Source organism: Triturus cristatus, chromosome 4_1, assembly GCF_964204655.1.
Source record: "Triturus cristatus chromosome 4_1, aTriCri1.1, whole genome shotgun sequence".
Lineage (NCBI taxonomy): Eukaryota > Metazoa > Chordata > Amphibia > Caudata > Salamandridae > Triturus > Triturus cristatus.
Window position 1 is genome coordinate 85,645,912 of NC_140585.1, and position 288,358 is coordinate 85,934,269.

Below are 288,358 nucleotides of genomic sequence, written 5' to 3' on the forward strand. Positions count from 1 at the left end.
TGATCGCAACGGGCAAAAACTACGAGTCTTTTTTCTTGCACATCTATCTTGTAGTCCTCACATGATCGTATCACGTGCACAGCATAAATGGTGGAATTGTTTGGCAAAACTTTGTTGGTGACCAAGCCTGCTGGTCCAGGCGAAACGCGTCCGACAGAGCCACTGAATAAACCCTGGCTGGATTTGTCAAAGACACAGCATCGTGTCCTTTTCTTTTGAGAGGAGTGCTGTTTATATATATATATATATATATATATATATATATATATATATATATATATATATATATATATATATATATATATATATATATATATATATAAAGAAAGAGATCAACGCTGAAGGCTTCTCAGATCTTACATGCCCCCTCTCCCCCATTGAAAAAAACTACCAGATCCGATCAATAATCCCAAGGAGATGTGATGTGTAACAAGTAAGGAGACTCGGGGGCCAGGGTAAACATGAAAATAATAACAACACAAATGCAGAAACTTCTCAGTATTGGAGCAAAAGAAATAAATAATAAAGGACAATTGTATTTGTAACATTGTCACTGCTTGCGTGACAGTTTAAGAAGCTAACAGTGGATGCACCTGGGTAACATGTGCCAAAATGAAACCTCCACCCCCATCCCCCGGAAATTGGCACCTGGTGAGGTGACAGGAGCCCTTAAACAAATGCAGTTTGCCATGCCCTGGGCTCTGGCGGGAGGAGGCCCAGAAAATGCTGTCACTGCGCAGAGAGGCCCATTATCCTTCTGTATGTGATAATCAGGCTAACATACAGAATGATAATGGGCCAATAGAAATCTGTGGCAGGTATGCGCGGGGCTGCTGCAGGCCACTGATCACAGCAGGAGCACGAGCTGGCCCCTGCAGTGAGAGTTACAGAACTCTAAGGCTGCATGCAGGGGGCAGCTCGCGCCAATGTGTGAAATTACAGACAAAAGGCGTCCGTGAAAGAAATCCCTAAGGACAACGGACATGAGGACCAAATATCAGGCGGTCTGTGAAATTTACGGACGATTGCTCACCCTAGTGCTGACCAGGTACAGTTAAGTTCATGCAACAATGTGAATTTCAGTGGGACACTCGCGTCGGCCTGAGGTTGGCTCAGTGAGCTGCGCTAGAGTGTCATGGGACTGCAAAACACAGGGTGTATCTATTGGATTTGCTGTCAGGAAGTCATAATCAGTCACTGTGTAAGTGAGACGGCGAGCTGCAGTTATGTTTGGTTTGCTGCACCTCTGCCCGTGACCGCACTGCCGCCACTTTGTTGCCTGCCCTCCTCATCATGCGCGACCGGCTGTATTGGCAAAGGAGGAGAAGTCGCAGAGTCACCGCTGCAGAGGCAGGATCTGAGGTTGAGAAAACAAGATGATCTGACTGTTAATTACAGTGCTGCAAGGCTCATCAGCCTCTCCCCTGAGATCAGTGTGAGTATGTGATGTTCATGAGATTGACATGTTCCTTTTGATTTCTTTATTAGGATCATTATCAGCCCTGCCAAGTACCACACATCAGGGGTTAAACTAACCCATTTTGGGGCTGGTGCTCGCATCACCGCACTAAAATGCATTAGTCATGCATTATAGCTCATCTGAGACCGTCAAGAAGAGCTCAACAAGCTGTGGAACAAAAGCAGCGAGTGTGCTTTACTCTTGCTGCACTGCCTTTGGCTCACAGAGCCTGGCTGGGAGGGACAAGCATTAGAGAGTGTTACAAATTGTTTCGTTACAATTTCACTGGGCTTCCATGATTGCCAGGTGGTCAACAGAGGGATCTATCTGGACCCAGCCCACGTAGACCAGCGTATGTTTCTTTTTGGCTCCAGTGACCACTCATCGTAGACAGCCATTGTTCCTCTGGCAGCTCATATTGCCGTGTGCCACCATCAGAGTGCTCTGGGGTGGTGAGGAGGAGTTGGCAAGCAGTGAATGTGGTGTGCAAGATGATTTCCCCTCCCTGTAGCTGGCTGCCCATGCCCTGTGGACCTAATTTCTACTGCCTGGCCAAATTTATTGTGGTTTATTGGAAACCAATAACTTTACCCTCACCTGCAACCCCAGGTCATGTGTGTTGGGGTGATGGGATCCATGTCTGACCTGACAGCTGAGCGCATACTTCAAAAGCACTGGCCTGCTAACCTGGCCTGAGTGGACTCTACTCCATGACTGTCTCACTAGAAGCAGCCCTGAGGCTGTGTATGCAGCCTTAGTATGACCGGTGCACAGTGAGACCACCGTAGAGAATCTGTATGTAGAGCGCTGATGCCAGCAGCAGCTGTCGGAACTTAGAAATCAGAGCTGGCCTGAAAGATGCTCAGAGCTGCAGTGTGGAATCAGTGCCCAGCTGCAAGACCATCCCTGCAGTGTGCGTGTGCAGAGTGGCCCTAATATCAGCAACACAAGAACAGGGGTTTACTTCGCCTGATGATAGCCAGTGAACACAGCAGCAGTCACATAGCACAGAGCCAGAAGGTCAGGACAGAAGAGCAGCACAGAGATCAGAGTGTACCTTGATATGTATCTGTCTGCAGTTAGAGGTTTTGAATATTGTACTCTGTAATGTTCAGGTCTGCTGTTTTGTTTTTCAAACAGCAGTGTGTGTTGTTCCTGAAGAAGATCATTTCGGTGTTTGTTCAGGTTTGGAAGTGTAACAACCATTGGTGTAGCTGCCTTTATATCCAATAACATTTTGTGTGCAGTGACATGGTACAACAGGGTTATTTAATGGAATATGAAACTCCCTGTCCCATAATGGTAAGCGGTGTTGACAATAAGTCAGTACTGGTGGGTGTTACACATAACATGTGGGAGGCAGATGAGGAAAATCAGATTAATTTTACATTACTTGAAAAACAGACCTAACGTGTGAAATCTGGTTTCAATTGACATAGCACTGGTATGTAATATACATTGCAGTTTATCCCTGTATGTGTTCATTGTTGTTGCTCGAACATGAAATACCATGAAAAAATAGGAGACGGGCATTTGGCAAAATAGGAACAGTTAAACATTGCAGCCAGGAGAACAGTTACAGGCATAGAGTCTGAGAACTGTTTCAATTTGCATTCGATCTGTGGCCTTCTTATATACAGTACATCAAAGGCTATAAATTCTCTCCAGCGATCGTTGTATGGTGAGGAATGTAAGTTGCTGCATTTGGAGTCATAAATTACTGTTTGATAGATAATACAGGTGGGCCTCGAACTTGTGTGGACGCAATGTGGCCAGTGGTTAATGTGTCCAGATGTTGGGCATGGGGAGCACGTGATCACGGATTTGCTGTGCTCTGATTGGCTTTTTGTTCCTTATTCATGTGCCATCTGACTTTATGCTGTTTTAGGAACTTGCATACCCCTCCGTTCATATGTGCTTTATTGGGGGTCATCTCTTTTGACCATTGTAGTGTCGCTGCATCTATCTGTCGGATTGATCTTTGTTTTCCGTCCATGAGTGTGTTTTCTGGCTATGTGCCACTACACCTGTGACCTATCAATCAATAATCTCGGGCCTAGGACTCACTGCTTGCCTGACTATGCATTTGTGAGCCGGGGTTGATGTGGTATTCATAACGGGAGAATACGTTAATAAAAATTCGATTATGTTCACATAAATGAATGTATAATTTCTCATATCGACATTTACTTTTTGCATATTAACATTGCCAATAAACAAAAGTCTGTTTGCGGAATATTTTCAATGCCAGACACCTTAGTGATTTTTGGGGTGAAGGAATAGGTGTTGAGTGGTATTTTGTCAATATAACTAATGAGGTAGCACAGTAGGTTGTTCCCTTGCTATGGAGAGTAGCTCATAAACTGGAGGTGTTAGGTTCAAAATCTGGTGGAACTGACATGCCTTTTATCCATCAGAGGTCAATACAATAAACACTATTACTATAATTGTAATTTCTTTTATGAGGTAGAGACAAAGGTGTGGGTCTTAGGAGAACCAGCTTACCAGATTTCTCTCCGAAAATTATTTTTTACAACACAACTCTAAATCAAAAAACTCCAGGGGCTCCATGCTTGACCTTATCACTTCCAAAGATGACCTGCTAACAGTAGATGTTACTATAATGGTAGACTGGTCCGACCACTTCCTCATCCCCTTCACACTTAAGCTCTCTCATGTTGTAGTCCTGGGCCAAACCAAAAGGGCAACTACCTGGTTTTGCAGCACTAAAAGAAAGCATTGACCTCAACACTATCAGCAACACAGCTAAGAAGGCGATGCCAGACATTAGCCCAAACTCTGATGTCAATGACTTGATTACCCAGTCTTTCACCACTCTTACTGTCTTGAAAGACAATGTTACTCCGCTACAAACCAAGAAGACAAGGCCCACACCCTCGGCCCCATGGTTCAATAAGTCCCTCTATGATGAAAGAAAAAATCTATGAAACGTGGAGAAGAAATGGAGATATGTGCCCTCTGTCAATAATCTCTTAAATCTTTGATACGCAAGATTGTGTTATCACAAACACATCTTTAGCAAAAAATCTAATGACTTTAGAACTGTCCTCGACTCTGTTAAGTACTGAATAAAGAAACTCTTTGTCCGAATCAAAACTACTAGTAACACCCCCTCATCTTCAACCATCAAATTTGACAACCAACCCAAGAAAGCAGCAGAATTTGCACAATTCTTACCTACAAACGTTAAATTGCTCCTTGATCATCTTACACATTCAACCCCACATGAGGAATGCAAATCCAGAGGCTCCTGGTACACCTTTGACGTCATCACCTAGGATACCCTCCTCAAGAATATCTTGAAAAAAAAACCTTCAAATCATTCTTTAGACCCTATACCAAGCGAGATTGCAATAGACCTCTACATCTACACACTCCCATACTGGACCAATCTTGTAGCCTCTTTCTCAGCTAAGGTTCCTTCCCTGATACCCTCAAAACTGGTCGGGTGACCCCACTACTAAAGAAACCCTCCGTTGATTTGAATGACCATAATAAATTCCACCCTATCACCAACCTTACTTTTCTTGCCAAAATCACTGAAAAATGTGTAGTGAAGCAACTCACCCAACACATCAATGACACAACCTTCTAGAAGAATTTAAATCTGGCTGCAGCACTGAAACAGCACTGCTACAGGTTATCAACAATGCCCTTCAAGTCCATGACTCAGGTAGCTCTTGCCTTATGATCCTTCTGGACATTTCTGCAGCGTTTAACACTATAAACCATCACACACTTCTTAGCACACTAAAACAAAGAATGGGAATTGAACGCGTAGTGCTTAAATCATTTGAATCTTACCTCATGGGCAGATCTCAGATGATTAAAATTGAAAATTGTCTCTCATCTCCAAAGGCTGTGGATCAAGGCGTCCCTCAAGACTCTATCCATGCTCCTACCCTATTCAATTGTTTCATGGAATCACTACAAGAATTACTAAAAGACTGGGATCCTTTATCACCTCTAGGCTGACACCCAACTCTCAGGGTGGCCTCTGCGCACAACATCTCCCTCCTTACCACCACCACCCTCTACTCCATAAAAGAATGGATGAGGTTTCATCACCTAAAATTAAATCCCTCTAAAACAGAATCCCTTAGTATCTCAACCTCAAACTCTCCACCTCCTATTCCAACATGGATGGATAATCTGAACATTCTTAACAGCGAACCTACCATAGTTAACAGAGTCAAATCCCTAGGTGTCATCCTGAACAAAAGACTTAACTTCCAATCCCAAATCAGCACCGTGGTCAAGAATGCACGCTTCCTACTGTGCCTTCTCTGGGGGATCTGATGTTTTGATGATTATTGAGCAAGCTGAAAATCTACTGCTTAAACCTCTAACTTTAAAAAGGGAAAGGCTTGTGGCACAATCTTTCTCAGGTAATGCAATTAGAATCCGGTACTCGCTACCTCCAAACCTTCCCACCACCACCTCTTTCCAGATCTTCAATACAGACCTTAAGATGTATCTCTTCCAAAACAAATTTTTAGCATAACTCTCCTCGCCAAGCTCCCCACTAGGCATACACCTTCGCATTCTATGGTGTGACCATCACTGTTACATGACATTCATAAGATCTATTACGACCTTCCTCTTCAACTCTGTAAATATGTAATATGTATTTGTGCAACCCTAATCACTCTAACTTTTCTTAATATGTAATCTCTAGTGAATATGTAACTTGTAAATATATAACTCTCACCATGCGTAACCTTTGTAGAGATACATATTGTCACCTACTACCATGTCACTCTGAATTTCTTGAGTAACGTTCTTCGTTCTATTTTAAAACGATCTGACACCACTAGGTAAAAGCCAGAACAGGATCCTCAAACTTAAAGAGTGGGGGAAGGGCTAGTGCCATGGAATCCCTAGTTTGTTTGCTGTTAGGCTCGTGCAGCCTGTGCCTGCGAAGACCTGCTCTCTCCAGCTGTATCAACTCTAGTCCGGCAGTTCTTCTACTGCTGTCTTCAACTGCTGTTTCTGGTTTTTCTGCTGGACATCTTGAAAGCGGCCCAAGTGCACACCTATTTTTTCAATATTTAATTGCTTCAACTTGTCCAGTAATAGTCCTTTAGCGTGCAGCCCGGTAACACGATCTGCCCAAGTACCGTGTGCAAATAGAATTCATCTGGAGCAGGAGCGCCATTGCACTCCGCCGGACGCACAGCATACTCCGTGATCAATACCACACAATATTCCGTAAACTTTATCCATATTTCATACCAATTAATTCCATGTACTCCTTGTTTCTTTTTTGATTAATCTGTTTAATTCTGTCACATGTGGGGCGCTTTATGCATATGAAAGCTTCTTCTGCGACAGATATGCCCATCCAGGCCTTTCTCTGAAGCATGTAAATACATAAATCATCCTTGATAGTGGATCTTTTTAACCCAATGCATTTTGGGCATTTAGTAGCCCTTCTTCAGGGGTTCACTGAAAGTTTTAAAACATTGACATTAGTTCATATGTACTTCACTATGCATCATTAAAAAATTGCAAAACTGTTTTAGCAGCAACCAGTCTATTCCATGTTCATATGCAAACTGACGTTTCCCCTCTGGATGCGCTCCCAAGCGCCATCAAACAAAATGTGCCCTGCGAAATCTGCAACTCCCCTCTTATCCCCCCCACTCTTTGCCTTAACCTCTATCTATCTCATTAAACGTTCCACGACTAAATGTTATTCTTATCACCAAAATGACCTCTACCCTGATGTCAAACCCCCATGCACACGCGTTCGTACCTTCCTTCGAAAAACAACGAAACTGAATTTACTCCTCACGCCAAACCATCTTTCCCTCGTTCCCGCTATTAACTATTCAAATACAAACCTGTGACTCCTCCCACTAATTTAGCCAATCCCGTGATGACAACCTACCAAATAGCTACACCTCCCATAAGGCACTTTCTCAAACCCTCTCGTTTTCAACACTCCCAGCTGCAGCAATCTTCCCAAAACCACTTTGTACTAGTACCCCGCCCACCCTTAGCTGTTAACTGAGCATCAGTTATACAAGAATGTCGAGTTTCATAACATTCAATTTAAACACATATTGTTGCGCATTAATGAGGTACTTATTTTAACACTCATTTATATATACTGCAAAGTACCGTCCATCAATTTTTTCGAACTCTGTTCTCAGGATGAAAAGAGATTTTCTGCCAGCACACGTGACGATTTCCATTTAATTCCATTTCATCGTACTCCTTGTGAGGGTGCAACATTGGATGAAGAGCAGTCATTAGGAAAAACATCTTGAAGGAGGCCCAAGTGCACACCTATTTTTTCAATATTTAATTGCTTCAATTTGTCCAGTAATAGTCCTTTAGAGTGCAGCCCGGTAACACGATCTGCCCAAGTACCGTGTGCAAATAGAATTCATCTGGAGCAGGAGCGCCATTGCACTCCGCCGGACGCACAGCATACTCCGTGATCAATACTACACAATATTCCGTAAACTTTATCCATATTTCATACCAATTAATTCCATGTACTCCTTGTTTCTTTTTTGATTAATCTGTTTAATTCTGTCACATGTGGGGCGCTTTATGCATATGAAAGTTTCTTCTGCGACAGATATGCCCATCCAGGCCGTTCTCTGAAGCATGTAAATACATAAATCATCCTTGATAGTGGATCTTTTTAACCCAATGCATTTTGGGCATTTAGTAGCCCTTCTTCAGGGGTTCACTGAAAGTTTTAAAACATTGACATTAGTTCATATGTACTTCACTATGCATCATTAAAAAATTGCAAAACTGTTTTAGCAGCAACCAGTCTATTCCATGTTCATATGCAAACTGACGTTTCCCCTCTGGATGCGCTCCTAAGCGCCATCAAACAAAATGTGCCCTGCGAAATCTGCAACTCCCATCTTATCCCCCCCACTGTTTGCCTTAACCTCTATCTTTCTCATTAAACGTTCCACGACTAAATGTTATTCTTATCACCAAAATGACCTCTACCCTGATGTCAAACCCCCATGCACACGCGTTCGTACCTTCCTTCGAAAAACAACGAAACTGAATTTACTCCTCACGCCAAACCATCTTTCCCTCGTTCCCGCTATTAACTATTCAAATACAAACCTGTGACTCCTCCCACTAATTTAGCCAATCCCGTGATGACAACCTACCAAATAGCTACACCTCCCATAAGGCACTTTCTCAAACCCTCTCGTTTTCAACTCTCCCAGCTGCAGCAATCTTCCCAAAACCACTTTGTACCAGTACCCCGCCCACCCTTAGCTGTTAACTGAGCATCAGTTATACAAGAATGTCAAGTTTCATGATATTCAATTTAAACACATATTGTTGCGCATTAGTGAGGTACTTATTTTAACACTCATATAAACTGCAAAGTGCCGTCCATCAATTTTTTCGAACTCTGTTCTCAGGACAGCCATGGCACTTACTCCTGTTTTTATGTTTGTGTGCCTGGCATGCTCATGCCCCTCCCCGGCAGTCATTAAAGAAAACTGACCACATAGCTTCTACTGCAGGGAAGGAGTGGCGGCGTCATACGACCCATGACTAACGTCCATGATCCACGTCTCGCAAAGGCTGATCCAAGACTTTTCTCTAAAAAGGTCCCCCTACTCTGTTCCTCGAGCTCACAGAGGAACTCAGGTTTGGAAATGTGCATGAGGAGTTCATTACTCCTGTAACCACGCACAATGAGGCCAGTAAGACAATCAGCAGGGAGATCAAACCCCAGAAAAAGGAAAACCGGCAAGCTCAACACTCATGAAGAAGGGGTGGAAACAGTGTTTGTAAAGAGTCAGGCTATGGAGACTCCCCCCCTTGGGGGAATAAAGAAATATTATAAACCAAACAACAGGACACTAGCAGATTTAGAGAATAGCTCTCCTGGTCCAAGGTTGTTGAAGCCCAACCATAACGCATCAATTGTGGTGGAAGGTGAAGATCAATTATTCACAGAGCAACACCCCAATTTGGAACAAAAGGAGGGCTGTTCGGTTAGCCTTCACCAGGAGACCAAATTTCAAAATAATTTGCCCAAGCTGTGGGGCTGGTGGAGGTCAATGCCTAAGTCAGAAGTGAACGACTATGTAACTCTGCTCTAGAAGAGATAAACTTTAGTCTTTCGCCACACACAATAAGCATGGGCCTGGACGTGGAGGGTCCCTCATCAATCCGTCCTGGCCCCTGTCTAATAGGTTATCATTGTTGCAGCCTTTCCAGGGCATGTTCCAAAAGGTGACTCGAGTACCAGGGCGCAGACAGTCCCGAGTACTAAGTCGGAGCCCGAAGGAAATATAGATCTTGACCCTCCTTACAACTATGCGTCTCCACGGATGAGCGTGAGAAACCTTTTAATGAATCCCTTGGAAAAAATATAAGTGATAACACAAATAACTCCATCCTTCGACCGAATGAGCAGAGAAGCTGCCCCACGAAGCTCGAAAAAGCAGAGGAACTCTATATAAGGGCTGAAGAACTGCTAAATGCAACAGATCCATTTGACGTGCCATCTAGTAATAGCGGCAATTAATATAATAAGCTTGAATTGATTAAAGGAAAAGAACAACAATCTTACGAGTCAATGACCAGAAGGTTTCCTATTGAACCTAGCTCTCCTTCGTATCTGGATACATTGAAGAGTTTTAAGGAGGCACTGCTTCAGAAAGATAGCGTTGACAAATCAGGTATACCAGCGAATGATGAAAAGTCCACTTAGGACATACCACATACGGATTTACAGACACAGAACTGGTGGTCTGTTATAGATAGTACGTTAATAACTATGAGCCAGGTATCAATGCTGAATGCTGATACATTGGATTCTCAGATTTCAATACTACAAACCTTGGAAAAAAACATGAAGAGAATTGAGACTCGATTGGATAATTTAAATTCACTTTTATTGAATGCCCAGCAACAGGTTGACAGGCCATTGGAGTGGTGTTACTGCTCCATGTTTCTTGGAAAGTCTCAACCCTCCTGGAAATTTTGTCGAATCTTTTTACAGAATATAAATTGAGAAACACATTAAGCAATAACATATATAATCTGAGACCCACTTCAGGAGACTCTCATCACAGTGATGCAGCATCTCCCACTCCACAGCAAATGCTTGATCGTGACTTAGACTGGAACCCCGAGGACCTGAAAGTGGATGTGAGTGTGGACAAGAGTACACCTAGTTTTTCCTCTGATCTAAATCCAGTGCATAAAGGGACCTCAGCCTTTAATTCCAAATTCTAATGTAGGTAATGCGTCACAAACCGATTATTCTTCAAACAAGCTTTCAAAAAAGAATAGAAAAAGCCTGAAGAAATTAAACAAGAAGCAAAAACAAAAAGTAAAAGTAGAATTTTGCGCCATTTTTAGAAACTCCAAAGGGAAATCTGCTATTCCTCTGGAAGACCTTTTTCAGGATATGGAAAAGACTCTACCCAGTAAACTCTCATTGCCCTTGAAATTGGTCGAGCCCTCTGCCCCCAAACTCCAACAAATAAGTCAGTAAGAGATGTAAGATCCATTCCTGAGGATTAAAAGCCAGCACAATCGTTGAAAATACAATAAGATCTGAACTTTCTTACCAAGGCCTGCAGTTGGAATATAATACATCTGCATTGGCAAAGGTTCTTAAACTTTGATAGAAACAAAGAAACGGGGGGCGTGGCTTGGACGGCAGAGCTAATGGCTGCCTGAGTACGTCGCTCTGTCCGATCAGAGGAGACAAACACCGATCCCGAAGGGTATGCGAACGGAAGGGACACAACTACTGAAAATCTGTTCATTGGAAGGGCCACTGCCAATGAGGACATCATTGCGGTGACCTCTGGAGATGCGAGAGCAAAATGGTGACCCTGTGATTACAATACCGAAACCTAAGAGAAATGCATGTGTAAAACTCCGCCAGGTTCCAAACGCCCAATGAAGGTTGTGTACTGACACTAAAAGGTACGTTATATCCCTCTCCCTGGCTCGATCTCGGCTAAGGAACGTGTGTGCAAGTGGATGTGGTGAGAAGAGCACAGCGACAGTGGTGATATTGCCTGCTCCCCGGCCGGAAAAGTCGCTGGTGCTGAGATCGATCTTATGTTAAGGCAGCAAAAGAGTGAGCGAGAGGCATTGGCGTCAGTGCCGTGGTGCTACCCTGTGTGCCCAGATATCCCTGCCCAGTCTCTATCCAGAGCACGCAACGGCGAAATGACGACTGAGAACTTTTGAGCCTCGCACTGCCACACTGCTACACTGCTACAAGCGCTGTCAGTGGACGTGGTGAGCTGCTGTAAACAGCGGGTTGAAATAAGCATACAAATAACACAGGCCGACATGCGGGGGAACGAGATCGGGCTCAGATCGGGGGCTCAGAGACATCTAACAAAAAGGTAATCAAACCGAAAGCGAAACTGCCGCTCGCCGCAGCACGGGATCCTCAAAATGACTCTCTGCGCGCTAGACATTGCCTGCCCGCGCAAAGTGCTCCCGAAACCGGAACCTAAGGGTAACGCGGCACCAAACTTAAAAAACCACCAGTATACACCTGCTGAAGGGAGCGAGCAGCCACCACTCTCTCTAAATACTAGCCTTCATTTCCCTGCTCGCTCTCGGCGGCAAGAGGTTGCGCGCCCGAGTGGACCCTGGGTGGACAACAACAGCAGGTAAGAGAGGCTACCCTCATGTTGGAAAAGACGCGGGCGCTGGGGAGATGTCGCTAAGGTAACGCGCCACAGTAGCACCTAAGAGTGAATGAGAAGCACTGGCGCTGAGGTGACTCTGTACGCGCACAGATGAACCTGCCCTGATCCTAAACGGACTGCACAAGCTCCCAAGTAAAGGGACCACAGAAACGGTCAATCAAACAGTGGCACACTGACAACCTAGCACCGGGGCTGTCGACCCAAGCAGGTACTGCTGCTAAACACTGCACATGCTATCGCTGGGAATACGTGCCTGCTGCCTGTTGCCTGTGAACAAAAGGGCAGCCGATGTGGCTCTCTGACCTAATGCCACGGTCTTCATAACACACCAGGGCACCTCCACCACACAAGAACATCAGCGCCAAAGGTGAAGACGCCAAAACGAACCCACCGGCAGCTAACCAAGCGAAAGAGAACCAAGAGGTGACCACGTGGGCCATCGGGAAGCTACCACCAGGTAGCAGCAGGAGATATAGGGAGGAAACAGGAGCAACAAAGAACACCAAAGGAAAAGAAAAACACCAAAGGAATACCACGGGAAGCAAACATGGCGGACAGAGAATATAGACTACAGCAACAACAACTAAAAAAGAGCAAGGGGGAACCAGCGATCTCAGACTCCCCGCTCAAACTGAAGCCGGACATCAATAGCACCCTGGACATGATTCTAAAAAAACTAGCAGATGTCCACGACTTGGCTAAATCCACAAAGCACACCACGGACGCGATTCAGATTGAAATAGCGGCCATCAGAGCTGACTTAAACACAGTGAATAACAGGCTGACTGCGGCCAGCCAAAGAATCAGCGATATAGAGGACAACACCGCCAAATCAAGATGTGAAGGCATTAACAAAACTCACCTCAACACTACATAGACAAACAGCGGAGTTGGAGGACTGAAACCGGAGGGGAAACATCTGAATACTGGGGGTCCCGGAGGGCGCAGAGGATCTAGCGGGCTCGTGTCTACCCTTTCTTGAGGATTCCAAGAATGACCAATGTAAAATTTGAACGCCAGTTTGAACTGGATTGTGCGCACAGAGTACCCGCTTTTAAACCAAGACAAGACAAATTGCTCGACCTATGAGAGCCCAACACATGGAAGCTAACCTTAACCATACATGAAAAAAACACCAGATTATTTGGAATGGGCACACGATCATCTTCACACAAGATTACTCCAAGCCTACGGTGGACACCAGGAAGAGATTCCTTGCATTACGCGACAAACTCAGAAGCAGGAACATGCTTTTCTCCTTCGCAGGCCCCACCAAATTCTGGGTAACCGATGGCAGTAGAAAACACTACTTCAATGATCCCAAAGATCTTACGTCGTTTCTGGAAGGCCCAATGGCTCAAGACATGGAGACTTCCCAAACTGCCTCTAGCAAAAGAAGATCCTCTCCAGACCTTGGCACGGGTTGAGGAGGCAAGACGGCGCCCCTCTTGGGCAGGCTAAGTCCTCTCAAACCACTTTTAACAATCGCAACTAACAAAGGAACAAAACCAATACCTACCTCAACTTTTATCAATATCTACCTCAGCACACACCTCGATATCTACCTCATTATACCATTCTTCAAAGGATGCTGGTAGCACGACAAGCGAAATACCAAATATCCTAAGGTCCTGTATTAGTACCCTTTCATTTCGCTACAATGTGACTTCGACTAAGTACTTTGTCTAAGGACACCGTAATGATGTGTCAAATAACTTTGGACTCATGGACAGAGGAGACACGTCTCTTTCCCGTTCAGGTAACTAGACCAAGTATAACCACAGGGAAATCTCACGACAAGAGGAGATAACTAATTCACTATGGCCAATGGTCTAACACTTCTATGCTTTGAACCAAGAGGTTGCAGAATGTTGCCTGTAAGGACGGGATACCAAACTTTGGGGTTCTCAATATTAGTTTTCTCTGTTTTCTGGTGTCCTTACCCTTTTTTACCTCTTTCTCTTCTACAAACGGAGGCGGGCAATTCTTAGTGTATGCAGGACCAGGGAGATTTGGTGTGCAAATGTACCCTAAAAAACAGCTTAGACTGTATTCGAGGCACACGAGTGATGTATCCATTCTATGCATAGAGAGGGGGGGGGGGTGCGGCCAGCTTCTTACTCCTTCCCAGGCCCGGGCAGTAACTTCCGGCACCTTTAGGAATGGAACCAACATATCTACCACACAACACTCCATCTGGTGGCCCACAATAACACACTCACCCTGGCAACCGACCTCAACATAGTGTCCCTAAACTTTAAAGGGCTTAACCACCCAGTCAGGCGCCATGAAATTCTAGAATACCTAGCCAAAACTAAAGGGGATATAATCCTACTACAGGAAACAATGTTGTCTGGGGATGATGCCAAACTCATTGGTAGTAACAAGATCTCACAAATGGCTTACTCACCTGCCGTTAAAAAGAAACGGGGGTAATTACACTTATATCGAAAATATCCAACATCTCGCTAGACTCACAGACTTACGATAATGATGGCAGTCTCCTGGTAATACACCTGAGAAGGGAGAAAGAGCTAATCTATGTGGCAAACATATACGGTCCCAACACGGATGACCTAGCCTTCTGTTCTGAGGTGTCCAGCACGCTGGAGGGTTTCCCCCAAAGTGACCTTATGGTCGTAGCAGGGGACTTCAAAATCCCTCTAGACCACATAACTGATCGACAATCCACCTGCCAATACAACCCCAGGAGCTCACATGCCGTACTATAAAATATCTGCTCCAAATTTAACCTTAAGATGCGTGGCGCCTACAACACCCAGACACTATAGACTACACCTTTTACTCTAATCCCCATAACTCATACACCAGGATAGACTATATCCTCATCTCTGGTTCTCATACACGGCTAATCGAACACACAGACTTGTGTATTAACCTAAAACTGGCCGGATGTCACAATGAGGCAGTGCCAAAGAGATGGCACTTTAACAGTGATGTACTCTCAGACCCGGCGGAAAAAAAATGGATTGAAGTGGCTATAACAGACTACCTTAAACACAACAACACTCTGTAGACTAGCACTAACACGCTCTGGGATGCACTGAAATCTACGGTCAGGGGTACAATAATTGGTATGAAGGCAACAATTAACAAGAGCGCCAACCTGAGGTTAACTCAGCTAGAACAGGAGATCAAAAAGTTAGAGCAGTCCCACGCAACTTCCTTACACAATAGCGAGCTCCTTGCTTCTCTAACTCAAAAGAAATATGAATACAACAAAATACTAAGCGAGAAGGCAGAGTTATGGATTAATAAATATAAAGCTCTTAACCTATGTAAAGCTAACAAAGCAGGGAAACTGCTTGCTTCCTATCTCAAGCACAAACTAAACCAGTTTGTCATCTCATCCATCAAAGGCTCTAGCAGTAAAACCTATACCAAACATAAAGACATCCTAAGGACCTTCAAAGAATTCTATCAGGAACTCTATAGGAATGACCAGGCCCTAAATCTAGAAGACTGTACCAAATACCTAGAAATACTCAACCTCCCGCAACTAAACGTGGAAGAGAAAATCCGACTAGGACAGGAAATTAACTACACAGAGATCGAAATGGCAGTCAGATCCTTAAAGGATAACAAAGCCCCTGGCCAGATGGGTTTACAGCCTTGTTCTACAAAACCTTCATAGACCAGCTAAAACCAACCGTGAAGCAAGTTTTTAATCACACTGCATCCAAAGGGACCATGCCACACACCATGTGGGAAGCAAACATAATAGTCATTCCGAAAGAAGGGAAGGACCAACTTTCACCGAAAAATTATAAACCTATCTCACGGATTAATGTAGACTGCAAAATATACGCGATGTTCCTAGCGGTCAGACTCTACTCTGCCCTACTAAATCTTATAAGCAACTCCCAGGTAGGTTTCCTCTGCACGCGCATGTCTAATGATAACACCCGTTTTCTGTGCCACATCATAGAGCATGCCGCCAGTAAGACTGAGCCCGCAGTAGCTATCATTCTAGACTCCGAGAAGGCCTTTGACAGGGTTTCCTGGGGCTTCCTGTAACGCTCCATGCAGTCTTTCAACCTAGGGGAGGAATATATACGTATGGTTATGGCCCTTTATGGTAACCCATTAGCCCGCATTGTCGTGAATGGCTCGCTCTCCGAGCCCTTCACGTTATAGCAAGGTACTAGACAGGGATGCCCACTATCTTCATCCTTATTTTTACTGGCATTGGAACCCCTTATCAGGGACATCAAATTAAACATCGACATCAAGGGGGTGGAGATCAATGGCGCCCAAATAAAATTAGCTGCTTATGCAGACGACATACTAATCGTAGCTGAGCAACCAAAGACATCAATTGATGCCCTGATGGACACAATAACTAGATATTCCAACCTCTCAGGGTACAAACTCAACAGGGAGAAATCAGAACTCAAACCATTAAACATCGACTGTACGAGGGAGATCCTGGGAGGGTCGGGACTAGCATGGCAAACGGGCTACATAAAATACCTAGGCATCAAATTTGGTAGCAACATGATAGACACCCTACACCAGAACGAGAAAACATTGTTAGGGAAAATAAAGAAGCTTTTGGGTCTTGGTCACCAAAATTAATTATTTGGTGGGGCAGAATTGAGACTATTAAAATGATGATGACCCCGATGGTCAACTACCTCATCAGCGCGCTCCCGCTACCTCTAACTGAAGACTTCCACCGCAAACTAGATATCCTCATCTCTAAATTCCTTTGGCGTGGGAAAAAAGCAAGGATCAGTATCAAGAAACTAAGACTAGATAAAACACTAGGAGGGGTGAACTTAGCTGACTTCAGGTTATATCAGCTGGCTTTCCTGGCGAAGCAAGGCTCATACTGGATAACTCCACCTACAGGCTACACCCCGGCATGGCTAGAGGTGGAGAAGGCAATCCTCAATACCCTAAGCCCCCTCGCACTGCTAACAAAAAATAGCCTATACCCACAGATCTCCAAATCCATTTTTAAAAACACAAAGATCGCACTGCTTAAGGTGGACAAAAAACTGGAAAACAGTATTAAAGGGTCTAATTTAGAATCCCTCTGGGCCAATAGCAAGATTATATATAAAGGCAAAAGCCTAACCTTAGACACATGGATCAAGAAGGGAATCCTCTTCCCTTATCAACTAGGAAACACCACATACCCATTCACATTTTCAGACCTCCTATTGAAGTATAACCTAGCTGACATTGAATTCTACAACTTCTTAAAAAATGGGAACGACAATCACAAAATCAAAACTATCTAACGTCCAACCTTCAATTAGGGGTGGGCGGAATTTGCGTAGTCGCGTTACGCAAATCTCCGCGAAATGGTTAAAAATCTCCGCGAACACGCAGAAATTCCGCGAACACGCGGAATTGCTTGTTCGCGCTGCTTTTTTCCAGTTCGCGACCGCTGTTTGCGTGCTCGGGGGCAAATATCTCGCGAACACGCATTTTGGATCGCGAACAAGTAAAAAATTCCGCGAAGCCGCGGAAAGCAGAAATCTTGCCAATTCCGCGTTCTCCGCGGAACGCGAAATTACCTAAATTTCGCAAATTCCGCGAGCGGAACGGAATTTACCGCCCAGGCCTACCTTCAATCTCCTTATTTGTGGCGTGCATTAACAAACTGGGTCACCAGGTATCGCAGATATACAAACTTCTCTGCCCAAAATCTTCCAAACTTAATGACAAAGTCATAGCCTATGGGGGGCAACTGCCACCAGAGTCACCAAAAAAGAAGGGATGGCCCTCATTATGGAGATCTATCTCACGTAATAAAATCTCCCCGGTTCTCTCCCAAACCAAATACTGGCTACTACACAAGGCATTGTGGACCCCTGCTTGGTTATTTCCACTAGGGCTCCAGAACGATGCAACATGTTGAAACTACAATCAGGAGACGGGGGACTTAGCCCACCTTATCTTTCAGTGTACATTACTCAAAGCGTTTTGGGACAAAATCTTTACCTTCATAAGGGTTTTTTTTTAAAGATAATCTGAACAGAGATACCTTCAATTTGCCCACGGCCTGTATAAGTACAAAATAGAGAAATGAATCTGACAGAGACATTTTTGACCTCTTAATAACCTCTGGAGTAAAAATGGTTCTTGCCAACTGGAAAGACACAAGCAAGACCTCGTACAAGAGCTGGCTAAACTGGATCATCCATCTCAGAGGTGCCGACAAAATAACTTTACAAAGCTCCCCATGGAAACCGACAGCCAGGACACTATGGAACTCTTTAGATACGTTTCTATACTCTTGTGAACCCCCATGAACAAAAGAGCTCGGGAAGGAATCATATCCGGGGACATTACTATCGTACCATCTGTATAAATGTATTCAAGAGATATGCGTCATGGGTACACTCAATGGACTGTCATGTTAGGTAAAGTTGCCAATATCGACCACCTTTACTCATTCAAGTGTATAGACATGCAAATGCGATGCTATAACTCGCCTAACTGTGGATCCTCCCTCTCTTCTCTTCTCTTTTCTTTTTCTTTTCCTTTCCCTTCTCCTTTCCTTTGCCTGTCCTGTTTATCAGCCACCAATGGTCGCCGGGTTAGACCCGCCTTATCCATTAAGGAGTATCACCCTCACGTGATACAGGTACATGTAAAATCTTGCCTGGGATAACCTTGCGTACCCTGCTATACGATTTCTGTATACCCTGTTAAACCAATAAAGTATTTGAAAAAAAAAAGAAACAAACAAAGACCACTGGGGCACAGATGGGGGTCATTGCACCCCGTGAAGTGGAAAGAAACAATGCTCCACAGTTATCCTCCTTTTATAGCCTCCGACATCCTCAATCAGATAGTGGGGTACTAGACAGTCAAGTCAGGGTTTTCCTAAATGTCCAAAGATAGATTTCCCTGATATATCTAAAGGGGTTGAGTCATCTGCAGACCCAGGACTACTAAATAGTTCAGAAATCTCCCACAGGATCCCCCCGCTGCACAGTCTTGCCCCGCCACACTCAGTCATTTGTGCTCCGCATACAAACCATGGAGTAGTACATTCTGGGCAAGAATTCCGTCTGTCAGATTCCCCTGTAGATCCTGACCAATAAGAGCCCGAGAGTGTCGAGGAAATCCTAATATTCTAACCTGAATATGTTTCTCGTGGGCAGGAAGACATTTTAAATAGAGCAACTTACTTAAACTATTGTCATCCTTGCCCGAGATAGGGGCACTTGACTCGAAAGATCTGATCTATATTATGTTTGTGTCTGGGCTTAAAGAGAGTCCACAGGATGTCACAAAAGAACTATTTAGAAACAGAGAGATCATCAGGCGGGTGGAAGCTCATCAAAATGTTTTGGCAGATTGGGGAATAAATATTAAGTAAACCAACAAAGCCAAAATATCTCTGGCTCCTCACAAAAAATAAGCCCTCATAGCAGCCTGATTCTGTACTTTGTGCCTCGAAGGAAAACGCATCACAATCTCAATGGACCAATCAGCGAATAAAAGAGTCTGTTGGCTGTCGAGTAATTCCCGTGGATGTTCAACTTCTGTAAGAGAGACTGTATGGAATATGAGAACACTGCTCTCTAAGAAACAGACACCTAATTACTTGTTGCACATGTGCTAATGGGACAGACGAGGCCTGAAATCTATCCTAAACGACAGATTGACGATGGAAGAAATAAACCGTCACACATCTAGGGCGCCTTAAAGTCTTGGCTTTGTCAATAAAAACGAGTTTTTAAAAACTGGCCTCTGAGATGAGCGGGCCTGACTCAACTGGCATCTGTAAAGTAATTTATGCCACATTTACGCCTACGTACAGCACATTGATTTTTAAAATGCATATATCGGGTTGGCTGGATAAAGCGCAATTAAGGTGTTACAGATGTCTTTTTAATCTCCCATGTGCCACTTCATCTTCACAGCTACGGCTGGAATTCGGTGGTTTTAGGCAAACATTAATACTAAAGGCTCGATTCTTGGATATTATGGGAAGTTTAGCAAGGCAGGTCCAGGGTCATTGAAGGGAATGATAAGGCGAGGCATCCATGATAAAGCACTAACATGCGATTACTACTTAGGGGATGGCATGGAAGCCCTGGAGGCACCCAACATCGCAGCCTTTAACTTAACCCCAAAGCTCTCTACTAAACTGCAGTTAAAAACAGCGAGGATAGAATCGAGGGTCATGGACATTTAAGAACTGTCTCGACAAGCTCATGCCATTTTATGTGACTCATTGTATCAAGAGCCGGGGAGGGCCATGTATTTAGCCTAACACATGAAATTGGCAGTCAAGAAAGAGCTGTTGATGCTGAGATGTGGCTTAATTTCTCTAAAAGCTTAAAATTGTGGAAGATTAACAGGGTCTACGGAGCAGCAGTGCCGCTTAAGTAACTTTAAGAAAGAAAGTTTCACCCAATTTTGAAAAATTTAAGATGTTTCTGGCTGAAGCCCCTGTTTCGTAAACTTGGCTTAAGGCAATGTAAGATGGCTATTTCCGCATGTCTGAGTAGTGTCAGCCTGCTGTTATTGGCCAGATGTGTAAAATTCCTCCAAGAAGTAAAAAAACTATTGACTTAAGTGCCACCAAGCTCTTAATTATCAGCCATATCAATTAATTTTATTTCCCTGCCATTTTACACGGGTGCTTTGGTTTTTAATCACTTCTCCTATATTTATTTATTTATATAGGGATTGAATATTGGCTCCCTTTTGTGATTAAGACCGAAACTTGCGGACAGTAATTTTAAAATGTAAGTGTTTATGGAACTCTTATAATGAATGCTGTATTATTGCTGAGTCCTTACTATTGGAGTTTCTTCACAGCTAAAGGGGCTGGGGAGTATATGCCATTTTGTGTACTGAATTTGCTTAGTGGATCTTAGTCAATTGGAGTACTTTGTAGCAGGGCATTGGTTTTGCTATTTTAATAATTGTAGGAGATACACCTGTGAAGGACATCTAACCTGAGCTTCAATTGGAATTCCATAGAGCATATTATCAAGCCCATTATCGCCGTCTTGATAATATGCCCCATAATCCGGTAAAGCGCAAACATTTACCCCTAAGGGATTTAAGGCGCTGAGAGCCGTCGGGAAGATTAAGCTTGCTATTGCCCAGAGTCACATGGTGCTGGGCTAACCTGTGCCAGGAATCAAACCATGAGCCCCTGTGTTTCTGAATCAGCCACCCTGGCTGCTGCTCCACACCTCTTCCACTAATAAATACGACAATGCCGAAAAAGGTCAGCAAGAGTCATCAAATTCACAACATGCTAACTAGCTCTCATGAATGTAATGGAAAACACCCTAAACAAATAGCATACATTTTTTTGAGATACATACTTCGTTAAATAATAATTTGCCTGTGTTTATTTTTGCTAGGGGAAAGTGGCTTGAGAAAGAAGAGAAGGTGCTGGAAAATGTCAGCCGTGTTCTAAAATGCGGCGATGTCACACAGAGTAATCCAAAGCACCCCATTGTCCCGCCTCCAGCCGACTGCTTGATCACATCCCTGTGTTTGGGAAATGCCTGCAAAGACTACGAGGCCTACTGCACTGCAATGAAAACAAGCATTTGCAATGCAATAGGTCTCGCATTTGCAAGAGTTAACTTTTGCTAAGGTCTACCCGAGATGCTCCCCCTCTCCTGCATTTATTGAAGCTGTCCTGCGTGTTTGCATTAATCCTCACAGCAGGCACCGCCCCCCCTGAGGGCACATGGCTTTAATCGGAAACATGGAAGGGGGACACTTAACTCCCTGCACTCCAGATCAGGGGATTCTCGGCGCCAAGCAGAGCATAAAAGTGCATGTTATTACCTCCCAGAATGTTCATTTTTTCAGTTTTAGTTGATGTAATTGTATTTTGGTGGGGTAGGGGCCTGCAAATGTTTCTAACCTTCCGCCCGCATACCTACATGTCGTTTCTTTCTCCCCTTCTAGTGAAACCTTGTTGCTTCATTAATTGTGATTTGTTTTTCGGTTTGGAATGTCGCCACTGGTTTTATTTTAACTTTTGATTAATCTGAGCTGCTGTTATTCATTGTTTGCCTTTGTCCAGGAGTTGAATTCTTGTGTGTCTAGCAGGTTAACACCTTCGCTGCTAGCCCCCCCCCCCCCCCTGTGCTAAGCCTTTTATTGGCTATTTGGGGTAGTGCGTCCTTTTCTTCCAACATCATGGGGATTCTAAAGGTACCCAGGGTTTGTAGATTCCCCTGGAGGGGTCCCAGAAATTAGCCAAAAAACAGCTAAATTTAGTTTTGTTGGGAAAAAGGTGCTGCAAAATAAACCGTCTGGGTTTTTCCCTGCAAATGGTATCAAAAAAGGGTTTGTGGGGCTGCAATCACCATTTTCCCAGTTTTTAGGGAATGGCAGATTTTTGTCAGAAAACCAAAATGTTTTACACAGTTTTGGCATTTTTCTGGGACATAGCCTATTTTTGCTATTTTTTGTGCTTTCAACCTCCTTCCAGTTAACGGTAGAAATGGGTATGAAAGCAATAATGGATCCTGGAAAGCTATACATTTTTGAACAGTAGACAAAATTCTGAATTCAGCAAGGGGCCATTTGTGTAGATCCTTCAAGGTTTCTTTATAGAAACTGAAAGTTTAATATAGGAACAATTGAAAATTAGTTGAAAAAAACAGCCTTTTGGTGTCAACGTTTTCATCTGTAACTTCTTCTAATTATGACAGCTCTTTGAAAGCAATATACTGTTACATCTGCAGGACCTTTCTGGTTGTGGGGATATATAGGACTTGTAGGTTCGCCATGAACCCGACAAACCCAGAGACAAACACTGAGCAGCGACGTGCAATGGTTTTTATTATGTAGCGGGTATATAGCAATTATTCTAGCAAAATACATACATGGAAAAATTGGTATGATAGACACCTATGTATTTCTGAAATGGAAACAAAATATAGAGTTTAGAAACAGTAGATATTTGCACATTTCCGAAATTGGGAACACTCATACTAGCATGAGAATTATTGGTCATTTTTCAAAATTACTTCTTTTTTACACATTATCCTTCATTTGGAAGGCAGAAATGCATTGAAAGTCAATAGGTAATAACAGTTGCTTTACAAATCTGAATTACCCTAAGTCTTCCGATAAAAATGGTACCTCACTTGTGTGGGTAGGCATAGTGTCCACGACAGGAAACGGCTCAAAACGCAACGTGAACACACAACATTTTCACAATGAAAAATTACCCTTTTTTTGCAAAGTGCCTAGCTGTAGTTTTTGAACCCTACCTCTGCCGGGACCTAGGGAAACCTAGCAAACCTATACATTTTTGAAAACTAGACACCCAGGGGAACACAGGATGAGGTGACTTGACTGGCTTTCACCACGTTCTGTTGCCCAGAATCCCTTGCAAACCTAAAAAAAGTCCAAAAAACACATTTTTCTCACATTTCTGTGGTGGAAAGTTCTGGAATCTGCGTGGATCCACAAATTTCCACAAACCCCGCGTTACCCAAAATCTTCAGAAAAAATGGTACCTCACTTGCATGGGTAAGCCTAATGCTTGTGAAAGGAAACAGCGCAAAACGCAATGTGGACACACCACAATTTCACAGTGAAAAATGACTCTTTTTTGGCAAAGTGCCTAGCTGTAGTTTTTTAACGATAGCTGTGCCGGCACCTAGGGAAACCTAGCAAACCTATACATTTTTGAAAGATAGACACCCAGGGGAATCTAGGATGGGGTGACTTGACTGCCTCTCACCAGGTTATGTTACCCAGAATCCCTTGCAAACCAAAATAATTGTTAAAAAAACACACATTTTCCTCACATTTCTGTGTTGGAAAGTTCTGTAATCTGCGTGGATCCACAAATTTCCACCAACCCCGCGTTTCCCAAAGTCTTCCGAGAAATATGGTACCTCACTTGCGTGGATAGGCCTAGTGCCTGCGATAGGAAACAGCGCAAAATGCACGTGGACACACCTCAATTTCACAATGAAAAATGACCCTTTTTGGGCTAAGAGCCTAACTGTAAATTTTGAACACTGGCTCTGCCGGCACCTAGGGAAACCTAGCAAACCTATACATTTTTGAAAACTAGACACCCAGCAGAACCCAGGATGGCATGACTCGACTGCCTCTCGCCAGGTTCTGTTACCCAGAATCACTTGCAAACCCAAACAATTGTCCTAAAAAAATATTTTACTCACATTTCTGTGGTGGAAAGTTCTGGAATCTGCGTGGATCCACAACTTTCCACTCACCCGCGTTCCCCAACGTCTTCCAAGAAAACTGGTACCTCACTTATGTGGGTAGGCCTAGCGCCCGCGGCAGAAAACGGCGTGAAACGCAACATGGACACACCACAATTTCACAGTGAAAAATGACCTTTTTTTGGCAAACTGACTAGCTGTAATTTTTGTACCCTAGATCTGCCGGCACCTAGGGAAACCTAGCAAATCTATACATTTTTGAAAAGTAGACACCCAAGGGAATCTAGGATTGGGTGACTTGACTGCCTCCCACCAGGTTCTTTTACCCAGAATCCCTTGCAACCCTAAAAAATTGTCCAAAAAAACACATTTTCCTCACATTTCTGTGGTGGAACGTTCTGGAATCTGCGTGGATCCACAAATTTCCATGCACCCCACGTTCCCCACAGTCTTCCGAGAAAAATGGTACCTCAATTGCGTGGGTAGGCCCAGTGCCTGCGATAGGAAACAGAGCAAAATGCAACGTGGACACACCTCAATTTCACAATGAAAAATGATCCTTTTTTGGCAAAGTGCCTAGCTGTAGTTTTTTAACCCTAGCTCTCCCGGCACCTAGGGAAACCTAGCAAACTTATACATTTTTGAAAACTGGACACCCAGGGAAATCCAGGATGGTGTGACTTGACTGGCTCCCACCAGGTTCTGTTACCCAGAATCCCTTCCAAATCTAAAAAAATGTAAAACAAATCCCATTTTGCTCACATTTCTGTGGTTGAATGTTCCGTAATCTGCGTGGATCCACAAATTTCCACCCACCCTGCGTTCCCCAAAATATTCAGAGAAAAATGGTACCTCACTTGCGTGGGTAGGCCTAGTGCCTGCAATAGGAAACGGCGCAAAATGCAGCGTGGACACACCTCAATTTCACAATGAAAAATGACCATTTTTTGGCAAAGTGCCTAGCTGTAGATTTTGGACCCTAGCTCTGCCGGCACCTAGGGAAAACTAGCAAACTTATGCATTTTTGAAAACTAGATACCCAGGGGATTACAGGATGGGGTGACTTGACTGGCTCTCACCACGTACTGTTACCCAGAATCCCTTGCAAACATAATAAAAGTCCAAAAAAACACATTTTCCTCAAATTTATGTATTGGAAAGTTCTGGAATCTGCGTGGATCCACAAATTTCCACCAACCCCCGCATTCCCCAAAGTCTTCCCAGAAAAATGGTACCTCACTTGCGTGGGTAGGCCTAGTGCCTGCGATACGAAACGGCACAAAATGCAACGTGGACACACCTCATTTTCACAATGAAAAATTATCCTTTTTTGACAAAGTGCCTAGCTGTAGTTTTTTAACCCTAGCTCTCCCGGCACCAAGGGAAACCTAGCAAACCTATACATTTTTGAAAACTGGATACCCAGGCAAATCCAGGATGGGGTGACTTTACTGGCTCCCACCACGTTCTGTTACCCAGAATCCCTTGCAAACCTAAAAAATTGTCAAAAAAACACATTTGCCTCACATTTCTGTGATGGAAAGTTGTGTAATCTGCGTGGATACACAAATTTCCACTCACCCCGCATTCCTAAAGGCTTCTGAGAAAAATGGTACCTCACTAGCGTGGGTAGGCCTAGTGCCCGCAACATGAAACGGAGCAAAGCGCAACGTGGACACACCACAATTTCACAGTGAAAAATGACTCTTTTTTGGCACAGTGTCTCTTGCTGTAGTTTTTGAACCCTAGCTCTGCTGGCATCTAGGGAAACGTAGCAAACCTATGCATTTTTAAAAAATAGACTCCCAGGGAAATCTAGGATGGGGTGATTTGACTGCCTCTCACCAGATTCTGTTACCCAGATTCCCTTGCAAACCAAAAAAATTGTCCAAAAACATACATTTTTCTCACATTTCTGTGATGTAAAGTTGTGGGATCTGCGTGGATCCACAAATTTACAATCACCCCGCGTTCCCCAAAGTCTTCTGAAAAAAATGGTACCTCACTTGCGTGGGTAGGCCTAGTGCCCGCAACATGAAACGGCGCAAAACGCAACGTGAACACACCACAATTTCACAGTGAAAAATGACCCTTTTTTGGCAAAGTGCCTAGCTGTAGTTTTTGAACCCTAGCTCTGCTGGCACCTAGGGAAACCGAGCACACCTATACGTTTTTCAAAAATAGACACCCAGGGGAATCGAGGATGGGGTGACTTGAGTGCCTCTCATCAGGTTCTGTTACCCAGAATCCCTTGCAAACCAAAATAATTGTAAAAAAAACCTCATTTTCCTCACATTTCTGTGTTGAAATGTTCTGGAATCAGCGTGGATCCACAAATCTCCACCAACCCCGCGTTCCCCAAAGTCTTCCGAGAAAAATGGTACCTCACTTGTGTGGGTAGGCCTAGTGCCTGCGATAGGAAACGGAACAAAATGCAACGTGGACACACCTCAATTTCACAATGAAAAATGACCCTTTTTGGGAAAAGTGCCTAACTGTAGATTTTGAACCCTGGCTATGCCGGCACATAGGGAAACCTAGCAAACCTATACATTTTTGGAAACTAGACACCCAGGAGAATCCAGGATGGCATGACTCGACTGCCTCTTGCCAGGTTCTGTTGCCCAGAATCCCTTGTAAACCTAAAAAATTGTCAAAAAAAACACCTTTTTCTCATGTTTCTGTGATGGAAAGTTGTGGAATCTGCGTGGATCCACAAATTTCCACTCACAACGCATTCCCCAAAGTCTTCTGAGAAAAAGGGTACCTCACTTGTGTGGGTAGGTCTAGCGCCCGTGACAGGAAACGGCGTGACACACAACATGGACACACCACAATTTCACAGTGAAAAATAACCCTTTTTTGGCAAACTGCCTAGCTGTAATTTTTGTACCCTAGCTCTGCCGGCACCTAGGGAAATCTAGCAAACCTATACATTTTTGAAAACTAGACACCCAGGGGATTACAGGATGGGGTGACTTGACTGGCTCCCGCCAGGCTCTATTACCCAGAATCCCTTGCAAATCTAAAAAAATGTTTAAAAAACACATTTTTCTCACATTTCTGTGGTGGAATGTTCTGGAATCTGCGTGGATCCACAAATTTCCATGCACCCCACGTTCCCCACAGTCTTCTGAGAAAAATGGGGCCTCACTTGCGTGGGTAGGCCCAGTGCCTGCGATAGGAAACAGCGCAAAATGCAACGTGGACACACCTCAATTTCACAATGAAAAATGACCCTTTTTTGGCAAAGTGCTCAGCTGTAGTTTTTTAACCCTAGCTCTGCCAGCACCTAGGGAAACCTAGCTAACCTATACATTTTTAAAAACTGGACACACATGGAAATCCAGGATGGGGTAACTTGACTGGCTCCCACCAGGTTCTGTTACCCAGAATCCCTTGCAAATCTAAACAAAATGTAAAAAAAAACAAATTTTCCTTATATTTCTGTGGTGGAATGTTCTGGAATCTGAGTGGATCCACAAATTTTCACCCACCCCGTGTTCCCCAAAGTCTTCTGAGAAAAATGGTACCTCACTTGCATGGGTAGGCCTACTGCCGGCGATAGGAAACGGTGCAAAATGCAACGTGGACACACCTCAATTTCACAATGAAAAATGATCCTTCTTTGGCAAAATGTCTAGCTGTAGATTTTGGACCCTAGCTCTGCCGGCACCTAGGGAAACCTAGCAAACCTATAAATTTTTGAAAACTAGACTCCCAGGGGATTACAGGATGGGGTGACTTGACTGGCTCTCACCAGGTTCTATTACCCAGAATCCCTTGCAAACGTAATAACATTCCAAAAAAACACATTTTCCTCACATTTCTGTGTTGGAAAGTTCTGGAATCTGTGTGGATCCACAAATTTCCACTGACCCCGCGTTCCGCAGAGACTTTCGAGAAAAATGGTACCTCACTTGCATGGGCAGGCCTAGTGCCTGCGATAGGAAACGGCGCAAAATGCAACGTGGACACACCTCAATTTTACAATGAAAAATTACCCTTTTTTGGAAAAGTGCCTAGCTGTAGATTTTGGACCCTAGCTCTGACGGCCCCTAGGGAAACCTAGCAAACCTATACATTTTTGAAAACTAGACACCCAGGGGATAACAGGATGGGGTGACTTAACTGGCTCTCACCACATTCTGTTACCCAGAATCCCTTGCAAACAGAAAGAAAGTCCAAAAAAACTATTTTTCCTCACATTTCTGTGGTGGAAAGTTCTGGAATATGCGTGGATCCACAAATTTCCACCCACCCCGTGTTACCCAAAGTCTTGCGAGAACAATGGTACCTCACTTGCGTGGGTAGGCCTAGTGCCTGCAATAGGAAACGGCGCAAAATGCAACGTGGACACACCTCAATTTCACAATGAAAAATGACCCTTTTTTGACAAAGTGCCGAGCTGTAGTTTTTGAACCCTAGCTCTGCCGGCACCTAAGGAAACCTAGCAAACCTATACATTTTTGAAAACTGGACTCCCAGGGAAATCAAGGATGGGCTGACTCGATGGCCTCCCACCAGGTTCTGTTACCAGAATCCCTTGCAAACCGAAAAAATTGTCAAAAAAACTAATTTTCCTCACATTTCTGTGATGGAAAGTTGTGGAATCTGCGTGGATCCACAAATTTACAATCACCTCGCGTTCCCCAAAGTCTTCTGAGAAAAATGGTGCCTCACTTGCGTGGGTAGGCCTAGTGCCCGCACCATGAAACGGCTCAAAACGCAACGTGGACACACCACAATTTCACAGTGAAAAATTACCCTTTTTTGGCAAAGTGCCTAGCTGTAGTTTTTGAACCCTAGTTCTGCTGGCACCTAGGGAAACCTAGCAAACCTATACATTTTTGAAAACTAGACACCCTGAGGAATCCAGGATGGTGTGACTCAACTGCCTCTCGCTAGGTTCTGTTACCCAGGATCCCTTGCAAACTTAAAAAATGCCCCAAAAAAACAATTTTTCTCACATTTCTGTGGTGGAAAGTTCTGGAATTTGCGTGGATCCACAAATTTCCACACACCCCACGTTCCCCAAAGTCTTCCAAGAAAAATGGTACCTCACTTGTGTGGGTTGCCTAGTGCCTGCGACAGGAAACGGCGCAAAACGCAACGTGGACACAACACAATTTTACAGTGAAAAATGACCCTTTTTTGGCAAAGTGCCTAGCTGTAGTTTTTGAACCCTAGTTCTGCTGGCACCTAGGGAAACCTAGCAAACCTATACATTTTTGAAAACTAGACACCCTGAGGAATCCAGGATGGTGTGACTCAACTGCCTCTCGCTAGGTTCTGTTACCCAGGATCCCTTGCAAACTTAAAAAATGCCCCAAAAAACCCATTTTTCTCACATTTCTGTGGTGGAAAGTTCTGGAATTTGCGTGGATCCACAAATTTCCACCCACCCCACGTTTCCCAAAGTCTTCCAAGAAAAATGGTACCTCACTTGTGTGGGTTGCCTAGTGCCTGCGACAGGAAACGGCGCAAAACGCAACGTGGACACAACACAATTTTACAATGAAAAATGACCCTTTTTTGGCAAAGTGCCTAGCTTTAGTTTTTGAACCCTAGATCTGCTGGCACCTAGGGAAACCTAGCAAACCCACACATTTCTGAAAGCTAGACACCTGGGTGATTCCATTGAGGTATGGCTTGCGTCGATCCCCCAACGTTTCCTTACCCAGAATCCCCTGCAATCGTCAATTTTAGCTTAAAAAATCACTTTTTTCGCACAATTTTGTGTGGGAAAGTTGTGACATCACTAGGCTGACACAAATTTCCTACCACCCAGCGTTTTCCCGAGTCTCCCGATAAAAATGGTACCTCGCTCGTGTGGGAGGCTGTAGTGGGCTGGGCCCACATTTTCAAGTGATGAAGTAGACGTAGCCGAGATGATTTTAGGTAGTTTATTAAGTCCATAGATAGAAGTTACAGCATGCTAGGACAAGCCCAGAACAGGCCCCACCAGGAGCAGCCTCCTAGCTGCTCAGCTTATCTACCCAACTGTCTCACACACACACAGGCACCCAAGCATTCCACTCACACTAACATTCTACGCGGAACACTCACACTGGCTGAGCAGCTAGGTACAGAATGAAAGGGAACATATTAACATGACCTGAGGATACTACACATCCTCTCCCTTTACACTGAAAATTAATAAGACCTAAACTAAACCCAAATTAAAATGAAAACAAATAAATACAGAAATGTACAAAAGATGTAAGGAGTCCATAAACCCAGGGATGCATGTAGAAATACATCACGAGAGGGAAAACAGACACACTAAGGAGGAAGGAAAGATGAAAGCATAGATCAACACACAAACCCTATCCTCCTCCTTTAATACTGAACACAGAAAATGTAAATAGTGAAATAAGAGCTCACATAAAACAAGTGACTATGATACCCAGACTAGAATCCTATGGGTAGAACGACACCCAAGGAAGTACTTCTCACGTGAGAAGAATGTGGCGAAAATCCAATACGCCACCCCTCATGTGAGGGACACTATGGGACTTAAACCCAAGTGAAATAAACATTGTTTGGGACTGACACCCAAATGTACAGAATACGTCACATGGGACTAAAACCCACGGACTTGTGCAGCATGTAAAACAGAAATGCAGCACAGTGTGGCATCAAAAGATGGCTACCCACACATACGACAGCGAATATTTAAATGAAGGGACTAATACCCAACACAAACGTAACAAAGGTGTGACTCACACCCCCTTTAAACAAAAAATTACTGTGAACGTGGAGGGATGGGACTAAAAACCCACTCCCATCCCTAAGCAGGGATAAAAATACCATCAAAGGAAATGGGACTAAAACCCACTCCTATCCCTTAGGCAGGGATAACATATGTGAAATAGGGGTCATGGGACTAAAAACCCACTCCCATCCCTTAAGCAGGGATACAAAATTTTAAACATGGAGACATGGGACTAAAAACCCACTCCCATCCCTAGGAAGGGATAATATATCTGAAACAAGGGGACATGGGACTGAGAACCCACTCCTATCCCAAGACAGGGATACAATATCTGAAACAAGAAAATGCGTAAATAAGAGACATGGGACTAGTACCCACTCCCATGCCAACAAGACATGTACGTGTGAAAAGCAAATTAACAAAGATGGCATGCAGCAATAGCAAGATATTGTAAATGCATAGACTACTTTTTCCTGTAAAATAAAACATTTTAGCATTAAAATCAGTAGACATGCACCAAAAATGACAATGAAAAGCATGTAATTACGATGATAATAAAGTCAAAGCATTACAATTAACAAAATAGTACTTTGTACGAGCTCCACGAAACATGCGACAGGAACGAACATTGCTGGTAAATCGAACCCACACACAGGTCTCTAATTTAAAAGATGAATTCCAACTTCAGGCACTAGATGGCAATGTAACCTTGTGCAGAGGATTAAAATAATGAAACACAGTTCATGGTGAAAGTCATCATCGCTCCAATAAGCCTTTTAAAAATATTCCTGTTACTCTTTTATGTCCAAATGTAAAACTGCCACAAAACACACCATCTCTGACACCGGATGATAGCATGCAATAACCTCTGTTAGATTAACCATTTGGTCATCATGGGATGACCTTCTAACGCTTCAGAAAATGGAATGAAAATAATACTCCCACTCGTGACAATAAATATCGCTCCAATGATGAGGAACATGTGGAAGAAAGAACACTTGAAACCATATGGATAAAGTCCAACTTCAAAATGGAGGCACGCAAACGACGTGAATGCTGGATGGCTCACGGTGTGCTCCGATTGCAGAGCTTCCATAGGCAGCATAGATGACCAGCATAAATCAAGACGTCACAAGAGGCTCCTGAGCTGCTCCGTGCGACATCGTCCTCAAGGTAAGTTGCGCGTGTCAATTTTGAATCTTTAAACGAAGCGTTACTGTCATTTTTTTGAACAATAACACCACTAAAAAACAAATTTTAACATACTGTTTCCTCACCGTGTAGTTCTCACACTGAAAGCAGGCAAAGTGCCCGAACTTCAAAAATTAAATCAGCATACACACCGATGCAGCGCTGACAGGAGAAACGTTAAAAACGACACAAATCCAATCCCTCAGCAAGGCAGAATATAACACTGTAAAAACAGTCACGAATGAGACTTACTGTCACTAGAAACACTGCACTTCGCACTGGAGACAAAAACTGAAGGCAGCAACAGGTTAACTTTCTCCCTGAAGCACTGTAGATATTTCACGTAGCATAAGATGTCTATTAAAAATGTAAACAGCCTTAGTAACACATATCCAGCAGATGAAAGAAACAGCATCAGTTTACCTTGCTTCTTCAGGCACTGTATCTATTTCCTGTGGCACATTCGACATTAGTTGTCACTGTAGACTTTTGCTGTGGCACAGTTTCTTCTCCAAGATGAAAACACAGCACGCCTGGGCTGGGCCAAGTACCCGCGACAGACAAGGGCCCAAAACTTAGTGAGGCGACATCAAAATTGACTATCACAAAACAACCTGGTTTTGCAAGGGGGGTCACCTGGGTTTTTGGCCCCGTGCTCAGCGGCCATCTAGTGAAACCTACCAAACCCACACATTTCTAAAAACTAGACACTGGGTGATTCCAGGGAGGTATAGCTTGCATTGAAGCCCCAAGGTTTCCTTACCCAGAATCCCCTGCAAACCTCAAATTTAGCTTAAAAAATCACTTTTTTCACACATTTTTGTGTGGGAAAGTTGTGGCATCATCGGGCTGACACAAATTTCCTACCACCCAGTGTTCCCCCGGGTCTCCCGATAAAAATGGTGCCTCACTCGTGTGGGAGGCAGAAGTACCCGCGATAAGCAAGGGCCCAAAACCTAGTGAGGCGACATCAAAATTGTCTATCTCAAAACTACCTGGTTTTGCAAGTGGGGGTCACCTTTGTTTTTGGCACCGTGCTCGGCGGCCATCTAGGGAAACGTACCAAACCCACATATTTCTGAAAACTAGACACCTGGGGGATTCCAGGGAGGTATGGATTGCGTTGATCCCCTAAAAGTTTCCTTACCCAGAATCCCCTGCAAACTTCAAATTTAGCAGACATTTTTTTTCCGCACATTTTTGTGTAGGAAAGTTGCGACATCACTGGGCTGACACAAATTTCCTACCACCCAGCATTCCCCCGGGTCTCCCAAAAAAATGGTGCCTCACTCGTGTGGGAGGCCGAAGTACCCGTGACAGGCAAGGGCCCAAAATGTAGTGAGGTGACATCAGAATTGCCTATCACAAAACAACCTGGTTTTGCAATGGGGTCACCTGGGTTTTTAGCCCCGTGCTCAGTGGCCATCTAAGGAAACCTACCAACCCCACACATTTCTGAAAACTAGACACCCGGGGGATACCAGGGAGGTATGGCTTGCGTGGATCCCCCAATGTTTCCTTACCCAGAATCCCCTGCAAACCTCAAGTTTAGCCCAAAAAATCAAATTGTTCACACATTTTTGTGTGGGAAAGTTGTGACATCACCGGGCTGAAAAAAATTTCCTACCGCCCAGCGTTCCCCCGGGTCTCCCAATAAAAATGGTGCCTCACTCATGTGGGAGGCCCAAGTACCCGTGACAGGCAAAGGCCCAAAACGTAGTGAGGCGACATCAGAATTGCCTATCACAAAAAAACCTGGTTTTGCAATGGCGGTCACCTAGGTTTTTAGCCCCTTGCTTGGCGGCCATCTAGGGAAATCTACCAACCCCACACATTTCTGAAAACTAGACTCCCGAGGGATTCCAGGGAGGTATGGCTTGCGTGGATCCCCAAACCTTTCCTTACCCAGAATCCCCTGCAAACCTCAAGTTTAGCTAAATAAATCACTTTTTTCATACATTTTTGTGTGGGAAAGTTGTGACATCACCGGACTGACACAAATTTCCCACCACCCAGTGTTCCACCGGGTCTCCAGATAAAAATGGTTCCTCACTCGTCTGGGAGGACCAAGTACCCGCAACAGGCAAGGGCCCAAAACGTTTTGAAGCAACATCAAAATTGCCTATCACAAAACAACCTGGTTTTGCAAGGGGGGTCACCTGGGTTTTTGGCCTGTGCCAAAATAATGTTTACTTGGTTATATATAAGGTAACAAAAATGCTTAAAACACTTTAGTATAACTTTTCAACATGCTGTACAGCAGCCGCACTGCTCTACGACATAGCTTAAACCATTGGCAAAGCCAATAGCTCTGGCAAAACACTTATAAGGTCCCAAAGGCGAGACCTATTGGCTATGCCAATGTTTGTTTATAGTGTCAGTGATACCAGCAAATTCATTCCATCAGCCCAACATTAAGTAATCATTCATCTCATTATACAATTCCAATCACGGTCACGTCTGCAGTCAGTGCCAAGAGTTAACTCTGATATAATTATCAGAGAGCGATGTGGATACGGGAAGAAAATTAATAGTCCTGAAGAAGGTGGCTTTATTAACGCAGCTTTACCGAAACGCATCAACGCAGAAAATGTTTGTTGAATTTGAAGAGAGTCAGCAACCACAAAAAAGACAGGGAAGCTCTTTCTCCTGCTGTGTGCTGTCTACAACAGTTTCAAATTAACAGTGTTAAGACAAATGTTATTGTCTCTTGTAGTTTCCAGGGAGGTTGTTTGTTGATGAATTGATGTCTATTTGACAACCCAGGGATTTGTAACCATTTTTATTGTTTTACTGTTTATGATGATATGTATTTGTATTGAATTCTTTTTTTTTTAATCCATGTATAATATGATCTATTAAATATGCACATAAGTGCTTACACACTCTGATTAGAGCTTTTATGTGTATACTTGGGGGATAGGTGGAACATTAGATATTCATTGGTATGATTACAGTATGAAAGAATAAGTATGTTAATAGAGTTCCAAAGGGAAAATTTGGTTTTAACTTTTAAGTTACACAGGTGCTATGTCCCTTTGGGTCATTAGAGCCCCTCTCCTTGGATTCAAGGACTGCTGGTATGTGGCATAGATTGCATTTATGTGGGATGTATTGAGTAGAGTGTAATTATGTGAAATGTAAATATGGAGCACCGAGTGCCATAATGTGGAATATAATTATGTTGCATGGTCTAGAATTGTGTGGCATTGAATTGTGTGGTGTTGTGTGGAATAAAGTCGGTGGTTTGGAGTGGAATTATGTGGCATGTTTTGAAATTGAATTTATTTTGGGCAATGCCTATAGGTCTCACATTTGCAAGAAGATCTATTGGTGTTGTACATGATTATGTCTTTTACTGGTGAGTTATGGAGTGGACTTGACATATGTGGTGTGTAGTAGAATTATGTGGATTGGATTAGACTTGTTAGCAAGGAAATGTGTGGTTTGGAAATGTATGGTGTGGATCGAATGTGTGTAATGGAGTTATGTGGCATGATTGTGCAGTGGTATTAAGTGGATATTGCATTTATGGCATTGAGTGTACTGGAATTATGTAGAGTATAACTGTGTGTCATGAAGTTAATTATGTAGAATGGCATTGTATGTTGTGGAGTGGTATGTAGTGGAGTTGAATAATGTGGTGTGCTGTTAGCGTTCGCAACTTGATGTGAAAATCTGTGGTGTGGATTGGGTTTGTGATGTGGATTGGTTATGTGTTGTGGAATTGTGTTGTGGAGTTGAATGGTGTGGTTTGGTCTGGAATTATGTGGTGTGGAATAGAATTGTGTGGAGTTGAATTGTGTGGCATGGAACTGTGTGGTGTTGAGTGCATTTATGCTGATTGGAATTATGCCACATGGTGCGCTACATAAGTCTGTCATTTTGTAGACTGTCAAATGCATTTGTTCACTGCTTTGCAGTAATCCGAGAAAGACTTTACACAACTTAATTAAGAATGAACACATTAACTTTGCAGGTTTCTAAATTTAATGAATTCATTGCAGAACATATGCTAAAAGCAGAATACGCCACTAGAGAGTTAAAAGCCAAAAGACTGCACACACAGCAATATCACTGAAATTGTGCCAGGTTTGAGTATTTGACAATATTAAAGAAACATTATGCATCATTGGAAACATGGAAACGCCTCATAACAGTTAAATGGAAACACGTTTTGACTGCTGCTGGACCAGTGCCTCGTAACAGCATGCAAAAACTATACGTAAGTAATTTACTTTATGGAGTAAAGGAGCTTGTTATCAAATGCAGGCGATGGGGATATAATATTATAACTAATAAACATGTACCTGCAAGCTTCCGTCGTCAGTCTGCCCTTATCACTTCAAGAACTGAAATAGATCTGTAGATAGGGAAGTTTTCTGAATTAATCAGCTGAGAACCAAGGAGCCCGATTGTAAAGGCTGTAATGAAGCTGAATAGTGTAAACTGGAAGTTGTGACATATTTGTGAACTGTAAGCATTTGACTTTGGGAGTGGATAGGACACTTCATCGGAAATGTAACTCGAAGAATTTGGAAGCACATTGGAAACCCATAAAAGCAGAACCTGAAACATCTGGAGAGCTGCAAATCATCGGGGAGTTCTTCGGGGAGCTAGAAACGTGAACTGGGAGCACTTGCGCAAGCAGTGGAGCTTGGAGTCACGCCTACGAACTTGCTGCAGCACAAAGAAAGTAGAGATGCATCCCGGAGAGTGCGAGTTTTGGAAAGGAGATACAATAGTGTTGTCTTTGGACAGACATTGTTGACCGGATCGTTTGTTTCATGTGAAAGAAACATTTTCAATGCAATCGGTCTCGCCTTTGGGACCTTATTTGTATTTAGCTATGCAGCACATTAGCCTGGGTGCTGAAACAACTTCTGTTCTTTAACATGGAGGGAAAGTAAGCACCAAACTGCGTGACACGCCAGGTATGGGAACACATGGAGAGGAATGTTGCCTTTCAGTGGGAAATGGTATAGTCCAAAGCTCTGTATTTAATATAAAATCAGGGCCGTCGGTGGTCATATCACTGAAAATACAAGATTTGAAAAAATATTATTGTCTACGGGTGCTCGTGGAAGACAATTTCTATGTGCTGGAATCTAGAAAATGCTAAAGTGATTCTGGTATGTTACTGACCTCTGCTGGTCGTTTTCTATCAAGAAAGTTAAAAAGAAGCAGTTACGAGAAAAATAAAAAAAATAAAGTCTCTAAGCAGAAAGCAATTCTGGTATTTTACTGACCTCTGCTGGTCGTTTTCTATCAAGACAGTTAAATAGAGGCAGTTGAACAGCAAACAAGTTCCTAAGTGGAAGCAGAGAGGTCCAAGGGCTGATCTCCAGAGCCCACAAAATACATACACATATAAGTATATAATAAGTATATACTGAAGTATATACAAGAGGTCTTGAATGCTCGAACTAAAAAGTAAAGTGTCTCTTCCAAAGCTACTGGCCGTATGCTTTCAGAAGATAAGGACCCCAAGCATGTGGAGGAACTTTTATTGCAAGACAACTTAAAATTAAAATATTGAAAATCGTTATCGACAGTCAAAATGTAAAATGCTTCGATTCATGTGCAATCCACAATCTAAGGCGCTCACATTAGAAGATCGGTGTTGGTATGCACTTCACTGTCCAAACCAAGCTTTTTCTTTACAATCAAAATCGGAATTAAATACTGAAACTGGAGAAAACGCCAGAAGTCGGATGAGGATGAATACCTCCCCTATTGAAATGCCTTTAAAATCAATGCCTGCTTGGGCAATTGCTAAGTTCCTTTCCATTCTCAATGAGCACCAATCTTAAATTCTATAACTCAACATTCCATTACTGAGTATCAAGCCGGAAGTGGGGGGTGGGAGTGTTGGTGATGGCAGCAGTATCCCTTCTGAGGGTGGGAGTGGAATGGAACTCCTCCAAACTGGGGTTGTGTGCAGAAGAGCGATTTCTCCATGCACAGCAAAAAATAAATGTGCAATTGTACATTACCATTTGCATTCCTCAAGGAAGAATTGTACTTCATGTACCATCCAACATTGTGAAAATGCTTGACCCTGAAAGAATCACTTTGAGTACACTTATAGAACTGTGATTGGTGCACTTTTCCAGTCATAGGGCCAGATGTATCAAGATTACATTTTGCGAGTCCATAATAGTGAGTTTTACGGATTTGCTAATATAGACTCGCAAAATGCAATGTATGTAGGTTTTTGCAAACATTTTGTGATTCCTACATATTCTTAAATAGCAAATCGCAAATTGAGATTCGCTATTAAGGAATGCCTTCACATGCATTCCAATGGGCCTAGAGCCCCATAGGAATAAATGGGAAGATATTCACAATTTGTGAGTACCAAATAGGTACTTGCAAATTGCGCATGCAATTTCATGGGTGCAAGGGGGCCAAAAGGCCATCCTTGTGCACCCCTGAAATATGCATGTGTGCACATGTGGCGTATATCCATGGCCTAGGGGCATGTATGTGTGCCACATGGCACTTGGAAAAATGCAAACAAGTGAATTTTTCTAGGAATTTGCAAATTACCACCAACTTTAAGTTGGTGGTAATTTGTGATTCCTTAATGCCAATTCGCAATTTGCGATAGTTACATGAATTGTATTTAGGGAATCGAAAATTGCGATTCCCTAACTGCCTTCGCAATTTAGGTAATCGCAAATAATTGCGATTACCCATATTGCGAATTAAAAATGTTTGTTACATTGCAAAACGCATTTTTGCGATCGCAAACGTGCCGTTTCTGTGATTCGGCCCATTTGCGATCACAAAAAGCGTTGAGACATCTGGCCCATACTCCTGAAAGGGTTTGTGTACTGTAATAATATGTTCAAGCAGAGATTTAAATATCCTCACTTACTTTTACACTTTTTTGTAATTTGAGTATTTGTCCTTTTTGTGTAGATGGCCCATCTTCACTCAAGTGGAAACAACAACACCAAGGATGGGACAGGGAGGGACCTCCGGGGGTGGATATTTTCTTGGATTGTCAGGAATAGGCCAGCATTGAGAAGAGTTTGAATAGAAAGATGGACAGGAAGAGGTTACTGATGTAACACAAAGGACACTGGAGTAGGTGTTGCAGTAAAGCATCTTTCCAGAGCAGTAACTGAGTCACACTGTTGAACTATACAAGGGAGTGAAACTTCAGTTTGATTTGATCAGGGATGATCCCCAGTCACAGACTGGTGTTCTCTTTTAAAAACCCATTAATTACTAATTTCTGATACATGTCTTTTGTTAGAAGTTACACGAGCAACAACCCTCTCCTTTCTTTTTGATACTGGATTTTGCAGAGAATTGTGTCTACAGTTCTATGTAGAATTTCTGGGCCTCAGCTAAGAAGGTCTATAAAAGATATTACAAGATTTTGACATAGGGCAGCGCTGCAGGCCTTCCTGCAGTGCTGCCCTATGGCAAAAGAAAAGGGTAAGAATGCACCGTATCTGTCATATATGGCGCATTCCTGTCCTTTTCCCCTGTGCCGGTGCACAATGGGCTGCCATGCGTCAACACAGGCAGCTTTGCGCCATTGTGATATGCGCTTTTGTGCAGGAAGGTAAACCTTCCTGCACAAAAACAATCACAAGAGGCTTTTACCTCTTTCTATGTGTGCTGCAGAATCCCACACACATAGGAAAAGGAAAACTGAGGAGAAAAAAAGGTATTTCTCCTCGTTGCGCTTCCCTCACACCTTCCATGGGGAGGCATATGTTTTTGGTCCTACCTCAGAATTACGATTCTGCGTAAATCTGGGGCAGTGTCAAAAAGACATGGGTGTTGCTGGAAACACCCACAGCAACACCCATTGCTTGCCCCTTTAACAGAGAAAACTGCGTTAAAGGGAACAATGTTTACAAGGCCACATTAAGCCACGTAAAGTTACTTAGAGCTGCCTAGTGCATAAGGAGCAGGCCCCTACGCCACATGTTCTGGTGGTGCAACCTCATTGTAAATGAAGTTATAGTGTCTTGCTGAGCCGCAAGGATTTAGGGAACTGGGTTGTGACTTGGAGACCTTGTTTGCCCTGGGAAACTTCTTTCCTGGAGATGGGCCAGGCAGATGGCCCTACAGACAGAGGCCATCGGTGCTTAATTTGTAAAATAATTAGTGCTGATGCCCAAAGTTTTCTTCAGAGCCACCACCAGTGCTGCTGAAGTTTGAGGGTCTGAATACCAAGGCATTTATTCTTGAGTCTCCCTCATGTCTCTTTCATCCACCACTGGTCGCTCCCTGTCCCTTTTTGTCACCTTTACATCTTCTTTTCCATTCCTGATTTCTCCATTTATTGCTGTTGATCCATCATTCTCTTCCTCCTCCTTTCTACCTTTCAATGTTTTCTAGTGAATAAAAGTCTGATGGTGAAAATAAGTTCCAATTCCCAAAAGGGTATGCTGGTGAGCCCGACGTAATGCTCAAATTAAGCCCTGGAAGCCATGTCCATCTGAGAAAGAACCAGTAGACTGATTGTAGGTGCACATTTCTTCACACTCTTCCCACCATCCATCTGCGCTGGAAGTGACATCACTGGATTTCCCATCAATGATCTGCACAGCAAGTGACATCACTGAGGGGCCGATTCCGATCCTGGAAAAACGCTGTACAAATCGTGGTATGGAGCGTTTTCCCCATACAACTCGTACTTGTAAGGACAACCTAGGAAGTACGATCCGTACAAATAGACGCTCTCCATACAAATTGTAAAAAAGACCATACAACTCGTATATACAAGCGATTCCGATTCGGATTGCCCTGTACGCGACGTTCACATGTATTCCCAGCAGCAGTTTACAACCCGTCAAGTACGATTCGTACAAACGGCAGTCCGTACGGCTCTTTTTTTACAGGAGCCAAAAAGTGCCGGAAAAACATTGTACGCCCCGAAAACAGTACGAGACGGACCCCCCATGTACGCGTCGTACACCCCATGAATAAAGGGTTATGGTGCGTATGTACGGTGCGTACCGATGACACGGAAAGTGGGGTACGGTGCGTATATACGCGCTGAAGGGGTACTGGTCGTGTACGCACCGTACAAGCACCGTACCCCAAAATCGCTTGTGTACGCACCGTACCCCAAAAGTGCTTATGTACGGTGCGGACCCCAAAATCGCGTATGTACGGTGCATACATGCGCGATGTTGGGATACGCTCCATACACACACCTCGCATGTGGGGGGACCCCTATATGCCTCATACCCCTATACGACCCGTACCCCGGTACGAGTCGTTCCTCCAGAACGAGTCATACCAGGGTACGAGGCATATAGGGGTCCGCTTCGTAGCCCGGTACGAGTCGTGCCCCGTATACAGGCCATTTTCCATTCAAATCGCATGCTGACAACCCGGTACGAATCGTACTTGACGGGTTGTACAGCTTTTTTACAAATTGTATGGTCTTTTTTACAAGTCCGTGTCGTACAGCTTTTCCCGATACGATTTGTAAGGATCGGGCCGATCTGTATGTATTTTTCCCGTACGAATCGTACTACACGGGTTGGAAGGGACTTGTACGATTTGTATGAAAAAAAATACGGATCCGATTTGTATGTAAAATAAAAGTCCAGGATCAGAATCGGCCCCTTATTGTACAGCAAACATACCGCTGATGTGCCAAAGGCAGTCCAACTGCGCTCCTCTTGCACCCATTGTCGGGACCCATGGTCTTTCTTGCATCCACCGGAAACCCTGTTGTCACTTTACTGTGACCGTCTGCACTTTAAACCCTGTTGTTTCTCCCAGCGCTGCTGCACCTCCCAACACTGAAGGTTCGTTCTCCTGCACCACCTGCTATTTCATATACACCCTCCAGCATCCACCTCACTCCCCCACGCAGCTCATGCACACAGCACACACAACCACACACACTTGGCCCACTACTCCAAAACCCTGCCTGTCCTGCATACTCCTCAACACTTGCTTCCTCACTAAACACGCCACAGACATTTGGGATCTGCTACATGGCCACTCACTGGACCTGCTCTTTCCGACAAATATCAGGTTGACTGACTGGCCCCCATCAGCACCACATCCCCCCACTTCCAGACATAAGATTGCAAGATAGGGAAAGACACACAGACCATTTCCCCATGCAACTTAAAACCACTGGTCCAAAAACAGCAGAACGACATGAGCCTGGACACTGACATGGACCAGGACAGAGTCAAAGTCAACTTTTCACCCAATGCCAAATGAATTAGATTTCCCCTGGACACCATCCTTAAACTCAAGGAACACATTACCGAGACAGGAGAGAGTGCCTGGCACCATCTTTCTCTACTGATGAACGTAAAACCATTCTTCCCATAAAGAAACTTCAGACCTGCTGGTCACGCCCTTGTACTTTTGCATCTGGGTGGTGGAAAAACGCCTCTACATGGCTTCCTATTCCCCATAATGGCCCCCTTAAGGGCATCTTACATGTGCATCATGTCTCACCCGGGGCCCTAGGAAATAAGGAACTCCACCACATCCTTTCTCGGCTCAAACCATCTTCAAACCAGCTGCATCATATGCAAAGCAATGGCGACCAGTACCCACTGAGAGGCTCACCATCTACGGCCAGGACAGGAGGCAAAATGTACAACTAAAAACAAAAACTAAGAACAGGCTTTCACCATCTATGCAGCCAAGATCTGAAACATCACAGAATCCATCAAGAGTGCACCGATCCTACTCTGACGTAGGAGAGAGCTGAAGAAGCATTGCTTGCAAAGACACTACAACATGATGCAGGAGCTGCCCACCTCTGCTCCCTGAGACCAGCTCCCTCTCACACACTTGGCCGTATCTTTACCTTTCACACTGTATATCTCTGTACAACATTTTGGATAGGTTTGAGCTGTACCAATACTGCATAAAATGCATTGGTTTCTGGGCAACCAGCTCTGGGGAGTTGGCCGCTATTTCATAAGATAATTGTTAACAAGAACTTCAGCTGACCCAGAATTGCTTTTACAATGTCTCACACTTTTCCCAATTTTTTTTCTTCCAAAAACAAGTTTCCTGAGGGGCACTGCTTTCTTTCATTGCCGAAAACGAATGCACTACGACCTCATCGTGACTAATTTAGTGAACCGAAGTCAACACTTCCCTCATTTGATTTTGTCTTCTGCCTTTTACCAATAAGCTTTACAGCACATTTTTGCTGTAACCTTTGATCACTGTATCATATTCCTGTCATTGTTATGGTATGTTGCTTATTAACGTACCTGTTTAAAATCTGTGCTTTGGTAGTTGCTTGCTGTCAGCCAGCATACATGGGGCAACCTGCATATTCCAGCAGCAATCTGCTGAGGCCCAGCGGGCTCCAGGGAGTCCAGAGAGAGCAGAGCGCTGGGTCAGTTCCCAGAGAGTGTAGGGTTTGCTGTGAAGGGCCATCGTTGTCTCTAAGAAGGCAGGTTTCATGGCTCTGCCTCATGTCAGACCTTCTCTCTGACACACTCCTTCATGTTATAAGTACTTCTGGAAGAGGCTCAACACAAATTCCTCCCCTAAACATGGACTGCTCATCATCTGTATAGTGGGTATCCACCAGACACTGCATAGTCCTGTCAGATATGAAGGCACCCTACACTAAAAGGACACAAAGACAATTAGATCGCATGAAGGTGCTGACACCAACAGAGCATTAACGAATGTAAGGATAAACGCAGCAGTTAGTTGCAAAGACCCCTCAGACTATACAGGACTACAACTTTGGGACATTAACTGTAATATTGAGGTAAAAGATGTGTAACATCGGATCCTATGTATAATACTACGGATATACATTTGTAAATTTAACTGAACTTAATTCTGTTGATGTTGAAACTGATATGAAAGGCACGAACTGGAACCTTATGTATATTATTATGATATACAAACTGTAATCTAAACAACTCATAACATGTACCTGTGAAGCGCTCTGATACCCTCGAGTCATGTTCGCGCTATACAAACTCTATACATAAATAAAAATAAATAAACACCAGGTCCAATGGTAATCTAGGGTGTCACAAGAACCCTGCTTTTTATGTGCTGATAGCTCTGGAACGGCATGGTGAGCAAAAAAACGATGGATTTAGACCCAGATCTCTGTACTGGGGTGAATGTATGACATTGTTCTGCATTCTGTCCATCAACTGTTGTTTTTGCATTTGTCACCCCCAGTGGGAAGGGTATGCCCAGACGTGGGTCCCGTGCTCTCCATGCCACTGGAATGAAGCTATCCTGGCTGAAGAGGGGTAAAACCCCGAAACTGGTTCTAGGATGCTTGTTTCCAGTCCAGGGAGGACCTGGCTTGGCAGTTCGGGCTGGACTGTTCCCATGAGGCACAGGGTCAAGACTGATTTGCATATGGCTGGGTTCAAACTGGAACGGCATGGTGAGCAAAAAAAACGATGGATTTAGGCCCAGATCTCTGTACTGGGGTGAATGTATGACATTGTTCTGCATTCTGTCCATCAACTGTTGTTTTTGCATTTGTCACCCCGAGTGGAAAGGATATGCCCAGACGTGGGTCCCGTGCTGTCCATGCCACTGGAATCAAGCTATCCTGGCTGAAGAGGGGTGAAACCCCAAAATTGGTTCTAGGATGCTTGTTTCCAGTCCAGGGAGGACCTGGCTTGGCAGTTTGGGCTGGACTGTTCCCATGAGGCACAGGGTCAAGACTGATTTGCATATGGCTGGGTTCAAACTGGAAGACATGGTGAGCCAGAAAACGATGGATTTATGCCCAGATCTCTGTACTGGGGTGAATGTATCACAATGTTCTGCATTCTGTCCATCAACTATTGTTTTTGCATTTGTCATCCGAGTGGGAAGGGTATGCCCAGACGTGGGTCCCGTGCTCTCCATGCCACTGGAATCAAGCTATCCTGGCAGAAGAGGGGTGAAACCCAGAAACCGGTCTTAGGATGCTTGTTTCCAGTCCAGGGAGTACCTGGCTTGGCAGTTCGGGCTGGACTGTTCCCATGAGGCACAGGGTCAAGACTGATTTGCATATGGCTGGGTTCAAACTGGAACGGCATGGTGAGCAAAAAACGATGGATTTAGGCCCAGATCTCTGTACTGGGGTGAATGTATGACATTGTTCTGCATTCTGTCCATCAACTGTTGTTTTTGCATTTGTCACCCCGAGTGGGAAGGGTATGCCCAGACGTGGGTCCCGTGCTCTCCATGCCACTGGAATGAAGCTATCCTGGCTGAAGAGGGGTGAAACCCCGAAACCGGTTCTAGGATGCTTGTTTCCAGTCCAGGGAGGACCTGGCTTGGCAGTTCGGGCTGGACTGTTCCCATGAGGCACAGGGTCAAGACTAATTTGCATATGGCTGGGTTCAAACTGGAACGGTATGGTGAGCAAAAATACGATGGATTTAGGCCCAGATCTCTGTACTGGGGTGAATGTATGACATTGTTCTGCATTCTGTCCATCAACTGTTGTTTTTGCATTTGTCCCCCCGAGTGGGAAGGGTATGCCCAGACGTGAGTCCCGTGCTCTCCATGCCACTGGAATCAAGCTATCCTGGCTGAAGAGAGGACCTGGCTTGGTAGTTCGGTCTGGACTGTTCCCATGAGGCACATGGTCAAGACTGATTTGTGTTTCCGAACAGGGTTCCAGCTCACCTCGGGCCCTTGGGGTACAGGAGGCAGCACACAGCAAAGTCCTGCTCAGGAAGAACGGGGGCACGACCCACTGCAGCGCCCCTTCAGTCTCTCCTAGGTCAAGAGCTACAAGTTGCTCACAAGCCCCAGATCACGAAGCAAGGGTCAAGTGTCTCTCGCAGCCTATTCAGCAACTCTTCCTGAGGCAGAGGTTTTTTCCCCGATCGTGGACAGGTCAAAGCCGCCAGAGACTCGACCAGTCCACGGCGTCTTCAAAGTGCTCCCAGCAATTCTCCGAACGATACCGAGACCGTTCTCGATGACATCATCAACATAACCCAAGTCTTGGGGTTACAGTTCTTCTTGTTATACCCATCATTGTCTTTGAAGTTTCCTTGTGCTCAGGGGTCCCTGACTCTTCCCTAAATCAGTCTTGCGTATCTCCCCCCCAGTGTCACCGTCCTCCCTTTGATACGAGGGGCCTGGATCTTTAATCACTCAAAGGGAGTTGGGTCTATTGTTTTATGGCTCTAAACCAGGCCTCTTCAGCTCGCAAAGCCTCTCCTTCTCCCCACTCCAGGTGCAGGGCAGCCTGGCGCCATCTCCACCCCTCCCCTGGAGCACAACCTCCCTCAGCCTTTGTCACCTCTCCGAGATCCAGGCAGGCAATTCACGTTCTGCTGAGACACACAAAAAGGTCTAAAGCACAAACTCTGCCATTTTCTCAAACAGCGGCTTCTGGATACACATCGACAAAACCCTCTACCTAAAAAGATGCGTTATGACGTTGTGAGTTCAGACATACCAAACTTTACTGTTCCATTTCTAATTCTTGGGAAACAAGGCTAACAATACTACACCCAGCCTCCCCCATTCTGTCTTATGGGCAGGATGGCTGTTAACCAGGGAAAATGAAATGGAGTATTTTCCACTGTCTGGGCCTAGCACACACGCTGGCACAGGTCCTGCCTTTTACCTACACTGCACCCTGCCTAGGGGTTACCCAGGATGTCCTGCTGTATGTAAAAGGGAAAGTAAGGCCTGACAAGTAGTATCACTTGTCAGGACAACTTGCTAATATAGCATAAAGCGCGCAGGCCCTCCACTGAAGACCTATGTTCCCTCTCTGCGCATTTCTTTAGTACTAGCCCTGGCACACACAGTGCACATCACTTAGGGATCTTGCTAGTAAGGCAAACATACCAATCAGAGACAACCAATAACCACTACAATTTATACAGGGAACATCTGTACTTGCGCACTGATTAGCAGTGGCAAGTGCCTACAGCATCTAACTTCACAGGAGGCAAAGGCAAAAAGTCAGTGGTAATCATGCCAAGCTATGCCAGGTCTAACACTTCTACACGCCATCCACCCTACACTCTTTCATCTTTAAATTCTATCAACTTTCTTTTCCAGCCACCCTCAACTTTTGACTACATGTATGCCTTTTATTCAATCTAAAACACAGTCTTCCTTGAATAGTCTCAAAGCTTTTTGTCTTCGATCTTGCATCCACACATCTGCTTTTTTGTCTACTCTGAACCCCAGTCCCCCTTCCCATCCAGCATCCAATGTATTTGTTAAATCTCCCCTCCATTCTCTATTCAACTACTTTCCTTCATTGTTTTTGTCTTATCTCTCGTGACCTCCTCGACTCGCCACTAGCACCCTTGAACTGTCAACCCTTATTGCTTTTTGTCCTCCACCTTTTTTAAACTATTATTTCATATGTTTTATATTTGCATTTATTGGGAAATACAGTAAATGTTGATTGGATTTACCACTCAAATTGCTGTCAGGTAATCCCAGTGCACATACGTGAATTTGTGTAATTTCTGTTGCTCTCAACATTGGTTTTTCACAAAGAATATTAACACAAAGAAGGCTCTTAAGGTGGATTCGCAGGTACGATTATCTCCCCCAACCAAGCCCATGATCCACCAGTCTACCATTAACATCTAACACATGGTTAACTATTCTTGCAGACACCGTGACGTATGGCCTTTAACACTGGCTGCTTCACCATAACTGGTTGTTTATAAGCAAACTGTTTTATAGGTAACTGACTTAGTCACAACCTTACATGCACCCATCACTCTCCATGCCAAAACACATAGGTAAAAGACATTGCAATTTACAACGCCAATAGCTCTAACTCTCGCCAAAAGCGAGCCCTAATGCATTGCAAATGCATATTCAATTTACTACAATGATCCAGACAATAATTTCCAGTTAAGTAATGTTTATTAATAAAATTAAAACCTTTTCCATTACATGCCACAAATATGAAACATATGTTTATTTTCTACTTATCCACCTTGTGACTTATAAAATGATTAATAAGTTTCGAATCACGTGTGAAGCAGATTAAAACGTATGCATAATGTTCAAATTAATCACAATGGCGTTGCATAACCATTTCATTTTCCCCTCACAACGGGCATTCAGATGTATTTATTTGTATGTGTTGTACCTCACACATTTCAATAACTCAATTTCTCCAACCCCTTAGCATTCAGGCAGCATGTATTTTAAGATCGCATTTCACACAAAAATGTTGTTGCCACAAATAATGCATGAATGTGTTTATTTTGTTAACATAGGTGCAGTAACTTTGTGCCATTTCGTATGTGGCTCACAATATCTGTTCAGTCTGATTTATGAGAGGTTGAGGCCTCTCCGATGCACTTTGTTTTAGGAAAGGCAGCACATTAACTACTTGGTTTAAAACTTGAAAGCACAAGAAAGTGCGAATAAGTATCCAGAATCATTGACCCAGGTCTTTACAGTAACGAGGAGCTCCTCTGCATGGAACTGGAACTATTTCAAAATCTGTTTTATACCAATGTATTGACTCTTAGGAATCTTGAATTTTACGCTATTTTGTACTGTCATTCAAGTCCTTTTTTTACCTGGAATCCATGGTTTCTCAATATATCCTCCCTGTTAACATTTTTGGAAAATTACATTTATAAATACCATTATACTTTTTATTACTATATGAATTAACTCTCCCTTTCCCTTTACTTATTGCTTCAGAATTTGTATGCTGTCTCTGCCCTCAGTTTTGGAGATTTGTGGGTGTTATTTTTACCTTTTCACAAGGAGAAGACATATTTCCGATAGATGTTCTAGCTCCCCTCACCAGGGACCAGAATCTAGCAAACTCATTTTTAGTGTGGCCAGAGTCTTGCTGGATTAAATTGGAAAGAGCCCGGATAGGCAGGTAGTTAAGAAAGGAAAGACCCCTCAACAAAGCAGGAAGTAAAGTACCCACTTCAGGGAAAGAAAACACTTCCAGGCTTCAGAAGAAGAAAGACTATAAGTTCTCTCTCTCTCTCTCTGCTGTTATTATAATGATTGTTGTAGTTTGGTTCTTCAGGGGTATTTCCTAATGTAATTGAGCATGCAACCACTGAGTGAATCTCCGGAGCTCTGTCCAACCACTGACTGAATCTCCGGAGCTCTGTCCAACCACTGAGTGAATCTCAGGAGCTCTGTCCAACCACTGACTGAATCTCAGGAGCTCTGTCCAACCACTGACTAAATCTCAAGTGCAGCGTCCAACCACTGACTGAATGTGAAGTGCTGTGCCCACCCACTGACTGAATGACAAGTGCTGTATCCAACCACTGACTGAATCTCCGGAGCTCTGTCCAACCACTGACTGAATCTCCGGAGCTCTGTCCAACCACTGAGTGAATCTCAGGAGCTCTGTCCAACCACTGACTGAATCTCAGGAGCTCTGTCCAACCACTGACTGAATCTCAAGTGCAGCGTCCAACCACTGACTGAATGTGAAGTGCTGTGCCCACCCACTGACTGAATGACAAGTGCTGTATCCAACCACTGACTGAATCTCCGGAGCTCTGTCCAACCACTGACTGAATCTCCGGAGCTCTGTCCAACCACTGAGTGAATCTCAGGAGCTCTGTCCAACCACTGACTGAATCTCCGGAGCTCTGTCCAACCACTGACTGAATCTCAGAAGCTGTGTCCAACCACTGACTGAATCTCCGGAGCTCTGTCCAACCACTGACTGAATCTCAGAAGCTGTGTCCAACCACTGAGTGAATCTCAGGAGCTGTGTCCAACCACTGAGTGAATCTCAGGAGCTCTGTCCAACCACTGAGTGAATCTCCGGAGCTCTGTCCAACCACTGACTGAATCTCAGAAGCTGTGTCCAACCACTGAGTGAATCTCAGGAGCTGTGTCCAACCACTGAGTGAATCTCAGGAGCTCTGTCCAACCACTGAGTGAATCTCAGGAGCTCTGTCCAACCACTGAGTGAATCTCAGGAGCTGTGTCCAACCACTGACTGAATCTCAGAAGCTGTGTCCAACCACTGAGTGAATCTCCGGAGCTGTGCCCAACCACTGACTGAATCTCCGGAGCTCTGTCCAACCACTGACTGAATCTCAGAAGCTCTGTCCAACCACTGAGTGAATCTCAGAAGCTGTGTCCAACCACTGAGTGAATCTCAGAAGCTGTGTCCAACCACTGACTGAATCTCAGGAGCTCTGTCCAACCACTGACTGAATCTCAGAAGCTCTGTCCAACCACTGAGTGAATCTCAGGAGCTGTGTCCAACCACTGACTGAATCTCAGGAGCTCTGTCCAACCACTGACTGAATCTCAGGAGCTCTGCCCAACCACTGACTGAATGCCAAGTGCAGCGTCCAACCACTGACTGAATGTGAAGTGCTGTGCCCACCCACTGACTGAATGACAAGTGCTGTATCCAACCACTTACTAAATCTCAAGTGCTGTGTCCAACCACTGACTGAATGTGAAGTGCTGTGCCCAACCTCTGACTGAATGCCAAGTGTTGTATCCAACCACTGACTGAATCTCAAGTGCTGTGTCCAACCACTGACTAAATGCCAAGTGTGTGCATGTTTTTTTACTTTTCCAGCCTCTGAGAACATCAATACTGGCCCTTTCTGGAAACCCCCGACTTAAGTATTGATTCTACAAAATAGCCAGAATCATGCCTAAGTGCTGAATTGTTAACCAGAACCATGCCTAAGTGCCGAATTGTTAACCAGAACCATGCCTAAGTGCTGAATTGTTAACCAGAACCATGCGTAAGTGCTGAATTGTTACAAAGATCGAAGTCGTGTCGCCCAAGGCAAAAACATATTCTTCATATTTCATCCTGGGAAGATTTAGAGATTAGACTTTATGACCAGAACAAACTGCGTTTACAAAATATAACTTAAAAGATGCATTCTTTAGCTGTGTGTCTCACTTACACTTTGAAATTGGTTAAAATAGGTAAATAGGCCTATCAGAGGGGGGCTAGAGGGCTGTTCTTACCAAGAGGGAATTTGGTATGTTGCTTGTAGAGTAGATAAAGTTTTCCTTTAAATCCAGCTAATTCGAAAAAGGAGATACAAAATATTTTATGCAAGAAAACTGCAATGTCTTGTGGAAGTTGGAGCGAGAATATTTTTGAAAGATGAATGTACTTTTCCACAATGTTAAATCCATTGAGGAGAGTCTTTTCTATATTCGAGTTTTTAAAAGATAATTGAGCTGCTCAGTTCTGGTATCCTGTTTCTCTGTATAATCTGTATATTTTAGAGATGATGTGTTCATGTTACAACAATTAGAAAATATATTCTCGAGTTTGCATAAGCTCAGTAAGAATTGTTCATCATTGAAACTAAAGGATTAGATGATTGACAGACATATTCCCATAATAAGCACACACAATATTGTTTGCTCTAATAAGACATCACGTGTTAATAATCATATTTTGCTATCATATTAAGAAGATCAAACATTTAAGATAAGAAGAAGAACAGTTCTTGCAGGTGGGCTCGTGTTTCTAGTTACACCAGTCCATTGGTGTGTTTATGCTTCGTTCCTTCATGTCATCTTTGCTCACTGGCTGCTAGTTTGTTCCATGTTTTTATATGTCCTCTGTTTTAGCCAAAAGTTGTAATGTGCAGCTTTAAATCCCATGCTTTCAAGGCCCCATAAATCAAATTGCTATTTGGCAAATAAAAGCTAAGAAGCCAGGAGTGAGGGGTCATACATGGCACGAGGCTCATTGACAGCTATGTCTGGATTCACTTCCTGATTTTGCACAAATGTGATCCTAAATCCGATTCTGAACATGTACACTGCTCTTGGTTCATGGGTTGATCTCTACCTCAGTATTTCTTACACCAGCTAAGGCATAGCTTCTAACATGTGCCCTTCTTGTGTCTCCAGGTTGAACCCAGAGTTGGGTTGCTATCAGAGAGTGCTTCTTCCTGGGCGAGCGGCTTTGTGCAGTTGTGTGTTTGGGTGAATGAAAGAATGAGTTAATGGATGGGTGAATGAATTGTTTTTTTGAGGTCATGAATGGACGCAATTTTGAGTTGCTGGGCATATAGATGGCTCAATGGATTAGCGGGCGCACGGGTGAAGGACTGAGCTGCAGCAGCGAGAGGGAAGAGTGCTGCCAAGGGGGCCCACCCATGCACCCAGCTGCCAGCCATCCATGCACGCTGGCATCGAATTACCCATCCATTCATCCACGCATGCACATTTATCACTCTTTCACCCATGAGTGCACACACTCACACATTTATCCACAGCCAGCCATCCATGCACGCTGGCATCGACTTACCCATCCATTCATCCATGCATGCACATTTATCACTCTTTCACCCATGAGTGCACACACTCACACATTTATCCACAGCCAGCCATCCATGCACGCTGGCATCGACTTACCCATCCATTCATCCATGCATGCACATTTATTACTCTTTCACCCATGAGTGCACACACTCACACATTTATCCACAGCCAGCCATCCATGCACGCTGGCATCGACTTACCTATCCATTCATCCATGCATGCACATTTATCACTCTTTCACCCATGAGTGCACACACTCACACATTTATCCACAGCCAGCCATCCATGCACGCTGGCATCGACTTACCCATCCATTCATCCATGCATGCACATTTATCACTCTTTCACCCATGAGTGCACACACTCACACATTTATCCACAGCAATCCATCCATGCACGCTGGCATCGATTTACCCATTCATTCATCCATGCATACACATTTATCACTCTTTCACCCATGAGTGCACACACTCACACATTTATCCACAGCCAGCCATCCATGCACACTGGCATCGACTTACCCATTCATTCATCCATGCATGCACATTTATCACTCTTTTACCCATGAGTGCACACACTCACACATTTATCCACAGCCAGCCATCCATGCACACTGGCATCGACTTACCCATTCATTCATCCATGCATACACATTTATCACTCTTTCACCCATGAGTGCACACACTCACACATTTATCCACAGCCAGCCATCCATGCACGCTGGCATCGACTTACCCATCCATTCATCCATGCATGCACATTTATCACTCTTTCACCCATGAGTGCACACACTCACACATTTATCCACAGCCATCCATCCATGCACGCTGGCATCGATTTACCCATCCGTTACTCCTGTGCGGTATGTTAAGTGCAGTATCACTGCACCGTTACAATGTTTCCGTCCTGGGGTCTATTAAAAAGCACTGATAATCGTAGTGTGGGCAGAAACCACTGCTTGAATGGTGATTAAGAGTTAGGAGGGGGAAACCTGCACATTATTTCTGTGGAAAGTCCTGTGAATGATGAGGAAATGGGTGTGCAAACACCAATCCCAGCAGTGATTCCACTTCTGAGTTGGAAAACGTTTAATGTTGCTGAAACAGCACACTTTGGGGCATATCAACAAGGAGATTATCTCTGCTTTTTTGGCTTTAAAAGCCAAAAAAGCAGAGATAAAACTTGCGCCCTATCAGCAACAGGGTGCTAACACGCATATTCGCATGTTAGCACCCTTTTACTCTACACTTCCCCTTGCATCTCTAATGAGATGCAAAAGGGGCGTTCCAGAGTAAAATAATAGGAGAAATGTCGCTAAGCGACATTTCTCCTATTATCAAGGATATCGCTAACCCTGTTACAGAAAAAAAAAAAGCAGCGCTAACCGCGGTTAACACTGCTTTTTTACGTCTGGTATTTTTCTGACTTAGCCATGATATCCTATGTAAGGAGGATATCATGGCTAAGTATGTCTATCCCTATCAGCAAGCTATCACCAAACCTTGTGGGATTATCACTGTCTTTCCAGCGATAATCTCACAATTGGCAGCTTGCGCTCTGAATTTTATCGCTTTGGAGATAAGCGTTGCTAATAGCACGCTATCTCCGCGATAAAATTCAGAGTTGGCCGGCGATAATTATCCTCACGCTAAGAGCGCTGAGTGATAATTAGCACCGGCCCTTGCTGATATGCCCCTTTATTATTACCACAGCCTGTGGCATTGGCAATTCCGGGTCTGGTGATACCACTTTTGTACATCCGTAATAAGATCCTTGAAATGAGGAATAACTTCTGGATTCTCTAGTTTCTGCACCGATTTTCACACGTTTTCTCCTCGTCCGGGTGACTTGTTCATGGATAGAACCTTCATTATCAATTTCTTTCTAATCGCGATTCAAGTGGACATTTTGGGGCATATTTACAAGCCCCTATCTCCACAGGAGCGTCACTTTATGTGACGGTCCTGTGCAGTTTGGGGCTTCTCCTTATTTACCAGGCAGCGTTAAGCCACTTAACGTGGCTTTACACCACCTTGTAAATAAGGCCCTCTTTTACGCTACACTTAGCGTGAAAGGGGCGGGAAATGGGTGTTGTGGTAGGCATTTCCACCGTACCACCCATTGTGGCATATTTACAAGCCCCTATCGCTACAGGAACATCACATTTTATGACGTTCCTGTGGCGATTGGGGCTTCGCTTTATTTACAAGGCAGCGTTACCACTTAATGTGGCTTAACGCTGCCTTTTAAATAAGGCCCTCTTTCACGCTACACTTGGAGTGGAAGGGGCGGGCAATGGGTGTTGCAGTGGGTGTTCCCCTGCAACACCCATTGATTTTTGACGCTTCCCCATGTTTACAAGGTATGGGGCAGAGCCAAAAATAAGACAAGGAAATACCTGGTCTTAAATAGTTGATACGAGGAGAAATGCTTCATTTCTCCTGGTATTTTTCTCTTTCCATGTGTGCTGCATTCTGCAGCACATATAGAAACAGCAAATCGCCTGTAAAGATTGTCTATGTGCACGAAGGGGTCCCTTCCTGCACACAATCCTCCCTGCAGCGCTGCGCAGGCATCCTTGCAACATGGTGCAAGGGTGACTGTGCTGGCGCTAGGCAGCTTCTTCAGCACCAGCGCTAGGGGAAACGCAGGGATATGCTGTATTTTTGTAAATACCGTGCATCCCTGTGTTTAACAAATTTCAGTTTGGTGTTGCCAAAGTTGGCGTTACACCATGTTCTGGCATTTTTTGTAAATATGGCCCTTAGTTCAAATCAGATTCACAAATTGTGCGTGAAAATCCACACCTTCATAATTTTTTTTCTGAGACAAACCATTGGAATTTCGCAGAGAAAATGGACTAACATGAGGGGAATTATGTGGAAATTAGTGAGCCATGCACCAGTTTTTATGGTTACCAGTCATTCAGAGGACGGATAGTTGTAATTCCAAAGCTAATATTTACTAATCATCACAGCTTTGCTACTTCGGGCCATCCCCATAAACTTGAAAAGAAGTCCAAAATATGTCTGCTTGAGGAACCGGAGATCGTGACATTTCCGGCACATGCAATGAGCCCCAACTATTCAAAAGAATATAGGGGCATATTAACAAGGGCTTTATCTCTGATTTTTTGGCTTTAAAAGCCAAAAAAGCGGAGATAAAACTTTCGCCCTATTTACAAGAGGGTGCTAACATGCATAATCGCATGTTAGCACCCTTTTTCCCGACGCCTCTCTTTGCATCTCTAATGAGATGCAAAGTGGGCGTCACTGGGCAGTACAGCCTTGCAAATATCGCTGATGTTCACATCGCGATATTTACAAGGCTGCCCCAGCATTTTAGCAGACGTTAGTTTTTGGAGAAAATCACTGTTTTCTCCAAAAGCTAACGTCTGCTAAAATCCTGATTTACCCATCCCTAACATATGGGGTGGATTCTGCTGCAACGACCACCGGGCTGTATAAGCAAGGTTATCACCCTTTTGCAGGGAACATCGCTGGAAAACCAGTGATGTTCCCTGCAAAACGGCGATTTCCCCCGCTATCTCTGGAATTTTTATCACCCTGCAGCAACGCGTTGTTGATAATGCGCTACCAGGGGGATCAATTCCAGAGATAGACGGTGATGAATAACAAAGTGCTAAGCGCGCTTTGTGTTATTTATCGCCGTTCCTTGCTGATATGCCCCTTAGTGATGGTGAATTCAAACACCTCACAGATATAATCACCTATTTGTGCACGTGTTGGATGTATCTCTGACCTGCATCTCTGGCCTACATGTGGCACCAGACCCATCTACCGCCTGAATCAGCTGCGTCACAGCCGTTTCGTTCACTCGACCCACAGGGGTACCTTGGAGAACAGCAGTAGTCCCAGTTCTCCTCATAATCTGTATAACACCAGTAATAACTAGATCCATATCTCCCACATGGGTGGTCACTGCGGCAAGTCCCCCCGGCAGCTGTCACGCTGGAGTACTGAGGGGAGCAGGGCACTTTACCATGAGAGGAGCTTTGGCACTTGTATTCTCCCTCGCTTAGTTCGCATTGCCCCGTGCAGCAGTAAGCCCAGCTCTTAGCCGTCCAGCACCAGCTGTAGCGTTGGTTCTTGTTACTACAAACATCACTGACACATTGTTCTCCCAAGGCTGGTGTTGGAAGCGCAGCCTTCTTCTGCACAAGGCAAACAGGACCCTCCGTTTCAGAGGCTGCGCTCCTTTTACGCCTTTTATAGAGCTCGTCGTGGTCAAGGGTGGTGGCGTGGTGGCCGACAAGTCCCAGGGTGGAGAGCAAACAGACGTACCCCGGCTCGCTGTTGTAAACTTTTTCCCACTCAGAGTAATTTGGGAACTGCAGTGAGTAGGTAGTGCCAGTAGAGGTCTTCACTTGTTTTTGCGCTGAACTGGATTTCTGAGCAAGATTATCTGCGGCCCTCTTCCTTTCTAAGGCCAGGTCTATTCGCATATTGCCGCTTACAATTTTTTTCTTAATTTCTGACAAGGTTTTGTCCCGAAGCTCCTCATCAGTGCCCTGACAAAGGTCCTTAAAAATGTCAATATTGTCAGGAGAAGCATACAGAGTTCTCAGCCTGGCTGCCAGATCCTGCACAAGCAGTGTTTCGATTGCCCCGTCAGCCTTGTTCTCGCCTAGAAACGCCAGAGAGAATTTCTTATTTTCATCCCAGTGATGACAGCACACGGCGGTCCACACGTGGCTGGGCACAGACACTCTGTTGTGGTCCTGGTTTGGGCCTGCAGGTGGCGCTGTGTCCTCAGGATCAAAGACGGGTATTTTCCTGTTTTGGTCCGGCACTGACCCTGTCACCAGGAAGGCGATACCATCCAAGTTCACACAATTTGAGAGTAACTGGGATTTGAGCTCCTTCTCCAGTTTGGACCACCTGTCTCTGTTGAAGCAGGGGTCCATGGGGACAGCGTTTGTGAGAGTGAAGGTGGAGTCTCTGAGAGTTTTTACCTGGAAGGAGTTGGGGAATAAGTGACCCCGGTCAAAATAAGAATCTTTGTAGTCGTCGTTAACGGCCTGACTCTCTCTCAGACTGAGACGCAGATCATCAGATATCTCCCTCTCTGCCTGCATTTCATCACGAAGGTCGTTGCGAATTAGCTGGAATATAAAAGGCATTAAAAAACGTATCATTAACAATCGATTACAAAAAACATTGATAAGTATATTCTGACGGCATCTTCTTTGCAAGCTGAAGTAAGCATCTTATTTGCCTAGAAGCCAGTGCTTAATTTCTAAAATATTAAGTCCAGGTGCTCAAATTTTTGTAGGAGGCCACACCCATGTCCCCGGCACCACCCACTTCCTCCACTTGACCCACCCACCTATTTCCCTTAATCCAAAGTGGTATTGGCTAACAATTAAAGACTGGCAGAGGAAGCAGTTGCCCAAGACACTCACAGATTATGCTAAATAACATTTTATAGTATGTGGGGCTCACAGCTGCAGTTCTTCAGCCACTGCTACCGGCTTTTAACTTTAAAAAAAGATGTCTTTTGCCGCAAAAGTTAAAAGCCAGCAGCAGTGGAGGAAGAGCTGCAGCTGTGAGCCCCACATGCTATAAAATGTTATTTAGCATAATCAGCCACTTGAATACTTTGTAGACAGATATAACACTGAACACTGGCACACAGCTGATGGCAGAAAAACAAGATTACCTGGACGTGCCACTTTTCCGCAAGTACCCAGGGCTTACACCGACACACACCAAGAAGACAGGACCTATAGTGACGAGAACTGTGCTTCAGAGAAGTCAAGAGCACTCGCCCAACATCAAGCACCAGCATGGAAAAGGTAAGCCGTTCTCTCGGGTGCTGCTCCTGCAATTCAGGGGTACAGTTATTGGTAAAAATGGGAGTGTCTCCTCCATTGCATCGTAGAGTGCGTGCTTGGCAGCCTGAGGCTTAGTGAGCAGAGTGCCTCCTCTAGATCAGCAAAGAGTTGCTTGGTTAAGAGCCTAAGGGTTATTGAGAGGCCCTGCTAATCTCGGTAGTAGTAGAGCGCTTGGTTAAAACTCCAGGGATCCCTTTGAGAGTGCTTGGTTAAAAGTCCAGGGATCCCTTTTAGAGTGCTTGGTTAGAAGTCTGGAACGGCATGGTGAGCAAAAAAACGATGGATTTAGTCCCAGATCTCTGTACTGGGGTGAATGTATGACAATGTTCTGCATTCTGTCCATCAACTGTTGTTTTTGTATTTGTCACCCCGAGTGGGACGGGTATGCTCAGACGTGAGTCCCGTGCTCTCCATGCCACTGGAATCAAGCTATCCTGGCTGAAGAGGGGTGAAACCCCGAAACCGGTCCTAGGATGCTCGTTTCCAGTCCAGGGAGGACCTGGCTTGGCAGTTCGGTCTGGATTGTTCCCATAAGGCACAGGGTCAAGACTGATTTGCATATGGCTGGGTTTAAACTGGAATGGCATGGTGAGCAAAAAAACGATGGATTTAGGCCCCGATCTCTGTGCTGGGGTGAATGTATGACAATGTTCTGCATTCTGTCCATCAACTGTTGTTTTTGCATTTGTCACCCCGAGTGGGACGGGTATGCTCAGACGTGAGTCCCGTGCACTCCATGCCACTGGAATCAAGTTATCCTGGCTGAAGAGGGGTGAAACCCCGAAACCGGTCCTAGGATGCTCGTTTCCAGTCCAGGGAGGACCTGGCTTGGCAGTTCGGTCTGGACTGTTCCCATGAGGCACAGGGTCAAGACTGATTTGCATATGCCTAGGTTCAAACTGGAATGGCATGGTGAGCAAAAAAACGATGAATTTAGGCCCAGATCTCTGTACTGGGGTGAATGTATGACAATGTTCTGCATTCTGTCCATCAACTGTTGTTTTTGCATTTGTCACCCCGAGTGGGACGGGTATGCTCAGACGTGAGTCCCGTGCTCTCCATGCCACTGGAATCAAGCTATCCTGGCTGAAGAGATGACCTGGCTTGGCAGTTCGGTCTGGACTGTTCCCATGAGGCACAGGGTCAAGACTGATTTGCATATGGCTGGGTTCAAACTGGAATGGCATGGTGAGCAAAAAAACGATGGATTTAGGCCCAGATCTCTGTACTGGGGTGAATGTATGACAATGTTCTGCATTCTGTCCATCAACTGTTGTTTTTGCATTTGTCACCCCGAGTGGGACGGGTATGCTCAGACGTGAGTCCCGTGCTCTCCATGCCACTGGAATCAAGCTATCCTGGCTGAAGAGGGGTGAAACCCCGAAACCGGTCCTAGGATGCTCGTTTTCAGTCCAAGGAGGACCTGGCTTGGCAGTTCGGTCTGGACTGTTCCCATGAGGCACAGGGTCAAGACTGATTTGTATATGGCTGGGTTCAAACTGGAATGGCATGGTGAGCAAAAAAACGATGGATTTAGGCCCCGATCTCTGTACTGGGGTGAATGTATGACAATGTTCTGCATTCTGTCCATCAACTGTTGTTTTTGCATTTGTCAACCCGAGTGGGACGGGTATGCTCAGACGTGAGTCCCGTGCTCTCCATGCCACTGGAATCAAGCTATCCTGGCTGAAGAGAGGATCTGGCTTGGCAGTTCGGTCTGGACTGTTCCCATGAGGCACAGGGTCAAGACTGATTTGCATATGGCTGGGTTCAAACTGGAATGGCATGGTGAGCAAAAAAACGATGGATTTAGGCCCAGATCTCTGTACTGGGGTGAATGTATGACAATGTTCTGCATTCTGTCCATCAACTGTTGTTTTTGCATTTGTCACCCCGAGTGGGACGGGTATGCTCAGACGTGAGTCCCGTGCTCTCCATGCCACTGGAATCAAGCTATCCTGGCTGAAGAGGGGTGAAACCCCGAAACCGGTCCTAGGATGCTCGTTTTCAGTCCAAGGAGGACCTGGCTTGGCAGTTCGGTCTGGACTGTTCCCATGAGGCACAGGGTCAAGACTGATTTGCATATGGCTGGGTTCAAACTGGAATGGCATGGTGAGCAAAAAAACGATGGATTTAGGCCCCGATCTCTGTACTGGGGTGAATGTATGACAATGTTCTGCATTCTGTCCATCAACTGTTGTTTTTGCATTTGTCAACCCGAGTGGGACGGGTATGCTCAGACGTGAGTCCCGTGCTCTCCATGCCACTGGAATCAAGCTATCCTGGCTGAAGAGAGGACCTGGCTTGGCAGTTCGGTCTGGACTGTTCCCATGAGGCACAGGGTCAAGACTGATTTGCATATGGCTGGGTTCAAACTGGAATGGCATGGTGAGCAAAAAAACGATGGATTTAGGCCCAGATCTCTGTACTGGGGTGAATGTATGACAATGTTCTGCATTCTGTCCATCAACTGTTGTTTTTGCATTTGTCACCCCGAGTGGGACGGGTATGCTAAGACGTGAGTCCCGTGCTCTCCATGCCACTGGTATCAAGCTATCCTGGCTGAAGAGGGGTGAAACCCCGAAACCGGTCCTAGGATGCTCGTTTTCAGTCCAAGGAGGACCTGGCTTGGCAGTTCGGTCTGGACTGTTCCCATGAGGCACAGGGTCAAGACTGATTTGCATATGGCTGGGTTCAAACTGGAATGGCATGGTGAGCAAAAAAACGATGGATTTAGGCCCCGATCTCTGTACTGGGGTGAATGTATGACAATGTTCTGCATTCTGTCCATCAACTGTTGTTTTTGCATTTGTCAACCCGAGTGGGACGGGTATGCTCAGACGTGAGTCCCGTGCTCTCCATGCCACTGGAATCAAGCTATCCTGGCTGAAGAGAGGACCTGGCTTGGCAGTTCGGTCTGGACTGTTCCCATGAGGCACAGGGTCAAGACTGATTTGCATATGGCTGGGTTCAAACTGGAATGGCATGGAGAGCAAAGAAACGATGGATTTAGGCCCAGATCTCTGTACTGGGGTGAATGTATGACAATGTTCTGCATTCTGTCCATCAACTGTTGTTTTTGCATTTGTCACCCTGAGTGGGACGGGTATGCTCAGACGTGAGTCCCGTGCTCTCCAAGCCACTGGAATCAAGCTATCCTGGCTGAAGAAGGGTGAAACCCCGAAACCGGTCCTAGGATGCTCGTTTCCAGTCCAGGGAGGTCCTGGCTTGGCAGTTCGGTCTGGACTGTTCCCATGAGGCACAGGGTCAAGACTGATTTGCATATGGCTGGGTTCAAACTGGAATGGCATGGTGAGCAAAAAAACGATGGATTTAAGCCCAGATCTCTGTACTGGGGTGAATGTATGACAATGTTCTGCATTCTGTCCATCAACTGTTGTTTTTGCATTTGTCACCCCGAGTGGGACGGGTATGCTCAGACGTGAGTCCCGTGCTCTCCATACCACTGGAATCAAGCTATCCTGGCTGAAGAAGGGTGAAACCCCGAAACCGGTCCTAGGATGCTCGTTTCCAGTCCAGGTAGGACCTGGCTTGGCAGTTCGGTCTGGACTGTTCCCATGAGGCACAGGGTCAAGACTGATTTGCATATGGCTGGGTTCAAACTGGAATGGCATGGTGAGCAAAAAAACGATGGATTTAGGCCCCGATCTCTGTACTGGGGTGAATGTATGACAATGTTCTGCATTCTGTCCATCAACTGTTGTTTTTGCATTTGTCAACCCGAGTGGGACGGGTATGCTCAGACGTGAGTCCCGTGCTCTCCATGCCACTGGAATCAAGCTATCCTGGCTGAAGAGAGGACCTGGCTTGGCAGTTCGGTCTGGACTGTTCCCATGAGGCACAGGGTCAAGACTGATTTGCATATGGCTGGGTTCAAACTGGAATGGCATGGAGAGCAAAGAAACGATGGATTTAGGCCCAGATCTCTGTACTGGGGTGAATGTATGACAATGTTCTGCATTCTGTCCATCAACTGTTGTTTTTGCATTTGTCACCCTGAGTGGGACGGGTATGCTCAGACGTGAGTCCCGTGCTCTCCAAGCCACTGGAATCAAGCTATCCTGGCTGAAGAAGGGTGAAACCCCGAAACCGGTCCTAGGATGCTCGTTTCCAGTCCAGGGAGGTCCTGGCTTGGCAGTTCGGTCTGGACTGTTCCCATGAGGCACAGGGTCAAGACTGATTTGCATATGGCTGGGTTCAAACTGGAATGGCATGGTGAGCAAAAAAACGATGGATTTAAGCCCAGATCTCTGTACTGGGGTGAATGTATGACAATGTTCTGCATTCTGTCCATCAACTGTTGTTTTTGCATTTGTCACCCCGAGTGGGACGGGTATGCTCAGACGTGAGTCCCGTGCTCTCCATACCACTGGAATCAAGCTATCCTGGCTGAAGAGGGGTGAAACCCCGAAACCAGTCCTAGGATGCTCATTTTCAGTCCAGGTAGGACCTGGCTTGGCAGTTCGGTCTGGACTGTTCCCATGAGGCACAGGGTCAAGACTGATTTGCATATGGCTGGGTTCAAACTGGAATGGCATGGTGAGCAAAAAAACGATGAATTTAGGCCCAGATCTCTGTACTGGGGTGAATGTATGACAATGTTCTGCATTCTGTCCATCAACTGTTGTTTTTGCATTTGTCACCCCGAGTGGGACGGGTATGCTCAGACGTGAGTCCCGTGCTCTCCATGCCACTGGAATCAAGCTATCCTGGCTGAAGAGATGACCTGGCTTGGCAGTTCGGTCTGGACTGTTCCCATGAGGCACAGGGTCAAGACTGATTTGCATATGGCTGGGTTCAAACTGGAATGGCATGGTGAGCAAAAAAACGATGGATTTAGGCCCAGATCTCTGTACTGGGGTGAATGTATGACAATGTTCTGCATTCTGTCCATCAACTGTTGTTTTTGCATTTGTCACCCCGAGTGGGACGGGTATGCTCAGACGTGAGTCCCGTGCTCTCCATGCCACTGGAATCAAGCTATCCTGGCTGAAGAGAGGACCTGGCTTGGCAGTTCGGTCTGGACTGTTCCCATGAGGCACAGGGTCAAGACTGATTTGCATATGGCTGGGTTCAAACTGGAATGGCATGGTGAGCAAAAAAACGATGGATTTAGGCCCAGATCTCTGTACTGGGGTGAATGTATGACAATGTTCTGCATTCTGCCCATCAACTGTTGTTTTTGCATTTGTCACCCCGAGTGGGACGGGTATGCTCAGACGTGAGTCCCGTGCTCTCCATGCCACTGGAATCAAGCTATCCTGGCTGAAGAGGGGTGAAACCCCGAAACCGGTCCTAGGATGCTCGTTTTCAGTCCAAGGAGGACCTGGCTTGGCAGTTCGGTCTGGACTGTTCCCATGAGGCACAGGGTCAAGACTGATTTGCATATGGCTGGGTTCAAACTGGAATGGCATGGTGAGCAAAAAAACGATGGATTTAGGCCCCGATCTCTGTACTGGGGTGAATGTATGACAATGTTCTGCATTCTGTCCATCAACTGTTGTTTTTGCATTTGTCAACCCGAGTGGGACGGGTATGCTCAGACGTGAGTCCCGTGCTCTCCATGCCACTGGAATCAAGCTATCCTGGCTGAAGAGAGGACCTGGCTTGGCAGTTCGGTCTGGACTGTTCCCATGAGGCACAGGGTCAAGACTGATTTGCATATGGCTGGGTTCAAACTGGAATGGCATGGAGAGCAAAGAAACGATGGATTTAGGCCCAGATCTCTGTACTGGGGTGAATGTATGACAATGTTCTGCATTCTGTCCATCAACTGTTGTTTTTGCATTTGTCACCCTGAGTGGGACGGGTATGCTCAGACGTGAGTCCCGTGCTCTCCAAGCCACTGGAATCAAGCTATCCTGGCTGAAGAGGGGTGAAACCCCGAAACCGGTCCTAGGATGCTCGTTTCCAGTCCAGGGAGGTCCTGGCTTGGCAGTTCGGTCTGGACTGTTCCCATGAGGCACAGGGTCAAGACTGATTTGCATATGGCTGGGTTCAAACTGGAATGGCATGGTGAGCAAAAAAACGATGGATTTAAGCCCAGATCTCTGTACTGGGGTGAATGTATGACAATGTTCTGCATTCTGTCCATCAACTGTTGTTTTTGCATTTGTCACCCCGAGTGGGACGGGTATGCTCAGACGTGAGTCCCGTGCTCTCCATGCCACTGGAATCAAGCTATCCTGGCTGAAGAGGGGTGAAACCCCGAAACCGGTCCTGGGATGCTCGTTTTCAGTCCAAGGAGGACCTGGCTTGGCAGTTCGGTATGGACTGTTCCCATGAGGCACAGGGTCAAGACTGATTTGCATATGGCTGGGTTCAAACTGGAATGGCATGGTGAGCAAAAAAATGATGGATTTAGGCCCCGATCTCTGTACTGGGGTGAATGTATGACAATGTTCTGCATTCTGTCCATCAACTGTTGTTTTTGCATTTGTCAACCCGAGTGGGACGGGTATGCTCAGACGTGAGTCCCGTGCTCTCCATGCCACTGGAATCAAGCTATCCTGGCTGAAGAGAGGACCTGGCTTGGCAGTTCGGTCTGGACTGTTCCCATGAGGCACAGGGTCAAGACTGATTTGCATATGGCTGGGTTCAAACTGGAATGGCATGGAGAGCAAAGAAACGATGGATTTAGGCCCAGATCTCTGTACTGGGGTGAATGTATGACAATGTTCTGCATTCTGTCCATCAACTGTTGTTTTTGCATTTGTCACCCTGAGTGGGACGGGTATGCTCAGACGTGAGTCCCGTGCTCTCCAAGCCACTGGAATCAAGCTATCCTGGCTGAAGAGGGGTGAAACCCCGAAACCGGTCCTAGGATGCTCGTTTCCAGTCCAGGGAGGTCCTGGCTTGGCAGTTCGGTCTGGACTGTTCCCATGAGGCACAGGGTCAAGACTGATTTGCATATGGCTGGGTTCAAACTGGAATGGCATGGTGAGCAAAAAAACGATGGATTTAAGCCCAGATCTCTGTACTGGGGTGAATGTATGACAATGTTCTGCATTCTGTCCATCAACTGTTGTTTTTGCATTTGTCACCCCGAGTGGGACGGGTATGCTCAGACGTGAGTCCCGTGCTCTCCATACCACTGGAATCAAGCTATCCTGGCTGAAGAGGGGTGAAACCCCGAAACCAGTCCTAGGATGCTCATTTTCAGTCCAGGTAGGACCTGGCTTGGCAGTTCGGTCTGGACTGTTCCCATGAGGCACAGGGTCAAGACTGATTTGCATATGGCTGGGTTCAAACTGGAAGACATGGTGAGCCAGAAAACGATGGATTTATGCCCAGATCTCTGTACTGGGGTGAATGTATCACAATGTTCTGCATTCTGTCCATCAACTGTTGTTTTTGCATTTGTCACCCCGAGTGGGACGGGTATGCTCAGACGTGAGTCCCGTGCTCTCCATGCCACTGGAATCAAGCTATCCTGGCTGAAGAGGGGTGAAACCCCGAAACCGGTCCTAGGATGCTCGTTTCCAGTCCAGGGAGGACCTGGCTTGGCAGTTCGGTCTGGACTGTTCCCATGAGGCACAGGGTCAAGACTGATTTGCATATGGCTGGGTTCAAACTGGAATGGCATGGTGAGCAAAAAAACGATGGATTTAGGCCCAGATCTCTGTACTGGGGTGAATGTATGACAATGTTCTGCATTCTGTCCATCAACTGTTGTTTTTGCATTTGTCACCCCGAGTGGGACGGGTATGCTCAGACGTGAGTCCCGTGCTCTCCATGCCACTGGAATCAAGCTATCCTGGCTGAAGAGAGGACCTGGCTTGGCAGTTCGGTCTGGACTGTTCCCATGGGGCACAGGGTCAAGACTGATTTGCATATGGCTGGGTTCAAACTGGAATGGCATGGTGAGCAAAAAAACGATGGATTTAGGCCCAGATCTCTGTACTGGGGTGAATGTATGACAATGTTCTGCATTCTGCCCATCAACTGTTGTTTTTGCATTTGTCACCCCGAGTGGGACGGGTATGCCCAGACGTGAGTCCCGTGCTCTCCATGCCACTGGAATCAAGCTATCCTGGCTGAAGAGAGGACCTGGCTTGGCAGTTCAGTGTGGACTGTTCCCATGAGGCACAGGGTCAAGACTGATTTGCATATGCCTGGGTTCAAACGGGAATGGCATGGTGAGCAAAAAAACGATGGATTTAGGCCCAGATCTCTGTACTGGGGTGAATGTATGACAATGTTCTGCATTCTGTCCATCAACTGTTGTTTTTGCATTTGTCACCCCGAGTGGGACGGGTATGCTCAGACGTGAGTCCCGTGCTCTCCATGCCACTGGAATCAAGCTATCCTGGCTGAAGAGGGGTGAAACCCCGAAACCGGTCCTAGGATGCTCGTTTCCAGTCCAGGGAGGACCTGGCTTGGCAGTTCGGTCTGGACTGTTCTCATGAGGCACAGGGTCAAGACTGATTTGCATATGGCTGGGTTCAAACTGGAATGGCATGGTGAGCAAAAAAACGATGGATTTAGGCCCCGATCTCTGTACTGGGGTGAATGTATGACAATGTTCTGCATTCTGCCCATCAACTGTTGTTTTTGCATTTGTCACCCCGAGTGGGACGGGTATGCTCAGACGTGAGTCCCGTGCTCTCCATGCCACTGGAATCAAGCTATCCTGGCTGAAGAGAGGACCTGGCTTGGCAGTTCAGTGTGGACTGTTCCCATGAGGCACAGGGTCAAGACTGATTTGCATATGCCTGGGTTCAAACGGGAATGGCATGGTGAGCAAAAAAACGATGGATTTAGGCCCAGATCTCTGTACTGGGGTGAATGTATGACAATGTTCTGCATTCTGTCCATCAACTGTTGTTTTTGCATTTGTCACCCCGAGTGGGACGGGTATGCTCAGACGTGAGTCCCGTGCTCTCCATGCCACTGGAATCAAGCTATCCTGGCTGAAGAGGGGTGAAACCCCGAAACCGGTCCTAGGATGCTCGTTTCCAGTCCAGGGAGGACCTGGCTTGGCAGTTCGGTCTGGACTGTTCCCATGAGGCACAGGGTCAAGACTGATTTGCATATGGCTGGGTTCAAACTGGAATGGCATGGTGAGCAAAAAAACGATGGATTTAGGCCCCGATCTCTGTACTGGGGTGAATGTATGACAATGTTCTGCATTCTGTCCATCAACTGTTGTTTTTGCATTTGTCAACCCGAGTGGGACGGGTGTGCTCAGACGTGAGTCCTGTGCTCTCCATGCCACTGGAATCAAGCTATCCTGGCTGAAGAGAGGACCTGGCTTGGTAGTTCAGTGTGGACTGTTCCCATGAGGCACAGGGTCAAGACTGATTTGCATATGCCTGGGTTCAAACTGGAATGGCATGGTGAGCAAAAAAACGATGGATTTAGGCCCAGATCTCTGTACTGGGGTGAATGTATGACAATGTTCTGCATTCTGTCCATCAACTGTTGTTTTTGCATTTGTCACCCCGAGTGGGACGGGTATGCTCAGACGTGAGTCCCGTGCTCTCCATGCCACTGGAATCAAGCTATCCTGGCTGAAGAGGGGTGAAACCCCGAAACCGGTCCTAGGATGCTCGTTTCCAGTCCAGGGAGGACCTGGCTTGGCAGTTCGGTCTGGACTGTTCCCATGAGGCACAGGGTCAAGACTGATTTGCATATGGCTGGGTTCAAACTGGAAGACATGGTGAGCCAGAAAACGATGGATTTATGCCCAGATCTCTGTATTGGGGTGAATGTATGACAATGTTCTGCATTCTGTGCATCAACTGTTGTTTTTGCATTTGTCACCCCGAGTGGGACGGGTATGCTCAGACGTGAGTCCCGTGCTCTCCATGCCACTGGAATCAAGCTATCCTGGTTGAAGAGGGTTGAAACCCCGAAACTGGTCCTAGGATGCTCGTTTCCAGTCCAGGGAGGACCTGGCTTGGCAGTTCGGTCTGGACTGTTCCCACGAGGCACAGGGTCAAGACTGATTTGCATATGGCTAGGTTCAAACTGGAATGGCATGGTGAGCAAAAAAACGATGGATTTAGGCCCACATCTCTGTACTGGGGTGAATGTATGACAATGTTCTGCATTCTGTCCATCAACTGTTGTTTTTGCATTTGTCACCCCGAGTGGGACGGGTATGCTCAGACGTGAGTCCCGTGCTCTCCATGCCACTGGAATCAAGCTATCCTGGCTGAAGAGGGATGAAACCCCGAAACCGGTCCTAGGATGCTCGTTTCCAGTCCAGGGAGGACCTGGCTTGGCAGTTCGGTCTGGACTGTTCCCATGAGGCACAGGGTCAAGACTGATTTGCATATGGCTGGGTTCAAACTGGAATGGCATGGTGAGCAAAAAAACGATGGATTTAGGCCCAGATCTCTGTACTGGGGTGAATGTATGACAATGTTCTGCATTCTGTCCATCAACTGTTGTTTTTGCATTGGTTAAAAGTCCAGGGATCCCTTTTAGAGTGCTTGGTTAGAAGTCCAGGGGTCACCTTTAGAGTGCTTGGTTAGAAGTCCAGCACTACTGCATTTTTGTTATTTAATTTTCACAAATAAAATACTGCCTTTCTGTAGGGACTTTGAAAAAGCTGTGGGGGAGCATCCAGAGCAGGGATCAGGCAGATGAGACACAGCACAGACATGGCAGGCATATTAGAAGCAGAGTGGGCCAGGACAGGCACGACTGGTATAGCACTGTCAAAGCAGGCACAGTACAAACACCCACAGAGAACAGGCCGGACAGTTGTAGGGTAAGTTGGGCTGACAGTGTGAGCAGGCACTTTGCAGGCGTAGGGCAGATAGAGATGGCATGCAGGCAGGACACACGGAGGCAACATGCAGCTAGGAGAGGAACAGAGCAGACAGGGCATATGCCCAGAACATACAGGGCAGGTGGAGCGCCACCCCTAGAGGCACAGTCCAGACAGAGCAGGCACAACGTTGTCAGGACAAGTACAGGGCAGGCAGAATGATATGACACCACGGACAGAGCTGGCACAGCGCCTACACAGAAGGCCGAGTGCAGGCTAGATAGGCACAGGCTGCACAGAAAGAGCAAGCATGGCTCGGGCACCGCCTAATCAGGACTGCACAGGCAGGACAGTGACAGCACAGGCAGGAACAGCACAGAGCTGCTTTAAGGTGAGATACAGTACCGGGCTCACAGTTAACTCTGATTCTCCTCTTGCCCCCAGGCCTGCTGCTGCCTGCTGCTCCTCTTCCTCTCTGCAGAAGCCGCTGGCATCACACGGAGGCACCGGACGGACTACCTGCCCACGCCTATCTGTCTATAAAGCATTCACATTGCTTATTTTGCGAAATAATGTTTTATCGTGGGGGGCCCACAGCTGCTGTTCTTCCGCCACTGCTGCTGGATTTTAACTTTAAAAACAGATTTCCCTGCAAAAGTTAAAAGCCAGCAGCAGTGGAGGAAGAGCTGCAGGCACGGGCCCCACACTCTAAAACTTTATGTAGCATAATCATACATTTCAAAGTTTGCATTGCAGAAAAATATAACGCTGATGAAAGGCATTACTTACTGGCACTGCGGTATGGCCTTTTTAGTTTTAATTAATCTGTGAGGGAGCAGGCCTGCTGCAAGACACGCTGATTGTCCCTGTCATCTGATAATGATTAAGGCGGCAGCTGCGCAGTATGCTGGGTGGGCCGCGGGTGAAAATACTTCTCATTGGTCCGATTCGGGACACAACCTTTATGATTCGGCAAGGAGGTACGGGCCAGGCTATTCATATATTTTGCAATAGTTTATTGGTAGTGTACCGTGCTAGCGCGCTACCGATGAATGACTGCAAAATGGAAATAGGGTGTGTCAGTGTTGGTGCCCTTCGCTGAGGCAGGGACCCAGCAGTTTCAGTTTCTAGCGGTGATTTGATGTCTGTGTCGCATCCAATTTGAAATGTTTTACGCACACGCATTAATGTGCGATATCAGCTCTTCATGGGGATGATGGGGGAGACTGGAACAGCGGCCCCTACTCTGAGCAGCACGCAGCCAATAAATTTATTTTTCATATTGCATGTGGACTCAAATAGTGTGTAGACCCGGCCCTTAGAAATAAGTGCCAAAGCTAAGCACCGGAAAGCACCAGCACAAATTAAGCACTGCTAGCATCTTATTCACAGGCAGCATTTTATATAAAACAAATTCCATTTACTGAACCTTGAATAATTCAACCAACTACGTTTAATCAGACATTGCTCTATCATGCTATGAACATGTTTTTGTTTTTTTACACACAGCGCATACCCCATAAAATATATTAAGGTTTGGTCTCAGTCAAGGACATTTTTCCCCAAGACAAGGACCAACTGCACCACCCTCAAAATTTGATCTTAAAAGGAGCATCCCAGTACATAACTCTTATCCAGATTTTCTGAGCCGATCAAAATATGTCCCAACAGGTGGCATGAAATGTTGCCCTCCCCACGATGCACTACTGTGCGATTACATCTCAATAAGTAATCACATCTGTCGAATAACAAAATCACACTGGGTCACAAACATTTTTGTAGGTTTCAAAACATGCCACAGCCCCCAAAGAAGGTGCATAATGATTTAGCCTGAATCAAGCAACGTTTCCATTGAATCACGGACTCACTGTTCCACCCTCCAGCCATTTCATTTCCATGGAGCTATAGACGAATAAATAACTACCCTTTCTCTCATAAAGATCGACTTTGATCATCAATATACATGCTACTCCGAAGAAATAGGAACATCTCTCTACACAAACTGTATGAAAATTGTCGGAGTTAACCAAAATGTGCCACAACAGGTCTTCTGACAGGTTGCCCTCACCTTAATGCATTCATATGTATTCTTGTCTTAATATGTAACATACTCATCCTAAAGGAAAATCACATTGGCTTACACATATTTATGCTGTTTTTCAAACACACCACATTCCCCTACAAGGTCCATGAGTGTTTAACCCGAGCCCAGCAATGTTTCTACCAAATCATGTACCAATCATGTACCAACTCTGTCAACATCCAACTAATGCGTTCCAACGGAGTTACATATGAGTAAGTGACTATCCTTTTACTACATGAAAGTAACATTATCTCGCATATTCTTACCATGTTTTTCTTGTACACCACATTCTCTAACAACAAACTCCACTTGTTGGTGGATGGTGAGGGGTGCTTTGGTGTTTAATGTGTTTTGTGAATCAAACATGTGTTGAGATATGATGTTGCTTGTGTGGACGTAGAAAGGTAGAAGCACTGGTGTATAATGGTGAGTGTGTCAGCGAATGACGTGTGTGTATTGGTTTTTGGTGATAAAGTTTTATACATCCTTGGATGAGTTGTCATATAATGGTGGCCATGTTATCCTATATTAGATTGTGTGGAGGAACAATAGGGCATATGTTGTTGTATGATTTTGCTTGTGTTTACAAATGTTGATGGGTGTGTTGTAGTATTATGGTGGGTGTGTTACATGATGATGCTGGTTGTGCTGCAGTTTGATGGGTTTATTGACATAAGATGGGGATGTGTTGGAGTATGATAAAGGGTATGTGTACAGAGAATTGTGGATGCATGCTCTTTCACTGTGGGGATTTTGGTATACAATGTTACTTGCATGATTGTATAGTTATGTTATGTTGTACAGCTTGTAGAGCACGCAGCTACCCCAGCAAAGGGGCGTCTCGGCGCTAATAACAGTCAAATGGAAAGACCAACAGAAAGAGCTCAGGGACCTCCAGTGACGGGAAGAGATATGTATTTATTGTCTTACGGAATGCCAAGTAGTTATTCAAACTGCGAATAGGCAGAGGGAGAGAATTCCACAGTTTGGCTGCCCGAATGCAGAAAGCACGCGCACCGGCCCGTACTCTCCTCACCCTCGGAACCATCGCCAAATGTTGGTCTGTAGAACGAAGTTGGCGGGTAAGAATGTAGGGTGAGAGCAAGGTGGCCAAAATGCCAGGCAAAGACAAATTCAAGATTTTAAAAGCGATGCACAGGGACTTGAACTCCACACGTCTGGCCACTAGCAACCAATGTAGTTGGCGGATGGCAGCAGAGGTGGAGCAGGTTCTTGGGAGGCCAAAAAGAGTTCCGGCCGCTGCATTCTGAACCCTCTGTAATCTCAAGATCTCTGACTTGTTGGTTCCCAAGTAGAGAGAGCTCGCGTAGTCCAATCTTGACAAAATAGCAGCCTGGATGATAATCTTCTGAGTAGATGGTTCAAAGCATCCTAACAATGGTTTAAGCCCCCGCAAAATGCTGATACAGGTCCCTGCCACTTTCTTGGTTTGGGCCTGAAAGCTGAGAGCCGAATCCACCCAGACACCCAGATTCTTTACCAACTGCTTGGGAGTGGGAGCAACACCCAGGGTTGTGGGACACCAGTGCTCACTCCACAGCTTTTCATCCCGCCCGACCAAGTGTGTTGGTGTGTGCTGGATGTTTTGTTGAAATATTATAGGAGTAGTGTGACCCTATAATGTTGCCTCTGTTGACAGATGATGTCAGATGTTTTGGAGTGTGATGTTGGTTGTGAACACAACAACACAGAATGCAGCGGGGTTACTTAATTTTATTAAAAAGAAACGTTTTAATGACACCTCTGAACCTGGTTAAATCTTCCACAGCACGGATGTCGTAGGGAAGAGCGTTCCAGAGCTTAGCAGCTACTACTCGAAAGGAGCGGCCACCCGTCCTGTTCAACAGAAAACGGGGAACAACAGCTAAGTTCTGGCCCAAGGATCTCAAAGAGCGAGAAGGGATGTACGGAGTAAGGAGATTCGTAAGAATAGGAGGGGCCAAGCCTTTCAAAATTTTGAAGGCCAGGCAAAGCACCTTAAACTCAATACGCCGCGCAACAGGCAGCCAGTGGAGAGTATGTAGTACTCCGGACACTGAGCAACGTTTGGGCAACCCAAATATTGCTCTTGCGGCGGCATTCTGCACACGTTGTAGCCGCAAGAGTTCAGCCTTGTTCGTGCCTGCAAGCAGAGCACTAGCATAGTCTATCCTAGATAAGACCGAGGCCTGGACCACCAGCTGTCTCGTGCTGGCATCAAAGAATTTGAGCACCGGCCTAATGCTCCTGATAATGCCGAAACAAGAGGCAGCTACCTTCTTCGTATGGCAGGTGAAACTAAGTGCAGGGTCCAGCCAGACCCCGAGGTTCTTTAACTCCATAGCCGGAGAAGGGGTCATACCTAACTCGGGGGGCCACCAGCTATCATTCCAACATCCAGGAAGCTTACCAAACACCATCACCTCTGTCTTCTTAGTGTTCAATTGGAGACAGTTCTGATTCATCCAATTGGCCACCGAGCGCAACCCCTCACAGAAGTTGAGGGCATCCATAGCTGAGTCCCCACTTAGTGTGACCGCCAGCTGCGTGTCATCCGCATAGGAAACCATTGTCAGGCCCCAGCTTTTGACTACAGCAGCCAGCGGCCTCACGTAAAGATTAAAAAGAGTGGGGCTCAGAGATGAGCCCTGAGGAACCCCCAACGTGAGCGGGTGAGAGGTGGACTTACCGGGTGGTATCGCAACCTGGAAGGATCTGTTGGAAAGAAAGGAGCGAAACCAGCCTAATGCCAACCCCCTAACCCCAGCTTCCTCTAGCCGCCGCATCAAGATGTCATGGGACACCGTATCAAAGGCGGCACTCAGGTCTAACAAAAGGAGTGCCGCTGTTTGTCCGGTGTCCAGCACGGAGCGCAGGTGTTCAGCCATATATAGCAGGGCAGTCTTCGTGCTGTGGGCTTTACGGAAACCATTTTGCGTGGGGTCCAAGATGTTAGCTTTATCAAGATGGTCCGCCAGGATCCCATTCACGTGGGTTTCGATGACTTTAGCAGCCCACGGCAGCAAGGAGATGGGGCGGTAGTTCTCAGGTTTAGTGGGGTCGAGGGTAGGCTTTTTCAGGATGGGAGTGACTACCGCTTGCTTCCACTTGGTAGGTACAGTCCCTGAACCAAGGGACATATTGATAAGGGAAAGCAAGGGAGCACGACATGTATCCTGCATGTTTTTAAATAAGGCCGGTTTGAGGGGGTCTGCCGGGGAGCCAGATTTAATTTTTTGGCTCAAGAGATCAAAGCCCTCCTCCGATAGGGGGGCTAGACAGTCCAGGATCCTATCCTTGAACTCAGGACAGTCAACTGGCTTCGAGCAGTGCACGGCAGTAGGGAAGGTTTGATAGATAGCTTGCACCTTCTGAACAAAGAACAAGGCCAGGCGGTCACAATGGGAGTCTGTGCATATTTCAGCCGCAGGGGTCCTCTTAGTTATGAGGTCCTTTAGGACCTTGAAGATTAATTTGGAGGGGTTCGGGCTGTTCCGAAACTCCTGCGCATAGAAAGCGGCACGAGTACGACACACCGCTCTGTGATATGACTTGGATATAGTGAGGTAGCAGATCTTAAGCGCGGGATCATAGGCTTTCCTCCATCGCCTTTCCGCTTGCCTACATTCTCTCTTGAGAGACGCCAGTGTCTCATCATACCACGGGCTATGAGCCTTGGTCCGGCATTTGGAACGTACACAGGGAATAAGAGAGTCCAAGGCCGTGCCAATCCAAGTGCAGAATGCATCATACCCACCGTCCACGTCAGCAAAGAAGGGTAGGGGTATTTTTCCTAATAAAAGGTAAAAATCATCAAGCTTTAATTTACACCACTGGCGGGACAGAGATGTTTTATTCAGTGCCACGAAAAGAGGATCTGCCACAGGGAGAACTGCTTTCACCAGCATATGATCTGTCCAAGCCAGCTGGACAGGGTGGCATAAAGTAATCTCCTCTAAGGAGGTAAAAAACGGGTCCAGTATGTGACCACCAGAATGGGGGGGGGACATCACTCTCTGTGTAAGCTGCAAAGCTTCCAGATCTGCTAGACAGCTCCTAATGGAAGATTGGGAAGGACAGTCAAAATGCAAATTGAGGTCACCGACCACATTAAAATTAGCACAGTCGAGAGCTTCTATACTAATGACGTTCGGGAGAGCAGCCCTAAATGCCGCATCGCAGCCCGGAGGCCGATATATTAAAAGACCTGAGAAGCTAAAGCAATGAGACAGAGAGATTCTGAAACGAGCACATTCACAACCTGGAAGTTTTAATTCTTTCCATTCACAAGGAAATCGCCGTTTCACCGCCATTGCAATCCCACCACCTCTCGAACCGCGATTGAGCGTTACCACGGTATAATCAGGGGGGAAGGCAAGGTTTAAAATCGCAGTGTCATTGTCTTGTAGCCATGTCTCAGTCATAAACAGCACATCAGGGGAGTCATTGGTGACCATGTCAAAGATCTCCGCCTGATGTTTAACCAGAGATCTGACATTTAGGCTATATATGCTGGCCGCATTCCCCTCCAACGCGCTGATCTGCCGAGATGAAATATGGCTGGAGCGAATGCGAGATGGGGGCGGCAGGTGCCAGCAGCAACAAGTGCACCGATAAGGACCCCTTAGTGGTGCTACAGGCGGAAGTGGACAGACGAAGCAAAGGTCACGTACGGCCAGTAAATCAGCTCTACCGTACCTGAAAGACGGAGGGGCCATAGTGAAAATGTAAGAGTCTGCCGCACCCCGCACTTCCTTAGCGCTGACGGGCGCAGACGGGCAGGACTCTGGCTTGACTCAGGCGCGAGTCAGGCGCTACCGCTGCGCGTCACCGCTGCGCGCCAATGCGAGCTTTAAATAGGCAAAGAGGCGGAACAGCGGCGCTGGAGCGCTAACCACAGAGCCCAGGATGTGCAAATAGCCCTCAGCAAGATGGCGGCGGCGCGTCACGTGACCCCGTGAGCCCGGACCCGCAAAGTGCGGTGTTAAAAACAATTATGGTGCGAGCAAGGGCCAGGGGGGGGCGCAGCTTTCCTAAAAGCAGGGACAACAAACCAAAATGAAATAAAATCCAAAACCAGGGATGTTTAAAAGTTCCTTAAGCAGGCCACGACAATGCGCGCAGCGCGAAGCCCTCACACAACGTGGTGGTTACCTTTACAAGGCTGACCCACCTGCCCACTCACCTTAAATAGGCAAAGAGGCGGAACAGCGGCGCTGGAGCGCTAACCCCAGAGCCCAGGATGTGCAAATAGCCCTCAGCAAGATGGCGGCGGCGCGTCACGTGACCCCGTGAGCCCGAACCCGCAAAGTGCGGTGTTAAAAACAATTATGGTGCGAGCAAGGGCCAGGGGGGGGCGCAGCTTTCCTAAAAGCAGGGACAACAAACCAAAATGAAATAAAATCCAAAACCAGGGATGTTTAAAAGTTCCTTAAGCAGGCCACGACAATGCGCGCAGCGCGAAGCCCTCACACAACGTGGTGGTTACCTTTACAAGGCTGACCCACCTGCCCACTCACCTTAAATAGGCAAAGAGGCGGAACAGCGGCGCTGGAGCGCTAACCCCAGAGCCCAGGATGTGCAAATAGCCCTCAGCAAGATGGCGGCGGCGCGTCACGTGACCCCGTGAGCCCGGACCCGCAAAGTGCGGTGTTAAAAACAATTATGGTGCGAGCAAGGGCCAGGGGGGGGGCGCAGCTTTCCTAAAAGCAGGGACAACAAACCAAAATGAAATAAAATCCAAAACCAGGGATGTTTAAAAGTTCCTTAAGCAGGCCACGACAATGCGCGCAGCGCGAAGCCCTCACACAACGTGGTGGTTACCTTTACAAGGCTGACACACCTGCCCACTCACCTTAAATAGGCAAAGAGGCGGAACAGCGGCGCTGGAGCGCTAACCCCAGAGCCCAGGATGTGCAAATAGCCCTCAGCAAGATGGCGGCGGCGCGTCACGTGACCCCGTGAGCCCGGACCCGCAAAGTGCGGTGTTAAAAACAATTATGGTGCGAGCAAGGGCCAGGGGGGGGCGCAGCTTTCCTAAAAGCAGGGACAACAAACCAAAATGAAATAAAATCCAAAACCAGGGATGTTTAAAAGTTCCTTAAGCAGGCCACGACAATGCGCGCAGCGCGAAGCCCTCACACAACGTGGTGGTTACCTTTACAAGGCTGACCCACCTGCCCACTCACCTTAAATAGGCAAAGAGGCGGAACAGCGGCGCTGGAGCGCTAACCCCAGAGCCCAGGATGTGCAAATAGCCCTCAGCAAGATGGCGGCGGCGCGTCACGTGACCCCGTGAGCCCGGACCCGCAAAGTGCGGTGTTAAAAACAATTATGGTGCGAGCAAGGGCCAGGGGGGGGTGCAGCTTTCCTAAAAGCAGGGACAACAAACCAAAATGAAATAAAATCCAAAACCAGGGATGTTTAAAAGTTCCTTAAGCAGGCCACGACAATGCGCGCAGCGCGAAGCCCTCACACAACGTGGTGGTTTCCTTTACAAGGCTGACACACCTGCCCACTCACCTTAAATAGGCAAAGAGGCGGAACAGCGGCGCTGGAGCGCTAACCCCAGAGCCCAGGATGTGCAAATAGCCCTCAGCAAGATGGCGGCGGCGCGTCACGTGACCCCGTGAGCCCGGACCCGCAAAGTGCGGTGTTAAAAACAATTATGGTGCGAGCAAGGGCCAGGGGGGGGCGCAGCTTTCCTAAAAGCAGGGACAACAAACCAAAATGAAATAAAATCCAAAACCAGGGATGTTTAAAAGTTCCTTAAGCAGGCCACGACAATGCGCGCAGCGCGAAGCCCTCACACAACGTGGTGGTTACCTTTACAAGGCTGACCCACCTGCCCACTCACCTTAAATAGGCAAAGAGGCGGAACAGCGGCGCTGGAGCGCTAACCCCAGAGCCCAGGATGTGCAAATAGCCCTCAGCAAGATGGCGGCGGCGCGTCACGTGACCCCGTGAGCCCGGACCCGCAAAGTGCGGTGTTAAAAACAATTATGGTGCGAGCAAGGGCCAGGGGGGGGTGCAGCTTTCCTAAAAGCAGGGACAACAAACCAAAATGAAATAAAATCCAAAACCAGGGATGTTTAAAAGTTCCTTAAGCAGGCCACGACAATGCGCGCAGCGCGAAGCCCTCACACAACGTGGTGGTTACCTTTACAAGACTATCTGGCCTGCCCAAACATTCATGACCACTTTGCATATTCCCCACCAGGCTGTAATGTACAGCCTGGTTGGGAATACGCACTGGCTCCCTGTCCCCATCTGGGTGCTGATCCACGGCTCTCAGACAAATCACAATGCCGCATTGCAGCATTGTGATTGGCTAAGGGGAGCCTGTGTGCCCGGGTGCTTCCTGCAGCTTCTTCCGGATTGGAGTCAGGAACAGAAGAGAGGCGGAGACGGAAGAGAGGCGGCGGAAAAGGTAAGTGTTTAAAAAAGTAATGATAATTTCAACCCCCATTCCCCTGACCCACCACCCTGTTCCTTACCAGCCATCACTGTGTATGCATGGGGTGGTTTAGTATTGTGTGAGGTTCATTTTGTGTGGACGTTTGACAGTGCTTGTTCTGCCATATGAATTTGGGTGTGTAGGAGAATAATGTTGGGTGTGTCAGTGTATGATGTTGCCTGGGTAGATGAATGATGGTAGGGTTGCCCATACCTTGCCCTTCCTCTTCAGCCCCATGTGCCCCCACACTGCTTGCAGCACCTGGTAGCTCTCTGTGTCATCTACACATTCATTATGTGATCCTGACTCTGTGCAGCCCCTCTGAGTGAGCCGCACCACTGTAGCCCTTGTGTCCATGCCAGTCCAACCACAGGTGTCCCTCTGTGTTCCCCTATGCACCCCTACAGCCTCTCTGTGTGGCCCTACCCCAGTGCATCCTCTGTTCTGGCCTAGCTCTGTAGTTCCATCCCTCATAGAATTCCTTTTGTGTTCACTGCCTTCTCTGCATCCTTTTTGTGCCCCTATGTCTGTCTCTATCAATTGCCCCTCTAGTCAATCAATCAATCAACCAAGTAGTTCTTGTATAGCGCGGCTTATCACCCAAGAGGTTATCCAAGCACTGTGCTGCTGGTATCAGTTGCAGAGCTAGGTCTTGAGTCCCTTCCTGATTATGGTCAGCAAGGGTGCAGTTCGGAGGTGAAGGGGGAGGCTGTTCCAGGCTTTGGCTGCAAGGTGGGAGAAGCATCACCCTCTGGAGCAGCAGATACAGGGTATCTGTGTGAAGGCGAGGTGTGTATAGCCAGGATTCCTGGTTTGCCAGTGGAAATGCATGTGGTGCTTCATGTATTTGGGTCCTTGGTCTTGGAGGGCTTTGTAGGCATGGGTCAGAAGCTTGAACTGGCATCTCTTCTGGATGGGGAACCAGTGGAGGTCCTTACGGTGCTGGGCGATGTGTGTCCTCTTGGGCAGGTTGAGTATTAATCTGGCAGCTGTGTTCTGGCTCATCTGGGGACTTTGCATGAGTTTGGAGATGATGCCTGCATAGGTGCTTTGCCATAGTGTAGTCGGCTGGTGATAAGGGCCTGCGTCACCGTTTTTCTGGTGCTGATGGAGAGCCATCTGAAGACTTTGAGGACCATGCGGAGCTTGAGACAGCAGGCTGAGGAAATGGCGTTGACCTGACGGTTCATGGAGTGTTTACTGACCAGGATGATGCCGAGGTTGTGGGCGTGGTCTTTCGACATGGAGGTGAGTCCGAGCTCCACCAGCCACCATGAGTCATTCCAGAGAGCGGTGTGACTGCTGAAGATCAGAACTTCTGTTTGTCCGTGTTGAGAACTTGAGATTCAAGCAATTGTCCTTCGTCCAGGTGGCAACGTTCTTCATACAGGTGTGGAAGTTGATCTTTGTTGAGATAGTGTCATGTGCCTGAGTTTTTCCTAAAGTTGCCTTCACTTTATCACGCAGACTTTTGACACACATTTGCATTTGTGACACTTAGGTTAGTTTCTAAAAAACACCTACCTTGCTGACAAATAGAACTTTGAGAGAGCACTATCACACTGCCCTGGCATTATGTGCAAGGTTCTCACGTGCTTGATACAAAGGTTTTTATTGTTACATCTATATGGCAACATAGCTATCTGTGGAATACAAACAATGTCAGCCTGACTAACATCTCGGCCTGAGGCAAGGATGCCCTTTTCTAGATATATTCTTTTATTTCCAAATACAAACTGATGAGACACTTCTGCTGCCTTCAAGGGTCCCCTGCATGCTGAAGCTTTCGCCCAGCAGCTGACTGACATCTCTGTGAGAGGTGTCCAGTTTGCAACTAAGACAGGTTCCTACATTCTTACCCACCAGATAAAGGGGTTAGATCATCCAGTAGGCGGTTTCTTGACAGATCATAAATTCACACCATAGACACGTATGTTAGGGATTTGCATCATAGGAGTACAGAAGATTGTTATAATACTGATATGTATGCATATATCAGTTGTCTCAATAAGATGGTGGAACTCTTCGTTTTATGATTTGACTCTCCTTATAATTTTTGTCTGCTTCTGTCTAATAATCATTGCAGCACATATTTTCTATACAAGAATCCCTACAGTTCAATAAATATTTTAAAATGTTCCTTTGTGTATTCTTTGTATATTTCTCTGAGCGAAAAAGAGCACAAGGGACTGAGAAAAAAGTTCTAGCTCTGTCACCACAGTTTTTGAGGGAACATAGTTATCATGTTCAGTAGTTGCCAGAGCAGTTCACTCCCTGTCTGGGTTAGGGGGTTTATGGTGGCACTGGGAGATAGGTTGTCTAAAGGACAACATATCCTGTTGGGGTGCATAGAATCAGTCTGGCACCATCCTAAGTTTATGTCGTCCACAAACACACAGTTCCTACTGATTAGTGGAAACTACATGACATAGCACTGCCAACGTTGGTTGGTTTCTTATTTTGTATGGATCAACTGAGTAGTTCAATCATGCTTCCTCAGAGATCGCTACATATCCTTTAAGATGGAGATGTCCATGATGGTAGGGAAAATCCTCCTCAGCTGAGTAGGTATACCCTATGTATTGACTGTTGGTTAATTCAAGCTGAAAGAATCCATTTCTCCCCATGCTAGCCGAATTCTGTAATTAATTTCTTACTTATCATGGCGCAAAATATTTCGGAGAACTGGAGCCATTACTCAAAAAATACTACAACATAGCCTCATACTAAATGGTGGCAAAGTTACCTTTGTGGTAGAAGCACACAAGGCATAATGAGCAGAGGTATTTTACTACTGTGTTACATTCCCTGCTGCAGACACTGCTACACAGGAATTTGACGAATATGACATAGGCGAATCGCAAAATGCATACACTGCATAGGAGGAAATTGAAATTCCTCCCACTTACCAAGAACATGCTAATTGGTTTAATGGCGCCCTCCCCCATAATATACAAAACGTGAGACTGGGCTCCCCAGGGGGTGACATGGCCAGTCCTAGCACATTACACAACACACCACAGTATCAACAACTGGACAGCAGGCAAGACAAGTCTAAAACATCAAAACCTCCAATTTAAAAAGAATAAGGTAGCCAGACTAAAAGTCAGGTATGCCCTGGATTTTTAGGACTCTGCTTCTGAACAGGGAATGGGCATTGACAATGCAGGATGACACAGCAGAAGTCACAATAGTTTGCCAGAACCTGATGGATTGTCTGGTGGGAGTAGCGCTAAGTGAGTATATCACTGTGGAAACACTTGATACCAGGCTAAGCATTCCACATCGTTTATACAAAGTCCAACTACGGTTGGAGGGTTACGTACCCAGATTTATTAATGTCCTCTTTTGGGAGGAACTCACTCAAGGTTATGATATTCCACTGACCGAAAAAGATTGGCCAACTGACTTTGTAATGGATTGACCAAAGGGGAAACTGTGATTTTACCAGCCTTTTCCGACCTCACTTCAGAATCAATTAAACATTCATGCGCCCGGGACTGGGCCTTCGCACTGGCTCGTGCATTATACTGCAACCATGTGGGGTGGGATGACAGTTTACCTTATCATGACATTCCATTGAGGACAACCCCACAACCTCAAAGACAATATCCAATTGAAAATGAAACAATACAACAAGTTTGGGAAATCCTAGAACAACTTGAATATCAAGGCATGATCGAAAGTTGCAACTCTTTCAATGAATATTCCTGTTTCCGGTGATGAAACCAGATTATTCATATGTCTATAGGCTGGGGTGGAGTTTGCGGAATTCTGCTTTGCGGAACTCCACAGAGTCGCAAATAAACTCTGCCACGCTACGTGGAGTTCCGCTAGCAGGCGAAGTTTGCCGGCTCACCCGTTCGCATTGTGATGAGTATGCAGAGTGCGTCCTCAAACTCCAAATTGCAGGCAACCAGCACCACATGTTTCTCAAATGTGTTCTCGTGTTCTAAATCTCACACGAACTGCACCACAGGGTCCGCATGGGCACAGTCATCTTGTTTTTCTGTTCTCTGTTATGGTGCTGGGCCTGAATCTTAATCTCTCTTTAATCTCTGTAATCCTCCTCCTTTAACACTTATCTACCCTCATTTTTATTTTTTATGAACCCTGGGCGAACAACTACCCTACGCTCGCGTAGTTTGCGTAGTTTGTGCTACTTCGCGCTACGCGAATTGCACGTAGCTCAGTGCAAAAACACGCAGCGTAGTTGGCATTTTTTGCTCACTCGCTGTCCTCAATGTCAAGTTGGCGACCGCGAGCGAGCAAAATGACATCCCGGCAAGACTTTTTCCTCGTTCGCGATCAGCAACATCAAGTAAACCTCCCGGCGAGATTCTCAACGCAGGGAGGTCAGCTTTCTAATTGCGAGTGGGCGCTTATGCTCGCAACAACTACTCGCGATGAGAAACTACCAGACCGCGTTGAGAAAGCTTCCGCTCAAGTAAAAATCTACTTGAGCGGTCGAAAACGACAGCTCGCACTGTGCGAGATGCCGTTTTCAATGATTGCACAGTGCGGACAAGCATCCGGCACTGTGCAATCATCTCGAACAGCGCACTACGCAGTCCGTGTAGCGCTACGCTTATATTAGTGTGTGTCTTTGTGCATGTTACATTTTTGGGATTTTTTTTGTGGTTTTCGTGACTATTTGACTTTATTTCCCCTTACTTCCTTATTTCTGTCTTCTTTTCTTTCCCTTCATTTTCCTTCTTTACTGCCTCACCCAGCGCCATTGCAGAGGGACAGTTTCCTTGTGGGTGGTGCCACCGCCCAGGTGTGCAGCCCCAAGTGATCTTTGGAGAGGAGGAGGTGGCTGCACTTGTTTTTTTGTGCAGCCCACCTCTCCTCCAAGCTGACAGCAGGCAGCAGGCCCGGTAGCGGATACTCCCTGCTGGAGACTCGGTGGTGCTGGGGGACGAGGCGCCTGTGTGTGTGGTGCACCAGCCAGGTTCAGCGCATCACCCAGCAGCTAACTTATCACTGGGTTGACATTCTGGATCAGGAACAGGACCTGCTCGACCCACTAGGTGTCGAGATTGATTCCGGGGCTCGATGAGTATTAATTATTTATTGTGATTGTATTCTACACTGCTAAAAAAAAAAAAATCCGAATAGCATGCTATACGCACTCAGAGGTAAGTTCCATTTAGTTTATGCTGGTATTATTGCATGATCCAGTTTCTAATTTCTGCTAGGCAGGTGCTCAGTGCTACCTAATCGTACTCATCATTGGTGCCTGCTTTGGCTGATTAATTAAGAAGCCATTATAGACTATCCTCCTTTCAGTATAGTGAATTAGTGAGTAGCGTGCTCTCTCTGTTTATGTAGCTTGTACAGTTCCAAGTTATTTATTTCACAGCGATCTGTAGTATGCATCTATGCATTGCAAAACGGGAGACTCAGTTTGTCTATCAAGGGGATTGAGAAATGGGAACAGAATCAAAGATCATTTACTGCAATGCATTAGTTCTAAATGTAGTTTTTGTAAGGAAATTTGGAATATAGATTTCAGGATTAGTATGAGAAACTCAATGATAGCTGATAGAGTCGAAACTAGCAGTAATATAGGCAATCTGTTTTAGAGAAGTACAATGTGATAGCATTTTCTTGTTGTTAGAAATGGGGTCTGGTTGGCTAGGGTATGTACCTAAGCTAGGCAGAACCCACCACTCTCCTCAGGGCAGGGGATTTACACTCTGAAGATAACCGCTGCTCACCCCCTTGGTAGCTTGGCAGAGCAGCCAGGCTTATCCCAGACGCAATGTGTAAATCATTTGCGCAACACACACACACATCAGTGACACACTAGGCACACCACAAATAGAGACTCCACACAAGGTTATATAAAAATATCCTTCGTATTATACATAAAACACCTTTGGACCACAATCACATGAATCACTTTTCCATAAGGCAATCTTCATCACATTACATAGATCCTTATCACTTTGACAACCAGGCAATTGTCATACAGAACGTGTGTTAAACATCGCAACTTCTCCTATCGCAGTCCATCACTGGAAAAAAACACTGTCAGTGTGGTATTCTCAACCCGGCAACACCATGCGATAGTCTCATGATAACATGACAAATGACCACGTTAAAATTAACGCAAGGCCGAACAAATGTGAAACAGCAACGTGAAAAAAGCGGCGATGGCCCAAATCGCGATACAAAAATCAGCAACAGGCCTGCAATTCCCATGCCTCATGTGGGAAAATGCACTATAAAAGCAGTTAAAATATATATATATATTTTTTTAAACTGCGTAGAACCATGGATGCACCCAGACTGAGTGCAGAGGACAACGCGGACCCCTCAAGCCCCCGGAGGACCAGCCTGGGACCTTGGGGTCAGGGAAGGGCAAGGACAAGAAGAAGAGGAGGACGAAGTTCAGTCTGCAGGAAAACAGGATCCTGGTAACGGAGGTGATAGAACACCAACAACTACTGTTCGTCACCTCCACTGTGTCATCAGCAACTAAAAATGGAATATGGCAGACCATCGTGGACAAGGTGAATGCAGTCGGAGTGCTGAAGAGGTCAATGGAAGAGGTCAAGAGGAGTTGGAATGATGTGAAGCGCAAAACCAAACAGAAACTCGCAAACAACGGGAAGGCAGCAATGCAAACTGGAGGTGGGAGTCCTGCGCCACAGGAGGAGCTGGACAAGATGGAGGAAATGGTGTCCACAGTCATCAGTGGGGAGACGGTGGCAGGAGTTGGGGGCCTGGACACTGCTCAACATGACCGGACATAACAGCAACAGGGTGAGTAACGACCAGGGACTGGGGGGACAGGGGAGATGGGCACAATGGCACACATGCATAATTAAGTACAGCTCATCTGCCGACAAACCATGCCCCAGACCCCCAAATCCCACCAAGAGACCAACGCACCCAAGTATGCAATATCTCAGCACTGTATAAGCACAGAAGCCAGAGCCACACCGCATGTAAGGGTTAAGGGGCAGATAAATCATATCTGCAGGGGTGACTCCCCCAAAATGCGGCACACACACATTACATGCAGAGCACATTAACAATGACAACGATGTGGGGGGCGCTAGAGGGCGCACTGCGGAATGGCTGCCTTCAAAGACAGCTCCGCCAGTCAGGCCCAAAATGCGGTAAAAAGAGCTTAAAGCGGACTCAATATTGACCGCAAATGGCAGAAAAAGCTATCGGAATATCTTGGCCCTGAAGCAAGCAGGACGGAAGTCCAGAAGCACGCATCCAGCACAGATATTCCTTGAAAGACGGCCGGGCGCGAGACGAGGTCGGTCATAGGCAAGATGGTGGCGCCCTGAAGCACAGGCGACTCGGAGCAGGCAAGGAGCGGAGTGCAGAGGTGTGGTGCATCGGAGTATGTGGATGCCCTGTGTGTCATGTGGATGTGGGGAGAGTGCTCACGCTGCACTGCCAAAGCGCGCTGGTGGCACTGCACAGGGAATGAGAGATTTCTGTGAAGAGACATCCCATGCATTGGCATAAAATGGCGGGCAGCACTCATGGCGGTGACCGTTACTATATGAAGCACGGCACGGAGCCATAAGTAGCAGAGATTTGGTGCAGTGTGGAACCTGGGTTGGAGTTCAGCCTGCGCCCTGCTCAACTGCGATGCTATAAAATGAGATGTACCTGCTGGCAGTGCCTATGTTCCCAGCTCCTGTGACTGCGTTTTGTACCTCGCGCTTAATGTAAAGCGTTTGAACCTGGGGGATAAACAACGGCACGTCTCTTATGGAGGTTGTGCGGTTGAGTGTACTCTCCAACAGCACTGGGAATTGCTGAATCGGCTCCATTTAGATTACATGTTAAGTTGGTGCTGCCACTGTCCGGTCATGGTGCGGTGAGGAAGGCGGATTGTGTCAATCGTCGCTTGACTGTCCTGTTGGCCCCTGCTCTGCGAGGCTCGTGACATGTAGATCCTGGGATTGCAGTGCATTGCTAATCGCACCCAGAGCCTGGCAGGTGAGGGTTTTGGTTGAGGAACGACTACATGCCTGGTCCTTTCACCAGCTGATCCAACTTTATGGCGAGGTGAGCCAGCCCTGGAGTGGCGCGTCCCTACATGTTGCGCGTCACTCTTCCTAACGGTTGGTTGAGCAATATGTGGTGAAGGGACGGTTGATTGGCGGCGGAGGAGCTTAAGCAATAGGACAGCAACCATCGGTGGAGCTGTAAACCATACATCGCCGCATACGCACTAGGGCACTCATTGATCCTTTTACTCTCGATACTGTAGTGCTTATTAACGCGACAATGGGGAAGCCGGATAAGCTACAGTCCAAACTCCCATTTGAGACGAAAAGGCATACCAAGGATGCGACGGCACATTCAGACACCGAACTTGAAACTGAAACCGCGGCACATACTGGCATGGAAGGTGTTCTGCAGGCAATACAACAAAGTCTACAAGACATTAATGGGAAATTGGACACTATCACCCTACAGGTTGACAATATGGCGGCTAAACTGGATAGGCATGGAGAACGTCTTGTTGAGGCTGAAAAATCGTATCACTGCGGTGGAGGACGAGTCGCATGTCACAACCCAAAAATGCACGGAAATGGAGAAGCTGCTGGAAGTTATCAAAAATAAAGCGGAAGATTTGGAAGTGAGATCTCGACGCAATAACATCCGAATTGCGGGAGATCCGGAATCCACAAACACAGGACGAATGGAAACGTATGTGGAGGAAATGATTCGTAGCGTGTTTGGCACTGAATGCCTTTCAGCGGTCTTCTTGATCAAACGCGCGCACAGATCCCTGGTCCCGCGACCAAAGCCTGGCGCTACTCCAAGACCTATCATCGCCCGGATCCTCAATTACAGGGACCGAGATGTCATTTTGAGGCTGGCTCGAGAGAAACAGCAGATAAACTTCCAGGGAAATGCACTGGAGTTCTACCCAGACTTCACTATGACGGTCCAACTTGCGCGAAAAGAATTTGATCCAGCGAAAAGAAATTGCGAGAGCTAGGAATAGAGTACGCTAAGCTTTATCCAATGTGGCTGAGGGTGACATATGAGGGCCGCTCTACGCTTCTCCAGACACCGAGAGCAGCACAAGACTTTCTTAAGAAAATAAGTAACAAACGTAAAGAACAAAAACGAGCGGAGCAGAACCAAGACTCGGAATGAGCGCCACTAGGGAGAAAGGTCATCCTTGGACCTCGGACAATATGGGCTGGTAAGGAATGTGTGTGCACTGTGTTAACAGATTGAACTGCTGACGCTGCGGGTAGCTAAGCAGACTCAAGGTGTCGACGAAATCCGGAGGTTGTCGCGGACGGCAGAGGACAGACCTATAATCTGCCAAGACTGCATTAACTAAGAACCCAGAACTGATGAAACGTCCTATAACCAACTAATGTAATAGGGGCCACGAATGGTGGGTGCTACCGGTTTCAGATGGGACCATTTATGCGATACATATTTGTTCTGATTTCGACAGAAAGGATAGATGCTGTAGGCCTATGTGAATAGACTACTTGGTTGACCCTGCTGGGCTATATTTGATGGACGGAGCTGTGACTGTAGCTAAAGAGCCGAGGGAGATCTATGTCGGTTAAGGCATTGTGATTGCACCATGCATTCAGACAAAGTAGTTGTAGCTCTATTAGTTGTCTAGACCCCTAAATTGGACGCTACTGTGAACTGTCTTGAGTATCTGGGGGCGAGGTGGGCATTTTGATATTGCGTATTGTACAAACCAGGTATAGCCAAATGGAGGTCATTATGGTAACCTTTATGTTGCAGGAAATGATTAGTCTGCATCACTAATGTATACCTGACCACATCCACTATGTTGGATGGAGTCGTGTGCTCTTGGTGGACCCCCTTAGCGGGTGCTCCCCGAACAAAGTTAGGTTATGTTGTTTTTTTACTCCGGGGTCTTTGGCATGGTTGGGATGCTGAAGTGGGTGGTGGGTGGGAGGGTTGGCGTTGGGAACTGTTATGCAGGCTTATGTACTTGAGAAACATCGCTGAAATCCAGAGTAAAATCAAGATGCACAATATCGTTAGTCCTTTCCTAGAAAATGGGAGAGGTGCAGGCTGCAAACTTTCAAGTTTAATGCAATGGGTATCAATTGCTAGAGATGACCGCTGTGAAGTTACAACCTAAGCACTTAAACTTGTTAACTTGGAATGTTAGAGGGCTTAATAACCCCAAAAAATTAGGCAAATACTTGCGTACTTTGACAGACTACAAGTTGATATCGCCATCCTGCAGGAAACACATATTGCGCCTAATTCTAACACTCATATCAGGCGCAGGTGGGCGGAGACAATACACTGTTCGTCATACTCTTCATATTCTAGAGGGGTCATCATACTGATTAAAAAAGGTTTGCAATTTGATATAGATGCTTTCATCACGGATGAGGTGGGGCGATATGTTCTTATAACGGGAACACTAAGGGGACAGAGACTTGCTTTACTTAATACATATGGCCCAAATATAGACGATCCTGAATTCTATCACACATTATGGTGCAAACTTAATGACTTACCAGACATCCCCTTGATTTGGGGGGGTGATTTCAATATTGCACAGCACGATGACCTTGATAGGTCAGGTACATCAGTAGAACCCCACAAAAGGGCATTGGGTAAATTAAAAGATATTATGACTGACAGGCGTCTTACTGATATTTGGAGATCCCGAAACCCTGGGCGTATGGAGGCCACGCATACATCAGCAGCGCACAACAGTTGGTCTCGTATAGACTACTGGTTAGGCTCTGACGACATAGTACTATGGACGAGGTCAGTGAGTCACCTACCCAGAACACTGTCCGATCACAATCCAGTATTACTCTCCTTAACTATGCCACACTATGTACCGCCCCCTTATAGTTGGAGGTTCAATGTGAAAGCATTACTAGACTCAGTGTATATTGACGCCATAAGTCAAGCCATCACGGAGTACTTTGACCTAAATAAACCCACTACTAAGGATCCTGGCCTGCTATGGGAAGCTTTTAAAGCTACAATTCGGGGAGTCTGCATAAGCACCAATGCTGGCATTCTCAAAGATATACGACAGCAACTTGTTATGCGTGAGAGCAAGCTACGCACCCTGGAACATGAATATGAGCGCACACAAAGTACAAAGATATTGGGTGACATTAGGGTTGTACTGTAAGAATACCAAACATATGCAGACGACGAACTCAAATACGTGGCAAAGCATCAGATAGCGAGCACCTATGGAGAGGTAGGTAGAACTGGTAAGAGTTTGGCAGCTAAAATATGTTCAGGTCATGCGCCGCAGATTGTCCGGGCAGTCAGGGATGCAAATGGGGAACCGCAACATGATGCACAGGGAATATTGCGGGAATTCATGTACACATATGGAGAGTTATATGCTTCGCAGCCCACACCTTCACCAGATACAATAATGGACTACCTAGCTGATGTATCGATAGCGTGGTTGTCAGACGCGCAAAGAACCTACCTGTCATTACCCATTACAGTGGAGGAGGTAACAGAAGTTATTAAATCCCTGCCAAATGGTAAGGCGCCAGGCCCAGATGGGTTCACGTGTGAATTTTATAAGTCTTTTGTTGATCAATTAGCGCCTCATTTGGTTGAGATGTACGGGGATGCCCATGATAAGCAGTTGCTGCCGCCAACACTGAGAGAAGCCATGTTAATTGCTCTTTTAAAGCCAAACAAAGAGCCAGAATATTGTGATTCGTTTCGGCCATTGTCTCTAATTAATGTAGATACCAAGATATTAGCCAAACTCCTTGCCATTTGATTGCAACCACTAATGACCAATTTAATACTGCCGGACCAATCAGGGTTTATTCCCTCAAGGCCAACAGCCCATAACACCGGAACACTCTTTGCGCTCTAGCATTTTTTTATTCCCACTACTAAAGCCGCTGCGATACTCTTAGATGCGGCTAAAGCATTTGATTCTATTGAATGGCCATATTTACACACGGTTTTACGGTGAATGGGATTCCCCCCTATTTTCCTCCAATGGGTACAAATACTATATACTGCGCCAACGGCGCGTATCAGAGTCAACAAATACATATCTGAACCCATAACTATTGCGAGGGGGACAAGGCAAGGCTGCCCACTGTCCCCGTTGTTGTTTGCGATAGCGCTTGAGCCGTTGGAATGTAAGATTCGGCAGGGGCATCACTACTCGGCGCTTCAATTCCCGCAGAGGCCCTTGCATATATCGTTATATGCAGATGATATGATGTTATACGTACGAGACCCTGAGAAACATCTGAATCCTCTGCTGAGGGAATATATTAAGTTTGGGCAGCAGTCTGGACTCAAAATAAATTGGTCCAAATCACTAATTATACGACTAACAGACACTACAAACCCACACTCAACGGAATATCCAATAGAGTGGCAATCAGAGCCAGTAAAATATCTGGGTGTTTGGTATCACCGTGACCCAGAAATTGTAATCCGCACCAATTATGGCAGGGCAATTAGTGTGATAGAAGATAAAATAGGGCGATGGATTCAATTACCATTATCGCTGGCTGACTAGCCATTGAAAAGATGGTTATCTTACCTAAATCTTTGTACCTTTTTAATAATTTTCCGATTAAGCCCCCGGCAGAAGTTTGTCGTAGGATCTCCACCATGGTACTTCGCCTAATATGGGCGGGTAAACAGGCCAGGATCGAGCTACGCGCTCTTACACTGCCCTACTCACAAGGAGGGTTCAAGGTCCCGGATTTTTTACTTTATTATTTATGCACGCAAGCGCAATATGCGCATTTTTGGTATCAAATCCCTTATCTCACTCATGTTGCAATTGAAGAAGGTGATGCGCTACCAACTCCATTAAATGCTATCATAATCCACCGTAGACCTCCACTTCATAATCGCGATATAAACACTATAGATACGACAAATAGTGCTTGGCGAGCAATGGGTAGAAATGCGCATAAGTTGCCATTATATGCTCCTGCACTGCCGCTACATTATCACCCAGATCTATCTGTTACTCAGGAAGAAGTGGGCATGGGTCTGCTAAGGAAAGTGGGCATTGATACCATGGGGGATTTATACTGCAATGGTTTATTTAAATTGCTTGATGAGCTTTCATTTATAAGCAATCAAAAATTATTATTTAGGTTTACGTATCATAGACTAAAAGGAGCAATGAATAAATTATATCCATCTTACCCTGCGGAACCACCACAACTGTCCGCATTACAACTACTGATCACCACTCCTACTGCTAAACACATGGTGTTTAAACTATATGTTAAATTACAAGAAGACATAGCGGACACTGGAGAAATGGAACAGTGGTCTAGATGATCCATTGACGGAGGAGGAATGGGCTATAACTTGCTCACTAACTGGTTTGTTAACGCCCAATGGGAATTTGCGTATGTTACACTATAAGTACCTTCACCAGACCTATTATACCCCAGCAAGGCTCAATAGGTATGGTCTGCGAACAGATTCTAAATGTCATCGCTGTAATGCTGAAATAGCAGATTTCATACATCTGGCATGGTCTTGTGCGGCAGTGACAGAGTATTGGGTAAAAGTAACACAGATGTTGGGTGCTATGGTGGGCATTAACATTCAATGCACTGTTCGTACATGTCTGCTGAGCCTGGGTCCTGATGTACGTGCCAATAAGCGTAAGTTTTGTGTAATTGCGTTACTCCTGGCCAAACGGAGAATATCACTGTGCTGGGGCAGTATAAAGGCTCCAAAGATTAGGCATTGGATCCAAGATTTGACGTATTGTAAGGACACCCTGCAAACGTATGAGGAGGAACTACCCACGGGTTCAAAGCCTAGAGATTATTGGAAATACTTGATTGAATATCTGCAAATGTACCAAGTTGACTGATTGTGTTTAGCAGCTGCACTATAGACAATGTGTTTACAGGTAACATTGTAAAGTTACAGAAGCTGGATGATGGATGTTGTTGTACAATGGTCTGTATGTTAATTACATATTAGACATTGTATGTCTTTGAAAATGCTAATAAAAAAATAAAAAAAACATTTACAACGATGTGGTACAAACCTCAACACGTCCACAACAGAACAGAGGACACAACTGGTGCCGCATGTGCGTAGAAACTAGCCAATCACACTTGTAGGCATTGTAGGCAAATGTGAGATGACAATATACAAGTACAAACACACATCCGTGATGTTGTCGGAATGTCCACTGTCCCGCATCAAATAGGCAGCTCCCCCCAAACAGTCACAATGTACACTGCCATGCAGTCGGAATGTAAACATGTACAATGCGTCAACATACATGTGTACACAATGTTAAACCGCATCTCCCCTTCACATTGCATGGGGAAATCCAACACCTCCTGCAGAGCAGGCCAAACTTCTCTTCTCCGATGATGAAGGGGACCAAGACACCTTCGACTCCGACACACAACAACAGCTCGTGAAGAGCCTCCGCAGCCCACTTCCAGGAGCACGGCATCCCAGCTGCTACGAGGAGAACCTAACCCCTGCACAGAACACACAGCAGGCAGCACCCACCACCACGACTGCCTCCCAGGACCCCCACGACGAACACATGGCCTTCCAATGCCGTGTGTTGGGGTGCCAGGAGAAGCTGAGTGAACAGGTGCAGGTGGGGTTCAACTGTATGGCAGCCAAACTAGACACCATACGTGGGTGTCTAAGTCCCATCAGGGACCACTCACAGTCCCTAACGGACACCCATACTCCGCTCCATGCTCTCCAACTAACCATGGCTGACATCGCTAGAGTCCAGACTCTGCGACAAGAACGACTGTCAAGTCAGAGTGACACCAGTTAGCTCGCCCGGGAGTTGGGACACATGTGGAGGATCATGGAGAACATGGAGCGGACGCAGGCGGAAAGAGTGGCTGCTACGTCTGCACAGGAGTGAGAGGTAGCTGGGTCCCTCAATGCCCTAAAGACCCTCCTCATGGCATTGCTGCCACAAGTCCTGGCACTGGTGCATGCTGCTGCTGCTTTGACATCCACATCTCCGGGCCCTGATGTGTCAGTGCCACACAGTGTGGCAGACATTCCACCTCTGGCCCCTGAGGTGTCACTGCCACAATGAGCTAGAGACATAACACCACCACCCACATGTGAGGCACATGCAGCAGCAGAGGACGAAGATGCGGATGAATCTTCCTTCATGGTCAGAAGGATGCAGTAGCATTTATCTCCGCCATGTGGCCTGTATCTGTTTGCTTCTGCCCTCTGCATCATCACCTTCCACTGTTTCCCGATGCACTCTGCGACACTCACCTTGGACCTTGACATGGACTCCCATATTCTGTTTTGTCACCACTGACACAGTTATCAGACTGCGGACTGACCTCTTCCTCTTCAGATGTACCTGTCATTCCCTGAAGGACTCTGGCTGGCCCTCCATGGGCCAAGACTGTAAAGTGGGGTTTGCATGGCCCTGTACTGCTCCAGCTGCAACACTCCACTGAATGTGCAATAAACATTCATATTCACACAGATGTGTCATGTCTATGATCTTTTAAGTGTGGAAGTATGTATGAATGTAGGGTCAGTGATTACCCCTTAGGTCCATGTTGCTCATGTTGTGGGACTTGGGTCACAGGGTGACACATTGCCGATTGCAGTCCGGGTGGCGCCGACACTACCTCGGTGACACATGCATTAGTTACTTCCTCGTCCAGCCCAGGATGGAACCACGCCCAGTACCCTGGGGCCATTGTTCGCACCCTTATGCTAGACTGGCATACGCCAGGACAGCCCACTCAACTTACGCTCACAGGGGGGTACGACAACGCTACATGTCCCAGGTCTTCCCTGTCAGGAGCTGCTGCTCACAGGTCTAGTTGTCAGCATGCCACAGCCACTCCCTGATGGCTGGTTTACACCCACACCACACCCATCCAGCACATGCATCACAGGACATGTGACCTTGCCATTTCTACTATCTTTCGAGGTGTATGCGTGTTGGTGTTATTTATGCATGTGGGCCTAGGGCACTACCACATGACATTCCCCACTGCCAGAGGTGACATCATGGCGTCCGCACCACAGGACTCAGTCAGAAAGGGACTATGACTTGAGGTGCACAGAGTTGGTGGCATCCGCCATGGGAGGGTGACTTTCGGTGCACTGAGATAGGGGCAACATGATTGCTGAGCGGGTGTGCAGCCTGCGATGATGCACCGTCCTGGTGGTCTGGACTGGTGAGGATCTGTGTGTGCCCTGCTTGACCGCAGTGTAGGCCTGAGCCAGCGGGCTGCTTGTGCCGACCGCCACGTGGCGTGGCCTCATGGTTCAGAGAGTTAGTGGCACCTATAGGGTTGTGGGGGTGTGCAGTCTGGGATGATGCTATGTGCACTGATATGTTCGCTGCCATTGCAAAATCAAGACCCAGACTCGTGTGTGTGACCTTGTGGCCTGCGGTGCGGGGTTGCAGGCTGTGGAGACTGCCAAGGTTGCGGGCCCCGGGCTTGGAGCTTTCACCATAACATGGTGGGCCCTCTTGGAGACACGCCGCTGGTGGTAGGTGAGCAGTGAGGCCTGGGTGCACAGGGGTGGGCAGGCACCGCTGTGCAGCGGCAGGGGCTGGGGTGCAGCAGCCTGTGGGCGCAGGGGCGGGCAAGCGATGTTGCCGTGTGCAATGATGTGAACTCGGCCATCAGTGACTCCGGACTCTGTTTCAGATTAGGGACCTGGTGGACTCCAGTGTATGCCAGCACCTGGTTTGAGACACACGGATGGCAGCAGGTGAGCAGTGAGGCCTGGTTCCGCAGTGTCGGCACTCTCTCTCCCTCTTTCTCTCTCCCTCTCTCCCTCTATCTTTCTCCCTCTCTCTCTCTCCCTCTTTCACTCTTTCTCTCTCTTTCTCTCTCCCTCTTTCTCTCTCCCTCTTTCTCTCTTTCTCTCTCCCTCTTTCTCTCTCCCTCTCTCCCTCACTTTCCCTCTATCTCTTGCTTTCTCTCTCTCTCTGTCCTTTGATGTGCGCATGACACACCTTCTTGTCTTGGTTTTTATCTTGCAGGCTGTGACTTACATATTGTCCAGTGAAGAACCGCCATGACTCTGCCAAATATTTCTATTGAGAAAAAAGAAAGATTAGTGTTTATTCACTTCTATCTTCAATTAATCATAATGTCCACCCCCCAACCATCCATTGATGACAAATTGGAGGACCTTATCAACAAGGCGGTGGAAAAGGTAATTGGCTCAATTGATGATAAAATCAATGAAAAATTAGAGTCCCTTTCCCTTATTACGCCCCGCCCTTCCACTAGTACCCAATATGAAGGAGCAAAAAAGGCTACGAAAAAGAGAACGCGTGGAGGAAAAGAAAGACCTGCGTTTAAAAGAGCGAAAACCAGCGCTCAGCTTTCACGCTTACAAGGCGGTGACAAATCTGGTGCCTCGGGCACCCAATGTGGGCATGATATAGGCCCTGAGCTTCCAATTGTTATTGATAATGAAGACAAGTCCGATAATGAAATCAACTTGTCTTGCTCCTCCGGGTTCAATACTGATGTGGAAGAGTCACCAAGGGGAACAGGAAGCTCTGAAGAGGCTTCAAAGGCCTCACAACCCAATTTGGGAGTCATGGACCCTTTTGGGGACCTGATGTTTGATCCCTTGTTAATAAAACATCCCTTATCCCCGGAATGGACCCCATCCCAGCACATAGCGGAGTACCTCACCTTCTGGCTCAGGAAGGAGATACCCCAAGAGGTGAGATCTAGACTACGCTCCGAATGTCCGAGACCCTCCCTTCCTAATAAGATAGCCGCAACACCAGAACTAGACCCCAAAGTTGTGGCATTTATAACCAAGACTGCTAGAGACCCGAGAAAGGGAATAGACAAAGGATTAAAGTCGTGCCAAGATCGACTTCTTGACACCATTGGCCCCCTTACCAAAATTTTTGAAATGGCTGAATCGGCTTATCTGGAGGACTCCATGGTCGATCCAAAAGAACTAAGGGAGTGGGTCCAACGGGCTATATGCCTTTTAGGAAACGCAAATACTGCGATTTCCACCGAAAGAAGGAAAGGAATCCTGTTTAAAATAGACCCCAAACTAATTGAGTTGGCAAAGAACGATCCAGGTCCTAGCTCCCAGGGCTTCCTCTTTGGTGAGGATTTCATTAAAGACATGGCCAAATATGTCGGCGCATTCAATTCTATTCAAAAGTCACAGAAGGACATTAAAAGGGTATTCCAAGATCGGGTTTTCACCCGGGCCGGGAGAATTCGGGGTCGTTTTCCCGGCCGAGGAAACTCCATTACAAGACCCTTCATGTCCCGTGGAGGGAGATATAACTTGAATTTCGGAAACCAACAGTTTTACCCTCAAAGACAGAGAAGTCGAGGACGTCCCTTCAGAGGAGAACGCAGACAACGCTCTTTTTCATCAGGTAGGACTCTTGAAAGACCCTTCAGATACCCCTACAAAGGTGGGTGGGAGACTACACCAATTCGCAAACAACTGGAATCTAGTAACCAATGATCCTTGGGTCTTAAACACAGTGAAAGGTTACAAAATAGACTTCACCCATACACCTTTCCAATCAAACCACCCTCGAGAAATTACATTCTCACACACAGACAGACTTCTGGTTTCCCAAGAAGTAAGAGATCTATTAAACAAAGGTGCCATTGTAGAATCAAATTCCATAGGCTTTGTAAGCAATATATTTCTAGTAGAAAAGAAAAACAAAGAACAGAGGCCTGTCATAAATTTAAAACATCTAAACCAGTGGGTAGTACACCAACATTTCAAAATGGAAGGGATACATCTCCTAAGGGACATTCTTCGGAAAAGGGACTGGTTAACCAGACTAGACCTAAAAGACGCTTACTTAACAATTCCTATCTGGGGACCTCACCAGAAATTCCTTCAATTCTTCTGGGAGGGAAAGTTATTCCAGTTTCGCAGCCTCCCCTTCGGTCTTTCATCCGCCCCTTGGTGTTTTACCAAGGTTCTCCGTCCTGTTACCGCCTGGCTCAGACAGAGGGGAGTCAGACTGATTATATATCTCGACGACATCCTCATCATGGCACAATCAAAACAGACCGTATCACTTCACACAGATCTTACAATTCGTCTTTTACAACATCTCGGCTTCATCATAAACATGAAGAAATCTTGTGTGACACCAAGTCAACAGACTCAATTTCTGGGTTTCTTAGTAGATACAATAAAGGCAGAACTGAAACTTCCTTCCGACAAAGTAAGGAAAGTGAGGAAAGAACTCAGGAATCTACTCAAACTAAATCGGTTCCCCTTAAGGTACTTAGCAAAGATCCTGGGCCTTCTTTCTTCAACAATTCAAGCTATCTTTCCTGGCCCATTACACTATCGAGCTCTTCAGAGACTCAAAGCAAAATCACTGAGATCGACTCTCTCCTACTCCCAATTGATTTCCCTCGACCACGACTCGAAGAGCGAAGTTCTTTGGTGGTTGAAGAATGTAGAGGCATGGAATGGCAGAGCCATTTTTGGGGAGGAACCAGACCTAATAATAGAATCGGACGCGAGTTTGGAAGGATGGGGAGCCAGATGTGGGAACTCATCTACAGGGGGTCGTTGGACTCTTCAAGAGAAGAAATTGCATATCAACTGCTTAGAATTATTAGCAGGTTCATTCGCGATTCGTTGTTTCACCCAGAATTCTGCGAAGTGCTGTGTAACGTTACGGATGGACAACGTCTCCGCAGTACGTTATGTCAGCAAACTAGGGGGTCCTCATTCGAAAGGTCTGTCGGACCTAGCGAAAGGTTTCTGGGACTTTTGCTTGAGCAAAGGAATATCAGTCGTAGCGGAACATATTCCTGGTCTGAACAATGGTGTAGCAGACTGGTTCTCAAGGAATTTCAAGGATTCCAGCAACTGGAGACTAGACAGACGGATTTTCTTAACCATCCAAGCCAGATGGGGTCCTTTCCATACGGACCTATTTGCAAACCGGCTGAATACCCAGTTGGAGAACTTTTTCAGTTGGAGACCGGACCCTCAAGCTCAAAATGTAGATGCATTCCTCCAAGATTGGAGAGGTCTGGCCCCTTATGCTTTCCCGCCTTTTGCCTTGCTTCCCCGTCTTCTACTTCATGCTCGTCGTTACAAAGAGAGCATGGTAGTGATATCTCCTCTATGGAAATCCCAAGCGTGGTTTCCAATAATTCTAGAAATGTCTATCGACTTCCCCATTCTGATTCCTTCTTTCAGAGAGGTACTCATGGGACCGAAAGGAGACATTCATCCCCTAGTAGAACAGGGTCTTCTGGTTCTGACGGCTTGGAAGATTTCAGGAGACAGTGGCGAATCCCAGGTCTTTCGTCAAATGCTTTCACACTCATTTCAGAATCATGGGCACCTGGTACAAGGAAAGCTTATCGATTGGCATGGAACAAATGGGTTCGCTGGTGCCTTCAACGAAGGTATGATCCCGTTTCAACTGATCTAGTTCATGCTGTCAATTATCTTTCGGATTTATTTACCTCTGGTCTATCTTATAGAACCGTTAACGTTTATAGATCTGCTATCTCCGCTGGCCACTCTGTAATTAACGGAGTATCTGTTGGGCAAAGCTTATTAACTAAAAAAATAATGAGAAGTATGAGAATTCTCAACCCACCTTCTGCTAAGTACACCGCCATGTGGGATGTCACTCTTATTCTTAGAACTCTATCCTCTTGGGGAGATAACTCTGTTCTTTCTCTTAAACGTATTTCTCATAAACTTACAGTTTTACTTTGTCTAGTATCTTTTAGAAGAACATCAGACGTTAAAGCGTTAGAAATCTCTAGCAGGGCTTTTCAACCTGAGGGAGCTTGTTTCTTCCTCAAGAAGAGAATCAAAACTATGTCTTCCTCCATCTTTTATCCTTTTTTCCTCAAAACGAAAGACTCTGTGTTGTTAAGTGTCTGAAAGAGTATGAAAAAAGAACTGAATATCTGAGAATGAATGAACAACAACTCCTCATTTCTTATAGATCCCCCCCATAAAGCTGTTTCTTCTCCAACCCTTGCAAGATGGGTGAAAGATATTATGCATGAAAGTGGAGTGGATGTATCTATATTTGGAGCACATTCCCTTAGAGGTGCTTCGGCGTCAAAGGCCTTTTTTATGGGTGGTGGTCTTCAAGATATCCTTAGGGCAGCAGATTGGTCAAATGATACTATGTTTAAGGCTTGTTACTTTAGACCAATCCCTAATGTGACTGATAATGTTCTTAATTCACTTTGAACTTGCATAATATGGCCTCCGTGTCGTGCCATAAAATTTAGATTTTTCACAGCCTGCTGGACAGAAAATCTGGATTTTATTAAGGACACGGAGGCTAATATTATCCCACCACTATTGTTGTATTTCCCTCCCTTGTGGATACAATTTATTACGTGCTATTATTCTTTTTCTTTCAGAATGAAAAGATGGATGCCTGCAGAACACTCGTTACAAAGTTTTTTATTCAATCTCTTGGCTGCTCTCTTCTCGTTGATGGATCTTTCATCGCATCTTTAACAAAGAAGGAAGATGGCTGGTCGCGATGGGACTATATAGTTATTTAGAATGTTCATTGAAGTTCTGTATTCTTCAATTGTTGCTGCTGAGCTGTGGCAATAAAGGAGATTTGCATAATATTAGCCTCCGTGTCCTTAATAAAATCCAGATTTTCTGCCCAGCAGGCTGTGAAAAATCTAAATTGTCCAGTGAAGAACCGCCATGACTCTGCCAAATATTTCTATTGAGTTTAGTTTGAATAAAACGATTTTTGTTGCATTGGAATTTGGATGTATGCTTCTCCTTTGTCTGTCCACACAGGAATGTTCTTTTTGGTTAATGTGCGACATCATGCCAATTTCAAATAGTATGTGCCACACACATCACATTACCGCCAGAAACTGAAACTGCGTGGGTCCCTGCCTCGGTAAAGGTCACCAACACCGTCACATCCCATTTCCATTTTGCAGTCATTCATTGGTAGCGTGCTAGCATAGGGCACTACCAATAAACTATTGCAAAATATATTAGTAGCCTGGTCCCGTCCCTCCTTTCCGAATCCTAAAGTTTGTGCCTCGAATCGGACCAATGAGAAGTGTTTTCACCCGCGGCCCACCCAGCATACTGCGCAGCTGCCACCTTAATCATTATTGGACGACAGAGACAATCAGCGTGTCTTGCAGCAGGCCTCCTCCCTCACAGATTGATTAAAACTAAAAGGGCCGTACCGTAGTGCCAGTAAGTAATGCCTTTCACCAGCGTTATATCTTTCTGCAATGTAAACTTTGAAATGTATGATTATGCGAAATAACGTTATATAGTGTGGGGCCCGTGCTTGCAGCTCTTCCTCCACTGCTGCTGGCTTTTAACTTTTGCAGGAAAATCTGTTTTTAAAGTTAAAATCCAGCAGCAGTGGTGGAAGAACAGCAGCTGTGGGCCCCACACGATAAAACATTTTATTTTATTTATTTATTTAAGCTTGTACCGCGCACAGCTACCCACAATGGGTTTCCCGGCGCCAGGGATAGACTGTAGAAGAAAAGAGAATGTCACCTTGACTTAAGGCCTCTGCCGACTATTGGTCACGCTTAGTAAAGAGCAGGGTCTTCAAAGCCTTACGGAAGCGGAGTAAGTTGGTCTCAGATTTTAATGCCAATGGGAGGGAGTTCCAGTATTTAGGACCAAGAGTGGAAAAGGAGCGGCCTCCCATTTTTGCCAGCTTCCATCTTGGTACTGTGAAATTGCCAATGTCCGATGACCTTAATGAGCGCAGGGGTCTATAGGGTTTTACCAGCCCCTGAACATATACTGGGGCGCTACCCTGCTTAGCCTTGAACATATAGCAGAGTGCCTTGAATTTAACGCGTTCTGGGATGCTCAACCAATGGAGGTCACGCAAAGCGGCAGTGGCTGAGGTGCGTCTGGGGACATTCTTTAGCAGGCGCGCGGCCGCATTTTGCACCACCTGCAGCACATGTATAGTAGCTTTATCTGCGCCCAAATAGAGAATGTTGCCATAGTCCAGGCGTGATGTTACAAGTGCCTGGACTACAGTTCTGCGAGAGGAGAGGGGGAGCATCCACAAAATCTTGTGAAGCCATCGCAAGGTTGAAAAGCAGATGGCTGAGACCTTAGTAGCCTGTTGTCTCATAGTTAGCCTGTCGTCAGTAATGACGCCCAGGTTGCGAACTGCCGTAGATGGTGTAGGCGCATTTCCCAGTTCGATGGGCCAATGGCGAGGACCCCAAAGATGTTTGTTCTGTCCCAGAATGACCACCTCGGTCTTCTCCCCATTCAGCTTGAGACAATTTCTCCGCATCCAGTCGGCCACAAGAGTGAGGCCCGACTTGAGAGCGGAGATGTTGTTTACGTCTCTCCCTGACAAGGAGAAGACAATCTGGGTGTCATCTGCGTAGGAAAACAGGGTTAGCCCAGCTTGTTCGACTATGGTTGCCAAGGGTTTAACATAAATATTAAATAATAAAGGGCTAAGAATTGAGCCCTGGGGGACGCCACGGGTGGAAGGACAAATGGCGGAGGCAGCTTTAGAAGAAAACACTTGGAAGCTTCGGTCACTAAGGAAAGACGCCAGCCAGGCCAAGGCCTGGCCTGCCACACCTAGAGATTTCAGAGAGTCAATGAGGATGGAATGTGACACGGTGTCGAAAGCTGCGCTCAAATCCAGCAGGATGAGCGCCATGGTGTTTCCCTGATCGACACCGTGCCTAAGACTCTCTGTCACCCCCAGGAGGGCTGTCTCGGTTGAGTGCCTAGGCCGAAAGCCCGACTGAGAAGGATGGAGAAATCCAGTGTTTTCAACCAGTTTGGAGAGCTGAGAATTTATATTTATATGGAGGCAGGTGAGCGAAAGCGGAGGCTTTTAAGTTGTTCCGAATACCATGGAGCAGGAGGGTGGTGTGAAAATGCGGGCTTTGATGTCATTGGAAGCGCTGTATTGACTGCAGTGGTTAGCCAGAGTTCAGTGGCGCAATTGAGAGCGGCAGTTGGTAGTTCAACACATGGAAGTGTTTTGATCAGTAGTTTATTGAGTTCTGGCAAGTTAATCTTCCCCCAATTCCGAACTGGCCGCGTAGTTTCCACCTCAGGTCTTATTACTGTATCAGCCATGTCATAAGAGAAGGGGACAGCTAAGTGGTCGGACCAGGTGATTTGTAGGGCTTCACGAGAACAATCTAGGGACAGGTTAGATAGGATCGGGTCCAGTAAGTGACCGGCACAATGAGTGGGACCTGTGTTTAGAAGTTGAAGGTTAAAAGCTTCCAGAATAGGGAGAAGCTGATTCCTATTAGGGCACTCATGGTCGTCAAAATGTATGTTTAAGTCCCCTAAGATTGTGAAATTAGGCGCTTTAAGCAGTACTGGGGCTAGGAAGTCCGGTAACGATGTTATCCAAGGGCTCGCTGTCCCAGGGGGACGGTATACCAGTAGCCCTGACAGCGTAAATTGGGGGGTAATGGATAATTTAAAAAGGGCTGATTCACAATCTTTTTGAGTGGTGTCTACCAATTTACAAGTGTATACATTTTTGTAAATAATTGCAATTCCTCCGCCCCTACCGGAAACTCTATCCTGACGAAGAATGGCGTAGTTAGAGGGAATGGCGTCTGCCACATCCGGGCCCGAGCAGTCTCTGAGCCACGTCTCGGTCAGGAATATAGCATCAGGTTGATTTTGATCTAGAAAATCGTGGATATTGTATCTATGTTGTGGTAAGGATCGGCAATTTATGCTCCAAAATCTTAAGAGGGGGCGAGTGGAAGTTGTCCTAGAGCATACCTGTCTCTTTCGTCTGCCTTGATGTTGGAGGGATCTGCATGTGGTAGGGGTTTTTAGTGAAAAGTTGCAGCGAGGACAGCTGAACTTGTGAGGCGGGAAAGGATAGGTGGAGCAGTTATTATTGGGAGCACCACGTAGCGCAAATAACTCTTCGGAGGAGTATGTAAGAGTCATGATGGATATAGTGGCTTTACTCACCAATAAAGGGTATGCCAGAGCCCAGCCTAGCGCGGACGAGCGCAGACGGGCAGGACTCTGGCTGGACTCCGGCGCGACTATGGCGCGCCCGCTGTGCGCGTTCGCTGCGCGAAGCAATGGACGTCTGTTTTTATACTGTCCCTATCCAAAATGGCCGCCGCCGTCTGCTCGAGCGTGGCCCTCCTGAGTCAGCCCTGAATCGGCTGTACACCCAGGGAAGGAGGCAGGTGAGCGAAAGTGCAGCGCTCCCTCCAGAGAGTAAGCTCAGTATTTTAAATCGCCTGAGCGGTAAATAGATCGAGCAGCGCGAAATTCCGTGACTGCTTGCAGGGGGGGGTAGGACACAAAGGATAATCACAGTAACAAGTTAAAATCTGAATCAGAGCGTTTTTAAAAAGCTAGCAGCCCGGCTCAAGCCTCAGGCAATAGTGAAGGTAATCTCCTCGCGAAGCAAGTCCTTCTACTGTTTTTATACTGTCCCTATCCAAAATGGCCGCCGCCGTCTGCTCGAGCGTGGCCCTCCTGAGTCAGCCCTGAATCGGCTGTACACCCAGGGAAGGAGGCAGGTGAGCGAAAGTGCAGCGCTCCCTCCAGAGAGTAAGCTCAGTATTTTAAATCGCCTGAGCGGTAAATAGATCGAGCAGCGCGAAATTCCGTGACTGCTTGCAGGGGGGGGTAGGACACAAAGGATAATCACAGTGTGAACAAGTTAAAATCTGAATCAGAGCGTTTTTAAAAAGCTAGCAGCCCGGCTCAAGCCTCAGGCAATAGTGAAGGTAATCTCCTCGCGAAGCAAGTCCTTCTACTGTTTTTATACTGTCCCTATCCAAAATGGCCGCCGCCGTCTGCTCGAGCGTGGCCCTCCTGAGTCAGCCCTGAATCGGCTGTACACCCAGGGAAGGAGGCAGGTGAGCGAAAGTGCAGCGCTCCCTCCAGAGAGTAAGCTCAGTATTTTAAATCGCCTGAGCGGTAAATAGATCGAGCAGCGCGAAATTCCGTGACTGCTTGCAGGGGGGGGTAGGACACAAAGGATAATCACAGTAACAAGTTAAAATCTGAATCAGAGCGTTTTTAAAAAGCTAGCAGCCCGGCTCAAGCCTCAGGCAATAGTGAAGGTAATCTCCTCGCGAAGCAAGTCCTTCTACTGTTTTTATACTGTCCCTATCCAAAATGGCCGCCGCCGTCTGCTCGAGCGTGGCCCTCCTGAGTCAGCCCTGAATCGGCTGTACACCCAGGGAAGGAGGCAGGTGAGCGAAAGTGCAGCGCTCCCTCCAGAGAGTAAGCTCAGTATTTTAAATCGCCTGAGCGGTAAATAGATCGAGCAGCGCGAAATTCCGTGACTGCTTGCAGGGGGGGGTAGGACACAAAGGATAATCACAGTAACAAGTTAAAATCTGAATCAGAGCGTTTTTAAAAAGCTAGCAGCCCGGCTCAAGCCTCAGGCAATAGTGAAGGTAATCTCCATTATCTACAATCTACATTATTTTGCAAAATAAGCAATGTGAATGCTTTATAGACAGGTAGGCGTGGGCAGGCGTCTGGTGCCTCCGTGTGATGCCAGCGGCTTCTGTAGAGAGGAAGAGGAGCAGCAGGCAGCAGCAGGCCTGGGGGCAAGAGGAGAATCAGAGTTAACTTTGAGCCCGGTACTGTCTCTCACCTTAAAGCAGCTCTGTGCTGTTCCTGCCTGTGCTGTCACTGTCCTGCCTGTGCTGTCCTGATTAAGCGGTGCCCGAGAAATGCTTGCTCTTTCTGTGTGGCCTGTGCCTATCTAGCCTGCACTCGGCCTTCTGTGTAGGCGCTGTGCCAGCTCTGTCCATGGTGTTATATCGTTCTGCCTGCACATTACTTGTCCTGACAATGTTGTGCCTGCTCTGTCTGGACTGTGCCTCTAAGGGCGGCGCTCCGCCTGCCCTGCATGCTCTGGGAATATGCCCTGTCTGCTCTGTTCCTCTCCTAGCTGCATGTTGCCTCTGTGTGCCCTGCCTGCCTGCCCTCTCTATCTGCCCTACGCCTGCATTGTGCGTGCTCACACTGTCTGCCCAACTTACCCTACAACTGTCCGGGCTGCTCTCTGCGGGTGTTTGTGCTGTGCCTGCTTTGACAGTGCTATACCAGTCGTGCCTGTCCTGGCCCACTCTGCTTGTAATATGCCTGCCATGTCTGTGCTGTGTCTCACCTGCCTGATCCCTGCTCTGGATGCTCCCCCACAGCTTTTTCAAAGTCCCTACAGAAAGGCAGTATTTTATTTGTAAAAATAAAATAACAAAAATGCAGTAGTGCTGGACTTCTAACCAAGCACTCTAAAAATGACCCCTGGACTTCTAACCAAGCACTCTAAAAGGGATCCCTGGACTTTTAACCAAGCACTCTCAAAGGGATCCCTGGAGTTTTAACCAAGCGCTCTACTACTACCGAGATTAGCAGGGCCTCTCAATAACCCTTAGGCTCTTAACCAAGCAACTCTTTGCTGATCTAGAGGAGGCACTCTGCTCACTAAGCCTCAGGCTGCCAAGCACGCACTCTACGATGCAATGGAGGAGACACTCCCATTTTTACCAATAACTGTACCCCTGAATTGCAGGAGCAGCACCCGAGAGAACGGCTTACCTTTTCCATACTGGTGCTTGATGTTGGGCGAGTGCTCTGACTGCTCTGAAGCGCAGTTCTCGTCGCTATAGGTCCTGTCTTCTTGGTATGTGTTGGTGTTGGTGCAAGCCCTGGGTACTTGCAGAAAAAATTGCCTTGAGTTGCACGTCCAGGTAATCTTGTTTTTCTGCCATCAGCTGTGTGCCAGTGTTCAGTGTTATATCTGTCTACAAAGTATTCAAGTGGCTGATTATGCTAAATAACATTTTATAGCATGTGGGGCTCACAGCTGCAGCTCTTCCTCCACTGCTGCTGGCTTTTAACTTTTGCGGCAAAAGACATCTTTTTTTAAAGTTAAAAGCCGGTAGCAGTGGCTGAAGAACTGCAGCTGTGAGCTCCACACACTATAAAACGTTATTTAGCATACTAAGCCATTTGAATGCTTTGTGGACAGATATAACACTGAACACTGGCACACAGCTGATGGCAGAAAAGCAAGATGACCTGAACGTGCCACTCGAGGCAATTTTGCAGGTAGACTTGTTTTTCTTGTTTTTTCTGCTATCAGTTGTGTACCAGTGTTCAGTGTTATATTTGTCTGCAAAGCATTGAAATGGCTCATTATGTTAAATAACTATTTATCGACTGGGCCCACGGATGCATTTATTCCTCCACTGCTGTTGGCTTTTAAGTAAAAAAAATGATTTATTTTGCCTTGAGTGGCACATTCAAGTAGTCCTGTTTTCTGTCATCAGCACACATTCTTGCAATGGTATAAAGTAAAACTAGAAGTCCTACAACACATTGTGTTATGCTAGTTCTTCAAAGCCTTGTACTGGCTAAAGGTAGCAAACATTATGGTTGCAATTGGCCCCTATTCAGGACAGCTCACCAAACTAGTCGTACCATAATGCTGCTACATAGACTACACAGGCAGTCGTCACTGGAGTTTCACCTTCCTCCAGAGCAGGCTTGCATCCATTGGTGTGCTTAACTGAGTGTGAGGAAGTGGTTTTGGAAGTGGTGAGCTGCCATCTGGGAGTGTCTTGTGCAACTGCTTCCTCTGCCAGTCTTTAATTGTTAGCCAAGACCACTTTGGATTCAGGGAAATAGGTGGGTGGATCAAGTGGAGGAAGTGGGTGGAGTCAGTAGAGAAAGTGGGTGGAGCCAGGGACGTGGGTGTGGCCTCCTACAAAATTTGAGCACCTGGACATAATATTTTACAAATTAAGCACTGGCCACTGCGAGTAGGGAATTGATGCTATCATAGTCTGTATATTGACATCTTCATTATCCATCTGTCCATTAATTCAAACACCTTTTGAAATTGACTGAATGGAGCAGGATTCTGCTCCCTAATGCTTGTCATTTCTGCTCTCCTTCACACAGAGCTCCTTCCAAAATCTAAAACGAATAGCTGTGCAAACCTCTGAAAAATGTTTATTACATCTGAAGGGGACCAATATTAAATCAGCTGTTTCGCTTTACAAGTGGTTCAGTTCCACTAGGGTAAGGATAATTCACACATTCACCCAATTCACAGTTTTTGTATTAGACACACGGCCACTGTTTTTCCATTTTTCTTGATATAGTTTTATTTTTGCATCTTCTACAGAGCATCCAGCCAGTTCCCCAATATTTTTAAACCCTCCACATAAACTACAGACTATCTTGCAGGATGAAAATACTAAGTGAAGTGCCTTCCACATCCCTCCTAAAAAGGTAATATTAAGTCCTCCCTGTAATCACACAGCAATGTCCTGTATCAGTAACCCCATTGGCCACTCTGACAAACCAGTCTCTGTATCCCCATTCAGGAGGCGCAATACATGCTGAGCATTGGGAGTCCACATCTCCACCCTTAGGAATCACCGGAATTCCATAAATATAATACTACAGAGGTATAGTCAATAGACATCATGCTAATCTTCTCTAGCTAAACTAGTTCTCTTGGGTTTCACTTATCCACTGGAATGAATATGTGCACTTCTCTTTTCACACTTATCGGTGTTACTTCAGATTGACTATAATAAGATTGCACGAAGGTAATTTTGCAAAAGTAAGGTGGTGCCCGAGGGGTGAACTAACTGAGGCCATTCCGGTAAGAAGGGGTGTACGTCAGGGGTATGTACTGGCACCCACCCTATTATCAAATATGTCAATGATATTCCAAGTCATTTACTTAGGTGCACACATGACTCGCCCAAATTGGGTGGGGATTTGATGCCAGCACTTTTATTTGATGACAACAGCACACGGATATCGCAAACCCCTAAAGGTCTACAATCTCTATTGAATTCTTTTAATACTTACTGTAAAAAAAGGGCCTTGAAATACATTCCGGCAAAACAAAGTATATGGCAATAAATCCACACAAATCTTTTAAAAAGAATCTAGCAGTTAGTGGCGAAAAACTAGAGTATGTACACGATTTTAGTTATTTAGGTATAACTTTGGACACAAAGTTGTCCTGAAAGCAACAGTTAGAAAAAAATAAGATTATCCAACTTCAAGACTCGTTGCCAATAATAAAGATGCATGGGAGTAGTTTATCGAAGGCGTTGACTCCTGCTTTGGAGGTTTACAAATATAAAGTACAATCAGCTGCTCTTTATGGCGCTGAAATTTGGGGTCCACACTGCAAAAGGAGCTTTGAATTAGGAGAAAACAAGTTTCTCAGAAAGATTTTAAGCTTGCCAGTGAGAACACCCCTAATTACAAATCTTATGGATTCAAACGTCAAATGAACGGACCACCATGCAATATTAAGCCCCCCACTATATTGGGTACGGCTCTGGTCAACTCCTGAATCGACCAGTTACAAGGAGGGTTTACAGAAGATTTTAGAAATTGACATAAGCAGGGGTACTCCGTGGACCAAAGAAGGGGCATATTATCAAGGACGGCGTTAAAATTATCGCCAGTTTAGCGGCAGAAAACTGCAGCTAAAGCGGCGATAATGGGCTTGATAATATGCCCTGGAGAATTCCCATAGAAGCCCATGTTCACATCAGAACATGGACTTCTATTGGAATTCTCAAGGGCGTATTATCAAGCCCATTATCGCCACTTTAGCGGCAGTTTCGTGCCATTAAAGCAGCGATAATTTTTAACGCCGTCCTTGATAATATGCCTCCATGTTTTTTCCTGGTTCGAGAAATTGGGCTTGAAACATTTTTGGGAAGCTCCGACACAGCTGACTATGGCTAGTAAAAAACTGTTAAAATCCACTTTTTGGACCCATATTCAAAACAACGTGTTACATTGCGCAGGCAATGGTACACTAACAACTGAGTTTCTTCTTTTTAAGGAAGTAGCCAGTTTTGAGCCTTTCTTGGATGAGCTATACCCACCACTAGCCAAGGCCCTGTACATGAAGTTTAGGTATGGTGTGCTCCACATCAATGCGAACACATCTAAATGGGCAATAAAATGTGATAGAAATAGTAATGAATTTTGTGAATTATGTCAAAATCCATTAAAGGAAAATGACTTACACGTACTATTCTTTTGCTCAGCATACGGCAAACCGAGGAACAAATGGATTAAACCCATCTGCCGTACCCTGACTACTAGAGTATGTATAGAGGGAGGAAGAATATTGAAAACAGATACTTCCCCAAAAATTGTTTTTCGTGTTAGAAGGTTTTTATTTAATGTGAGTCTTAAAACAGCTAAAGCTGGATTAAGACTGTAACCACGCACATGCACTTTATGGCCTTAACGCTAAAATTAAATTATGGATTTATCCTTGCATAGAAAAGTATTTTAAGTTGGTATGACCACGTGGAAATAATATTCAAATTTCATATAATTATGCACATGCTCAAATTAGAATAATAAATAATTACCCTTGTGTATAGTTTACTAAATTTAAAAGAAAAAAATCTTTATGCCTAAGTTTTAATGTATTTATTGTTTTAATAGTATTTCTTGGTACAGAAATGTATTAGTCACTCAGATTGCAGCCCCTACCAGGTTGAGGTGTTACTATTTATATACGGAATAGTCCCATGTATTTTACAATTGTATGTGTATATTGAAGATGCATCTTTTATGGTTTTATTTTGAACCGAAATAAAGAATATGATGATGATGATGACTACTCTTCTATCATTTAATAGCTCTATTATGTCGTTGCTCATTGCGTCCCTAACTCTCCTGGTCTACTTTAAGTAATCCTATCAGGTCATCTCCTTGAGAAAATTTTCTTTCTTTGAAGTTTAATGCTTTTAAGCTTACTTATGGGCAAAGAAACCGACCATCTTTTGTTGTTGTATTCTATCATCACAAAATTAACTGAGACGGATCCCTGAGGAAGGCAATGCTGAAACGCACGTAGTGTTTGTACATCCGTCCGCCAGTTTAATGAAATGTTTATACCTCTTATCTGTATAAGACATGAGAAATATTTAAACGTGTACTACGCTTAGATCAACTCAGTTTATACATTGTATTATTGAGAGGAATTACAACAACATTGATTGCATTACTTTGTCAGATACGTCATGTATATACACAATTGTGTGTTTTCTGTAAATAATTATCATCTGATATAAAGAAATGTATTTTAAACATATACAAAAAAATGCTTACACAAAATATTTATGAATATTTTCAACAAAATAAATGATTGAACATCAAATCTTTGAATGTCACTGTTGACTGTGTGTTCACACAACTCTTTTTATCTTTGGTTTCTCTGCCCATATTTGCTAACGCTTACCGCCTTGCCTCAGGCACTTATTCTCCACTGCTGGAAAACTGTACCAGGCACAGGAATTCAGGCATACTTCTCCTAATGTCACATGAATTTTCCCAGATGATCTTCCTCCCCTGTTCAGAGTTATCCACAGCTGAGATCTCAGCTTAGGAGGAATATAAGCGTTCTTCACAGGTAAACCATCTTTCCCTGTGGGGGAAGCCCTTCCCCATGCCTCTAGCAAGTCTGGCAGTGATATGCTTACCTCTCCATCCGGGAAAGGGAGTTACTACAGCCTTTGAGTGAAAGGGGTTGGATAGGAGTTTGAGGAAGCCGGCATTTTGGACATGCTGAAACCACACCATGGAGTGCCCAATTTCCAGCCACTGAGTGAGATCTACTCCTGTGGATTTCACAGCCCTCACTCTTGGTGGAGAAACCTGCATTTGGTGCTGAGTTCTGTTTAACTGGTGTTGTTTTGATGTGATGCTTGTTTCATTCTGAGGTGATGTTGCTCTGTAGGCTATATTTTTTAAGAGACTGCATAAATTACACAATACATCATTTAAGCGCCGAAAGGCAAGCTCAAAAGAAAGCACTCCTGGATGTTTTTTTCCAGATTCAACTATGTTGTGTAATGTGTGGGAATAATGTTTACCTAAACCACAACATTATTTCAACTCGCAACCACAACATTGAACAAAAGAAGTTGTTAGATTAAAAACATAATAGAACGTACAAAATAATATGCTACAGGTCCAATTGAGACAACAAATTGCACCTCTATACTCATCCCGGTAGACCACTGGGTGCCATTGGTGGATTCTATAGATTGGCCATTTTCAAATAGAACAGCGCATATTAGTTGTAATATAGCAATTGCTTTTTTGTTTTTTTTCTTCAGACACAGTATTGGTGGAGGGCTCACATGTTCTTTTCAGTCTCATTAGATAAAAGCTGGGTAGAAATGGAAGGTTTTAAAACTTTCGGTTTTACAGATGATGTTGTATCAGCACTCATTGGGAAAATAGCTGGTACCAATGAAGATAGTAGAGGTACAGTTAATGACAATAGTGAATGGAATAAATTGATGAATCTAAAGAAAAAAGCAAAGAGAATGGAGTCTCATGCTCACTTTATGCTGGAATATTTGAAGGCAGGGGCAATACCTTCGGCTTTGAGAGTCAGAAATGTCCCAGCTCTCTTTGTTGAGGTGTGCTAGTTCCTGGAGTGATGGTCGCAGATTGCGAACCGTTGCTCCAGGGACTGGATGATTCTCATCATAGAGACAGTAAAAGAAATGATACAGATCTTAAACCAAGAGATCCTAGAGTTAGAAGAAATACTGAAAACAAACACTATTGTAGACAAATCTAAGAACAAATTGCTGAGCATAAATTAGGAGCTACAGGAGTTTGAAGACTATCTCATTAAGAAAAAAACAGACAAATTAAAAAGGATATACGTTGGTTCTCGCAGGAAAAGGTCTATCCCTACCTTCAGAGCAACTTCTACCAAGAAGATCGCTTAGAAGGAGGTTAATCTAATACACGTGCCTATAAAAGACAGAAAACCCATACATTCTCTGACAAGAGATCATCTGACTCAGACTATGAAGGCCCTGCAACTAATGAAGGACCAGGTTATAATCCTAGAAACCGTAGAGGACAATCCTATAACCAATACCAACAAGGACAGTCACCTTTTTTAGAACAAGGCAGGGGCAGAGGCCATGTGAGGTTCCAAAGACAGGAAAGGAATCATTATCCTCAGACAGAGCCAGCACATCCAAAACCATACATGCGGATGCAAATCCAGCAGTATTGGAAGTCTTAGATAGGATCACTCCACATGTAGACACCATTCCCATTTTTAATCTATCAAGTCACCAGCTTTCCATAGAAGAAATCAACATATTGAGTAAAGGCATGGGGCCCGATTCACAGAACTAACTTAAGACAAAATCCTAAACTTACTACCATTTTGGTATTCACAGAAGGCACTTACTCATTTTGGTATTCACAGAAGTTAGGAGTCCTAAGTTTAGGACTCCTAAATGCCTTCTGTGAATACCGAAAGTCTTAAAATTAGGATTTTTCTCAGTTTAGTAGTAGTATAGTTAGGACTCCTAACTTTAGGACTCCTAAATGCCTTCTCTGAATACCGAAAGTCTTAAAATTAGGATTTTTCTCAATTTAGTAGTAGTAAACTTAGGACTCCTAACTTTAGGACTCCTAAATGCCTTCTGTGAATACCGAAAGCCTTAAAATTAGGATTTTTCTGAGTTTAGTAGTAGTAAAGTTAGGAGTCCTAACTTTAGGACTCCTAAACTGAGAAAAATCCTAATTTTAAGACTTTCGGTATTCACAGAAGGCATTTAGGAGTCCTAAAGTTAGGACTCCTAACTTCTGTGAATACCGAAGTGAGTAAGTGTCTTCTGTGAATACCAAAATGAGTAAGTGCCTTCTGTGAATACCAAAATGGTAGTAAGTTTAGGATTTTGTCTTAAGTTAGTTCTGTGAATCGGGCCCCATGCCTTTACTCAATATGTTGATTTCTTCTATGGAAAGCTGGTGACATAATGTTTTTAAAAAATTATGATTGTGCGTACTGCTTTTATGAGAATTTCTCGAATAAAGCTTCTTGAATCGCGAATCGAATACCAAAATGAGTAAGTGCCTTCTGTAAATACGAAAATGGTAGTAAGTTTAGGATTTTGTCTTAAGTTAGTTCTGTGAATCGGGCCCTTATCCTTTATTCCCAGCAATCAGCTTGATATTTTCACAATGAACAAAGATCTTTTTTCGTTTTTTCAAAAAATCAGATTGAAAAAGTTTATGTCTAATAACATCTCTATAGAACAAGACATTAACTAATCAGGTTGCAAGCCCCCATCCAAATTCACGCCATCTCTTGAGATGGTAGGACCTGAAGTTGCAGTTTTTGAAAAAACTGTGATAAAAGAATTTGAGAAACTCACCAAATATGTCCTGAAGTCAACCCCTAATGTGACCAACTTTGAAAGACTGGAGCTTAGAAATCTTCAGAACAATATGCACATCACCATTAAGCCGTGTGACAAAGGCGGGGGCATAGTGGTGATGGAAAGCGAGAAATACTCAGAGAAAATGGAGATTATGCTATTGGTACCTGAGCATTACCAAAGCACAAGAAAGTCGGCCTTGATAGATCTGAACACAAGAATAGAAAACAGTACAGCAAAAGCTTTCCTGGATGGGTACATTTGCCAAAAAGAGCTTGAATTTCTTAATAAGAGCAATACAGTCATCCCTGCGCTATACGGAGTTCCAAAAACATATAAAAATTAAAAACATACTGAATACTCCTATGCGACCTATTATCTCATCCATTAACTCTTGTACTGAGCCACTCTCCCAATATGTGGATTTGTTTCTATGTCCCCTTACCAAACTTTATGACTCATATAGAAAAGACACTGGACACATAAAAGCGACCATAGAACATAAACCCTTTAATCGTGAGACACAGCTTCTAGTAACTCTAGACATAGAATCTTTGTATACCAACATCCCACAGGACCTAGCCATAGAGGCAGTGGCAACTCTATTGGCTAGAGTTCCTGGGGAGAGACCAAATAATTTTATATTGGAATGTCTAGACATAGTCCTACATTACAACTTTTTTGAATTCAAGGACAATCTTTATCAACAGATAAAGGGCACCAGTATGGGAGCTTCATGTGCTCCTAGTGTAGCAAACATCTACATGGGGGAATTTGAACTTAAACACATTTTCAATGAGATAGCCCCGTTTTATGAGCACATAGAAGTTTGGCATGGATTCATAGACAACATTTTTTTCATCTGGACAGGAGAAGAGTCAGACCTGGTACAGTTCATTGAGTGGTTAAACCTAAGTGACTGTAACCTTAAGTTTAAAGCAAAATACTCACCTGACAAAGTTGAGTTTCTAGATATTTGATCATGAGTGGAGAAGCTAGTATTGAGTTCAGCCTCTACAGAAAACCCACATAAAAAATACGATCTTACAACATACTAGCTTCCACCCCTCTTGCCAAAAAGACTCAATCCCCTTTGGGGAGTTCCTGAGAATTAAGCACAATTGCACTAACATGCGAGACTTCATGATACATGCTGAACAACTTCAGAAGAGACAACTTTTTTAGGGGCTACCCCAAACGATTGATCAGACAAACAATGAAACGTGCCAAATACTACAACAGAGACAGTCTGATTAATGGGAGAGAAAAACAACCTTAGGAGAGACTTGTCTGTGTTGTCAATCATTCCAGTTATAATAACAAAATACAACAAATGTTACATCGGAACTGGACGATCCTCAACACCGATAAAGAGAATATGGCACACATGAAACCGATTGTGGCATTTAGATGGGATCCCAACTTGAGAGATAAGCTAGTACACAGTCAAATTAAGGCCGCCAAAAAAATGTGGGAGCAAAGCACAATTGACGGACTTCACCCGATCCAAGGAAACCACAGATGTGGAAATTGTCATGCTTGTCCATCAGCCATCACCACTGAAACGTGGTCGTATGGGGCTAAGTCAGGAAAATTGAGGAGTCACACAAACCGCAGAAGTAGCAACATAGTGTATTTTATCTTCTGCCCCTGTGGACTTGATTACATTGAGGAAACAGGTAAAGAATTCCGCCTCAGGCTGTCAGAACACAAGTCAGCAATCAGGACCCATAAAATACAAGCTACTATGGTAAGACACTTTATGGATAACAACCACAGTGAGAATAAACTCAAATGGCTCATTCTAGAGAAAATCACTACGAAACCTGGCTGTGATACAGACAAAGTGAGAAAAAATAGGGAAACCTTCTGGATTTTCCATCGTGACACAGTTCGAAGAGGTCTAAATGAGGAGATCACATGGATAGTTACTTGACTGTCCTTGTCTCTATGGCTTTAAGATATTATGTTAGTGGCTGGTTGATCTTTACACACTGCTTTATGTCATATTTTAAGCCAGGTCACATATAGCGATAAACTGACCCTGCATGTCTTGGCTGCAACTTTTACTAGAAATTATAAATCTCAATTCTCTTTTGCGCTAGATTTTTATTTGGTACAAATCTTATTTTATTGTATTTAGAGCATACTTTAAATTGGATGCCTAGGGGGCATTTAAGTTACAAGCCTATATGATCATAAGTGAAGTACCCCGTTTTAAAATGGAGAGTCCAGGATAGACTTTATTCGCAAAGAGTTTGTTTCAGCAAGTATTTTTGTAGCTTCCACTAACCCATCGTCAGGTTCCAAACACCTGATAATATCCACTTACATTTTGCACTCTTTTACTATTATTCTGTCACTCTTAACAAAGGTCTATGATATTAGCGGATAATACCAATTAAGCTAGTAAGGTTGTGAGTGGTAGTAAAAATCTACTCTAATGTGGCGGCTACTTTTAAATTTTGATCTCATAGGCCGATCTCACGATAAAGGATATTAGCATGTAAATAAAATGTAGATAATATCGATCAGGCTATATAAACTTGAGAGTGGATAGTAAAACAACCCACTCCAGCATGGCGGCCCTATTTATTTTTGTCCCTATAGGCCATTCCTAATATCGCGAGATCTTGAAGACAATTAGTTTGGCGGGAGAAAACAGAGCATCTGCTAATGTATAAATATAAACCGATACTCAATATGAATAAATCTTTTAGCCTTCTCATGCATCTGTCTAAACACAGGGTTCTCTGTAGCAATCTGGATAAACTGAGGGATGATCTCTTTCTTGTCTCTTTAACGTTAACAGTATTGATTTTAAAAGATTCAGTCGAGACCTTAGAAGAAGGGTTGATCGTGTGGACCTGTTTCTACAAAATACCAGACCAGTTTGGAGCCAAAAGATTGGAGCCAAAAAATTACCTGGACCTCACAAGAGAGGGGCTACATGCTCTACATAGGGTAAAACTCACTAGTTAAAACAGAGGTTCGATTGATGGTTTTCTTGATGTTAGTCTGGTTTTCTACTGACTGAAATAATATTTCTACCCGTAGAACGTCTGGAATATACTGGCTGCTTGCAGGCATAATTACATAAAGGCCCTCATAAATCTGGATTAGTATGCCTTAACGTAAAACAACAGGTGTTTCTAAGTCTTAATGGACTGAGCATCATGCATGAGGAACACCTTTCTTTTTGTTTCTAAATAAAATCTGGTTGTGGAACCTACTGCCACCCTTTTTCAAACTTTACATCACAGGGTCGTCGCTTCGGAGCACGTTAATTTCTTTTTTTTTTCCTTCTTTTAACTGCACATGTGGTCACTTTCTTCAATCTATGGCACCATATTCAGTACTTGGGATCTTAAGGTACACCACTCTAAGTAGTGCACGATCATGAGTATAGAGTTAAAGTATACGTAATTAAATAATTTTTTCTGCCATTACCCCTCAAGTTATATATAATATTGTTTCTTACTTTTCAGACATCCCCTGTTTCCCATTGAAATTCAATACACCTTGGTCCTGAGGAAGGTGGTTTCACCACTGAAATGCGCGTAGACCATAACTGTCACTGAGAAGTGGTCCCTGAGAGTTTATTCCATCGAGCTGTGTTTATTGGCAACAATTCACTCAACCCCCTCGTATATAATTTGGGACCCTCCATAGGGTCGAATCTCTCTTTCCCTCTGTTTGATTTGCGTAGCATGCATTTGTAAGAATGTGGTTTGAATGAGTGTGAATTTTGGGAATGAATGAACAGTTATAGGTTTTTGTGGGGTGTCTGTTATTTAAAGAAATGATTTATGGAAAACTTAGTAATCCAGTTTTTGATAAAACACAGTAGCTTTGCACAAATATATGTATTTTTGTAACAATTTCTATGGAAATATATGTTTAAAAAAAATATATATAAAAACAACCAAATGTATAATAAAAAGTTTTTAATATCTAAAGAATATCTGAATGAATATAGTAAAATGTTCTAAAATGTGTCGTGTTTGCTGACCTGAGTTTTTTTTTTTTTTGGCATGTTAGAACCTGAATAGGTCATATGGTAATTAAATAGGTCGGAATAGAGATTTCTCAATCTTGCTGGTTTTGTTCTTCCCCCTTCCTCTTGGACCTAAAAGTACCCTATGGGGTCCCTTTTCTTCCTTTCAGTAGGTTACAAAGGCATGCAGCAGGAGTACACAGCAGGTACTAACCGGCTCTGTTGCGTTTGTGTTGCAAGTCCCTCCTGGACAGCTCCTGATAGCAACGGTTCGTCCTGAGCAGTGAGGAGCTCAACAGCTGCAGATCGGAGCCCATTGTGCTGGTCTGCCGTGGCCCAGATCTAATGAAGAGTTGCGTCCATTGTCCGGAGGCGCACGCCTGCTTTCCCATCAACTGGCAGAAGATTAGTGCCGGTGACGTCAATGAGAGGGGCGAGCATCACCATGCGAACTGAGCCTGCTTCCGCCCCTGGTATTAGGAGGAGCGAAGGAAGTGTAGAAACTGTGCGGTGAGAACTGAGGAGCCTCCTTCTCAGGTGCGCACGCGTCTCACCCCGAATTGAGCTGATAAAGTCTCCATATATAAGGACCAGCTCCGTTTCCCCACCCAACTGCATTGCCGGACTACAATAAAAAAATAAACAAATCACAGGAAACATGCCTAATATCATTTAAAGTACAGCGTCCCGAAAGTTGTGGTCGTGTGCTGCAAGGGTGAAAAAAAAAACCAGCGATCTTGGAGGGATGGTGGGGGTGGGCAAACACGGCACAGAACACATGCCTAACTTCAATTAAAGCGTTACAACAATTAAAGGACAGCGTCCCGTGAGTGGTGTGCAATGTGCTCTCGCTGTAAAGGAAAACAATCATTTACAATGCAATAGGACTCGCATTTACGCAATACCTATTGCACAAGCGGGGGCCAGGAGGGCGAGAAGGCACAGACAGCGGGAGTGCGGGGGAAGAGGTGCGAGAAGCCATGGGAAGAAAATAGTGCTCACAATCTAAATAACACATTCCATGCAACACTCAAAGTAAAGGAGCCAGTAGTCATGGAAGGATACAAATGATGCATGGCTGTCATAAGGAGGGACTAACAGCCTATAAACCAATCAGAAGGCAGCGTTTAAAAGGACAAAGACGCAATCCAATGAAAAATATGGGCAGGGGAGTGGGCGGAGCGTCCACTCCATACTTCATTGCTGCATGCCTCGCAGAGCGAGCAGCGCATGCGCTCTGCCGCTATAGGCTCGACCTAAAAACCTAGGATCAGTATCAGCTCCCCCACTTCACCAAATTGTGTGGCCCTCGGCAAACATTTTATTTCACTGACTTGCCTTTGTCATCAATGTCTCATATGAGAGCGCCTTCAAATACAAAAGTTCAGGTTAAACACTGTGCAAAAACCTCCTTGTGTTTGATTTACTATCTAGAATCTTCACCCAAGTATAACAATAATCGACCCATAATAACTGACTTCTCTCTCAGGTCACTAATAGTGTCCTCGAGGTGGGAGAGGGGCAGGAATGCTTCTAAGTTCATGTTTACCAAGCATTGGAAATGCAATAGGTCTCGCATTTGTTTGATTTTGAGCTTTTGACGTTGTAAATGGCAATGATTTGTACCCCTGTGATATGGAGTGTTTGTATGTGGTGTGTAGTGGAATATTTTGGGTTGGATTGGAATTGGTATTTGTGGAGCAGTAGGAAGGAGAGGAGGAGAAGAGCAGTATGACACAAAAGTAAGGCGAGTGAGGAGAAGAGAAGAGTGACGCACAAGGAAGAGGATTTAGCCTTACGGCTAGAGCGGTCGACTTCAAAGCTGGGGAACTGTGTTAGAGTCTCTACAAAGACGCTCAACATTCTGTGATTCTGGGCAAATCACTTCATCTCCCCATGCCTAACAAAAATGAATGTGCCCTTCTGTACCGAAACTGGTGCTCATGTAAAACGCTCTGATACCCAAAGTCTCGGGTCTAGTTCGCGCAATATAAAACTCTATAAAAAACAAAAAGGAAGGGGAGTGAGGAGAAGAGCAGCGTGAGGCACAAGGAAGGACAGTGAAGAGAAGAGCAGCATGAGGCACAAGGAAGGACAGTGAAGAGAGGAGCAGCATGAGGCAGAAGGAAGGAGAGAGAGGAGAAGAGCAGCGTGAAGAAGGACAGAGAAAGAGGAGAAGAGCAGTGTGAGGCACAAGGAAGGACAGTGAAGAGAAGAGCAGCATTAGGCACAAGGAAGGAGAGAGAGGAGAAGAGCAGCTTGAGGTACATGGAAGGAGAGTGAGTAGAAGAGCAGCCTGAGGCACAAGGAAGGAGAGTAAGGAGAAGAGCAGCCTGAGGCACAAGGAAGGAGAGTGAGGAGAAGAGCAGCATGAGGCACAAGGAAGGAGAGTGAGGAGAAGAGCAGCGTGAGATACAAGGAAGGAGAGTGAGTAGAAGAGCAGCTTGAGGTACAAGGACGGAGAGTGAGGAGAAGAGCAGCATGAGGCACAAGGAAGGAGAGAGAGGAGAAGAGCAGCTTGAGGTACATGGAAGGAGAGTGAGTAGAAGAGCAGCCTGAGGCACAAGGAAGGAGAGTAAGGAGAAGAGCAGCCTGAGGCACAAGGAAGGAGAGTGAGGAGAAGAGCAGCATGAGGCACAAGGAAGGAGAGTGAGGAGAAGAGCAGCGTGAGATACAAGGAAGGAGAGTGAGTAGAAGAGCAGCTTGAGGTACAAGGACGGAGAGTGAGGAGAAGAGCAGCATGAGGCACAAGGAAGGAGAGTGAGGAGAAGAGCAGCATGAGGCACAAGAACGGTAGTGAGGAGAAGAGCAGCGTGGGGCACAAAGAAGGAGAGTGAAGAGAAGAGTAGCATGAGGCACAAGGAAGGAGAGTGAGGAGAAGAGCAGAGTGAGGCACAAGGAAGGAGAGTGAGGAGAAGAGCAGCTTGAGGCAGAAGAATGAAGAGTGAGGAGGAGAAGAGCAGCGTGAAGCAGAAGGACAGAGAGAGGAGAAGACCAGTGTGAGGCACAAAGATGGAAAATGAGGAAGAGAAGAGCTGAATGAGGTACAAGGAAGGAGAGTGAGTAGAAGAGCAGCTTGAGGTACAAGGATGGAGAGTGAGGAGGAGAAGGGCAGTGTGAGGTACAAGAAAGGAGAGTTAGTAGAAGAGCAGCATGAGGCACAAGGAAGGACAGTGAGTAGAAGAGCAGCATGAGGCAGAAGAAGGGAGAGTGAGGAGAAGAGCAGCTTGAGGCACAAGTATGGAAAGTGAGGAAGTGAAGAGCAGTGCGAGGCACAACGACAGAGAGAGAGGAGGAGAGCAGAGTGAGGCACAAGGACAGAGACTGAGGCTGAGGAGAAAAGCAGATCGAGGCCAGAAGGACAGAGTGAATATAATCGCAGCGTGAAGCACAAGGAAGGAGAGTGAGGAGAAGAGTAGCGCGAGGCAGAATGACAGAGAGTGAGGATAACTGCAGCGTGAGGCACAAGGACGGAGAGTGAGGAGAAGAGCAACATGAGGCACAAGGGTGGAGAGTGATGAGAAGAGCAGCATGAGGCACAAGGAAGGAGAGTGAGAAGAAGAGCAACGTGAGGCACAAGGAAGGAGAGAGAGGAGAAGAGCAGCATGAGGTACAAGGAAGTAGAGAGAGGAGGAGAAAAGCAGCATGAGGTATAAGGAAGGAGAGTGAGGAGAAGAGCAGCATGAGAGACAAGGAAGGAGAGTGAGTAGAAGAGCATCTTGAGGTACAAGGAAGGAGAGTGAGGGGAAGAACAGCACGAGGCACAAGAATGGTAGTGAGGAGAAGAGCAGCGTGGGGCACAAAGAAGGAGAGTGAAGAGAAGAGTAGCATGAGGCACAAGGAAGGAGAGTGAGGAGGAGAAGAGCAGCGTGAAGCAGAAGGACAGAGAGAGAGGAGAAGAGCAGTGTGAGGCAAAAGGATGGAAAATGAGGAAGAGAAGAGCTGAATGAGGTACAAGGAAGGAAAGTGAGTAGAAGAGCAGCTTGAGGTACAAGGATGGAGAGTGAGGAAGAGAAGGGCAGTGTGAGGTACAAGGGAGGAGAGTGAGTAGAAGAGCAGCATGAGGCACAAGGAAGGACAGTGAGTAGAAGAGCAGCGTGAGGCACAAGAAGGGAGAGTAAGGAGAAGAGCAGCTGAGGCACAAGTATGGAAAGTGAGGAAGTGAAGAGCAGTGCAAGGCACAATGACAGAGAGTGAGGAGGAGAGCAGAGTGAGGCACAAGGACAGGGACTGAGGCTGAGGAGAAGAGCAGATCGAGGCCAGAAGGACAGAGTGAATATAATCGCAGCGTGAAGCACAAGGAAGGAGAGTGAGGAGAAGAGGCAGAATGACAGAGTGAGGATAACTGCAGCGTGAGGCCCAAGGAGGGAGAGTGAGGAAAAGAGCAACATGAGGCACAAGGGTGGAGAGTGATGAGAAGAGCAGCGTGAGGCACAAGGAATGAGAGTGAGGAGAAGAGCAACGTGAGGCACAAGGAAGGAGAGAGAGGAGAAGAGCAGCATGAGGTACAAGGAAGTAGAGTGAGGAGAAGAAGAGCAGCATGAGGTATAAGGAAGGAGAGTGAGGAGAAGAGCAGCGTGAGGCACAAGGAAGGACAGTGAAGAAAAGAGCAGCATGAGGCACAAGGAAGGAGAGTGAGGAGAAGAGCAGCCTGAGGCACAAGGAAGGAGAGTAAGGAGAAGAGCAGCCTGAGGCACAAGGAAGGAGAGTAAGGAGAAGAGCAGCCTGAGGCACAAGGAAGGAGAGTGAGGAGAAGAGCAGCCTGAGGCACAAGGAAGGTAAGTGAGGAGAAGAGCAGCATGAGGCATAAGGAAGGAGAGTGAGGAGGAGAAGAGCAGCATGAGGCACAAGGAAGGAGAGTGAGGAGAAGAGCAGCGTGAGGCACAAGGAAGGAGAGTGAGGAGAAGAGCAGCCTGAGGCACAAGGAAGGCGAGTGAGAAGAAGAGCAGCCTGAGGCACAAGGAAGGAGAGTGAGTAGAAGAGCTGCCTGAGGCACAAGGAAGGAGAGTGAAAAGAACAGCAGCCTGAGGCACAAGGACAGAGAGTGAGGAGAAGAGCAGCATGAGGCACAAGGAAGGACAGTGAGTAGAAGAGCAGCGTGAGGCACAAGAAGGGAGAGTAAGGAGAAAAGCAGCTGAGGCACAAGTATGGAAAGTGAGGAAGTGAAGAGCAGTGTGAGGCACAATGACAGAGAGTGAGGAGGAGAGCAGAGTGAGGCACAAGGACAGAGACTGAGGCTGAGGAGAAGAGCAGATCGAGGCCAGAAGGACAGAGTGAATATAATCGCAGCGTGAAGCACAAGGAAGGAGAGTGAGGAGAAGAGGCAGAATGACAGAGTGAGGATAACTGTAGCGTGAGGCCCAAGGAGGGAGAGTGAGGAAAAGACCAACATGAGGCACAAGGGTGGAGAGTGATGAGAAGAGCAGTGTGAGGCACAAGGAAGGAGAGTGAGGAGAAGAGCAACGTGAGGCACAAGGAAGGAGAGAGAGGAGAAGAGCAGCATGAGGTACAAGGAAGTAGAGTGAGGAGGAGAAGAGCAGCATGAGGTATAAGGAAGGAGAGTGAGGAGGAGAATAGTAGCATGAGGTAGAAGGAAGGAGAGTGAGTAGAAGAGCAGCATGAGGCACAAGGAAGGAGAGTGAGTGGAAGAGCAGTTTGAGGTACAAGGAAGGAGAATGAGTAGAAGAGCAGCCAGAGGCACAAGGAAGGAGAGTAAGGAGAAGAGCAGCCTGAGGCACAAGGAAGGAGAGTGAGGAGAAGAGCAGCCTGAGGCACAAGGAAGGTAAGTGAGGAGAAGAGCAGCATGAGGCATAAGGAAGGAGAGTGGGGAGGAGAAGAGCAGCATGAGGCACAAGGAAGGAGAGTGGGGAGAAGAGCAGTGTGAGGCACAAGGAAGGAGAGTGAGGAGAAGAGCAGCTTGAGGTACAAGGAAGGAGAGTGAGTAGAAGAGCAGCCTGAGGCACAAGGAAGGAGAGTGAGAAGAAGAGCAGCCTGAGGCACAAGGAAGGAGAGTGAGTAGAAAAGCTGCCTGAGGCACAAGGAAGGAGAGTGAAAAGAACAGCAGCCTGAGGCACAAGGACAGAGAGTGAGGAGAAGAGCAGCATGAGGCACAAGGAAGGACAGTGAGTAGAAGAGCAGCGTGAGGCACAAGAAGGGAGAGTAAGGAGAAGAGCAGCTGAGGCACAAGTATTGAAAGTGAGGAAGTGAAGAGCAGTGTGAGGCACAATGACAGAGAGTGAGGAGGAGAGCAGAGTGAGGCACAAGGACAGAGACTGAGGCTGAGGAGAAGAGCAGATCGAGGCCAGAAGGACAGAGTGAATATAATCGCAGCGTGAAGCACAAGGAAGGAGAGTGAGGAGAAGAGGCAGAATGACAGAGTGAGGATAACTGCAGCGTGAGGCCCAAGGAGGGAGAGTGAGGAAAAGACCAACATGAGGCACAAGGGTGGAGAGTGATGAGAAGAGCAGCGTGAGGCACAAGGAAGGAGAGTGAGGAGAAGAGCAACGTGAGGCACAAGGAAGGAGAGAGAGGAGAAGAGCAGCATGAGGTACAAGGAAGTAGAGTGAGGAGGAGAAGAGCAGCATGAGGTATAAGGAAGGAGAGTGAGGAGAAGAGCAGCGTGAGGCACAAGGAAGGACAGTGAAGAAAAGAGCAGCATGAGGCACAAGGAAGGAGAGTGAGGAGAAGAGCAGCGTGGGGCACAAGGAAGGACAGTGAAGAGAAGAGCAGTGTGAGGCCCAAGAATGGAAAGTGAGGAAGTGAAGAGCAGTGTGTGGCACAAGGAAGGAGAGAGAGGAGAAGAGCAGTGTGAGGTACAAGGAAGAAGAGAGAGGACAAGAGCAATGTGAGGTACAAGGAAGGACAGTGAAGAGAAGAGCAGCATGAGGCACAAGGAAGGAGAGAGAGGAGAAGAGCAGCGTGAAGCAGAAGGACGGAGAGAGAGGAGAAGTGCAGCAGGAGGCACAAGGACAGAAAGTTAGGAGGAGAAGAACAGCATGAAGTACAAGGAAGGAGAGTGAGTAGAAGAGCAGTTTGAGGTACAAGGAAGGAGAATGAGTAGAAGAGCAGCCTGAGGCACAAGGAAGGAGAGTAAGGAGAAGAGCAGCCTGAGGCACAAGGAAGGAGAGTAAGGAGAAGAGCAGCCTGAGGCACAAGGAAGGAGAGTGAGGAAAAGAGCAGCCTGAGGCACAAGGAAGGTAAGTGAGGAGAAGAGCAGCGTGAGGCATAAGGAAGGAGACTGAGGAGGAGAAGAGCAGCATGAGGCACAAGGAAGGAGAGTGAGGAGAAGAGCAGCGTGAGGCACAAGGAAGGAGAGTGAGGAGATGAGCAGCTTGAGGTACAAGGAAGGAGAGTGAGTAGAAGAGCAGCCTGAGGCACAAGGAAGGAGAGTGAAAAGAAGAGCAGCCTGAGGCACAAGGAAGGAGAGTGAGGAGAAGAGGCAGAATGACAGAGTGAGGATAACTGTAGCGTGAGGCCCAAGGAGGGAGAGTGAGGAAAAGACCAACATGAGGCACAAGGGTGGAGAGTGATGAGAAGAGCAGCGCGAGGCACAAGGAAGGAGAGTGAGGAGAAGAGCAACGTGAGGCACAAGGAAGGAGAGAGAGGAGAAGAGCAGCATGAGGTACAAGGAAGTAGAGTGAGGAGGAGAAGAGCAGCATGAGGTATAAGGAAGGAGAGTGAGGAGGAGAATAGTAGCATGAGGTAGAAGGAAGGAGAGTGAGTAGAAGAGCAGCATGAGGCACAAGGAAGGAGAGTGAGTGGAAGAGCAGTTTGAGGTACAAGGAAGGAGAATGAGTAGAAGAGCAGCCAGAGGCACAAGGAAGGAGAGTAAGGAGAAGAGCAGCCTGAGGCACAAGGAAGGAGAGTAAGGAGAAGAGCAGCCTGAGGCACAAGGAAGGAGAGTGAGGAGAAGAGCAGCCTGAGGCACAAGGAAGGTAAGTGAGGAGAAGAGCAGCATGAGGCATAAGGAAGGAGAGTGAGGAGGAGAAGAGCAGCATGAGGCACAAGGAAGGAGAGTGAGGAGAAGAGCAGTGTGAGGCACAAGGAAGGAGAGTGAGGAGAAGAGCAGCTTGAGGTACAAGGAAGGAGAGTGAGTAGAAGAGCAGCCTGAGGCACAAGGAAGGAGAGTGAGAAGAAGAGCAGCCTGAGGCACAAGGAAGGAGAGTGAGTAGAAAAGCTGCCTGAGGCACAAGGAAGGAGAGTGAAAAGAACAGCAGCCTGAGGCACAAGGACAGAGAGTGAGGAGAAGAGCAGCATGAGGCACAAGGAAGGACAGTGAGTAGAAGAGCAGCGTGAGGCACAAGAAGGGAGAGTAAGGAGAAGAGCAGCTGAGGCACAAGTATGGAAAGTGAGGAAGTGAAGAGCAGTGTGAGGCACAATGACAGAGAGTGAGGAGGAGAGCAGAGTGAGGCACAAGGACAGAGACTGAGGCTGAGGAGAAGAGCAGATCGAGGCCAGAAGGACAGAGTGAATATAATCGCAGCGTGAAGCACAAGGAAGGAGAGTGAGGAGAAGAGGCAGAATGACAGAGTGAGGATAACTGCAGCGTGAGGCCCAAGGAGGGAGAGTGAGGAAAAGACCAACATGAGGCACAAGGGTGGAGAGTGATGAGAAGAGCAGCGTGAGGCACAAGGAAGGAGAGTGAGGAGAAGAGCAACGTGAGGCACAAGGAAGGAGAGAGAGGAGAAGAGCAGCATGAGGTACAAGGAAGTAGAGTGAGGAGGAGAAGAGCAGCATGAGGTATAAGGAAGGAGAGTGAGGAGAAGAGCAGCGTGAGGCACAAGGAAGGACAGTGAAGAAAAGAGCAGCATGAGGCACAAGGAAGGAGAGTGAGGAGAAGAGCAGCGTGGGGCACAAGGAAGGACAGTGAAGAGAAGAGCAGTGTGAGGCCCAAGAATGGAAAGTGAGGATGTGAAGAGCAGTGTGTGGCACAAGGAAGGAGAGAGAGGAGAAGAGCAGTGTGAGGTACAAGGAAGAAGAGAGAGGACAAGAGCAATGTGAGGTACAAGGAAGGACAGTGAAGAGAAGAGCAGCATGAGGCACAAGGAAGGAGAGAGAGGAGAAGAGCAGCGTGAAGCAGAAGGACGGAGAGAGAGGAGAAGTGCAGCAGGAGGCACAAGGACAGAAAGTTAGGAGGAGAAGAACAGCATGAAGTACAAGGAAGGAGAGTGAGTAGAAGAGCAGTTTGAGGTACAAGGAAGGAGAATGAGTAGAAGAGCAGCCTGAGGCACAAGGAAGGAGAGTAAGGAGAAGAGCAGCCTGAGGCACAAGGAAGGAGAGTAAGGAGAAGAGCAGCCTGAGGCACAAGGAAGGAGAGTGAGGAAAAGAGCAGCCTGAGGCACAAGGAAGGTAAGTGAGGAGAAGAGCAGCGTGAGGCATAAGGAAGGAGACTGAGGAGGAGAAGAGCAGCATGAGGCACAAGGAAGGAGAGTGAGGAGAAGAGCAGCGTGAGGCACAAGGAAGGAGAGTGAGGAGATGAGCAGCTTGAGGTACAAGGAAGGAGAGTGAGTAGAAGAGCAGCCTGAGGCACAAGGAAGGAGAGTGAAAAGAAGAGCAGCCTGAGGCACAAGGAAGGAGAGTGAGTAGAAGAGCTGCCTGAGGCACAAGGAAGGAGAGTGAAAAGAACAGCAGCCTGAGGCACAAGGACAGAGAGTGAGGAGAAGAGCAGCATGAGGCACAAGGAAGGACAGTGAGTAGAAGAGCAGCATGAGGCACAAGAAGGGAGAGTAAGGAGAAGAGCAGCTGAGGCACAAGTAAGGAAAGTGAGGAAGTGAAGAGCAGTGCGAGGCACAATGACAGAGAGTGAAGAGGAGAGCAGAGTGAGGCACAAGGACAGAGACTGAGGCTGAGGAGAAGAGCCGATCGAGGCCAGAAGGACAGAGTGAATATAATCGCAGCGTGAAGCACAAGGAAGGAGAGTGAGGAGAAGAGGCAGAATGACAGAGTGAAGATAACTGCAGTGTGAGGCCCAAGGAGGGAGAGTAAGGAAAAGACCAACATGAGGCACAAGGGTGGAGAGTGATGAGAAGAGCAGCGTGAGGCACAAGGAAGGAGATTGAGGAGAAGAGCAACGTGAGGCACAAGGAAGGAGAGAGAGGAGAAGAGCAGCATGAGGTACAAGGAAGTAGAGTGAGGAAGAGAAGAGCAGCATGAGGTATAAGGAAGGAGAGTGAGGAGAAGAGCAGCGTGAGGCACAAGGAAGGACAGTGAAGAAAAGAGCAGCATGAGGCACAAGGAAGGAGAGTGAGGAGAAGAGCAGCGTGGGGCACAAGGAAGGACAGTGAAGAGAAGAGCAGTGTGGGGCCCAAGAATGGAAAGTGAGGAAGTGAAGAGCAGTGTGTGGCACAAGGAAGGAGAGAGAGGACAAGAGCATTGTGAGGTACAAGGAAGGACAGTGAAGAGAAGAGCAGCATGAGGCACAAGGAAGGAGGGAGAGGAGAAGAGCAGCGTGAAGCAGAAGGACAATGAGAGAGGAGAAGAGCAGCAGGAGGCACAAGGACAGAAAGTTAGGAGGAGAAGACCAGCATGAGGTACAAGGAAGGAGAGTGAGTAGAAGAGCAGCATGTGGCACAAGGAAGGAGAGTGAGTAGAAGAGCAGCTTGAGGTACAAGGAAGCAGAGTGAGCAGGAGAATAGCAGCATGAGGTAGAAGGAAGGAGAGTGAGTAGAAGAGCAGCATGAGGCACAAGGAAGGAGAGTGAGTGGAAGAGGAGTTTGAGGTACAAGGAAGGAGAATGAGTAGAAGAGCAGCCTGAGGCACAAGGAAGGAGAGTAAGGAGAAGATCAGCCTGAGGCACAAGGAAGGAGAGTAAGGAGAAGAGCAGCCTGAGGCACAAGGAAGGAGAGTGAGGAGAAGAGCAGCCTGAGGCACAAGGAAGGTAAGTGAGGAGAAGAGCAGCGTGAGGCATAAGGAAGTAGAGTGAGGAGGGGAAGAGCAGCATGAGGCACAAGGAAGGAGAGTAAGGAGAAGAGCAGCGTGAGGCACAAGGAAGGAGAGTGAGGAGAAGAGCAGCTTGAGGTACAAGGAAGACGAGTGAGTAGAAGAGCAGCCTGAGGCACAAGGAAGGAGAGTGAGAAGAAGAGCAGCCTGAGGCACAAGGAAGGAGAGTGAGTAGAAGAGCTGCCTGAGGCACAAGGAAGGAGAGTGAAAAGAACAGCAGCTTGAGGCACAAGGACAGAGAGTGAGGAGAAGAGCAGCATGAGGCACAAGGAAGGAGAGTGAGGAGAAGAGCAGCGTGAGGCACAAGGAAGGAGAGTGAGTAGAAGAGCAGCTTGAGGTACAAGGATGGAGAGTGTAGAGAAGAGCAGCATGAGGCACAAGGAAGGAGAGTGAGGAGAAGAGCAGCATGAGGCACAAGAACTGTAGTGAGGAGAAGAGCAGTGTGGGGCACAAAGAAGGAGAGTGAAGAGAAGAGCAGCATGAGACACAAGGAAGGAGAGTGGGGAGAAGAGCAGAGTGAGGCACAAGGAAGGATAGTGAGGAGAAGAGCAGCTTGAGCATGAAGAATGAAGAGTGAGGAGGAGAAGAGCAGCGTCAAGCAGGAGGACAGAGAGAGAGGAGAAGAGCAGTGTAAGGCACAAGGACAGAAAGTGAGGAGGAGAAGAGCAGCATGAGCTACAAGGAAGGAGAGTGAGTAAAAGAGCAGCATGGGGCACAAGGAAGGACAGTGAGTAGAAGAGCAGCATGAGGCAGAAGAAGGGAGAGTGAGGAGAAGAGCAGCGTGAAGCAGAAGGACAGAGAGAGAGGAGAAGAGCAGTGTGAGGCACAAAGATGGAAAATAAGGAAGAGAAGAGCTGAATGAGGTACAAGGAAGGAGAGTGAGTAGAGAGCAGCTTGAGGTACAAGGATGGAGAGTGAGGAGGAGAAGAGCAGTGTGAGGTGCAAGGAAGGAGATTGAGTAGAAGAGCAGCATGGGGCACAAGGAAGGACAGTGAGTAGAAGAGCAGCGTGAGGCACAAGAAGGGAGAGTGAGAAGAGCAGCTTGAGGCAAAAGAATGGAAAGTGAGGAAGTGAAGAGCAGTGCGAGGCACAACGACAGAGAGTGAGGAGGAGAGCAGAGTGAGGCACAAGCACAGAGACTGAGGCTGAGGAGAAGAGCAGATCAAGGCAGAAAGACAGAGTGAATATAATCGCAGCGTGAAGCACAAGGACAGAGAGTGTGGAGAAGAGTAGCGCAAGGCAGAATGACAGAGAGTGAGGATAACCGCAGCATGAGGCACAATGAGGTAGAGTGAGGAGAAGAGCAACATGAGGCACAAGGGTAGAGAGTGATGAGAAGAGCAGCGTGAGGCACAAGGAAGGAGAGTGAGGAGAAGAGCAGTGCGAGGCACAAGGAAGGAGAGAGAGAAGAAGAGCAGTATGAGGTACAAGGAAGGAGAGTGAGGAGGAGAAGAGCAGCATGAGGTACAAGGAAGGAGAGTGAGAAGAAGAGCAGGGTGAGGCACAAGGAAGGATAGTGAAGAGCAGTGTGGGGCACAAGGAAGGAGAGTGAAGTGAAGAGCAACATGAGACAAAATGAAGGAGAGTGAGGAGAAGACAGTGCGAGGCACAAGGAAGGAGAAAGAGGAGAAGAGCAGTGTGAGGAACAAGGATGGAGAGTGAGGAGGAGAAGAGCAGCATGAGGTACAAGGCAGGAGAGTGAGAAGAAGAGCAGCATGAGGCACAAGGATGGAGAGTGAGGAGTAGAGAAGTGTGAGGCAGAAGGAAGGAGAGTGAGGGAAAAAGCGAGGCAGTGCATATATACTCCAGCAAAGGACCTCAGGTTAAAAAAAGCTTCACCTTGAAATGCATACAAATACAAAATAGCATAAAATGTATAAATAAGTAAATAAACTAGCTGTAGACATATACCATAAAGAAAAAAAACATATTTGTTCTCTTTAAAAAAGTAAGAAAACAATATTCAACAGTCATTGAAGAAGGCAGCCCTTCACCTTTCCCCTGTTTTTTTTTGTTTTTTTTAATTACGGCCCCCCTGTTTCTTTAAAAGATAAAGGTAGGACCGGAAAACGATTTTGCTACTGAACTGAAACTTTTAACAGCAGCAAAAGAACAAATACCAGACAGCTTTGAGTATTTCTGTTCAGTGTTCTGGCAGATCGGAAAGGAATGCTGGGTCAAACACGTTATCTCTTCAGTAAAGGCAGCAATAAAGATTCTATCATTGAGCCAAAATGACAGCTCTGCTTGAGCTTGCAAAAAAGGTTTTGCATTACCTAGCAGCATAAGGCACTTGCAACATAAAGATGTCCATACAGAATGCACGTGCAGAGGATGGCTCCTGTCGGCATCTGAATGGCGATCACTCGACTTGCAAAAGCCATAGCTGACAGTTATGAAGTGGGACACTTCTAGAAAACGCATTTATTGATGCTCTAGTTTTACAGGATGTTTTTTAAATGATTCTGCGTCCTTTATTCACAGTCTTACGTGTGCATTTGAGGGATACTAACATCTCATACAACACTGCATCTAGGAAAAAAAGAACAAGCAGGAAATGTGACCAGGCGGTCCCCCAGTAATGAAATCGGACCCCACTAGCTGCATAAGCAGCCCAGCCCACCGGTATAACAGTCCGGCCTTGCTAGAAACCCATAAACTGTCACCCTACCCTGTCCAGCTGCCTGCCACTTTCTGAGCTAGAGCAGAGCTCATGGGCGTAGGAAGTGTGGGGGACGCGGGGGATATATCCCCCCCAGATTTTGGAGTGGGGGGGACACGGGGGACAAGGGTGGGGGGGACGAGGGGACAAAGGAATTTCCCCTCTCCCTTCTGTTATCGCAGGGCCATTAGCGCGCGAAAGCGCTCCCTAATGGCCCTGCACTTGACCTGCCTGGAGTCAGAGGCCACCCGCCCTCTGCCTTTTGTTATGCTGCAGGAAGGCTCAGCCGTTCTGGGAAGGGCAGAGAACGGAGAAAAAATAAACGCTGTCTCTTTTCCTTCATGGCAAGGACCGGGTCCACTACTCCTGATCTGCCTCTGGCGGCTGCCCTCCTCTCTTTATTCCTCCATCTCTCTCTGTCTCGCTCCTGCTTACGTGCTGATTTCAAGAGGCAGCTCTTAAGGTACTCTCTCTTGCCTCTCCTTTTCTTTATTTGCTCCCCTGTGAAATTGATCCAAAAAAGGCTGAACACTTTGGCTGTAAATGTCCTCATTTTCTGACCGTTTTCTATTGAAAAGAAAAACCTCGGAATGGAGAGAAAAAATAGTTAAATACCTAAATAAAGCAATACAGAGTGGACAGCAGACAGGCCAGACTGTTATTTACACCCACACACATTAGCGCCACTTTACAGAGTTTGCCAGTGAAAGCGCTACTTTCTTTTTATCTTCTTTCTTTGAACAACATTGTTTTCCCAGGGTGGGTAAGTGCGCCATTCCTAAAGGGACTGCAATACCTGGTTGATGGGTAGAGTGGAAACGTTTAATATGATCGTTTTCAACTTTTTAATTATTTTAGCTTATAAAATGCGGCTCTGCGTTTGGGGATGTGGTCTTTTTTAAACCAAACTGCATACATTTTGAAAGGATATAAGCAATGGACATTGAAAGGGGTCCCTTCCTGGTCCTGTAGCCATGTCTTGAACTTTTCAGGCAAAATCACTTACTGATTTCTGAATGATGAGTTTAAAACCGTTAAGGTAACCATGTTTTTTTCTGATTACAGTTCACATGCTTTGCTTATTCTTGCATTCTATATGAGTGTTTGCTTTTTCCAGGATGTTATTCATTTTTTTTCAGGCAGCATTTTACTGTTGTCTAGTGCATAATTTGAATTTAGTCGCAGCACAATTGAGTTGTGCTGAAGGCAGTGCGAGTTTCTCTCAGTGGGGCAGTATGGTGTTCAGTGTGGGAGAGAATGTGGCACTCTGGCCAGAGCTGCTGAATTTGGAACTGGAGAACCATGTTCAGACCTTCATGACCAGTTCACCATACCACACTCCTGACAGAGCTTATTCCGACGCTACACCTTAGAAGGCCCGATAGACCTTAGAAGCCCAGGTGTCTTAGCACCCGCAGGTGGACCTGTCCACCACAATCCATACTGCAGTTCACTTCCAGTCTTACGGGCAGGCATATGAAGAAGCACATCCTAGATCGACAGTGAATCTGTCACTGAGGTCACAAGACCCTTGAGGCCAGTCCACCTCACCCATTGGTACCTCCATTGGCCTTTTTCCAGCACTAGAAGTGCAACTTGCCAGGGGTTGACAATGTAGGATTTGCATGCACACCAAACTTAGGGGGTGATTATAATGGCAGTGGGACCGCCACGTCACCCCGTCGGTGGCGGTCCCACCGCCATTGGTGACTGCATCACAGCCCGCCATATTACAATGGCGTGTGGTTACCTGGCGGTCGGAAAGACCAACCACCACGCACCCGACGGGCTTCTTGGGCCCGCCGGTGTGGTGGAGGGGCTCGTGGTTCCTACAATGCTGGTGGTGCCTACCATGCACCGCAGCAGGGATTACGATGTCCCTTACCCGCCAGCTTATCAATGGCGGTTCACCTGCCATGGAAATGCTGGCGAAAGGGACATTGGGGGCCCGTAGCAGGCCCCTTTACCCCTGACCCTCAGACATGGGTCCTGGGGGGCATCTATGATGCCCCACAACATATCACTGCACCATGTGGCAGGCACCAATATATTTAACATGTTCTTTTTTTTTTTACTTTGCGGCGGATGATGCAGCCAGCAGCACCTGCTGCAATGTAAAAGATAGGCACTGCGAACACCGTAGTGGCAGTTGCATTGTAATGCCTATTGTGGGGCCTCCACCTTGAAGGCCAGCGGTCCCATTCCCCGATTCGATGGCGGTGGTACTAAAGTCCGCCTGCCATCGTAGTCAGCCCCTAAGTTTGCATTTTATGAATATGATTCAGCGGGAAATAAATTGATGTTTGCAATTTTATTGACTTTGGTTGGCCTCTTATCTATGAGATTTCCCTGTTGAATGTGCCTTTACATTATACATTTTTGGTTGTATGAATTGATTGCATACTACACTCTCCTACAGGTATTAATTTGAGTGTCATTAGGAGTGTTTGTGACCAATTGTTTTCTTAGGAATTGTTTTCTTTACTAACCTTTGCAAAGTGCCCTAAACTTCACAGCAACACAAGTCACATTTCTTTTAGTAATTTGGGATCCGTTTGAGCTACAAAATTGTTTTGGAGGAATTCGTTAGATTATGCAGCAGATGATGTATTATGTGGCAAATATGATACAGCCATAGTTAAGTGGAAAACATTTTTCCCTTAATTTTGCCCCAACATTGTAGTTGATCAATTTGTAAGTTCCCCAAACCCAAAAGTCGAGTTTGGGCACAATTTGCATTTTAAAAGCAGCCCTATAACACAGGGCTACTTTTAAACTGACCTCAGGCTTCAGCAGTGCACACATGCAAGCGCAGAAAGGGCTGCTGGCCTCTAAACTGCCATGCCTTATTATATTCTAGGGACTTAAACGTAGTTCTAATCCCCCTGCCCTATTATGTACTAGGGCCTTATAGGAGAGGTCATGCCAATCATAGGGGTACCCTAACCCATAGTGCACCCTAGTGTATGTAGGTGTTTTCACTGTATTTTTAAGTGCCTCTTTCAGAATAGCACTGGCTGTTTAGGCAGAGGCCAGGGACAGTCAGTCCGGTACCACCAGTACCAGTCAGCAAAAAGTTGGGGAGTGCCCAGGGCGGCTTTGCAACACTAGAGAAACACAAACTCAGAATGTAAAACATAACACCATGGTTGGGGGGTTCTCTTCAATAATCAGAATTGATTTCTATCCTAATGAATCCATTTTCCAACATTAGGATAGGGAAAGACTGGGGAAAAATCATAACGTTCTAATCTATACATTGAAGTTTTTATGCACTCTTTGATGACGGTTAATAGCTCACTGTTCAATGTTAGGATTTTAACTTATAAACTTCAAATACCAAAAGAATATCTCAACCAAAAGCAGTAACTTACTGACCAATTGAATTAAAACTTTCACTAGACAAGCCTTCGATCTCTCTCAAAAAAAAGAACATTAATCACCAAAGTTATCTTCACATTTTTATTGTTGCCTGAAAATTGCTGGAGACCAGTAATGCAGCAGCAGGTACTTTTCAAACCCTAATGCACTTGTAAACACGATGCCCCCACCCTAAGTCAGCGGCCTTTGTTTGCTTTGTGCATTAAGATGCAAGATTCATATATATGTTTTTTTTTAAACATTTGGTCTCATTACTATATGAATGAAAATAACAATAAAGCATACATGCAAACTGTGACTACATGCCTGCTTTTCTCAATATTTCACTTCGAAAGTATGCGATTGTATTTGTTTAACGGGCGGTGATTTGTATAGGGTCACTGGAAAGTGCACAAGGTTGTCCCTGTCCCCCCCAGGATTTTAGTGTCTCCTACGCCCCTGGCAGAGCTGAAGAGGGGGGGAGTGGGATCAACTAAAATAACCAGTAAAGAGGCAAGTAGCTACGTGTTTAAAGCTACACACAAATACAATTAGTAGCGTTAAAAGAAAAACAATGCATTTTTGTGAATACGCTTTAAACTTTGTTTAAAAGAAAATGCTGCCACGTTGGATTTGTAACTGTTCTAATATATTGTAATATATTGACATTTGTTTAGAAAAAAACGAAGCCTAAAATTCTGCTATAGGATAAACTTTAGCATGTTTACGGCACTTGAGAAATGAAACCAAGACAAGCTAATTAAGTGCAAAGATTGTAATCTTTTGATGTGCAGCATCTGTGAGATGCAAATCAGCAAACAGCGGGATGCTAAGCTCTTAAAACGAACTGTAGGTCACTGCTGAAGTTCACAGCTTGCTTTGTGTAGAAAAGTAAAACTCTTATCTGGCTTATTTTAACCAGATTATGCATTAACCACCTTTCACAGGGACATAAGCCCACACAGCTACAGGCTATCCAACTCAGAGTGTTTTTCAAGCCTGGAATGTGTACTTTTCTGTTTGTATTGTGTTTTTATAGTGCTCTTTAACCCCTTCGGTGCTCATGACGGAATGGTTCCGTCATGACCCACGGTTGAGCTGTGCTCATGACGGCACCATTCCGTCATGACCACGCCCGCGCAAGATTCCGCCAGCACAGCGGCGGAATCTGCGCAGCATCGAAGGGGTTAACTCACAGGCACTGTGACCACAAGCGTTGCTTATTTATTGAAGAAGCACAATTATTTGATTTATTTGTCGGATTTATAACGCGCATAGCTGCCCCAGCAATGGGGCGTCCCAGCGCGACCAGAGACAATGGAGATGGCAAGCCAGAGAGCCGTTATACAACAGTGGGGTAAAGCCAGGTTTTAATAGCTTTACGGAAAAACAGATGGCTCTGGATCTCTCTGATCGAAACAGGAAGCTGATTCCAGAGTAGCGCCGCAAGACAGCGAAACAAGCGGCCTCCAGCTTTCGCTCTCGTAACACGGGGGACATTTACTAAGGCCTGACTGGCTGATCTAAGAGGCCGCCGAGGCACATAAAGCTTAAGCAACTTGGACAGCCCCGGGGGAGCCTGTTGAGTAAGGATCTTATGAAAAACGCAAAGAGTTTTAAATTGAATTCGTTTCTCCACAGGCAGCCAGTGTAGTTTGGGCAGGACATGGGAAACCGAGGCAGATCTCGGCAGTGCCACCAGAATGCGTGACGCAGCATTCTGGGTCCTCTGCAGGCGCTGGACGCAGGATTTATTAGCCCCGAGATACAGCGAATTGCCATAATCCAATCTAGATAGTATGGTCGTCTGGATAATAGTCTGACGAACCCTATGGGGAAAAAAGCCAAGTATCGGCTTTAGCCCGCGCAGTAGGCCAAAACAGGTCCCTGCCACGGCTTTAGCCTGCGTGTCAAACGTGAGCCTGCTATCAATCCAGACCCCGAGGTTCTTAACTGCCTCTTTAGGCACAGGGGCTGGTTTAAGGATATCTGGCCTGCACTGCTCAGACCACAGGTCACGGTCTTTCCCGAATAGCAGCACCTCAGATTTACTGGCATTCAGTTGCAGGCAATTGTTGGCCATCCAGTCTGCAACCTCTACCAGATCTTCCTTAAACCTGCCAAGACTTGCTTTGTTCTTTTTAGAAAAGGCGATCACCAATTGGGTGTCATCAGCGTATGACACCAATGACAGCCCTCTCCCCCGAGCCACCTGGGCCAGAGGTTGCATATAGATATTAAACAAAAGGGGGCTCAGGATAGAACCCTGCGGCACTCCCTGTTGTAGAGCACACCTCTGAGATTGAAATGGTGGCATCCAGATCTGGAAAGATCTTCCCATCAGAAAGGCTCGACACCAGTCCAGAGCCCGGTCCCTCACTCCAATATCATGTAAGCGCTTCATCAGAATTTCATGGGAGACAGTGTCGAACGCGGCACTTAGATCAAGAAGAACCAAGGCCACAGAATCCCCGACATCCAGAATCCCTCGGATTTCCTCCGTCACAGCCAACAGAGCGGACTCTGTGCCGTGGCGGGCTCTAAAACCATTCTGTGAAGGGTCGAGAACTGCATTCTGCTCAATAAACTCATTAAGAGTCCTATGCACATGCAGTTCCACCATTTTAGATAGAAAAGGAAGTTGTGAGATCGGGCGGAAATTTCCAGGCTCGACTGGGTCCAGTGATGGTTTCTTCAGCTAGGGAGTAACTTTAGCATGTTTCCATGCTGCTGGCACTGTAGCCGAGGCCAGGGAGAGGTTCACCAGTTCCAGGCATACTGGCAGGATCGTTGGCAGGAATTGACAGAAAAGATTAGGTGTCAATGGATCAATTGGTGATCCTGATTTAATTTTCCTGCACAGCGTCTCTAAACCTGCTAAGGATAAAAACGGAAACGATAGCAGGCTATTTGGTCTTTGGGAGGCCGGGACAACAAGCCCGACCTTCCTGCCAGGACTAACCATCTGAGGGAGGCTTTGATATATTTTTTCCACCTTGTTGACAAAATATTTGGCCAGCTCATTACACTGACTGTTGGATGAAATAGGGGACATCCCGGACGCACCACCATTCTTCATATTCTTGAGCAGGGAGAATATAGTCTTAGATGAATTGGAACTGGCTAAGATTTTACTACCGACATACTCAGCCCTGGCTCTTCGAATTAACTTATGGTAGTGATTGATGGCCATCCGATAATTGGTTTTCTCTGCTGCCTCATACGGGCGTCTCCATGTACGTTCCAGCTGTTTGCAATGTTTTTTAGCTTTTGACAGGGACTCATTAAACCAAGGTTTGGATTGGCCCGAGTTATCCTGGTTAGCTTAGCTGGAATACAGCTATCCAGGCCTGATACTACCCAGTCGTGGACTCGCATATCAGCTGTCTCAATATCCTGTGGTAGTTGAGGCCTATGGCTAGACCAGTATGCAGCCAGCCTACTGCTGTCTAGCTTATGCCATGGTCGTTTTAGAGCAGAGGTCGAACAATGCTCTCTTGGCTGACCCTGCCACCGTAGTGTAAAGATCACCGAAAAATGATCTGTCCAACACTGTGGGATTGGAGGATCAACCTTCAATGAGGCCAGGTTTGAGAATAGAGGATCCAGTACATGCCCAGCAGTATGCGTATGCTCCTGTACCCACTGGGTCAATTGAAGTGCCTCTAAGTCGGCCAAAAAGCTAGCAATCTCAGCCTTCTCAATATTGTCACAATGGAGATTCAAGTCCCCTATAATGCTGAAGTTCGCACTTTGACTAGCGAACAGCGCAGTTTTATTCACCAAGTCTTCCCTGAAGGCACCGGAAGGCCCAGGCGGGCGATAGATAAGGAATCCCGAAAGGGTCAGACTGGGGTTCAGTATAATTTTGAATAAGGCGCTTTTGCAGTCCATCACATTCTCCCTGTTAAGACTACAAGAATAGATGTTTTGCGTAATGATTGCAATACCGCCCCCCGTGACAATTGTGGCTTTTCCTCTCGCTCAAAGTGTTTGCAGTCTCCCCGTGCTTGTACATGTTAGAGTCTGCATAAGGGTGATAACCATCCATGATAGGTGTGCACGAAGGCCAGCTGTGAAGAAAGTTGAAGCGGCGCATGAAGGAGCAGAGGCAGGCAAACAGAGAAACGGCGCGGGACCGTGGATAAATAAATGTACCCTGAAATTAAAGTTACACAAGCAATGATCAAGGCAGGAAGCATCAATTAACAAGGAGGAGGGGTGGGTAGCGGTGGGTGACATCGAGGGTGGGTGGCAGTAGGGGTGATGACGGTGGGGGCACAACAGACGTGCATCGAGCACTGCAATGCAGTACAAGCAAGCAATAAAAAAAACAAAAGAGTTCCAAGACAAACACTTCATTCCACTAGCAGCATGTTTACAGTAGTAAGGCGGTGCTGCATAGGCGTTCCCAAAGCAATAAAGGAGGAACTAAAAAGCGCATTAGCCTGTTAAAACGAAGAGATTGAAGCAGACAAACAAAGAAACCAATAAAAAGCCAATAGGTGGAGTAGGTGGAGTTTCACCACATATACTAATTACTTGATGTCCCAGAGAGACAGCGCATGCGCTGCCTAGGCACGACCTAAAAAAGGATCGAAAGCAGAATGTTTTTTTTGTTCAAGAATCTTTATTAGTTTTTTAATAATGAAAAGCAATACAAAGAATATGAGGAGGGAGAAGAATATATTCAACATCCAACACGCAAGAGTTGCATGATGTGTACATCAATGTGATACATACAATTGTTGACGTTAAGTACATGAAATAACAACAAGAATAAGTCCTGAACTCAGGATGTAACAGAAGCATTTGGCGCCGGGCCATGGGCAGAAAATAGGACTGCATGAAGAGAAGAAAATGGAAATGCCATGTGTATACCTTTTACAAGTGTCCCGATGTGATAAAGAAGAAGGGGGGTTAGGAGAGCAGGGAAGAGAGGGGAAGTCATGTGATACTGTGTACGGGAGGAATCAGGGACATAAGTATGGTAGTAAGAAACTAGGGGCATATCATCAAGGGGCCGCGATAAAATTATCGCAGCTTTAGCGTCTGCTTTTGGGCGAAAAGCGGCAATAATTTTATCGCTCTATTGGCAAGGATACGCTAGCGCGTGTTTCCTTGCCTTAGCGCCCGGCTTCTTTCCGCCTAGCCTTGCATCACTAATGAGATGCAAGGTAGGCGTGCACCGTAAAACTGCATTGGAAAATATCGCTAACGGGCCTTCGCAATATTTACAAGGTGGCCCTCAGGATTTTAGCAGACGCTAGTTTTTAAAACTAACGTCTGCTAAAATCCTGACTTAGGTATACTTACCATTGGGGGTGGATTATGCTGATAGGACCACAGGGTCGAATGAACAAGGTTATCGTCGTTTTCCATGGAACATCGCTGGAAAACCAGCGATGTTCCATGGAAAACACTGCTATCGCTGGAAAATTATCGCCATTGCGCTATGGATTTAGGCCCAGATCTCTGTACTGGGGTGAATGTATGACATTGTTCTGCATTCTGTCAATCAGCTGTTATTTTTGCATTTGTCACCCCGAGTGGGACAGGTATGCTCAGACGTGAGTCCCGTGCTCTCCATGCCACTGGACTCAAGCTATCCTGGCTGAAGAGGGGTGAAACCCCGAAACCGGTCCTAAGATGCTTGATTCCAGTCCAGGGAGGACCTGGCTTGGCAGTTCGGGCTGGACTGTTCCCATAAGGCACAGGGTCAAGACTGATTTGCATATGGCTGGGTTCAAACTGGAATGGCATGGTGAGCAAAAAAACGATGGATTTAGGTCCAGATCTCTGTACTGGGGTGAATGTGTGACATTGTTCAGCATTCTGTCCATCAACTGTTGTTTTTGCATTTGTCACCCCGAGTGGGACGGGTATGCTCAGTCGTGAGTCCCATGCTCTCCATGCCACTGGAATCAAGCTATCCTGGCTGAAGAGGTGTGAAACCCCGAAACCAGTCCTAGGATTCTTAATTCCAGTCCAGGGAGGACCTGGCTTGGCAGTTCGGGTGGACTGTTCCCATGAGGCACAGGGTCAAGACTGATTTACATATGGCTGGGTTCAAACTGGAATGGCATGGTGAGCAAAAAAACGATGGATTTAGGCCAGATCTCTGTACTGGGGTGAATGTATGACATTGTTCTGCGTTCTGTCCATCAATGTTGTTTTTGCATTTGTCAGCCCAGGTGGAACGGGTATGCTAAGACGTGAGTCCTGTGCTCTCCATGCCACTGGACTCAAGCTATCCTGGCTGAAGAGGGGTGAAACCCCGAAACCGGTCCTAGGATGCTTGATTCTAGTCCAGGGAGGACCTGGCATGGCAGTTCGGGCTGGACTGTTCCCATGAGGCACAGGGTCAAAACTGATTTGCATATGGCTGGGTTCAAACTGGAATGGCATGGTGAGCAAAAAAACGATGAATTTAGGCCCGGATCTCTGTACTGGGGTGAATGTATGACATTGTTCTGCATTCTGTCCATCAACTGTTGTTTTTGCATTTGTCACCCCGAGTGGAACGGGTATGCTCAGACGTGAGTCCCGTGCTCTCCATGCCACTGGAATCAAGCTATCCTGGCTGAAGAGGGGTGAAACCCTGAAACCGGTCCTAAGATGCTTGATTCCAGTCCAGGGAGGACCTGGCTTGGCAGTTCCGGCTGGACTGTTCCCATGAGGCACAGGGTCAAGACTGATTTGCATATGGCTGGGTTCAAACTGGAATGGCATGGTGAGCAAAAAAACGATGGATTTAGGTCCAGATCTCTGTACTGGGGTGAGTGTATGACATTGTTCTGCATTCTGTCCATCAACTGTTGTTTTTGCATTTGTCACCCCGAGTGGGACGGGTATGCTCAGACGTGAGTCCCATGCTCTCCATGCCACTGGAATCAAGCTATTCTGGCTGAAGAGGTGTGAAACCCCGAAACCAGTCCTAGGATTCTTGATTCCAGTCCAGGGAGGACCTGGCTTGGCAGTTCGGGCTGGACTGTTCCCATGAGGCACAGGGTCAAGACTGATTTGCATATGGCTGGGTTCAAACTGGAGTGGCATGGTGAGCAAAAAAACGATGAATTTAGGCCCAGATCTCTGTACTGGGGTGAATGTATGACATTGTTCTGCATTCTGTCCATCAACTGTTGTTTTTGCACTTGTCACCCCGAGTGGAACGGGTATGCTCAGACGTGAGTCCCGTGCTCTCCATGCCACTGGAATCAAGCTATCCTGGCTGAAGAGGGGTGAAACCCCGAAACCGGTCCCAGGATGCTTGATTCCAGGCCAGGGAGGACCTGGCTTGGCAGTTCGGGCTGGACTGTTCCCATGAGGCACAGGGTCAAGACTGATTTGCATATGACTGGGTTCAAACTGGAATAGCACGGTGAGCAAAAAAACAATGGATTTAGGCCCAGATCTCTGTACTAGGGTGAATGTATGACATTGTTCTGCATTCTGTCCATCAACTGTTGTTTTTGCATTTGTCACCCCGAGTGGAACGGGTATGCTCAGACGTGAGTCCTGTGCTCTCCATGCCACTGGAATCAAGCTATCCTGGCTGAAGAGGAGTGAAACCCCGAAACCGGTCCTAGGATGCTTGGTTCCAGGCAAGGGAGGACCTGGCTTGGCAGTTCGGGCTGGACTGTTCCCATGAGGCACAGGGTCAAGACTGATTTGCATACGGCTGGGTTCAAACTGTAATGGCATCGTGAGCAAAACAACGATGGATTTAGGCCCAGATCTCTGTACTGGGGTGAATGTATGACATTGTTCTGCATTCTGCCCATCAACTGTTGTTTTTGCATTTGTCACCCCAAGAGGGACGGGTATGCTCAGACGTGAGTCCTGTGCTCTCCATGCCACTGGACTTAAGGTATCCTGGCTGAAGAGGGGTGAAACCCCGAAACCGGTCCTAGGATGCTTGATTCCAGTCCAGGGAGGACCTGGCTTGGCAGTTCGGGCTGGACTGTTTCCATGAGGCACATAGTCAAGACTGATTTGCATATGGCTGGGTTCAAACTGGAATGGCATGGTGAGCAAAAAAAACGTGGAATTTATGCCCAGATCTCTGTACTAGGGTGAATGTATGACATTGTTCTGCATTCTGTCCATCAACTGTTGTTTTTGCATTTGTCACTCCGAGTGGAACGGGTATGCTCAGACGTGAGTCCCGTGCTCTCCATGCCACTGGAATCAAGCTATCCTGGCTGAAGAGGTGTGAAACCCCGAAACCGGTCCTAGGATGCTTGGTTCCAGGCCAGGGAGGACCTGGCTTGGCAGTTCGGGCTGGACTGTTCCCATGAGGCACAGGGTCAAGAGTGATTTGCATATGGCTGGGTTAAAACTGTAATGGCATGGTGAGCAAAAAAACGATGGATTTAGGCCCAGATCTCTGTACTGGGGTGAATGTGTGACATTGTTCTGCATTCTGTCCATCAACTGTTGTTTTTGCATTTGTCACCCCGAGTGAGACGGGTATGCTCAGACGTGAGTCCCATGCTCTCCATGCCACTGGAATCAAGCTATCCTGGCTGAAGAGGAGTGAAACCCCGAAACCGGTCCTAGAATGCTTGGTTCCAGTCCAGGGAGGACCTGGCTTGGCAGTTCGGGCTGGACTGTTTCCATGAGGCACATGGTCAAGACTGATTTGCATATGGCTGGGTTCAAACTGGAATGGCATGGTGAGCAAAAAAACGATGGATTTAGGCCCAGATCTCTGTACTTGGGTGAATGTATGACATTGTTCTGCATTTTGTCCATCAACTGTTGTTTTTGCATTTGTCTATTTAATTGTGACAAAACAAATGTAAATGTGAAAAAAGGTACATATATAAAAAAAATAAAGAAAAATATATAAAAAAAATATGCATTTTTATAAACAATAAAATATTTTTGTATCGATTATGCAGTTTGTAGAAATGTACTTTCTCTTCTTTGGGGACATGTCTACTTATGAGAGCTTATAGCCAGTAGCTAAATTAAGTTGGTTAGTTTAGAGGTTTTTTCACAATTTTTGTTCACAATTCTGTCCATCATTTCTTCATTTGGCTTTTGCCGTCCTAAGTGGGAAGGGTATGACCAGACGTGGGTCCCCTGCTCACTGTGCCACTGGATTCAAGCTAGCCTGGCTGATGAGGGGTGATGCCCTGAAACCGGTAGCAGGATGCTTGTTTCCCGTACAGGGAGGACCTAGCTTGGCAGTCCGAGCTGGACTGTTCCTTTGAGGCACAGGGTCAAGACTGATTTGCATATGGCTGGGTCCAAAAGGGTGTCGTGGTGAGCAAAAGAACGATGGATCAAACCCAGATGTTTGTGACTGGCGGTGAATGTTTGCATTGTTCAGCATTCCGTCCATCGTTTGTTCATTTTTCTTTTGTCATCCTAAGTGGGAAGGGTATGCCTAGACATGGGTCCCATGCTCACTGCGCCACTGGATTCAAGCTAGCCTGGCTGATGAGGGGTGATGCCCCGAAACTGGTCCCAGGATGCTTGTTTTTGGTCCAGTGAGGACCTGGCTTGGCAGTTTGGGATGGACTGTTTCCTTGAGGCATAGGGTCACGACTGATTGGCATATGGCTGGGTCCAAACTGGGGTGGCGTGGTGAGCAAAAGAACGATGGACTAAAGCCATGTCTTTGGGACCGGGGGTGAATGTTTGCATTGTTCAGCATTCCATCCATCATTTGTTCATTTTGCTTTTGTCGTCCTAAGTAGGAAGGGTGTGCCCGGACATGGGTCCTGTGCTCACTGCGCACTGGAATCAAGCTAGCTTGGCTGATGACGGGTGATGCCCCGAAACCGGTCCCAGGATGCTTGTTCCCGGTCTAGGGAGGACCTGGCTTGGCAGTTCGGGCTGAACTGTTTCCTTGAGGCACAGGGTCAAGACTGAGTTGCATATGGCTGGGTCCAAACTGGGGTGGCATGGTGAGCAAAAGAACGATGGATTAAACCCAGATCTTTGTGACTGGGAGTGAATGTTTGCATTGTTCAGCATTCCATCCATCATTTGTTCATTTTGCTTTTGTCGCCCTAAGTGGGAAGGGTGTGCCCAGACATGGGTCCTGTGCTCACTGCGCACTGGATTCAAGCTAGCTTGGCTGATGATGGGTGATGCCCCGAAACCGGTCCCAGGATGCTTGTTCCCGGTCCAGGGAGGACCTGGCTTGGCAGTTCGGGCTGAACTGTTTCCTTGAGGCACAGGGTCAAGACTGATTTGCATATGGCTGGGTCCAAACTGGGGTAGCATGGTGAGCAAAAGAACAATGGATTAAACCCAGATCTTTGTGACTGGGGGTGAATGTTTGCATTGTTCAGCATTCCGTCCATCATTTGTTCATTTTGCTGTTATCCTGAACCAAGCAGGGGTCAGATATCACCTATATGCCAATGACACCTAACTCTACTACAAAATGAAATCACCCAGTGACATCCTACATCTGAATGCCACACTAATCAAGATACAAACTTGGCTCAGCACCAACCACTTAAAGTGGAACCCAACAAATCTGAACTACTACTTTTCTCCTCTAAAAACAACCCTCTACCAATTCATAATTGGCTCAAGAATTTGGATGCGCTAAATTGTTCTCTCACACTATCCAACTCCGTAAAGTCCTTGGGCATAACCCTGGACAAGAACATGTCAATGAAGGACGACATCGACAACTCCGCCAAAGAAGCACTTGTCACACTAAAACATCTCAAGAAAATCAAACAGTTAATTCCCCCTGATGATTTTAAGACAGTAGTGCAATCTTAAGTCCTCTCAAAACTGGATTATGTCTACGCCATCTTCACAGAAACTCCAAAAAATCACCTTGCCCCCTCAGAACAGTTATCAACAAGGCTGCCTGCTTCTAACAGAATTTAAACAGTTTGAGCACATCTCACTGGCCGGCAAGGACCTCAATTGGCTTCTCATCGAAGGAAGATGTATCTACAAGACTGCTTGCATCACCCACAAAGCCCTTCATACACATAACCCCAACTATTTAGATACCAAACTTTTGAAAGCAGTTAGAGCCAGGACTCTGAGAAGCTTCAACTTGCTTCTTCTCATACCTCCAAAACTGAAAAAGAAATCCTCCCAGGTAGGCTCATTCTCTTGAGATGCAATTAGGATCTGGCATTCACTCCCTAGAGATGCCTGCTGCTATACCTCATGTTCCCGCTTCAAATGGTACCTTTAAATACCCACTGCTCAACAAGTACTTTAACATGCACACAAACCGAGCTATGTTCCCAAAGCTAACACCCAAACTGATGAGACCCGTTGCTGCAGTCGATTGATTGTTTCAGCTGCCTACTTTACCATTTATTCCATTAACTTATGCTTTTCTAATATCTGCATATTAACAATTTTCTTTGTCTGTATATAAGTATACACTTCAATCTAAAGGCCTCGCATCATATGTAAAGCGCTCTGATACCTTTGGGTCTAGCTAGCACTATATAAAACCTATAAATAAATAAGAGATACTAAAGTTCAGTGAAAATCATCCTGAGCTACTAATATTATTAGTAACGTCATAGGGGACACAACAAACAAGATTACATTAGTGGCTACCCATGCAGGATTGCCACCAGCGATTACCTCAGTTTACCAGGCAGGGTTGCCAGCACTGATGTAAAAAAAGGCTAGATCAGTGTTGAATGCCTTTATATGGATAATAACTAACAGCCACAGCTGCAATACCAGTGGCACCAAGGTAACATTGTGAGTAATAAGTCTCCCCAATGATTTAATATGAGCTTTAAATATGTTTTGGAAATTCAACCTTTCTTCTCCAAACATCAGCTTATCAGTTCTGAAAATAGATACATTTCCATCTTGAATACACACTTTTCAAGTGTACATATATTAATTCAACCAAACGTACGCTTCTAATTTGATAGGCTGGGCTGCACCTAGGAGAGCTGGATTGCTACCAGTGGCGGAACTGGGGCGTGGTCTGCGCACATCTATCTGCCCTGGCTCCTCTGGGTGTAGGTTCTTTGAAGGCTATTCCATTTTCATCCTGGACAGTAAGGAGCATTTTTCAGTGCAACATTTTTGAAAAAATGATTTCAACAGCTTTCTGAGCAAAGCACCTTTTTCCCTGTCAGTGGTGTTGAGACCAAACATCTCTTTAAAAACTGAACACACGATTGTAGGTCTGCTTTGACACAGCAATGGCCTGCCAGGGCTTTTGTAACTACTAATACATAGAAAGGGTTTCAAAGGAGTCAGCAACTTTTGCCTCTTTCACTTAACTGCTAAGCATTGGTTGCTCTGCTATGGGAAAGGTGAATTGTTTTCAGCAGAGACTCCTTGGGGAACACAGAAGGTATCATGGAATGAAGTATACTCTCACCGAGAGTAACACATTCTGCTTTTTGAGTATGTGCTTACTTGATGTATAAACTAGATATGTATATCAGCGCAATTTCATATTTTCTGGATGTTCTTTTTAAAATAGATGATTATTTGAATGTAAAAGAGGCTTTATTAAAAAAAATGATTAAAAATAACACTTTGAAGGATATTGTGCTACTGTCCCAAAAATGTAGTTCAGTAAACATTTCATAATTTCTTCATTATTATGCTGCTTTTTTATTTTAAATACGGAATGATAAGTACCTTCCAACTCTGGAGCCATGGGATATTATCTTGGAATATCAACAACAACATTCGAGTTCTTACTGGATGGTACTAAAAGAGCCCCCAGCAACTTCTCTGCCATGCTGCAGGCCCAAGCATGTATATGGCAACATTTTGTAAGTCTTTTATTTCGTCAAGAGCAAAACATTTATGTTTCTTTACTCTCTGTCAAGATTGTGGGCCCACCATTTATTTCTTCTAGCATTTGTTTCTTTTACCCTTAAGAGAAGGATGGTTAAACAAAGACTTCTAAAAAGTGTTAACTATCCTCTGAGTTGCTGGAATGCTGCCTAGTAATGCCTGTGCTAATGCCTCCTTTTGTATGCATATGATGGTTAGTTAGCAAAGCAGTCTGGGTATGCAAATGTTCTGCTCTTGTACAGCACTGTATCCTTACACTTTTAGAAATGTACTCTTTTATTTTGTAACTGAAAATGTCACATCCTGCAGCTTTTCAGGGTGGTATGTAGTCGTAGGTGCTGCATTATGTCTCATAGGTTAAGGATAAGTTGGACTGCAGGCTTTTGATGCTCGTTCCTGGGACACCTGTGAACAGCTGGTTGTGTCTGCTGTTCAGCCTCAGTCACAGTATATGGCCCTACAGGTATGTGCAGCTCACTCTTGGGACACCTGCGAACAGCTGGCTGTGTCTGCTGCTCAGCCTCAGTCACAGTATATGGCCCTACAGGTATGTGCAGCTCACTCTTGGGACACCTGCTAACAGCTGGTTGTGTCTGCTGCTCAGCCTCAGTCACAGTATATGGCCCTACAGGTATGTGCAGCTCACTCTTGGGACACCTGCTAACAGCTGGTTGTGTCTGCTGCTCAGCCTCAGTCACAGTATATGGCCCTACAGGTATGTGCAGCTCACTCTTGGGACACCTGCTAACAGCTGGTTGTGTCTGCTGCTCAGTCACAGTATATGGCCCTACAGGTATGTGCAGCTCACTCTTGGGACACCTGTGAACAGCTGGCTGTGTCTGCTGTTCAGCCTCAGTCACAGTATATGGCCCTACAGGTATGTGCAGCTCACTCTTGGGACACCTGCTAACAGCTGGTTGTGTCTGCTGCTCAGCCTCAGTCACAGTATATGGCCCTACAGGTATGTGCAGCTCACTCTTGGGACACCTGCTAACAGCTGGTTGTGTCTGCTGCTCAGTCACAGTATATGGCCCTACAGGTATGTGCAGCTCACTCTTGGGACACCTGTGAACAGCTGGTTGTGTCTGCTGCTCAGCCTCAGTCACAGTATATGGCCCTACAGGTATGTTCAGCTCACTCTTGGGACACCTGTAAACAGCTGGTTGTGTCTGCTGCTCAGCCTCAGTCACAGTACATAGCCCTACAGGTATGTGCAGCTCACTCTTGGGACACCTGTGAGCAGCTGGTTGTGTCTGCTGTTCAGCCTCAGTCACAGTATATGGCCCTACAGGTATGTGCAGCTCACTCTTGGGACACCTGCTAACAGCTGGTTGTGTCTGCTGCTCAGCCTCAGTCACAGTATATGGCCCTACAGGTATGTGCAGCTCACTCTTGGGACACCTGTCAACAGCTGGCTGTGTCTGCTGCTCAGCCTCAGTCACAGTATATGGCCCTACAGGTATGTGCAGCTCACTCTTGAGACACCTGTGAACAGCTGGTTGTGTCTGCTGTTCAGCCTCAGTCACAGTATATGGCCCTACAGGTATGTGCAGCTCACTCTTGGGAAACCTGCGAACAGCTGGCTGTGTCTGCTGCTCAGCCTCAGTCACAGTATATGGCCCTACAGGTATGTGCAGCTCACTCTTGGGACACCTGCTAACAGCTGGTTGTGTCTGCTGCTCAGCCTCAGTCACAGTATATGGCCCTACAGGTATGTGCAGCTCATTCTTGGGACACCTGCTAACAGCTGGTTGTGTCTGCTGCTCAGCCTCAGTCACAGTATATGGCCCTACAGGTATGTTCAGCTCACTCTTGGGACACCTGTAAACAGCTGGCTGTGTCTGCTGCTCAGCCTCAGTCACGGTATATGGCCCTACAGGTATGTGCAGCTCACTCTTGGGACACCTGTGAACAGCTGGCTGTTTCTGCTGCTCAGCCTCAGTCACAGTATATGGCCCTACAGGTATGTGCAGCTCACTCTTGGGACACCTGTGAACTGCTGGTTGTGTCTGCTGTTCAGCCTCAGTCACAGTACATGGCCCTACAGGTATGTACAGCTCACCCTTTTGGACACCTGCTAACAGCTTGTGTCACTGCAGGTGTGTGCTGCTCACTGTCAGGGCAGCTAGTAACAGCCTCTTTTACTGGAAGCTTTACACTCCCTTGAGCTCTAAATGATGTGCTGGATCCAAGAGTTGAGCAGATGGGAATTCCTTCGGTTTTGACGGGTCTGCATTCATTGCATGAACCTCAATGAGATTCAGAATCTGTTGGTGGTGGTGAAGTGTGGAGCCCACCAACTGAATTTCTAAGCGCTCGTCAGTTGCCCAGGAGTCATGGAGACTTCAGGTGCTCTGGCGGAGAATCTAACTGCTCAATATCCTCGCCTCCCATCTGTACTCAACGCTTGTGAGAGCACAAGAGAGATGCTGATTCTTGATGACATGACTGTCCGACACTGGGATGGCCACAGGTACACTAACAGCTGATGGCCTGCGGTTTCCAGCTGCTGCTTGTCTGTCTCAGTGAGCGCGTGTCAGGTCCTCTGTTCAAGGTGAGTACATTCTTCCCGGAGGGCAGATCACTCGAAAAGGACCCCATCGCAAAGCAGCTTCTCTGGTGAGATCTGTTTCAGAGGATCACTTATCCTTCGAAATGTGTGTGTCACCTCAACCGACTCCCCATCAAGCATATTCCCACAACAACAAGCTGTGTTACTGATCCCCCCCCCCCGGCGTGGAACCAGCCATGTTCCAAATACACCAGAGTGTGGGTAGTGCGGCGTACAACTCACCTAATGAGATATATTTCCTACTGTTGCACTGTTCCTATCTTTGCTGTAACTGTCATGTGTGTATGAGGGGAGACTGAATTGTTATTACACTGTTTCTTAGCTCTTTTTCAGAGGTATGTAGTCCTTGCAGCTGGAAACAATACCAAACTTTTGCATTGCAACACCTCTAACATACACAATGCACTTCACATGCCCTGCACTATACTCTGGGTGGCTTTGATAGGTTTCGTATTTCGGCTTGCATAATATCACTTTTAAAGTTTCCCTTGGGTTAATATGCTCTATGTTAGACCTGGCATCCTTGGCATGGTTTTCACATATCTTTTTGACTCCAGACCTTCTGTTTTTGCTGGCCTCAAGACTCTACACACTTTAACACTGCTAATCAGTAATAAGTGCATGTGCGCTCTGCTCAAAACATGGTAATGTTGGCTTATACCCAATTAGCATATTTAATTTATTTGTAAGTCCCTAGTAAAGTGAACTACATGTGCCTAGGTGGCGTGTAAATTAAATTCTAGTAGTGGGCCTGTAGGTACTAATGCCATCGACTTAAGTAGCCTTTAAACATGTCTCAAGCATGCCATTGCAGAGCCTGTGGGCACAGTTTTGATCTGCCATGTCGACCTGGCAAAATAAATTTTTTACCAGGCCCAAAACATCATTTTTAAGTCATATACATCACCCTTAAGGTAGATTGTGGACACCTCATGGGCAGGGAGCAATATATTTAGTACGACATGTAATTTAAACTTGTATGTGTCCTGATAGTGAAAAACTCTTAAATTTGGTTTTCACTACTACAAGGCCTATCTCTCTCCTAGGGTAAATCTAAATCAAAGTCAAAGTCACAGTGAATGCAGCTGCAACCCGATACTAAAAAAACTAGAAATGCTCCCGGGAGTAATGTCCTCTCTAGTTGAGGACCTGAAGAATGAGGCATGTAGAAGGGCGCAGAAAACCGCTCCCATCCCACTATTCCAAACACAGCCTCCACATTGGCCCAACTTTAGGAAAAAATGTCCTTATACCATTGAGCATCTAAGAGGCAACGCGACTGATGCCAGGACAAGATCCTTCTGATGCTCACGAGCAGCAGATCACTATTACACAAGAGCACCAAGCCAAAAGCTTGAAAGCCGTCGGAAATCAAGACCATAAATTTACTTCTAACAAAACACAAACAACAAGAGGTCTAGATAATACTTCCCAATCTAACCCTGTAATAGACACAGGCAACCCGTTTAATTCTACTGAGCCACTAAATATGGCTAACCCACCTCCCACAGCAGGACAACACTTGTCCAGGAAAAATAAGAAGAAACTAAAGAAATTAAACAAAGCCAGGAAAAAGGATAGTGCACTTTTACGTTGGCTAAGAACAGATGACACTGAATCGACAGTCAACTCAGCCGCGGCCACCAGCAATAACACTCATGGAAAAAGAACTTTAATCACTCGCTCACCGGAACATACCATTGAAACACAAGGTGTGGGCCAAATCAAGGTCAATATCGACCATTGCACTGTGCTAGACCAGGAGGAGACCCCAGAGAAACTGAAGGGGAAAAAAAGAAATCAAAAAATGTAGTGGAAAATCTTTAAAGAAACAGGCCAAGTTGACAAAGTCATCAAGCAATCGTCAATCGCTCAAACAAGGTGCAAAAAAGCCCATGGGCTGGGGTTCCCCGCACAAAGCCATAAGTTGTCATGACTTAGCACAACCACTTGAAACCGAGGAGGAAGGTATCAAAATAAAAAAACTCACAGAGGGGATTGCAACACAAGTTAACTTGAGGGATGAGTCAGGAAAAAAGCAAAATGAGAAGGCACTGATCCCCCTCGAAACAGTTGAATATAGGCTGCAGCCCTCTCAAGAATTGGCAAGAGGGGAAGAACTCTCCTTTGATGCTAGACCACATAGCTCTAAAGTAAACAGACCAGAAGGCTTGAATCAACTACCCAAGGAAAAAGTGCCCAGTGTGAGCATAATGGTAAATCTCATGAAACAGCAGAATAAAATTTGTCACCCCGAGTGGGACAGGTACTCTCCATGCCACTGGAATCAAGCTGTCCTGGCTGAGGAGGGGTGAGGCCCCGAAACCGGTCCTAGGATGCTTGTTTCCTGTCCAGGGAGTGTAGAGATGAGGTGGTCTAGTGGTTGTGTGGGCGGAGTGTAGTGGGTGGAGTAAGAGGAGGACTGCCCCGACAGGAAGGGGCGGAGCGGGTACAGAGGAAGGGCAGTGAGAGTAGGGCCACGCTGGTGTAAGGACAGGGAAATAAAGAGTCCTGAAGTAAACCTATCGTGTCTGTCGTCATTGGCGCTACGAAGACACGACAGCTGGCGACGAGAGTGGGATCGAGCTAGATGCTCTCCCAGAACACCAGCACGCTGACGAGACTGGCGAAGGACTGGACACGAAGAAACCAGCCGAAGCGCCGTTACTCGCGGGACACGCACGGAGCGTGTGAGAGCCCAGCAGCGTGAGGAGCGAGATCGCGGAACGCGCCCTGCATTGGAAGAGGGCCGGCGCTCGAAGGGCAGGAAGGAAAACGACGACGCTGACACGCGCGTCCCCAGGTTAGAGCAGCGAGCGTGAAGACTCTCTCACTCACCTGCCTGTCGTGAAGCCCTGAGTGAAGCGGATGATGAGAGGAGGCCGCCTGAGCAGTGTGCAGTCTAGAAATGAATGAGCTGAAAGCCCGGCAGCACGTGTGATGTCCATGCACGTTATCCAGCCGGCGGCCATCTTGAAGTCAGGCGGATCTCCAGACGTCCCATGCAAACAGACCCGAGCGGCCATTTTGAAGTCAGGCATCACTAAAATTTAAACAAGCACGAGCAAACGAAAAAAAAAAAGGAAAAAAACCGGAACAAGGCGCACAAGCATATAGACAATCAAGATTCCTAAAGAATTACCAGAGCCCGTACTGTGCTGAAGCAGAACCCATTTCACGTGCCACACGATGTCGAACCATGGATCCCCAGCCCGCCAAGAAGCAAAACCGATCGTCATGGGACTGTCGCACCTGCGCCCTCCGGAGCCCCTAGCGCTCGTGGTCGGGAGCAGCATGGGCCCTCGCTGGGAAGAATGGATAGAAGACTTTGAGGACTACATCAAGGGTTCGAAGGTGATAGGGGATGAAGATCAACTGATCGCACTTCGAAACCTCGTGGGTAAGGACGTCAGCAAGATGATAAAGGAACTCCCCGCCGCAGACACGGGAACGTATGCCAGAGTGCGAGCAGCCCTGGATAGGAAGTTTGTGCATAATAAGAATGTGGACTACGAACGGTACGTGTTCCAGAGAGCGCGACAGGAGAAAGATGAGGTCATGGGTTCATACATCACACGGTTGCGGCGATTGGCGCGCCACTGCGAGTTCGACGCTTTCTCGACGGACGACGCCATACGGCTGCGTGTGATTGACGGCTGTCAGTCAGAGACACTACGCAGGAAATTACTGAAGAAGAGCCACACCTTAGATGAAATAGAAGAGATCACGAGACTCCACGATCAGACTGAAGAGCAGGCCAAGTCAATGGAGGCGGGACGCGTGGAACGCAAGGAGCTGGCCTGTCAGGTACGCACTGAACGCCCCCGCCGGGGATCAAGAGAGCGGGAGCGACACGCCCGGCCGCCTTCGAGACACCGCCGCCCTGGCCATCGACGACCTGAATCGGGGAGGAGGAGCAGGCGCCAGGATCATGGGAAAAAGGTGCCACTGCGAAGGTGCTACCGATGCGGATACGACTTCCCACACATCGGAGCATGCCCGGCCCTGGGGCAGCAGTGCCACAAGTGTGGCCGAAATAATCACTTTGAGACCATGTGCGGGGAATACCGCCGGGAGAAAGAGAAAGACTCCACGAGGTTGCCAAGAGGCGAGACGCGCCGCCATCACGCACAAGCGGTGCGTGACCGCCGGAAGTCTTCCTCCAAATCCTCCCAGTCCAGCAGGGAGTCGCGGTCTTCAAGGTGGTCCAGAAGATCACCATCTAGAGACTTTGAATAACCATCAAGTGATCAAGAATATTCCGTGGAATATGCTAACATGATTGCCGATCCAGACCAGCTTAAAAAATACCCTCGGCTGGACATCAGCGTAGGCACGCATCCCACGAAGTTTGTGATGGACAGTGGGGCATCCCTTAACTACATCCCAGTGACGGAGTATAAGAAGATGAACCCTCGGCCTCGGCTCATTCCAGCACATGTCCGTGTCTACACCTGGATGTCCAGGAAGCCGCTCCCATGTCTTGGGAAGTTTTCAACGACACTGAGGCATCAAGCAACATCTATTCCAGCTGTGATTCATGTCATCGAGGGGCCGGAAGCAGACTGTCTCCTCAGCTTACCAACAGCTGAACGGTTAAAACTGGTTGAGATTCTGTACCGCGTCAACAGTGACAACGACACCATACACAAGTTCCCGAAGCTGTTTTCCGGGCTCGGCAAAATGAACAGAGGCCAGATTCGCCTCCACATAAATGACCAGGTCCGCCCGGTTGCCCAACACCCGAGGAAAGTACCGTTCCACCTTCAGCAAGCGGTGGAGGATGAGCTACAAGATCTGCTGGATGCCGACATCATCGAACGGACAGAGGGCGCCACGCCGTGGGTATCTCCGGTAGTGATCGTACCGAAGAAAGGTACACCAGGGAAGGTCCGACTCTGTGTGGACATGAGGATGCCCAACACCGCCATTGAGAGAGAGCGCCATCCAGGACCCCATTTAAGCGACATGATAGCCGCCCTCAACGGGGCGAGGGTGTTTTCTAAACTGGACCTCAACAAGGGCTACCACCAGTTGGAACTCCACGAAAGCTCCCGATATATCACGACGTTTGCAACGCACCTAGGGTTGTTCAGATATAAGAGGCTAAACTTTGGCATCTCATCAGCCGCCGAGATATTTCAAGAGGCTATCAGACAAACAATCCACCACATCCCGAACACGCTGAACTACAGCGATGACATTTTAGTCTACGGGGCAAACATCCAAGTCCACGACACGGCCCTGGACAGGGTTTGCCATGCCCTCCTAGAAGCAAACCTCACGCTCAACAGAGAGAAGTGCGAGTTTCACCAGTCGCAACTAAAATTCTTTGGCCACATCTTTTCTGGAGCCGGAATGCAACCAGACCCTGACAAAGTGAGTACTCTGAACAACACCAGGAGTCCACTTGACGTCAGTGATGTGCGGTCCTTCCTAGGCATGGCGAGCTACTGTTCAAGATACATCAAGGACTACGCCACACTCAGCCACCCTCTTCGCGCACTGACCAAACAGGGACAAGTGTTTGAGTGGACGTCCGAATGCGAGCGAGCATTCCAAGACATAAAGAGGGCCGTGGGCACGGTGGAGAGCCTGGCGTACTTCAGCCCAGATCGTAAAACCGAAATAACCGTGGACGCAAGCCCCGTCGGGCTGGGTGCCATCCTGGCCCAATACGACAAAGACACGGACCAACGACACATAGTGGCCCACGCCAGCCGGAGCCTTTCCGACACAGAGAAGGCCTACTCCCAACCGGAAAAGGAAAGCCTTGCGGTGGTGTGGGCGTGCGAACACTTCCACGTGTTTATCTACGGAAAACATTTCACCATGGTGACGGACCACCAAGCGCTCGTCACCATCTATGGCAATCCTCGGTCCAAAATGCCGCCCCGCATTGAACGGTGGGGACTCCGTCTGCAGGAATACACGTTCACCATTGTGCACAAGCCGGGGAAGGCAGCCAACCCGGCCGACTATATGTCGCGTCACCCGGAAGACTCACAGTGTCCCACACCGTCCATGGCAGATGAATACATCCACTTTGTAGTGGATCAGGCGCGGCCACCAGCGGTCCCCCTAGAGGCCATCCTGGACGCCACCCAGCAAGATACAATGTTGCAACAGGTGATTCGAAGAGTTCGAACAAACCGGTGGCGGCACGAAGACTCGGAGGACGAGAGCGGTGACACAACGAAGCGCCAGGAGTGGCAAGCATTCCGGAATGTGTGTGAGGAACTATCAGTTACAACGGACGGCCTATTGTTACGGGATCACCGAATTGTCATTCCTCAGCAACTGAGGCAAGGAGTCGTCAACCTGGCACACGAAAGTCATCGAGGAGTGGTCACAACGAAAAGGGCCCTTCGTGAACGCGTCTGGTTCCCTTTCCTAGACAAAATGGTAGAGCACACTCTGAAAGACTGTCTGCAATGCCAAGTGGTAAGGCAAGGAGACCCGCCAGCCCCACTCCAGATGACGCCTCTACCGCCAGGAGTATGGCAAGAACTAGCAATGGATTTCTATGGCCCCATGCCGTCGGGCAAGTATGTATTGGTCATAATAGATGAATACTCGCGATTCCCCATCGCCCGGTTCGTGCCATCCACCAATGCGGCCGCCACGCTCACCGTCCTGGACGAAGTCTTTGCAGCCTGGGGAATACCCACAGAGGTGAAAACGGACAATGGTCCCCCTTTCAATGGCCGGGAATTCAGTGACTTCCTGACACTTATGAATGTGCGACACCGACGGGTAACACCGCTATGGCCGCAGGCCAACGGCACAGCTGAAAGATTCATGGCCACCCTCAAAAAGACATTCCAGCAGGCTGCTCTGGACAAGAAAGACCCGCAAGTGGCACTCAACGATGTACTCCGAGCATACCGGACGACACCGCATACCACCACAGGCAAATGCCCAGCCACGCTCATGCTGGGACGCCCAGTCAGAACACGGATACCCACCTGGGAGGGAGCACTACGACCCATTTCCCCCAGCCGCGTCCATCGGGAAGTGGAAGCCACTGACAAAGCTCGCAAAGAAAACATGAAGACGTATGCGGATGGCAGAAGACGAGCTCGTTCCCTGTCATTCCACGAAGGAGATTGCGTGGTCGTCAAGCAGGAGCAATGCAAGAAGACGGATAGCAAATTCAGAGCGGAACCTCTAACAGTCATTCGACAGAAAGGCACCATGCTGACAGCGGAGTCGGACAACAGGCGCGTAACCCGAAACGTGTCCCACTTTCAGAAGTGCAGTCCAGCTCTGCAAGAGACGCTTGAGTCGCGAATGACACCACCACGAACTCGACAGTCAGAAGCACAGAGCGAAAGCGACAGTCACCCGGGACAGGAACCCGGCGCCGGCGCCACTGTAGCGCTTGAAGGACGTACACTTAGACCACGACAAACAATCCGCCAGCCCAAGCGGTTGATTGAAGAGATGTAACTCTTTGGTGACTCACTTCATTTGCTAACAAAGGGGGAGATGTAGAGATGAGGTGGTCTAGTGGTTGTGTGGGCGGAGTGTAGTGGGTGGAGTAAGAGGAGGACTGCCCCGACAGGAAGGGGCGGAGCGGGTACAGAGGAAGGGCAGTGAGAGTAGGGCCACGCTGGTGTAAGGACAGGGAAATAAAGAGTCCTGAAGTAAACCTATCGTGTCTGTCGTCATTGGCGCTACGAAGACACGACAGGGAGGACCTGGCTTGGCAGTTCAGGCTGAACTGTTCCCATGAGGCACAGGGTCAAGACAGATTTGCATATGGCTGGGTTCAAACTGGAATGGCGAGCAAAAAAACGATGGATTTAGTCCCAGATCTCTGTACTGGGGTGAATGTATGACATTGTTCTGCATTCTGTCTGTCAACTGTTGTTTTTACAGCAGAATAAAACTACATTAAACATCGCAGATTCAACCCAGCTGTCCCAAGAAGGGTCCAAATTATTACCATACTCAGAGTATATATCTCAAGGGAAATGGCACACCTTCAACTGAGCAAATATTCTAAAGTTGTGTCTGCACCTTCCGGGACTAGAAAACATAAAAACAATGGACATCGAAAGTGTGGCTTTTGTCGCCCCAGAACAGGGCCAGACAAACAAGGCCACGGTAATAACCTTTCATAATAAAGACACGGCCTCTGTACTAATGAATAACCAAAATCGACTGAGTGACTGGGGCTTTCAGATCAATCCTGTGTCCAAGGCCAAGTATCTGGCTTTCTTAAAGGACAGAGCAGTCAACCCTTCAACGGCCAACAACAAAAAAAATGTACCTAACAACAATACAATTACCCAGCAACCTATTTCAGTTTTGTGTTGCTCCTTAGCAGGAACCCAAACAACGTCCTGGAAAGAGAATCTGCTACAAGTGCATCTAAAGCAGGAGGCCCTTGTCAATGTGCTTTCAAATGCCAGAACTTCCACAGTTGGTCCTGGCTCTCCCAGGCCTTAGGGTAAAGCACAGAACACCTCGATCGAACAGATAATCAACCAGGATTTCGCTCATCATCTTAGAATCTGTTCCTGGAACATCCGTGGACTAACAAAGGAAAAAACTGAAAGATCAACTACCTTTTTCCTGAAGAATCATGACATCATTGCCTTGCAAGAAACTTGGTCCTTGGAAAAAACTGCCTGGAAGGACTTCACCGTCTATGAGTCCCACGCAATAGCATCTCAAGTAGGTGGCCACGCATCAGGAGGAGTGATGATTGCTGTGAGGAACAACCTGGTCGCAAAAGTTTCCCTACTTTGTAAAGGGCAAGGAGACTATATCTTTATTAAAATCCAGTCACAGTGTTTGGAAAAGAACAAATTGAAACATCAAACTACGATCCTTGGCTGTATCTATCTACATCCCTTAAAAATCAAGCAAGAGGCAACATTGAGTAAAATGCTCCCTGCCATGAGAGACATCTCCTCCCATCACCCAAACAATAAGTGGCTAATAATGGGAGATTTTAACGCCAGCCTAATGGAGACAGGCCCGGATCTTTCCCTTCAGTCCTCATTGGATAATCAAATGTGGGCCATCCCGGGGATAAGGTCTCAGTACCAACGGAAGGAAGGTCAAGGGACAAAGATGGCAGAGTACTTAAACCAACTAGGTCCCCGCATCTTAAATGGAAGACTCTATTCGGACTTGCCGGCTGTGTATACCCATGTATCCTCCTCTAGAATGGCCACTCTGGACTATATATGGATCTCGGTTGCCCACTTTCACCTTGTGCAGGAATTTGTGGTAACTCCTTCACCGGAAAGTGATCATGCCATCTGAACGTGCAAAGTTTCATCCCGGCAGTGTTACCACCCAAAAATCCATCTGATTGGGAAAGAATCAAATTTGGAGCTTGTAAGAAAACTATGGTGGACAATGGATAACCAGGAAATAATTGAAGAGAAGGTGGATGACCTTTTGGTCAAATTGAAACAGGAGTCCAGTGACCAATTGACTGCATTGACGTGCGAAATGGCTGTGGTGGACCTCAGAGAAAACTTAGCCACAAAGTTAATTAAAAGGCCAAACAACCCTACTTCAATCACACCCTACCTCTCTGAGCATAAGCAACTTACAATGAACATTAAGCACAAATTAACTAACTTATTGCGCAGGCGGGCCTACAACGACACAGATTTCAAATCCTTGTGAGATAAGATATCGATCACTCACAAGGAATACAGAAAGGCAAGGTTAACCTCCCAGAGAATGAAAGAAGAACATCATTGGGCAACCGCCCATGAAATCATAAAATCAAAGAATCAAAGAAGATTCTGGAGCTGGGTAAATAAGGGTGTTAGATCTGCCCAACTCCCTACTGTAACAAACATCTCCCCTGCTGAATGGAAGGCCTACATTGAAGCACTCTATGTAGACCCAGCCAGGACCAACTGCCCCAGCCTTTTCAGTCTTAACCGTACTAACTCTCATCTCAGATTGGCGTCCACTATTAAGATAACTCCAAACCAAGTTGCAGTTATAATAAAGAAAATGTGCCCAGGTGGGGCACTGGGCTCAAATGGTATACAAACACAGATATACAAAGCATCCACCTATAAGTGGGCCATACTGCTGGCCACCTTATTTGAGGCAAACAGAATGGGTGGGCCCATTCCGGACTCCTGGCGAGGCTCTCTTCTCGTCCCCATCCACAAAAAAGACCCGCGGTCCAATTCCGACAATTACCAGATGATCGCCCTCCTTGATGTGGAAGGCAAGGCATATGCAAATGTTTAACTACAAGAACTGACTACCTGGGTGGAAGACCGCAAATTAATACTCTTCACTCAAACCGGCTTCCAAAAGGGCTGCCACATCAAAGATAACTTGATCTGCTTAGCTCACATGATTGAGAGTACGCTTGCTACCAAAGGAAAATCGCTATATTTGGCAGATCCTGAATGTCCGGACATGCCAAGAAGCTGTAGAGAAGTGTATGAAGGGCGACTCAGCTCAGATGGACGCCCGTTTTGTAAAATACATGTCCGAGATCAATTCTGTGTTACCATGCAGCCCTCCATTGCTTGGGTCCATCGTATTTGAGGAATAGCTTCAGCTTCTATATGCCACAAAGACTGTTGTGTTCAGCCTCTCAGCGGCTGGCAAAGATCCCTCGGTTCTGTCTGATAAGAGTGGGGGGCAGATCTCTGTCGTTCAAGGCGGCGCAAGCCTGGAACACTCTGCCTTACACACTACGGAACACTACTAATCCACGTTTGTTCAGGAAATTGTTAAAAACTTGGCTGTTTGTATAAATTTGCCACTCTGTCCAGCTCCTTCCCTCCATCATTTGGCTTTTGCGCCGGGACACTCTTGAGTAGCTGAGCACATTATAAATGATATTAACAGAACATCACATAACATAACACTTCAAAGGCCAGCCTCTAGAAGCTTCTCTCCACTTAAAACGCACAACTGTGTATAAAAGAAAAACCTCAGACACCACCACTTCAGTACACTTCTGGACCTCTGGATACTCTGCCAGGAAGAAAGACTGATGTGCTGCTACAAGGACTCCCACTCTGCTGGACTGCTGCTCTGAAGGAAATGCTGGCCTGCTGTGCTGACCTGCTGCCCTCTTGCCTGGGTGAGAAGGACTGGACCTTCATCTCTTGAAACCAGAACCCAAAGTGACTCTAAGGGCTATTTGGGGCCTCCTAATCTGAAGCCTCAGAGACATAACAGGCTTCCAACCACCTTGCATCTAGGATTCTACCATCTGTGAGTCCTCCCTGCCAAGTGGTTCCACCCCAGTCCTGGACCTTTGGAAATGGGCCCAAGGTGCTTTTCAATCCTCTGTGGTACCAGCAGAACCGAGGTATCAACTCTGCTGCACAGCGCACCTCTGAGCGCAACCAATGCAACTCTGTTGCTGCGTGGATTGGACCACCGCAAACACTGGCATTGCTGCCACAGCCTACATCACCTTCAGAATTGCCATTGCACAATGCATCCTTGGTGCAAGCCCTCATCTCTCATTGATGGGAGTCTCAACAGCAAGGCCAGACTCCATATCACAGCCTCACAGCTTTAGGGAACCGAAGCATCGCCTTGGCTGCACAATGTATCTTCAACACAGTTCCACGCAACTCTCTGCAAACCAGCATTAAAGTTACTTTTGTTCAGTGAGCCTAACTGGGTCGCTGTATCCAGCCCACACTCCATCACAGTCGGCTTGAACTTCTGACTTTGTCCCAGTTCAGCATGACCAGTTTTTCACGGTTGGTGCTTTACGCCTTTTGGCACAATTTTCTATAAACACAAATTCAATATCTCTGGTCCTACTAATTGGGTTTTTGTTGCTTTGGTTTCGTTGTATTTATTAATTAAGATTTATTTTTCTAACCTGGTGTGGGAACTTTTGTGTGTGAAGTTGTCACTGTTTTAATGTTTGAAGTGTTGCAGGAATACTTTACAAATTGCCTCCAAATCAAGCCTGATTGCTCTGTGCCAAGCTACCATGGGGATGAGCACTGATTTATTTGAGGTTTACTTGTGCCTTACCCTGAAAAGGAATGTGGTTGCTGCTTGACCACGGCTTACACCATAGTCAACCAACATGCCAATTTCTTACAGTAACAGATGCCAACAGATCAGAGAGTGACCAGGTTGGAACGACACCTGCGGGTAAAGTTGGATTTTAAATGGTAATTCTGAAAATGCCAATGTTAGAAAGTTGGCATTTTCTTGCCTTTGCAATTTGGTACCTGCAGCTTGTCTCTGGTCACATGACAAGGTGTAGTTATCAGTTGGGCTTTGAGTACTCCTCCTAAACAGCCACATGCAACGGAAGCATAGGTGTGACTGGATGGCCTATTATTGGCAGGATGGGAGGAAGGAGCTGGACTGAGCCTCACATATGAAGAGGCTGTGTCCTGTCTCCACACAAAGGACTGCATACCCCATGTAGTTATTCTGGAGCCAATGCAGGGAAGACAAGGCATCTGTGCACTTCAAAGGCTGCCTCTAGAAGCTTCAAAGGCACAACTGTGTATAAAATAAAAACCTCGGACACCATCTGTAGGAAAGTAGGATCTGCTTCTATGGTTACCCTCACTTTCTGCCTGGTGCTAAGCTGTTTCTGACTAGTCTGACTGGGATCATCTATCTGCTTTCTCCCTAAAATTGTTATGGTAAATATTTAGGTACATCCCATCTTGGATACTGGGGTACCCTTATAAGTCCCTAGTATATGGTACTAAGGTACCCATGCCATAGGTACCCCAGAGGTCCGCCATGGGCTGAAGCATGCATTATGCCACCCATGGGAGACCATTCAAAATAGAACGAAAGGCCTGCCATTGCAGCCTGTGTAATCTGGTGCTAGCACCACTTACTAAAGATATAGGGCAACCCTTTAGCAGGCATTTACAATCCTGAAGGCAGGTCGCGTAGTTCTAAATGAGGGGGTGTCCCTGCATGAGTAGGACACCCCAGCAATATACGGAATCCATTCTCCCTGGTTGTCAGTGAAGCAGCCATATACCATATAAAGGGGCACCGCGTAATTATGCGATGAACATTTCGAATATGGCTGCAACTAATTCTATCATGTTTGGTATCAATCATGTTGAAATGTAACCTCCCACACCATGAATGTGTGGGAGGTATGATTCCAAGCACTGGAATAGCCCTCTGTTAGGCTCTCCATGTCCCCAGTACCAGTCTTCCTGACCCGGACAGCACAAAATGGTTGCTTCCGACCAGAGACACAATTCTGCCCTCCTGCAGCTGAGCCCAGCTCGAGCAGGGGAAGGCAGAACAATAGGCATCCTGTCAGAGGGAGGTGTGACCACCTTCCAGACAGGATTTTGTATATTGAGGCAGGGTGGGTGCATTTGCCAGGGCCACTCAGTCTGCTTGAGGGGCACATTTGGTGTCTCCATGCATAGTAAACTTCAAACCAGACATAGGAGCCGCTGGCTCCTGCTCTGGCGCAAAACTGGACAATGGACATGGGAGTAACCTCCCCATTGTCCAGACCCTCCCCTGGGGGGGTCCCCTGAATCATCCCAACCCTTTCCCTAGGGTACTTAAGGGCTTACCTGGGTGTATGTCCCTAGATTCGTCGTGGAATAAGATTCGGATCAGACACCACTTCTCCTACCGTCTGGGCACTCTGGACTCTGGACTTCGTTTGGACTCGACTTTGTCTCCCTTTCTGACTACTGCATCGTCTGTGCCTGTGCACCACACAGGAACCTTCCAAGGCCTGTGGGCATCAAAGGCACCTGAAGGAATCTCCCTTGGACTGAAGGAGTCACTCCCCTGCATCGGCAGGCACCGCAGCTAAGTCAACTGGTCTGCTGATCCTGAGTTCCTCCAGACTCCGAAAGGTTCTGCAACACAGGTGGTGGTTTTCCACAACTCCTGAGGCCTGCCCTGCCCTCTCACCAAGTTTGATGCCAGTATCCCTCGTTGGGGCTGCAATAACTGGACCCCAGTGCACCGCATCAAATTGCAGTTTCAAAAGCTTGTTGACTTCCCTCCAAGAAGATCCTCAGGCTCCAGGTAGCCCCATCCTCGAGCATCTTCTTTGACCAGCATTATGTGCATCGTGGCCTGCATCTTGTGGTGAACTGCTTGAGGTCCTCTCGCGACTCCAGTGCCTCCAGCCTGTGGGTTCATTTGAGGGTCACCTTCGCTTCTCTTGAGCTCCCCTAATAGCACAGGGATTGCCCTGACTCTCCTGCTTGTGGTGAGTCCCCTGGACCTTGCTGGTCCGGACATTGCTCTTTCTTCAGCTCCTGCATTGGTTGCATTTGACATGGCTTGTTGGTGCTCCCGTCGGACACCGACCCATCAGCACTCGACATCCTTTGTGGGACAGCTCGAGCATGGCTCCTGGACATTCACAGTGTTACCTGGTCCCCACAGCTGCAGAGTCAAGGTCCTCGTCAACTCTCCTGCAACACCCGACATCGGAGGTCATTCGGCTTCCAAGTCTCCTGGTCACTTCTGAGTGACATAGACTCTGTCCCCTCTGCCTACAGGTACCTCTCAACTTAAATCCACCTTCGGATTCCACTGGACACTTTCTCCCGCTTTGGCAGCGGCACTTTCCTGAAGTCCTCCATTGGGTTTGACTGCAGTTTCCAACACTACTTCACACTTATTCATCCGGCTTCCCAGGTGTAGGTAATGTGGGTACTAGGGGATCCATGGGTGGGGTGGCTCTCCAACCTTCTTTCTTCTATCAGGTTACTTCAGGGTCCACTGGGAAGGGCCCTTAATCTTTAATAATTCAACCGCGATTTACATGTACACTTGTACGGAGAACGCAGTTGTGTTCCCACACTGCACCCAACCTCTGTGGGGCTCCCAGTCTCTCACCCTGGGTGGTTCCTTGGGCCCCCAGCACTTCTACATCCTCTTAACATCATCATAACTTGAGTCGTGGTTCTTATACCACTTTCTTAGTATATGGTTTGGTCCCCTCTGGGGTCCCATGTGTATTATGTGCTATGTACTGTGTTTCTTTGCAAAGTATTGTGTATATCTCCGGGTAGGAGATATTTGTATGTGTTAGAGAGTATTATATAATAAATACATATTTCTATAAATACTTTGTGCGGTTCTTTTTCGATTTATCTATACTATAAGATTTCATTCTGGTAAAACAAGCTGCTTTACACTGCTTCTGGACTAAGCCTGAAATCTGCTCTCCACATCTACCACTTAGAGAGCTTTCTAAGGTTGTCTAAGACCTCTCAAATCACTATATGGGTTGTCTGGACTGGTGTAAGGTGTCCACTTACATAAGTGTACATCATATACCAGACCAGCTTTTCACACTACTACTTTTGGACTTGTTGATACTCTGCCTGGAAGAAGGTCTGCTGTGCTACTGAAGGACTGCCACTCTTCTGAACTACACTCTCCTGGACTCCTGCTTTATGAGTGCTGATCTGTTGCCTGCTGCCCATTTGTCTGGGTGAGAAGGACTGAACCTTCATCTCTTGAATCCAGAGTGACTCCAAGGGCTAATTGGCTGGCCTCCGTATCGGAAGCCTCAGGGACATAACAGGCTTTCAACCATTTGAATATGGACTCTGCCATCTGTGAGTCTACTCTGCCAAGCACTGCCACCCCATTCCTGGGCCCTTGGAAGTAGAACTAAGGTGCTTGCCAGTGGAACCAATGCATCTTCTCTGCTGAGCGTTGCATCTCCGAGCAGAACCAACGCATCTACTCGGCTTAGTAGTGCATCCCCAAGCAGAACCAATGCATTGCCGCTGCTGCATGGATTGGACCCGTCACGGAGACCCACATCAGTCCTCGTAACTGACGCATCGACCTGGCGGCACTGCACATCCACAGCGAAGGTCTTCGCATCTCTCTTCGGTGGCAGCCTCGACGCTGACATCGGATTCCGAATCACAGCCGCTCAGCTCTTTGGTACGGAAGCATCGCCAGCTGTGCACCGCTTCCCCAATGCTAGACTTCACATCGCAAGCCCTGTCGACGAGATCCTCAATGTCGATACAGCAGGACCTCGCATTACAGCTTCGCCACATCTCAGACCCAATGCTTTGCTTTGCCTGCGTGCCACATCTTCAATGCGGATCCACCAAATGCTCCGCAAACAGGATTTAAGGTCCTCTTTTCAGCGGGCCTAACTGGATCCCTCTTGCCTGCCCGTGCTCCAACATGGTTGGTCTGAACTTGTGACTTTGGCCCGGTCCGGTGCAACCAGGTATCTCCATAAGAGTTTTGTGCTTTTTGGTGCTATTTTGACTAAAAACCTTAAAATTCAACATCACCAGTTCTACCAATTGGATTTTCATCATTTTGGTCTTGTTTCATTTATTAACAATTAGACTATTTTTCTGACTCTGCTGTGGGGCCCCTTTGTAGTGTGTTCTCACTGTTTTACTGTTTGAAGTGTTGCACACATATTTTACACATTGCCTCTGAGTTAAGCCTAACTGCTCTGTGCCAAGCTGCCAAGGGGATGAGCTCAAGTTAATTTGGGGTTTTCTTGTGCCTTACCCTGACAATAATTGTGGTTGCTGCTTGGCCAGGGCTCACACCCCAGCCAACCAGTAACCCAGTTTCTCACACTCCATTTACAATTTTAACTTGTACCTGCGATGAATTGTCAATCCAAACTTTGTTGCATTATGAATTTTTTGGTATTTATTACAAACAGTTCACTAAACATTACCTAATCCCAGTTCTGTAATGGCATGGTATTTTATTAATGTTAGACCAGCCTTCTATTTCTTACTGTTTCTTCTCGATGCATTTGTCTGCTGTTCTGTGTGTTGCTTTTAAAGTTAGGTGTTAGTCATCGTTAATTGTTGACTATATGATTACTGTTTGATACAGTTTGGCCTTTTTGTTTTGATTCTCCTGGAATATATATATAATCTATTGGCTTTTAAACTGGTTTTAACCACCCCACTCCAATTTCACTGCAACTATGAAACCTCCCTTGCTCCCCATATATATCTTGACTACATCTTGCTACCTTGTCTTCAGCTACTTTCTGTGCAAAATCAACAATGTTCTCTGCAACACACTTGTAGTCACATCATTTATCACTGTTTGTTTCTATTTGGTGCAACCATGTAACTTATTTTTAGTTCCTTTTAAAATGTGACCTCTAAAGGTCTCTCCACCTGAATCCACCATTTCATCTCTATACTGTACCTTGTTTATGTTCTTCCTTTCCATTGCTTACATCACATTTAACCCTATAATTCTGAGCTTGCAATGTTCCCTTTTAGACTGTATTAGTGTGTGTTCCTGGTCACTTATGCAACTAACATGCAGATGAACTCCCATGACCAGAGTGTACTATAACAGTGGTTCATAACCTTCTGACTTCTGTGGATCCCCTTTAAATCGTTACTGGAATCTGGTGACCCCCATGAATTATCACTGAAATCCAAGGACCCCCACTAAGTCATTACTGAAACCTTGGGACCCCGGTCTAAGTATGTGAATCACAAAACAATGCACAAAGACAGGGAAGCAAGCATTCATCAAACCATGGGAAGGTTTTCTTAATGCTGCTTAGTCCACCTGTCGTCAATCCTATATTCTGTGTGACACACTTGCACTGATCTCATGAACAAATCTGTGGATGCCAACTTAATTTTTAGCCTCCAATTTAAAATGTCTTCATATATACAGAATGTTTTACATTTTAAATTTCTACATTTTGCTTCATTATTTATATACACTTTTTCATCTGGTAATATTATTTCATTTTCTAAGCAGCCATGGACCCCATGAGCAGGCACGGGTGACAGCGGGTTCCCCCATACCACAGGATAAGAACTGCTGCACTAGAAGGCTAACGGCTTCCTTTACCAAAAGCCACCACTGAAGGCAGCTTGGGATGTGCCTGTTTGTCTTGTGCGCATGTGTGGTAAAAGGGATCCCCCTGGGAGTCTGCTGTCATGTGACCCTGAGGAGGTGCTGACTTGTGACACTGAGGAGGTGCTGACTTGTGAATGCTGCACTGAAGACAAAGAGAGCACCCACCCCATGCGGGGCTCCTTTGGTGACCTTGAAAAAAGTGAAACGTCTCATAGAGACTTTACAGGGCTTTCAAGTTTCCCAGGTCCATGTATGAGTAACCTATCCTGATCGGAAGCCTCAGGGACATAACAGGCTTTCAACCATTTGAATATGGACTCTGCCATCTGTGAGTCTACTCTGCCAAGCACTGCCACCCCATTCCTGGGCCCTTGGAAGTAGAACTAAGGTGCTTGCCAGTGGAACCAATGCATCTTCTCTGCTGAGCGTTGCATCTCCGAGCAGAACCAACGCATCTACTCGGCTTAGTAGTGCATCCCCAAGCAGAACCAATGCATTGCCGCTGCTGCATGGATTGGACCCGTCACGGAGACCCACATCAGTCCTCGTAACTGACGCATCGACCTGGCGGCACTGCACATCCACAGCGAAGGTCTTCGCATCTCTCTTCGGTGGCAGCCTCGACGCTGACATCGGATTCCGAATCACAGCCGCTCAGCTCTTTGGTACGGAAGCATCGCCAGCTGTGCACCGCTTCCCCAATGCTAGACTTCACATCACAAGCCCTGTCGACGAGATCCTCAATGTCGATACAGCAGGACCTCGCATTACAGCTTCGCCAGATCTCAGACCCAATGCTTCGCTTTGCCTGCGTGCCACATCTTCAATGCGGATCCACCAAATGCTCCGCAAACAGGATTTAAGGTCCTCATTTCAGCGGGCCTAACTGGATCCCTCTTGCCTGCCCGTGCTCCAACATGGTCGGTCTGAACTTGTGATTTTGGCCCGGTCCGGTGCAACCAGGTATCTCCATAAGAGTTTTGTGCTTTTTGGTGCTATTTTGACTAAAAACCTTAAAATTCAACATCACCAGTTCTACCAATTGGATTTTCATCATTTTGGTCTTGTTTCATTTATTAACAATTAGACTATTTTTCTGACTCTGCTGTGGGGCCCCTTTGTAGTGTGTTCTCACTGTTTTACTGTTTGAAGTGTTGCACACATATTTTACACATTGCCTCTGAGTTAAGCCTAACTGCTCTGTGCCAAGCTGCCAAGGGGATGAGCTCAAGTTAATTTGGGGTTTTCTTGTGCCTTACCCTGACAATAATTGTGGTTGCTGCTTGGCCAGGGCTCACACCCCAGCCAACCAGTAACCCAGTTTCTCACACTCCATATACAATTTTAACTTGTACCTGCGATGAATTTTCAATCCAAACTTTGTTGCATTATGAATTTTTTGGTATTTATTACAAACAGTTCACTAAACGTTACCTAATCCCAGTCCTGTAATGGCATGGTATTTTATTAATGTTAGACCAGCCTTCTATTTCTTACTGTTTCTTCTCGATGCATTTGTCTGCTGTTCTGTGTGTTGCTTTTAAAGTTAGGTGTTAGTCATCGTTAATTGTTGATTATATGATTACTGTTTGATACAGTTTGGCCTTTTTGTTTTGATTCTCCTGGAATATATATATAATCTATTGGCTTTTAAACTGGTTTTAACCACCCCACTCCAATTTCACTGCAACTATGAAACCTCCCTTGCTCCCCATATATATCTTGACTACATCTTGCTACCTTGTCTTCAGCTACTTTCTGTGCAAAATCAACAATGTTCTCTGCAACACACTTGTAGTCACATCATTTATCACTGTTTGTTTCTATTTGGTGCAACCATGTAACTTATTTTTAGTTCCTTTTAAAATGTGACCTCTAAAGGTCTCTCCACCTGAATCCACCCTTTCATCTCTATACTGTACCTTGTTTATGTTCTTCCTTTCCATTGCTTACATCACATTTAACCCTATAATTCTGAGCTTGCAATGTTCCCTTTTAGACTGTTTTAGTGTGTGTTCCTGGTCACTTATGCAACTAACATGCAGATGAACTCCCATGACCAGAGTGTACTATAACAGTGGTTCGTAACCTTCTGACTTCTGTGGATCCCCTTTAAATCGTTACTGGAATCTGGTGACCCCCATGAATTATCACTGAAATCCAAGGACCCCCACTAAGTCATTACTGAAACCTTGGGACCCCTGTCTAAGTATGTGAATCACAAAACAATGCACAAAGACAGGGAAGCAAGCATTCATCAAACCATGGGAAGGTTTTCTTAATGCTGCTTAGTCCACCTGTCGTCAATCCTATATTCTGTGTGACACACGTGCACTGATCTCATGAACCAATCTGCGGATGCCAACGTAATTTTTAGCCTCCAATTTAAAATGTCTTCATATATACAGAATGTTTTACATTTTAAATTTCTACATTTTGCTTCATTATTTATATACACTTTTTCATCTGGTAATATTATTTCATTTTCTAAGCAGCCATGGACCCCATGAGCAGGCACGGGTGACAGCGGGTTCCCCCATACCACAGGATAAGAACTGCTGCACTAGAAGGCTAACGGCTTCCTTTACCAAAAGCCACCACTGAAGGCAGCTTGGGATGTGCCTGTTTGTCTTGTGCGCATGTGTGGTAAAAGGGATCCCCCTGGGAGTCTGCTGTCATGTGACCCTGAGGAGGTGCTGACTTGTGACACTGAGGAGGTGCTGACTTGTGAATGCTGCACTGAAGACAAAGAGAGCACCCACCCCATGCGGGGCTCCTTTGGTGACCTTGAAAAAAGTGAAACGTCTCATAGAGACTTTACAGGGCTTTCAAGTTTCCCAGGTCCATGTATGAGTAACCTATCCTGATCGGAAGCCTCAGGGACATAACAGGCTTTCAACCATTTGAATATGGACTCTGCCATCTGTGAGTCTACTCTGCCAAGCACTGCCACCCCATTCCTGGGCCCTTGGAAGTAGAACTAAGGTGCTTGCCAGTGGAACCAATGCATCTTCTCTGCTGAGCGTTGCATCTCCGAGCAGAACCAACGCATCTACTCGGCTTAGTAGTGCATCCCCAAGCAGAACCAATGCATTGCCGCTGCTGCATGGATTGGACCCGTCACGGAGACCCACATCAGTCCTCTCAACTGACATATCGACCTGGCGGCACTGCACATCCACAGCGAAGGTCTTCGCATCTCTCTTCGGTGGCAGCCTCGACGCTGACATCGGATTCCGAATCACAGCCGCTCAGCTCTTTGGTACGGAAGCATCGCCAGCTGTGCACCGCTTCCCCAATGCTAGACTTCACATCGCAAGCCCTGTCGACGAGATCCTCAATGTCGATACAGCAGGACCTCGCATTACAGCTTCGCCACATCTCAGACCCAATGCTTCGCTTTGCCTGCGTGCCACATCTTCAATGCGGATCCACCAAATGCTCCGCAAACAGGATTTAAGGTCCTCATTTCAGCGGGCCTAACTGGATCCCTCTTGCCTGCCCGTGCTCCAACATGGTCGGTCTGAACTTGTGACTTTGGCCCGGTCCGGTGCAACCAGGTATCTCCATAAGAGTTTTGTGCTTTTTGGTGCTATTTTGACTAAAAACCTTAAAATTCAACATCACCAGTTCTACCAATTGGATTTTCATCATTTTGGTCTTGTTTCATTTATTAACAATTAGACTATTTTTCTGACTCTGCTGTGGGCCCCCTTTGTAGTGTGTTCTCACTGTTTTACTGTTTGAAGTGTTGCACACATATTTTACACATTGCCTCTGAGTTAAGCCTAACTGCTCTGTGCCAAGCTGCCAAGGGGATGAGCTCAAGTTAATTTGGGGTTTTCTTGTGCCTTACCCTGACAATAATTGTGGTTGCTGCTTGGCCAGGGCTCACACCCCAGCCAACCAGTAACCCAGTTTCTCACACTCCATTTACAATTTTAACTTGTACCTGCGATGAATTTTCAATCCAAACTTTGTTGCATTATGAATTTTTTGGTATTTATTACAAATAGTTCACTAAACGTTACCTAATCCCAGTCCTGTAATGGCATGGTATTTTATTAATGTTAGACCAGCCTTCTATTTCTTACTGTTTCTTCTCGATGCATTTGTCTGCTGTTCTGTGTGTTGCTTTTAAAGTTAGGTGTTAGTCATCGTTAATTGTTGATTATATGATTACTGTTTGATACAGTTTGGCCTTTTTGTTTTGATTCTCCTGGAATATATATATAATCTATTGGCTTTTAAACTGGTTTTAACCACCCCACTCCAATTTCACTGCAACTATGAAACCTCCCTTGCTCCCCATATATATCTTGACTACATCTTGCTACCTTGTCTTCAGCTACTTTCTGTGCAAAATCAACAATGTTCTCTGCAACACACTTGTAGTCACATCATTTATCACTGTTTGTTTCTATTTGGTGCAACCATGTAACTTATTTTTAGTTCCTTTTAAAATGTGACCTCTAAAGGTCTCTCCACCTGAATCCACCCTTTCATCTCTATACTGTACCTTGTTTATGTTCTTCCTTTCCATTGCTTACATCACATTTAACACTATAATTCTGAGCTTGCAATGTTCCCTTTTAGACTGTTTTAGTGTGTGTTCCTGGTCACTTATGCAACTAACATGCAGATGAACTCCCATGACCAGAGTGTACTATAACAGTGGTTCGTAACCTTCTGACTTCTGTGGATCCCCTTTAAATCGTTACTGGAATCTGGTGACCCCCATGAATTATCACTGAAATCCAAGGACCCCCACTAAGTCATTACTGAAACCTTGGGACCCCGGTCTAAGTATGTGAATCACAAAACAATGCACAAAGACAGGGAAGCAAGCATTCATCAAACCATGGGAAGGTTTTCTTAATGCTGCTTAGTCCACCTGTCGTCAATCCTATATTCTGTGTGACACACTTGCACTGATCTCATGAACAAATCTGTGGATGCCAACTTAATTTTTAGCCTCCAATTTAAAATGTCTTCATATATACAGAATGTTTTACATTTTAAATTTCTACATTTTGCTTCATTATTTATATACACTTTTTCATCTGGTAATATTATTTCATTTTCTAAGCAGCCATGGACCCCATGAGCAGGCATGGGTGACAGCGGGTTCCCCCATACCACAGGATAAGAACTGCTGCACTAGAAGGCTAACGGCTTCCTTTACCAAAAGCCACCACTGAAGGCAGCTTGAGATGTGCCTGTTTGTCTTGTGCGCATGTGTGGTAAAAGGGATCCCCCTGGGAGTCTGCTGTCATGTGACCCTGAGGAGGTGCTGACTTGTGACACTGAGGAGGTGCTGACTTGTGAATGCTGCACTGAAGACAAAGAGAGCACCCACCCCATGCGGGGCTCCTTTGGTGACCTTGAAAAAAGTGAAACGTCTCATAGAGACTTTACAGGGCTTTCAAGTTTCCCAGGTCCATGTATGAGTAACCTATCCTGATCGGAAGCCTCAGGGACATAACAGGCTTTCAACCATTTGAATATGGACTCTGCCATCTGTGAGTCTACTCTGCCAAGCACTGCCACCCCATTCCTGGGCCCTTGGAAGTAGAACTAAGGTGCTTGCCAGTGGAACCAATGCATCTTCTCTGCTGAGCGTTGCATCTCCGAGCAGAACCAACGCATCTACTCGGCTTAGTAGTGCATCCCCAAGCAGAACCAATGCATTGCCGCTGCTGCATGGATTGGACCCGTCACGGAGACCCACATCAGTCCTCGTAACTGACGCATCGACCTGGCGGCACTGCACATCCACAGCGAAGGTCTTCGCATCTCTCTTCGGTGGCAGCCTCGACGCTGACATCGGATTCCGAATCACAGCCGCTCAGCTCTTTGGTACGGAAGCATCGCCAGCTGTGCACCGCTTCCCCAATGCTAGACTTCACATCACAAGCCCTGTCGACGAGATACTCAATGTCGATACAGCAGGACCTCGCATTACAGCTTCGCCAGATCTCAGACCCAATGCTTCGCTTTGCCTGCGTGCCACATCTTCAATGCGGATCCACCAAATGCTCCGCAAACAGGATTTAAGGTCCTCATTTCAGCGGGCCTAACTGGATCCCTCTTGCCTGCCCGTGCTCCAACATGGTCGGTCTGAACTTGTGATTTTGGCCCGGTCCGGTGCAACCAGGTATCTCCATAAGAGTTTTGTGCTTTTTGGTGCTATTTTGACTAAAAACCTTAAAATTCAACATCACCAGTTCTACCAATTGGATTTTCATCATTTTGGTCTTGTTTCATTTATTAACAATTAGACTATTTTTCTGACTCTGCTGTGGGGCCCCTTTGTAGTGTGTCCTCACTGTTTTACTGTTTGAAGTGTTGCACACATATTTTACACATTGCCTCTGAGTTAAGCCTAACTGCTCTGTGCCAAGCTGCCAAGGGGATGAGCTCAAGTTAATTTGGGGTTTTCTTGTGCCTTACCCTGACAATAATTGTGGTTGCTGCTTGGCCAGGGCTCACACCCCAGCCAACCAGTAACCCAGTTTCTCACACTCCATATACAATTTTAACTTGTACCTGCGATGAATTTTCAATCCAAACTTTGTTGCATTATGAATTTTTTGGTATTTATTACAAACAGTTCACTAAACGTTACCTAATCCCAGTCCTGTAATGGCATGGTATTTTATTAATGTTAGACCAGCCTTCTATTTCTTACTGTTTCTTCTCGATGCATTTGTCTGCTGTTCTGTGTGTTGCTTTTAAAGTTAGGTGTTAGTCATCGTTAATTGTTGATTATATGATTACTGTTTGATACAGTTTGGCCTTTTTGTTTTGATTCTCCTGGAATATATATATAATCTATTGGCTTTTAAACTGGTTCTAACCACCCCACTCCAATTTCACTGCAACTATGAAACCTCCCTTGCTCCCCATATATATCTTGACTACATCTTGCTACCTTGTCTTCAGCTACTTTCTGTGCAAAATCAACAATGTTCTCTGCAACACACTTGTAGTCACATCATTTATCACTGTTTGTTTCTATTTGGTGCAACCATGTAACTTATTTTTAGTTCCTTTTAAAATGTGACCTCTAAAGGTCTCTCCACCTGAATCCACCCTTTCATCTCTATACTGTACCTTGTTTATGTTCTTCCTTTCCATTGCTTACATCACATTTAACCCTATAATTCTGAGCTTGCAATGTTCCCTTTTAGACTGTTTTAGTGTGTGTTCCTGGTCACTTATGCAACTAACATGCAGATGAACTCCCATGACCAGAGTGTACTATAACAGTGGTTCGTAACCTTCTGACTTCTGTGGATCCCCTTTAAATCGTTACTGGAATCTGGTGACCACCATGAATTATCACTGAAATCCAAGGACCCCCACTAAGTCATTACTGAAACCTTGGGACCCCGGTCTAAGTATGTGAATCACAAAACAATGCACAAAGACAGGGAAGCAAGCATTCATCAAACCATGGGAAGGTTTTCTTAATGCTGCTTAGTCCACCTGTCGTCAATCCTATATTCTGTGTGACACACGTGCACTGATCTCATGAACCAATCTGCGGATGCCAACGTAATTTTTAGCCTCCAATTTAAAATGTCTTCATATATACAGAATGTTTTACATTTTAAATTTCTACATTTTGCTTCATTATTTATATACACTTTTTCATCTGGTAATATTATTTCATTTTCTAAGCAGCCATGGACCCCATGAGCAGGCACGGGTGACAGCGGGTTCCCCCATACCACAGGATAAGAACTGCTGCACTAGAAGGCTAACGGCTTCCTTTACCAAAAGCCACCACTGAAGGCAGCTTGGGATGTGCCTGTTTGTCTTGTGCGCATGTGTGGTAAAAGGGATCCCCCTGGGAGTCTGCTGTCATGTGACCCTGAGGAGGTGCTGACTTGTGACACTGAGGAGGTGCTGACTTGTGAATGCTGCACTGAAGACAAAGAGAGCACCCACCCCATGCGGGGCTCCTTTGGTGACCTTGAAAAAAGTGAAACGTCTCATAGAGACTTTACAGGGCTTTCAAGTTTCCCAGGTCCATGTATGAGTAACCTATCCTGATCGGAAGCCTCAGGGACATAACAGGCTTTCAACCATTTGAATATGGACTCTGCCATCTGTGAGTCTACTCTGCCAAGCACTGCCACCCCATTCCTGGGCCCTTGGAAGTAGAACTAAGGTGCTTGCCAGTGGAACCAATGCATCTTCTCTGCTGAGCGTTGCATCTCCGAGCAGAACCAACGCATCTACTCGGCTTAGTAGTGCATCCCCAAGCAGAACCAATGCATTGCCGCTGCTGCATGGATTGGACCCGTCACGGAGACCCACATCAGTCCTCTCAACTGACATATCGACCTGGCGGCACTGCACATCCACAGCGAAGGTCTTCGCATCTCTCTTCGGTGGCAGCCTCGACGCTGACATCGGATTCCGAATCACAGCCGCTCAGCTCTTTGGTACGGAAGCATCGCCAGCTGTGCACCGCTTCCCCAATGCTAGACTTCACATCGCAAGCCCTGTCGACGAGATCCTCAATGTCGATACAGCAGGACCTCGCATTACAGCTTCGCCACATCTCAGACCCAATGCTTCGCTTTGCCTGCGTGCCACATCTTCAATGCGGATCCACCAAATGCTCCGCAAACAGGATTTAAGGTCCTCATTTCAGCGGGCCTAACTGGATCCCTCTTGCCTGCCCGTGCTCCAACATGGTCGGTCTGAACTTGTGACTTTGGCCCGGTCCGGTGCAACCAGGTATCTCCATAAGAGTTTTGTGCTTTTTGGTGCTATTTTGACTAAAAACCTTAAAATTCAACATCACCAGTTCTACCAATTGGATTTTCATCATTTTGGTCTTGTTTCATTTATTAACAATTAGACTATTTTTCTGACTCTGCTGTGGGCCCCCTTTGTAGTGTGTTCTCACTGTTTTACTGTTTGAAGTGTTGCACACATATTTTACACATTGCCTCTGAGTTAAGCCTAACTGCTCTGTGCCAAGCTGCCAAGGGGATGAGCTCAAGTTAATTTGGGGTTTTCTTGTGCCTTACCCTGACAATAATTGTGGTTGCTGCTTGGCCAGGGCTCACACCCCAGCCAACCAGTAACCCAGTTTCTCACACTCCATTTACAATTTTAACTTGTACCTGCGATGAATTTTCAATCCAAACTTTGTTGCATTATGAATTTTTGGTATTTATTACAAATAGTTCACTAAACGTTACCTAATCCCAGTCCTGTAATGGCATGGTATTTTATTAATGTTAGACCAGCCTTCTATTTCTTACTGTTTCTTCTCGATGCATTTGTCTGCTGTTCTGTGTGTTGCTTTTAAAGTTAGGTGTTAGTCATCGTTAATTGTTGATTATATGATTACTGTTTGATACAGTTTGGCCTTTTTGTTTTGATTCTCCTGGAATATATATATAATCTATTGGCTTTTAAACTGGTTTTAACCACCCCACTCCAATTTCACTGCAACTATGAAACCTCCCTTGCTCCCCATATATATCTTGACTACATCTTGCTACCTTGTCTTCAGCTACTTTCTGTGCAAAATCAACAATGTTCTCTGCAACACACTTGTAGTCACATCATTTATCACTGTTTGTTTCTATTTGGTGCAACCATGTAACTTATTTTTAGTTCCTTTTAAAATGTGACCTCTAAAGGTCTCTCCACCTGAATCCACCCTTTCATCTCTATACTGTACCTTGTTTATGTTCTTCCTTTCCATTGCTTACATCACATTTAACACTATAATTCTGAGCTTGCAATGTTCCCTTTTAGACTGTTTTAGTGTGTGTTCCTGGTCACTTATGCAACTAACATGCAGATGAACTCCCATGACCAGAGTGTACTATAACAGTGGTTCGTAACCTTCTGACTTCTGTGGATCCCCTTTAAATCGTTACTGGAATCTGGTGACCCCCATGAATTATCACTGAAATCCAAGGACCCCCACTAAGTCATTACTGAAACCTTGGGACCCCGGTCTAAGTATGTGAATCACAAAACAATGCACAAAGACAGGGAAGCAAGCATTCATCAAACCATGGGAAGGTTTTCTTAATGCTGCTTAGTCCACCTGTCGTCAATCCTATATTCTGTGTGACACACTTGCACTGATCTCATGAACCAATCTGCGGATGCCAACTTAATTTTTAGCCTCCTACTTAAAATGTCTTCATATATACAGAATGTTTTACATTTTAAATTTCTACATTTTGCTTCATTATTTATATACACTTTTTCATCTGGTAATATTATTTCATTTTCTAAGCAGCCATGGACCCCATGAGCAGGCACGGGTGACAGCGGGTTCCCCCATACCACAGGATAAGAACTGCTGCACTAGAAGGCTAACGGCTTCCTTTACCAAAAGCCACCACTGAAGGCAGCTTGGGATGTGCCTGTTTGTCTTGTGCGCATGTGTGGTAAAAGGGATCCCCCTGGGAGTCTGCTGTCATGTGACCCTGAGGAGGTGCTGACTTGTGACACTGAGGAGGTGCTGACTTGTGAATGCTGCACTGAAGACAAAGAGAGCACCCACCCCATGCGGGGCTCCTTTGGTGACCTTGAAAAAAGTGAAACGTCTCATAGAGACTTTACAGGGCTTTCAAGTTTCCCAGGTCCATGTATGAGTAACCTATCCTGATCGGAAGCCTCAGGGACATAACAGGCTTTCAACCATTTGAATATGGACTCTGCCATCTGTGAGTCTACTCTGCCAAGCACTGCCACCCCATTCCTGGGCCCTTGGAAGTAGAACTAAGGTGCTTGCCAGTGGAACCAATGCATCTTCTCTGCTGAGCGTTGCATCTCCGAGCAGAACCAACGCATCTACTCGGCTTAGTAGTGCATCCCCAAGCAGAACCAATGCATTGCCGCTGCTGCATGGATTGGACCCGTCACGGAGACCCACATCAGTCCTCTCAACTGACGTATCGACCTGGCGGCACTGCACATCCACAGCGAAGGTCTTCGCATCTCTCTTCGGTGGCAGCCTCGACGCTGACATCGGATTCCGAATCACAGCCGCTCAGCTCTTTGGTACGGAAGCATCGCCAGCTGTGCACCGCTTCCCCAATGCTAGACTTCACATCGCAAGCCCTGTCGACGAGATCCTCAATGTCGATACAGCAGGACCTCGCATTACAGCTCCGCCACATCTCAGACCCAATGCTTCGCTTTGCCTGCGTGCCACATCTTCAATGCGGATCCACCAAATGCTCCGCAAACAGGATTTAAGGTCCTCATTTCAGCGGGCCTAACTGGATCCCTCTTGCCTGCCCGTGCTCCAACATGGTCGGTCTGAACTTGTGACTTTGGCCCGGTCCGGTGCAACCAGGTATCTCCATAAGAGTTTTGTGCTTTTTGGTGCTATTTTGACTAAAAACCTTAAAATTCAACATCACCAGTTCTACCAATTGGATTTTCATCATTTTGGTCTTGTTTCATTTATTAACAATTAGACTATTTTTCTGACTCTGCTGTGGGCCCCCTTTGTAGTGTGTTCTCACTGTTTTACTGTTTGAAGTGTTGCACACATATTTTACACATTGCCTCTGAGTTAAGCCTAACTGCTCTGTGCCAAGCTGCCAAGGGGATGAGCTCAAGTTAATTTGGGGTTTTCTTGTGCCTTACCCTGACAATAATTGTGGTTGCTGCTTGGCCAGGGCTCACACCCCAGCCAACCAGTAACCCAGTTTCTCACACTCCATTTACAATTTTAACTTGTACCTGCGATGAATTTTCAATCCAAACTTTGTTGCATTATGAATTTTTTGGTATTTATTACAAACAGTTCACTAAACGTTACCTAATCCCAGTCCTGTAATGGCATGGTATTTTATTAATGTTAGACCAGCCTTCTATTTCTTACTGTTTCTTCTCGATGCATTTGTCTGCTGTTCTGTGTGTTGCTTTTAAAGTTAGGTGTTAGTCATCGTTAATTGTTGATTATATGATTACTGTTTGATACAGTTTGGCCTTTTTGTTTTGATTCTCCTGGAATATATATATAATCTATTGGCTTTTAAACTGGTTTTAACCACCCCACTCCAATTTCACTGCAACTATGAAACCTCCCTTGCTCCCCATATATATCTTGACTACATCTTGCTACCTTGTCTTCAGCTACTTTCTGTGCAAAATCAACAATGTTCTCTGCAACACACTTGTAGTCACATCATTTATCACTGTTTGTTTCTATTTGGTGCAACCATGTAACTTATTTTTAGTTCCTTTTAAAATGTGACCTCTAAAGGTCTCTCCACCTGAATCCACCCTTTCATCTCTATACTGTACCTTGTTTATGTTCTTCCTTTCCATTGCTTACATCACATTTAACACTATAATTCTGAGCTTGCAATGTTCCCTTTTAGACTGTTTTAGTGTGTGTTCCTGGTCACTTATGCAACTAACATGCAGATGAACTCCCATGACCAGAGTGTACTATAACAGTGGTTCGTAACCTTCTGACTTCTGTGGATCCCCTTTAAATCGTTACTGGAATCTGGTGACCCCCATGAATTATCACTGAAATCCAAGGACCCCCACTAAGTCATTACTGAAACCTTGGGACCCCGGTCTAAGTATGTGAATCACAAAACAATGCACAAAGACAGGGAAGCAAGCATTCATCAAACCATGGGAAGGTTTTCTTAATGCTGCTTAGTCCACCTGTCGTCAATCCTATATTCTGTGTGACACACTTGCACTGATCTCATGAACCAATCTGCGGATGCCAACTTAATTTTTAGCCTCCAATTTAAAATGTCTTCATATATACAGAATGTTTTACATTTTAAATTTCTACATTTTGCTTCATTATTTATATACACTTTTTCATCTGGTAATATTATTTCATTTTCTAAGCAGCAATGGACCCCATGAGCAGGCACGGGTGACAGCGGGTTCCCCCATACCACAGGATAAGAACTGCTGCACTAGAAGGCTAACGGCTTCCTTTACCAAAAGCCACCACTGAAGGCAGCTTGGGATGTGCCTGTTTGTCTTGTGCGCATGTGTGGTAAAAGGGATCCCCCTGGGAGTCTGCTGTCATGTGACCCTGAGGAGGTGCTGACTTGTGACACTGAGGAGGTGCTGACTTGTGAATGCTGCACTGAAGACAAAGAGAGCACCCACCCCATGCGGGGCTCCTTTGGTGACCTTGAAAAAAGTGAAACGTCTCATAGAGACTTTACAGGGCTTTCAAGTTTCCCAGGTCCATGTATGAGTAACCTATCCTGATCGGAAGCCTCAGGGACATAACAGGCTTTCAACCATTTGAATATGGACTCTGCCATCTGTGAGTCTACTCTGCCAAGCACTGCCACCCCATTCCTGGGCCCTTGGAAGTAGAACTAAGGTGCTTGCCAGTGGAACCAATGCATCTTCTCTGCTGAGCGTTGCATCTCCGAGCAGAACCAACGCATCTACTCGGCTTAGTAGTGCATCCCCAAGCAGAACCAATGCATTGCCGCTGCTGCATGGATTGGACCCGTCACGGAGACCCATATCAGTCCTCTCAACTGACGTATCGACCTGGCGGCACTGCACATCCACAGCGAAGGTCTTCGCATCCCTCTTCGGTGGCAGCCTCGACGCTGACATCGGATTCCGAATCACAGCCGCTCAGCTCTTTGGTACGGAAGCATCGCCAGCTGTGCACCGCTTCCCCAATGCTAGACTTCACATCGCAAGCCCTGTCGACGAGATCCTCAATGTCGATACAGCAGGACCTCGCATTACAGCTTCGCCACATCTCAGACCCAATGCTTCGCTTTGCCTGCGTGCCACATCTTCAATGCGGATCCACCAAATGCTCCGCAAACAGGATTTAAGGTCCTCATTTCAGCGGGCCTAACTGGATCCCTCTTGCCTGCCCGTGCTCCAACATGGTTGGTCTGAACTTGTGACTTTGGCCCGGTCCGGTGCAACCAGGTATCTCCATAAGAGTTTTGTGCTTTTTGGTGCTATTTTGACTAAAAACCTTAAAATTCAACATCACCAGTTCTACCAATTGGATTTTCATCATTTTGGTCTTGTTTCATTTATTAACAATTAGACTATTTTTCTGACTCTGCTGTGGGCCCCCTTTGTAGTGTGTTCTCACTGTTTTACTGTTTGAAGTGTTGCACACATATTTTACACATTGCCTCTGAGTTAAGCCTAACTGCTCTGTGCCAAGCTGCCAAGGGGATGAGCTCAAGTTAATTTGGGGTTTTCTTGTGCCTTACCCTGACAATAATTGTGGTTGCTGCTTGGCCAGGGCTCACACCCCAGCCAACCAGTAACCCAGTTTCTCACACTCCATTTACAATTTTAACTTGTACCTGCGATGAATTTTCAATCCAAACTTTGTTGCATTATGAATTTTTTGGTATTTATTACAAATAGTTCACTAAACGTTACCTAATCCCAGTCCTGTAATGGCATGGTATTTTATTAATGTTAGACCAGCCTTCTATTTCTTACTGTTTCTTCTCGATGCATTTGTCTGCTGTTCTGTGTGTTGCTTTTAAAGTTAGGTGTTAGTCATCGTTAATTGTTGATTATATGATTACTGTTTGATACAGTTTGGCCTTTTTGTTTTGATTCTCCTGGAATATATATATAATCTATTGGCTTTTAAACTGGTTTTAACCACCCCACTCCAATTTCACTGCAACTATGAAACCTCCCTTGCTCCCCATATATATCTTGACTACATCTTGCTACCTTGTCTTCAGCTACTTTCTGTGCAAAATCAACAATGTTCTCTGCAACACACTTGTAGTCACATCATTTATCACTGTTTGTTTCTATTTGGTGCACCCATGTAACTTATTTTTAGTTCCTTTTAAAATGTGACCTCTAAAGGTCTCTCCACCTGAATCCACCCTTTCATCTCTATACTGTACCTTGTTTATGTTCTTCCTTTCCATTGCTTACATCACATTTAACACTATAATTCTGAGCTTGCAATGTTCCCTTTTAGACTGTTTTAGTGTGTGTTCCTGGTCACTTATGCAACTAACATGCAGATGAACTCCCATGACCAGAGTGTACTATAACAGTGGTTCGTAACCTTCTGACTTCTGTTTATCCCCTTTAAATCGTTACTGGAATCTGGTGACCCCCATGAATTATCACTGAAATCCAAGGACCCCCACTAAGTCATTACTGAAACCTTGGGACCCCGGTCTAAGTATGTGAATCACAAAACAATGCACAAAGACAGGGAAGCAAGCATTCATCAAACCATGGGAAGGTTTTCTTAATGCTGCTTAGTCCACCTGTCGTCAATCCTATATTCTGTGTGACACACTTGCACTGATCTCATGAACCAATCTGTGGATGCCAACTTAAATTTTAGCCTCCAATTTAAAATGTCTTCATATATACAGAATGTTTTACATTTTAAATTTCTACATTTTGCTTCATTATTTATATACACTTTTTCATCTGGTAATATTATTTTATTTTCTAAGCAGCCATGGACCCCATGAGCAGGCGCGGGTGACAGCGGGTTCCCCCATACCACAGGATAAGAACTGCTGCACTAGAAGGCTAACGGCTTCCTTTACCAAAAGCCACCACTGAAGGCAGCTTGGGATGTGCCTGTTTGTCTTGTGCGCATGTGTGGTAAAAGGGATCCCCCTGGGAGTCTGCTGTCACGTGACCCTGAGGAGGTGCTGACTTGTGACACTGAGGAGGTGCTGACTTGTGAATGCTGCACTGAAGACAAAGAGAGCACCCACCCCATGCGGGGCTCCTTTGGTGACCTTGAGAAAAGTGAAACGTCTCATAGAGACTTTACAGGGCTTTCAAGTTTCCCAGGTCCATGTATGAGTAACCTATCCAGGTCAGGATCTCCATTACCCGTCTCAGAATTGGGTACTGTTTATCCCATCATAAAATGAGGAGTTCTAAAGTGCAGTGCAAACTCCTGGAATGAATGGCCAATTCACAGATTAACCTGGGAAACTTGAGAGCGATGGCGTCAGGAGCTGACATCTAATGAGAATCCTGGCCAGAGAGGTGTACTGAAAAAATCGAAAATTAATACATAATTAGAAATGATAATGTTGTGAAAAAGAAATGGTCAGAAAGCAGGTATTGAACTTTGCCTCACTGGGGGATTTGCCAACTATTGCTCCAAGGAACTACCATGACCAGAAATCATTAGAGGGGTGTCACACCGTATCTTACTGAAAGTCCACATCTAGTTAGACAATTTGTTGGATGCTTTTTTTATCTTATTAGAGGCCATCTTTTGAAGAAATGCTTTGCCTTGAACCCGTTTCCCGGGGACCATGGCTACACCTATGTTGTGGTAGTTAAGACAAGAATAACCTCTAATTGGAGAACTGCAGAAGAAATGGGCATCCATCCCCTACAGGGGCTACTCTGATAAACTCAAGAAAACATTGATACTGCAAGAGAAGTACCACCTTATCTGTGCTTTCGCCCCATAAGTTAGATGGTCTAACTGCAAAATGTGTTTCTACTTGCTGCATAATCTTGGTAGCTTTGAGGATGGTTAAACTCTGAATAGCTTTGTGAGCTGTCATCAAGGTGAAGACATCCCTAATTGATAAGCAACCGTGTAATATCAGCATGGAGCACAGGGAACGCCCAAGTCCAGCGTGCATCCCATCCAAGAACCACACTTCCATTACCAGTAGCATCAGCAAGTCAGAGAAGGGATGGCAACATTTGGAACCAGCAGCACACATCTCCCCTCCAGACCAGCAGGTTTTCAGAGGGACAGAAGCAGACACCAGACAAGAAAATAACACACATTTCAAACTTTTCAACAAAGAACCGAGAGTGATAAGACAAAGGGCGCCGTTTTCCGGAAACCCATATTCAATTAAAGCCTTTGTAGCAATGTATGCAAATGTAATTCTGCATTTAGTGTTATTTCTTAGTGCAAAAATCTGCCCTGTGTCTGAAATGGGCACGAAGATGTATTTTGTGATAAGAAATAGCGCTTAATGCGACAGAACGCAAAAAGCGAGCACAAGCAGCTCCTGATGCCACCTAAATGTGCTCTTGGAGTAAGATTATTTCCCAACTTACTCCCGACATGTTGCACTATTTTCTTAGCAAAAACGCACACTTGCGTCCAAAATGGACTTGAGGATGCCCTTTGCACTAAGAAACAGCGGTAGCTGCAGCACAACTTGAATAGTGAGTGCGAACTCTCTCTCACAGCCGCTAAATGTGTTCTCGCAGTAGGATTTTTGCCCCCAAATTACTCTTAATTATGTGAAGGGGAGTAATCGCCTAATATCAGTAATTCTGTATCACAGAGTAAAGCAGAATTACTGAGGTTACTTCGATTACTCCAGCGTGATTAAAAGTCCGCCCAGGCCTATGATTAAGTAACCTACACCTTTAGTAGACAAGATAGAATTTACTTCAGATTTAAGACAGTGTTGTCTAGAAAAATGGAGGTACCAGAAGGAGCACTGAGTACTGGGATCTTATAGCTGATGTACTCCTCTTCTGTGGAAATCCAGCCAGGGCTAGTAGGATGCATTTTCATTCTGTCTCTGGTGATCCTTCATCAGTGAATTGTTGCTGACAGTGATGGACCACCTGCACTCTTACCTAAGCTGAAAGTCCAGCAAATCACCTAGAAGCCCCCAGCAGCATGAAGACAGTCTAAAACAGGAACAAGCTGCCAACACTCAACAGAAAAGGCTGAAGCAGGGTTAGAAAACTTAACGGAGACTCTCATACAGAGACAGGAAGCACAGTGTCACTGAATCCCAGAGGATTCTGGGTAGAGGTGGTGTTTGATAGGCACCCCTAGAGGGAAAGAAGGTAAAGGTTGTTTCTGTGAGTTTGGCTGCGGGATGCATGCCTCTGCTCAGGGTGTGGGTAAACTCTGTAATGGAAAGACAAGGAGTGAGGAGGAGGTGACGTCATTCATACATGTCAGCCCTGCCACCCCAATGGCACAGGGTTCCACGAGTAACTCGTAGCCCTAGTGGGGCAGTGTGAACTCACTTGGGTTCTAAACAGAAGACGCGGGCTTCCAAGTGAAGTACGGATGGGACGATAATCTCGGTGAGGCTGAGAGATGGAATTCCTATGATATAATAGTTTCGAGCACACACTCACATTATACACACCCCACGCCACTTCCTCAATATTTGAACATTGGAACGTAAAGAGCTCCATTGAAGACAATAGAGCGTCTCCGGGCTAAGAATGCCCTGTATACGTCCTCGGCACCAACATTCCAATGCTTGTCTTTCTGTTGCCCCCTTTTGAGTTTAGAACATTCCACCCGCAGTGGCTTGAATATTGTAGTGGCCATTTTGTTATGTGTCACTCGGTTCGGGGCCTGTGGTGAAGTCGTAAACGGATTGTCAGTTGGTCGCAGAGAGCAGCGATGTCACGAGAGTCAGCATTGATGTGGGTCAGTTATCCGTGTGCCATCGCTGGAAGGACGTCATTCCCTTGCTGCAATAAACTCTCCGAACATCAGCAAGGCTGCAGAGAATGCTCTCTTCAATATTCTGGCGACGAGCCGAAAAGAAGGTGTCAGGGCTTTCACCAACTGGTGTAGCCCTCAGCATCGGGCCATAAAGCTACATTCAAATACAGATGTTTTCTAGATGACAAAAAGACGGTGTCAGGGCTTGCAGCAACTGGTGCAGCCCTCAGCATCGGGCCATAAAGCTACATTCAAATACAGATGTTTTCTAGATGACAAAAAGACGGTGTCAGGGCTTTCACCAACTGGTGTAGCCCTCAGCATCGGGCCATACAACTGTATTCAAATACAGATGTTTTCTAGATGACAAAAAGACGGTGTCAGGGCTTTCACCAACTGGTGTAGCCCTCAGCATCGGGCCATACAACTGTATTCAAATACAGATGTTTTCTAGATGACAAAAAGACAGTGTCAGGGCTTTCACCAACTGGTGTAGCCCTCAGCATCGGGCCATAACGCTACATTCAAATACAGATGTTTTCTAGATGACAAAAAGACGGTGTCGGGGCTTTCACCAACTGGTGTAACCCTCAGCATCGGGCCATACAGCTATATTCAAATACAGATGTTTTCTAGATGACAAAAAGACGGTGTCAGGGCTTTCACCAACTGGTGTAGCCCTCAGCATCGGGCCATAAAGCTACATTCAAATACAGATGTTTTCTAGATGACAAAAAGACGGTGTCAGGGCTTTCACCAACTGGTGTAGCCCTCAGCATCGGGCCATACAGCTGTATTCAAATACAGATGTTTTCTAGATGACAAAAAGAAGGTGTCGGGGCTTTCACCAACTGGTGTAGCCCTCAGCATCGGGCCATAAAGCTACATTCAAATACAGATGTTTTCTAGATGACAAAAAGAAGGTGTCGGGGCTTTCACCAACTGGTGTAACCCTCAGCATCGGGCCATACAGCTATATTCAAATACAGATGTTTTCTAGATGACAAAAAGAAGGTGTCAGGGTTTTCACCAATGGTGTAGCCCTCAGCATCGGGCCATAAAGCTACATTCAAATACAGATGTTTTCTAGATGACAAAAAGAAGGTGTCAGGGTTTTCACCAATGGTGTAGCCCTCAGCATCGGGCCATAAAGCTACATTCAAATACAGATGTTTTCTAGATGACAAAAAGACGGTGTCAGGGCTTTCACCAACTGGTGTAGCCCTCAGCATCGGGCCATACAGCTGTATTCAAATACAGATATTTTCTAGATGACAAAAAGAAGGTGTCGGGGCTTTCACCAACTGGTGTAGCCCTCAGCATCGGGCCATAAAGCTACATTCAAATACAGATGTTTTCTAGATGACAAAAAGAAGGTGTCGGGGCTTTCACCAACTGGTGTAACCCTCAGCATCGGGCCATACAGCTGTATTCAAATACAGATGTTTTCTAGATGACAAAAAGAAGGTGTCGGGGCTTTCACCAACTGGTGTAGCCCTCAGCATCGGGCCATAAAGCTATATTCAAATACAGATGTTTTCTAGATGACAAAAAGAAGGTGTCGGGGCTTTCACCAACTGGTGTAACCCTCAGCATCGGGCCATACAGCTGTATTCAAATACAGATGTTTTCTAGATGACAAAAAGAAGGTGTCAGGGTTTTCACCAACTGGTGTAGCCCTCAGCATCGGGCCATACAGCTGTATTCAAATACAGATGTTTTCTAGATGACAAAAAGAAGGTGTCAGGGTTTTCACCAAGTGGTGTAGCCCTCAGCATCGGGCCATACAGCTGTATTCAAATACAGATGTTTTCTAGATGACAAAAAGAAGGTGTCAGGGTTTTCACCAAGTGGTGTAGCCCTCAGCATCGGGCCATACAGCTGTATTCAAATACAGATGTTTTCTAGATGACAAAAAGAAGGTGTCAGGGTTTTCACCAAGTGGTGTAGCCCTCAGCATCGGGCCATACAGCTGTATTCAAATACAGATGTTTTCTAGATGACAAAAAGAAGGTGTCAGGGTTTTCACCAACTGGTGTAACCCTCAGCAACGGGCCATACAGCTGTATTCAAATACAGATGTTTTCTAGATGACAAAAAGAAGGTGTCAGGGTTTTCACCAAGTGGTGTAACCCTCAGCATCGGGCCATACAGCTGTATTCAAATACAGATGTTTTCTAGATGACAAAAAGAAGGTGTCAGGGTTTTCACCAAGTGGTGTAGCCCTCAGCAACGGGCCATACAGCTGTATTCAAATACAGATGTTTTCTAGATGACAAAAAGAAGGTGTCAGGGTTTTCACCAACTGGTGTAGCCCTCAGCATCGGGCCATAAAGCTGCATTCAAATACAGATGTTTTCTAGATGACAAAATTAAGTGCAAGCGTTCTTCATTCATGACCTGCACATTTTCCCAAGTATGCATTGCGGATGTCCCGAAATCGTGATTGGAGTTTAGCGTCAGTGAGCTGACAGACCCAGCCTTAACGAATGGAAGAACCTGCCGGGAGGCCACCCTGATCCGACATAACTTTACAGCACTGAACACCCGCAGATCTGTGAAAGAAATACAACTCGACTATGCAGAGCACGTAATTCGGTGCTGTTAAAAGACCCACAGAGGCAGCGATAAATAGCGCGCAGATGAGTAGAAAAACGTCATACCTGTGGCTCAATGTACCATTTGTCTGGTTTTGTGTGACTGCCTCCTTCGTGGTACCTCAGGAGATGGTACGCCGACCAGATGGGTATGCGGTAGACTGTGTCGTAAAGCGTCGCGAAGTAGCTGTGCGTTCTCGTTTCTGTACTGTGTAGGCGCCATCGCTGGCACAGTTTAACACGATTGGCAGCCGGGATCCCAGCAGGTGCTGTGTGTTTATAGAAGAAGATGTCACACTGGCCGAAATCACCAACTACTTCAGCACTAACAGACCCACCCCAAGTAAGGAACAGGGTAAAAATCACCCAGAAGCCCATGGTGGACAGTGCTGTCGTGTAAAATAACTTTAATGTCACTTTCTCTCTCTGCCTTTCTCTCTCTGTCTCTCTATTTATAAACATCGCTGCCATGAGCTAAAGACATGCTCACTTGACTGCGCGAGGGACTGGGTGTGTCTTCCTCAGAATTTATTCCTGGTAACATGCTTCACTGAATGCGAGGTTTGTTCCCAAAAAGAATAAGTTAAAAGGGTCACGACTCTCGCCCGAGTTCCTGTTTCACTCGTCGCCTGTTTCTTTGAAGTAAAATCGGTTATTTTGGTAAAAAAAGAAACGTATTCCAGCCTGACCCTAATGACCGGCATCACAACCTCCCTGGCGATGCTCCATGTGTGCAAAGACAGAGAATACACCCAAACTACACTAACATCCATTGTAAATGGGGGCTTTCGCTCACCGGGCAGCGGAGTTCTTGAAGGATGTTGGCAGTTCTTGCTAGAGGCAGAGGCTCAGCTGTGGTCACCTCTACCCCTGGGGAAGGGCCTAACGGCATCTTCAAACTTCATGCAGTCCCCCATGAGTGGGGTCCTCCAATACCCCCACAAAGTGTGTGACATGGTTGTGAAGGTGAATGCATGTGTTGGAAGCCATGTTCTCTGTGACTGCAAGGACACACTGATTGGTGCACAGGACAGGGGCTCCGTCTCCAGCTTGTCTAAGACCCAGTGGACGTCAGAAACTGCATGTAGCTGCACTCTCAGTGATCCTACATCCGTTCTGTGGCTGAACCTCTGCTCTGTATGGGAAGTCCTTGGTGTAATGCACATCCCTCGGCTAATGTGCTGTCCTTTCCTTCTCCTTGTGTTGGGACTGCCCAGAAACAAGGGCCTTGTTCCAGGTACATTTCCTTTCAGGGTAGAAATACAAGGAAGCCTGTGACTGCACTGAATGTGTTATGGCCTGGTTTTTGTGGAAGATGAACCTTGTCATTGGCTCTGCCTTCTTACCATGGTCCAAGTTTGGTTTATTTCTATGTGTATATGTTTAGGTATCTCGAAAGCGAGGGCCTTGATGCCTACAACACGGCACTATAAAGGGGCCAATCAATGCTGGAGCCAGCAGCTTGTATTTGCAGGCCCACCTAGTTGGTTCCTTAGACGCGCAACCGTTTTTACACTGACCTTCTTTTGGTCACGCATGAAGCTATTCCCCTAAAGGGTGCATGTGTGACTCCCATCCGCAGTGGCCAGAAAGAAGCCTGCCTGTGTGGCCTGTGCATAAACACAGCCCTTCGAATTGGTTGTCGACTTCAGAAGGAGGTTTACACCAGCACAGCTGTCTAATCAGGGTCAACCCTTGGAGCCTTCTTGTGAGTGCCCAGGTAACGTGCCTGATAATTCCGCGCTATCACCATGGACCGCAGCGGCAATGCAGAACTTGTAATACCAAGGTGCCAATACCACCTCTTAGCCACTGGATTCAAGCTAGCCTGGCTGATGACGGCTGATTAGCCAGAAACCAGTCCCAGGATGCTTGTTTCCGGTCCAGAAAAGACATGGCTTGGCAGTTCGGGCTGGACTGTTCCCATGAGGCACAGGGTCAGACTGATTTGCATATGGCCATGTCTGAAATGGGGTGGCGGAGTGAGCTAAAGAATGATGATGGATTAAACCCAGATCAGTTGACTGGGGGTGAGTGCTTGCATTGTTTAACACTCCGTCCATCATCCCCTTTGGTTTTGCTTTGTTCTCCCTAAGTTGGCAGGGTATGCCCAGACGTGGGTCCCTTGCTCACTTTGCCACTGGATTCAAGCTAGCCTGTCTGATGACGGCTGATTAGCCAGAAACCAGTCCCAGGATGCTTGTTTCCGGTCCAGAAAAGACATGGCTTGGCAGTTCGGGCTGGACTGTTCCCATGAGGCACAGGGTCAGACTGATTTGCATATGGCCATGTCTGAAATGGGGTGGCGGAGTGAGCTAAAGAATGATGATGGATTAAACCCAGATCAGTTGACTGGGGGTGAGTGCTTGCATTGTTTAACACTCCGTCCATCATCCCCTTTGGTTTTGCTTTGTTCTCCCTAAGTTGGCAGGGTATGCCCAGATGTGGGTCCCTTGCTCACTTTGCCACTGGATTCAAGCTAGCCTGTCTGATGACGGCTGATTAGCCAGAAACTGGTCCCAGGATGCTTGTTTCCGGTCCAGGGAAGACATGGCTTGGCAGTTCGGGCTGGAGTGTTCCCATGAGGCACAGGGTCAGACTGATTTGCATATGGCCATGTCTGAACTGGGGTGGCGGAGTGAGCTAAAGAATGATGATGGTTAAACCCAGATCAGTTGACTGGGGGTGAATGCTTGCATTGTTCAACACTCCGTCCATCACCCTCTTTGGTTTTGCCAATACCGCCTCTTACCAGCCCCACTCAAGTCCTTACTCCTGATGGTGGCCTTTGTGTTGCTCTTTCACTTCAGAACAGAACCAAGCCTAGGAGACCCTAGGAATGCCGCTGCTCTGCCCTGAATGAAGACAAGCTATGTGTAGGAGAGTAGGATCTGCTTCTTATAGTTACCCTCACTTTTTGCTGAAGTTTCACTGTTTTTCGACTTAGTCTGGCTGGGATCCTGCTAATCAGGACCCCAGCCTATCTGTTTTCTCTTCTAAATTGATTCCATGGTCTTTAGGTACACTCCAGATTGGATTCTGGGGTACCCTTATGAGTCCCTAGTATATGGATATACTATGTACCAAGGGCATAGGTACTCCAGAGGCCTACCAGGGGCTGCAGCAGGTATTATGCCACCCCTGAGAAGCCTTCCAAAATGACACCACAGGTCTGCTACTGCAGCCTGGGTAAGGTGGTGCATGCACCCCTTACTGAGATATAGATTCAGTATATCACTTCTGATCACTACACATATAAACCCATCAGTCACTCCTACGGCAGGCCTTAACAATCCTGAAGGCAGAGTGCTTGGGTTTTATGTGAGAGGGTGCCCATGCATGAGCAGAGCCCCTCTGCAGCCTTTGAAATCTATTCTCTGGGGTTGTCTGTGATGCAGCCATACCATATACTCTTAAGTGCATTATAACCTCGCGGTAATTGCTAACTTCAAAACAGCTGCACAGAAACATGTCGTGTTTGGTGTCAAACACTTTGGAATCATACCTCCCCGCCAGTAACTGGCATGGGAGGTATGATTCCACCCTACTAGAGGGAGAAACATGACAGCACCGGTACACCAGGTACCAGCTTACAGAACCCAGGCACCACAAAATGGATGCTGCCGGCCACAGACACAAGTCTGCCCTCCTGCTGCTGGATGAAACTCTGGCAGGGGAAGGTTTGACAATAGGTTTCCAGTCACAGGGAGGTGTGACCAACTCCCAGACAGGCTTTAGTGTATTGGGGCTGGGTGGGTGCACTCCAAAAGTGCTTTGAAGTCTGCACTGGGGGCACATTTGGTGTCCCTGTGCATAGTCCAGTTCAAACCGGTTGCAGGGGTTACCAGCTCCTGCTCTGGTGCAAAACTGGACAAAGGACATGGGTGTAGCCACCCCTTTGTCCTGACCCTCCCATAGGTGGGTCCCCAGAACTTTAGATATTACCTGGACGAAACTCTGCTACAGAAACCAGTACTTCGACGATCTACATTGCGCTAGATGACTGAAGAATCTCCCTTGGAGTAAAGGAGTTACTCCCCTGCCTGGCAGGCACCAAAGATGCATTTGACCGGTTTGCATCTCCGAAGCTGCTGAGGACTCCGAAGAACTTTGCAACACAGGAGGAAGGTTCCAGAGGTCTCTGAGGTCGATCAGTGCCCACAGCAAGTCTGAGGCCCGTATCCCTCGACGAGACCATGCAACCCGAACCCCTGGTCACCACGATGATTTGCAGAAGCATCAGCTTTGAGGCAGCCTCTGAGGCTGAGCTTTGGGTTACTTGTAGCACTGACCCGAGCAGCAATTTCACCAAAGATTGCTGGCCTACACTCCCCGAGTATTCCGTGAGCCGGCCCTTTGTGTTTTCTCTCGAGGTCCCTTCGCGATCCCTGGTCCGTTGACCTGTGGGTCTCTGAGAAGGAATCCTTAACTGACAGTGGGCTTCCCTGGTTGCTCCAGACGTGCCCTGATTCTCCATCGCTTGGGGAGCCCCCAGGACCTTGCTGGTCCTCACCGAAGCATCTTCGCTCTGACCGCATGGGTTGCATTGGCCAAGGCTTGTTGGTGTTCAATCCGAGCACTGACCCCCAGCACTTAACATCCTTCGTGGGACAGCTCGCATCCAGATCCTGGTCATCATTGACGTCTCTTGGTCCCCGTGGCTGCAGAGTCAAGCTTCACCTCTTCGCCCCTGGTCACTGGCTAGTGACCCAGACTCTGTCCCCTCTGCTTTCAGGTTCTTCCCATCTCTGATCTAGGCTTGGATTGCACCGGACACTTCTCCTCTTCCCGGCAGCAGCACTTCTTTGCAAGACGCCATTGAAATCGACGAGCGTTTCCGACACCACTTGACCACTATGCACCCAGTTCCTCTGGGTTAGGTAACACGAGTACTCCGGTACGGTCAAGGGTGCTGACCTTAGAACTGTCCTATTTCCAAAGGGTTTGCTTCGAGTCCGCTCCTAAGTGTTCTCATTCTTTAATTTCCCAACCGCGACTTTCGCATAGCATTGTTCACACACTGCAAGCATCCCCCGTGGGTCTCCTGTGTCACTACCTTGGGTGGTTCCTTGGGGTCCCAGCGGTTCTACGTGCTCTAGGCACTTTGTGTAGTCAAGTCGGGGTTGCTATACCACTTTCTTAATATATGGTTCATCCCCCTCCAGGGCCTATCATGTATTGTGCTTATTACTGTTGATTTAGTGCTTGTAAATTGTGTACTTTGACCTCTAATCTATAAAGAGATTAGTAGGGAGTGTTTAGAATAAATACATGTATTTTATATATATACCTGGTGTGGTTTTCCTTTCATTTGGTCATTCAGGAGGTTTCGATCTGGTAAAACAAGCTGCTTTACATTCCTTTGAAACTTAGCCTGAAGGCTGCTCTCCATAGCTGCCACTAGAATAGCTTTCAATAAAGGTTTTCTTTAACCTTTCATCAATAAGAGTCGTTTGGACTGGTGCAAGGTGCCCACTTTAATTAGTGGACAGCATATACCAGGCCAACGTCTCATACTATGAGACTTGACTGTATGGAGAAGAGCGACCCTGACCTCGATGAGCATTGGACCTAAGAGGAAAGAGACCCATGCCTCAAGGAGGACTGTATGTTTAGTGTCCTCAAGGATCTACCGCCTAGCTGATGCCAGGAGGATGGTCTTCTCTATGTATTTATCCAGGTTCTGGATCAAAATCCCAAGTGACATTAAACTATGCATGGGTGGAATTTCAATTAGGCCAGAGTAATTGGAGTATTTTTGATAATTTCACGTTACTTTTTGACACTGAATTACTAATAATTACGTCCTAAAAGTCCTAGAGCGCAATTAAATTGTCTGAGCACCCACTCGCACTCAGTATTCATGGCCTGCTGCATTTAGCACTATTTCTTAGAGCAAAATTCATCCTCATGTCCATTTTGGAAGTGAAGGTGCATTTTGTGCTAAGAAAATAGTGCTAAATGCCTGGATGAAGCTGAGGAAAAATCCTTTTCCAAGAGCACATTTAGTTAGCTGAATCAGCTGCTCTCTTTCATGTTCTGTTGCATTTTGCTCTATTTCTTAGCACAAATTGCACCCATGCGTCCATTTTGGATGCGAGGATGTGTAGGAAGCTGGCTCTGTATATACTATTCAATACAAATGAGGGAGAAGGGGCACATATAGGTCCAGCATACAGGCCCCAATAAATACAATGTAGCACCGAAGCAGTATGCAGTTCCTATAGGGTGGGGAAAGAAGAAGGAGGCTAGGTTGGTGAACACCCTTACTCAGTAGTGGAGTGTGGGCGTCTCCCAATTTGGGAAGTGAGGCCCTCACACACCCCTTTGGGTGTCATGCTTCATCATAGGGCTTGCTTCTTGTCAGGCCGGTGCTGCATGCCTGATGGGCACCCTATGAGGTGGTCTTTGTCAGAAATCTTTTTCTCAAGCCGTATAGGTGAGGTGCATGTGAGGGGCCTAGTGGTGTACATCTATATATACTATACCAAAGTAAGGTATAGTGTGCGCAGAGACCAGGGGATCCCAAGAGGTATAGCAGAGGATAAATTAGGTAAGTACCAACAGTTCTGTTCGTGTTAGTGTGGGCGAGCAGTTAGGCTTATCCAGAGGGTGTGTTAAGCATTTATTGTATTCACTCAATTAAGACTGAAGGCATACACTCAGAGACTGAATCCAGACCACTTGGGTAAGTTTAAAAAGGTATACTTATGTTTTATTTTCTAGCACCAAGTAGGACTGTGCATAGGTAAGTATACTATACTCCCAAGTGCAAGGATGTACACAGAAATGCAATCACAGTGAAAATTGGAGTTTTTACAGGTTTGTAGTTGTTTTAAAAACAGTTCACAATACAATTAAACTACTTTTGATTACTTTTGCATTACTTTGACTACTTGGGGTGATGTGCCTAGATATCACACCAGGGGTCTCACAATACATGGTAAGTAAGACTTTTAAGGCTTTGCAGTATAGTTACTTTTTCTCCATACACACAACAGTTCAACACATAACATGTTAGGGTCAAAAACACATCACATTGATCCCTATGGGAGAAAAATGGTTATTGGTCTCACAGGTTAGTACTCCACTCACACGTGGGAGTTTTGGAGGTTAGGAGCAAGGTTCCCCAAGGTCTATGTTGGCCCTCAAGTCCCACCACCAGCGGCATTGGGGCTGCCGGGTGCGGAGTGCAGGGGCCCAATGTTAGCTAATGGGGCTAAAGGTGGCTTTGGTTAGGGACTGCCTACAAGCAGGCCACTTGGCTGTGAGAGCAAAACTCCTAGGGTTAAGATCAGCACAGCAGGGGACAACAATCATCTCAGGAGCTGCAGCAGCACAGGGGCAGCCGGGTGCAGTGTGCCAAGGATACGTCGGGGACCCTGTTGATTTTAATGGAGGTCTCATGGTTCAGAAAAGATGCTGCAGGCTCAGCATGGAGACTCCCTGAAGGCGACCACCAGCTGGAGAGGTAAGCTGGGATCTGGAGGATGCCTGGACACCGTCAGTGGGGTCACACAGCTGCAGGGTGTCTTTTGGTGTTGGATTCTTCTGACAGACTTCGGTCGCAGTCGGGCTCTGCAGACCACTTTGGTTGTAGTCGGGTTCTTCTTACCGCCTTCCGTTGCGGACGGGGGGACCCTTCAGGTCGAGGCTGCAGGCGTCATCATAAAGCTCGAGAGAGGTCGTGAATCACCAAATCCCAGGTCAGAATTGCTGGGGAGACCTCCTCTTGGTGTTGGGCAACTCAAACTTGGGCCGAGGGCATCGGGTGCAGAGCAGTGAAGGACCGCAGATCCTCCTGGACCTGGGTTCTGTGTTGAATCCGTTGCTCACGGGAGACAGAGTCTGTAAGATGGTTGCAGGGCAGTCCTACGAGCTCAAAGGGCTGCTGGCTGCTAGACACACCAGATTTCTTGCTGTAGGCAGGTCAAAGTCGGGACAGGCTGGTAGGGCTGGGGCCAAGTCAGTTGGTGTCTTCTTCTTCCTGGGTCAGCATAGCTTCTTCTTTCTTCTTTGAATCTGAGAGTGCAAGGTTCAGGGTGGCCCCTAAATACTAAGTTTAGGGGCATTAAAGGGGTGTGCCAGGTAAGACCTATGGGTCCCTTCCTTGGGGTGAATACATCCCCTTCTTATGCCACCCTCCAGTGAGAGGGTGTCATTAGCCTCTCCCTGATTGGTGGGGTCCCCCCATCTACAAGCTGGCAGGGATTGAGATGTGTGCTTCACCTTGCCTCCCCCACCTGAGGGGTGGGGTTGACAAAGATGGGAATACCTCTCTTCCTCACTTGGTTTGCCGGTTCTCCCGCCCAAATTGGGAACAAAACCCATGGGAGCCAGTTGCTGGGGGCAGCAAAAGACAGGTGTGGATTACAAAGGCAGCAGGCCTTTGAAGCTTCCCCTTTATGGACACAGCCCTTCCTGGGGGAGGAGGCATTACACCTCTGCCCCGGATGGGCTTTATTTCTGGACCCAGAGAGTGGAGGCCCTCTATCCAGGGGTCCAGAAACCTATCTGGTGGTAACAAATGGCAGGTAGCCATTCAGGAACTACACCAAGTCTGGTCGTTTTTCAGGGGGCATCTCTAACATGCCCTCTGCGTGCATTTTACATTAAATCCCACACTGGTATCAGTGTGGGTTTAATGTGCTGATAATTTTGCTACCAAACTTCCCAGGTTTCAGTGGAGCCATTGTGGAGCCATGGAGTTCGTAATGACCATCTCCCAGACCATATACTTTTTATAGCTTCATTGCACATACAATGTGTAAGAATGGACTTAGACACTGTAGAGGCACAGTGCTCATGAAACTGTACCCTAACCTGTGGTCTAGTGCACCCTGATGGAGGGTTGACTGACCTATGCCAGGGCAGTGGATTGCAGGCATGGTACACAAGGATGTGTGCCATGTCGACTCTTCTCTTTTCTCTGCATCAAAACACGCAACCTGCAATGTCAGTGTGTGGGTGTAAAGGTACAGGGCCCCTAAGGGTGCCACAGTAGGCACTGCAGCCCTTAGAACCCTTCCCTGGCCACAGTGCCACTGGTACCCATGGTACATTTTACCAGGGACTTCCATGTGGCCAGAGATGTGCCAAATGTGGTGTATAAAAGGTACAGTTTTGGTGAGAGAATACAGGCTCTGGGAATCTGATTGGTAGGGACCCAGGGCACATCAAGTCAAAGTGCATCAGAAATCTGGCAAAAGTGGGGGTTACTGCAACAGAAACCCACTTTCCTACAGGATGTATTTTATGAGCAAAGATATAATGCTAAATGCAGAAGTACTCTTCTTGAATAGTTCCTTAAAGCTTGCAGAATTCTTAGATATTTCTCTGTGATTGCTCAACATGGAATTATGCAATTATGTTCACTCCCAGACTAAACTTGCTCTTTCTCTCCTGCAGTACAAAAAGAATTTGAAGTCACATCTCTTCAAATAGCACCACCACCTTATGTGATAGTAGCCTACTCCTAGCTGGAATAACCAATCTTGAATAGCATCCTTGGGCTCTCATCCTTTGTTTAGCAGGCAGTTAGTCCTAGTTATGTATGCACTATATTATTGCCTATACATAGATACAAAGGGCGGAATGTTTTGAGCTGCCAAGACTTTGTGGAAGCCGATATCATGCATTACTGAAAAAGACATAACCATTTTCTCTTTGGAGTGAGTTGACTTGGCTTATGGTAGCTGTTCAAATACTGAACTGTTTGAGTAACCATCCAATGACATATGGTTCTGAAACTTTGGTGGCTAAAATTGTGATATCACCTGAACTGTAACAATGCTGCTTCTCTTATCCCTAGTTGGAGTGAACCAGTCCAGATTGTTACCCCCTGCCTCTGAAGTAAAAGGATCAGGATAAACCACATGAAAGGTCAATGTTCTGCTTTACCTGAAACAGAAGCGTGAGACAAAGCAACAAATTCCCCCTGAGAGCTACACGAGTAATAAATAAAATTGAGAAAAAGTTGCTTGCACTGAAGAGTCCAAAGTTGAATAGCCTTACAACTGGAAGTGAAGGCTACCAAGAGGAAGTGGCTGAAAAAGATTTTCAAATCAGCTTTCCGCAAGGGCTCAAAAAAGTCGACCGGAGGATGAAAAACATGAGAGGGAGCAGGTGAGTAGAGCAATAGGTGTTTGTTGCCTAAACTCATTCAAAACCAAACAAGGTAGATAAGGACCTTGGGTGTCAGTATTATATGAAAACAGTGGTCCTTATAACAAATAAAAATGGGGCTGTGATTAATATAGACTTGAGTCAGTGCTATATTGGTAATGTCCAGCCCGACAGTCAATTTAATGGATTAGAAACGCAAAAAAACGAATAGGAGCACAACAATACAGTGGGACACAATCCTGCGTCCTACATACACACAATTACATTTGAACAAAAACATTTCAGGCAAGACAAGGGTAGCTTGTGACAAATACGAATAATTAGGCCAAACTTTGAGACAACAGCTAGTGCACTTTTCAATCCTTTTAAAATACTAGGATCATCATCAGGACGGATTTAATACAAGCCTGAATTAATGTGATGAGATTGCCTGTGCACTAATAGTAAAAGGCTTCGATGAGGGTTTTGTGGTGATGCACTGTTAGCCCAGTATGGAAAGATTCGGGTCCGGAGCTCAGTGGCTAAGATGCAGGACTGGGCTAACAGTACATTGCCACCAAGCCCTCATCAAACCTATTACTATTATTGCACCGCCAATCTCTTGGCAGCCCCTCCAAACAGCAGCTGCAACCTCTCTCATTTCAGGACCGCAACCGAAGCGACATCCAGGATTCTCCTGAGCCTTCCTTTCTCCTTTAAATCCCGCCCGTACTTGCATATGAGGCACTATAATTCAGGCTTGCATTAAATCCGTCCTGATGATGATCCTAGTATTTTAAAAGGATCGAAACGTCATTGACTATTTTTGTGCTCCTATTCGTTTTTTGCATTTCTAATCCATTAAAGTGACTGTGCGTCTGGACATTACCAATATAGCACTGACTCAAGTCTATATTAATCACAGCCCCATTTTTCTTTGTTATAAGGACCACTGTTTTCATATAATGTTGCCTAAACTCAGCAGGAGATTGGAAACAAAAGAGGTGAAATGAGAACCATCATTGCACACTTCCAGGAAAGCTATAGTTGTACGTTACAGCATTGCAGCAATAACATCATGATTACCATTACAGCCCAACTTCAAAGGTACTTTCTAATTTTTGTGATAAGTATGTTTGCACAAAACATATGCATATATGTATGGCGATTTCACAACACCTAGTTAAAACAGTGCTCAGTCACTTGCTGCCAGTGCCTCCTCAGGGGCTGGGTTCCAGTTTCTCGTTCCAATATGTTGTATCTTGTTTATTCAACAAGTTTGTGAGTTTCACTCCAACTTAGCAAAATCATCACATCATTTTATTGAATGTTGTAAGAAACTGGGCTTTTGTTGCAGTTTTCCCCCCACTTTTGGTCCCCTCTTTAGCTACTAGATGATGATTTCTGACTCTGACAGTGCACTAAGAGCTGCTAACCAGGCCTCTGTGCCAGTGCTCCTTCTCCAAAACAAGGTGTTGTCTAATTGTGCTACAATTGGCTAAGGACATTAGCACCCCTGTAAGTCCCTAGTAAATGGCACACTAGGCACCCAAGGCATGAGTGCTAAAGAGAGTCCCAAAGGGCTGCAGCATAACGTATGCCACCCTAAGGGACCCACACACAAATTCCACACAGAATGCCATTGCAGGATGCATGACCTGGTGCAAACAATGAGCGATAACAGGACAGGACACACTCCTGTGTGTCATGCCAAAGTCACTGACTCTAATGTATGCAAGTCACCCCCACAGCAGGCCTTTGAGCCCTGAAGCAGGGTGCATTATATTTTATATGAGGACATATCTGCATGAGCAGATATGCCCCTGCAATGTCTAGCTCTGTTTCCTGGATATTGCAAGTGAGCAGGTAAATCACCATATGGTATATACTGGGCACTGTCCAAGACGAGTTCCCCAGCTCCATAATGGCTTCACTGAAAGATATGATGTTTGGTATCAAACAACTCATATTATTAAACCCACTTTGCTTCCAGTGATGAATTTATAAATACATGCATCCAGAGGGTACTTAGAGGTAACTGCTGAACCCTACCAGCCCTCTAGTGTGCTGGCTGACTGGTCCAGTCCAGCCTGCCACCACAGATGAGTTTCTGACTCTCAGGGATGAGAGTCCATGCTGTCAGGGACAATGCCTGCTCTAGAGGGAGATGCTTTACACCTCCTCCAGGAAGGTTGGTAAATAACATTCCAAGGTAGGGAGCTTCAAAGAGCCCACTGCCTTTGGTATGCAAATTTGGCTTCCCTCAAAGGTGGGGGATGCCAGTCCCCCTGACCACTGCCCATTTGGCATGTGGACAGGTGGAAAAATTAGTAGGCAGAGAGGCGTGTCCACCCTCAAGCTAGTTTCACCCCTAAGGTGGGCTACCTGATGTGGATATGAAATTTAAAAGTCTGCCATCTTGGTGAGGTTAGAATTTGGAACTATGGGGCAGGGTGATGCCCATTTTCCACAGAAAGTGGTCATAAGGGGGCGTAGTGACCCCACGAGTAAGTGTCCCATTGGCTACTACCCTACACTCTCCTAGCACCCCTAAACCTAGTATTTAGGGGAGCCCACTGCTCCAGGAAATCAGATTCCTACTGACCTAAGAAGAAGGACACCAAAGAGCTGTGAGAAGCAAGGACTATGGAGAAGAAACTGACTTGCCACCAAACCTGCCGGCCTGTCTGCTGTTACTGACAGATTGTGCTGAAGCCATCTCGTCCTGTAGCTGCTGTGCCTCCAAAAGCCTGGGAAGTCTGCCTGCCTGCAACAAAGACCCAGGAAACCCCATGGAGCAGAGGAGCTGCTTCCCTGCATTCTGCAGACACTCCAAAAGAACTGTGAAGACTCCGGACCGTCGCAAACCCAACACCGGAAATCACTTTTGCACCGTGCCCCCTAGGCTGAGTTGCCAGCCTTGTCCCCGACCCTCCAGAGAAAAAGCCCGCCTTTCAGCAGCTCCCTCCGGGAAGTAGCAATGACAGCTCCCTCAGTAGGCGGGGACCCAGCTAGGACCGCGGGGGCCTTGAGGTTCCACCGGTTGTCCTAGATAAAAGAGCAGAAAGAGGCAAAAGAAAGGTGAGAAAGGAGCAAAAAGAGGCATCAACAAAGGTGAGAAATGAGTTGAAAGAGTCAGAATAAAGGTCGGAATTGATTAGAAAGAGGTAGAATAAAGGTCAGTAACGAGCAGAAAGTGGCAAAATAAAGATCTGCAATGAGCAGAAAAAGGCAAAATAAAGGAGAGAAACGAGCAGAAAGAGGTAAGATAAAAGTGTGAAACTAGCAGAAAGAGGCAAAATATAGGTGAGAAACAAGCAGAAATGGCAGAATAAATGTCAGCAATGAGCAGAAAGATGCAAAATAAAGGTGAAAAACGAGAAGAAAGAGGCAGAATAAAGGTGAGAAACAAGCTGAAACAGGCAAAATAAACATTAGGAACGAGCAGAAAGAGGCAAAATAAAGGTGAGAAACAAGTAGAGAGAGGCAAGATAAAGGTAAGAAATGAGCCAAAAGAGGCAGAATAGAGGTCAGAAACTAACAGAAAAAGGCAGAATAGAGGTCAGACACGAGCAGTAAGAGGCAGAATAAATGTCAGAAATTAGCAGAAAGAGGCAAAATAAAGAACAGAAATGAGCACAAAGAGGCCAACAATGATCCTCAGCAGCCATGGGGACTTCATCCCCCAACCAGTAGTGACCCAGGAGGCCCATTTGCAGAGTGGCTGGGAAATGGGGTGGGCCGACAATAAGGTCTCAGCAATCCCACTGTGGGGGACTTACTGGTGGAAGCAATCAATCAATCAATCAATCAATCAATCAATCAAGGGAATTGTAAGCACGCTACTCACCCGGGAGGGTCTCAAGCCGCTCCCTATCAGTCGAAAAGCCAGGTCTTGAGCATCTTCCTGAAGATGTTCAGGGAGGGGACGCACCTGATATTGAGCGGGTGCTCGTTCCAGGTCTTGACTGCGATGTAGGAGAAGGTTCTTCCACCTGTTCTGGCTCTGCGGATGCGCTGGGTTTCGGCGAGGGCGAGGTCAGCGATCGGGGGGTTTTCTTGGGCATGTGGAAGGAGATTCTCTCAATGAGGTATTGGGATCCGGTGTTTTGGAGGCATGGGTGAGTTTCTTGAAAGTGATTCTCTTCTCAACGGGGAGCCAGTGTAGGTTCTGTAGGTGTTGAGAGGTGCACCCATGTGGAGGAATGCCGAGGACAAGTCTGGCTGCGGTGTTCTGTATGGTCTGGAGCTTGCGGAGCAGAGACTTGCTGATCCTGGCGTAGAGGGCGTTTCCGTAGTCCAATCTGCTGGTTATGAGTGCGTGGGTGATGGCCTTTCTTGTTTCGGGGGGATCCACTTGAAGGTGTTTCGGAGGATTCGAAGGGTGTTGAAGCAACTGGAGGTGACGGCTTTGAACTGTTGTGTCATGGAGAGGGAGGAGTCGAGTATGATGACGAGGTTTCGGGTGTGGTTCGTGGGTGTGGTGGGACTGCCTAGGGCTGTAGGCCACCAGGTGTTGTCCCATGCCAAGGGGTAGGGTCCGAGGACGAGGACTTCTGTCTTCTCCAAGTTGAGATTCAGGCAGTTTCTGCTCATCCAGGATGCTGCATCCTTTATTCCTTCCTGGAAGTTGAGTATGGTAGTGATAGGGTCCTTGGTGAGGGAAAGGATGAGCTGGGTGTCGTCGGCGTAGTATACTATGCTGAATCCGTGCTGTCTGTCGATGGCGGCGAGGGGGGCCATGTAGATGTTAAGAGTGTGGGGCTGAGCGATGATCCTTGGGGCACTCCGAAGTTGATTTTTGTGGGTTGGGAGAGGAAAGGTGGTAGTCTGATTCTTTTGGTTCTGCTGGTGAGGAATGTGCAAATCCAGTCGAGGGCGGTTCCTTGTATGCCGCCGTTGTGGAGTCTGGCAGTGAGTGTGAGGTGAAAGACCGTGTTGAAGTCTGCGGAGGGGTCGAGTAGGATCAGGGCCGCAGTGTGTCCTTGGTTGAGGAGGGTGATGATGTCGTCTGTGGCGGCGATTAGAGCAGTTTCAGTGCTGTGGTTGCTGCGGAATCCAGATTGGGAGGGGTAGACAATGGAGTTTTCTTCGATTAATTTGGTTAGTTGTGTATTGACGGTCTTTTCTGTGACTTTGGCTGCGATGGGGAGGAGCTAGATGGGTTGGTAGTTCTTGAGACCAGTGGTGTCTGCTGTGGTCTTCTTGAGCAGGGGTCTGACTTCTGCATGTTTCCATTCTTCAGGAAAGATGTCGGTCTTGAAGGTGGTTTTGATGGTGTGTCGTAGTCTGGGAGCGATTGCGGTGGCGGCTCAGTGGAAGATGTGCAGGGGGCAGGGGTCCGTGGGGGCCCCTGAGTAGATGCCTTTCATGGAGTGGTGTCTTCGGTGGTGATTGGGCTCCTGCAGGAGATGGTGGGCTGGGTGGCATTGCTGGAGCAGGAAGTGGTTTCGGAGTGGGGTGTTTGGTCATTGATGTTGTCGTAGAGTGCCTTGATTTTCAGATGGAATCTGAGCCTGTCACAGAGGTCCTGGGAAGGGGTGATGTCTGTGGTTCGCTGGGGGGCTTGGTGAAGTCCTGGATGACGCTGAAGAGGTGCTTGGAGTTGCCGGCATTGGCGAGGATCTTGTTTTGGATGAAGGTCCTTTTGGTAGATCTGACGAGTTGGTAGAATTCCGTCATGGCATTTTGTTAGGTGGTGCGGTCTTCTGCCGTTTTGCTGTTTCTCCAGTTCTTCTCAAGACATCTGCAGGTGCATCTGGATTCTTGGAGGTCGGCTGTGAAGTGGCTTTTCTGGGGCATTGTCTGTCGGGGTTGCGTAGTGGTGCAAGCTTATCTGTGCAGCTGGAGATCCATCTGTGGAGTTCTTTGGCTGCGAGGTTGGCGCCGGTTGGTGTGGTGGGGACGTCACGGTTGAGGGTAGAGTTGAGCTGTTCCTCAGTGACTTTGCTCCAGTTCATTAGTGGGGGGCATGGTGCAGGTTTGGGTGGCATTGTTTTCTCTACATGGAAATGTACGCAGTGGTGGTCTGTCCATGGGGTTTCCGTGGTGTGGCTGAAGTGGATGCTGTTTCCTCCTGCGAAGATAGGGTCAAGGGTGTGTCTTACCTTGTGAGTGTGTGTGGTGTGGTAAATATTTAAATTACCGGGACCTAATTTGATACGGAAAATTAATAAAACAGCTCAGTAAAATAAGAGGCAGAATCCGTGGTATTAGAGGTTCGGAACGGGCTTTATTCCTTATCGCAATTCGAATTGGGTACTCCAAGTTCCATCACCGCGGAGGTTCAGGAAGTGAAGAGCAATACATATTTGATAAGTCATCACTTTTATAGAATATACATTACAGTGAAACAGATGTAAGAGGCGTAACAATTGATAACGGAGATTCAATCATACATGCGTAACAAGAATGGGTGTAACTGGGTGTAACTAGAAAACGTCATTTAGGTGTGATGTCACAAATGGGCGTGTCTATGAAATAATTTCGCAATGTCAGCAGAAATACTTGGCAGAGATGCGCGCGCAGCATGACGTGTGATTGACGTGCAACTAGGGGGTGAAGGGGACTTGACATTTAGCTCTACATGTGGAGACAGAAGTCTGGGGGGTCAAGTCAACCTAATCCCAAATCATATCTAACATCCTATGTTTAAAGAACTAATGTTATCCAAAAGAGAAGGTCTCTCGAACGGAATCTATTCTATACTGACTGTGAGTGCGTGTACAAGCGTCTAAGTGTCTACATGAGATGCAAGGGCAGAAATCTTCCATATAGTCAGGGTTATGAATTACTTGCATAAAGACAGAGAAGCCGGGCCCTTTGCTCATTAGCTGGAAGAATGTTTACTTAAACTACTAGACAGGAATGCATTTGGGTGAGGAGCGGAGCAGATAATCTTTGAAGGTGAAATACAGTCTTCTTGGCAGGCAGGCAGATCGGCCGAGTCAGGCACCGTTAGCCGCACAGGGAGTAGGACAAAGTTCATGGATACAGCTGTGAGCTCAGGCTGGAGCTGTCAGAGGTAGAAAGCAGGGAAAAACTTGATGGCAGAATCAGGGCCTACTCGCCTGGACTGTAAAATAGAGTGAGTGAACCACATAAAGTCGGTGGCTTTTCATACTTGGGAATGGAATATTCGATCCATTCATGGCGGATCTGAAAGAGGACATGTTGACGGTGGACGCACATGTGTTTGCGTCTTCATAACTGGAACTGGAGGGAACATACATGTATTTGTAGCATGCACATGGAACCGTTGGGGTCCAGGATAGGGGACATAACTGATCATAAAAATCCATATTTCCACATTCCCTCCTTGTGCCCTACTGACCCTTAGGAGATATCAATCTTCATTAATCCATTGATCTGTTCATATAGCATCATTTGTTCTTCTTTCTTCTTTCGGAATTTTGAGTGAAAACCTTGATGTGGAATACACGATGTGGCACACAGACCACAAATCGCTGGTCCACATTGTAGGCATAAGCAGCAACTGAATAGAATAAGAAAGCCAATACCTAGGAAGGATAGAACTCTCCATCCCCAGGCTGACAACACGCTCCAAAGCCACCCGGACCAAGTCCAAGTGCCTGGATTCTGGTGTATCTGGCTTACGATCTTGTGAAGGCGAGTTATAGCTTTATATACAGATGGCGAATTTTCTGGGATGAATATGCAGCAGCTTGACCCGATGACCCTACAGGCTCCGCCCCTATCGGCCAGGATGACGTCAAGGACAAGACGATTTTGAAGGACAACAATCCTCATCGCAGATTGCTCCTCTGTCAAGTTGCCTAAGGCGAAGATAGTTTCATTCACTACAGCTTCAAGGGTTCTGGTTAATCTACGTATCAGCTTGCTATTGGTAACTGTACCTATATAGGGAAAGAGTCCTTTATTAAAATCTGTATATTTTTCCCATGCCGTCTCAGTGTAATCAACAATTGGGAGATCTCTTCGTTCTCTATTGTGTACTAAATGAATATTTCTATGGTAATCAGGAGGAGCTAGAAAAACAGGTGGCAAAAGGAATGCGATGTAACAGGTACCATCCCAATCGAGCGGCAGACGTATATATGCAGTCTGACCACATATGAAGTAGGAATGACAAGAAGCTCTAAATGAAGATTTGCCTTGATCACTGAATTCTATTACAGTGGTGCATTTACTATGGCCTATATGTATGGAACCATTCTTTCTTACACATAATTCACCTTTAACTGGAAACACTGACATAGCGGGCAAAATTGGTGCAGCTTCATTTTCAACGTTCAAGATCATGAGATTAAGCGTAAAATTACCCAATCCATATACTTCATTTTCTAGATCGGTTCCTGTTCTTTGGGGAAGTCCCTCCTTGTTAGGGTAGCAGACTTTGAGTAAAACTAGGTTCAGGTTTCCCCATACCCAATTATCTTGATAAACTGTTGAGTTTGAATCTAAGGAATTAATTAAACTAAACCATGCTCCACAGGAGCCATTGTGTGTAAACGGATATGGAAAGAGGGGCAGGACTCCCTTATAATTCTGATAGGGAGGGAGTCGGCCACATATCCAACAATTGGTAGCATTACTAGTCTGATGGGAATGATGTAACATACTAATGAAAGTGTTATTGCGCAGCGCAAATCTATAAGACAACTCATGTAGCGGTAATTCACTAAAGGAATGTTCAGCAGTAACATTGTACGCATGCTTAGAAATAGGATAATACATATGCAACAATATACTCGCAGAAATGATAAGAAGACTTAAGAAAAACAAAATCAATAATGTCACTGTGCAATGACTACGAAATGATTTACAATAGGCATGTCTTTTCGACTGTACTTCTCGATATTTTTCTCTATTCAGGTCTAGGGGATACATGTCAGAGACAAATTCAACCGATTCACCTTGGAGAGGACTTAAACAATCAAATCGTCTGACTTGCTAGACCTCAGTTTTAATTTATAAAGTTCATTGTTACTTTGTTCAACCAAAGGAAGCTTTGAGTCAATAGGTAAGGAAATGTCAGGTGTAAAGTTCAATTCTGATGGTAGTCCATGAAATTTCTTGATATGGCTTGAATGTATCCAGCCTTTGCGGCCCTCGATCTTCACGGCTGTCCTTGTAGTGAGTAATACGAGTTGAGGTGACTTCCATCTAGGGTCCAGCTGAGTCTTTCGGTCAAAGTTCCTTACAAAAACTAGGTCCCCTGGAACTATGTCATGGGGTTTCACCTCGGCGTTGTCAGGGAAGGCTGCAGCTACCTGTGAACGACAAGATTGTAGTGCAGACATCAAGGAAGCCAGGTAATCTGTCAGCATATTACAGTCAACATCAGTTATTTTACGGGGTATAGGTGTCCCCCACATATTTGGTGGTCTACCAAAGATCACCTCATAAGGGGATAGCCCTGTTCGAGAGTGTGCTACCATTCTCATGTAAAAGAGTGCAACCGGTAAGGCTACTACCCAATCAACACCTTTTTCTCTACATATTTTGGACAATCTAATTTTCAGAGTTTGATTATGTCGTTCCACGAGACCTGCTGCCTCGGGGTGTCGGACACAATGAAACTTCCATTTATATCCTAGCAAAAGTGAAACGTGTTTCATCAGCTCGGATGAGAACGGCTGGCCGTTATCTGAATAGACAACACGTGGTAAACCGTACCGTGGGAAGAATTCTCGAACTAGCTGTTTGGCAGTAGTCGGGGCAGTGTAATCTGACACTGGGTAAGCTTCTGTCCAACGGGAAAGAGCACAGACAACTACGAGAACATATTTGAATCCTCGACATCGTTCCATCTGGATATAATCCATCTGGAGGACTTCAAAAGGGTGATCAGGAGGCTGAAATCCACCCTGTTCTACGGGAATGCTTTTACCTGGGTTAAACTGACAACATATCATACAGGTACGGACTTTCTGTTTAGCTGCTGTTCGTAAATGTTTGTTGAACCAAATGTGTTGAATACTGTCTAGCATAGCTTTCTCTCCTAGATGCGCTGGACTATGTATTGTATTTATAATTACTTGGACCATAGAATCAGGAAGAAACCATACAGATTTTTCCTTCGTCATCCATCCTTGATCCGTTTGGATCCCTCCTAATTCAGTCCATTTCTTTATCTCTTCTGGTGTAGCATGTGTCTGTATGTCAATTACGTCAAGAGCGGGATCCTTAATCGTCATACAGGATGTGGGTATCGGAGCTATTGTCTTTGTCATGTCAGATGTGTGAGTTTGAGCAGTCTGTTTAGCTGTTCTGTCAGCTAAATCATTGCCTTGAGAAATGACATCAGTAACTTTCGTATGAGCTTTACATTTCATAATCGATATTGCAGTAGGTAAATGAATTGCATCTAATAAGGCATGAATGAGGGGTCCGTGCTGAATGTGGGCACCGTGAGAAGTTAAGTAACCTCTCTCTCGCCACAGCACGCCGAAGTCATGAACGACTCCGAATGCATAACGTGAATCTGTGTATATGTTGACTTTTTTATTTGAAGCTTGGATACAGGCTTGTGTCAGAGCGATGAGCTCTGCTGCTTGAGCTGACAAGGTATTTATACAGTTTGTTTCAATGACTTTAGTGTCTGTTGTGACTGCATACGCGGCCACTAATTCTCCTTTACTTGTTCTCATACATGAACCATCTACATACAACGTTAGATCTGGATCTGACAATGGAACATCTGTTAAGTCTTGTCTGGGTTTCGTTGTGATAGTAATAACTTCAATACAATCATGAGCTAGTGGGTCTGTTTCGTTTACTGGCAGAAGTGTGGCAGGATTTAATGTACTACATCGTCTGATTTCTATGTGTGGCTGGAACAATGTCAATTCATAACCGGTAAGTCTTGCTATAGTCAAATGTTGTGTTTGCGTTCGGTTCAAAAGAACCTCTACTGCATGTGGTACTTGTACTGTCAATGGATGTCCTAACACTATGGCATCGCTTTGTCTGATTGCTAAAGCTGTTGCTGCCACTGATTTCAGGCACGCAGGAAGAGCTTGGGCTACGGGATCTAATGTACTAGAGAAATAGGCACATGGTTTCTGTGATCCTGCTTGTTCCTGTGTGAGTACTGACAAAGCAGTACCTTCGCGTTCTGTAACAAAGAGTGTAAAATGTTTCCTATAACATGGTGTTGCTAAAACAGGTGCTTGACATAAAGCTTTTTTCAAGCATTCAAAGGCTTGTGTATGTTCTTGAGTCCATGGGAGGACAGTCGATGTGGCCGCCTCCTGTGTTGTCAACTGAATGAGTGGTTTTGCTAGAAGTGCATATTGAGGGATCCACTGTCTACAATATGAAGTGAGGCCTATAAAAGCCCGCACCTCCTTTTGTGTCTTGGGTATCGGCATGTTATCAATTAACTGGATGCGATCGGGTGTAAGCTGCCTTCCCTCCTTGGACAGCGAGTGACCAAGGTAAACAACTCGCTGTACACAGAATTGCAGCTTAGAAGGGGACACCTTGTGCCCTTTTTCAGCCAGAAATTGTAAAACTGTCAGTGATGCTTTTTCACATTCAGGTTCGCTTCGGGCGGTGATCAGCAGATCATCGACATATTGAAGCAGTGCAGTGTTGACTGGCATGTGTATACTGTCAAGTTCTCTTTTTAGTGCTTGGCTATAGATGCTGGGGCTTTCTGTAAATCCTTGAGGTGCGCGTGTGAATTTAAAGCTTCGTCCATTTAAACTAAATCCGAACAAGTATTGGCTTTCCGGATCTATTGGGACGCTGAAAAAAGCATTTTTGAGATCAATTACAGTAAAGAACGTTGCTTCGGAATCGATGGCTGTTAGTAATGAAGAAATGTCTGGAACTACGGGGTATTGTGGTATAATGCATTTATTTAATTCGCGCAGATCGATAACTAATCGATATACTGGCGGAGCCTTTAGATCAGTTCTTTTAAGAATCGGAATTATCGGAGAATTACATATATTGGAGTCTGTTTCCACAACCACTCCTTGGGCAATAAGTTCGTCAATGATTTGCAGTAAAGCCACTACAGCATCTGGCGGTAACTTGTATTGTCGCATTCGTGGTAGTACCACTCCTGCCTTTAGTGTAACCCTATATGGTGTAATGTTCATGCAACCAACATCGGTAGGGCCTTGTGCCCATAAATGTGTGGGTAAAGTCTGCAGTCGATGGTCCATGTCTCGGGACACATAGTGCCCTTTGAAATCACGTAAAAACAATCTTACTCCTTCCGGAGAGCAACATATTATAGCTCCTAAAGCTTTCAATGTTTTTATACCTAACAGGTTTTCTGGACATGATTTAGTAAGCAATAAGTCTGTAGTTCGTGTCAAGGGTCCAATCGTAAGTGGAAGAGGCTGTGATACCTCATTAACAATAGGTTTTCCTGAAAAACCAAGGGAAATATTCTGTGAGCCTGAGAGGGGTGCCCCTGGAACTTCACTACGTTTTATTGTCGTTCGGCTTGCCCCTGTATCAAGTAAGAATTTTCGATCTTGGCCTAATAGTTCACTATGTACATAAAGGCCTTCTTGATCTACAGGTACCTCGATAAGGGGTAAGCCAACTTCCCTCTCTAGGCTATTTCATGAGTATCGTTGATAATCAGGATAATCGTACTGTGCGGTCTGGTACAACTGTCGTGTCGTGGTTTGTGTGGCGGCTATAGGCAACGGTGGTGCAGCTGGCACAAACTGTTGTGGAGCCGGCATGGACTGTGCATGCTGCTGAGCTCCATGTTCGTTCTGATCCTGTCTAGGTGGCCGTGGTCTCTCTTTTGTTATACCTGTGGCTATATTACGTTTTAATACTGGACAATCGTGTATATAATGACCTGGCTGTTTACAATAGTTGCATGTCCCTTTCACAGAACCTGCTGAATCACTGGGCTGTGTCATACCCTTTCTATGACCGTCAGCTGGTACTGTCTGGGAAACTAGCATCTTCATTTTCGTGTCTTTCATGCGTTTATGTGCATGTTCTTGTTCCTCTCTTATTCTATTGTGATGGTACTGTAGCATTTGTAACATTTGTGACGGAGTGTTGCCTTGCCAGGTACTTTCAAATTTCAATACTCTATTCTTAACTTGGGGCAAGGAATTTTCAACTAATTTTGTCACAAACAGATGTGGGTACGATTCACTACTTGCTTTTATCCCACTATTTATACCAAAACATTTTTCGAATCGGGCATAGAAATCACTAGTGTCTTCATCTTGCTTTTGTTTACAGGCTGAGATTGCACCCCAATCTTCCTTTTTCGTAGTTAACAGACGTGGCAATACCTGTACTAGTAAACCTGGTAGTATTTTAGTCTTTTCCCCAAGCCCTGAACCTGGGCCTCGGGCCTTTTCCTCATTTTCTAATGCTGTCCAATCTATCTTTTGATCTCCTACCTCCCACTCTTTTTCCTTGAGTTTTTCATAAATGCCCGCAGGCATTAATACCTTTAATATTGTCATAATGTCGGGATAGGTATACTCTCCCATGAGTAACATGTCTTTAATTTCGCGGTGGAAACCCGCTGGGTCTTTGTCATGACTGGGTACCACCTTCTTCATTTCTAACAATTCTATTTTAGATATAGGCGTATATACAAATACACGTTTAAACTGATTGTCCTCGCCTTTTATTGGGTGCACTTCTCGTAAGGGATTCTGTCTATCCATGTAATGCGTCATTCTTTTCTTGATGGGCAGTGAGACATGTTCTGGGCAAACAAAAAGAATGTACTGCTTTCTGGATTCTAATATTTCTCTAATTAACTCAGTGTCTGAACCTCTCCATCTATTCGTGAATAACTCATTTAATAAATCCGGTAGAGGACCAGGATCGGAATGTTGGCTTTTATATAATATAAGGAGTTGCTGAATCATGTAAATACCAGCTAAACGCTGTTCATCTGGAGTAAGGTTCAAAAATGTATGTGCTACTGTGTCATCACCATATTTTCCAGGACTGTCAACCCATTGAACGGCTGACCTGGCTAATTCTTGTTCATCCATAGAATCGAGTATATGATACCCCCTTCGTTCTCGTAGTGATTTGTCAACGGCTTGAAACGAATGTTCGGGGGACCTTATATTTATTATAGGTGTTTGGTAATTTCTGTTATTGTCTGGACGTATCGGACGTATCGGATCAGAAAAACATCTAGTATTATTACAGGATCTTCCTCTGCCTACATAGGCTATGGTTTCTGACTGTCCCATAGGTAGTCCTGATCCTTCCTCTTCCTCGTTTTGTTCAAACTGGTCTACCGCTAATCTTTCTTCGTGAATGCGTTCTATTTCTTTGCGGATCTTTCGGCACATGGCTGCTATACATGCTTGCCTATCATGTTTCCCCTCTGATATATTCTGACTCCATCTGGTAAGGATTTGCATTGCTTCCGGATCTACCCCCGGCCGGTCTTGATTTCTGATCACACAATTTATGAGGAAACGTAACAATTCCCCCTGTATCTCTACTTTCTGGTATTCCATAGCTCTGTTAATACATTCAGAATCTCGCCCTGACTGGACAAAATGATATATATTATCTAAATGTGTAGTCATTCCTGGTAGCTTCCCTAAATATATTGTAGCTCGTCGGATACGTAATGATGCCAGGATCATTTAGTTCTCTTTGCCGGGCACAGGGTCATATCTACAATCTACAAGAAGTTCCTTAAGCGTGCGGGGATTTATGAGTTTGGGCGTACGTTGATGTACTGAGTCTTGAAAGGTAAGTTTATGTGCTCTGGGGGGCGTGGAAAAATCCAAAGAAGGAATTGTTGTACCCCCAATAGCGCCTTCTGGGGTGCTGGTCGTGAAAGGATTTGTTGAACGCGATACAGCAACTATGGGTGTGAGCGCAGCTGTAGAAGCAGCTGTAGGAACAGATGTAGAGACAGATATGCTTGCCGGAACTTGTGTCGGGATTTGTTGTTGCAAAGGTACAGACACAGGGTCTTGGCGTTGAACTCCCCCGGCAGACGGTCTATGTGGAGCGGGGTTAGCATATTCGGGAGCTGCGTCGTCTAAATATGAGGAAAGGAAAATATCCTCTGCGGTTCTGGGATGTCCTTTTATCGGAAACAATGGGGGTGGCAAGTCTTTTGGTATGTTCGGAGTAGCCTTAGGTAATCCTTCGGCCAGAAGGGGATACATACCATTCTTAAGAGCATTTCTTTGTCTATCTGCTTGTTCTGCTTTTGCTCGTGCACCTTCTTCAATTAATAGACTTTCTCGAACTTTATTTGAACTTTCCTTACTTTTCTCTTCCTGTCTGAGCGCTTTCTCGGTACGTCTATATGATTCTTTACGCCATAATTCAATGGCATCTTTCTGTGACTGTCTAGCTTTCCTTTTCCACAACTCTTCTTCGACTTTCATAATACAATCTGCATCCCAGGTCCCAGCTGCGGGCCATCTCTGGCTTTCTGGTAATTCCCTGGTGTAGTCTACCCATAATTTAAGAAATAATATGGCGTCTAAGCCGTGTTTATGATACATAAAGTACCCTGGAGTGTCCCTAGGAGGAATGGGAACAGCTTCTTCGAGTACCCCTTTCTTAGTTGTGATCTGTCTTAATTTCGAAAAGAGCGGCATATTGACAACTGATCTGATACTTTATCTTGAACACACTTAATACAATAAACACAATAATGAACAGTCATTCATACCACGATATGCAGAACGTATTTAAAACATTTAACGTTTTAACAGACAATGATGACTTAACAGGAAACTAGTTACTGACATAATACTTGATACTGACTAGATGATACTGATACATATACTTAGACATACTGGATATACTGCTAAACAGTACAGATACACTGCTGAATCAGTGCAGACCGGATTTGTGTACCCAAACCCGTCTTGACCGGCACAACCTATGTGCACGTCAGAAAGCTTCCCCAGCAATGGTACTCACCGGGTAGCTCGGAACGGAAGGCCTCGGAACTGAATCTGAAGGAACTGGACCGGACTGGACTGGACTGGAAAACTTCGGAAACTTCGGGACATCGGAACTTGGTGGGCCTCTGTATACCTCGGATCTTGCTCTCTCAGCTAGGCTCTGGTCGGGATACTTCGCACTTCTCACCGCCTCGTCTGGGTGTTGATCGCAGCCTCAGTCGCCCCTGCTTGACCGGAGGGAGATACAGGAAATCCTGCTGGTACGCGTTATTGTCCGTCCAGCTGTGGCAGGAGACCGGGCCTGCAACGCACCGCCGGCGCGTGAGATGAGAAAGTGTCCCTGTTCGGGCGCCAATTATGTGGTAAATATTTAAATTACCGGGACCTAATTTGATACGGAAAATTAATAAAACAGCTCAGTAAAATAAGAGGCAGAATCCGTGGTATTAGAGGTTCGGAACGGGCTTTATTCCTTATCGCAATTCGAATTGGGTACTCCAAGTTCCATCACCGCGGAGGTTCAGGAAGTGAAGAGCAATACATATTTGATAAGTCATCACTTTTATAGAATATACATTACAGTGAAACAGATGTAAGAGGCGTAACAATTGATAACGGAGATTCAATCATACATGCGTAACAAGAATGGGTGTAACTGGGTGTAACTAGAAAACGTCATTTAGGTGTGATGTCACAAATGGGCGTGTCTATGAAATAATTTCGCAATGTCAGCAGAAATACTTGGCAGAGATGCGCGCGCAGCATGACGTGTGATTGACGTGCAACTAGGGGGTGAAGGGGACTTGACATTTAGCTCTACATGTGGAGACAGAAGTCTGGGGGGTCAAGTCAACCTAATCCCAAATCATATCTAACATCCTATGTTTAAAGAACTAATGTTATCCAAAAGAGAAGGTCTCTCGAACGGAATCTATTCTATACTGACTGTGAGTGCGTGTACAAGCGTCTAAGTGTCTACATGAGATGCAAGGGCAGAAATCTTCCATATAGTCAGGGTTATGAATTACTTGCATAAAGACAGAGAAGCCGGGCCCTTTGCTCATTAGCTGGAAGAATGTTTACTTAAACTACTAGACAGGAATGCATTTGGGTGAGGAGCGGAGCAGATAATCTTTGAAGGTGAAATACAGTCTTCTTGGCAGGCAGGCAGATCGGCCGAGTCAGGCACCGTTAGCCGCACAGGGAGTAGGACAAAGTTCATGGATACAGCTGTGAGCTCAGGCTGGAGCTGTCAGAGGTAGAAAGCAGGGAAAAACTTGATGGCAGAATCAGGGCCTACTCGCCTGGACTGTAAAATAGAGTGAGTGAACCACATAAAGTCGGTGGCTTTTCATACTTGGGAATGGAATATTCGATCCATTCATGGCGGATCTGAAAGAGGACATGTTGACGGTGGACGCACATGTGTTTGCGTCTTCATAACTGGAACTGGAGGGAACATACATGTATTTGTAGCATGCACATGGAACCGTTGAGGTCCAGGATAGGGGACATAACTGATCATAAAAATCCATATTTCCACAGTGGTGATGAGCTGTTTCAGTCCGATGTTGGTGAGGTTGTCTAGGAGGGTGGTGGAGTTTGGGTCGCTGGGTTTGTTGAGGTGGAAGTTCAGGTCTTCAATGAGTATGTAGTCCATGGAGGCGATGGCGTAGGGTGCGATGAGGTCGGCGACGGTGGTGGCGAATGAAGCGTGGGATCCGGGGGTCTGTAGGCGAGGGTGCATTGGAGGGTGGTTCTGGGGCTGGTCTGGATCTGGAAGTGAAGGTGTTCGGTGGTGGGGAAGGAATCCTTCATGGTGGAGGTGGAGAGTTGGAGGGTGCTCTTGTGTACATTGGTGAGTACTCCTCAAACACAAAGACAGACGGCAGCGACCAGCACAAGAGCCAGGCTCTCCCACTTGACCACCAGGGATGAGTCGCAGGTAGGAGCCTGCGGGTGGAGGAGGGCCTCGAACACCTACCTGACCAGCAGAGCACAGTGTACAGGAGCAGCTGCACTTAACAGTGGAGCTGTGGGGGAGGAGGGTAGCAAGTCCCTGACCAGGAGGTCAGAGGTCTTGCTCGCCCTCCCTGGCAGTGGCCGTCATTAAGTAGGAGAGGGAAGAGCATGAACCGGCAGGGGGGAAGTGGCCACGGGAGCAGAAGCAGTGGGAAGGGCACAGGGAGAAAATGGGCACAGAGGACAGAAAAGACAAGAAAGGTACAATAGAAAGTGCAGTGAAGAGGCTAGAAGGAAAGACAGAAAAACAGGCACAGAAAGACAGAAACGGCATAAACACAGAGACAGACAGCAGTGGCCAGCAGAAGAGCCAGGCTCTCCCACTGGACCACCAGGGATGAGGTGCAGGCAGGAGTGCCTGGGGGACGGCCTCGAACACCTTTCTAAGCAGGCAGAGCACAGTGCACAGGAGCAGCTGCACTTAACAGCGGAGCTGCAGGGGAGGAGGAGAGCAGGTCCCTGACACTAGGTGTTCTTGGCCCTCAAGGACCCTCAGCAGCCAAAATGACTTCATCCCCCAACCATTAGTGTGCCAGGAGGCATGTTTGTAGAGTGGTTAAGATAGGGGGTTGGGCCTCTGACGAGGTGTCAGAAATCCCACTGTGGGGGACGTACTGGTGGCAACAACAGGGGTTCATGGCCCCCAGGGACCCTCAGCAGTCAAGGCGACTTTATGATGCAGCCAGTAGTGCACCAGGAGGTGTGTTTGTAGAGTGGATGAGAAAGGGGCCGGGGCCTCCAACGAGGTCTCAACAATCCCACTGTGGGGGACATACTGTTGGCAACAGTAGGGTTTCTTGGCCCCAAGCATGCTCAGCAGCCAAAGGGACTTTATCACCCAACCAGTAGTGTGCCGGGAGCTGCATTTGTAGAGTGGTTGAGGAAGGGTCAGGGCTTCCGACAAGGTCTCCGCAATCCCGCTGTGGGGGACTTACTGATGGCAACAATAGGGGCTCTTGGCCTCCAAGCACCTTCAGCAGTCAAGGGGACTTCACCTTGCAACCAGTGGTGTACTAGTAGTTGTGTTTGAGGAGTGGTTGAGAAAGGGACGGGCCTCTGACAAGATCTCAGCAATCCCGCTATTGGGGGACTTACTGCTGGCAACAATAGGGGTTCTTGGCACCCAAGGACCCTCGTCAGCCCTGGAGGACTTCATTCCCCAACCATTAGTGCTCCAGGAGGCGAGTTTGCAGAGGGGTTGAGAAAGGGAGCGGGCCTCCCATGAGGTCTCAGCAATGCCGCTGTGGGGACTTACTTGTGACAACAATAGGAGTTCTTGGCCCCCAAGGACCCTCAGCAGCTAAGGGGACTTCATCCCTGAACCAGTAGTGTGCCAGGAGGAGTGTTTGCAAAGTAGTTGAGAAAGGGGGTGGGCCCTCTGACAAGGTCTTAGCAGTCCCGCTGTGGGGGACATACTGACAGCAACAATAGGGGTTCTTGGCCCCAAAGGGCCCTCAACAGCCAAGGGAACACACTCACTCACACACCCACTGAGACACTCATGCACCCACTCTCAAAAGTTATAGGTTACCCTTAGGAAATAAATTTGCTTAAAAAAACAGGGTCATTATAGTTAGGAAACATAATTAAAAAAACATTAGAAATTCAATTGAAAAACCAAAGGTTACAGGGACGTTATAGTTAGGCTCAGATTTCACTTGTACAAAACCATAGAAAGAATACCGGAGCTAACTATAAGTCACACCCCTGCAATGCACTGCCTATGACCTCACATATTACATCGCTCATGACATGGTCAGTGACATCACTGCTGAAATCTCTAATGACATTACTGCTGAAGACATCACCAATGACATCATCCACTGAACCACTCACACACTCTATACCACCTCTATACCACCTCACATATACCTATACCCACTCACAAACCCATTCACAGACCCATACAAGTACTCACACACACACTCACTGATTCCTATAGCCATTCACATTTCCGGTCGCTCATACAGCCACTGACACACCCACTAACTCATCCATAAAGCCTCTCATATACCCACTCACTCACCAATACAGCCACTCACACATCCACTCAAACAGATAAATAAACACTAACACGCTGCCCCATGCAGTCACTTACATACTGAGTCAGTCAGCCATATAGCTACTCACATGCCTACTCATTCACCCATGCAGTGAATCGTACAGCCACTCACTCACCCATACAGTTACTCCACACCTCCACTCACTTACTCAAACAGATACTAACACTTGTACTCACTCACCTATATATTCTATGACACAAGCACATACTCACCCACACAGCCACTCTCACATTCACTCACTCATCCATACAGTCACTCATATACCAACAAACTCACCATACACCACTTATGCAATTACTCACCCATACACCACTGATACACCTACTCACTCACCCACACAGTCACTTACTGTCCCCTACAGCCACTCGCACAGCCACTCACTCACCCATACAACCATTCACACACCCATATAGCCACTCAGACACCTACTCACACATGGATACACACAGTCACACACCAACTAACGTAAAATGTCTTACAAATGGTATCTCTCTTTAGTAGTACACAAACTATACTCATCTAACTTTTGTTGTAATTAGTATATATCTCTAACACTCAGAAACCTTTAGAAAACACACTCACCAGATGATGTCATTTGAGATGTCGTAAGTGACGTCATCAGTGATGCCACTGCCCATGTCATGAGTGATGTAATATGTGAAGTCGTAAGCAGTGGTAAATGGTAAATAAGGGGTCGATTAAGATGGCGGTCAGAAAACCATCCCGACCGCAGTGGTAGCGGAAATTAATCGTCCAAAGGTAACGTGGCAAAACCGGCAGTCAGATTATTTATTTATTTATTTATTTTATTTAAGCAATTTCTAGAGCGCACAAATACCCTTGGGTGTCTCGGCGCTGCGGACTGTGTAGAAGATGGAGCCAGAGGTGGGGTACCTACTGATTAAAAAGCCAAGTTTTTATCAGCTTCCTGAAGGCAAATAGAGTTGGGCAGGATTTGATATGCAGAGGGAGGGTGTTCCATAATTTGGCAGTGGTGACAGCAAATCTTCTGTCACCCCAGGAAACTTTTTTTGTGCGAGGGACCTTCAAAAGGTTGGCCGTTGATGAGCGCAAGGTTCTATTGGGAGTAAACCCACACAAGGCCTTCTTCAGGAAGTCAGGTCCCATTTTATGGATGGCCTCGAAGGCAATGCAAAGAGCTTTGAATTTAATTCGGCTTATTTTAGGTAGCCAATGAAGTTTTCGAACTACTGTTGAGATTGGTTGATACTTGGGGGTACCTGTTATCATTCTAGCGGCCGAGTTCTGCACCATCTACAGTCTGTTAGTGACCTTTTTCTGAGCATTGATAAAAAGACCATTACAGTAATCAATATTTGACATTACTAGGGTGCTAATAAGGGTTTTTCCAGCATTGGGTGGAAGAAAGGGTAGGAGTTTTTTTATCATCCTTAGAGTGTAGAAGGATGACGAGACAACTGCATTGGCATGTGAAGTGAAAGCCAGTTTGTCGTCGAACATGACACCTAGATTTCCAACTTTCGATACCGGGAGAGGCGGTGGTCTCAGATCGGTGGGCCACCAGATGTAGGAACAGACAGGATAAAGCTTACCAAAAATCAAAACCTGCGTTTTGTTGGAATTTAACTTTAGGCAATTGTTGGCCATCCAAGTACTGATGGCGAGCATTCCACTTTGGAATCTGGCTGCCAGAAAAAAACAACCGCAGTGGAACGATGCAACAAAAGACCGCCGGTAGCGGGTGGAGCAGGTGAAAATCTGTCTGCGGCGGTCGGGTTCGCGGCAGAAAAACCCAAACCCACCACAATGCTAGCGGATTGCCCGCATGCACAATTAGGATACCACTGAGGTGGCAGCGGAACGATCCGCTGTTTCTGACCCCTGCGAACGCTAACAGTGATAAATTGGAGAGCAGGCCGAAGGGCTGTTGCATACCCACTGCCATGGCCGCACTGGAACTATTATGGCGATCGACAAAAAAAACACACAACAAGGCCACCAAGTGTACAGATCAAACTAGCTCAGCCACCCAAAACACCTAACACACCCCAATGACACACCCCCATGGCAACTAAAAAAATACAAATCCCAGGACAACCCGCACAACACACCTGACAGCAATACTCCATTTTGACACACCCACATAGCTGAGTATAAAACCAGTCCCTTCCCTGACCAGAATCCTTTGCAATACTCCACCTCTGAAGGAACTAAAGCCTACAGCACAAAGGAGAGGCAAACCACCACACATCTCACCAGCACAACAACACACACACACACCACTTATATCACCACCACCACCCTCACACCTGCACCCCAAATCATTTGCACATCACATACCATGGCACAAAAGAAAATGCCCAAATTTACTGACAATGAGTTGTCAGTCATGGCAGATGATATAATCAGAGTAGAAACACAATTGCTTGGTAACCTGGTCCAACAGACACCATTAGCCATCAGAGCACAAATGTGGGGAAGAATAGTCGACAAAGTCAATTGGTGGCATGACCTCAAGAGGCAGGTGAAACAGAAGAACTACAAGAACTATCAGCTGGCTTGGATGACTGGCGGTGGCTTTCCCATTTCACCAAGAACATTCACTGCATGGGAGGAGAAGGTGCTTGCCATACTGTATCCAGACAGCCTCACAGGAGTAGCCGGGGGAGTGGAAGCTGGTAAGTACAAACAAATGTCTACCATCACACTGCTATGTACTGTCGTGCACAACTACAAAGCTACAATACCTAAGCCCAAGGCCTGCACTACAGCTCCACCAGGAGAAGTGTGGATCAATGGTTAGAGCGGCAGACCCTGATGCAGAGGTCTGGCCCGGGACCAGGGTTCAATTCCCTGCCTCGGCGGGTCTTGGGCTCAAAAATTCCACGGACCTGACAATTCTTGCCTCGGTGCCTATTCCAATCATGGAGTCCCACTCTGCAACTCTGGGCAATAGCTTGCTTAATCTCCACAACGGCCCCCACAATGCTAAGGATGCCTGGCCTCCACCTTGGGGGTGCCCAGGAGTGGACACCTCACAGGGAAAGCCAGGATGGGTTCCACAGTGGTATTCGTACAAGCGCCTTGAGACCCTTGCGGGTGAGTAGTGCGCTATACAAGTATCAATTTACATTTTTACCACCCCTGAGCAGGATGTAGCACTCCACCCCACCCAGAAGCATGTGTCAGCCATTACATTGTTCACCTTCACCTAACAGGTAGGTAGCCATGATCACAGGGAGGGGTGTGTGGGGGTGGCAAGTCAGCACTACAACTCCCACCAGGCCCCCTTGTCCCACCCCTGAGCAGGATGTAGCACTCCCCCCCACCCAGAAGCATGTGCCAACCATTGTTTTTCAAAAACAAAGCTTACTGGTAGGTAGCCATCTTCACAGGGAGGGGGGTTTGTGGTGAGGAAGCCTGCACTACAACTCCCACCAGGCCCCCTTGTCACAAAGCACACCAGGATGGAGTACTCCCACTACCCAGAACCATGTGGCAGACATTCCATTGCTCACTTTCACCTAACAGGTAGGTAGCCATCTTAACAGGGAGGGGTGGTTGTGTTTGGGATGCCTACACTCCAACTCCCACCAGGCACCCTTGTTCCAAAGCTGAGCAGGATCGAGCATTCCCCCCCAGCAGAGGCATGTGGCAGACATTGCATTGCTCCCTTCAAAATCACGGGTAGGTAGCCATCTTATGCTCTCATGTCTCACCCCTGAGCTGGATGGGACACTCCCCACACCCAAGAGCCATGTGGAACGTATTCCCTCCCTCTGCTCAACTTCATAGGGAGGGAACCATCTTTACAGGGAGGGGGGTTTGTAGTTAGGAAGCAAGCACTACAACTCCCACCTTGCACCCTTCTGCCACAGCTCTGCAAGGTGGAGCACTCCCTCCACCCAGAAGCATGTGGCAGCCACTGTATTTCACTCACCAAATGCAGAGGTAGGTAGCCATCTTCACAGGGAGGGGGGTTAGTGGTTAGTAAGCCAGCACCACAACTCCCACCAGGACCCTTGTCCCACAGCTCTGCAAGATGGAGCACTCCCCCCACCCAGAAGCATGTGGCAGCCATTGTATTTCACCGACCAAACTGACAGGCAGGTAGCCATCTGCACAGTGAGGGGGGTTTGTGGGTGGGAGGCCTGCACTACAACTCCCACCAGCCCCCCTTGTCCCACCCCTGAGCAGGAGGTAGCACTCTACCCCACCCAGAAACATGTGTCATCCATTACATTGTTCACCTTTACCTAACAGGTAGGTAGCCATTATCACAGGGAGGGGTGTGTGGCGGTGTCAAGGCAGCAATACAATTCCCACCAGGCCCCCTTGTCCCACCCCTGAGCAGAATGTAGCACTCATCCCCACCCAGAGGCAAGTGCCAGCCATTGTTTTTCAACAACAAAACTTTCAGGTACGTAGCTATCTTCACAGGGAGGGGGGTTTATGGTGAGGAATCCTGCACTACAACTCCCACCAGGCACCCTTGTCACTAGGGGTGGGCGGAATTTGCGAAATTAACTTTCGCAAATTATCGCGAAAATGCTGAAAATCTCCGCAAACACGCCGGAAATATCGCGAAGACGCGGAAGTTTTTTCCCCGCCTGTTCGCGGTATTTTTTGCGTGACCGCGGGTCGCCAACTTACCCATGCGGTTGCTCACGAGCGCGGCCATCTTGTTTTCACTTGTCCCGCCCTCTCGCGATGCTTACTTCCTGTTCCGGGTCGCGCAATGCATGTTCGCGCCCGTTCGCGGTCGATATTTCCTGTTCGCGACCTCTTTTACTTGATCGCGTTTCTTTTTGCTTGCTCGGGAGAAAATATCGCGCAAACTTGCGCACGTGGTCACCTTCTTGTTTTTCACTCTATTGCATGGTTCTGGGGCCTGATTTTGAATCCTCCCAAAATCTTTTCAATCCTTTGTTTATAGCCACTTTTTTTGTATCTTTATTACTTATTATTTCTCTAACTATTTTCCTGCTTCTATATTTTTTGTTTTTGTCTACTTTTTTTTGTTTTTTAGCTACTTTTTCTCTTTCTATTGCCTGCTATTTATTTCCTTTACTCCTTTATTTATCTTACCTTTTCTTTCCCGCCCCGTCCCCAGAACCATGTCCAAGGGTAGGGCTGTTCGCCGGCGCAGCCAGAGCCGCGACCGCATTCCTTGCGGAAGGCGGCGCCCACAAGGGGTGCAGGCACGGGCCTTATTTGGGGAGGTGGAGTTGGCTGCACTAATTTTCTTTGTGCAGCGCCACCTCCCCTCAACCCTGGCAGCAGGTGGCAGGCCTGGGTCCGGGTACGGCCTCCGGGAGCGTCGGCAGCGGTGGGGGAAGGTGCGCCGGGCAGTGTCACGCTTCTCTGGTGTCCGGCGCACCCAGGCGCAGCTGACGCACCGGTGGTCCGACATCTTGGCCCGTGAGCAGGACCTGCTGGGAGTGGAGGTCCCGGTGCTTGGTGAGTACCTATTTAATTATTACTACTTTGTGTCTGTTCTTTTGCTCTGTGTTATATATTGCGAATATCTTTTTTTTCTTCCAACCAGCTAGAATGTTGCTGCTTACATTCCAGGTTAATTACGTTTAAAAGTCTGTGATTTTTTTTGACACAGGTGCTCTTCTGCGCTACTACTAATCGTACTTGTTTGCAGCTTTGCGTTTGCGCTTGCTTAGCGTGATTCTTTACGAGTTTATTTTAGAGAAATTAAGTTACGTAATGCTACAGTGACTCTAGTCCACTCCTTACTTTGTCCTGTCACTAATAGATAGGGGCGGATTGATACTTAGGTTTAGGTACTTTGTATGAGCTTCTAATTTGTTAGTGGTATGCGTGATGCCCCCTCACTCAGTTACGTGACGTGCTGCTAGTACGGCAGTCTTTATTAGAACCTTTTCTAGTTTGTTCAATGAGTGGTGGTAGGCTTAGCAGTTACTTAGCACTAGCAGATCAGCATCAATCAATCAAACCCAAATTTGGTGTATACAAAAAATGTAGTCATGTTCATGTGTCCTCCATGATTTGACCATATGCATTGTTGAGGAATACAGTGGAAATGCATACTTAATGTACAATTGGCATGCCTGGAATAGGTGGGCTAGGTTGGGTGGTACGTTGTACTTAGGCTTAGTTGTAACTTAGTATTCTGGAATCAGAATGGAAGACTGGATTACTGTTGATAAATAGTAACTTAAGTAGTCGAACTGCTAATCCCCCGATATTACTTGTTGACCAGATGAGATCGGTCAATTTAGTTATTGCAATTGTTGTTTACATAAGTGTTTTTTGACCGTTGTTGAAAAATATTGTATTTGTTTGACACCATCCATCAATGTTTGTCTCTTTCTTATATCTTTCCTGTTCATCAGCACCCAGGGGCAGACCGACAGGGACTGGGCAGTCGGCGGGACAGGAACAACACCACCAGGAGGACACCGCTGAGGGCTCCTCTGCAGGCCCCAGTAAGTCTTCTTGTTTTTAATAATATTTCTTATTCCTTAACTTTTACTGCCCCATATTTTTCCTGAACTATTGTTGGTTTCCAAATGCTATTTTTTTACTACCAATTATCCTTCGATCTATACGGTTTCAAAAATCTTATCCCTGCCTCCGCTATGATGACTCTGAGTACTACTACTACTACATACTATCAGTCTGTCTGTACTGTAGTAGCTAGTCTTGCCCAGTTGGCCAGTGCCACTCTTTGTGAAAGGTTGTAATATAAAACTCATATTCACCAGTAGCTCGAGCCATTGAGTCCAATCCGTTGGGTCGTCGTCTTGTACTACTTTTACTCTTATTGATCTTGAGGCTTTGAAAATTCACAGCAACAACAGCCCTACCAGATTTATAACTATTTTGATATGATACCCTATAGGACATACTACTGTTGTAGGGATCTTGCACATACACAGACATTTGCACCAGAAAATAGGATGTTGGTGATGGTAGGTTGGACCTTCCTTGCACACCTCAATCAGAAATTCCGCACCCACCACAATTCCACTGCATGACTATAGTACTGTCTTGTCATAACTATTAGGTCTCGGAACCCTCCCCCCAAGATACCCAACAAGTAGACAACCCAGAACATAACACACCCAACCTCTCAGTCGTGGAAGCAATTCACATGCACACCCTTACTTTAATTTGCTCACTCGTGTAAGTTAGTCCACACCAAATACCACCAAGTCTATGTAAGTTCAAAATGTTTATTTCGATTTGAGAAGGTCTGTACACTGTTTTCTTATAAATGCAGCACCAACCGGAAAATCAATAACATTAAAACAATATACATTGTTACACTTATACAGTTGGGAATTAAATCATGATAACTGAACAGTGGTGGAAGGCAGCACCACAATCCCATAGCAATTTAGTTTATATAAATTTATAAATGAAGATGTGAGTGAAGGAACCCCTCACCTTAGAAGAACCTAGTACTGGTAGTTGTTGCATCATTCAGAAACTCTGGTTCGTAGAAGGGAATCTTGCGCCTGTAATGCGAAAAATGAAATGGTGTGCGTTAGTATATTGCAACTTGCAAGCATTTCTCAGCCGTGCCAAAAAGTGTAGCATTTATGGATAAGCAATATGGACTAACAGTAACAGTAGTACACCAGTACTTCCTAAAAAAGTGGCTTGTTAATGTTTGTTGACCGCTTGTACGCAGCGCGTAGACTAGACAGTAGCAGCGTGAGGCAGGTCATGTGGGCTCAAAGGTGTCTTAAGAAGCTGCAAGGTAACGTCACATGTGCAAAAATAAAAGACACAAAGGTTAAATGGTAGCATGGCTAGGGCTAATTAAGCAAAGGCTACAATGATCATATATAACTATTAGTGTCTTCTCTACTACTACCTGATTTGTACTAGTGATGTATGTTAGTCTTAACTAATTTTTCAACCTTGCTACTGATCAATAGGGGGGAGGTGTATATGACGCCTAATAAATGTGTAATGTTTTCTAGGCGCACTACCGACCACCATTGGGGCCAGCGAACAAGGCGACGCGGAGGGCGAGGATGCGGCAGTTGCTGTTGATACCGACGATGGAGCGGTAGGGGGAGTGGCAGCACCAGTGGCAGGCGGTGGTAAGTTAGATTCATAATCCTTAACTATTGTTGAACTTGACAGTACACTCACTGCAAGGGTGTACTGTATGTATATGTATACTGTACAGTTGTGACTTAGGGCCCCATTAGGATGGTGGGCGTCTTGCCCCCGCCGGGCCGGCTGGAATTCACTGCCGACACCGCAGGGGCAAACCTCCCGCCATCCCTGTAGAAAATATTCAGACCCCCCACATGTCGACCAGGCGGAAAAGGGTTCAATATGCCCGTGGTGTCTCTCTGAACACACCGTCAGCCATATAATCTGCATTTTGGAATGCCTTTGCGTGGCGGCATTGCCGTCCGCCACGGAAAGGCATGCAGACATTGCAGAGTATGCTTGGGTGCCCCCATGGAGGGTACCTACCTATGCTATGGTACCCCCCCGCCTTTCAAAGCAAAACGTGACAGGCTCTGTGCGGGGCCCGTCATGTTGTGCTTGGAAAAGCAGCACAACATTTTAGCATTGCTTTCAGAAAAGCCAACCAGAATAAAAAAAAAAACAGGATGCGCCCGCCACTGTGCCGAGCGCATCATCCTAATTAATTGTCCCCACCGGACCCCCACCCTTTTTAGCATGAGGATGGCGGGCGGACAAAGTCCGCCCGCTATCCGATGTCGTAAATAAGTATGGGTTGTTGGGGACGTTTGAAGAGTGAACTAGAAGACTAGAATTCCCTTTAATTGGCATAGGAGCGGGATTATTGAGTAACCAATGGCCTCATCTAGCTGATTTCAACTCCGCTTTGAACGTTTTATGGAGAAGAGCACCTGGTGCACTGTTCAACTAAAAAGTGAAAGACGGGTGGAAGGAAGAAGGACGGGCGACATTTAAAATGTTATGTACTACTGTGCTTTATTGTGCTACTCTACCATGCCACTATGTGTATAAATAATTACCTTGTCCTACTGTTTTTCTAAGAGTATATTTTACAATTTTCTTGTTTTTTTCTTTTTGATACACAGCTACTCCGAAACAAAATCGGAAGGAGTTGGCCGCCAAGGCACGGCGCCGGAAGCTGGAGGCAATCCAGCGAGAATACCGGCGGCTGGTGGTCTTAGCCGAGGAGGAGGAGGAGACTGCGGCTGCAATTGTTGAAGCCTCCTCCCGTGGCACGGGCCCCAGCCACCGCCCTCCAGCGGTACGGCGCCACCGTCTGGCAGCTGCCTGCCGCCACCGTGCCATCTCTGGTGCCCCCCCACTGTGGCTGCAACTGCCGCGCCCTTAGACGCCACGTCGCCCGTTTAGAGGGTGAGATGCGCCAGATGCGTGTCCTCCTTTAGTCCCGCCCCACCACTTAGTCCCTGTCATCCTGTTCTGCCCCTTTCTTAATTCTTGTTTGGGTGGGTGGGTGGGAACTTGTTTGGGCGTTACGGACTTCTATGGACATTGGTTGGGGTTAGGGAGGGGGGTGGGTCAGCTTTTGTGGGTTTAGTTTATTTTTGTTAGGGTAAATTAAATATATTTTTCTATGTTACATGCAATGTTGTTAATGTTTTGTAGGTGGGTTAACTGTTTTACATCACACTGTTTCCTTGCTGGTGCATGGCCGCCCATAGCCTGTGTTTGATTTCAATAATTGGCTGACTGTATAAGACACAAACAGATAGATTCGACACACCTCACTCATTGACTGGTCCTTCTAGTACTTTCAGTCTGTCCTCTAGTCTATGCATTCTTTGTACTGGTGTGTGAAAATGAAATCATTGACATGTCCATTATTAATTCTGCCTCCCCCAAACTTCTCTCTTACCGGTGCTTGATGTTTATGTCCAACTGTGGCACAGCACTGGCTGCATGGTGAAGATGGTTTCCTTTTTCATACATGCCATGATTGGGTTGGTGGTGGTGGTAGCATAGTAGTAGTAGTAGACACTGGCAGGGCGGCAGCATTTGCAAAAAAAGAAAAGGAGACAGTCAATTGCCTTTGAGAGACTGTTAGAGGAGTAGTTGAATGAAGTACAGTACAGAACTTACCGAGCAACAATAATATGCTCAAATATTTGACAAAAAAACAGAATGGTGGTTAGGAGGATAGCCTACTAGACAGAGTTACAAACTATAGTTGTGTCGAGTCACTTGTCTAGGCCTACAGTCTAACAGTTAGTGCTGTATATGAGGAATGACAACAAACAAATCCAATCAATGCCGGCAATTCATGCTGAGGTATATGTTCCTTTGTTAAAAAAAATAACCTCTGAAATATCCTACTCATGGGTGGCCAAGCAGAAGAAGATCATCGCTCTGCCTTGAAATTGAAGTAGTGTTGCTTTCACCACATCCGCCCCAGCAAGTGTGTGATTAGGTATTGGTGTACATTTAATTTAGTTACACCTCGACAATAAGTCACACAGCCCGGGGGAAGAGGGTTAGGGTTTGTTGAATGGATGGGAAGGGGGTTTTTGGGAAAGGTTTGACATAGAAAAACAGTATGCATACATAGACAAACAAACGACAATCATTGAAGACTACCATATCCATATGTTAAGGGAGAAAAAGGCAATGCATGCATGATGATGAGAGACCCGGATTACATACACTTCTAGTTCTTGTTCTGTTGTTCCGGCCTTAATACTTTTACAGATAGCAAATAGAAATTTTAAATATTGGTAGGGAAGAATCGTAAACACAGAGCAAACCTAATGATGATAATAACAACTCCGAGAACACACTGTTGTAAAGATTGTATACAAAATATTAATCAAATTATTTAAAAGAAGATTAAAGTGGATACTGTTACTGTGTTATCCTGGTAAAAAATGTGGACTGGATTTGCATCTCGGCATTCCTCTTGCTCCTCTCGTCCATCAATCTTGGGTGTGTCGCCTCGCCACTCGCCACTGCCCGGCTGGAAAAAAAATGTTGATTTATTGGTAAGGTAAGTATGCATTGTAATGTTTTCCAAAGTATAGGGCAAGGCCCGGCCTGTAATTGTAGATGGGAAAACCAAAGGGGATATTGAGAAACAAAGGTGAAACAAATACACAAGTTATGGTTTAGTGCAACAAGAACACTTTCCAAGGTGGCATGTATGCATCATCTCTACTCTAGTCTGTTTCCAGCATTGACCTTCAACAGTAACAGGAGAGAGCAGGCCCACATGTGCTTAGCATTAGCACATCCTACGTTAACACTTTAGAGTCCTTTTTTTTCTCTCAAAGAGTTGGACAAACGCAAAGTACATTATCCATTCCAAACATAGCATTTTATAGTTTAAGTTAGTAAAATCAATGCACTGCAGTCATCCCACCGCTACACTCTATTCAACTTCTACACAGACATTTGGGTCTGCTGTGGTTGTTGTTGACGTGTTTACCTTTAGGCTTTTCCGTTTTATGCCACTCATGAAACGTCCTCCTGACTTCATCATCATCTCTGATACTTTTACTGACTGACTGTGAAGATCGGCCTGCAGTATAAGTAAAATTTTTATGACACAACAAGAGTAGAAATATAAATATTACTGACTTGAGTCATTCTTTATTGTGTACAGAAAGATAGATTACTAGTACACTTTGACATCACTTTGTGCACAACAAACAAACAACGGAAACACAAAGACCAATCGCTCAGAGTCAGGTGTCCAATGCATGCCATTAATTGTCATCATTACCTGTTCCTTCTCATCTTAAGTTAACGGGCCTATTTCGCCATCATCATGATGGACGGTGCTGTTGTGTCAATCATACTCATTGCGCAGATTGAGTGAGTCCCCTTCCTGTATTGAATTAAAAGCAATGTATCACCAAGCTGCAGGAGAAGTACAAATTTCTTATTTGCAAGAAGGGGAAATTTGAATTCACCTTGAGTTAAGTTTAGTGTGTTCTGTAGAAAGTTGATTAGTGGCAGTGCACAATTACATAAATTCATGCGCAACAAACACAACAAAATCTAAATCATTCAGTCTGTGACTCTGCGTCCAATGCATGGCATCAATCATTACCTGTTCCATCCTATTTTCAGTTAATGGCCAGTCTCTCCCTCGGCTCTGAAAGGAGGATAGCTATAGTAGTCATCTGATTCATGGTCCACTTCTTTTGGAAGGACTAGGAAAGTTTGAATTTGTTGTTACCATCGTCCAATCATCATTCATGAGGGAAATGGAATTGAGCAGGAGATTCAGTATGATGGAGCTAAGGAGCTGGATTCGGAGGACTGTACTGTCAAATAGCAGACACCTGAAACTTGTATATTGAATTAGAAGAGTAGAAGACGTGGTAATGGATTTGTTGTGATTCACAAGTTTATAACCGGAAAGACAGACACATAAACAAAGGGGGAAAAAAGGGAGGAAGACAGTAAGTGCGAGCCTAATTGTCAGGGAAGTATAGCTCGTCCTCAAACTCTGGGGGTTCAGCCAGTAGTAGGTAATCATCTGACACAATACTTCTGTCACCTGAGCCGCTGTCCTCATCTTCCTCCGTTGATTCATGTATTGTGTAATTCGGTGGTATGAAGTGCTGATTCATTTTGATCATTGATAACCTCTCCACGTTTTTTGGAGATAGACTGGTCCTTCTCAATGTTACAATGGAACCAGCAGCACTGAAAACACGTTCGGAAGAGACACTTGCGACAGGGCAAGCCAGATAGCTTATCGCCAGCCTGCTGAGCTGTGGCCATTCAGACCTTTTCCTATACCAATACTGCAATGGGTTTTGATCAACGTACACCTCTGTTGGGTCGTCCAGATAGGCCTGGACCATCCGCTCAATGTTCAGGGTTGCTGCTGGTAAGCTTTTGTGCTGTTTTTTCTGTGCATCAGCACTGTGCTTACAAAAGCCCATCTTTACATACCAATCCTGTAATGATAATGATTGTACTCGGCCTAATGATCCAGGTACTGTTTCTGTAGTCGATAGTGATGGTGAGTGTTGTGATTGTGAGCCAAACGCACTGCCCTCAGCCGACGAAGTTGCACTTGATTCTGCATGGCCTGCTTAAGTATCAGTACTTGTTGTGGGTTGATCTTGCGGACTTTTAATTAGCAGCCCTTCGTTTTCCAACTTACTGGCTGCTTCAGCTATACAACTTTTGTAGCGGGCAACATCAATGTCGGAAAAAGCAAGGAATGTCTTCAGTAGTCCTAATTTTGCACGTGGATCCAGAATTGTGGCACAAATGTAATGTTCTTGTGACAAAATTTTATTTTGTATCCTTACATTTTCAGCTAAGCGCCGGGATAAGCTCTCCACCAAGTCATGGGCTTGCCTTCTGTCCTCTACACCTTTGTATGATTCAGACACATTATTCAGCTCATGCTCTAGCATTTGCAATAATGGGATAGCTTGGCCCATTGTACAGTCCTCCTTGCTGACTTCACGTGTGAAGACCTCAAAAGGAGACAGCATCTCAGTCAGGCATTTAATTAGGGTCCATTGATCCCTCTCAAGGTTCATGCCTTTAACACTAGCATCCCTGCTTCTGTACCAGACATATTCATGGAGTGACCTGTGCTGTTCATACAGACGATCAAGCATGTAATACGTTGAGTTCCAACGTGTTGCCACCTCCTGGATGAGTGCCTTGACTGGCATCCTAAGTTCACGTTGGATGATCCTCAGCTGCTTCCGAGCTTTAAAAGAATGGCTGAAATGAGTGCATATTCTTCGGCAGATGGGCAGTAAATTGCTGACTATGGGTTCTTTTTTCAGAAAGTCTTGAACTATAATGTTTATGCAGTGCGCCAAACACGGAACCCTGAAATAGGAACCAAATTCCATGGCCTTAAGTACATTACTGCCATTGTCTGTGGCAACAAAACCAATACCAAGCCCTCTGGGCCACAGCCATTCCAAAACCTTGCTGCGAAACTCGTGTAAAATGTTTTCAGCCGTATGAGATTTCTCCATGGCGAACATGGCTACAGTTGCATGTTTCCGAGTACCTTCAAAAATTGCAGCTGTGTCAACAACACCTCGTGCAGATAGTTTATCTCTAACCCCCACAAAAGAGATCCAGTGTGCAGTGATGCACATGTAATTTGTGGCTTGGCAACTGCTCCACATGTCTGTTGTCAGATGGATATTGTGCACAGCACTCTTCTCCAAAGCTTGTCCAACCAATTCCAGCACATCATGATGCAGTGCCGGAACAGCAATTCTTGCGAAATAGGACCGGCTGGGAACTTTCCATTTCGGGCAGATGGCAGACACAAATTCAAGGAAACCCACCCCTTCCACAAATGAAAAAGGAAGAAGGTCAAGCGCTAACATTTTAGCCAGCTTCGCATTGTACAATCGTGCCGTTGGGTGGTTGTGTTGGAACTGCCCCTCCAACCTAAACATGCTCTCAATGGTAGGCTGGCTTACTTTCCTTAGTGGTGCTGTTTTCATTAACCCACTGAGGCTCAACGACACAGATTGTCTCATTGAGGTACTCGCCGGTCGCCTTGGTGTCTCACTCAGACTCTGAGTATGGCTCTTACTGCGGTGCCACTCTGATGTTACTGAGGAGGATGTGGGCGTTACCACTGCACTACTGGGGCCAGGGCTAGAAATGCATCCCTCTTCTTCACCTGCCACCGCAATAATATCGCTCTCTGATTCATCCTGACCAACTTCAATGGGTTGAGTTTTTCTACTTTCTTTTAACTCAAGTAGGTGATCATCCCACACGATAGTGTGGTGTATTCTTAGATGACTTGCTTGTCCTCCGGTACCATAGTTTGTACCAAGCTTACCACACCGAACACCTTGCCGACAAATTGAGCATATAGCAATGTTCTCCTCCTTGGCGCTAACAGAAAAGAAGTCCCAAACTGGGGAGGAGAACTTTCTGGCACTGCTGGATGTGCCACTTCCAACACCAGATGAACTGGAGGGGGTGCTTGAAATGTGACCCTGTGCACCTAGACTGTGACTTTTACTACCACTACCTACTGAGATGGTTGAGCTTGATGTAGGTCCCTGCCGAGCCTTGGAAAATATGGCAGCTGGAGGTAGTGGTGGTGTAACCTGTGTTGGTGATATCCGTGCTACATCCCGCTCAGTAGCAGCCTTTCTGGATAGGGTGAGAATGTTGGTCTCCAATCCCTTTGGGGCGGGAGTAATGTGCGTGATGACTGGCTCGTCTTCATCAACATCATCACCCCCCTCTTCTACATCTACCTCCATAACTCTAAGTTTTTTTGGGACCTTCCTTTTCAGAAGCATTGTCTTGTGGCGTATATCACTCTCAGACTGAACTGGTGAGAGCCAAGTGGCATCACGATCATCAGAAGCGGGGCTTGAAGAAGAAGATGATGGACTAAGCCTCCTTTTCCTTGCTGGTGGTCTGGAAGACAATAGATCTTCTAAAACAGTGGTTTCACTTTGCTCCACTTTGTCTGCAGGAAGCTCGATTTCCTGAAATGCCCCTACGTCAGGAGCAACAACTACTATGGTGGGCTGCGGCGGCCGCTGCTGTTCTTGTTGCGGCGGCTGCTGCTGTTCTTGTTGCGGCGGCTGCTGCTGTTCTTGTTGCGGCGGCTGCTGCTGGTCTTGTTGCGGCGGCTGCTGCTGTTCTTGTTGCGGTGGCTGCTGCTGTCCTTTTGCGGCTGCACACTGATCTGCTGAGTTTGCACCTGCGTTGAACTTGATTGTGTACTACTTTGCGGTAATGACATTTCTTCAACATCTTTGCTCGTTAGTAGACTGGCTACCTCTGCGACACTAAAGCCCTTGTGCCTAGGTTGGTGTGGTTCGACCGCTGTGCTGCTCCCAGCTTGGTTCCCGGACAACGCTGCTGCAGGCGTAACTTTTTGGGTGCCAAAAAAAACATTGGCCGGCACACCACCAGTCGTGGTTAATGGCACTTCCTTTTTCTGTTCCTTCTTCTCACCGGCAACTTTTTTGGTACTGGACCTGGTACCTTTCTTTGTGGCCATCTTCTTCAGATGTCAGGCAGGATGCAGATGCACAACAAGTTCTGGTCACACGTGGGCGTGATGCGCAGCAGGACTTCTGTCTGGCTGGCAGTACAACGGGTAGCCGGGTGATGCTGATGACACCTCCTACTCTGTCTTTTGTGCACCTAAAAGCAAATAAGCCAGTAGAAGAACATCAGTGAAATGTTGCATTTGTTGTTGTGGTTCAGTTACTTAGTACTGTACTAGTGCAAACAAAAGATAGTCTAGCCATTTATGACTTTTTTTTTTTTAACTAGGGCTATGTTATACTACTGTGTAGAGCCACACACTACACTCTCAGTAAGGATAGGAAAGTTAATAATAACCACCAAAATACAAATGTAATGGAAGTGGGGTGGACCCTATTTGCCATAAAATTATTTGAGCATCTCAGCATCCATGGAGCTGCTGCTGGCAAAGGGGGTGGATGGATGGAAGCAGTAAGCCAAATAGCCAATAGGAAAACCATGCAGGCCTATGGCAAAAGCAGGACACTAATAACTCCCAGTCCAAACACCAAAAAAGGCCACCACCCACATGGACACTCACAAATCACAAACAAGCCGGGGGCCTGGAGAACAGAACACCAGGAGCTGACAAAAGGCCTACAAAAGCCAGGTAAAGGATGCATGCTAAAGCACACTGCTCTGCCTTTTTAATGCAAGAAAATGTAAATACGAACATTCACAGGCCCCAAAAATGTCTGCAGGGTGCATGCATTGCACACCAACAACACACCAGTGACCAGACACATACAACAAAAGCATGTCTTTAAGACAACCAACATCAGAAAGGCCACCCCCCAAAAGCACACTTTCCCAACTCAATCCAATGCCATCCATGCCCTAAATGAGGTCTAAATTCAACAGACCACACAGAAAACACCAGATTAATAAAGCTGTGGCTACCTGCTCTGATCCTAGTGGATGAAAGCAGGCCTGTTGGCGGACAAGGCCAGGCAAGCTTGCAGGCCTAGGCTTCAAAATGGCCACCAGCCACATGGCCAGGCCCAACAACATCATAAAGCCCACCCCCAAAAAGCACACTTCCCCAACTCAATCCAATGCCATCCATGCCCTAAATGAAGTCTAAATTAAACAGACCACACAGAAAACACTAGATTAATAAAGCTGTGGCTACCTGCTCTGATCCTAGTGGATGAAAGCAGGCCTGTTGGCGGACAAGGCCAGGCAAGCTTGCAGGCCTAGGCTTCAAAATGGCCACCAGCCACATGGCCAGCCCCAACAACATCAGAAAGGCCACCCCCAAAAAGCACACTTCCCCAACTCAATCCAATGCCATCCATGCCCTAAATGAAGTCTAAATTCAACAGACCACACAGAAAACACTAGATTAATAAAGCTGTGGCTACCTGCTCTGATCCTAGTGGATGAAAGCAGGCCTGTTGGCGGACAAGGCCAGGCAAGCTTGCAGGCCTAGGCTTCAAAATGGCCAACAGCCACATGGCCAGGCCCAACAACATCAGAAAGGCCACCCCCAAAAAGCACACTTCCCCAACTCAATCCAATGCCATCCATGCCCTAAATGAAGTCTAAATTCAACTGACCACACAGAAAACACTAGATTAATAAAGCTGTGGCTACCTGCTCTGATCCTAGTGGATGAAAGCAGGCCTGTTGGCGGACAAGGCCATACAAGCTTGCAGGCCTAGGCTTCAAAATGGCCAACAGCCACATGGCCAGGCCCAACAACATCAGAAAGGCCACCCCCAAAAAGCACACTTCCCCAACTCAATCCAATGCCATCCATGCCCTAAATGAAGTCTAAATTCAACAGACCACACAGAAAACACTAGATTAATAAAGCTGTGGCTACCTGCTCTGATCCTAGTGGATGAAAGCAGGCCTGTTGGCAGACAAAGCCAGGCAAGCTTGCAGGCCTAGGCTTCAAAATAGCGACCAGCCACATGGCCAGGCACAACAACATCAGAAAGGCCACCCCCAAAAAGCACACTTCCCCAACTCAATCCAATGCCATCCATGCCCTAAATGAAGTCTAAATTCAACAGACCACACAGAAAACACTAGATTAATAAAGCTGTGGCTACCTGCTCTGATCCTAGTGGATGAAAGCAGGCCTGTTGGCGGACAAGGCCAGGCAAGCTTGCAGGCCTAGGCTTCAAAATGGCCACCAGCCACATGGCCAGGCCCAACAACATCAGAAAGGCCACCCCCAAAAAGCACACTTCCCCAACTCAATCCAATGCCATCCATGCCCTAAATGAAGTCTAAATTCAACAGACCACACAGAAAACACTAGATTAATAAAGCTGTGGCTACCTGCTCTGATCCTAGTGGATGAAAGCAGGCCTGTTGGCAGACAAAGCCAGGCAAGCTTGCAGGCCTAGGCTTCAAAATAGCCACCAGCCACATGGCCAGGCACAACAACATCAGAAAGGCCACCCCCAAAAAGCAAACTTCCCCAACTCAATCCAATGCCATCCATGCCCTAAATGAAGTCTAAATTCAACAGACCACACAGAAAACACTAGATTAATAAAGCTGTGGCTACCTCCTCTGATCCTAGTGGATGAAAGCAGGCCTGTTGGCGGACAAGGCCAGGCAAGCTTGCAGGCCTAGGCTTCAAAATGGCCACCAGCCATATGGCCAGGCCCAACAATATCAGAAAGGCCACCCCTAAAAAGCACACTTCCCCAACTCAATCCAATGCCATCCATGCCCTAAATGAAGTCTAAATTCGACAGACCACACAGAAAACACTAGATTAATAAAGCTGTGGCTACCTGCTCTGATCCTAGTGGATGAAAGCAGGCCTGTTGGCAGACAAGGCCAGGCAAGCTTGCAGGCCTAGGCTTCAAAATGGCCACCAGCCACATGGCAAGGCCCAACAACATCAGAAAGGCCACACCCAAAAAGCACACTTCCCCAACTCAATCCAATGCCATCCATGCCCTAAATGAAGTCTAAATTCAACTGACCACACAGAAAACACTAGATTATTAAAGCTGTGGCTACCTGCTCTGATCCTAGTGGATGAAAGCAGGCCTGTTGGCAGACAAAGCCAGGCAAGCTTGCAGGCCTAGGCTTCAAAATAGCCACCAGCCACATGGCCAGGCACAACAACATCAGAAAGGCCACCCCCAAAAAGCACACTTCCCCAACTCAATCCAATGCCATCCATGCCCTAAATGAAGTCTAAATTCAACAGACCACACAGAAAACACTAGATTAATAAAGCTGTGGCTACCTGCTCTGATCCTAGTGGATGAAAGCAGGCCTGTTGGCGGACAAGGCCAGGCAAGCTTGCAGGCCTAGGCTTCAAAATGGCCACCAGCCACATGGCCAGGCCCAACAACATCAGAAAGGCCACCCCCAAAAAGCACACTTCCCCAACTCAATCCAATGCCATCCATGCCCTAAATGAAGTCTAAATTCAACAGACCACACAGAAAACACTAGATTAATAAAGTTGTGGCTACCTGCTCTGATCCTAGTGGATGAAAGCAGGCCTGTTGGCAGACAAGGCCAGGCAAGCTTGCAGGCCTAGGCTTCAAAATGGCCACCAGCCACATGGCCGGGCACAACAACATCAGAAAGGCCACCCCCAAAAAGCACACTTCCCCAACTTAATCCAATGCCATCCATGCCCTAAATGTGCTTGAAAATGAAACACATTAAAAAAACACCAAAAGGAACAGTTGCTTCATCATGCACACACCCATGAGGCCATGCCCATGGCTAGCTCGGGCCTACTACTACTACCCACAAAATAAAAAAATAAAAAAAAGGAATGATGATAATTATCAAAAATAAATTGTAGTTACAACAACTGCAATGCCCACAATCAAACAGACACAACAACCACTTACTTGTAAAATATCCTATTCCAAAAATCCTCAAATCCAATTGCAATGATGCAGCAGACAAAAAGAGTGATTTTTCCAGCTTCAAATCCAAAGGCAGAATGAGCAGGAGATGGACAAAGCACTGGGAGGAGCCTGCTGGACAGGAACAGGAAGTTGGAGATTCTGTGTCACTTCCTCCCTCTCTCCACCTTTTAAAAAAAGGACTCCTTGCACAAAAAAGGACAGCCAAATGTCAATGTAAGGAGCTGTTTTTATCCAAAATCAGCATTTGCAGAAGGTTTCATGCTGCTAGAGCTGATATTCCTCTCCAAATTGAAAATTTTACATGTTCGAGTTCTCGAGCTTCACATTACTTCCGCTGGCGTGTCGAAAATGACATGATCGCGTTCTCTTCGTCCCTGTCGCGTTGGATATGACGTGTTCGGGGTCTCTTTCTCCTGTTCGCATTCGATTAGACGTGCCCGCGTCCTCACCCTCTCGCTCGCGATGTAGAATGACGTGTTCGAGATCTCAATCTTCTCATACTCGCGCGGTGCATGATCGCGAGAAGAATGACGAGTTCGCGCAACAAATGACGTCATCGCGCGACAATGCAAGCGCAAACTGTTGCGAGACAGCGCAAAATGGCTACCAACAATCCAATATCTCGTGGAGAACGCGACCGGGTCGGGAAAACTTGTCAGCGAACGCAGGGATTCAGGTAAGGCGATCGCGCGCACGCAAGAATGTATTTTTTTACAGCGCGAGCAAGAAACAAATTATCGCTAAGCTGCGGAATGTGGAATTTTTTACATTTTCGCGCTTTCCGCGGAACGCGAAAATGTCAAATTATCGCAATTTCCGCGAACGGAACGGAATTTTGGCCCAGGCCTACTTGTCACAAAGCACACCAGGATGGAGCACTCCCACCACCCAGAACCATGTGGCAGACATTCCATTGCTCACCTTCACCTAAGAGGTAGATAGACATCTTAACAGGTCGGGGAGTTTTGTGGTTGGGAGGCCAGCACTTCAACTCCCACCAGGACCCCTTGTCCCACAAATCAGCAGGATAGAGCACTCCAACACACACACCCAGAAAGACGTGTCAGAACTTCACCCAAAATGTGCCACAGAACAGATAAGTAGACAGTGCATGCACCCCGCCATTTCTCTCAAAAAGCATGGAGCCATAAGACCACACCAGCTCTCACATCCCACAAAACTTGGCAGAGATCCAATAGCCACTTCCAGTGCGCAGACAGCTAAGCGTATGTAACTGTCACAGAAACCAAAGTGACACACAAAATCACATGTTGAAGAAATTCAGGGCACAATCATGCACAGCACTGAATGCCATAAGTGTCATGGGGGAAGAGCATCAAGGCCCATATGAAAAAATAACAAGCATGGTCCGTAGTAAAAAGAAAGCAAAGCACATGATATGACAAAGGTATGCATGAGATTACAATGGCTAGTTCATGCTCAGATGTAATGTCTTCCATGCAGAGTAAACAACAAAGATGCTTCACACAAAGTTGTTGTGCTGCTAGTCATTAGATGATGGCATGTCCTTGTAATCACACAATCTGCACGTGGCGCATGCTATCTATTGACATGACACACCATGGACAAGTAATGTATGTTCGTCCACATCATGACATGATGCTCAGTACTGTGCAGACATATAATGTGATACCAATGTAAACTGTGTGGTGTATAACATGTAACAACAAAACATCCAACACCAAGCTTGAGGGGTGCACTCGAATGACCATTTCCCCTCAGGTCCACAGGCGACCAGGAACTGACAGCTGCAGATGACCACACTAACGTGCAGAGCCAGTCTCCCCCCCCCGGAACATGGACTCTCTGATGCTGACTCCCTAGATTTTACGGATGTGGAGCCCGAAGCCGGCCCATCAGGCATGCCGGGGCACAACAGGTCCCAGGACCCCAATGTCCCCATCGCCACAACCTCAGCAACAACAACTATGCTGACCCCTGCTGTAACAACCTGTACGGCCTCCACCACCACCATCAGTGCTGCCTGCAACACTTGCCCTGCCTCAGAGGATGACCACCCCACCCCACAAACTGAGGACGGCAGGGAGAGTACGTGGGTATGTAGAGTGGTGACGCCACAGGTCCGGGACAGCGGGGCAGGTGGGAGGGCAACAAGGCACCAAGACCAACTGGACACTGGGACTGAAGCCCTTGCCAGAGTCCTTGGGCCCTATGAACAAGCCCAGGGACACATGGGCCAGGCTCTGGAGGAATCCCGTGAGCTCCGGCTGTTGCTGAGGTCCATAGACACATTACTGGGACAAATCGTGGACCTCTTGGGCCAGCTAGTGGGTGTCCTGAGAGACAGGCCTGCGGCCCAAACAACAGCTCAACCTACCTCCAGTGGCCTGCAGGATGACAGTTCCCCCACCTCCCCTGTGGCCACAGAGAGAGGTGAGTCCTCAGACACCACTGAGCCCGCAGCAGACACCCCCCCTGCCAAACGCTTAAGGGGCCATCCAAAGAAATCCCAGGGACGATCACGTGGCAAAGCACCAGCCAAAGACCAGTCAAGGAACCAGCCATGATGGCAACCCTCTTCACCTTGCCATTGCCTTTGTTGACTGTCCTCATCCACACTGCCAGGTTAATGGCATGAGTCTGTTGGACTGTGTCACCACATCAATGTAGCGACTACTCTATTGTCTCATCTGCCATCACTGATAACTCATTGATTCACTTTTCACCTGTTTGTAAATATTCACTTCCCTGTCACATATTCACATTGTAAATAAACACTCCTCACACACCTATGTTTTCGTGTCAGCTCCATATTTATCACATGATGTACAATGTTGACTGGGATTACAATGTACCAAGAGCACGGATTGTTTGGAGGCATTGAGAGGCAGAAGGGACCTAGGAAAACACAAAAGAACAATATTCACTTGTTAGGTGATGACATCACAGCCATTACACAACACTTGCCATCAAGGTACTCAAATCTGTACTCATTAGAATGAGCAACAGTACCGACATAGACATCCTGTAGCTGTTCACAACTGCCCCGTCCCAGAAACATAAGCACCCAGCACAGAGCCAACAACCGGCAGCAGTCACAAATCTCCCCTCGGCCTTTTTACCAACAACACAATCAGTAGACAATGGCACCGCTGTATGTTTTCACTCACCTTCAAGGGAAGTAGCGGTTAATGAGCTGTTGATGCAGGTCAACACCTTTCTCCTCTCCACTATCCTCGTCACTGGACATGGGTGGGTTTGCAGGCGGGGGCCTCGGCTGCTCATCAGCATCCAGGATCAGGGGGATCTCCTTATGCAAGACCAGGTTGAGGAGCATGCAGCATGCAACTATGATCTGACACACCTTTTTGGGAGAGTACATCAGTGCACCCCCGATCTTGTCCAGTCAGGCAAATCATGACTTCAGGAGACCAAAAGTACGCTCCACCACACGACGTGTCCTCCCATGGGCCTCATTGTAGCGGACTTCACCCTGGGTCCTGGGATTCCGGCATGGGTTCAGCAACCAAGGCCGGTTGGGATATGCAGAGTCACCTAGGTGTGGTACACACAGAGCAAACTTGTAACATTACTGTGCAGAGGAAAGCATGTCACACATACAACATGATACTTGACTCTGCATACTCACCCACAATCCATGCACACTCTGGAAGCAGATTTGCCATCAGCTGTGGCACAATGGTGTTACGCATGATGTACGAGTCATAGGCAGAGCCGTGAAATTTTGCACAGGCATGTGCGATTATCATATCCGCCTGGCACACCACTTGCACATTGATGGAATGGAAATGTTTCCTATTCCTATAGATGTGTTCACTTGCCTGTGGTGGAACCAGGCCAACAAGTGTGCAGTCAATGGCACCAACAACATTAGGGATGTGCCCAAAGGCATAAAAATCAGCCTTCACATCCGCCAATTCATGTCTCCTGGGAAATGGATGTATCTGTCCTTGTAGGTCATCAAAGCGGAGAGGACATCACGCAGCACCATGCTGAACATAGGTTGTGACATACCACCTACGCTGGACACCGTGTACTAGAATGATCCAATAGCAAAAAAACGCAGGGCCGCCATCACCTTAGATGTTGGTGTCAAAGCAGTCGGATATGTTCTGCGGGACCACAGGTGGGGCTCCAACAGAGCACATAGGTCTTGTAGGGTGGGTCGATCCAGAAGAATTTCCGTATGGCGTCCTCATCCTCCATGTCCGCTAGTACTGTGAAGTGACGATGCATATTTGGTCGCCTCCTAGGTGAGATGAAAGGGTACACATGTCAATGCAATCCACCATGAGATGTGTCCAGCATCTCAGGTTTTAACTGACACAGCGCCAACAATGACTGGCATCACACTTCAGCTTACAGCACAACTTACATGTAGGGACACCTTCAGTAACACTATTCGTACACTTGTCCAGTTTTCACACAGTGAATACGTCCCAAACAAATTCTGACTATGTGAATACCCAAAGATACATGTCCACATCTTGCGTAACCAGCCCTGAGAGTAGTTCATACAGAATATGTGTGAAACAGCAACACTGCTGGCTCCTACCTAACTGCTGTACCTGCCACACCTTCTTGCGTAAGTCAAACAGGGCACACATCAACAGCACAATGAGCACAGTTTGTGCATTAAGATCAAGTATGAATTTGAGCAAAGCAAACTGCACAGTGAAATATGCACATTGTGTAGTCAGACCTTCATCACTGTGTGTTTCTTAGCCAGATCACACATTGACATGTGTACATATTGAAGAGTCCATCACAACACTGATCTATGTACATGCACAGCAATATCATAAGTGACGTGTGAGGGAGTACATGCCAATGTTTGCAATCATGTGCACTGACATGGCATGTGTAGTCAGCAGTGCGCTAAATGTTACACTGGCATTGTTTGCACTATCTTGTGGCATGATTCAGGTGTCTACTAATCACTGTTGAGAACTGGCCATTGCCATTGACACAGCATGATGTGTCCATAGGTGCTGTTAACGTTCTCTGCCACCCAAATCATGATCATAGGCACCAATGTATAGCTGCCATTTTGCAGTAGCGACCGCATGTGTCACCGTCAATGCCAAGGCCCTTACAGTCCATGGGAACCGCAATCGCGCTAGTGATATACAGTTTGGGAAATGGCAGTTGGCATGCTCCACCATCCAACTCACGGTCATAGGCACCAATGTCTAGCTGCCATATCGCAGTAGCGACTGCCTGACCCCTGCTGTGTGTCACCGCCAATGCCCATGCCCTTACAGCCAACAGGAACTACAATCACGGTAGACAAATGCACTTTTGAAAATCGCATTAGGCGTGCTCGGCTAGCGCGGGGCCTGTGTTTGGATGCAATTGAAAGATGGACGATCACGGTAGTGACCGTCTGGCCCTTGGGGTGTGTCACCGCCAATGCCTATGCCCTCACAGAAAATGGGAACTGCAATCGCGGTAGACAAATGCACTTTTGAAAATTGCGGTAGGCGTGCTCCGCTACCACGGGGCAGTCACTGGATGCATTTGAAAAAAGCTGACCTGGAAAACCAATTGCAGCAGCTTAGAACCACTGACCCAATTCCAGGGGGCTATATATGTCTGGGAGAGAGCCACACATTTCCACTGCTTCCAGACACTGCTGACTGACACTCTTCACCACCAACTGCTGCTGTTCTTGTCTCCTGGACCCAGTGATGGCGAGGACTGAGAACATCAGGGCCCATCCCTTCACCACAGAGGAGCTGGAGGTCCTGGAGGACGAAATGCAGACACAGTATGGGAAGCTATATGGTGCTTCTGATGTCATGGTAAGTGTTTCAGAGTGGGGATGGAGGGGAAAAGGCACGGTCAGGCCAAGCGTACAGTCTGATCCAACAGATCCCAAGAGGGAGGGCCACCACCTACACCTAAGGCACCTGTGGTTAGTTTGTTGTGCCCACCCCACTTCCCACTCCTACCAAGACAATTATTCCCTTTTGACTCCTAAAGAAGTGGAAACCCCTCCACATTCTCCCTCATACACTGTGTCTCACGGCAGCATGTCTCCGCCTCTACGTGCCACCACACCACCCGGTCAAAGCAGCCCTCCAGCTCTCAAAGCCACTAATGCCTCTAACTCAGCTGGTTCTCTCTCTCCCAGGTCCAGTCTTACAACTAGCCCTGACAATCAGCCACCTCCCAGTCTGACTGACCGAGTCTGAGGCAAAGTCCCCCTCCCACACCTATCTCTCCCACAGCGGTGCCTGGACTGCCCATTGTTATCCCCCTAGATGTGTTGCTTCCGATGGCAGTGTACGGTGTCACCCATTCGCTGTGCAGGTTCCCATGCACACATGTGCCTACTTTGAGCTATGGACTGACCACTGGCCTTGCTGTGTATCACTTTGTTTGACCATTCCCTGTGCAGCTTCTCCTGCACACATGTGCCTACTTTGAACTATGGACTAGCCACTTGCCTCGCTGTTTATCAATTTGTTTGCCCATTCCCTGTGCAGCTTCTCCTGCACACATGTGCCTACTTTGAACTATGGACTAGCCACTTGCCTTGCTGTGTATCAATTTGTTTGCCCACTCCCTGTGCAGGTTCTCATGCACACATTTGCCTACTATGAAGTATGGACAGGCCACTGGCCTTGCTGTTGTCTACTTTTGATGCATATCTGTCTAATATGTAATAAAGACAGTCCTCCTTTTGTCTGCTTTGTCAGTGTCCTTGCTTAATAAAAACCTTTCTGTATGGGTATGGTTTCAAGTAACACATGCTCAGTATGCCACTTTGACATTGCTAATTACTTGTTTTACTTTATCAGTGTTTGCCAGTTCTTCATTCTGTGGCGTGAGGGTGCAATGATGGGTGTTTGTGATGATCTACTGTTATCCTAATCATTCTACGGTCAGGTTTGCTAAATTGTACACATGTCATGTTAGGGTGCACAACCAGCACAGAGGGGAATTCTATCCACAGGAATACAGGCAGGCTGGCCAGGGTCCATCATGTCTGTATGATCTTTCTTGATGTGTGAACAACAGTGCTGATGTATGGTCATCTTTTGATGGCCTGTCTTCCTAGTCACATGGGTACATTTATATGTGTGGACTTGAGTGGTCATGAAGTGTGAAGGGGCGACTTGGTCAGTAGTGTTGATGTGTGTGTGCCTTTGCAATGCCAACTGCACACATGTATGACCCAGAAGCTGAGTGCCTGTTTGTTTGAATTGTCAGCCCTGTGCTTGTGATTGTGTGCACATGTAGGAGTTGTAGGTGGTGCACTGTGCAGTGTGTTGGTGTGTCCTTGCACTTTTCGGGGACACCTACTTGTTGTTGTTGCCAGTTGTGAGTATGCAGAGTGTGTGACAGCCAAGCCTGTGTTGTGTTTTGTTGATCAGCCATGTGTCTTGTTACTGTTGGTGCTCACTGTGCAGACCTGCTCAGCCACACTGACATTGTTGGGGAGTTTTCTCATGCATTGCTGTCACTTTAACCATTTTTGGTTCCAGTATGGTATGTGGGATGTGGAGTCATACCGTCCCCTAGCTTTACTTCTGATGCCTACCCATTGTGAGTGACTCCTCCATGTATTTGTGTATAGTACACTCCTGACCTGTCCACTACTGATGTACACACGACTTCACTCTCATGTCAGCTATCCCCTTGTGTTGCAAGTATGTGAGCCTCCCCACCACTTCATTTGTTACACTATGCTTTGTGGTGCTGATCTGTGCACAGGAACAATGTGCCACTCAGGACAGTTTCCCAATTAGTTATGTGTGATTTTCTTGTACTGGTTTGCGGTCATGGTTGCTCATGTTCAGTGCATCTGTTTGTGCTGCAGAGTATTCTGGTCATGTTGTTTGCACCTGGGCGTCTCTGAGTTGTGCATCTGTGAGTGTTGGGTTAGCTGTACGTGTGTTTGCTGAGGTACTGCTACCCTTTCTGAGTGTGATGTTGTCTGTGTGCTATGCTGATTTGTGTTCTGGGAGTACATGGTGTGACACTGAGATGTGTGTGATACTGATTTGGTTGGTGGGCATACATTGCTTGGACTGCATACAGTGCTGTCAGTGTATGATGTTGCCTTGTACTTGCCTGGTGTGCATCCCCTGATGTCCAGCTGAGTTTGTAATGTGATGGATTGGCATGTGCATCTGTTGCGTTTTTGTTGTGGATGTATACAGCGTTTGTCCTGTGTTGTCTCTTTCTGCTGACAGATGCTCTGTGTGTGATGTTCTTTTTGCATGACATTGTGTGCGAGTAGTTTGTGCATTGTGATACATTCAGATGTGTGTTGCAAGTGTAGTGTGCATTACTTATGCGTATGTCACACGCAGCCAGGTGTATCCTGGTTACTAGCCTTGTTTTGAGTGCACACTGGTTCTATGTCCTCCTATCTTTGACCTGTCACTTGTCAGGATTGTGCATGTGCATGCATGTGGTACGCTATGACACCATGTTGACTTCATGGGTGGTGTGTTTGTCTGTGTTAGCTTATTGTCCCATTGATCCCAGTTTGTGTTCATGATTATTTTGAGATGATGCACTTCTTGTTTGTGTTGGGGTAAGGTGTCTGTGCATTGGTCCTGGGTGACAATGTTGTGTACTCCTGTTCTGTCTGGGGTCCCATTGCCTTTCCACTGTTTTGGGGGCCTTATGTGGGCTTGTTGGACTTCTGTGTATGTTGTTTGTGAGGTTTACGTTTGGCTATTGTTTTTGTGTCAGCATTGGTTCAGGCATCCCTGACTGTGTGTGTGTGTGTGATGGTGTGTGATGTTTGTGGATGCACCCCAGGGAGTGTGATTGGTTGTCAGTGTACTCACAGGACTTCATTTGCACCATTCTGTGTGTTTAACACTGGTGTTGAGTGCTGCAGGTGTGAAGTGAGTAGAGGAGGGGTATGTGTGAAGAATCCAACTTGTGTTTGACGTCTCCCTGAGTTGTTGTACAGAGGTAACTTTTGTTTGATTCCACTCACTGTGCCACCCATGTCTGATTTGATGACCTAAGGGTGGTGTGATATGTTCCTTCTCTTGCATGTGATGTACACATGCTTTGTGGCTTGCTCCATGGCTTTCCTGCACTGTCCACTTCACTTTTGCCTAGCTCATTTATTGTCCTCCATTGCTGCTGACATCTGGTATATGTAAGTGGCTGTGTGTCAGTCTGAGTGACTTGACAGGCAGCGTGTACAGTTAAGTGGTAGTTCATATGCAGTGTGAGTGTTCATTTTGTGATTGGACTCAGTTTGCTTGACATAAGTGGAGGGTAGGTGTGAGGAGGAGGAATGCCCTACCCCTGAGCTTCTGTGCAGGGTTTTCCTCTGCACCCCCACCTTCTGAGACTCCCTGGTTGTATGGTGTGTGTGGTGCAGGGTATGGGTACACCTGGCAGATAAATTGTGCAGGGGGGCACAGGAGGAGCACACAGCATGTCCCCAAATGGGTGTGGGGGTGTAGTGCATTACTTGCTGGTAGTGGAGGAGGTACAGCATCGGTAAGGCATGTAGAGCTGGATCCATTGGGATCATGACCGGGTGGAGGGGACCGGGAGTCTGGTTTCTCACTGCGCTGTCGTGCTTCCACCATCTCTGGTTGGGTGGTTTCTCCACTGCGGTGTGACGGGCTGTTTGGGGCATCCTGATTTGTACGGCAGACGAGACATCATTTTGCACGGCGGTGGGTCTTTATTGGCTCACACCGCCATGGTGGCATGCCCATTTTTGTGGCGGTTCATGTCGCTCTACGGCAGATGGGAAATGAGCTATGTTTGCCTGTACTAAGATGGCGGACACAAGGACCGCTGCTGGAGGGCAGAAAAATTAATTTTCCGGGCCTGCCAGCACTGCGGTCGTGCCTCCGCCTGCCATCCTAATGAGCCCCCAAATGAGATCACACAAGCCATGTGTACAGGCAAAGCACGCAGGAATCAATGATGTTGAAATTCATAAACAGAGAAAGCCGTGCACATCGGCAAAGATGCACAGAATGAGGCATGACAGAGTGTAGTTGAAAATTTTAATTATTAAAAGCCGTGCACATCTGCGAGAATGCACTGAAGCAAGACGTTGCTGCTGAAGACACACACGTATATGAAGTGTGAGAAAAATAAATAAATAAATACATTTAAAGCATAGCACTCATTGCTTGCAAACAAGAAGGATAGTTGAAGATGAATTAAAAGTCGTGCGCATCGGCGACAAAGCGCTGAAGCAAGACATTTCTGCAGATGACACATGCATTTCTGGAAGGCAAAGAAATGTTTATAACATGACGCTCGTTGCCAGGAAACAAGGAATAATAACTTCCGTTGCCAAGGAGACACCGCCAATAGGATTTGGCTGACTGAACATGCGCAAAAGTGGGCACTGACGTAGTGTGCTAATGAGTATACACAGGAAAACAGCAGACAATGTCCACGTGCAAATGTAACTCCGAGCGCACACAGACCAAAGAGATATTCCAATAGTGCCAGGTCCCATGCGCCGTGATAACGGCACAAGAAAAGTCTTAGACAGCAGTAGCCTCGCGCAAATAAATCCACCCTGAACAAATCCTAAAATTAGAAAGATCTCACCATGACTCGTTGTAGGGCAACAAACGTTATAATTGGTAAGTCTCTTTGTCTTGAACAGCAATGTCCGGATGGAGATACAGCTTGCCAGTCAGGGTTTGAATGTAGTAGACAACGATGAAGCAGAAACTCAGCCAGGATTGCGAGGGAGACTGCATGAGGGATGTCCAGTAGCAGGCTTCGCAGCGAAAGAGTCAGCACAAGTTAAATTGCAGAAGCAGCAGAGGAAATCCACAGCACGCAGGAGGTTTTTCCTTGTAGCCCCAAATCGTCACCAACAATTTGTAGTAACAACGCTGGAACCAAGGTAAGTGTTGAAGTTTATTAGTTTGCTAGACGGTTGTGGAGCATGAAGCAGAGGCTCCACCAGTTCAAGGCATCTCCAACTGTAACACATTTCAACTCTAAAGATTCCAAGATACAACACATAGAATAATTCATCACTAGGCAAGATATAACTAGGCAACATGGAACTCACATAGAATTCTGATAATGAATGCCAGGGAAGCATTCACAACAGGTAAGATACTACACCCATGTATTTACAAAATCACCCAGGCACTACCCTTGCACTCATGCAATCACTGAGGCATTACTCATGCACTCCTCCAATCACCCACACATTACATCTCCACTCATGCAATCACTCAAGTACTAGCTATGCACACCTGCAATCACCCAGACATTACTTGTGCACTCTTGTAATCACCCACACACTACCTATGCACTCATGCAAATAAGTCAGACATTACTTATGCACTCCTTCAATCAATTAGGCAGTACACATGCACTCCTCTAGTCACCCAGACATTACCCTTTCCCTCATGCAATCACCCAGGCACTACCCATGCTCTCATGCAATCACTCAGGCATAACCCATGCGTTTCTTCAATCACTCAGGCAGTACCCATGCACTATTCCAATAAGCCAGACACTACCCATGCATTCTTGCAATCACCCAGGCATTACCCATATACTCATGCAATCACTCATTCATTACCTATACACTCCTCCAATCACCCACACATTACCTCTGCATTCACACAGTCATCCTGGAGTTACTCATGCACTTATCAAATCACCTCACACTACCCTTGCACTACTCCAACCGCCCAGGTACCACCCTTGCAATCACTCAGGCATTACCCATGCACTCCTTCAATCACCCACACATTACCTCTGCCCTCATGCAATCACCCATACACTTACAAAATCACAATGCACTACCCTTTCACTACTCCAATCACCCAGGCACTACTGTTGCACTCATGTAATCACTCAGGCATTACTCATGCACTCCTCCAATCACCCACAGATTACGTCTGCAGTCATGCAATCACACAGGTATAACCCATGCATTTAGAAAATCACCACACACTACCCTTGCACTACTCCATTCACCCAGGCACCACCCTTACAATCATGCAATCACTCAGGCATTACTCATGCAATCCTCCAATCACCCACACATTACCTCTCCACTCACGCAAACACTCAGGCACTGGCTATGCATACCTGCAATCACCCAGACATTAGTCCTGCACTCTTGAAATCACTCAGGCATTACCCATGCACTCCTTCAACCATAGATACACTACCTGTACACTGTTCCATATATTCCACTTATCATAATACATACAACACTTACAAATTTTTCTTTTTTAAACTAAGTGGGCGGTTCTGACAAGAGCCATTTTTTCCCTCTTTTTTCTTTTATATTTTGTTGTGCTTATTAACTCTTTAAAAAAAAATTTAGTGTTTTTTTTTTAAAAAACAGAAAAACTAAACAGAACCAACAGTGAAAATTATCAAAAAATTATGCAATTAGGATGTCATTGCACTAGAAACTATTTTTTTAATAATGGTGGTTCCTAATAGCAACCAGGATGGCATCCACCGATTGCTCAACAAAACATAGAATTTTGCGACATTTCACGCACTACTGCTCCACCCAGAAAAATCAGAGATGATGTTGGGAGTGCTAGTTGTGATAGAACCAGATGATGTGCTTGGTCCAGCAGTGTTGTCCTCAGTTCTTCGCTTTTCTTCCTCTCGTCAATGCTGTTCTCTTGTGAGACGCCGAGGATTGAATAGTTTCTAAATGTTTCAGCATCGATGATGTGCTGCAGCAGTATTTATTTTGGGAACCACGTGACAGAATATTCTTACAAATAGTGCAGGTAACTTTTTGGGCATTTACTTTTTTTCCTCCTGGTGGTATTGAGAAAAATGCCCACACAATACTTTTGTATCTTTTTTTCACTGGTTCCTCCAGCTCTTCTTCCTCTTTAGGTGGAATTTGCTGTGGATCATTTGCAGCTGCCATTTTTTTAATTAGTGAAGAAAACACCAAAAAAAGGCAAAAAAGAGGATCAGAAAACAATAGGTGTGTCTTCTGTAATGCTCAGGAAGGAATGAAAAAAAACAATGAAATTGTTTCTTTTAAAGTCACATGGGATTCGCGTACCCGGCGCGCAACCACCGCGCACCCGGAACGACTTCCGATAAATACATTTTATAATAATTTATCATTATTTCAGTTACAAATATATGATTTTTATAATTTGTTTAAATAATCTCTTGCTAAAATATACATATTAAACTTATATAAAAAGACTTTTAAAATGTAAAGGTTTGCGATGAATTCGCGCACTTGGCGCGACCCCGGAACTATGTACGTGACGTTACGCACGGTAGAAATTCACGCATCTGTCGCTTATGAAACGCGCACCCTACATGACTTAACCAATATGGCGGCTTGGATTCGCGCACCCACTGAGACAGGTACACGATTGGTAAGCGAATACACTTTAAAAAAAAAGTATATTTATATTTTAGAAAAGAGAAAACATATTATTTTTATACCAATTAGAAAACTAAGAAAAAGTATTTTTTGGACATTATACTTAGAAATTAGCATTTAAAAAACCTATGAAATTAACTGAAAAAAGCATAGGTTTCAAGAATGTTATAGTTAGAAATTAGCATTTAAAAAACCTTAGAATTTCACTGAAAAACACAGGTTTCAGGGATGTTATAGTTAGTTGGTCATTTCACTCATACGAACCGAGAGAAATTCGGCCGTTATAGTTAGTTGAGCTAAATATAACTCCTGCCCCCGAAATGCACTGCTGATGATGTCACATATTACATAATTTGTGAGATGGTCAGTAACATCACTGATGACATCACTGATGACATCTAAAATGACATCACTGATGACATCACTGATGACATCATCCACGTGATAATCTGATGCACCTCCTCATACCCTAATATAACCTTTGAAACACCCACTATAAAATACAGACTACCATTTTCGAAACCATAGACACACCAATACCAGTTAATACATACCCACTCACTGAGTCCTAGGTCTACACACACATCCACTCATTCACCTATACAGTCACTTATACATACAGTCACTCATCAATACAGCCACTTTTATATTCACTCATACACCCATATAGACACTCACACACCGCCACTCAATAGAGTTACTCACACACCTAGTCAGTCATGCAAAGAATCAATCACACTCTCATTTGCTCACCTATACAGTTATACACACACCACCTCACTTTTTCATACAGATACTAACGCATACTTAAGGGGTCATTATCATTGCGGGTGGATCGCCACTGCCCTACCGGCTGTGGCGATCCACCCACCAAAACTCCCCACCCAACGGCCATTTACCCCCCGCCACATTAGCTTGGCGGGGGTACCAAGGTGGACAGAAAGACTGTCCGCCGCTTTACCGCCGGCAGGCAATTGTTACGATTGCCTGCTGGATGGAAAAGGCCTATTATATGGTGGTGGTGCCTTGCAGGCACCGCCATCCACATTATGATGTGTGCAGTGTGCATGCATTTCCATGGTAGAGACTCTGCCATGGAAAGGCATGCAGAGTTTACTTTGGGAGCCCGTTGCGGGCCCCCGGGAGGTGGGGGATGGGGGGCTGCACTCGGGGCTACCTATGGTACACCCTACATTGGCATTCACAAGGTGGCAGGCACTGCACTAAGCCTGTCATGTTGTGCATGCCAATGCACAACATGCAGATTTAACATTGTGGCGGGTGCTGCTTACAGCACCACCCACCACAAATATGAAATATGCGGGATGCGACCAGGGTGGTGGGCGCATCCTAATGGACACAGCGGGACTGCCACACCTCTGGCAGTCGGTCCTGCTTACCGTTACAGTGGCAGGTGGACTTTGTCCGCCTGCCATCATACTGGGCCCCTTACTCTCTTATACAATCACTGATACAAGCACATACTCATCCATACAGCCACTCTCACAATCACTCACTCTCACATATAGTCATTTATATACTCTAACACTCACATATACTGCCTTTCACATATGTAGTTGCTCACACATATACCACTGAGACATCCATTTACTCACCAACACACCCATACACACACTCACCCACCCATACAGCCCTTCACAGATGCACTCTTGAACCCATACACCCAGTGAATCACCCACTCACATATCTATGTACAGAATCACACTCCCTCAACCCACCCACACAGACACTCAGGCACACATACAGATATGCAGACAACCAATCAATAACCCATATAGACACTCATGCAGCTACTCACCAACCCATGCAGCCGCTTATACACCAACTGACAAACTGATGCAGAAATTCACAAAGTGTATTCACTAACCCATGCATTCAGTAAGACACGTTTAATCACTTACTTATACAGTCAGTCAAACACCCACTAAATCATCCATTCAGTCACTCATACTCCCTTTCATTCTTCAATACACCTTGGTGTGTGTGTATATATATATATATATATACATATATATATTCACTGAAAAAACCATAGGTTTCACACATGTTATAGTTAGTGGAAATTTTACTGATAAAAAACCAATGAAATTCCCCCGTTATAGTTACTGTAGGCAACTATAACTCACGCGACCGCAATCCTCTGCTGATGCTAATACTGTATTTAGACACTTATTTGCCCGTGTCTTCTTCCATTAAATTTTAGCTATACATATATTACAAATATTTTTTTTCATAAAGACACATATGTCATCAGCAGAGGATTACGGTCGCGTGAGTTATAGTTGCCTACAGTAACTATAACGGGGGAATTTCATTGGTTTTTTATCAGTAAAATTTCCACTAACTATAACATGTGTGAAACCTATGGTTTTTTCAGTGAATTTGCAAGGTTTTTTAAATGCTAATTCCTAACTATAACGTGTGTGAAACCTATGGTTTTTTCAGTGAATATATATATATATATATATGCACGGTTTTTATCAACTTTAATAAGCCCTGTACATTTGGTGGCCTTCGGCCACCAAAAGCACAGGGGGTGGGGTTAATGTGGATAGTGTTTTTTTTATTTCAATTTTATAATTTCATGTTGCCAAAATTTAGTTTTTTTTACCTATTAATAAGCCCTGTACATTTGGTGACCTTCGGCCAGCAAAAGCACAGGGGGTGGGGTAAGTGTGGATAGTGTTTTTTTTATTTTTATTTTTTTACCGTACGCTTACGGTAAGCGTACGGTAAGCGTACCCCGCGAAATTGCCGAAAAAAAAATAAAACCGTTTTTGCTCTTGGGGGATGTTTGTGGACTCACTCAACATGACTATGTGGGAGGGAGTTGTCAAAACAGCCCCTTTATATGTTTTTTGGGCTTTAAATCACTCTCAGTGCGAGAGACAAAATGGCGGCCGCCGCTTCCTGGTTTCGGCCGATTCGAATGTTTACTAAGATCTAAGAGCCAATCAGAATCGCGCTCGCGCACGCCACCGTACGCTTACCGTAAGCGTACGGTAAGCTAACGTAAGCTGGCTCAGATATATATATTGATTTAAAGGCTATTTTCTCAGAATCTACTGAACAGATTTACACCAAACCTACAAAAGGCACTTCCTTGACCTAGGGACTACCTCTCTGCCAAATTTTGAGTAATTCTGTTCAGCCGTTCGGGCTGTAGCTCGTTCTAAAGGTCCTATGGAAAAATGCATGGGAAAAACGCATTTTGGGACCCCCCTTTTATCTCAGCCCCCGCTTGACGAATCCCCCCGAGACTTTCAGGGTAGGAGCGGAGCGTAGCGCCCCACCTATTTTGAGAAATTTGGGAGGATTCATCGACCGGCGCCAAAGTTATTCAAAATAGAATGTTGAGGTTTTCCTATGGAAACGTGGTCCTAACTATAACTACCTACTGGCGACCGCCAGTAGGTAATATATATATATATATATATATATATATATATATATATATATATATATATATATATATATATATATATAAACATATTTAAACTTTACAGAAACACAAAATCACTGGATGATGTCATCAGTGATGTCATTTGAGATGTCATCAGTGATGTCACTGACTGTGTCATAAATGATGTATTATGTGACGTCATCAGCAGTGCATTGCATGGGCATGAGTTATAGTTAGCTCAACTAACTATACCAGCCGAATTTCTCTAGTTTTGCACGAGTGAAATGTCCATCAAACTATCTAACTATAACGTCCCTCAAACTTGTGGTTATATATAGATATATATATATATATATAGTGTAGTAGAGAATTGTATGGTAGAGTTGCATGCAATACAGTTAGGGTTGTATAGTGGGGCTATGTAGAGTGGATTGTTGGACAATAGCGTAAAGCGAGGTAAAGTTTCGAGTGGAGTGGCTTAACATAGTGTGGAGTAAATTATAATAAAGCGTATTGGTGTTTGTAGAGTAGTGTGTCATGGGGTGAAGTAGAGTGGCATGGATTGGAGTAGAGTGGAGTTGTGTAGTGGAGAATTAAATAAACTGTGTAGTCTAGTGGAGTGGAGTGTTTTGTTGCAGAGTGTTGGAACGTCTTATAGTGATAACCAATAGACTGTACAGGCAAAGAGCAAAGTACTATGTTGGACAGTGGAGTGTATAGGGACAGAGTGGAGTAGAGTGTTGTAGAGCGGCATAGTGTGTAGAAGAGTTTCAGGACTTTGAGACCATCACGGGTTAGTAGCTGCACTATACAAGCCCCTGATTTATTTATTAATTGATTGAGTTTTGCAGAGTTGACTTATATAGAGTGGAGGATAGTGTCGTACAGCGGAGAGACATAAAGTGAAATACACTGGAATGGGGTAGACTAGAATTGTGTAGAATGGAGTGGCACAGAGTGGAGTGGCATACAGTAGAATTGCATACAGTGGTGTGGCGTGCAGTGGAGTGATGTAGTCTGAAATAACATATACTGGGGCTGCGTACAGTGGATTGGTGTACAGAGGGTGGTGGAGACTGGAGTGGTCCACAGTGGAGTGGGGTAGATTCAAATACCGTACAGCATAGGCTGGAGTTGTGTACTGTGTAATAGCATAGTGTGGAGTGGCTTAGAGTGAAAGTTGTGCACTGTGGAGTGGCATACAGTGGAGTGTGATACAGTGGAATTGCGTTCAACATAGTGCCGTAGAGTGATGTTGAGTGGACTGGCATACAGTGGTATACCGTAGAGCGAAAAGGTGTATAATAGAGTGGCATTGAGTGGAGTGCTGTAAGGATGTCGTTAAAACCTGTCAGGAATGTTGATTATGGTGTGCAGAGTAACTCAAAACACCAAGTTGGAGCTGACGTGTCTCTCTATATTTACTAAGCAGGGCAGGGTCACGCATGGTGACCTTGCATTGCTTTATAAATCTGGCTTAACCCCTTGCATGCTAGGGACAGCCCCCGGCCGTCATGCATCACGGTGGGCGTGTGCGGAGGACGGCCCGGGGCTGTCCGAATCCCGCCCACTATTCAAATCGCCCGCACAGTGCGAAAATTCGCGCCACAAGCAAGGGATTAAGTGTTGTGTTGTCCATACAAAACCAAGTGTGATGTAAGTGAAAAGCAATACAATAGTGATATATTGTGCCAAGGTATACTGCAGTAACTTTGCGGTATACCACAGTATATACAGATGAGAAGGCAGTATATGATTGGCTATTATCTGCCTTTACAAATTTGAAAGGCAGCCGCATTTTCTTACTATACTTTAGCTGGGTTTCGGGGTTAGGGCCTTAAATATAGATAAGTAGGCCTTATTGACCTTCCCTAACTAGTACCACTTTATTAAAGTGGTTATAAGTAGGGACATTTTTAAAATACCTTTCTATAAATGTTTTAAACTGTTCACAAAGTACAGCTGTAGTACCTAGCAAGTACAATATTTTTTTTTCAAATTGTAATTTTAAAAAAAAAATTAAGTAACACGGTAATCTGTAGTTATTACTGAGGTACTGCACAGCATTTTTACAAAATAAAATCAAATATGTAAAAAACTGTAAGTACACTGTAGTACACCATACAAAAATGGTGTATTACAGTGTTTTTTCATTTTTTTACATCTTTATTTTTTTCTAAGTAACTTGGTAGTTCCTGGGTAGTACTGGGGTCCACTCTGAAAATAAAAATAAAATATATGGAAACTTATAAAAGTTTTTACCACCGATTACCACTTTACTTAAGTAGGATAAAACGTAAAACCGAATAGTTACCTGTATCTAAACCTCTAACCCAGGTCATAGCCAAAATGTGATTAAAACAACATGGATGCCTTTAACTTTTGCAAAAGCAGTTATTCGCCTTAGCCTGCAACATGGTCAACACTCCCCATTGGCAGCTCTCACACATCCACTACTGCATTTGCACAAAAGTGCAGGAGGTTGTTTTGGTTCAAGTTGCAACATTCTGCATTTCTTGCTGGTCTTGCTTTTGCTACTGAGAATATTTGTGACTTCCTCATCAGTATCTTGCAATCACTGAGACAATCTCCATGGTCGCTTTATTGCCAAAGTAAGACTAATTTACATCTTTTCTCTTTTCAAAATCAATTAAAATATTTCTTCTGTTTCTAAGAAATGAACATTTTCCCATCGCCTTCCCAGATTGTTTTCAATTATTTTAAACATAAAGCAGTTTTCGTTAGTCAGTCAAGATTTTATTCTCATACTAACTGTTAGAAACTGGGTTTCTGGTTGGAAGAGGTATGTACCCTGTTCAAGCAAGAACCACAAACCTAGTCAGGGTACGTCACAAACGCACCCTAAAATAACCTTTTCTCACCACCTGATAGATTGGCACAGAGCAGTCAGGCGTAACTTAAGAGCTAATGTGTAAAGTATTTGTGCAACACTTCACAAAGTAAAAACTGTGAAAACACAACTCAAAAATATACCATACTTGGTTAGAAAAATAGAGATTTATAAATAAAACAAGACCAACATGACAAACATCCAATAAGTAGACCCAAAGATATTGATTTTTCAAATAATAGGTGAAAATAGTGCCAAAAAGCACCAAGCATCAATATGGGATATCTGGTCGCGTTGGACCGGGGCAAAGTCAAATGTTCAGGCTGACCGCGATGTACCACAGGCCGGCTACAGGGACCAGGTAGGTCTGCTGATATACCTTGATTCGGGCTGCCTCGACGCCAAAGATCCTGGTGACAGAGGGACTGTGGAGCACAGGGAGTGATGTGTTGATGTCGTTCCACATGTTCGATGTGGTGGTGCAACAGTGATGATGTGTTGGCTCCAATGCAGGCGGAGTTTCAGCTTTGATATCAATGCTGTTGTCGAGGGAGATGCAAGGACTTCACCTGAAGAGTGTTGTGCAATGGTGGTACTGAAGGCAGAGCGGAGGCCCTCATCCACGCAGAGGCAGTGATACGTCAGTCTCGTCCTCTCAATAGGGGTGATGCGCTGGTTCTGATCCATGCAATGCCAAAGATACATCGGTGCTGTACACGCAAAGGTGCCAAATCCCCGGTTCCATCTACACATCGGTGATGGGGTGTACATGCACCTTAGACTCACTTCCAAGGGGCCAGGACTGGGGTGGCACCAATTGGCAGGGCAGAGTCACAGATGGCATAGTCAAGGTGCAGAACTAGGATACTTAAAAGTCTTTTATGTCCCTGAGACTTCAGAGCAGGAGGCAAGCCACCAGGTCCTTGGAGTTACACTGGGTTCAAGTAATGTCCGTCTCAAGCAGACCAGAAGGGAAGCAGGTCAGCACAGCAAGAAAGCATTTCTTCCAGAGCAGCAGTCTAGCAGAGTTGCAGTCCCTCTGTAGCATAACAGTCCATCTTCCCGGCAGAGTCTTCACAGGTCCAGAAGTGGTGGGGTCAGAAGTCATGTTCATCTTCCCAGTGGTGCCTATGAAGTGGGGGAGACTTCAAAGAAGGGCTTTGAAGAGCACAGAGGTCCTTCCTTCCTGCCCTGGCTCCAAACTCACTAAAGGGGGGTATGTAGCTATTTGTGTGGGGACAGGACACAGTCTTTTCAGGTGTGTAAGGCTATTCCCAGCTCCTCCCTCCCATCCTCCCAAGATGGCCTCACAAGTCACACCTAAGCTCCCATTGTCAGTGGCTGTCTAGAGGGAATGCACAAAGTCCAGCTGTCACCCTCCCTAGACATGTATTGGAGACAAACTGCAGGCACACAGGGCTAAGGGCAGAAAAATGCCATCTTTCTAAAAGTTTCATTTTTTAAATTGTAATGATTAATTCAGCTTTGCCATTGAAGAGGATTTATCATTGCTATTGCAAAGAAACTAAAATGGCACATCTACCTTTTTTCCAATTGGGAATTACAGCTTATTCAATTTGATAAGGGATCCTAAATGTTAACCAATGGGAGGAGTAGGCCTAAAAATAGTAAAAAAAACTAATTCGGGAGTTCTTCTCTACCAGGACATGTAAAACTTAAACATACATGCCCTACCTTTTAAGAACACAGCACCCTGCCCTATAGGCTATGTGGGGCCTACTTTAGGGGTGACATATGTAAGGAAAGGGGAGTTTTCAGGCTTGGCAAGGGTTTTAAATGCCAAGTTGACATGACATTGCAAACTACACACACAGACTCTGCAGGGACAGGCCTGAGCCATATTTAAAGGGCTACTTAATTGGGCAGCACAATTAGTGCTGCTGGTGCACTAGTATCATTTCATTTACAGGCCCTCGGTACAGGGAGTGTACTTTACTAAGGTCTTACAAGTAAATTAAATATGCTAATTAGGTGTAAGTCAATTTTATCATGTTTTAGGGAGAAAACACAAGCACGTTAGCACTGGTTAGCAGTAGGGGTGGGCGGAATTTGCTTTGTCGCGTTACGCAAAGCCCCGCGAAATGGTAAAAAATCTCCGCAAGCACGCAGAGTTCCATGAACACGCAGAATTGCTTGTTCCACCTGTTCGCAATGTTTTTTTCCTGTTCGCGAATGCTGTTTGTGTGCTCGGGGGAAATATCTCGCAAACACGCATTTTGAAAGCACGAACAAACCAAAAATTCCGCGAAGCCGCGGATCGTGGAATTTTTGGCAATTCCACGTCCTCCACGGAACACGAAATTTCCCAAGTTCCGCAAAATCCACGACTGGAACGGATATCACCGCCCAGGCCTAGCTGGCAGTGGTAAAGTGCACATAGTCCTAAGGCCAACAGATGCCTTTTTGGACACTCTGGTGCTGGACAGAGGTCCGCCTACTCAGCAAGCTTCCTGGGGTCAGTCTTCTTGCTATCAACCAGAAGGTTACACAGCTCTGTAAAACAAATATCAAGCATGTGCTCCCTCAGAATCAGATATTACAACTCTGAATAATCATCAACCTTGCTGCCTGTCACTCAGCCCTTCAGTGCCTTTCTGCAATAATCCAGGAAGTCCACCCAGGTCTGTTTGGGGAGTTTGTGGCTGCTCCTCTAACACTATAGATTACGCTGATAATTATCACTATTTCCCTGCTGCTGATTAACGATTTCCTCCTTCAAATTCTAATCTGATTATGGGCTGGGTTATGTAATCTTATTGGTCCCATATCCCCAAACCTACTGTACCTCCTAATGAAGTCTTTAAATTCAAATTCAAAATCATACTTTATTTGGCTGTCAGCAACCATAAAAGTGCAAACAATACATAGAAATGAACGATATATGATAAAAACAGATAAAGCAATGAGTACAAGCAGTGACATATCATGATTTTAAAAGTATATGTAAAATCAATAGACAGGCGCAATTCATTTTGCCAAACTGAGAATCTCTTCTGAGTCCATAGGCAACATTTGATGAAATTAAGCACAGCATGACACAACTCAGCAGTCCCTAATTGCTGTACATAGGAAAAAGCAACCTTATAAGACCTAGTATGTAAATTACATAATATAGGGATGAGAAAACGTTTCCTGTGTGTCTACAAAAAAAAATAAAGTGCATTGTGCTTTGAATAGATATACCAGGGTGGGAGAAATACCACAAACCTTGCCTGCGAAACATGACTACAAATGGACAAGATTAATGTGTAACCTCATTAGGAGAAATCTATTCCATTTATTTAGGGTGCAATGGAGATATATCTCTGAAGCAGGGCTCACAATCATGCTCCTATGCAGTGAGCCCAGATCCACCATTAAAGCAATGAAAACAACTAAATGTATCTGCAGCCCATTGGCGGTTCTAGTTAAAAGTACTGCATCATTCACGTGCTAAAAAACCTCAACAAAGTGGGAATCAACTTTAACCAAATCTCTGCCTCTTTTACATTGGAAATCTTCCAAGTCATTAATATAAAGTAAAAGACAAAAGGTGCTATAACACACCCTTGGCTACTTATTAAAGTACTTCATTCTTCTGATCATGTGATCTCTGAGATCAGGAAATCCAACCACCTCCAGGAGCTTCACTGACCAAACCACATTCTCTGGGACTCCTTCCAAGAGTATTACTGCTTTACCCAGCTAAATTCAGCATCAGTGTCCGAAACATTTTATAACTGTTATTCTTTCTTTCATGTATGTATGTATGTATGTATGTATGTATGTATGTATGTATGTATGTATGTATGTATGTATATGTGCGGTATTTCTAGAGTGCAAACCTAGCCAAAAGGCAGTAGAGCTCTGTACAGTATCAAAGGGAAGTAGGAAATCAGTGAGTGATGGGAGTGGTAGTTGTGGACTGTTAATGAACTGAGATGTAGCATAGATGGCTGCATAGATGGGAAAGGCTTGCTGCTTTGTTTTTTCTTTCTTTTTACTTTTGAGTCTGCAGTCTGATAGTGTCCAGGGTGCGGGTGTGCAGAGGACTACCAGAGATAATAAACATGTGGGAAAGATAAGTGGGAATGCTGTTTGTGATGGCTTTGCAAAGGATGTAACTGATTTTGAAGATGGTGCAGGCCAACGGGGGCACCCTATGGAGTTCCATATGGATGGGAGTGATGTGACCATATTTCTTCATGCCATGGACGAGACGTGATGTGGTGTCCAAGATTCCCTTAAGGGGGTGCCAGTGTGGAGTCAGCGAGTCTATGGAGTAGGGTTTTACAACCATTCAGATCTGAAAGTACGAGGGCTTGAACAGCAGAACTGGAGTCACTTTGTGTCAGAAATGGTTTCACGTCTTTAGAAGAGAGAGCTGCTTACAGGCCATCTTTGATGGTGAGCATTCCAGTGATCTTGGAGTTGAACATAGGTTATTTTTTCAATGATCTTGCTAATGAATAGTAGGCGAGTGGTAGGCCAGCCATTGGTGAGATAATCAGGGTCTTGTGTAGGTTTCTTTAGGAGTGGGAGGAACTCACCTGCCTTGAGCACTGCTGAGAAATTCCTTGAGTGAGGGCAGCATTAACAATGGTGTGTAGGATGAGAAAGCATCCTCAGAGAGATCTTTGATGAAGGATGGGTGTATGACATCATGTTCATAAGAGCATGATTTAATTGAGTTGAGTACGTAACTGAGATCTGGGCTTTGATGGATGGCTATTGTAGGATTGTGCGGGAAGGGGCAGGTGCAAGAGACAAAGGGGACTTAGGGCCTGATTTAGATATCGGCAGATGGGTTACTCTGTCACAACCCTGGTCAGAATGGAGGGTGCCAAAAAGCAAGAGAGTAGTTAGGTAACCTAAATGCAGAAACCTTTATTCAGTGAGCAATGGGAAGCAGAACACACAATAAAAAGTGCTTTTTCATTTGAAATTGAACCTGAAACACAGGCCAACAACACTGAAGCCGAGGAGGCAGAACACACAGAGGACCAGGCAGGGAGAGAGGACACAGAGAAGACGACACTGCCAACACCTGTCCCACGGAGACACTGTCAGATTGTGCCTCCACTCCCACGGTTGGAGGGAGAACCGGAATCCATAGTGGATGAGGCACAGCCAAAGCAGGAAGAGTGTGCACAACAGGTCCATGATCAGCCCCCTGTGCACCATAGGGATGAGAGTAGCAGGAGACACAGGCCAAGGGCACACACCAGTGCAGACGCTGTAGAGGATCCTATGTTTTTTTTCAGCCTGGAACTGGAAGGCACCATGGTGAAGGTACAGCACCTGCAAACAAGAAGTATGAAGTCAATACATAGGCAGCTGGGGTCTGTGAACCATAACCTTACTGACATGAAGGAGGGCATGAGAGAGAGCTCCATGTGACAATTGATGAGGGACAAAAGGCCTGTGCAGACAGCATCACAGAAATGACGGGAGCAATAAAAGAACTCTGGGGCATATCAACAACAACCGGCGATAATTATCTCTAAGCGCACTTAGCGCTAGAATAATTATCGCCGGCTAGCGTGAATTTTTATCGCTGAGATAGCGTGCTATTAGCAACGCTTATCTCAATAGCGATAAAAATCCTCACGCTAACAGGCTAACGTGAGATTATCGCTGGAAACCCAGCGATAATCTCACGTTACCTTGTTGATAGGGACAGGCAAACTTAGCCATGATATCCTCCTTCCATAGGATATCATGGCTAAGTCAGAAAAATACCAGACGTAAAAAAGCAGCGTTAACCGCGGTTAGCGCTGCTTTTCTTGTCTCTAACAGGGTTAGCGACATTCTTGATAATAGGAGAAATGTCGCTTAGCGACATTTCTCCTATTATTTTACTCTGGAACGCCCCCTTTGCATCTCATTAGAAATGCAAGGGGAAGCGTAGAGTAAAAGGGTGCTAACATGCAAATTTGCATGTTAGCACCCTGTTGTTGATAGGGCGCTAGTTTTATCTCTCCTTTTTTGGCTTTTAAAGCCAAAAAAGCAGAGATAAAGCCCTTGTTGATATGCCCCTTTGTGCCACCATGAAAAGAGACAAGGCATCCAGATTTGTTCACCCGTCTGGACACATATAGTAAAGCGGTCAAAAACTTGTCAAATGCCACTTCCGTGCTGTCATGCCGCACAGTGACCATAAAGGTCAAAATGGCACACTGCAGCCAGAATGTGGCCAAAGGGTTGGTGCAGGTCACAAATGCAGTAGACCAGCTGCAGACAGCTCCCATAGGTGGCACAGATCTCCTGGGCTCAGGGGACAATGAGGAGCTCTCCAGCCGAAGCAGCATCACCCCACCAATTGCAGAACCCAGGCGGTGTAGTGGGAGGCAAGGCACACCGTCAGATGCCTCAAGGGAGAACAGTCAGCACCCTGAGCATGCAACTGTAGAACGTGCACACACAAAATGAAGTGACCACAGCAAAATGCTAATGGGTGAAGCAACCCATGGCATATGGACTTTTGTTTGCCCATTACCCATGCACTGTGTACATGATACGTGCTACAGCATTTGCCACACATAAAGTGTGTTTGTAGGCTGTGTGACTGCTATTTACCTGAAGCTAAGGTAAAACACAGTCATGCCCAAATCATTATTTGCATTGTGTCATCATTACTCACCTAGAATTAGTTTTGTGTTATCTCATCACGTCTCTGTTTGCCCGCAGCTGCCCCTACACCACCTGCTGGTCTGCAACGTGGACCTGGTACCTCATCCTCATTTGAATCTGTATCAGTAAGTTCCACTGGTATGCCTTTTCTAGTTGCAATATTGTGGAGCATGGTGCAAGTAGCCACAATCTTGCAGCAGGTCTCTGGGCTGTATTGTAGTGCTCCTCCACTTTTCAGTATCCCAAATGTCCGCTCAAATACACAGCACGTTGACTTGTGTGCACGATTGTATGTTTGCTCCCTTGGATTAGCTGGATTGAGGTACGGTGTGAGGATGAAATCTCACACCGCCTATGCACTGTCACCTCCAGGATTAAAGACATACGGTTAATCACTGTCCTCTCACTTCAGACATTAACTGTATGTTAGAGTGTTAGACATGCATTAACCTAGCAGGTAGCCCGTGCCAAATTCACAACCAGCGAGACATGTGTATATCCCACAGTGTCTAAAAATAAAGGAGTCGAGTGTACTGCCAGGGTATTTTGCAACTATAGCCATTATGATATATTTAACATTGCAGATGACCAGTATGTTGATGGAATGGTATGATTTGCGGTTCCTGAATATGTACTCATTGTTTGAGGGGGATGAGAGGGCTACATTGGTTCCATCTATACAGCCAATTACATGGGAAAATTGGGCAATCTGGTAAAAGTCCTGTTTTGTTTGCTGCAATGCCTGTTGTGTGGTGGGGAAATGAATATGATGATGTAGCCTCTGTACCATTGAAGCCAAGAATGCATGGAAGAAGTGCTACAGGCAACTCTGGGAGACCCCTCCTGCTCTTGCTATCACCCCCTGGAAGCTCCATGATTCCAGTAAGTGCAGTGAACACAGGACCTGCACATATGGGGGAATGGTTTGGGTCCTGTGGGTTTTAGCTCAGCAGTCAAGTCCAGTATGGTAGCTGAGTCCAGCCTATACCTCTCATGTATCTCTTCCTCTGTCTGCTGGAACAGAGTGATGTGCACTCTGAAGACCCGTTCCTGTCTCCTCCTTCTCTGTACTGCAGCTTGAATCCACATCCTCCTGGCTATCACATACAGCGCTGCCATTGTGGAAGTCCCTGTTGCATTGTGGGCCTGTTTAAATAGGTTGCACCTAGCTACCACCTGCTTTGAGTTGGTGGTAAAAGGCATGTGAAAATTTGCAAATTTCGACAACGCTTTTTGCGATTATCGCAAATAATGTGTCGGTATTTGCGAAATCGCTAAAATTATTTGTAGATTGTGGACCTCGCAAAATAGGTATTTGCAAATTTTTTGAATACCTATTTTGCACTGCGATACTCTGTTATACATAGGAGGACACTATTTTGCGATCGCAAATACAGTTTTGTTTAAAATCGCAGTATTTGCAACCTCAAAAAAGGTTGATACGTTTGCCCCTAAATTCCTGATGTTGGACTATTTGCCCCTACATTCCTGAAGTTGGACAAGGAAAAGAAGAGTCTTTTTAGAGCCTGCGCCACATGCTCCAAGAAAAGACTACATACTGATGACCCTCACACTGACTGTATGTACTGCCTGTACCCCAACTACAATGCCAAGGATTGTAAGGTATGTCGTACCTTCTCCACCAAGACACTGAGGGACAATGAGGGACACTTTCTCATTTGTCTTCAAAAGTTGATGGCCAGAAAAGAGCCCCTATCAAGTGATGATAGTGATGAGGCTTCTTCTTCCTCTTCTTCCAGTAGTTGTCACAAGAGGGAAAGATCTCAACTTCATTCATCCTCCGAGCTCCCTCAAAAAAAGACCACTCTTGGGTTTAAGAGGCATAGTCCATCAAAATCTCTGCACCGAGGTGAAAAGGAGAGGAAAGGACATCATGCAGGGTCAGTAAAACAAAAAAGCGAGTTCTGAGCCGCTTACGACATCTTCTGAAGGCAGGCAAGCCTTCAAAAAGACTTCTTCTGTTCCCTCTAAGGAGAAAGCACCGATAAAGGTTTTACTGTTGACAAAATCATCGTTACCTATGTCAGAGACGACGAAGAAGCCATCATCATCATCGATGCGGAGCGATGTTTCCCAGGCATCTACAGTCAAGGGGCGGTCATTGTCAACTTCCACGCCTCCACCGCCGACGCATAGTCGTCGAAGATTTTACAATCATTGCCAGCTATTCTTCCTCCAACATCCACGTCGTCGACGATAACAACAACGACGACTACGCCGAAGGCTACCACACCGTGGGTGGCATCGACTATGACGATGTCCATTTTGCCTCCGGCTTTGTCATCAACACGGTGGCTGCGTCGATGATGCCATTGACAACACCATCAATGACACTGTCAATGAGGGAAAAATCTCCTGCATAGAAGTTAAGAGATAGACAATTAACACCAGAAGTCACATCTTGTAGTAAAGTGGCACTTTTGGTTTCTTCACAACTCCTGGAGGAATAGGATTCTGCTGAAGACGACGGGCCCTCTGGTTATGCCCATAGCCCATCGGAGTTGGATGTAAATGACAAGAAGATGACTACAAGGAGGGCTATGAGGAACATCACTACTTTATGCCTCCTCAGGCCTATAACCAAGAGTATCAGGAGGAGATGGTTTGCATGCCATCGTCGTTGCTCTCCGACCTGCAGTTCATGCTCTCAGACTATAGAAAGAGATTTTCATCAGCTTCTATTCTTCCGGAATGTGCTGATTTGCCTTGTAGACAACAATCAGTTCCTTCCACCCCGCAACTGGAGGCAACTTTACAGACATCAATTGCTCCACCATCAATTCTACCTTTCAACCAGCAGGACCCCATAACCTTAGATGATGACAATGAGGAGAGGGAGCTTCCAGATCCACACCGGGAATGGGATGACTACCTTATTCCTACTCTATCTTCACCCTCACCAGTTCCCATCAATTCTCCACCAGATGACATAGGTGGTGTTCATAATTTACTGGAAAGAGCAGCCAAAAGGTTCGATTTGCCAATGTCAACTTCCCAGAGTGTTTTTTCTGACTTTAAAGAACCCTTTAGGAAGTTATTGCGGGCTAGCCCCATTGTTAACTACATTTTGGAGGAGGGCCCTAAGGTCATGAGAACTCCAGCCATGGTGACTCCTGTTCTTCCTAGGTTGGAAAAGAAATATAAAGCTCCAGAAGATACGACTGTCTGCCTAGTGAGCAACCCAAACCCGGATTCAGCAATCTCTCAAGCCACTCAGGGGAAGTGTAAGAACCTGTCTGCTCTCATCACAACACCTTCGGACAAAGAAGGCAGATGCCTTGATAATGCAGGCAAATGCTTCTCATCTATGTCAGGACTTATGGTCAGGGCAGCTAATGCTCTAGCGATCTTGGGTTGCTACGATCACCAGTTGTGGTGCGGTCCTGCCCCTTACATCAACCAGTTTCTGGATGATAGTAAGTCAGATGCCAAGAAGATCCTCCAAGAAGGGGAGCGATCTTCCTCAGAGGTTATAGACTCCGCAGTAGATATCGCTACCACGGCCTTTGGCCGGAGTGGCAGTCTTATGCCAACAAGGTTGGCTCAGAGCGACATCTAGTCCAAAATAAGATTCTAGATCCGCCCTTTGATAGAGAGGCCCTTTTCGGGATGCATATTGATGAGGCTCTCCAGGATATAAAGTAGGACCCTGACACAGCCAAGTCGTTGGGGACGCTTCACTACCACAAGGCACCTTTTCGAGGGGCACATGGAAGAGGGCTGCCCTCATATAGAGGCAATACCAGCAATGGAGGTATCTCTCTTATACCTCCTCTACACAGCCCTATCGACCACAATACACCCAGCAGCAATCTCAATCGACGACATACTCCAGATCTCCACCCAGACGAAGAGCGGGAGACAGGGGAAGGATTCCTCACATTGCCAATGACAACTTTCAGGCTTTGGCTCTCTTTTCTACCCGCGATCAGGTGCCTGTAGGAGGAAATATCTCTATATGAATCCAGAATTGGAGAAATATAACAATGGATCAATGGTTGCTCAATATTGTTCAGTTTGGTCATATGTTAGAGTTTATTTAAATACCACCAAGCACTTCACCTCGCTTACAAGTGGCGAAGCATCGACATCTCTGACACTTAGAAACTCTATTGATGCTCCAAAAAGTGACAATAGAAACCGGTTCCGGCATGCCAGAGAGGGAAAGGGTTCTACTCCAGTTTATTTTTGGTACAGAATACTTTCAAGAAGTGGTGGCCTATCCTGGACTTGAGGACTCTCAACACCTACCTCACGAAACAGTCCTTCTGCATGGTCACATTGCAGGACATATCACTGCTTCTAAACCCTGGAGATTTCTTGGCCACTCTCAACCTACAGGACACATAACTTCCATGTTCCCCTTCACCCATCTCACAGGAAGTATCTCCAATTTGCTATAGCCAGGAGCCTCTACCAATTCAAGGTCCTGCCATTTGGCCTAAGGTCGGGCGCCATGGATATTTATAAAGCGTCTGGCTCCTGTGGCTGCTTTTCTCAAACAACAGCATCACCAAGTGTTTACCTACTTGGATGACTGGCTGATAAAAGCACCATCTATCTCAGCAACCCAGTCATCTATGGCGGCTTGCACAAGACTGTTCGCCAATCTAGGCCTCAACTTAAACAAAGAGAAGTGAAGCCTACAACCCCCCAAAAGCATCATCTTCCTGGGAGCTATATTGAACACAACTCCAAACAAAGCTTTTCGATCGCTCGAAAGACAAACCAAACTAGTATCTATGGATCAGTTCTTCCTAAGAAAAATGTCACTTTCAGTTCGCCGCCGGGCCAGACTGGGACCTGAAAGCAGCACTGGCAAATTTTTCCAGACCAGCCCCCGTCCTGTGTGTAGCCCCCAAGACAGTTTTGGAAAGAGGCAGACCAAAACTGGTGCTTTTTACAGCACATTTTTGATTACATACTTAATAGTATTAACTTTCAAAGCACAGCACAGTAAATAGTAGATGATGACCTTAAAGTGCTCCAGGTTACCCAGTCAAAACAGTCATAAATCACAGAAATTCCTACAGGGAACACCAAAAAATGAAACGTCGAGCACGTAACCGATTTATTCTTAATATAAAATAGTATAAAGACATTTAAAAACGCACTTGACCTCAAACAATTGTGCAAAGGTTTAGAGGAAAAAATATACAAGACAATGTGCAAACATATAATGATTTTTATATCCTGAGTTGTGTAAACAGTGCTAAAATAAAGCATCTTATGTAAAGTGCAACAGTGCACAGCATTATGATTGTGGGCATTTTGACATTTTAAACACTTAACATAACCTGCAGCAATTTCCCTAATATGAAATACTGTAAAAACATAATAACGTACTTCATTTCAAACAAGTGTTATATTCAATTGCACTTCACACTACTTTGCATTAATTTGTGTCAAAAGGGTGTTTCATGGGATAGATGTTGGAGTTCCCATGCAACCACCCATTGGTTTTGACAGAAAGCACTACCTACTAACAAAGATACACCTAGATTTTAGCCAAAAACTGATATCTTCTTGAGGCCAGAAATCATGGAAACATCACACATAAGCACCCAGAAAGCATGGAAATGTCACACATGGCACCCAGGCCAGAAAAGCATGACAATTTCACACAAAGGCACCCAGGCCAGTGGCACTGGAACACTTTTCAGAGTGTGGGTGCTGCCATCAATGTTACATCACTGAAGTCTTGGGATTGTGAAAAATTCCAATAATCACACAAAGAACAAGGGTAGCATATGAGACTCACCTATTCTGGGCCATAAACTTAAAGTATATGCCAGACCATTTAAATACACTGCACTCTGCATTCTGCATCCTGCTTTATGGACGGTAAAGGAAGGGCTTGCAATAATGGTGACATATGCATTAAAAGGGAATATTTTTAGGCCTAGCAAAAGATTCATTTTGCCAGGTCAAAATGGAAGTTTTACAACTGCACACAAGGACTGCAATAGCAGGCCTTGACACATGTTTAAAAAGGCTACTTAAGTGGGTGGCACAATAAGTGTTGCAGGCCCACTAGAAGCATTTCATTTACAGGCTCTGGGTACATGTAGAGCCACATTTCTAGGGACTTACACGTAAATTAAATCCTTCCAATTGGGTGTAAGCCAATATTACCATGTTTAAAGGAAAGAGTGCAAACACTTTAGCACTGGTTATCGGTGGTAAAGTGCACAGAGCTCTAGAAGGCAACAAAAATGGCTTCAGAAAACAGGAGTGAAGTCAAAAAATGTTTAGTGGTGACCTCTCAAAGAGCGCCAGGTCCACAGTTACTGTTGTGGGTTCCTATTTATTTTTTTTAGTTTAAGGGCATCACTAGGGTGGAAAGGAGGTGCAGCCGAAGATGATGTCACCTCCCTCTCCCGCCCCTGAGGACAATATACAACTTTCCTCGAAGACTACAAAAAAGATCCATTCAGACATTGTGGCCTGATTCTGCGCCAGAAAACCCTTTACTCGTTGTGGCCGATTAACCAGCAAAGTAACTGATGTTACATCCCGTTATATATTTTGCAGTATCTACAGCCAGGACACACACACACTAACTAGGGCCCCGCTCTGGCTGTTGCACAGAGTTCAGTTTGCAGATTCAGAAGAACCTGTCCGGCCGCCGTTGGGGAGTGGTGGGGTGTAAGCAGCAGCCTGGCCCACCAAATGTAGGGGATAGGAGGTGGAATAGTTACATGTGTGTAGTGGCCCTTACATAGCGGACATTTTCAATCTCTTTTGGGCAATCCTGGAAATTTGAGAACACCTGTGGCATGTTTTGACCCCTGTTGTTCGTAACCTCTGAATACATGCGTCAACCTAGGCAGGATGGTAGGTATACACTGACAGACTGCCATTTGTATTTGAAATGTCACTCATAATTACACTGGTACAATAGTCATGTGAGAAATGAACAAACTAACTTTCTTCTCCCCCAGCCAGGGTTGTACTGGGACAGAAAATAGGCCCGGCACCTAAATAAAAGTGGCCTCCCCCTATGGAATCAGGCAGCTAAACGTGTTCCACATTTGGAAATCCGGTTGGTTTTGAACTTGTAGAAACATATTGTAGAGGGGTTTGGCAAGTTAGTGCGACGCATGCATGTGTGCTTGCAGGGCCGCCTTTAGCACTGGTGGCACCTGTGCGACAATGTTTGTTGGCGCCCCCCAATGACCACATCTACCACGGATTCCCTTACTACCACCATTTAACAGTGCTCATCAAGTCTCTATAACCACTCTCTCTGCTTTAGTTTTATAGTGCCACTGCGCCACACATACCAGTGTAGGGTGTCAGAGCACTTTAAATCACACACACATTGGCACAGAGACAATCATACCTGTGTAAATCAGTGTACAGGAATGTTACGTAAGACAGAGGACTACAAGGTGTAGGAGTCACGTGTCATCTATATTGGTAGGCAATATAATTAGAGTCCTTGGTTTGGAAAAGCACAAATTCAGAATTTAAAACATAACATCATTGTAAGGGGTTCTCTTTAATAGTAAGAATTGATATCCACCTGAATGAACCCTTTTTGCAAGCTTAGGATAATGAAAGAAAGGGCAAAAAGACATATAGCTCTAATATATATCTTGGAGATTGCATGCAGCTCTTTGATGACAGTGAATAGATCACTATGCTATATTAGGATGTTAACTTATAAACTGCAAGTAACTAAAGGATCCCTGGGACACAAGCAGTAACCCACTGACCTATTTACATCATATGGGGCAGATTTACAAGCCCCATGAGCCACATTTATGCCGCCGTTGCGTCACTTCTGTGACATAGCGGCGACGTAAACCGTGTGCCGCGTTGTGCCTTATTTACAATGTGGTGCATCTAGGGAGATGCGTCACGTTGTAAAGCCCTGCGCCACTTGAAGCCTGCATTAGGTTTCATGTGGGTGTTCCGGCGCAGGGTGGGCGTTCCGTCGCAGGAACGCCTCGTAAAAGTGACGCAGTGAAATCTACAAGATTTTACTGAGTCACTTTTATGTCCCTGCTGCTTCAAAACCCTGCGCCTGCTTGAAACAGGCGTAAGGAGTGACGCAGCACACGACTCCAGCAATGCGCCGCCCTTACGCCACAGGATGCGACACGCATCGCCCTATTCTTGAGCCACGGTGCTCCGCATTGTAAATGCGACGCATTTGTGGTGGCGCAGGGGGGGAATTGAGTGTCGCATCTTTTCTGGTGCATCCCTGCTGATTTGCAGAGATGCGCCAGAACTCGTAAATCTGCCCCTGTGTACTTTGTGATCTGTATTGTACACATTCTTTGCAACAGGCATATTAACCCACTGAACTAACTTACAATAAGTTAAAAATTCCACTAGACAAACCTCCATCTCTCTCCAGCAGGAACATTAATCACTGGAGTTATCTTGACGTTTTGATGCCTGAAAATTGCTGAAAGCCAGGAACACAGCAGCAGGTGCTTATAAACTAAAATATACTTGCAAACAGACTGATCGCACTGCCATAGAGCCGGCCCTGTGTGCTTGCTACCGGCAATGCTTGTGCTAATATCAGTGAAATTGGTAGGAAAAAGCGGCCTACCAGATCATACAACAGGCCCACTATCGGACAAAAACCCAACCAACACACTGAGATGTCAGTCCAGCCCTTCTTGCACTGTCAGATTGCCTTTAAGATCATCCCAACCCTGTTGCCAGTGGATTCCGTTGGCAGTGCCAGCAGTCGGTAACCACACAGGTAAGAACATGTTTGCCTATCGTGCCTTAGGCGTAGGTTGAATTAGTACAGTAGGTGCAAATGCACGGGCCTAGAGGTCCACTTAATCCTGATTTGTGCTGTATTTCCATTTCAAACAGCTGCCAGTGGGGGCCACTTCTTTCCTTGCACTAAGGCCCGTGCACTGGTACACATGATAGAGATCAGGGTGTATATACTATACTCACTTCCACGGATAGAGTAATTTCACAGTTACACGCACATACACTCATCACACACTAGGGCCCATTTCACTAACATACGCTCAAATACTCTACCAGCACTGAACCTGTGGAAAGAAACCTCCTAAATACCCTGCATCTATATCGAGGTCGATAAGATCTGGTTATTGTAACTGCCCTGAAACATAATCTAAACAATCTATACAATAATAATCAAAATAGAGTACTCAATAATTGACAAGAAATAATAACCAACACTGTATTCAAAATCATAATGCTTTATCTAAATTAGTCAAAGAAAGTAAATCAGAATAAATCATTTTCTCATAGTTACCTATTCTAGCTAATGTCAGAACGGGTCAGGACAAGTCTCTCGGTAAAGTCTCTCAAGACGTAGTCCTCTCAGCAACGATCCTCACCAACGCAGATTCGGGAAGGAAAGGCAAATGGCAAGTGGCAAAGACCCTCTCTAGGCTAACAATTTTTATAGGGATTCAAACAAAGGAACGATACAAAAATGTTCATCTCATCCGCTGAGTCTCCGAGCAAAGCGAGAAGGAAAGGATGTAGCTTCGTTACATTTGGAAAAATCTCCGCTCAGAAAAATCACAAAAATAAAAAGACAGAACAGGAACTAAACATCTCAAAAGTATCTTCTTAACTTCCACACGTTTCCTCCGATGAGCTCAGAACTCAGAGTCTTTCTTTAAAGCTCCTTTGTTTTCCAAGGCTACCAAGGCTTCGTCCCAGAGCATTTGGAGACGTGCCCATAACTGCTGCTGTCCTCACGGAAAGTTTTAACCAGGCAAGGACTGTGGACAGATGACTCGCATCCATTTTCAGCAAGGCCTTTTCATTTCAACCGTTCACTCGACACCAGGCTTTAGATGTCGACCATCTTTTACTAGGCCTCAATAGGCCACAATAGACCATCTTAATTAAAAGAGACAAAAACAACGTTACCACAGCATAGTGATTAAACAGTGTTAACCCCACTAATACCCTTATGTGTATGTAATTATCTAGCCTCTGCAACATAGAAAAGCATTAATTCGAAAGCGTTTCGTGCTTTTAAAATAAACAGCACTCAGCAACGTTTAAACATGAAGACATGCACGTTATTGTTAATAAGCACACATATGCGTTCCCACGTGTAATTCTCTCATGTTAAAACATACAGGTTGATCAGTATAAAACACTTACTCAAAACAAATGATTAATAATTAATAATTAATAATTAATATGACGAATAGACAAGCCAGAGCTTCAAAAACCAATGAATTTTCAAACAGAAAACTCTGCTCTAGCAATCCCCCCTTTGGTGATTTTATCACCAAATAACCCAAAAAAAAAAATTAGTGAAAATTTAGTCCCATTTTAGGAGAAATCGGAAATGTCTCCCAAAAAAAAAAAATTCGTGAAAATTTAGTCCCATTTTAGGAGAAATCGGAAATGTCTTTTTCTCCTTACACAACACTACACACCAGTCACTCTTTCATCATCCCTCTTTGTTTCTAAATAGACACTCTCCCTTAATTCTTCTAATTCAATTTCTTGTGGTTCTCTTTTAAAAATTTTATTTCTCTTTTCAGGTTCTCTTTTAAATTTCTTTTTCCCTCCCCTGTTTTTACAACACAAACACACCAATCTTAGTATCAAAAGAGCAACAATTATACAAGTTAAAGGAAACAATATCCTACCTATAATGGTACTACCTATTTTTGCAATAAAACTCTTAACAGCTATCACCTTATTAGCTAATTTAGTCCAGATACTTTCAGCTTCAAGTGGTACTAATTCTTCATGCAAATCAGTAATATTTTTGATATAGACCTTCAGGTCTTTACTTTCGTCAGGAATGTAAGTGCAACAATGTTGAACCTTCAGCATTCCACAGACTCCACCCTCCTTGGCCAATAGAATATCAAGGGCAAGTCGATTTTGCATAGACATGGCACATACGGCAATCAATTCCGTATTCACCAAATGAAACCCTCCAGCGGTATTTGTTGATAAGCGATCAACCACTGTTGACAGTTTCCGAATTCCATAAGCATTTAAAGAAATTCCCACTGCTGGAATTAAAGCACCAAAAATGTCACCTACAATCTCTGACCAAGTTTCTCTCTTAAAACGTGTTAATAAATTAATATGTTCTACATCTTCTATTTTATCTATATGAAAGATCTTTGGAAAAACCAGGCCCACATAACACGTGCCATACCAATGGTCAGGCAACTTGTAATAAGCCTTGTTCCCACAAACATAGTACACTCCTGGAAAAACTGTATCTTCTCCACCTCTGAAACCCCATCCTGTTGCAATGAAGTATGTATCATGACACTCACTAGTCCCAACAAAGTATGTATCATATTGGGATTTCCTTCTTGTAATGCACAGCTTACCCTTCTGTGGTGCATCTAGAGCTAAAGTTGGACTAGCCCCATTTCTCAACTCTTTTCCCATCTCAATGTCCCAAATTGTTTCACTCACTTCATATTTCCCTGCTTTCTCATGCATGCTCAATCTCCTTTCCTCTACCATATCTAGGAAAGCTTTCTCCTCTTCTTTCAGACTGCAAGTTAAATTATTCTTAAAAATGTAATCTAATGTTAATCCTTCTTTCTCAATAAAAATCTCACCAAACATGTTAGCTTCTTTAGCTGGATTCAGCTCTTTGTTCATTGGCAAGTGCCCAAAAATACTATCTCTGTTAGACATCTTATAATCTATTTTCCCTAACAAATAAAAAACACTACTTAAAACACTACAAGAAATTCCATACGTAGCTGGTAAATGGTGATAAGTAACACCTTCTGAAACAGATGCAGGTAATTGCATACAGACGTAGCAATCCCTGACTTCCATTGTTTTCACATATTCGTATAACAGCTTTGAAAAAACATTACTAGAAAAATTATTAATTGACCTATCTTTATGTACGTAAGTATTACTAATTCTATTTTGTGAACTCTCTGTATGTATCCCAAATGTACTAAAAGTAACTAATAAAGCTAAAACACCCCATAGTAGCACTAATAATCCAGTACAGCAGCAGCACATTCTACACCATCTTCTTAAGAAGGCACATCTATTTTGGTTATTCTCTATGTTAGCCATTTTACTACTTTGACCGTGTCTTTTGACTTAGCCTCTACTACTCCACTACTTGACTTTTAAATTCTGGATTACTTCAGACAATCAATTTCAATTTTCTTCTTCTTTCACTTTCTCCAAGTGATTTCTTTTGTTCACTCAATTTGGATATTCATCACTTTTTACTTCATTTTCTTCAACATCAAATTGTATTAAATCTCCAACGATATCCTCAGTATCCGACTTTTCATCAATGTCAGTCAAGATTACTTTCAGGATTTCACCAGTATCTTCCTCAACCACTTCTCGTACGGTCTCCTCTGGATTTCCTTGACTTTCTGCCTCTTCACCTTCAGACAGTGCCACATACGTCCATTCCGGCGACCTATACTTCTGGTTAGGTTTTCTTATTCTCTTGATTTCTTCTGGTTCTTTTGACACTTTTCTCTTTTCACCTCTTGCTTGATTTTGACTCGTCACCTCATTCACTTGTTCAGCTTTCGAGTCATTTGCTCTTATCACTCTGTATCTCAGCCTCTTTATTCTGTTGTTAGGCCAAAGATCTCCTTTCACAACCTTTTTCGGTCTTGTTCCTGTATTGTTTCTTTCTCCAATCCAAGTTCTCTTTCTCAGAACTCGACCCTCTGATTTGATCTCATTTCCACTTTCATCCGATTCTGTTTCAAATGCCTCTGATTCTTCAGCAGTTTTCTTTTGCTCCACAGTCTTTTTCACCACTGTTTGAGACTTCCCTACTTCTGTCCCTCCTCGGGTCTCCGACACGCAATCTTCTTGCTGTCTACTTGTCCCTTCACCTAGCTTGTCAAGAATGTTCCCTACACCTCCTCGGGGGTCTTCCGCAATCTGTCCCTCTCTACCTTCTTCTGACCCTACTTCTTCAAATGTAATCTCAAGTGGTTCTTCAATCTGCTTCTTTTCTGTTTCAGGAGTAGTCTCTGTGGAATTACTCTTTTCTTTTCTTTTTCCTTCACTGCTTTTCAGAACTTCAGGCTTTCTCACAGAATCTGATCTCTTCTCTGATACTCTCAGTGGTTCACTTGAAGCTTTTTCTGCTTCTTTCCTCACTGGTTCTGTATCTTCATCATCACTGGAATCTGACTCTTCAAAATACTCCTTACCAGTCCCATTCTTTGGGTTTGGAACTCTCAGAGTATGACTCGCATGTACCCAGTTTTTCACTCCAGCACACTTTACTGCAGTTGTCGTAGTCAGAATGACTTGTCTTGGCCTTCCCCACCTTGGAACCAAGCAATTTCTTCTTCTGTGCACCTTTATTCTCACCCAGTCCCCTGGACTCAGATCATGAGCTTGCTTCTTCTCAAGTGTGGTAGCTTCTTCTCCAACATGGTGAAACACAGAATGAACTGCGTCAGCCAGGCCTTTACAGTAATCCAAAATCATGTCATCAGTTATTGTCATCAACTTATTGACAGGTACATATGCATGTCGCATTGTACGTCCCATGATTATCTCGTGCGGACTTAAACCAGTAGTTCTATCTGGAGTAGATCTGATAGTCATCAGCACTAGAGGCAAAACATCGGGCCATTTCATACCAGTGGCTAAACACATCTTACCAATCCTGTTCTTGATTGTGCCATTAATCTGCTCAACCACACCAGAAGCCTCTGGTCGGTATGCACAATGTAGCTTCTGCTGTATGCTTAATGCTTCACAAATCAAACTCATGAGTTCATTATAGAAGTGTCCACCTCTATCAGACTCAATCGTTACTGGAAACCCGTACCTAGGAATCAACTCTCTTAACAGTAACTTTGCCACTGTTATTCCATCATTTCTCCTAGTCGGATAGGCCTCCACCCATCTTGAAAACAAACAGACTACCACTAGAACATACCTCAGTCTGTTCACTTGGGGCATTTCAATGAAATCAATCTGCATTCTTGTAAAAGGACCTCCTTCTCTGCCTATTGTTCCCAGACTCACCACTGTCTTTTTCCCAGTGTTAAACTGCTGGCAAATCAAACATCTTTGACAGATGCTCTCTGCAATTGTCCTGAACTTTGCATTGTACCAGTTCTGCTTGAACGACCTGATCATCGCGTCCCTTCCCAAATGTCCCTGGCCATGATACATTCTTGCCATTGACGACAAAATGGAGTTCGGCATTACTGGTCTGCCATCTCTATAGACCCAAACATGGTCTGTTTCTCTTGGGGCACATCCTGCCTTAATCCAGTCTTTCTTCTCTTCCTCTCCTGCCTCATCCTGCAACTGTTTCACTTCATCCCACGTCTCTAAGACATTAGTAAACATCACAGAACAAAAATACATTTCACTTTCTCGTTCCCGATTAATGGACTGGTTGGTTTTTGCACAGTATTGCGCAATGTCATTGGCATACCTGTTGCCAACTGTCACAAAATCATTTCCTTGTCCATGAGCAGCACACTTTACAACTGCTAACTCTTTAGGTAACTGTATTGCCTCAAGTAATTTCCCAATCACTTCAGCATTCTTTATTGGAGTCCCACTCGACGTCAAGAAACCTCTTTGTAGCCAAAGTTGGCCAAAATCACGCACAACTCCAAATCCATACTGACTATCAGTCATCACAGTCGTCCTCAAATCTTTCCCAATTTCACAAGCTTTTGTTAACGCCACCAATTCAGCAACTTGCGCAGATTTCACTCCTTTCAATGGTGATGCTTCCATAACCTCTGAAACTTTACACACCGCATATGCTGCACATAGCACACCCTCATCATTCCTCAGGCATGATCCATCCACAAACAACACATGATCACTCTCATGTAAGGGAAGATCCCTTATGTCTGGTCTCGGTTTTGTACAGTAATCAAGCACATCCAAACAATTATGATCATCTTCTGTTTTCACACCCACATTTTCAATATCCGGCAACAATGTCGCTGGATTCACATTCACACATCTCTCAAGAGTCACATTTGATGCTCCCAGAATCACTTTCTCATATTTAGTCAGCCGACTATGTGACATGTACTGGGTTCTGCTTCTTGTCAAAAGAATTGCCACATTGTGAGGTACGAATACCCTTACAGGATATCCCATTATGATTCCCTCACTCTGTTCCAGGCTTCTGCATGTTGCAGCCACAGATTTCAAACAACCTGGTAAACCTACAGCTACAGGGTCAAGTGTCGATGAGAAGTACGCAATAGGCCTTCTCAGTAATCCGTGTTTCTGAATTAACACTGAAAGTGCACATCCATTTCTCTCACTGCAGTACAATTCAAACTCCTTCTCATAGTCTGGCATACCCAAAGCTGGAGCTTCACACATTCTACTTTTCAGCTCCTCAAATGCTGCCATTTGTTCTGCATCTAGTTCCAATGGGTCTGTCATCTCACTTTTTGTCAGCTTAATCAGTGGCTTTGCTATCAGGGAAAAATTAATTATCCACTGACGACAATAACCCACCATACCCAGGAACATTCTCACTTCCCTCTGGGTTTTTGGGGCTTTCATTCCCCTGATTATTTTGATCCTGTCATCAGTCACCTTTCTCAGACCTTTTTCAATATTGTGTCCAAGATAATGCACCTCTTTCTTACAGAATTGCAATTTAGCTGGAGATACTTTTAACCCTCCATCTGCCAGATGATTCAGTAAAGCTATAGTATCTACTTCACAAGCTTCACGTGTCTTTGATGCTACAAGTAGGTCATCAATATACTGCACTAGTACTGAGTTTTCAGGCATGATCAAGCTCTCTAATGATCTTTTCAACAACTGATTGAATATCGAAGGACTCTCTGTATACCCCTGTGGGATACGACACCATGCTAAAATACGCTGGCCAAACCTAAATGCAAAAATCGTCTGGCTGTCATGATGCAATGGAATTGAAAAGAACGCATGACACAAATCAATCACTGTGTACCACTCAGCATCATGTGGAATCTGATACAAAATCACTGATGGATTTGGCACAATAGGACAACATGCCACCACAATTTGATTAACTTTTCTCAAATCCTGTACAATCCTAAATTTCCCATTTGGCTTTTTCAACCCCATTATCGGTGAATTACACGGACTACTCAGTAGTTCTCTCAGAACTCCCTGCTTAATCATTTTTTCAATTATAGGAGTTATTCCTTCAATTATTTCTGGTGTCATTTTGTACTGAGGAATGTTAGGATACGTAATTCCCTCTTTCACTGAAATTTTCACAGGATCTACATTATTCATCAATCCCACATCCTCTCCAGTAAAATCCCAAACTGTCCTTTTCACTGTGTCTCTTAGTTCTCGAGGCAGATCCTCCGGATCAAACACTGCAAATGCACCAATTAACTCACTTTCTCTATTTTCTAGAGTCACTCGGTACAAAACATCCTCATCTGGTGTCTCAAAGGCTATTCCATCCGGTGTACAAAAAATTGTACAATTCATCTTGCACAATAGGTCCCTACCTAACAGGTTCACTGGACTAGTGTCACAAACAATAAACCTGTGCTTGTCTGAAAATTTCCCTATCTGCACTCTTACTGGTTCAGTAAGACGCGTCCTGATTTGTGTATTGGCTACACCAACTACTTGGATTACTTCATCCGAGAGAGGAAGATTTCTAATATCTGTTGACCTGACAGTTGATCTTGTCGCACCTGTGTCTACTAAAAAAGTAACACTTTCCTCATTTATTTTCCCATCTACAAATGGTCCTGCCTGGTCTATTTCTAGAGTTGCACCAAGTATGCACTCTTCCTCCTCTCTTCGGCACCGTCAATAATCACCCTCAGACTCACTCCCTTCATTCTTTAACAAGTACTGTTGTACCTGGTTAGAACGCCTTGGTTTGTTTACCTGTTCATCATTGTAGAATCCTGAATCCTGATTATACTTTTGTGACCCTCTATTCTGCCGCAAGGGCGGTTTTGGCTCTTGACTCTGCTGTCTCACAACTTTCTGTTGTTGCTGCTGTTGATTATTTCCTTCGTTCTGCACCTGTTGATTTAAGGGTTTACCTTCATTATTCACTAATGGTGGATTAGTGCATTCAGACCTCCAATGTCCCAGTTGGCCACAGTTGTGACATGGGAACTTCTTCTTTGCTTCTTCAAGATTCCCCTTTCCTTTTCCTGCATATCTAGGTCTATTCCCTGGATTATGTCCTGCATTATTCGCCTGTTCCACCAACTGTGCTTCCTGTCTTTTCGCAACCTTCACTTGTGCCCACATTGCTTTCTCTTTCAGCTTTCTTTGTTTTGCTTCAATTTCATCACTGAAGTATTTTGCATGTCTCAGAATCTCATGTATTTTCTTACTCTGCCAATCCACTGTGTGCTCACGAATTCTCTCACTAATCTCAGGTCTCAGGCCATATACAAATCTGTATACAAAATGACTCAAATCTTTGTCACCCAGGTGTTCATCTCCACTGAATTGTTTAAATGCCAGTATCAGCCTCTCGTAAAAAGCATGAACTGATTCTTTTGCTTCCTGTTGTGTTCGATCTATTTTAACCCAGTCTGTCTCTTTTGCAGGTACTTTACTCTTCAGGTAAACCATCACCTGATCATACTTTCTCATTACCTCTGGATCTGGTGCTCCTGTTCTTGGATCTCTTGGATATTCCTCAGTAGGCCAACTCACAACTATTTTACACTCAGTCCACAAGTCTGCTGGAACAATTATATCAAACAGACTATTCAGGTCAACCCACAGCACTTTTGACAATTTCACAAACCTATCTACCTGCCTATACCACTCGACGGGCTTTTCTCTCAATCGAGGGAAATCATTCGTAAATGATAAAATATCCTGTCTGGTCCATGGAACATGTACATATCCTCCTCCAGGTATTTCTCTCATAGGATAATTATCCACTGATTTCTCTTTTTCTCTCACTGGAAATGCTGAATAAGTTCTATCTCCAGATTCTTCTCTTTTCTTGTACCACCTATCCTTCCACTTTTCTACGTCTCCCCATCTTCGCAATAATGCGACCATTTCCTTAATCTGTCCTGTTCTACCAGTACCATTCAGATTCTCTATGTCCTTGTCCATGAAGTCCATCCTATAAGTTTTCTGCAAAGCCTTCACTTTGTCAATGTCAACTCCCTGATCATTCGCTATTGCTCTTAACCTGTCATGTGTATTTCTCGCTCTCCAGGTAATATTCTTGCACATGAATAACAACTCATCTTCAGGACGATTTTTAAGAATCTCTGTTGGAACTGTCCCTACTACAAGCTCTTCTAATTCCACACGTAACCTAGCCACATCAACCACTTGTGAATCTTTATCCTTTTTCTGAAGAACCTTCATCCATTCATTCAAATCTTCAGCTGTGATTTCTGTAGTTTTTCTCGCTTGAACCACTTTCTTTTGCGCCTCTAAAATCGGCATCCCTGAACAACTAGCTTCGCTAGCATCCAGTCCTTCACTACATGTGTCATGTCTGGATTGTCTCAGATCACTATTTTCTGTCCTTCTTCCTGAATCTCCTGAGGGACCAGCTGAACTTGTTAACTTATTCCCAACATATGGAATCACCAAACCATTTTCACCTGTCCTCTGCTTATCAAACACAGGCATAACCGGACCTATAGTTACAGGCACCGTAACAGCTTCCAGATTCTTTGTTAACTCCCTAATCTTTTCAGTCAGCTCTGTTGTAGTTCTGGCTAGTTCTCTTGTATTTTCGTCAACATGGTGACTTCTCAACTCAGGTGTTACATCTTCAATGTTACTCACTATATCTCTTATCGGAGAAACAATTGGTGTACTCTCGTCTGGTTCTGGTCTATATGGAGGTGGTCTCTTGTAAATCATGTCATTCAAGACCTCATCCTCATATTCATTAACTCCATATCTTCTCACTTCTGACTCAGGAACCCTTTCTGCTCCCTCTTCAACTGTTCTCATTGGATATAATCCCTCTGACATACTAGCATCTCGCCATCTTTTCATTCGATCATGATGAGTTTCACGATCATGTCTCCTCCCAAACATATACCTATAATGTCCTCCAGACCTCTGCTTTTCTCGTTCATGTACTTCCTCTTCCCATTCCACTAAAGCCTCAAATTGTGTCGGCCTTGGTTTTGGGTCAAGACATAACATCTTTTCCCGTAAATTTCTCAACACGGCCAGATTAAATGAACCATGTTCTGGAAATGCTAGAACACCATCCTCTTTGGTATACCTAACCCAGTTCTCCAACCATATACAGGTATGATACCCATATTTTGCAGCCATGAAGGATGCAGGTGTTTTCGCTGGAGGCAATAATTCACCCTCTCTCGTCTTAACATCTTTATCCTTGTCAAACCACTTTTTAATTTTTCCAAAGAATGTTTTCTTCTTTTTCTCCTCTTGGTAATACATTTTAGCGCTTTACTAAAACTTTCTAATCCCTTCCGTATTATAAATATACAATACGAATTTTCGACCAATAACAGCGCGACTCACACTAACGCACCAATCCTGGAGCGTCTACGTCACTAGAATAGCTCTTCCAATCCTTGCGCGGCTCACACCAACGCACCAATCCCAGCGCGAACTCTATTCTGATCCACTATCCAGTCAGAGCGCGGTCTGTATGACGTCAGCAGTCGCTGCAGTCGCCTGTCTCCTGTCTCCTGTCACTCGTCTACCCCTCCTTTACAAAATCTCTCAGTAGACTTCGTGTCAAAATTTCTACAAAATCTATTAGTTACAACATATAAACATCTCCATTGTCTGCTTCGCTAACCACAGAATAGTAAAGAAAATCTATTTCTCAAGAGTCAACAACTTTCATACATCCCTTAACTGTTTCCTCTAGGACTTGTCCAAAGAGTCTTACAATCAATTAAATGTATAAGCATTCACGCACATTCATACAAGAAAATATAGTACATACACACAGAATCCTGCTTCCCGAGAACAGCGAACAATCTGTCCCACTACAGAATTATAACACACATTAACCAAGCAGCTTACCTCTGCCCAGTTCCTCAAACAAGCTCAGAGAATACCTATTACTCCTCCCGCGATAAGCTTTAACGGTGAACCTTACGGATCCCTGGGACTTAAGACCAGAGTTTCACAGATAACCTTCACTACCATACGCACACCTTATATACCAGAAATATATCTAACAGTAACATACTGAGGAAATATGAATTTTTATGATCAATTGTGTCCCCTATCTTAGACCCCAACGGCTCCATGTACATGCTACAAGTACATGTATGTTCCCTCCACTTCAAGCTATGAAGACGCAAATACAATTGTGTCCAACGTCAACATGTCCTCTTTCAGATCCGCCCTGAATGGGTCGAATATTCCGTTCCTAAGTATGCCTTGCCACCGTCTTTATATGGTGTACTTTTCACGTTTTTCAGCTCTGGCAAGTTAGGCCCTGAATTCTGCCATCAAGCCTTTTCCTGCCTTCTGCCTCTGAATGCTCCAGCCTGGACCTGCATCTGTATCAATGACCTTTGTCTTACTTCCTGCGCGGCTAACGGTGCCTGGCCCGGCCTGTTGCCTGCCAAGACTGTATTCAGCCTTCAAGTTATCTGCTCCGCTCCTCGAGAAATGCATTCCTGTCTAGTAGTTTAGGTAAACATCCTTCCAGCTACAGAGCAAAGGGCCCGGCCTTACTGTCTCCGTGCAAGTAATTCATAGCTCCTGTTCCATGGTAGGCCCATAGCCCCCATGTAAGGCCTCTGCAGTAAATGAAGAAATAGATGCCACATCGGCTCTTGGTGATGAGCAACCTATGTCACAAATCAGTCCCTGCTCCAGACATCAGATATCAGAGAAAACAAGATGTGCTGGTCGTCCTGACACTGAAGGCCTCACTCACTGAAGGCCTCACTTCCAGACTTCCAGGTTGCATAGCAACCCACGTCAGTTACACGTCATGCTCGAGTTGAGCACAAGTAAGGCAAAGTTCCAGTACAATTCCAGCAGATCACGCAACCCCCTCCAGGTATCCACCCACACATGACAAATTACCCATTATCATCAAGTGGACGCCCACATGGACGCCCACCTTCACGCCTACTTACACGCCCACATGCTCTTATCTCATTCTCTCTTGCTCTTTTGCTTACGTACAATTGAGAAATGTATATATACTGTACTCTGTGAATAATGTTTTGAGAATATTGAGAATACTTTTGAGTCCCGTCCAGATCCTTTGTGGTGATGGTAATATTCTCCCTTTGACTCGAGTTATTGGAATAAAGCCCTTTTTGAACCTGATACCACAGACTCAGCCTCTTGCTTTATGCATGATCTTATTTATATACTAAAAATCTGAGAGCGTAATATTTTATTTACGACATAATGGCGCCCGAACAGTTCAATCTCTTTCCCCCACGCCGGAGATGAGGGTCCAGTTTTGCCCCCTTCCATAGCCGTGACGGACTTCAAGCGCGCACGTCGCGGGTCTTCCCGCCAACTCCCTCAGGCCAACGAAGGGGACGGACTGCGACCAGGCATCCAGACGAGGCGGTGAGGAACGCAGATTGTCCTACCCAGAGCCCACCTGCGAGAGAGCTGTGTCCGAGGTATACAGAGGCCCACCAGATTCCGAAGTTCCGAAGTATCCACGTCACGAGTCGAGTCCAGTCCAGGTTGGTCTAGTCCAGACCAGACTTTCCGAGGCCTTCTGTTCCGTTCCGTGCTTCCCGGTGAGTACCGTTGCTGGGGACGCATCTAGACGTGCACATTGGTTTGTGCCGGTCAAGACGGGTTTGGGTACACAGACCTGGTCTGCACTGTTTCAGCAGTGTATCTGTACTGTTTAGCAGTATATCTAGTATTATGCAGTTAACTAGTTTTATTCTAATTATTATTGTTCGTTCTAAAATGTTTTAATATGTTTTAAATGTCGTGGTATGAGTGATTGTTCGACCTTCATTACTGTGTTTATTGTATTAATTGTGTTCAAGTCCGAGTAAGAATAAAGTAGCAAGGTTTAAGATGCCGTTATTCTCAAAATTAAGACAGATAAAAACTAGGAAAGGAATACTCGAGGAAGCCGTTCCCATTCCACCTAGGGACACTCCAGGGTACTTTATGTACCATAAACATGGCCTAGATGCCGTATTATATCTCGATTTGTGGGTGGACTACACCAAGGATTTAGCAGAGAATCAGAGATGGCCCGCTGTTGGGACATGGGATGCAGTTGCATCATGAGAGTAGAAGAAGCATTATGGAAAAAGAAAGCCAGACAGTCACAGAAAAATGCCATTGAATTATGGCGTAAAGAATGGCATAGACGCACAGAGAAAGCGCTCAGAAAAGAAGAGAAAAGTAGGGAGGATTCAGACAAAGCCCGAGAAAACGTATTAGTTGAGGAAGGTATCCGAGTAAAAGCAGAACAAGTAGACAGACAACGAAACACTCTTATGAAAGAGAAAATGTAGACCAGCTCGGAAGGATGCCATTGAGTTTTGGCGCAAGGAGTCACATAGGAGGACAGAGTAAGTGTTTCACAAAGCAGAGAGAAGTAGACTGGAGTCTGGGAAAGCCAAGGAAAAGATGTTACAGGAGGAAGTGGAGCAGGTAAAATGAGCGCAGGCTGACAGAGAAAGAAATACTGACGTTGCTGGTATTTATCCCGTCCTTTCAGAGGACCTAGCAAGAGTGGCCCCAGTAGAAAGACCAGTTAGAGTGCCACCGCAAGTACCACGATACATATAATAATGATATAGTAGCCCAAAGGTTCTTGAGCCTCCCACCAAACGAACAGCGCATAGCTGGTGTTTTCATGGTCCAACATTTGATTACGTTGTTAAAAGGGACTTGAGAGGGGTGTAGCTAGGGTAATAGCAACACCTGTGATTTGATGACACCCCTAATGTACGAAGTGTTAACGAAAAATAATTAGTGATCCATTAAGGGTTTAGCTTGAGAAAAAATTGTGGGTATTTCGAATTTGCAAATTGTTCAAGAATACAGGTTTGTGTTCTTGGTGGTCCAGTGAGCCAATGTGCTGGGTCAAGTCGGTAAGATTATGACCCCCTGAGTGCAAATTGTATGTAAAAATAATTTTTCAATTGGGCGAATTATTGCAGTTTTTATGGAA

The 288,358-nt window shown here is 45.8% G+C and overlaps 1 protein-coding gene across 1 annotated transcript; it reads right to left on the reverse strand.

The window, feature by feature from the left end:
- Nucleotides 1-56,258: 56,258 nt before the first annotated feature.
- On the reverse strand, nt 56,259-189,438 carry LOC146839613 (uncharacterized). The gene is made up of 2 exons (XM_085650361.1): nt 189,127-189,438; nt 56,259-57,622 (listed from the first exon to the last, which is right to left on the reverse strand). The coding sequence occupies exons 1-2, from the start codon at nt 189,436-189,438 to the stop codon at nt 56,273-56,275; spliced, it is 1,662 nt and encodes a 553-aa protein (XP_085506487.1). The 3' UTR covers nt 56,259-56,272.
- Nucleotides 189,439-288,358: the final 98,920 nt, after the last annotated feature.

Coding starts and splice junctions, on each gene's coding strand:
- LOC146839613 (XM_085650361.1), bottom strand. CDS start 189,438: ATGGGCTTCTGGGTGATTTTTACCCTGTTCCTTACTTGGGGTGGGTCT. Junction 57,623..189,126: donor AATGGTACATTGAGCCACAG/GTATGACGTTTT, acceptor TTTATATTCCAG/CTAATTCGCAACGACCTTCG.